The sequence below is a fragment of the Heloderma suspectum genome, chromosome 10 (assembly GCF_057233095.1).
Source record: "Heloderma suspectum isolate Gila_16-S chromosome 10, 16-S_ref, whole genome shotgun sequence".
NCBI lineage: Eukaryota > Metazoa > Chordata > Lepidosauria > Squamata > Helodermatidae > Heloderma > Heloderma suspectum.
In genome coordinates this window covers 33946020-34234377 of record NC_139467.1, presented here as the reverse complement: position 1 = coordinate 34234377, position 288358 = coordinate 33946020, and the positions used below count along the sequence as shown (strand labels likewise).

Sequence of the window (288358 nt, the reverse complement as noted above, 5' to 3'; positions counted from 1 at the left end):
AGGGCCCTCCCCATGGGATGCTCCATCTCTTGCACCATGTTTGAGAAGTTTAGCACTTTCATGGAATGGGCAGTCAGAGATAGAACAGGGACGTAGAACGTGGTCTATCCATTATTTGGATGATTTTTTGTTTGCCAGCCCTAAGGATTCTACACACTGTGCCGACTTGATGTGGGGTTTTGCCTCCGTGGCAGAGGAGCTTGGTGTTCCTTTGGCTCACAAAAAGATGGAGGGTCCATCTTCAGTTCTGATGTTCTTGGGGATAGAGTTAGACACTATCAACCAGTGTTGCAGGCTCCCAAAGGACAACATCTCTGTCCTTGGGGAAAAGATACTCGCAATAATGCGTTCCCGTAACATCACCCTGCACGCTTTACAAGAGGTGGTGGGTCATTTAAATTTTGCATGTAGGGTAGTTGCCCCGGGCCAGGCCTTCTTAAAAGGGCTCTGCTGGGCCATGCGGGGATTACAGTGTCCGCATCACCAAACCAGGGTTACCTCAGCTATGCACCAGAATCTCGAAGTTTGGCTTCAATTTTTACAGGAGTTCAGTGGCATCTCTTTTTGGAGGTGTGAGTTGCTCCTGGAAGTCGACCTGCAGATTCATTCTGATGCTGCTGGGTCGCTGGGTTTTGGGATCATTTGGGGGGACTGTTGTAAGGATGGTGGAGAATTTCTCCACAAATCTCCGGGAGGCCGAATGCCAACGCATTCAGCCCCCTGAAATTGGTGGTGAAATTCTCCGCCCCCCCGCCCCCCTCTGGGATGGGACTTACCTCTGTCGAATGTCCCTCTCGGCGGCGGGTCCCAGCGCCGTTTCGGCGGGGGCGGGGGCAGCGGCCGGTCTTCCGACCGGCCGCCGCCACCGCCATTTCCCAGTAAAGTTTAAAAAAAAAAAAACGTGCTAGGCTACGTAACGATTTACGTAGCCTATCACGGCTAGATTTTCAAAGTCAGCCGTGATAGGCTACGTAAATCGTTACGTAGCCTATCACGAGTGACTTTGAAAAAAAAAAAAGTGCGTATGCAAATGGCGGCGCCCATGGGCGCCGCCATTTGCATTCCTTATTTGGGCACGGGTAGTCTATGTAAAGATTTATGTAGACTACGGCGAAAATAAGGGCAACACTATTTGCGTTGCCCTTATTTTCGCCGTAGTCTACGTAAATCTTTACATAGACTACCCGTGCCTAAATAAGGAATGCAAATGGCGGCGCCCATGGGCGCCGCCATTTGCGTACGTGGTTTTTTTTTCCCCCCCAAAGTCACCCGTGATAGGCTACGTAAATCGTTACGTAGCCTAGCACGTTTCCCCCCCCCATAACTTTGTTATTTCACGGCTGGGGAGACGGGGCGCTCCCCCCCGGCCAGAATTTCGGCGGCGAGGAATGGGGCGCCTCCCTCCCGGGCAGAATTTTGGCTGGGAGGGGCAGGGCGCCTCCTCCCTGCTAAGAAGTTCGGGGGGAGAACCGAAGCGCCTCCCCTCCCCACCGAAAACAGCTGCGGGACCAGGTAAGGGACTTTCGTCCATCCTTAGACTGTTGGTGCACGGAACCATGGCCTGAGGGTTGGTTAGCAGACGGATTACAAAGGATTTAACATTTTTAAAGTTTTTTCCAATCCACGTAGCAGTACATATATGGGCTGACCAACTGGCCAACTCTGTAGGTCATTTTTGGTGTGACAGTCAGGCCACTGTCCACGTCATCAACACCTTGTCTTCCAGCAACACCAGAGTTATGTCGTTGGTAAGGTCATTTATGCTTCATTGTCTGCAACATAATATCTGGTTCCACGCTCAACACATACCTGGCTTGGACAATCCGATTGCCGATGCTTTATTGTGTAACCAGGTCGAACGCTTCCAGGAGTTGGCCCCTTGGGCACATCCGTTGCCAGACCCCATGCCAGCAGCACTGTGGGAGATTGGCAGACTGAGGTGGAGCTTGCCATGATGAACTCCATAGCTGTCAGGAGTGTTTCTGAGCTCAGGGCATAGGATAGTAGTTCAGATTCTGAAGAAGAACCACCAGACATGGGGGAGGTATTTTCCCAGGCTAGTCCAGACATGCTTAGGCAGGCTCCTCAGGTTTCAAAGGTCCAGCTGGAGGAGGAGAGTCCCTCTTCACACACACACATACACACACACACACACACCGTGAGAGATAGCAAACAGGGAGAGGTGGGGTTTGGGGAGTCTAAATTAATAGATGCCAGGCACAGATGCGGAGCCAAGAGAGAGAAGGCCGGGGTGGAACTTAGATGGTCTACCCGATTGGCCTTGCATGAACAGCAGTGCTTAGAAGCCTCACCAGAGAGACACAGACCTCTCCCCAGCCCTTAAAGTTAGGCTAGTGAGACTGCCTTTCTTTCAAATGGCGGGCAAGCTGTCAGGATTCCCTTTGCCCCCACTGAACTTCAAATGCTGAATCAAACACAGACAAGAGGCTTCAGTCTACAGCTTTTAATCCATTACCACAAAGGGTCATAGAGATGCAAATTCTCAGTGACTCTCAGTCTACAAGGAAATGCCTTCAGTGGGTTCAAAAGATAGCTATGAAAGTTGCCCACCGTTTGAAAGAAAGGTGATCTCACTAGCCTAACTGAAGGGGTGGGGGGAGGTCTCTGTCTCTCTCGTGAGGCTTCTAAGTGCAGGGCCAATTGGGTAGACCATCTAAGTTCAGCCCCAGCCTTCTCTCTCTTTGCTCTGTGTCCGCACCTGGCATCTATTAATTCAGACTCCCCAAACCCCGCCTCTCCCTGTTCGCTATCTCTCACAGGGGGTGAAGAGGGACGCTCCTCCTCCAGCTGGACCTTTGAAACCTGAGGAGCCTGCCTAGCCATGTCTGGAGTAGCATGGGAAAATACCTCCCCCATGTCTGGCTGTTCTTCTTCAGAATCTGAACCACTATCTCACTCCCTGCGCTCAGAAACACTCCTGACAATAGCTCCCAGCACCAGAGCCGCTTATGACAAGGCAGGTAGGGAGTTTCATGCCTTCCAATGCAATCGGCAGTTACAGCAATCATGGCCTATCCTTGTGGATCATCTTTTACAGTTCTGCGTGTATTCCAGGAATAGTGTATTCCAGGAATAGGAATAGGCAAAGACCATAAGCGGTGAGCTGGCAGCGCTGGCTTTTTGGTCTAAATTTAGGGGCATGGCAGATAATAATACAGATTTCAGGGTGCGGTGTGCCATTCAGGTTTGGGCCAGGATGTCACCCGCAGCCGCAGACTCCAGGCGCCCCCTTTCTCTGGACATCCTTTTAGGACTCCAGGGATTGTGGCCATCCATCTGTGCTTCTCACTTTCAAGTGTCACTGTTTCATGCAGCCGCCTTGTTGGCTTTCTTTGGGGTCCTCAGGATTTCCGAACTGGTTGTGGCATCAAAAGGTGATGTATCTGGAAGGGCTCTGCGATATTCTGACATCCAGCTCCATGCCGACGTTGTCAGGATCTTACTCCGGAGGTCCAAGACTGATCAGATGGGTAGGGGTGCCATGGTGTCACTACTGCCAGCACAGATGGAGGAACTATGCCCTGTCACGGTGACAGTTGTTTTTCTGGATTTAAGAGGGCCCTGGGAAGGTCTGCTGTTTTGCCATTCTGATGGTTCTCCATTAACGAATTATCAGTTTGGGGCTGTTACTAAGTCAGCATTGGGCGCCCTTCATCTAGGTAAATTTTGCTTTGGGGCACATTCCTTCCAAATTGGGGCCGCTTCGACAGCTGTGTGATTGGGTTTTTCAACCAACCGGGTGAAGGCGGTGGGCAGATGGCGCTCCAAGGCCTTCAGGGCTTATGTGAGGACTTTACCTTGATGCTGGTGACAAGCCATTTTTCTTCTTGTTCTTACTGTTTTCTTGTTTCCTTTAGATCAATGGAAATGATGTGAACCCATGCGTGTGCTCATATGTGGACACAGCATGGTGTTCTGGGCTGGAGGGCTTCCAGGTCAGGCTGTAGACCTCAGCTCAGACTGTCCCAGTCTGCCTGCATTCAGTGGCTTCGCAGACGCGGCATGCAGTGGGAGCGCCTCCTACCCACTCTATTCCATCCAGGTTCAGTGTGTGTCCCCCACAGGTTTTGGTGCTGCATCTTGAGGGGAATAACCTGGGTTGTTTAAAAGGCAAGGGCCTTATTTTGCAAGCATTGGAGGATTTTCAGGTTATCAGGTGCTGTTGGCCGGGGATAACTATCGTTTGGTCATGCTTGCTTCCTAGAATCATATGGAGGAATGTTTGGAACCAACGGGCTATGGAAAGGGCTTGGCAGAAAGTTAACAGGGAAATAGCTTTGGGGCTATACCGGTATGGAGATGGGATCATTTCTCATCCGGAAATTAGACGGACGCAGGGGGAGCTTTATAGGTAAGACAGGGTGCACCTGTCCGACTTAGGCAATGATATATTTTTGTTGGATCTGCAAAGGGGCCTGTGGGAAGTAATTCAGCACAGATGGGGGGGGCATTAGGCTTGTCGCTCCCTGTGGCTGCTAGGATGGGCATTGGGGATGAGAATAGGGACGGTGAGTATTCAGAGGCATGGTTATGGTGACAGGTGATGCCTGAGGCCTCCCGCTCTGGGTTTCGTGGACCATCAGGAGGATAAGGGTTACCTGTGAGGCCAACTCACCTCACCCAGCCAGTGTTTTGCGGCCCAGGCAGGGGTGAGAGGGGAAGGCCTACCTCTCCACAGAAGGGGTAGCCCTGTGGGATGAGATGACACACACTCCACAGGCTTTGAATGTTTTCGCCCATGTCAGGGTCAGCTAATGGCTAGCCCAGTTGAGTTGACCATCATGGGTTTCCCCTTTGCAGATTTATCAATAAATGTGGCCCAATTTGAACCCAAGAATTTGTGTCAGTCTCTTTATTTCCCCATCTCTGTTCGCAATGGAGAAAATGAACTATCAAATTACAGTGTTGGACTTCCGTTTGAGTTCCTTCCTGAAAAGAGGAAAACCTGCAAGAGGAGCTAGACCACAGCGCCATCTAGCAGCTATATAATGAAACATTTCAAAGACTCAAGTAAGGGGGGGAAGTGGAGGGGGGAGGAAGAAGCACATGTAAAGGGAGTCTGTTGTGAACCTGCATTTAAAACGAAGCAGAAAGCCCCGTTGCGGGATTTTAGGTTGGTGTAGAGATGCTCTATTAAGTTGTTGTTGTTGTTCAGTCGTTCAGTCGTGTCCGACTCTTCGTGACCCCATGGACCATAGCACTCCAGGCCTTCCTGTCCTGCGCTCTCTCCCGGAGCGTGCTCAAGTTCATATTCATTGCATCCGTGATGCTATCTAGCCATCTCATCCTCTGCCGTCCCCTTCTCCTTTGGCCTTCAGTCTTTCCCAGCATCAGGGTCTTTTCCAGGGAGTTTTCTCTTCGCATTAGGTGGCCAAAATATTGGAGCTTCAGCTTCATTATCTGTCCTTCCAATGAGCACTCAGGGTTGATTTCCTTTAGGATGGACTGATTTGACCTCCTTGCAGTCCAGGGGACTCGTAAGAGTCTTCTCCAGCACCACAGTTCGAAAGCATCAATTCTTCGGCGCTCAGCCTTCCTTATAGTCCAGCTCTCACAGCCATACATTACTACTGGGAAAACCATAGCTTTGATTAGACGGACCTTTGTCGGCAAGGTGATGTCTCTGCTTCTTACTATGCTGTCTAGGTTTGCCATAGCTTTCCTCCCAAGGAGCAAGCGTCTTTTAATTTCATGGCTACAGTCACCGTCTGCAGTGATCTTGGAGCCCAAGAAAGTAAAATCTGTCACTGCTTCCATTTCTTCCCCTTCTATATGCCAGGAAGTGATAGGGCCAGATGCCATGATCTTCGTTTTTTTAATGTTGAGTTTCAAACCAGCTTTTGCACTCTCCTCTTTCACCCTCAACAAGAGGCTCTTGAGATCCTCTTCGCTTTCTGCCATTAGGGTGGTATCGTCTGCATATCGGAGGTTGTTGATAATTCTCCCGGCAATCTTAATTCCGACCTCTGATTCATCCAACCCGGCATTTCTCATGATGTACTCTGCATATAAGTTAAATAAGCAGGGTGACAATATGCAGCCTTGTCGTACTCCTTTCCCAATTTTGAACCAATTGGTTGTTCCATGTCTGGTTCTTACTGTTGCTTCTTGACCCTCGTACAGGTTTCTCAGGAGACGGGTAAGGTGGTCTGGTACTCCCATCACTTTCAGAATTTGCCACAGTTTGTTGTGATCCACACAATCAAAGGCGTAGTCAATGAAGCAGAAATAGACGTTTTTCTGGAATTCTCTTGCTTTCTCCATGATGCAGCGAATGTTGGCGATTTGATCTCTAGTTCCTCTGCCTCTTCTAAACCCAGCTTGTACTTCCAGTAGTTCTCGGTTCGCATACTGCTGAAGCCTAGCTTGTAGGATTTTGAGCATCACCTTGCTGGCATGTGAAATGAGCGCAATGGTGCGGTAGTTTGAACACTCTTTGGCGTTGCCCTTCTTTGGAATTGGAATGTAAACTGACCTTTTCCAGTCTTGTGGCCACTGTTGAGTGTTCCAGATTTGTTGGCATATTGAATGCAGCACTTTAACAGCATCATCTTTTAGGATTTTAAATAGCTCGGCTGGAATACTGTCATCTCCGCTAGCTTTGTTGTTACTAATGCTTCCTAAGGCCCACTTGACTTCACTCTCTAGGATGTCCGGCTCAAGTTCAGTGACCGCACTATCATGGCTATCAGGGACATTCAGATCTTTCCTGTATAGTTCTTCTGTGTATTCTTGCCACCTCTTCTTAATCTCATCTGCTTCTGTTAGGTCCCTGCCTTCTTTGTCCTTGATCATGCCCGTCTTTGCACAAAACGTTCCCTTGAGATCTCCAATTTTCTTGAAGAGATCTCTACTCTTTCCCATTCTGTTGTTTTCCTCGATTTCTTTGCATTGTTCATTTAAGAAGGCCTTCTTGTCTCTCCTTGCTATTCTCTGGAACTCTGCATTCAGTTGGGTATATCTTCCCCTTTCTCCCTTGCTTTTCGCTTCCCTTCTTTCGTGAGCTACTTGTAAAGCCTCATCAGACAGCCACTTGGCTTTCTTGCATTTCTTTTTCTTTGGGACGGATTTTGTTGCTGCCTCCTGAACAATGTTACGGACCTCCGTCCATAGTTCCTCAGGCACTCTGTCTATCAGGTCTAATCCCTGAAATCTATTCCTCACCTCCACTGTATATTCAGAAGGGATATGACTGAGGTCATACCTGAACGGTTTAGTGGTTTTCCCGACGTTCTTCAATTTAAGCCGAAATTTTGCAAGAAGCAGCTCATGATCTGAGCCACAGTCAGCTCCAGGTCTTGTTTTTACTGACTGTATGGAGCTTCTCCATCTTTGGCTGCAAAGGACATAATCAATCTGATTTCGATATTGACCATCTGGTGACGTCCATGTGTAGAGTCGCCTCTTATGCTGTTGGAAAAGAGTGTTTGCTATGATCAGCATGTTCTCTTGGCAAAACTCTATTAGCTTTTGTCCTGCTTCATTTGGTACACCAAGGCCATGCCTGCCTGTTATCCCAGTGATTTCTTGACTTCCTACTTTAGCATTCCAATCCCCTATGATGAAGAGGACATCTTTTTTGGGTGTTAGTTCTAGAAGGTGTTGTAGGTCTTCATAGAACCGATCAACCTCAGCTTCTTCGGCCTCAGTGGTTGGGGCATAGACTTGAATTACTGTGATGTTGAATGGTTTGCCTTGGATTCGTACTGAGATCATTCTACCATTTTTAAGATTGTACCCCAGTACTGCTTTTCCCACCCTTTTGTTGACGATGAGTGCTACTCCATTTCTTCTAAGGGATTCTTGCCCACAATAGTAGATATGATGGTCACCTGAATTAAATTCGCCCATGCCTGTCCATTTTAGTTCGCTGATTCCCAAGATGTCGATGTTCAATCTTGCCATCTCATGTTTGACCACCTCCAGCTTACCTTGATTCATTGATCTGACATTCCAGGTTCCTAAACAATATTGTTCTTTACAGCATCGGATTTTCTTTTCACCACCAGACACATCCACAGCTGAGTGTCCTTTCGGGTTTGGCCCAGCCGCTTCACTCTTTCTGGCGCTACTTGGAAATACCCTCTGCTCTTCCCCAGTAGCATATTGGACACCTTCCGACCTGAGGGGCTCATCTTCCGGCGTCATATCTTTTAGCCTTGTGATACGTTCCATGGGGTTTTCTTGGCAAGAATACTGGAGTGGGTTGCCATTTCCTTCTCCAGTGGACCACATTCTGTCAGAACCCTCTGCCATGACCTGTCCGTCTTGGGTGGCCCTGCACGGCATAGCTTATGGCTTCACTGAGTTACGCAAGCCCCTTCGCCACAACAAGGCAGTGATCCATGAAGGGGTTCTATTAAGTACCTTTTCCTAATTGGTAGTTGTCAGCTACACATCACCCCCTCTCTATGCTGCTTTGCAGACTGAGGGCAGTGATTCTTACCTGCCTGTATATATCATGTGTAGCTGAGCAATTAATTTCATCCCATCCCACCAGCCACAATACTGGCCATTGTGCAGCATGATATAGCACAGGGAGGATGAGGGAAGGGGAATGCCCCATTCACATAGCAGACAGCCATTTACTCCTTACCCGTGTGGTAGAATATGTGTCTGTATCAGATGTCCTCCTTGGCTGCTCACCTCTGGCTCCCTATGGCTCCAAGGTATTGAGATGAGAAACAAGCCATAACATGTAAAGACATAAAACTATGAGAAGAGCCCCACTGGATGAGGTTAAGGGTAGAGCCAACCTAGCATTTTGTTTCCAATAGTGGCCAAACAGATGCTGCAGGAAGCCCACAAGTAGGAGGCATGAAGTTAACTGCTGTTTCCTGTCATTTGTTCCCCAGCAAAGCAATCAACCTATGGAACTGACTACAGTGTAACACAAGCAATAAAGAATGGGGCTTCCCATACCTTTTATATTTGTGTCGAAGAGGGGATTTTGGCAAATGCACCAGCAGATCTCTGGAGTCAGAAGAAGCATGATCTGCCCAAATTCCCTCTTTTATACAAGAGCATTGCTGGGTAGCTAAGGGAGGGGTCCTTGCTCAGAGGCAGAGCATATACTTGGTGTTCAGTAGGCCCCTGGTTCAATCCCTAGCACCTCCATTTATGCCAGGACCTCAGGTCACAAGACTGGGAAAGACCTCTGGAGAGACCTTGGAGAGCTGCTGCCAACCAGGAGCAGACAATATTGAGCTTAATGGACCAGTGGTTTGACTCAGGATAAGGCAGATATTCTCAGGCATCCTGTGCCTCTGGCCACTTGGCCGCCAGCCTGAGAGTCCAGGAGCATTTAGGCACTTCCACGCCCAGAGACTTTCTTTCCCCTACAACCCCTCTCCACACTGAAGGAAGCATCACTGGATTCACCTGCAGCTAACTGCCCAAATGCCAACCTTAGTGTCACAGTTTGGGGAGCTGCGAGGGTCACTTGGACTCAGGGTGCTGAAGGCTCATGTGACAGGTGCATCAGGAAATGCTGTCCCACTAGCCCCAAAGAGCAGACTAGAGGAAGCACCCCACAGCCTCACACACACACTTAGTTGTGCACCAGAGAACATCAGTATGCCCCCCCCCCTTTTCGGATCCTGTTTCTGTGGCTTAATTCCTGGTCCTCATCCCAAGGCTAAGTACACGTAACTATGTTTCTTCATATTCATCCTTCCTACCCTTGTCTCTTCCCTTCCTCTGTTGTCTTCCCACTGTCCGTATTTAGATTGGAAGCCCCTTTGGGGCAGGGACCTGCCTTTTTATGGCTTATGAATTCTGTAGAGCTCTGTAAAAGTATATTGACAGCACTATATAAACACTTGTGGGAGACCAGCCAGGGATCTACATGGAAATGGAATGAGAAGCGCTTTCTGGTTATATTTTCTTGAAATCGCTTTGGTGCGTGAGGGGCACACGAAACAGGAAAAATGGAGTATAAGGCACCTAAAAACCCACTTTCACGGGTCACATGAAAGTGCTTCTCATCCCAGGTGGGTGGGGTAGAACTGAACATCATCAACCCTGCTCAGCGAATGAGAGAGGCTTCTTCCCCACCCCTGTCCATATCCCCCCTGCGTGTGTATGTGTATGTGTGGGAAGAAGGAGGCTTTCCTGCAGAAACAAGAGTTTGAGGCTGGGGAAGCGGAGGCTAGCAAAGGGAGGCAACTCCAGCCCTTTCCCTCTGTGCAGGACGTCTGTCCCTGGGCTAGCTATTAACAATATGTTGTGCACAATACAGACGGAAAGGCAAGGGGGCATCCAGTAGTGGAATCCTGCAGCAGCGCTATTTTGCAGGAGTGCGAACGTTTTTGCAAAATGTAGATACCAGCAAATGCTTCCTGCCCTCTTCAGCAATTACAGCTTCAGGGCCAATATTCTAGGAGCCAATGACATTGCATTTTGGTTACCTCCTCTTGTTTTTACTAGCCTTTGGGAAAGGCAAGGAGCACTGCTGGATGCAGAAGCCCTGCCACCTGGAATAGAAGATGCCAGGTAAAACACAGACATGAAAACATGAGAAATGGCATTTAAAAAAAGATTATTAAAAGTAACATGAAATCAACCATAACAAGAAGAAACCCACAACAGTTACAGAAAACAAGAGGGTCATTAGGAGATGGACCAACAATGAACAAAATTTTAACATGAAATAAATTTCAAACATAACATTTTACGTGGTTTTAACATCTCTTCTTCCTTGGAAGATCTGCTTTTCGATGATGCCATTCCTTCCAGGATCAAGAAGCACTTACACGTGCCACAAAATGCTGTCAGCATAATTGCCTCTGGTCCTCCTTCTCCCTTTCCCACCCAGGAACCAAACTCCAGTCCCAGATGAGTTCACTCGAAGTATGAATGGATGAGACTGCCGGGTTGCAACCTGGAGAATTCTGTTTATCTTTCACTTTCCTGTTGCATTAGGAGATATTGATGTTGGTGTATGTCCTTCCCATTTTGTCGCTCACCCCCTCCCTCTATCAGCTGTTGAGCAAGAGAGAAGCCACATTTTAATTTAATAGGCAGGGAAAGGGATAAGCACAAGTAAGAAGCCAGCTGGGAGGCACAGTGGTAGCCATGTTTCCCACAGCATTGGGCAGTTAATTTTAAAGTAGAAGTTTCTTTGTAATAACTAGGTACCCTAAAGTCAGATGGGACATTTCTTCCTAGTGCTGGGCCTGCAGAGGACACCAAGAACCAGATCATCCCCTCCCCCAATGGTGATGCTCGATCTTTAAATGGTGGTGGTGGTGAGAGGAGTAAGACAAAGCAGGATGTGTTCTTTGACTGGTCATGTATAGGGCACTAGGGGAAGCTCTGAAAGCAAAGGGCTGATGCGTGGGCACCCCAACCTCTGCCCACCAGCTTCTTTGGCTCCCAGGGACCCTTCTGTTTACATGGACTGGTCTGCTGCTAAAACTAACCTAAAGGGGGAGTGAGGCTTGTGTGCTGTTTTTGTGTTTTAATGCTTTTGTTTTATTATTTTATTTATGATCGTAAAGCCTCCTCGAATGCCATTTTTCTTGGCAGAAAGATGGGGTACAAATCAAATGAATAAATAAAAGGAGTAGCATATCCAGGGGCGGGGGGCAGTAGAGTTTATGGTGTTGCCACTGGGCCATATCCCTGTAGCAAGCAACACAGGCCATTGAGGTTAGAGTTGGGAGGGGATTACAGAACACACAGGCATGCCCTATGCTACGACTGATGGTTATGAATAGAAGTGATGATCTTCCTCTTTTCCTAGGGTCCTCATAGCCTCCCCAGTCCCAGCAGATGATTTCTTTAATTTCCAGGTTTTTTTCTGTAACTTGTACTGTGTTCCAAAACTTAATTCTGTCATTAAGTAGTCATGAGGAGAGACAGGGAACTGCAGCAGGCACTGAGGCCCTGTCCCAAATCACAACAAATCTAATTTCCATGACTCTTTTAGCTTCTAGAAAGTAAGTATACATTTCCCACACACTTTCCATAGTACCTTCACAGTCAGAAGGGCTAGAAATTTGAAAGCTGAGGTCCTGAGGGGGATGAATTCTGCACCCAGTACTACACGCTGCGCTTTCTCTGCACTTCGGTGGAGTTGTCAAATGCAAACAGTGCTGGACACGTAGAACCAAAGACATTGAATACTATTGGCAAACCATACTCAAGCCTTTGCTGAATGAAGGGCTGGCCAACTTCATGACCTTTTCCTTCTAAATCTTCAATTCTGATCCCATTCACTTGGGCCCCTGCAAGAACAGCTCCTGTCTGGTTCACTAACCAGACCATCAGAGATGGTCCCATATTCTGGCGGGTATCTGTGTCGCTTCCAGCCTGCAACCAAGTGCCAGCAGCGCTTGTCAGTGAAAGGGAAAAGTCTTCTACAGGATGTTCTTGGTTTCACACGTGACTGACCTGGCTGCACGGCCCTTGTCATTGAGGAGGTTGTCCACCCCTGGAGAAACATCAGAGAAGGACAGATTGGAGACGGGACACAGACACAAAGGGGGCCCTTTCCTGCCAGAGCTTCCCAAAATGGGGAGGCTATATTGTCAAGGCTGTGGGCCATTTTGCATAATATTTTGCTTCACAGAATGGCATGGTTATCACTATAACATTAAGTAAGCAATTGCTTTTTGACCTGAAAATGGAAATTAGCTGGGGGCAACTCGATTAGCAAAAGTGGTGCACAGGATTGCTGGGCCTGGAGTGGACCTTGCTTAAACCAGAAGGAACCAGAAAACCTGAGGTCTTATGAGCTTGCAGAAGCAAGGTGCCGGTGGCCAACCACAGGTGGAAAGAAACCCGACATTGTCAAAGGGAAGGAAAACCAAAGAGAACAGCCACAGAACCTGAGACAGACATTTCAAATTGTTTCCAAGGTACTGTCTCACCACAGAACTGTAAACTAGCATGAAAGCAGAATTGATGTTGTGGAGTTCCAGTATCCACATTGCAAGGATAGTGCTTCTAGTTTGGTACAGAGTCATGCCGATAAAGCCTAGGAGGAAAGCCAAGAGTACGGGCTGTGTCACATACTAGGCAGCCAGAAACCCAGGTTTGCTAGAAAGCATCTCCTCCTCAACAGGGATTCCTAGATTATGAGTAAGTGGTTAGTTCAAACCCCAGTATTCCCCAATCACTGATAAAACAGAGGGGCCTGATATTTAGCTTATCCCTCTCTTGCACCTACTATTTTCATCCCCATACCATACTCCTGCCAAGCTCTCTTCTCCAAGCTGAGCTTGCTCCCAGTATTAGAAGCTGGCTGATGAGAACAAGGCTCGGACCACCACTGCAAGCCATGCACCTCTTTTCTTCTAATAATCAGAATCCTGCATTAGATATGATTTGGGCATGCCCAGTTTTAAACAAACACATCTGCTGCCATTGTGTGTAGCTTAAGCCTCAGCTGATCCTTCCTGTCTCAACTGGTTTGCCACATTCACACTTTACATTTCTAAGGGTACATGTAAAAACATATTGTGAAGAGGCCCTAACACACAGCAGCCAGAGCCCATTTGAAAGTTGCCATATGGGTGGCAAATCATGACACATATCGGGGAGGTGGAAGCTTTATTTGTCGGCCATTGGTGCATATAGGTATTACAATTGTGGAGGGTGTGGTTAATATGGGGTTGGGGGTGACCTGCTCAGTTTGCAGCCCACACCTAGGCTCTGCTTTGCAGGCAATATGCAATAGACCCAGGTACCTTCACAACAAGGTTATTTATTTCTACAATTCATGGGAAAACACTAACTTATGAAGAACTCCATGGCACACTACTGTCTCTGCTCCAAGGCCTGAACTACGAAAGAGATAGGGAGAGGCTGCACTTGGGCTTTCTGCAAGAACTAAAAATGGCAGGTTCTCTTAAAGCTAGATACATCACAACAACCCTCTCTAGCTCTTAATAAATGGCACTGCTGCTACAATCAATTTCACAGCCCCAGCTGCGTTCCCCTAAAACACCTCTATACCAGGAGAGTAGATAACAGCACTGGAATACATTGCAGAGTTTCGTACACTACTCCCCACCCCACAAAACAGGAATAACTACTGGTACACCAGGACTGGTGTAACCCACACTTTCTCAGCCACAGCCCTGCCTCCAGCAATACGGATATAATAATGATGGCCCTTATCTGCACACATGGTCACACAAAGCAAGAAAAGTGGAGTATATATTGCCTAAAAATCTGCTTTCATGGGTCAGATGGCACTTGAAACCGCCATACGTTGGGGGTTGGGTGGGCGGAGTCCCGTGAGTACAACTGGACATCATCAACCCCATAGGTGCTGCTCAGAGAATGAGAGAGGTTTGCTCCCTGCCCCTCTCCATGCTCCCCTGCTCAGGGAAGTGTAATGGAAGAGATGAATTATGCCCCTGTAGTTTATCCCACATCTCTGCCCTCACATCCACCATTTGTCTTCAGAAGTATGCTCTGCTTCTAGAATAGTTACATTGATACGAAGCTGCACACTGCCATAGCACCAGAGATGCATTACTGCATTACTGAACACCCTGCTCCTTGCATCCTTGGCCCTTGTAATGGTGGAGAATGAGTTACTACCCAATACATGTCAAGGAGATACATGATTTTAGTGTGATTCCATGATACCTCACAGCTCTTACTTCAGTAAGTAGCACTGAACTAGCTGCAAAGGTGTAGCAGGAAAAATTCTTAGAGCCCTTAAAATGAAAGTATGCAACTGTGAAGTAGCAGCAAAGTATAGAAAGTGAATCAAAAAAGCTCTAACCCAGCCCCCGATATAATAAAGTGCCCTATGTCGAAACTATAAAACTGCAAAATAGCACAGCAGTAAAGACTGGAACAGTGCTACTACGAAATAGCGCTAAGTGAAGTGGGAAAAGAAGTTTATGTCCAAAGTGCACTACTGCAAATGGCGGGGAGGGAATGGGGGGGGAGATGGCCCAAACATAACCCAAAAGAAAAGCAGCCCTTGGCCAGGTCACAGCAGGTCACAGACATACCCCTAGGCATGCATAGTATGCAGGATTTAATTCAGTATGCAGGGGCACACTTCAGCAGAACCACATGGGAGCCATGTTTAAGAAAAAAAGATGCAGTGAAATGACTTTGCGAAAATGCACCTTTTTGAGAGGGAAGCTGCACGGTTGCTGCGGAGTGCGACAACATCATGTGTCATGAATGACCGTGATGTGCTCTTGCTCTGCACAAAATTACCCGATTGGCCCCAGCTGTTTCTTTTTCTCACAAGCTTTCGCTACCTTGTTTAGAAGAACAATTTCCATCCCCTGAAGATGAAGCACTCTTTTACAGGCTTCTAAACTTGTTTCTTATTTGAATTAAAGATTTGCTCTTTTTTTCTTTCTTTTTTTCTTCTTTTAAGGCTATGATTAAGTAAAGACTTTTCTAGGCAACATCACTGGGATTTAGTCCTTCTTGTTTCTGTTGCCTGAGAAACAGAAACAACTTTAGATATCAATGCAGCAAGGTTCCCACTGATGCAAACCAGGATAGACAGAAGAAAGTGCTACTTGTCATTGATGTCAGGGCCGGAAGAGAGAAACAATCAATATAGTTTGTGAGCTGGGGAAACAGACGGGGATGATGAACTGGAAAACCCAACAGCACCACCTAGACTGCAAATGACAATATTGTAGCTGAAAAGCAGCAAGCAGGTAATAAGGGGGGGGGGGATTCAAACATATGAAGCTGCTTTATATTGAGTCAGGCCCTTGTTCTATCTAGGCCAGCGTTTACTCTGACCGGTAGCACTAAGGGTGCCATTAGAGACAAACCACTGGACTCCGCAGCCTGGAAGTCCCCAAAATGCAGTTGCCACTTCTTTTTTTAACTTTCAGAAGAGGTCAGGTATGCTGTGGAGTGAAGCTGCAGTTACATCTGGCATTTCCATTTCAGCAGAGGGCCTCTAAGCAGCCTCACATCAAGACAAAGAAGCTGTGGAAAAACATGGGAGGGTTACAAGCAGAAGGTCATGTTGTCTGGACCCCCTCCCCCCAAAATTCTGTGAATGAGGCAGGGCAATGGAGACAGTTCATCAGGAAGCACCCTCAATCAAATATAAAAAACAAACAAAATATATCAGCATAGAAATCCAAGAACCAGCATAAAAAGATTATTGATCAGTCATTGACAGCCTTCGAGAAGAGACAGGGTGTGCGTGTGTTTATTCTGGGGTCAGACATTTTGATAGCAGTTACATGTGGCCTTGTGTTTTGTCATTCCTGCTTGCTCAATAAAACCTATGTTGCTTTCACAAACTCGATTCAGGACAGATAAACAGAAGTTCTTCACACAGCACATAGTCAAACTATGGAATTCACTACCACAAGATGTAGTAATGGCCACCAACCTGGATGGTTTTAAAGGAATAAGATGAATCCATGAAGGCTAAGGGCTTCACCACACCAGGCTTTTTATCCCGCAACTTACCAAGGCTTTTGTTTCTGGATTCTTTGTGGGATTAAGCTCAGCTACTTTACACAGGTGGACCTGTGCTTTGATTCAAGCAGTTCATTTGTCTGCAAGTTCTATATGTTTCATTTTACAGACACTACATGGCACTGTTGTATACCAGAACTGCATAATTACACACTGCTGATATAGCAGATTAACATTCCTTATCAGGTTATCTCCAATCTTTTAAAACCAGGTTAAATGCCAGAAAGCATGGGAGACACCCTGGAGGTTGACATTGTGTAAAGGACCCACAAACTTCCATGATGACCAATCACGAGTGTGCAATAAAAGCCTCATGCAGAAATGCTCTATGGCTATCAATGCCTACTAGTCATGATGGATTCATCCAGGATCAGAGGCAGTATGCCTCTGAATACCAGCTGCTGGGGAAACATGGGGGTGCTGTTGCATTCGTGTCTTATTTGTGGGCTTCCCATGGGCATCTGGTTGGCTGCTGTGGAAACAGAGCCTTCAGTCTGATCCAACACAGCTCTTCTTATATTCTTTGAGAAACATCCTGCCTGGCTGAGTGGGTAGAGAGGGCTACAAACTGGACACACTGTGGGATGTATTGGTTTGTGTGGGTGCTATTCTCTGTAAAGCAAGTCTATGGAAGAGTTTCTGTTACCTTGTCTCTTTTGGTTTAAGAGGAGGAAAAACTGGGTAACTGCAGAACCCACTTTTCTCCAACCTGAGGCAATCATTGCTAGGCTGTTCCTACTGTGGTTCCAACCCTGGACCATGTTATACATAAACCAGCTCTCAGTTCACAGGATAAGCTAAGAGCAGATTGCCTCTTCTCATGGCACAGAGATCACTTGTGGAGAAAGGCACCCCATATCTGAAAGAGTTGCTCACAAATTGACCCCTGTTGCATTCTCACAACCAGTAGACCAGTGTTCTTCAACCTTGTGTCCTACAGATGTTTTTGAACTACAACTCCTAACATTCCTGACCATTGGTCAATACTGGCTGGGACTGATGGGAGGTGAAGTCCAGAACACCTGGAGGGCATGAGGTTGGGGAAGCCTGCACTAGTCTGAGCAACACACACACACACACACACACACAACGTGCTACAGAAGTCTTTCCCACAAGCTCCTTTGTTCAGGGCAAAGGATGTGGGCTGCCTATAACCACAGCCAGACAAAAGTTGTTAATTATTACAGTAGTTAAGGAGATTTTTTAAAGGGAGGGGAGGAAGAAAAAAAAAAACCTCATCCAAATGACATCAGCATTATAGGGGTAAGTTATTACTAGCCTTGTGTGTTCAAGTTCCAGAGCAAGCCTGTATAGGTAATTTCAATTATAATTAACGTCTTTAGGGCTAATAGGACTTCGGTCCATTGGATAAAAGGTGCATTGTTAACAACGGCAACTCCTGGAGTTTCTGCCATCCAGGCTGAGGTTAGAATGACCAGGAAGCCTTAACTTTCATCTGCCATTAGTGTCAAAGCAGCAGCTATACCCAGGAAATTAAACTACTCACCGTAGTGAAGTTTTAATGTCTGTGGCGGCATTTGACATCTCATGACTTATAGGGCCTGGCAATTCCTTTTCTCCAGGACTTCAAGCATTTATTTGGTCTTAAGATCTAGACCAAGGGTCTCCAACCTGTGGGCGCATTTGGGAATTTGAGAAACTATGGTGGGCACCACCACAAAATGCCTAATCAGTGGATCTCCACTTTGGCATCTACCCGTTGCGTCTATGGATCTTGGGCTGTGTATTATACAACAAAAATGTTTGTTTTGACACTGCAACATCTCTTCAATAAAGGGTTGTCTAATTCAGCTAATTGCTGCCAGTGCAATACAGTTAACTCTTCTTTTATGTTTCGGCAATGTCCTGTAGTTGCTTCTTTTTGAGGGGAGGTTATTACACCGATAAATATTGTACTGCAACAGTCTTTAATAGTCATTGATGTACACACTCTTTTAAATTATTTAGCTGCTTCATGGAAATGAACAAATGGTCAGTGTAAATGAATTATCCGTGCCCTTTTGACAGCTAAAAGACCGATGTTACAACATTTGAAGGATAAACACTCACCTCCGATAATGCAATGGATTGAAGACCTTACAAGGCTTTCAGTATGGATACTTATTCAGATATTTAGTCCGCTTTTGTTGAAGCTCATGTATAATTGCTAGAAAGTGGTATGTATTTCATATAAATCCATGTATGTATATTAACAAATGGGGGGGTAAAAAAAAGCTTTTTGGGGGGTGCCCATGGGTGTCGCATTGGGGACCCCTGTACTAGGGTGTTTTCAGAAACTGTTTCCTCAGAATTTGATGATTGGAATCTTTTTCCATGTGCAGGGTAGCCCTGGGTGTTTTATGGCTGCCACTCATACCATCACTTCGTGCAAACAGAAGGGAATTGTCCCCAGGATTTGGCCCTTGACTCTTTTCTCAGAGACAATGGGTCAGTTTGCAGGAGACACCATGGCTCACTGTGGGTTATTTATTGTCATGTGAACCTACCCATCAGGGGTTATGCAAGGGTGAGCCAGCATGTCATGAACCAGGTCAATGATTTGGTTCACATGCCACAACAACCTATGATAAAACAACCCCTGCTATGGGTTGTCATGTCATAAGAACATGAGAACATAAGAAGAGCCATGCTGGATCAGACCAAGGATCCATCTAGGCCACCATTCTGTTCACACAGTGGCCAACCAGCTGTCGACCAGGAAACCCACAAGCAGGATACTGCCTCTGATACTGGAGGCAGTACACAGCCATCAGGACTAGTAGCCATCAATAGTCTTCTCCTCCAGGCATTTGTCTACCCCCCTTTTAAAGCCATCCAAATTGGTGGCCTTCACTACATCTTGTGGAAGTGAATTCCATAGTTTAACTATGTGCTGTGTGAAAAAGTACTTCCTTTTATCTGCCCTGAATCTCCCACCAATCACCTTCATGGGATGACCCTGGGTTCTAGTATTATGAAAGAGGGAGAAAAATGTCTCCCTATCCACATTCTCCACACCATGCATAATTTTGTACACCTCTATAATGCCTCCCCTTACTCACCGTTTTTCCAAGCTAAACAATCCCAGCTGTTTTAACCTTCCCTCACTTTTATGGCTGCAGTCTACAAGATGTACATGCTTTATGGCTGCACATGGGGTAAAATACACAATTTATGGCTGTGATTTCTCCAAGGTCTGTGAATGGCAGCTGCCATTCATGGACTTTGCCTTTTTAAAACTGGAAAGGTGCCCCACGAAATCTAGTGGGTGTGCACAGGGCTCTGGGGAAGTCCAGTGAGCCCAAGCATCCCAGATTTCTACATCCCCTGGACCAGATTTCAGAGGTTCACCCATCCCTATTCTCGACACAATCCTGAGGGGCTGGGATAGCTTAGTTGCTGGATTTGAATCCTCAGAAAACTGAGCTTGGTGACTCACCGAAGCATCCAGGTCTTCTCCCCAGCAATTTATCTTCTTTGGAAAAAAAACATTCTCTTCCTTCCCTCACGAAGCTATCTAAACCTGTGGATATAAAAACAATTTTGGTTTTAAAAGTTTAATTTTTAAAGCTGCTACTTAAATATGTGTTAAAATACACGGATATGTTTTATTAAAAACACAAATTAATGGACCTTGCCAGACCTGAGCTGGTATATGTACATGACAAAGCATGCACATATAGCAATAGAAAAGCTGAAAAGGGGCCTGAGGCTCCACTATAGGTAACTAATGCTGGGGAAGGCAAGGAACTGCAGTAATCCTAAAACACAAATATATGTTTAAAAACTAACAGTTTAAAATACATTAAAATACACAATTTCTCATATATAAAAATAGCATTCTTAACATTCAAAAGATTAACCTAGAAGCTTATGGGGTCACTCCAGAGACTTCCTTGGCAGGGACCTTCAAGCTATCCACACAAGCCAAGGAAACTTGGAGCCCTCTATTAAATGCTAAAACTGCAAAACATGGGTATCGGGGATGGGCCTAGCAGAGTCACAGTTAGTTCCTTAAAGGGCACCCATCCAAAAGAAACAATTACCAGAAGAGTATTTAAAAACAACACCAGTTTTTCAACACCAGATGACACATCATAGCCAAAAATGAAAAATATATACAAAGCTCTGTTGTTAGTGGTTAATCTTAATGCACAACCATCCAGTCCATCTCGTCATTTAAGACAACTGGAGATTGGTCTGTAGAATATAGATCCAGAACTTTCTAGATGTCTGCAGTGTAGTTATTGTCCTTGAGCTTCGACTTTCTCCAAACAATTTCAAGTCATTCCATTTGTGTTCAAATTAGGGATGTATGGACTGTGTAAAATCTGCTCTATCTGTGTTTTGCGGATTATCAGGTGCCTTTTGTTCTGTTGTCTGCTCACAGATGGATGCAATTTTTTTTTCATCATGTAGAAAAATACACAAAGAATTCCGTAAGAGGGTTCGCAACCATTTACATAACTTACCTTAGTACATAATTTTTAACATATTGTCCCCCATTCCATTCAACTATTATCAGCAGAAACTTACGTATTTTCCTACAAATAAATATGAGTAAATTTCGGGAAAGTAAAAAAAAGATCTGGAAGTCCACAGACTCCACACAGCCTGAGGAGATTGTTCTGCAGTGGATTCCACAGTCCATCTCGAATTTATCCAGCATCGCTAGTTCAAATTCAAGGAAATGGTGAACGAGCAGGGCTTGCATCCTCTGGCTTCTTCTTATGCAGCTTTTGTGTTCACTGATCCTGATTTTAATGGCTCTTGTCATTCCCACGCATACTTTTTTTACAAGGGTGTATGATGCATATATCACATCTGTAGTGTTATAATTAAAGAAATCCCAATAGGAATATTGTGCATTGTCCATACGGTTAACAAAACTTTTATCTCTAGCAGTAACCCTACAATGACCACAGGGAAAGTTCCCCTTTACTTCTTCCCCTGAAAGTGTTCTATCCACCAATTTGGGCTTAGGTCTGCAGGCACTATGTACCAATATATCTCCACTGATGCCGAAGAAGCTGAGGTTGATCGGTTCTATGAAGACCTACAACACCTTCTAGAACTAACACCAAAAAAAGATGTCCTCTTCATCATAGGGGACTGGAATGCTAAAGTAGGAAGTCAAGAAATCACCGGGATAACAGGCAAGCATGGCCTTGGTGTACAAAATGAAGCAGGACAAAGGCTAACAGAGTTTTGCCAAGAGAACATGCTGATCATAGCAAACACTCTTTTCCAACAGCACAAGAGGCGACTCTACACATGGACATCACCAGATGGTCAATATCGAAATCAGATTGATTATGTACTTTGCAGCCAAAGATGGAGAAGCTCTATACAGTCAGTAAAAACAAGACCTGGAGCTGACTGTGGCTCAGATCATGTGCTTCTTATTGCAAATTTTCGGCTGAAATTGAAGAACGTAGGGAAAACCACTAAACCATTCAGGTATGACCTAAATCATATCCCTTATGAATATACAGTGGGGGTGACAGTGGGGGTGATTTACGGGATTAGACCTGACAGACAGAGTGCCTGAGGAACTATGGATGGAGGTCCGTAACATTGTTCAGGAGGCAGCAGCTCAATCCATCCCAAAGAAAAAGAAATGCAAGAAAGCCAAGTGGCTGTCTGAGGAGGCTTTACAAGTAGCTGAGGAAAGAAGGGAAGCGAAAAGCAAGGGAGAAAGGGGAAGATATATCCAACTGAATGCAGAGTTTCAGAGAATAGCAAGGAGAGAAAAGAAGGCCTTTTTAAATGAATAATGCAAAGAAATAGAAGAAAACAACAGAATGGGAAAGACTAGAGATCTTTTCAAGAAAATCGGAGATCTCAAGGGAACGTTTTGTGCAAAGACAGGCATGATAACGCACAAAGAAGGCAGAGACCTAACAGAAGCAGATGAGATTAAGAAGAGGTGGAAAGAATACACAGAAGAACTATACAGGAAAGATCTTAATGTCCCTGATAGCCATGATAGTGCGGTCACTGAACTTGAGCCGGATATCCTAGAGAGTGAAGCATTACTAACAACAAAGCTAGCGGAGATGACAGTATTCCAGCTGAGCTATTTAAAATCCTAAAAGATTATGCTGTTAAAGTGCTGCACTCAATATGCCAACACATTTGGAATACTCAACAGTGGCCACAAGACTGGAAAAGGTCAGTTTACATTCCAATTCCAAAGAAGGGCAACGTCAAAGAGTGTCCAAACTACCGTACAATTGCACTCATTTCACATGCCAGCAAGGTTATGCTCAAAATCCTACAAGCTAGGCTTCAGCAGTGTGCGAACCGAGAACTACCGGAAGTACAAGCTGGGTTTCGAAGAGGCAGAGGAACTAGAGATCAAATCGCCAATTTTTGCTGGATCATGGAGAAAGCAAGAGAATTCCAGAAAAACGTCTATTTCTGCTTCATTGACTATGCTAAAGCCTTTGATTGTGTGGATCACAACAAACTCTGACAAATTCTGAAAGAGATGGGGGTACCAGACCATCTTACCTGTCTCCTGAGAAACCTGTACAAGGGTCAAGAAGCAACAGTAAGAACCAGACATGGAACAACCAATTGGTTCAAAATTGGGAAAGGAGTACGACAAGGCTGCATATTGTCGCCCTGCTTATTTAACTTATATGCAGAGTACATCATGAGAAATGCCGGGTTGGATGAATCACAGGTCAGAATTAAGATTGCTGGGAGAATTATCAACAACCTCAGATACGCAGATGATACCACCCTAATGGCAGAAAACGGATCTAAAGAGCCTCTTGTTGAGGGTGAAAGAGGAGAGTGCAAAAGCTGGTTTGAAACTCAACATTAAAAAAAACGAAGATCATAGCATCTGGCCCCATCACTTCCTGACATACGGAAGGGGAAGAAATGGAAGCAGTGACAGATTTTATTTTCTTGGGCTCCAAGATCACCGCAGACGGTGACTGTAGCCATGAAATTAAAAGACGCTTGCTCCTTGGGAGGAAAGCTATGGCAAACCTAGATAGCATAGTAAGAAGCAGAGACATCACCTTGCAAACAAAGGTCCATCTAATCAAAGCTATGGTTTTCCCAGTAGTAACGTATGGCTGTGAGAGCTGGACTATAAGGAAGGCTGAGCGCCGAAGTTGATGCTTTCGAACTGTGGTGCTGGAGAAGTCTCTTACGAGTCCCCTGGACTGCAAGGAGGTCAAATCAGTCCATCCTAAAGGAAATCAACCCTGAGTGCTCATTGGAAGGACAGATACTGAAGCTGAAGCTCAAATATTTTGGCCACCTAATGCGAAGAGAAAACTCTCTGGAGAAGACCCTGATGCTGGGAAAGACTGAAGGCAAAAGGAGAAGGGGACGACAGAGGATGAGATGGCTAGATAGCATCACTGATGCAATGAATATGGACTTGAGCATGCTCCGGGAGAGAGCGCAGGACAGGAAGGCCTGGCGTGCTATGGTCCATGGGGTCATGAAGAGTTGGACACAACTTAACGACTGAACAACAACAAACATGGGGCCACCCTGACAGACAGGTATAGCTTCCAAGAGGTGTCAATACCTATTAATGATACCCCAAATTTTACTGGTATACCCATCATATGTTAAAGCAGGGGTCCCCTACCTTTTTTGGCCTGTGGGCACATTTGGAATCCTGACAAAGTGCCATGGGCACCATTGACAAAATGGCCACCATGCGGGGGGGGACACTCACAAAATGGCCACCATGGTGTGTGTGGCTACTCACAAAATGGCCACCGTGCGTGGGAAAGGGGGTCAGGTCAGAAAGGTGACAAGACTGCAAAATAGTTCAAATATGTAATAATTTATTAACAAATAAATAAAACAGAAATACAAACATCCAGACATTATCAACAAATAGTTATAACAGAAATAAAAAATATCCAAATATTCCTGGCATAGAAATACACAAAATCCAGGAACCACCAAATGATCAGTGCCTGGAGAGGTAAGGCCAGGGGAAGGGGGCATGGCTATTTCGGGTACCCTGGAGGGCTGGATTTGGCCACAAAGCCTGAGGTTCCCCGCTCCCACTTTTACCTATTCTAAAGATCATAAATCTCGCAAACAGCCAGAACCCAACATTGAATCCAACACTTCAATACTTTTTTTTAATTCTTCAAGTATTCAGCATGGTATTGTGGAAGACAAAGGCCCTATTCAGTCGATGATGGGGGGGTAGGGGAAACTATGGAGTGGGAAGGGGTAGGAAAACCATGATGCGTGCACCTCTCACATGACCAGGAACCATGCAGCATGTCGTGGTTGTCTTAGCCATCCCTGCTCTGTGGGTAAATCCCCATCCCACTGCAGCCAGTGCTTATCCCAGCAGCTGACATGGTGGGAATCAGGCCGCACTGGCAGCTCCAGCCATTAGAATAGGACAGTGACTATATAGTCTGGCTGCACTGGCTAGAACATCACCAGAAGCTGCAGACGTTAGGCAGCCATCTCAGTGGTCACCACATTTTTCAGTTATTTGACAAAGGAGCTCCCACCACACGTCACAGCAACCCACCCTGGGGCATGTTACACCCAGTGCACAGGGTAGGTAACAGGAATGGGTACAGTGCCCATCTTGGGGGGGAACCCCCACCCTGACAAGACACACTAACCCACCATGGATTGCTCTCCCTCGTGACCCACGGTGGATTAGCGTTACATGTGAACCCAGCCATAATGAACCGGGTGGTTGAAAAATGTAGTGATCCTCTTCAATGGGGTGCAGTTATTGGGGTCAACAAAGACTAGATATTTGACATACACTATACCAACAATATTAGACCTTTCCTTTTCATAGATGGAGATGTGATCACTCTTCATGATCTCCATCATGGTGTCAAAGTCTAGGATGGCGTCACTATTGAGCAAGAAGCAATCCTGTAATGGGGTCATGACACTCTCCACTGTCTTAGTCCTCAGCTCCAGGGGTCCTTGGATGATATTCAGCTCTTCTTTCAGGAGGTCAATGTAGGTTTCCGCCAGCCTCAACATCTCCATCAGTGTCTCTTGGTTGAATATGGTGCCCATTTCTTTACCAAGCACGTAGTCCAGGATTTAACTGATGAGGTAAGAGAGCAGGAACGTGAGCAACATGGCAAACCTGGTGATGAGGATGGTGTTGGCCCCCACTGCCTAACTATGATGAAAGCAGAGGGCCTGTGGGACGATCCCTCCAAAGGGGACAATGGCAAAAGTAAATAAATTAAAGTAGAGACCACAATAGCTAGAAAGTTTTTGCCCCCAAAAAAGTCAATCAATATGGTGAGGGAGGCGTTGACTAAGACATTGCCTAGCAGCAAAGAGCACAGCAGGTAATTACCCTTCTGGTGGATGGGCTCAATCATGGTGGCACATTTCTTCTCCTTGGCTGTGCCACAGTCCTGCATAATGCACAGTTCCATGGGATCCAGAGACATCAGGCCCAGGTTGAGGCCACTAAATATGCCCAAGAGCCCCTGGAGGAGAAAAATGAAGGTGATCTGGAGCCAAAAAGGCAGGTCCAATGTCTTCCCCTGAACCACTCAGAGGAACAAGTCAGGGTCATGGAACTGATGCCGGGGCTGCCCAGAGCCATCCACAAGGCACATCATGTAGTTCTCGTAGGCTACTGTACTGAAATGACCTCCCAGCTCAGTTTGTTGGGTGCTCTGCTCTGCCTGGAGTGACTGTATGTTTAGGCCAGGAGATAGGCAGGAAAGGAAACACTGTGTGGTGGGGGGTGGCTCCATGTTGGGGGGGGGGAAGAAGGGAGATGCTAAGGCTGCAGTCCTAAGACCAGCCTTCCCCAACCAGGTGCCTTCCAGATGTGTTAGACTACAATTCCCATTGTATTAGACTAAAATTACCCTTAGACTACAATTACCCTTCTCCAGCAAGATGTATGCAATAGTGAGAAGAACATTAACAGGCATGCACAAATTTGATTCTAATAGGTAGAGAATCTGTGCCCAGTCCTTAACTGAGTGTCACTCTGGTGGATCGCACAGCTTCTTAAAGGGACCGTGTGTTTCTTTCCTTCCCCACTGTGGGTGCTTTGTTTCTTCTGTAGCTCAAAATGGTGAGTGCACAGGACAGGAAAGTGATGCATGGATCGGCTCCACGCTGAAAATAGGAGCGCTATCCCAGACAAAATGTAAAAATAATACCAGGTGGCCCAAAAGTAGGTATACAGTTGTTTAGAATGTTGATGGGAGGGGGAGAGAATGTGTAAGTAGAAGATGTGTGGGTGGAGTCAGAATGACAGTTGGGAAGAGTGAGTGACAGGGAGTGACAGTTAAATCAGTTAAGTGTAGAGAGTGAGGGGAGTGAGGCCCTTAAGTAGGTATACAGTTGTTTAGTTGTTTAGTTATTTTTTTTACTGATATTGTGAATGATGGCAGCGACTTTGAGTCAAGAACAAAGAAAGTGGATTCTAAAGCAGTACTGGAAGACTGAAAATGCTGAGCAGGTGCACACAGCATGGCAAGAAGCATCTGACACTCCTCCACCAACACGTCTGACAATTTATCGTCTTAGAGATAAATTTGAAGCAACAGGTGCAGTGGGTAATGCACCAAAATCTGGACATCCTAGGATGTCTATGACAGAGGAAAATGAGATGAGAGTTGCTCTGACATTTGTGAACAGTCCGAAAAAGTCCACACGACGTGTGTCTAAGCAGCTATCCATACCTAGAACGTCCTTGCATGCTTAATGCATAAATTGAAATTGAAGCTGTACCGTCCAAGACTGTTACATGGTCTTCTGGAGGACGACCCAGACTGTCAGTTGCAATTCTGTGAGATGATGCATAACCAAATCTCTAACGAACCAGACCTTCTTGATAAGATCATCTGGTCAGATGAGGCTTCTTTCAAATTGTCAGGCCACGTGAACAGGCATAACTGTGTGTATTGGGCAGATGAAAATCCTCATTTGACTATCACATCTCAACTGAACCAGCCAGGCATCACAGTGTGGGGTGCACTGTCCAGCGAAGGTGTTGTAGGACCGGTTTTCTTCGATACAACTGTGGATAGTAACAATTACCTAAACATGTTACACGACGTGGTAGTGCCACAACTCAGAACCAGGGCTAACTTCGCCGAACTGCTCTTCCAGCAAGATGGGGCACCTCCTCATTATGCTTTTGCAGTAAGGGACTATCTTGACAACACCTTCCCACAGCATTGGATTGGATGACATGGCAGCTAGGGATGGCGGAGAATTTCTCCATGAAGCTTCAGGAGGCCGAGCGCTGAGGCATTCAGCCCCCCGAAAGTGTTGGGGAAATTCTCCGCCGGCCCCCCGCCCCCCCCGGGATGGGACTTACCTTCAGCGAATGTCCCTCTTGGCGGCGGGTCCCAGCGGCAGGTCCCGGCAGCGGTTCGGCAGCAGTTCGGCGGGGGCGGGGGCGTCGGCCGGTCTCCCGACTGGCTGCCGCCGCCACCATTACAAAATAAAAAAGTAAAAAAACCACACACACCCTTGATAGGCTACGTGACGATTTACGTAGCCTATCACGGCTAGATTCCAAAGTCAGCCGTGATAGGCTACGTAAATTGTCACGTAGCCTATCACGGGTGACTTTGGGGGGGGGGAAACGCGTACGCAAATGGTGGCAGCCCATGGGCGCCGCCATTTGCGTTCCTTATTTTACGTAGACTACGTAGATTTACGTAGACTACGGCGAAAATAAGGGCAACGCAAATAGCGTTCACTTATTTTCGCCGTAATCTACGTAAATGTTTACGTAGACTAGACGTGCCAAAATAAGGAACGCAAATGGCGGCGCCCATGGGCTGCCGCCATTTGCGTACGTGCTTTTTTTTTTCTTTTTTCCAAAGTCACCCGTGATAGGCTACGTGACAATTAACATAGCCTATCATGGCTGACTTTGGAAATCTAGCCGTGATAGGCTACGTTAATCATTAATGGGTCCTATCCTGCACACACATGTGGTCCCAGGGGATTGTGAATCATGCCCATATAGTATTAAGCCTCTGACAGTTTTTTTAATAGATTTTTTTCTAGTATAATTTTTTTTTCTATTCTCTGTTTTTCAATTGTAACAGAAATTCATACATTCCGAAGGCAAGTACAGCTGGTCTTCCCATCAGTGGCACAGTTTGATTTTCCCTTGCCCCCACCCCCCAACCGGGTTTTAATGTTTTTCCCAAGCCACATCTTTCTTCTGCTCAGAGAAAAATAGTGGAAGAAGACAAGACTGAAGATGGGAGTGAAAGACGTTAATAGTTACTGGGTAAGCATCATCATGGATTCCATCAGGCGACAAGAAGCTGCCCTGTGGATGGATTTTGCTTCCATCCTTAAAGCATCTTGAAAACCTATGCAAGCCACAATGTGCCCTTAATCCCACAACAAAATCAACTCAAAGAGCAATTAATATTCTCATACCTGTGGCGAGCCGAAGTGATATAGAGCCGATGATTTCTTTTTCCATTTTACTCCAACTGTGGTTACTTTCGTCTCTGTTGTTTTCCCCCAGCCCTTCTCTGGGCAGTGGTTTTAGGGGCACCAAGGTTCACTTTTGTGGGTAACGTGCACTGATAGCTGTTGATTTAATTAACTCAGGCTTCTCAGCTACTTGACCATATCAACTCAGGCAGGGCTCAATGGCCTCTACTGATTCTAGCCATAAAATACGCTTCTATTTATGTGAGACTGGAAAACCAGAGGAGGACCTGTGTTTACACATCTCAGTGAGTGTGGACAAAGCTATAAAGGATGATATCTGTAATCCTCAAAATCCTATGTTTTGGGAGATAAATAATTTGAGTGTATGAGGGTGATGAAGACAAATGTAACTTTTAAAGAAGTAACATTTTAAGAAAACTGGGGGTAGTTTTTATTTATTTAGTATACTTATATCCCTCTTTAAAGCCTGAGAGGCTAAAGCGGGGGTAGGAAACCTTTTGGGGCTGTGGGCCCTAAATTTAAGAAACTGTTCTAGGCACTGCCACAAAATGGTTCCCAGGGGAGGCGTGGCTAAGGACAAGTAACCTGCCCAAAAGACTAAGTGCAAGGCAGAGGTGGGGTCTGAGCTCCCTAAACACCCTAAACAACTCCTTTGAACCCACAGTTTTCAGTACCAACAAACCTATTTCATAGTGATCCCAGCTGCCATTAAGAAAACATATTAATTTTCTTTTTGAAAAGTGGGATGGGTAGGGCACCTCAGCGGGCAGGGCCAGCCCTACCATTAAGCAGAGTGAGGCAGTTGCCTCAGGCAGCAGGTGCTGAGAAGTGTCAGCAAGGTGTTGGGAGAGAGAGCTGGGTGCCAAGCGGCCTGCCGTGTGTCCTGTAAGCTAACCGGCTCCTTCAAGTGCAGCAGAGGATGCTGGTCCATTGTCAGTGTTGAGGAAGCAGTCCAGATGGCTTATGTACATGAAATGGGAGAGGGCGCCATCTTGCTCTCTGCTTCAGGCAGCAAAAAGTCTTGGGCCGGCCCTGTCAGCAGGATCTAAGAAAGGTGCCCAGGGGCGCAGCAGTGCCCACAGGCACCATGTTGCCTACCCTTGGTTAGAGCCTATGATGGAACTCATATTCATAAGAATGTAAGAACAGTTATCTTGGATCAGACCAAAGGCCCATCTAGTCCAGCATTCTCTCCCACAGTGGTCGGCCAGATGCCCCAGTGGGAAAAAGCACAAGCAGGACATGAGGACAACAGCACTCTCCTCTCGGGTTCCCCAGCAACTGATATTCAGAGGCATACTACCTCTGATCCTAGAGGTAATACATAGCCATCATGACTAGTAGTCATCCACTGCTTTATCCTCCATGAATTTGCTTAATCCCCTTTTAAAGCTGTCCAAGTTGGTGGCTATCTTACGGTAGTGAATCTTGTGGCAGTGAATTCCATAGTTACCACCTTGTTTTGCTGTGGAAAAAGTACTTCCTTTTATCCTGGATCTCCCACCATTCAGTCTCATTGGATGACCTCACATTCCAGTATTATGATGAGAGAGGCCTACCCACTTTCTCTCTGCCAGTTGGCAGTTGCCAGGCAACAGTTCCCACCAGGCAAGGCGGTGGGGCTCAGCAGATGGATCTCAGCCTGTGATGGAAGCAGTTTTCCCTTGCTATACATGGTGAAGGTGACGTCACTGTGAACGTTTTTCTGACCTACTACAAGCTTTGAAAAAAAAATGGTTTTGTACATTTTTAGCATGGTTCAGCTTGAACCAAGAAAAAACAAACTGCGAAGATTGTCTATTGGCTAGCACCTGTGACTTCCATGTTATTTGGAGGTTGTCTTTCTGTAAACAGCATTGTGCTGGCAAGGTGCTTCTAATCTTAATCAGAACATCTCCATGTGTCCTTTATTGTATACCCTGCCAACACCCAGAACCCCACCCCCACATTGCTAGGGGGAATTGTAGCTTGGTGAGGACACTGGACATTCTGTTAAAGATCCCAAGCATTCTTCATCCTCTTTTCCCCCACCCTACCCCACGTGATACAGAACTACAATTCGCAGGGCTCTTTGGGGAAAGGACTGATATTAAACCAGTTTAAGGGTTGTATCCAGTGACATTATTCTGCTAGTGCAAAGCTTCTACCACTTGTGGAAACCTTGATTTTATCCTTGCACAAGTATCAAATCCAATGCTTTGATTCTTATTGCAAAAGCCATTTCAAAAGAGCTTTCCCTACTCATTATGGCTTAATTACATTAGATGCGGCTTCCAGTAGCTGTACAAGTGCTTGCACAACTGATAAGTTTCTGTTTTGCCAAATGTTTGTCAACAGACATTGGTTCTTTTTGGATATTCAGAGGCAAAGAACACACAAGTGGGTGAAGGAAAGAAATTTAGCTAAAATAGGCATACAAAGCAAGAGAAAGCATGACAATACATTAAAAGCATAAAGCATTCATCCTTTCAGACACTGGGAACCTCAGAATCTTATCAAAATAAGATCAACAAATCAGATAAGATCAGCAGCAAACATGATTCCATAATGGCCTGGCATTTGTCCGGCTTGGCCTATGGTGAGGTTCTGCCTGTCAAACCACCCTCAGAGATTGAGGCATCTATTATTGATTGATACATCTATTATTACCTATTATTACTCGAAGCCAACATGGATTTGTCAAGAACAAATCCTGCCAGATGAATCTGATCTCATTTTTTGATCAAGTAACCTCCCTTGTGGACTGTGGGAATGTTGTAGACATAATATACCTCGATTTCAGCAAAGCTTTCGACAAAGTCCCCCATGATATCCTGGTGAGCAGACTAGCTCAAAGTGGGCTAGATGAAACAACGAACCGGTGGATCCACAGTTGGCTACAGAATCGGACTCAAAGAGTGCTTATCAATGGGATCTTCTCAAACTGGGGAGAGGTAACGAGCGGGGTACCGCAGGGCTCAGTCCTGGGCCCGGTGCTCTTCCACATTTGTATTAATGACTTGGAGGAGGAGGTGCAGGGAATGCTTATCAAATTTGCAGATGACACAAAATTGGGCGGGATAGCTAATACTTTGGAAGACAGAAACAAAATTCAAAGGGATCTTGATAGACTGGAGAGCTAGGCAGAAAACAACAGAATGAAATTTAATAGGGATAAATGCCAAGTTCTTCACCTAGGAAAAAGAAACTAAATGCACAGTTACAAGGTGGGGGATATGTGGCTCAACAACACTACAAGCGAGAAGGATCTTGGAATTGTTGTAGATCACAAGCTGAATATGAGCCAACAATGTGATGTGGCTGCAAAAAAGGCAAATGCTCTTTTGGGCTGCATTCATAGAAACATAGCTTCCAAATCCCAGGAAGTACTAGTTCCCCTCTACTCAGCACTGGTTAGGCCTCAGCTGGAGTACTGTGTCCAGTTCTGGGCACCATATTTTAAGAAGGATGCAGACAAACTAGAGAGGGTTCAGAGGAGGGCAACAAAGATGATCAGGGGCCTGGAAACAAAGCCCTATGAAGAGAGACTGAAAAAACTGGGCATGTTTAGCCTTGAGAAGAGAAGACTGAGGGGAGATAGGATAGCGCTCTTCAAGTACTTGAAAGGTTGTCACAGAGAGGAAGGCCAGGATGTCTTCTCGATCATCCCAGAGTGCAGGACACGGAATAATGGGCTCAAGTGACAGGAAGCCAGATTCCGGCTGAACATCAGGAAAAACTTCCTGACTGTTAGAGCAATACAACAATGGAACCAATTACCCAGGGAGGTGGTGGGCTCTCCCACACTGGAGGCATCTGTCAGGGATGCTCTGACTTGGATGCCTGCCTTGAGCAGGGGGTTGGACTTGATGGCCTTGTAGGCCCCTTCCAACCCTACTATTCTATGATTCTATGATCTAGTGGGCTCTTTCTTCCCCCCCCCCATATCTTCCCACAAGCTGGGAGAAAAGAACTAGCCTCCATCATTGGCAGACAGCCAAGCCAGATGGCAGTAGCGAGTTATGGCCGACCTTGAGTCTCTTCGCTAAAGATAAGCTAGAAGCTGGGAGAATGCTTACGACTGAAGAGGCATTACACAGAAGGCCCACTAGTCCTGGGAGAGAAATCCAGGCATAATCATGAGCTAGGCTCTCATGTGGAGTAGGGTGTGAAGAAGAGAATAACTGTGACACACCACTAGCTCCTCGATATACAGTCATCTTACACGTTTCCACTACAGTTTCTCATACTGTAGTTTCTCATCACTACAGTTTCTCATCAGTTTCTTTGTTGAGAAACTCTCATCAGTTTCTCAACAAAGCATGCATCTTAATCGGAGCTTGGCTACATGTTACATTCATCATCACATCAAAAACAGGCATGGGAAAGCAGTGCTATGACAGTTGAGAGAGATTTCTGGACAAAACTGGATGGGGTTAGACCAGGAGCGGAGAACCAGAATGTGTTGGTTGGCTGAATTGCCCCCCATCATGCCCTCCATGGGCCAGATGACTTCAGTGGGCCACACCCACTGACATCATCACCTTGCCCCCAACCAGGCATTTTGCCTTGTGACTGTTCCATCTTCTCCTCCTTACCACAGGATTTTCTGTAGTAAGAAAAAAGACTGAAGAAGAGGTGAGAAAAATGGGGCTACAAACTCAAGACGATGATGTCTGGAGCCCCGGTACAATTTTGTGAATGAGTCATGGCAATGGTGTAATAAACATCTTGTCTAGAAGCACTCTGTGTATCTAGTTCTGTAATTTACAGTACTTCCTTTGCTTTTCTGCCCTGCTAAGAACATTCTGGGGTTCATCTCCCAGAGTTGCTGCCAGATTTTGCTTCTCATCACTTTATGTCACTTGAAACTCTGCAGAACCTCTGGGAATTGATCCAACTGTGAGTCCTGAGAAACATGGACCCTGTTCCTCTGCCTGGCTCTCTTCCACCTGGCCAGGGAGGGCAGGACCCCAACAGACTCCAGCTACAAAGGCTGTTCAAGGTGCCAGGAGCCCATCCAGCTGTGAGTCCTGTAGGACCTGGACCATGTTCCTCTGCCTGGCTCTCTTCTACTTGGCCTGGGAAAGCACGGCCCCAACTGACTCCAGCTACAAAGGCTGCTCTTGCTGCTTAAGGTGCATCAGGGTAGGGTCTTGTTTAGGTTCAGTGGCTAGGGTAACCTTTATCTTTAGATAAGATAAGGGCACGATCCCATGGCCCCGAGACAGCGGCTAGACAGCCATAGGATTTTTCATTTTCTGGGAACTGACCTCAGAGCCAGCACTCCGAGATCAATTCCCAGAAAACTGCCCCTTCCCACTGCAGCGTGGTTTGTCCCCAGCTCTGCACACCTGAGAGCAGCGTAGAGCAAGGGGAAAGGGTCATTCCTGGGGGTGGGGAGGGGCGGGGATGGCAGAAGCGCCAGTACAATGCTTCCTATGCGCCATCTGGCCTCCCCCTGTCCTGCTCCAAGCCTCCCCGGCTAGACAGCCAAAATCAGCTGTCTAGCTGCAAATGCAGGGCAGCCGGAGCACAGAGGAGAAGATTCACTCCGCACTCTGCCTGCCCTGCATTGGATAGTCGGTCAGAATTCAGGTGCCACTTGTCATTTTCACCTGAAAGACTATAACTCTCTGGTATGAACTTCCACGGTTCAGTATTACCTTTGGCATTAGGCCCATACTGATAACCAAATTATCTTGGGTCATGAGTGGAAGATGATGCTGTCTGGGGCCCCTGTAAAATTCCCTGAATGAGGCAGGTCAATGAAACACTGAAAGCCTCATCTGGAGCCACCCCATATTGTAATTTCCTGTACGTTTAGGCAGTACCTCTTAATCTAAACTGGACCTTGCTGGAGTTGAGGCCTGGAGACTCCTTCAGAAACTGGTGTGATGCTGTAAACCTTGAACCTCCCAAATGCCACCTTCGTTTTCCTGAAAACACAGGAAGAGGTAGGGTGGGCACTGAAATGCATCACCAAAAATTAGGACAAAGGGAGATAGCAATCTGCATAAAATCTGCATGTGCTGATTTATACGAATCAATGCAAATTGAGAAATTATTATTGTAATTTAACAATAAATACAATCCATCTCACTGTAGTGCAGAAGACTGCGACCAGCTGACCAGCTGCGTGCCCGCCTGTTCAGTCTGCTGTCCAGGTGCTAACTGTGGCTAGGCCACAGTACTTATGGTTCTTTTTCTTTGGACTGGAAACCCCTTCAAACAGAAGAAGCCTTCAAATAGAGGACAGTCCTCTGGCAGCCCTTCAAAGAGGACACATGGCCACCCTAAAAGGAGGTGTAACACATGCTTTCTCTGCAGGTCACCACTTCATTCACTGGCATCTCCATTCCAGAGGAACTCATGGTGGAAAAACACTTTTGCCTGAGTCCTTGAGGAGTTCTGCCAGTCAAAGGAGATACTGCTGGGCTTGATGGATCAAAGGTCTGACTTGGCATAAGTCTACTTCATAGGAGAGCCCTCCAACAACGCCAACCACTTGTTTTACACGAAGTTCCATTCCTGCCTAGCACAGCTTATCCAGCATCTCAATAGTACCTAGCATTTATAGAGTGCTTTAGAGCAGCCTTCCCCAACCTGGCTCCATCCTCGCTATGTTTGGGACTACAACTCCCATCACCCCAACCACTGTGCATGCCAGCTGTGGCCCATGGGGGTTGTCTTCCAAAACATCTGGAGGGGCCCAGATTGGGGACAGCGGCCTTTTCAAAGAACTTTGCTTACATTATCGCAGTAATCCTTACAACAGCCTTGCAAGTCATGCTGGCGTTATTATTCCCTGTATTGCAGATGGAGGGCTGAGAGAGACAGGGAGGGAGGAAGAGAGCGGCTTGCCTGGGCCACCCAGCGGGTTCATGGCTGTGTCAAGATTCAGCAGGCCAAGGACGCCCTGATTCATACCTCAGTCACAGTAGTAGCTCGGCTCTCTCCAGTTCTGGATAGGGATGGACGAAAGTCCCTTACTTGATCCCGAAGCTTGCTTCGCGGTGGGGGGGAGGCACTCCGTCCCTCCCCCCGAAATGCTGGCTGGGGGGGAGGCGCCCCGTCCCTCCCTGCCGAAATTCTGGCCGGGGGGGAGGCGCCCCATCCCTCCCCGCCGAAATTCTGGCCGGGGAGGAGGCGCCCCGTCCCTCCGGCCACGAAACTTCGTCTCCTGCCGGGACGCAAATGGCAGCGGCCATAGCCGCCGCCGTTTGCATCCCTGCAGTCAGCCGTGATAGGCTACGTAAACATTTACATAGCCTGTCACGGTGTTTTTTAAAAATCTAGCCGTGATAGGTTATGTAAATCTTTACGTAGCCTATCACATTTGTTTGTTTGTTTTACTTGGAAATGGCGGCAGCGGCAGCAGCCGGTAAGAAGACTGGCCGCCGCCACCGAACCACCGCCGCCAGGGACATTCGAGCAAGATAAGTCCCGTCCCGGGGGTGGGGCGGGGGGTAGACCATTTCTCCACCAATTTCGGGGGGCCGAATGCGCTGGCATTCAGCATCCCCGAGATTCGTGGAGAAATTCTCTGACATCCCTAGTTCTGGACCAATGATTTGGCACACTATAAGGCAGCTTTATGGGTTCAGGGCCAGCCCTACCGTTAGGCAGAGTGAAGCAGCTGCTTCAGGCAGCAGATGCAGTGCAGCAACAGTGAGGTGTTGGAGGACAGAGCTGTGGGTGCTGCCCAGCCTACCCTGCACCCCTGAAGCTAGCTGGTGTGGTGGAGGACGCAGTACCATCGCCACTGTTGAAGTAAGATTTACCTATCACTCTGGTCAATTTCTGTATGTGGAATGGAGGGGAACTATTTTATCCTTCGCCTCAGGCAGCAAAATATCTTCAGCCAGCCCTGCATGGCTTCATAGGTATTTCTAAGCTGGCTGTGGACAAGAGTGCCTCTGAGCATGTACAAACCCCTCTCCTCATAACCAAGCTAGCCCCTGTGTTTCTCTGATCACAGAGGGGGGTTCAGTTCAGCCTGCCTGAACCACCAGCATCACTCTTTTTGCAAGCATAAAGTCCAGCAAATAGAGGCACTTTCTTTTAAGGAGACAGTGCTGCAAACCCCTTCCAAAACTCCCAGCAATTCCCTTTATTCCCCTGAGTAAACTCTTCCAGCTTTCCCTCAGTTGGTAAGTGTCATGCTCATTTGCTCGACTTTGCCTCTTCCTTTTAAGAAAGCTTGTTGGAACATACATTGATTTGTTATTTATCCAACTGACAACAAAGACAGGAAAAAAAGTCATAATTCTAGGCACTCGGGAGATTGAATTCCTGTATCACTGTTAGCTACATTAACTTGCTTCCTGGATCTCAATTCAATTAGGACAGCATTCCCTAGCATTAATAAATCAATAAGGATGCCATTTTGATACATATATTTGAATGTCTTTCATTATATACTTCAGGGGCCAGGATTAAAGTTGAAGCCGAAGTTAATGGGACATGACAAGGCAGATCAGGTTGAGTAGGTAAGAGCTCTGAAGCAGTTAGCTGTAATTGCTTTCTTTTGCCAAAGATTGCACCAGCAATACATGGGAACTCCTTAACGTTGGTTATGGTACAGCCAGGGTTGCCAGCTGGACAGGAAAAAACCCAGCCTGGAAGGCTCCTGGCCCTTTAACAGAGGTTTCATGATCTGTAGAAATCAGCAGGTGAAGCTTATCATAGCTTAGGGAGTTTTCCTAATGAGGCAAGCAACTGCTTGCAGGCAGGGAGGCCGGGATTTTGTATATTTACTATTTATTTTGAAATATTTATAAGCTGCCTTTTAGGGGAAAACCCTCCCAAGGCAGCATAGAAAATTTAAAACCACAAAACATAATAATGATAAAAAAGTAATAAAATTAAAATGAAGAGTTAAACCCAGATGATACCATATACCCAACAACACCCAATAAAGTCCTGACGCAATTATAGGCCAAAGTAAATAAATAAGTATTCGTGGGCTACTTCAAGAGCATGTAATGCTGAGGCCTGGCAGACATCAATTGGAACAGAACTCCACTAACAAGAAAATGTCTTGCTGCCCTGACCATGTAACTCCCCTCCTTAAATCCTTTCCCTGGCTTCCTGTTGACTCCTGGATCCTGCACAAGCTTCAAAGCCCTCCATGGCCTTGCTCCTCCTTATCTCTCTATACTTCTATCCTAACACATCCCTTTCTAATACCTTCACTCACCCAGCTCCATCACTGTCAGCTGGCCAAAGGTCTACTCCCTGAAACAACTGCCCATTTCCCCTTACTCTCCTTATGCCTGGAACTGCCTCTCAGAATGCCTCCATGTGACCCTCTCTCTTATTTCCTTTATGTCCCTCCTCAAAACTCACCTATTCCAGGAAGCTTTTGGGTCATTCCCCTTTTCCTATACCTTATTGGAAGGTGGCAAACCTTTTTTAGTCCAGGGCTTGAATTTCAATTTGGGAAGAGTCTTGGAAGGTGCATTCCAGCAGTGAGCACAGCTAAGGGTAAAGGGGGCCAAGAACAGAATGGATGGAGCTGGATGGAATTTGTACCAATTTGGACATTTTCCCACCAAGCATACAAGCCACAGCTCAGTTCTATGCATATCTTTTCAGGGGTAAGCCCCAGTGGAACAGCTTTCAGACAAGGACAGCCCAATCCCATGCACGTCTGATCAGGAGTAAGTCCCGGTGCAACAGCTTTCAGGCATGCAAAGTACAGCTTGAGATGTATGGATTTTGTTAAATCCATTCCGTCTATGTTTCACAAGTTGTCAGGCATCTTTTGTTCCATTGTATGCTCATTGACAGAACTGGAGGGTTTTTTACTAGAATTTTATTCTACTTGCACTAATTCACCTTAGCACTAATGCAAATTAGCACAAATCCCACCCTGAAAGTGAAAAACAAGTCTGCAAGTCCACAGAACTCATTTGAATCTGTTGTGGATTTCTCCGACATCCCTAAATACAGCTCAATTTTTTAAAAAATAAAGGTATTTAAACATTAAATACCCAGGAGGGTATTTATGTGAAGCCTTTAAATTGTTTTGCTTTTGTCAACATCTACATTTAAGCTAGGTTGTATTTTTTGAAAGTTATGTATGTGATTTCCCCCCCCCCAATTCTTTACACAATGAAAGGGGTGTTGTTGTTTTTTACTGAATGTCTTACCTTATTGTTCATAGAGGTTCATCACATGAGGCTGAAATCCCACATCCTTACCAAGGCTTTCTGCTTCTGGTTTCTTTGTGGGGTTAGGATGGGCTCCTTTACATGGGGGGCGCATGATTTGACTTGAAAGTTTCCTTTTTCACAGTGTTCTATATGTTTCATTGTACAGCGCCATCTAGTGGCTGTATTATAGTACAATGCCGTCATTACACACTGCCGCTATCTGGCATTAATGTTTGATATCGGCTTATCTACGATCTTTTAAAAAATGGATAAAGTCAAAAAGTGTGGGAGATGCTCTGGAGGTTGACAACATCATGTAAAGGACTGCAAATTACCATGAATGGCCAATCACAAGCATGATCATGATCTCTGAGATCTTTGACTCCTCTGAAATTACAATGATTTCTTTATTTATTTCATTTATATCCCGCCTTTTTCCTCTTGCAAGGAACCCAAGGTGGCTTACATTATCCTCCTCCTCCTCTCCATTTTATCCTCACAACAACAACCCTGTGAGGTAGGTTGGGCTGAGAGTCTGTGACTGGCCCAAAGTCATCCAGTGAGCTTCCATGGCTGAGTGGGAACTAGAACCTGGATCTCCTGGCTCCCAGTCCAACACTCTCACCACTACACCACACTGGCTCTCATTTATAATTATGATAATTTAGTAACAATGTTCCCCATGCGTGGATGCAATATGAGAATTCTTGCAGAGGTCACACAGCCTGGCATTAGGTCTAAATGAAACAATGTATTCAGTTGGTAAGGACTCAGAAGGATGAAGAAGCTCCAACAACTTGAACTTTAATTGGGGCAATATGCAACAGCTAGGCTGAAAAATGGTGCATGGAATCATGATCATATTCATATCATCCCTATATTGAAAGGTATGTACTGGTTGCCAATGGTTTTCTGGGCTCAGTTCAAGGTGTTGGTCTTAACCTTTAATGCTTTAAACAGCTTAAGACATGGCTATCTGCCTGTCTCATTAATGAACCTGTGTGGTTATTAAGATCTGCAGGGGAGGCCCTTTTGAGGACACCCATGTTTGCAGAGGCCTGTTTGTTGGGCACACACGAAAGGACTTTCTGTTGCATTGCCCTAAATAGTGGTACGTAGTGGTATAGTGGTACTGCTCTTTGCCTACGTAAATATCCTCTCCCTCTACATTAGGGGTAGGCAAATCTTTCGGAGCTTGGGCGCACATGGCAATTTGAGAAAATGTCCTGGGCACCACCACAAAATGGCTCCCATAGGAGGTGTGGCAAAGGACAACTAACCTGCCCAAAAGACTGAGTACAAGGCAGAGGCAGGTTTGCTACCCAGCACACTAAACTCCAGGCCTGTCTTCATGGGTGATTTGCTGCAGATTGGGACCGTCCAGAGGTCCATTGTGGCACATGACGTCATGGCCAGCCGGCAGCCACCCTGATGTTTACCTGTGGGAAGCTGCATTTTTGCAGAGTACTTTTACTCAATTTTTCCCTTAATTCGGCTCCCCTGCGGTTCAGTGGCTGTGTGCCCATCCCTCCACTTTAAATTTGGTACAAACAGGCATTCCTAGGGGTGTGTCTTTCACCTGGCCATGACCTTAGCAGCCTAGGTAACTAGAGCAACTAGTCTGCCTTTCCAGCTCATCGAAGCACTAGAGCGCTCTTCTGCGCCTTCAGAATCACACTGTACTTCCTTTTCACCAGTGAGAGTAACTAGCCTCCGTTTCACAGCCCGTCCCTGCTGAGAGCTGTGATTATGCACTTCTCCGATGCTCCAATTCTCCACAGAATTCTCCAATTCTGCACAGAGGGAAAGGGGTTGGCTAGAGTTACCTCCCTCTGCTGGCGCCAGCAGGCTCCCACTCCTGGCCACCACCTCTCGCTAGATAGTACTTGAAACAGTGTCGCTCCAATTTTCTCAGTGGGAAAAAGATGCTACAGATTCTCAATGGGGGGAAGAAGTAGGCAACAGAGGCTGCAGAATGGGAATGGGTGAAGCGGCTGGATCCCTGTATTTACTCCTTGGAAAAGGAGAAAGGGGGTGAGAGCTTGAATTCCCTGACTGTTGGCTGGAATGGGGCAAAATTGCACTGGGGGGGTACTCACGGGGAGCTTTCAGATGCGGTCGGCAATAATAATGTGGCAGCCGCGGGGAGCCTGGGCAGGGGCAGGAAACAACCTTCCCTCTGCTGGGTTGATGACATTCAGTTCTACTCCCCGCACCCAACCCAGAAGAATGTTGCTTTCAAGCGCTGTGCGACCCTTGAAAAGTGGATTTTAAAGGTACAGCACATTTGGCTTTTCTTGCTTCGTGTGTCCCTGATGGACCAAAGCCAATTCCATGAAAATCCAGTTAATACTCCAACACGCTTCTCATTCTGTTGTCGTGAAGATTCCCCCCTCCTTTGGACCCACAGTTTTCACCACCAACAGAAATCTATTCCACAAGAATCCCAGCTGCTGGTACAAAAAATGTGGTGTGTTTTTTTTAAGTGTGAGGGGCTGGGCACCTTGGTAGGTGCCAAGAAAGGTGTCTGTGGGTATGCCCACAGACACTATGTTGCCTACCCTTGTTTTAAAGCTCTGGTTGGTCCCCACTCTCTCAGCTTTCCAGAAAGGAGTTTTAAGACACATCTTTTCAATTTAGCCTTTAAAATTGTGAACAGTGGTTTTAATGTTGTTTCAATGTTTTAATCTGGTTTTATTGCTTGTTATGTTTTTACTTATTGTTTTTATTTGTATTATTGTATACTGCCTTGTTGACATTTGTAGAAAAGCAGTATATAAATATTAAAAGTTTTTTTAAAAATAGCAGGAGCTGCAGTAGTCCACTGATCAGCGATTCAACCTTCTCTCTCTCCCCCTCTCCACATGAAATTCTTGCAAATTTTCATGAGTTTCAACTTGCAATTTGTCATTTATTATTTCCATAACATCTGACTTAATTAGTTCATGATCTAAAAACGTCTGAGTTCATAATTCAGAAGTTAAAAAAGAGAAACATTGGCCTGTACACATAGATTTATGTGGATTTAGGTTAAACATCAGAGAATCCATTGTGCGTGCACAACAAAGAACAGGGCCAGCCTAAGACAGGCTAGCTTAGGAGGAACAGGGGGAACTACATGGCACATACAGCTCTATCCTCCACTGCTTCTAACCACCCCCAGCATTTGCCAGCTGAAGCAGCTGCCTCACTCTTCCTAATGGTAGGGCCAGTCCTGACAGAGAATCTGTTTGCTCTAAAAATTCCCTTGAAAATGAAGAGAATAATAGTTGTGCGAGACACCTCGCACCAGCCCTTTGATGTCTCCTAGCATGATAGGCCAATCTACTTGTAATGGCTCTCTGTTGTCTCTTCCCCCCACCATCTCAAATTGATTAGGACACGCCTGATTGCCAATTGAGTGACTCAAACCCTTGCTATCCATCCATTCCCTTTGCTGTTAAGTTCCTTAAAAAGATATGAGCCGAGTTATTTATCAACATGACTCCTGGAGACAATAAAACAGGCACCTAGCAAAATGCAGTATTCATCTCTTAAAGGTCTTAAAAGCATTTCTCAATTATGAATGGCCTGGAGGGAGTTATTCCTAGTGCATCTAGGGATAAATAAAGATGGAAAATAATAGCATATCAATAATATTGCAACATGGCTCTCTGTGCACATAGGGACATTTTCCCCTTCTTCCCCAAGATTATTGAGACAAAAGATTATACTTTGGTCCTTGAAAACACTTTTACTGTTCATTTACATTGAGAAAAAGGATTGAAATTCAAAAATGCTATTTTTTCTATATAAAAAATGGATGAAATACCCCATGTGTTTGTATCAGGAAAACTTTACAAACATTTTTGGTGCGCGCACACAAAATGGAACCAAAGCTCATGTCCAATACATCATGAAGTGGAATACATGTGCAATACATCATGAAGTTTTAAATCCTGCAAAAGAGTGCTATGCATCCTTCCTTCTACAAAAGTGATTCTGGTTCAAATGAGCTTGTGTAGTGTAGCAAAGTGGTTCACAGACTGAACTACAAATAGGAAGCACCCAGTTCAAATCTGTGCCTTTACCTGCAGCCTGATATGCAAGAATTCACTAAATCCTTTCCCCCTCTATTGCTGCGTCTGGAGGCTGGAAAAAGCTTCACCTGCTATATTAGGCTTGCCAACTTTTCAGCTGTCTGCTGTAAGCTGACCCTGTGACAGCAATGTCAGTTACAAATATTAGCAAGCAGAAATGGTTCTCTCCATGGTGTAAAAAGTAACACCTGGTGATGTCTACAGATCAAGCTGCTGTTAAAAGCACAAGGACAGGCCTGGCTGGGGAGAGGGGGGCATTCTGGTCAGGTGGCAGCTCTATGTATGACAGGCTGCTGTCAAAGGCACAGGAGCTGGGACCATACCTACTGCCTTATATATTTTCTTGCTCTTCCAAATTTTCAGACCTGCCTGAGGACTCTTCCAGAATCCACAGCAATGAATTCTTGGGTGGGCTTTGGGAAGGGAAGGATTCAGTTCAGAACTAGTTGGTTTTATATACCATGCCGTGGTATTTATAATGGATTTGGAAAGAGGTGGAACTGAATGCATACTGCTCCAGGAGTCAGTGGTTGTGATCCATGTTGGTACCAATGATGCGGGGAAATGTAGTTGTGAGGTCCTGGAAGCCAAATTTAGGTAGCTAGGTAGGAGGTTGAAATCCAGGACCACCAAGGTGGCTTTCTCTGAAACTCTACCTGTTTCACACGCAGGGCCAGCTATACGGATGTCGGAGAATTTCTCCACGAATCTCCGGGGGGCCGAATGCCAACGCATTCGGCCCCCTGAAATTGGTGGAGAAACGGTCCGCCACCCCCCCGCCACCACCCCCCCCCGGGATGGGACTTACCTTCGGCAAATGTCCCTGGCGGCGGCGGCTCCCAGCGGCAGTTCGGCGGCGGTTCAGCAGCAGTTCGGTGGCGGCGGCGGCCGGTCTTCCAACCGGCTGCCACCGCCGCCATTTCCAAGTAAAAACAACAACAACAACAAACGTGATAGGCTACGTAAAGATTTACGTAGCCTATCATGGCTAGATTTTCAAAAAACACCGTGATAGGCTACGTAAATCTTTACGTAGCCTATCACGGCTGACTTTGAAAAAAAAATGGCCGCTGCCATTTGCGTCCCGGCAGGAGAAGAACTTTCGCGGCCGGAGAGGCGGGGCGCTCCCCCCAGCCAGAATTTCGGCGGGGAGGGATGGGGCGCCTCCCCCCCGGCCAGAATTTCGGGGGGAGGGACGGAGCGCCTCCCCCCCACCACGAAGCAAGCTTCGGGATCAGGTAAGTGACTTTCGTCCATCCCTAGCCAGCTAGACGGGCGAAGGTGAGGAGTCTCAATGCGTGGATGAGACAGTGGTGCAGAGAGGAGGGGGTCAGATTTGTTAGGAGCTGGGGAACGTTTTGGGACAAGCCAGGCCTGTATAAGAGGGACGGGCTCCACTTGAACCAAAATGGAACCAGACTGCTGGCACTAGACATAAAAAGGGTGGCAGAGCAGCTTTTAAACTAGACCCTGGGGGAAAGCTGACAGGAGCTGGGAAGCATCCAGTTCGGGTCAAATAATCTCATAGGGATGAAGATGAAAGTGTTTTTGATTGCCCAAATGTAGAAGGGGAGGAAATAGGCCAGGAGTACATGGTAGAACATAATAGCCAATCAAAGGGGCCAATGTCCCATAGCAAAAGATGAACACGCAAGAGGCATCTGGAGAGAGTATAGGTGTTTTTATGCAAATGCCAGAAGCCTCCGAGCCAAAATGGGAGAATTGGAGTGCTTGATTTTAAAGGAAAACCTGGATATAGTGGGCATTACAGAAACCTGGTGGAGCGGACAGAACCAATGGGATACGATCATCTCTGGATATAAACTCTATAGGAAAGACAGGGAAGGGTGTACTGGGGGAGGTGTTGCCCTGTACATCAAAGAGGGCGTCGTGTCAAGTTGACTAGAACATGGGGTAGGCTCTTCCATAGAAGCACTGTGGGTGACAATACCAAGCTCCAAAACTAATTTAGTGCTAGGAGCATGCCATCGTCCACCAGACCAGAACGCTCAGAGTGACCTTGAGATGGAAAATGAAATCAGGGAGGCCCCCAAACAAGGAAGTGTTGTAATAACGGGCGACTTCAATTACCCCCATATTGATTGTATTGCATGTTCCGGCCATGACAAAGAGGTTAACTTTCTCGATGCCCTAAATGATTGTGCCTTGGAACAGTTGTTCATGGAACTAACCAGAGGGGAGGCAACCTTGGATTTAATCCTAAATGGTGTCACCCAGGACCTAGTACGAGATGTAAATGTTGTTGAATCAATTGGAAACAGTGATCACAGTGCTATCAGACTTAATATATATTTAAGTGGAAAATTGCCCAGGAAGTCCAACACAGTCACGTTTGACTTCAGAAGAGGAAACTTCTCTGAAATGAGGGACTGGTGAAAAGGAAGTTAGAAGGGTGAGTCAAGAGGATTAAACTCCTTCAGAATGCTTGGAGATTACTCAAAACCACAATAATAGAAGCCCAGCTAAAATGTATACCACAGGTTAGGAAAGGTAGCACCAAGTCCAAGAGGTTGCCAGCATGGTTAACAAGCAGTGTTAAGGCCAGGGAGCTATTAGAGAAAAGAGAGCTTCCTTCAGAAAATGGCAGTCTTGCCCAAGTGCGGAAAACAAAAGGGAGCTTGCACAAAGGCAATGCAAGCAGACAATAAGAGATGCAAAAAAGCATTTTGAAGAGCATATTGCTAACAATGTCAAGGCCAACAATAAAGAATTCTTTAAATATATTGGAAGCAGAAAACCAGCAAGGGAGGCAGTTGGACTATTGGATGATAATTGAATTAAAGGAGTACTGAATGAGGAAATGAGATTGCACAGAAGCTGAATGAATTATTTTCATCCGTCTTCACTGAGGAAGATATAGGACAGATACCTGTGCCTGAACTGATGTTTTCAGGAAGGGAGTCTGAAGAACTGAGGCAAAAGATGAAGTTCTCAACTTTATTGATAAGTTGAAAGCAAATAAATCACTGGGCCCAGATGGTATCCATCCTAGAGTTCTCAAAGAACTCAAATATGAAATTGCTGATCTTCTAACCATAATATGCAACATGGCCTTAAGATCAGCCACTATACCAGAGAACTGGAAGATGGCCAATGTAACCCCAATTTTCAAAAAGGGATCCGGGGGGATCCGGGAAGTTACAGACCCGTTAGTTTAACATCTGTTCTGGGTAAATTGGTTGAAGGCATTATTAAAGATAAAACTAGTAAGCATATAGAAGGACAAGCCCTGCTGAAAAAAGAATCAATACGGCTTCCACAAAGGTAAGTGCTCACTAACCTTTTGGAGTTCTTTGAGAGGGTCAATAAACATGTAGACAGGGGTGATCCAGTAGACATTGTTTACTTGGACTTCCAAAAGGCTTTTGACAAATTCCCCCAGCAAAGACTCCTGAGCAAACTTAGCAGTCATGGAATAAGAGTACAGGTCCTCTTGTGGATAAGTAACTGGTTAAAGAACAGAAAGTAGAGAGAAGGAATAAATGGTAAATTCTCCCAATGGAGGGAAGTAAATAGTGGGGTCCCACAGGAATCCGTATTAGGACCAATGCTTTTCAACCTGTTCATAAATGACCTGGAATTAGGAGTGAGCAGTGAAATGGCCAAGTTTGCCAATGACACCAAATTATTCAGGGTGGTTAAAACAAAAAGGGATTGTGAAGAGCTCCAAAAGGATCTCTCCAAACTGGGAGAATGGGCATCTAAATGGCAAATGTAGTTCAATGTAAACAAGTGTAAAGTGCTGGGGCAAAAAATCCCAACTTCAAGTATAGCTTCATGGGATTGGGATCCAAGCTTGCAGAGACCAACCAGGAAAGAGATCTTGGGGTTGTGGTGGACAGCTCAGTGAAGATGTCAACCCAGTGTGCAGCCACTGTAAAAAAGGCAAACTCCACGTTAGGCATAATTAGAAAAGGAATTGGCAATAAAACTGCAAATATCATACTGCCCCTATACAAATCTATGGTGCAGCCACACGTGGAATACTGTGTCCAGTTCTGGTCACCACACCTAAAAAAAGATATTGTAGAGCTGGAAAAAGTGCAGAAAAGGGCAACTAAAATGATCAAGGAACTGGAGCATCTCCCCTAGGACAGAAGGCAACAACAGCTGAGATAGTTTCACTTAGGAAAATGGAGGGTAAGGCGAGACATGACAGAGGTCTACAAAATTATGCCTGGTGTGGAGAATGTGGATAGGGAGACATTTTTTTCCCCTCTCAAAATACTAGAACCCAGGGTCATCCTATGAAGCTGACTGGTGGGAGATTCAGGACAGATAAAAGGAAGGGCTTCTTCACACAGCGCAGAGTTAAACTATGGAACTCGCTACCACAGGATGTAGTGATGGCCACTGATTTGGATGGCTTTAAAAGGGGGTTGGACAAATTCCTGGAGGAAAAGGCTATCAATGGCTACTAGTCCTGATGGCTATGTCCTACCTCCAGTACCAGAGGCAGTGAGTCTATGTATACCAGTTGCTGGGGAACATGGGTGGGAGGATGCTGTTGCGCTCATGTCCTGCTTGAGCGTTCCTGGCCGACAGCTGGTTGGCCACTGTGTGAACAGGCTGGACTAGATGGACCCTTGGTCTGATCCAGCATGGCTCTTCTTATGTTCTTATGCTCTTACTGGACTGTAAGTAAATCTTCCGAACAAGTGAGACTCTGAAATAGTTGTATCCAATCCAACACAGGGCAGAGCAGGGGGAATGAAAATATGGTATTAAGAGCAATTAGGACTTGATTGCTCTTTGAAACCAGGTGGTTTTGCTTTATGGGCCACTCTTCATCTGTACCAGTGAGGCATTTATGTACATTTTCCTTAGCTTGCTTTGAAAAAAGAAAAAGCGTCAGAAGATCTTTTTCATTAGCTTTACCTCCCCTCCTTGCCCCATGTATTGAAAGTGGGGAACTAACAACCCAATCCAAAGCACATTTATTCAGAAGTATGTCCCATGTGTTCAGGGGAACTTTCAACCAAATCCCTTTCCTGCCTTCCGAGTTACGGTAGCAATCCTGTGGGCACTTCCTCAGGGAGTTAAATCCTATGGAACTCAGTGGGACTTACTTCTGAGTAGAATGAGCATAGGACTGGGCTGGATGGTGCCAATCCTGAACTAGGACAATGGGGGAGGGGACCTCTGGCCTTCTGGATATTGTTGGACTCCAACTTGCATCTGCCCTAGGCACTGTCGTCAGAGATCATGGAGGGCCAACTCCTGCACTAGGAAGTTAGTTGGTACATTTCGGATTACAGTACTAGGGTGAAATTAGATGTGATACTGAACAAGAGGTTACCACAGAAAACAACCATTCTGTGTCCAGCCCCCACTTTGCTCCTCACTAGGGATGTCAGAGAAATCTGCAACAGATTCAAATGAGTTCAGATTTCTATGAATCTGACCTTCAGATTCAGCAACAGACTGGCTTTTTCCATGGATTTGTGGACCAGTTTTTAACTTTTGCAGGGGAGAGTTTTGCCCCTGTGCTAATGTGCATTCGTGCAAGTGTCCATTAGTACTAATATGCATTTGCACTAATGCACATTTGCTCAAGTGGAACGAAATTTTTGTACATCACTAAAAAAAAACTGATTCCCTCATTGAGCGGATGATGGAACGAAAGATGCCCGACAATCCATTCTGTCTGTATCTTGCGGATTTAACACAATCCGTACATCCCTGCTCCTCACAACATCGAATAAGCGAACATGACATCGTATCAACACTTTGTGACATCACATCACCGCCTCATGCATTTCCCTACCTCTGCTCCACTTTATTGACTGCCACAGGAGGCCAGCAAATAAAATGCATTTCACTCCCTATATGTTACAGAGAGAAAGGGGGGGCGTGGGGACAGGATTGCTATTTTCAGGGTTCCACATCACATTTAGTTCCACCATTATGCCAACTTACTTTGGAGTAAGCACCATTTACCTCAGTTGGACTTAATTTCCAAGTAAATGTTAAGAGGATCAAGCTGTTAGTCCTGTACTTAGCCAACCGTTATGGGAGTAAGAGACATCAGAAAGCTGTACCCCAGCCTGCTGCCCTCTAGATGCATTGGAATGCAACCTCCATCATTTCTGGCCACTGGCCATACTGGCTGGGAATGATAGGAGTTGCAGTCCAACACATCTGGAGGGCGCAGTTTGGCGAAGGCTGGGGTACAGCTTGATCAAAACCGCATGCAAGGTGATCGCGTCCAAGGAAGGATAGAGCCTTGTACACTTGATAGAAGGGAATTTGGGTGTTTCTTGATCCTGCAAAACAAGCTAAGCCTGCCCAAATCCAAACAAGTAGTTTCAACCAGGCACATCCTTACTTGTGGACAGACCCTCACTATTTATTGAGATAATAGTCATCTTTGGTCCTGAAACGGTCCTTTGTGGAGTATGCATTTTGTCGCACTTAATAAAACACTACACTACACTTTAGTAAAACACTACACTTAGTAAAATGCTACACTTTTAGATGCTTCTGGATTGGAAGGATTAGCCAGCTGTAAGCTGTTGCCCAGGGGACACCCGAGTGTCTTAACACTCTTCATGGAGGCTCCTTTCGTGTCTTCATGGAGGCAGACAACAACACATATGTATACTTGCCCTTTGTGCCCTGACCAATGTACACATGAGGACCTTATGACAGTGCAACAGAACGCAATTAATGTTGCTAGTTTCTGGGCAAGATTTGTCTAATTTTTATATATTTTAACTTCTGCATTTTATATTTTAAATGTTATGTGTTATAGTATGTTTTTTAATTGTGATGCTTCTGACACGAATAAATAAATAAATCAGAGGCATCACAATTAAAAAACATACTATAACACATAACATTTAAAATATAAAGTGTGGAAGTTAAAATATATAAAAATTAGACAAACGTTGCCTTCTTGAAGCTAAGCAGGGTTGAGTCTGTTCCGTGCCTGGATGGGCAGCCACCTAACAACCCCATGTAAGCTACCTTGAGTTCCACTGTGGCAGAAGATAAATGTGACAAAAATAATAACCGACTTGGCTCTGTCATAAAGGAGATACCAAAAGCTGGCTCTAAATATGTGCTGTCTAAGCAACAGACCCTGGGAATTTTAGTTCAAGGGAAGGCTTGGTAGGACTCATCATTTCCACAAAATGACATTTCCCAAGATTCTTTGGAGGAAGCCATGACCATTAAGCCAGTTTCAAACAGGTTCTACACTTGTAGCATAGCTGTGTCCTTAAGAGTGCCTTCTGGCATTCTAAAGAAGCAGGGGAGCAAAAGCTAAAGTAAGTTGTGCTTTCCCCGCCCCAGATACACTTTCAAAAATATATATTTATTGTGTGTTGGCATGATTTTTATATGTTGATTTTATTGCAATTTTATTTGTATTATTATTAGTATTATATTTTAAATTGCAAAATGCCTACAGAAATTATTATTTATTTTAAGAGGTGTTTAATAAATATAATCACTAAATAAATTCTTTCATTCATTCCAAACATGTATACCTCATCTTTTTATCGAGATACTCAAACCAGTGCAACATGTGTATGACAGAAAAAGAACTTTAGAGTTTTAATGGGCAAGCAACCAGTTTTTGTTTTTTAGTGTTCATTTCACCTATACATTTAATTTCACCAGAAGCATGGCTCAAGGAACCCGGGCTCACTTGTGCTTCTGTTCTCCCTGTAGCTTTAGAACAAAGCCAGACTTGGAAAAGCTTTGCAGTTTCCATACCTTGCCAGGTTAAACATGATGCCAGCTTCTCTTTCTCAGAGACCACATGTGGGTTCATGACCTCTGGAGCTACACAGGATGTTAACCTCCTCTGGGTCCTATTTAGCTTGGCCATATTGGATTAAAAGAAATAAAACATCTATTCAATTAACGAACTGTGAACAAGAAGTTTTCCACTTTCTGGCTGTACATTTCCCCATAAACAAGAAGTTCATACTAGTGTGATTTTTGAAACTGTGGCCTTAAGGTGGATTATTCTTTATAATGTGCCCCTACTTACTGTGTCTCAGCCGCAGTTTTTCCCCCCCTATATATGCAGGGGCAAATTCCGACCATATAACAAACTGATGCATATATCCACATACAGTATGTCACTACATGTTGTCAGGTATTGGTAACACATCATGGTAAAATATAGATGAGGTTGCATTCCAAAGGCATGTTAATTACTTGTTATGTATATTGACACATAAGCATATGTGCATTTACTTATTTATTTATTTTAAAATATGTTTGCGCCACCCATCTTGTAAAGTGTTCAAGATTAAAATCATAATACAAACACACTGTGCATCAGTGTGTGATATATATGGAAGTTTCCCTTGTCTACACAGAGGGAATAACATGCCATTAACATGCCATTGGAATGCAACCTCATCTGTATTATATTGTGATGCGTTACCATGATGTGTTGCCGATGCCTGACAACATATATGACTCCACTCCCTCTTCCTGGATATCAAAAGTCATGGAGTTTTATTTTACAAAACTAATCATCTCTCTCTAATGTGTATAAAATCCACCTGTATTAATTTATGTTGCTGCTTTAGTGATGAATGTTATAAGAACATAAGAAGAACCCTGCCGGATGAAAGCAAAGGTCCATCTAGTCCAGCATTCTGTTTTCACATTGGCAAACCAGATCCCTTTAGGAAGCCCACAAGCAAGACGTAAGTGCAATAGCACCCTCCCTCTCATGTTCCCCAGCAACTGGTCTTGAGAGACATATGGCCTCTGATACTACAGGAAGTAATATACAGCCATCAGGACTAGTAGCCATTGATAGCCTTATCCTCCATGAATTTGTCTAATCCTCTTGTTGGTGGCCACTGCTACATCCAAGTTGGTGGCCATCACTATACCTTGTGGTAGCGAATTCCATAGTTTAACTATGCACTGTGTGAAGAAGTACTTCCTTTTATCTGCCCTGAGTCTCCCACCATTCGGCTTCATTATTATTATGAGAGAGAGAAAATGTCTCCCTATCCACTTCCTTCACACCTTGCATAAGAACATGGCAACTCCCCATGTAAACGGCTGACAACAATGAAGCCACACACGCCTGCTGCACACTGTTTTGCAGAGAGACAGCAAGTAAGGGAGACTTGAATCCCTCCAGGAGACCCACTGATTCACCACTCCGTGACTCGCTCTCTACCCCAAGGCTGCAGAGAACTTGTCTGCGTAAAGAGCTGATATTTATCTCACGTAGAATGCAGAAACAGAAGCCCCGGGATATGGGAAAATAAAGAGCCTTGTGTGATGAACCCCATAGTCTCCCACATTTTATTAATCCTCTGCTCTTTAGTTGGTTGCTTGGGGGATTTTCAGTTACATGCTATACATAACTTTGCAGCTGTATACAACTGCTTAAGAAGGTCTTTAGGCAGGAATCCAAGATCATTAGGTTCAAAAAGATAAAGGAGCATTGCTCCATGTTAGTGGTCTAACACGAAGAAATTCCTGACAGTAATCAGCAACCATGTTCCAAAACTCCTGCACTTTAGAACATTCCCACCAAAGAAGTATGAACCAAGGTGTGACCACACTCCTTCCAACAATAATAACGTTTTGCCACTTTTCTTAAGCTGTCCTGCTTCACACCTCCTGTTTGAATGTTCCCGCCACACTTGAAAAGAACTCTCTGGAAAAGAAAACAAGCACAACAAGGAAGAGAACCGCCTAAAATCCTTCTCACTGATATACTAGTTTTCTATATGCAGGTTTTTGCTTTGTTTTGGAGGGAGCAATCCTATGGCTGCTAGTCAGTGGCTAGATTACCATAGGATATCTTGTTTTCTGGGAACCGACCTTCCCTCCCTTCCGCGCTGCCTCGCAGGCAGTGCAGAAAGGACCTGTGCTCCACACTCACAAGAGGAGAGCGGAGCGGCCGAAACAGGGCATTCCGGGGGGCGTTCTGGGACAGGGAGGGTGGAAATGCCTGTACAACACATCCTATGTGTCGTACGGCAGCCTCCTCCCCCACTCTGCCCTCCCACGGCTAGACAGCTGAAATCAGCTGTCTAGCTGCAATTGCAGGGCAGGAGAAGCGTGGAGGGAACGATCCCCTCTGTGCTTCTCCTGCCCTGCATTCGATAGGTGGTCGCCTCTGAGTTCGGAGGCAGCCACCTATCTGCATAGGATTGTGCCCTAAATGAGGTGCGATTTAGATATAAGATTCCCCCAATTGCAGTCTGGAGTGGAATGGTCCAGGAAATGCTGTGTTGTGTGATTCTGCTGCATGTGTAGATCAACTCTAAGGGCCAAATTAGAAGGAGATCCAACTGTGTCACTTCCTTAGCTAGAATCACATTTAACAAAGCAGCCAAGCACCTACTTACTTCTTTTGAATCCTTTATAGAAGCTGATATTAATTCATCTAAAGATTTGATATCATCTATTTATAAAATCCTCCCAATGCCATTATTGGATGACAAGCTATCCTATGTGCAGGCATGGGAGACTGACTTTGGTGAGTCTTTGGAAGAAGATGATAAGCAATGTATCTGGACTTCTTTTGTATCTACATTGATCAACACTGATATAAGGGAAGTGCAATTCAAAATTCTCAGCACAAGGTACATGACTCCTGCAAGGTTTCATCTAATACATCCAAACTATCAGAGCTGTCCCTCCTATGAAGTAGCGTGAATCTTTTGCTCGGGCAGCAAATCAGGAGGGGTGTCAGATTGGGAGGGGCATCAGACTGTGCTCCCCTGGGCAGGAGGGCACAGAGGGACATGGCTGCTACACCAGCAATAATTGGGGGCAGGGGGGCAGCAGTGCTCATCCTCCCATCTCAGGGGGCAGGGCATCTTGCGCCACCACTGCAAACTATTGATAATAGGTTCATACTTTCAACTTTGGTGGGAATGTTCAGGTTGGTTCATACTTTCATCTTTGGTGGGAATGTTCAACAATTCAGGAGGTTTGGAACAGGGTTGCTGATTACTGTCAGGAATTTCTCCACATTAGACCACTGGTAACTCCTAAAACTAGGCTTCTTGATCATTTTGAACCTAATGACCCTGGATTCCTGCATAAAGACCTTTTAAAGCAATCGCTGTGAAGTCATGTATAGAATGTAATTGAAAGCATCCAAAGCAACCAACTAAACAGCAGTGTATTGATAAAATTTGGGAGACTGTGATTATGTATAAATGTACTCGGCAAGTGCAGTGAGCAAGGAATCCTAATTTTAAGAAAGATTATGGCACAATGGTTTCCATTTATTTCATATGTGGAAGCCCTTCAGACCTTTGATCAGTTTCCAACTAAGTACAGTTGCCAATATTTTTTCTGACTTACACACACCGTACACACACACACACACACACACAAAACAGCACACACATGTACACACCTTTATACGTGCTACATAACTTGCATTTTCATTCTTTCATTAGATAGTGAGTGTCTCCTTAGGCCATTTTCTCTAATTGTTCCTCAAGCATATCGATGACAGACTAATAATTCTTAGAGCGTTTCATTATTTCTTCCACGATCTTTTCATTTTATTATGTATGCTCTTTTTTGCAGTCTTTTTTTAACTTCATTTCAAAATAAAATAAAATGCCATGGAGTGGAGGAGAAGAAAAAGAATGTGACCAAGTGACCTGGCTGCCTGCTGTTCAGCTTGCTGTTTCGGTGCATGTGCAAGGCCCCCTGCTCTGTCTTCTTATGGTCCTATCTTTCAGCTGGACATGGACTGGACAGCCTTTCAAGCTGAGGACTGTCCTCTGTAAAGTAGGGCACATGGCCAATCTAGAAACCCAAAACGGGGCCTTTTCAGCTGTGGCACCCAAGACTCGGAAGAGCCTTCTAAGGGCGGTCTGCCTGGCCCCATCACTCGCTGCTTGCTTTTAGACAGGCAGTGAAATCTGTTGTATTCCAATGAGCAGCATTTGCAATCATCTTTCAGCTGTCTTTTATGCTGCCTCTGGCTGTGTTTGTCTAGCCCCTTTTTTACTGCTGTGGTTTTGCTGACATTTGTTGTTTTTAATTATTGCCTCTAAGCCGTCTTGAGTGTCTCTTTGAAAGGTGGGGTATGAAAGCAGAAAATAAATCAGTCAAGTAAATAAATGCTAGATATCTGTCAGGTCTTTCTTCTCAGCATAGGGTAACTACTCATACATTGCCAAAAAAGAGGACAAAGTTGGACATAGACTTGCATGAAATTTGCACAGTCTAATTTATATGTATAGATGAAAATTTGGAAAGAGTTACTATAATTTAAATAGAAATACAGTACATCTCACCATACTGTGGAAGACTATGACCAGGTGAGCTGTGTGTCTTCTGCTGTCCAGGTGCTGACCATTGCCAGGCAACAGTTCTGGTGGTTCTTTATTTTTAAGTTGGACTTGGACAGGGCAGACCTTCAAATAGAGGACACCTTCAAAATAGTGGGTGGTCCTCTGGCAGCCCTTCAAACAAAGGACTGCCCTCTGTAAAAGAAGACACCTGGGTTTATGGCACCCAGCAGTTGTGCAAAGTTGTTTCTGAGGCCCTAAGCGTTTTTTAAAAACTCTTGTCTGTAGCATTTTCTTCTCCTTCCTCACAAACACCTCACCTTCTTTCTCTTTCACTGGTCTCCCCCACCACCCCCTTTCTATTTTAGGCCTGGGAATGAGAGAAACATTTCCATCCAAAACCCCCACTTCCTGCCTTGCAGCTGCAGGACAGAAGTCACACACACATGCTGCACACACAAACGTAACACACACACCACCCAGTCATACCAAACAAAGATGCCTATCCCTCATCGCCACAGCTCTGTCACACGTCCATCCGGCCGCCCACCAGCATGCGTGCCAAGAGGTGAGTCTCTGAAGAAGAAGAAAAATGGTCACACTTATTTTGGGTTTCCACTCACTTCCTCATCTGAGTGTTGAGCAGAAGACAACAAAGATCCTGAGAGGAAGGGTGGGGGAAGCTGGAAGCGGGGGCAAGGGAGAAGAGAAATAAATGCCTGACTCAGTTTCACAACCTTTTAAGAAAAAGCAGAAGCGCATATCCTCCAAGTTTTCAAAGATAAAAATGGGGAGACATACTCACAACACCCTGTTCTCAGGGCCAAAAAACTTGTGACAAGATGGAAGATCTGTAACTAGAAGTGCATCCAAAAACCAGGCTTGCTTCTTTCTTTCTTTCTTTCTTTCTTTCTTTCTTTCTTTCTTTCTTTCTTATATTTTTATATCACTCAATGGCCAAAGCTATCACCCCGCCTCATTCATGGAATTTCACAGGCGTGTATGTCCAGATTTGGTGGTCTTTGTTTCGCAACCCTCCTGCGTTTTCCCACCACTTCTTCCTTCTTTTTTGTTACCATGGAAAATCTGTTAAGGAGGGAAAGACAGAATAGCTGCAAAATGTCTTTTGATTAGGGCTAGGAGCCGTCTATCTGGACGCACCCAAAATCCTCCAATTTTTTTTGTCATTGTCTATCACAACTAAAACCTCATATGTTATCAGAGCTTGAAACATGTTGAATGTTTTTCTTGTTATATTTGGAAAAACTCAGTAAAAGCATTATTAAAAAGAAAAGCATCCACATGGAGTATAATTTCATTGAGGAGGCAGTGCTGAGGTGGGATGTAACCTTCTCTTCCCTGGGCTCCTTCACACGGATCTTTTATCCTGTGATTCAGATTGCTCCTTCATGGAAGTTTGAAGGCTCTTTACATGACGCCATGACCCTCCAGGGCGTCTCCTGCACTAAATGCCCTTTGTTCCGTTTTTAAATAGATATATAGAAGGTGACAGATTTTATATTCTTGGGCTCCAAGATCACTGCAGACGGTGACTGTAGCCATGAAATTAAAAGACGCTTGTTCCTTGGGAGGAAAGCTATGGCCAACCTAGACAGCATAGTAAGAAGCAGAGACATCACCTTGCCGACAAAGGTCCGTATAATCAGAGCTATGGTTTTCCCAGTAGTAACGTATGGCTGTGAGAGCTGGACTATAAGGAAGGCTGAGCACTGAAGAATTGATGCTTTCGAACTGTGGTGCTGGAGAAGACTCTTATGAGTCCCCTGGACTGCAAGGAGATCAAATCAGTCAGTCCTAAAGGAAATCAACCCTGACTGCTCATTGGAAGGACAGATACTGAAACTGAAGCTCAAATATTTTGGCCACCTAATGTGAAGAGAAAACTCCCTGGAAAAGACCCTGATGCTGGGAAAGATTGAAGGCAAAAGGAGAAGGGGACGGCGGAGGATGAGATGGCTAGATAGCGTCACCGATGCAGTGAATATGAACTTGAGCATGCTCCAGGAGAGAGCGGAGGACAGGAAGGCCTGGCGTGCTATGGTCCATGGGGTCACAAAGAGTCGGACACAACTTAACGACTGTACAACAGAGATGCCCCATTTCATTTCTGTGATGGACATCACACACAAACACACCCGTGCCGAATTTCACTTGTAAAGCCCTGTACTATGCAGCTTGGGACCCAGATATTTAAAAGACCTCTCGTACTCCCACAGGAACAAGCCTGAATGTTGAGATCAGGCCTGGCAGGACTGCCCAGCAGTGCTGACAACTGCCTTGTTGCCTCCTGCCTATCCTCTTTCAGAGGCAGGCAGCCCCTGCCACCACTACCGCACCAGCAAAACTTGTGGTGGCAAAGACAACACTGAAATACTGCCAAAAAGCTGTGGCAAACTGCTATGGAATGCTACACTGAGCAAATTTAGCTTGGAAACAAATTTAGCATTCCATAGCAGTTTGCTGGCAAAATGGGCAATTCTTTTGCTGCCACCATGCTGACAAAATCAGCTGCAAATTGGGAATGCTTTTACTCATACTACCGCCACAGCACAGAAATCCACAGGACATTGACGGTGGCAGCAGGAGTGCAGCCCGTCGGGTGGTTTGGGGGGAGGCAGAAATGGCTCCCAACCCCCCTTAGTTGCCCACCCCTACTCAAAGACCTGGTTTTACTAAGCAGCTGTCAGGACTGGGCCACAGGCCAGAAGCTATGGGCCAAGGTCAGGACGGAGAGGAAGTCAGGGCCGCAAGACAAACCAGGAGGCTACAAGGACACTCCAGAGTTCGGAAGGAACTTGGTGCTGAAGCAAGGAACACAACTGGCACACAAAGCCCTCTTATCCTCTTTCCTGTACAGGTCATAGGGTGGTCCCGCTTTGCAGAGGGCAGCCCTCTATTTGAAGGTGGTTCAATGTGAAGGGCCATTCAGTCCAAGTCTGCTTTAAAGATAAAGGACCCTAAGAAGAGAGGGCAGCAGGGGCCTTGAAGTTGCCCATCAACAGTTAGCAGTTAACCGCAGATGGAGCAGGCCCACAGATCACCTGGTCACCATCTTGCCCACTATGGTGCGATATGTTGTCTTTCTGTTCAAATTATAGTCATTACCACCAAATGTTCATCAATACATATAACTTAGCCTAGTCAGATTTTACACAGGTCTGTGCCCTCTTCGTCCTCTATTTCTGGCAATGCAAAAGTGGCCACCCCAGTGCAGGATCAATCCAAAGACCAGACTGCATGGGCGAGGTCTTTCTGGGGCTTTAGGATAGCCTGGTGGATGCTGCAACACATGGTTCAGTGGCTCACCGCACAGGGCAGCTGCACACAGACCCCAAAGCTGCCAGTTTGATCCCCGGCAGGAGCTGCAGCGGGTGGCTGCGAAGCCACCATTTTAAATCACCTAGTGCTCCAGAGCTGCGTCGGGCATTATGGGATATTACAGTGACAGGCAGCTTGCAGCCATTATGCCCACCAGAGGGCGCTTTGCAAGGTGAGGCTCACATCTGAAGCCAGTCCTGCCCAAGGCTCATCTCCAGGTACCCCCACCTTCTGAGGTGAGGCAGGGAGAGGCCTTCTTAGTGGTGGAATCCACCCTGTGGGATTCTCTCCTCAGAGAGGCTCACCCAGCACTAATAGTTTTTCTCCTTGTGGCGACTTTTTATTCACCCAGGTTGCCAAGCTTTAAAAAAAAAACTTTTAATCTGCTTTTAGATTTCTGAATGCTGTTGACCCCTCTCACTCCTTTCTAGCCTGTCTGATGTGTTTTGGTTATGTACTGTACTTTCTTTTGTTTTTATTGTTTTCGGTTATGAACTGGCAGGGCGGGAGGAGCAACGGGGGCGATCTTTACCTCCCTGTCCTCTGGTCACTCAGTTTTTCACTAGACAGGCTTTTTTGCCTGTCCAGTGAGGGCATTTCAGAGGGGGAGGAAAGGAAGTTGGAAGAGGCTCAGGGTAGCTCTGCCCTGACCTCTCTGGTCTCCTCCCCTCCCCGCCCACCAGAACGCCCCCTTTTTCACTCTCTCCTTGGAGGCAAGACGGCACGGTGCTTTCCATGCCAGCTGCGAGGGGGCAGAGGAGGGTGGGCAGATCTCTGACTCCCCCTTCCAAGGGTGGAATACTGTCTCCCACCTCTGAGGGGGAATCCCTACTGTCCTATTGCCCCTCCGACAATGTCTAGGGGCCATAGGATTGCTCCCTAAATACGTTAGCCATGGAGGAGGAAGAGAGAGATGTGTTTTATAATTGTCTCCCACCCACCCACCGCCTCCTAGGCGCATAGCAGATTTGTGGGGGAATCTAAGTTGGGGAAATAGTGAAGTGGGGATTAGTTAATCCTCCTTCCCCTAGCACGACAGCCATAATCCAAAATGTCCCTCCACAGGACTGCCTTTTAAATCAGTCAGGTCTACTTTGACCCTGAGTGAGCTTGTACCCAACCACCATACAAACAAACAAACAAACACAGAGCACACTCATTTATATCAGACATGACCTTTTGAATTCTCGGGTAGAGTGTAAATTGCATGTCGCCAGCATAAAATATTAAATCCAATTTATATTTAATTATTGATGTTATTATGAATTCCATAGTAATGGAAGTGAGGGGAGAGGGAGAGAGAGAAAAGACCCTTCTTTCCTCTCCCCCTCCAAACACACAACTCCGCCATTAAATAGCTTTGTTGCATTAGCAGATTCTTGAGGTTAGCTAACTCCCTCTGTTTTCTTCTGAAAGGGAGTGATTGATGGTTATGGGGAAGTTTGTAAATAGTCTTCCAGATATATTTTATATAATTATTGTGCCAATAAAAGAGATCAGGAGGCTTCTTAAACCACAGCTAATTATTTTGCTCAGAGAAAGAGTAGGAGAATGGCGGAGGGTGGAGGATAATATGCGTTAACTCTTTTGACCCTCCCCTTTAGAGGCTTTTTGGTTTGATGTCTTCCTAGTCAAAGATGTGCTTCGTGAAAACCATCATGGGTTTTATATTAAATAAAGGAGGGGGAAGAGTGGGGAACCACACTGGTTTCTCTAGTTGAGAGTTTTAACCAAACGTTCGGCTTTGCTCTGACAGTGTTTTGACCAAAGTATTAATTGATCCTGTTGTTACTTGATTAGAGCTTAATTCTATCTCCATAGTGTGTGTGTGTGTGTGTGTGTGTGTGTGAGAGAGAGAGAGAGAGAGAGAGAGAGAGAGATCTATGCACACGCGCTGAAGGCCCAAGGAGCCATTGCTTTTACTCAGTAAGGCACAGTTAATAGAACTGCTGATTGAAGCAGTGCAAGGCAATCAATCTGTAGGCTCTGGCCTAACTGAAGACTTGTCCGCCATTTTGTAAACACAATACAACTAAAGCCTGGAGTCTAGCGTGAAAGAGGGCACAATATAAAAGTAAAGCCAGCAGGAGTGCAAGCCTAGCTTCCTCCCGGCTTTGTAATTTGAATGACAGACAGACATACCAACAGATACCAAATACTCATTTAGCTATCAATCTTGGCCCTTCCCACATGCTTCAGAAAGGATCCCCGTCTTTCCCCCCATTTGTTTAATTGACTTGTGTGTACATTTATCAATTTATTTGTAGTCTTATTAACTGGGGGGGGACATGTTTTTAAAGTGCAGAACTGCTTCGGGGGATAGGGGAAATTTACGTGACATCACAGGCTCCAGCCAATCAGGGGTGCAGAACCTCAGGCCCAGGGGCGAAGTTTGGGCCTCCTGGGGTCCCAATCCTGCTTTTTGGGGTTCCCCAGATGGACACGCCCCTTCCTATGGCCCATCCCCTTTCCCTCCCAACCACCAATCATTTACATTTTCCCAGATTTTGTGCAGTTTTCCCCCCATTCTCAAAGGCTGCAATGCCTCTCCTAAGGCTGAGTTACTGGCAGGATGGGCTTTAAGCTCAAATATGCCGGTATATTTGGTATTTGGGACTCACCCTCTTGCCTTTGGTCTCGCCTTTCTTGCCTTCAGCCCAGCTCACCACTGGGATGTGGCTCCCGAAAGCTTCTATGAAATGGAATTCATTCCTTGGGCTGAAAGAGGTTCTGCACCTCTGTTATCCAGCCTATTTCTTCAGGACCCCGGAGAGGAAAGGTGTATTTACTGAACCCAGTGAGGGTGTGTCCAAATCAGCCCCACTTATCTTAAAAATGTTACAGCTGTCTTCAGCCTTACTGAAACCAGTCTCTTAATAGATGGGTGGCTACAAGAGAGAGGGCCTTCTCAGTTGTGGCACCCCACTTATGGAATGCATTTCCCAAAGACGTTTGCCTGGCCCCTGCATTGTTATCTTTTTGGCACCAGGCAAGACCTTTCTTTTCTCCCAGGCATTTTCAAGGCCTGTGCTGTTTGTTGATTTGCATTGTATTGTATTCTTTCAAATATTAGTGCAAATCTCATGTCCCCATGGGGGCTAGTAGTCTGATAATGATTGGATAATAATATGTTTGCCCATTTCCCTTGCAACTGGAACAATTTACAGTTTTAAAATAGATGCACTACAAATAAACCAGCAAAGGTGATAACAAAAAATGCTCTTTTTAAAAAGATAATTTACATTTCTTGAAGTTTGAGGTCAAAACACATGCTATAAGATTTTTCTCTCTCTTCTCCCTCTGGTGTCCTTTCAGCTGTTTCTCCTCGGCTTCACTTCCTCCATCTCTGTATCAGCCTAAAAGCCTGCATTTAAAACGGGGCTTTCTGCTTCTGTTTTAAATGCAGGATTACAAGGACTCCTTTCTTCATGTGCTTCCTTCTCCCCCACCCCCTTCCCCCTCCTTCTCCCCGTATCTGAGTCTTCCATTCTCTTTCATTGATCTTGCTCCTCTTCTTGCCGCTTTAACTCTTTTCACAGAGGGAACTCAAGCGGAACACAACGGGGTAATTTGATGGCTCATTATCTGCGATCTATTTAAAAATGGAACAAAAGGCATTTAGTGCAGGAGACACCCTGGAGGGTCACGGTGTCATGTAAAGAGCCCACAAATTTCCATGAAGGAGCCATCTCGATAGCAGGATAAAAGCTCTGTGTGAAGGAGCCCCAACTATCACCAACTGCCTTTTCTTCAGCTCCTTTCCCAACATTCTGTGCCTGTCCTTTCATTGGCCCAGCACTCTAAGAGCTTACAGGAGCAAGCATTATTACATGTGCATACACACACTTATCACATGTTACATTACATGCACAGTGCGGGGCATATGCATTCACTTCCCCTTTGCCTCATCCTTCTCCCTTCCCGAGCTGCCTAAAGCTCAAGCATTGGACTTTTTCAGAGTTTCAACATTTCTGCACATTGACACTGCACATAGGGATGTACAGACTGTGTAAAATCCACTCCATCTATGTTTCATGGATTGTCAGGTGCCTTTTGTTCTGCCATCCGCCCACAGACGGATGCGATTTTTTTTTTGTGATGCGGAAAAATACATAAATAAGTACGTAAGTATTTATGTATGTATTTACATAATTTACCTTAGTACATAACATTTAGCGTATTGTCCTCCATTCCATTCAATGTTTCCTGAGCAGAAACTTATGTATTTTTCTACAAATGTATATGTGTAAATTTCCAGAAAGTTAAAAAAACATCTGAAAGTCCACGGACTCTGTGTGGCCTAAAGGGGTCACTCCGCAGTAGATTCTGTGGGTCAGATTCTTAGAAATCCAAGCTCATTTTAGTCCATCTTGAATGTCTCCAGCATCCCTAACTGCACAAGCTTCAGTTTTTTAAGAAATTGAGCAAAATTGGTCTGGCAGATATCTAGTAATAAGCCTTTTACTACCGTATTCTCATATAAGATGTGTGTTGTATTTTATATTTTTAACCGTTTCTATGACATTTTAGTTCTGTAACTGTTTGCAATCTGCCCAAAGAACATTGGTTATTGGGCAGATTAGAACTGTAATAAATAAATAAATAATACTCCAAGTTAAAACCTATTTGGAGGCTGAACTATTTCTAAGCTTGGACACTCTAACAAGGTTTTCTTTGACTTTCTCAGCTATGTGAATCAAGATTTCGAGCATTCCTGGCAATGAGTGTTGGGCAACACACACTCCTTCCCAGCTTGTGTTAGATTGCCCCAGAAATAAGCTGAGTTACCCCAAATCCAGCTAAGCTTCTTTGCAAGACAACCCCTCATAGAGGAGCCGTTGCTTTAAGGAGGGATCTTAGCTCAGTGGTGGGGCACCTGCTTGCATGCAGGAGGTCTCAGGGTTCAATCCTCAGCATCTCTAGTTTTGTATTTGTTTTTATTATTACAATTATATCCTACCTTTTTTCCTCTCGCAAGGAACCCAAGGTGGCTCACACAGCCTTCCTCCTCCCCATATTTTCCTCACAGCAACCCTGTGTGGTAGGTTAGGCTGAGAGTCAGTGACTGGCCCAAAGTCACCCAGTGAGCTTCATGGCTGAGTGAGGATTAGAACCCAGATCTCCAGAGTCCCAGTCCAACACTCTAGCCACTACACCACACTGGATCAGGTAGTAGGTAGTGAGAACGACCCTTCTCTGCTTGGAGAACCACTGGCTATCAGACGAGACAATACCGGACTAGACGTATAAATAATCTCACCCAATATAAGGCTGCATCCTATGCTATGTCACATTTGGCCTATTTGTGAGGTCCCGAATTCCCACCACCTTTGAAAAATCTATTGTCCTTTTTGATTGTGGGCTACGTTAGGGTGTGGGGTGAGGCAGTCATTCCTGTTTAATCCTGTAGCCAAGTCCTTCCATAGCTCAGTGATGGAGCAGCTGCTTTGCATACAGAAGATCCCAGGTTCGATCCCTGCATCTCCAGTTAAGAGGATCAGGTAGCAAGTGGTGTAGAAAGAGCTCTGCCCCTTGAGAGCTGCTGCCAGCCACACTAAACAGGACCGGGCTACATGGACAAATTGTCTGACCTGGTATAAGACCACTTTCAGATTTCTATGTTCCAGATTTCCAGTGCAAGCTGCCCCATAACCACACTGATGCACACCTGTTCTAAGGTGTGCACGCCTTGCCAGTGTAGTGGGGAAATGACAGCAGGTGTAGGGAAGAAAATTGGATTTGGTTGTGTAGTAAAATCATCCATGAGCTCCACCATGTACTTCAACTCCATCTGCTGTCAGGATCATGGCTAGCACTAACCCTCTATCTTCAGGGCCGGATTTGCCATTAGGCAGAGTGAGGCAGCTGCCTCAAGCGGCAGATACCATGGGTGGCAGCAGCCATACACCATTCCCCCTGGATCCCATAATTTAGCCAGTCCACATTCTGTACATGGTTTGAGGTGGGGCACCACCTTGTCCTTTTCTCAGGTAGCAAAATGTCTTAGCCAGCCCTGTCTACCTTCACAGCAGATCTAACCCACTGCTGTGGCTATTCAATCCCAGAGAGTTGCATTCTTTCCATGAACTCACCAGCTGATGGTGGACAAGGTGGTAGACCCTGATGACCTTTGCTGGGGAGGGGGGCTCAAACAGCAAGAGAGGGCTGTTGCCTTCATGTCTAGTTTTGCGGTTCCCCAGAGAGGCATCTGGTTGGCCAACATTGGACTGGACGGATATTTGGTCTGATTCAACAGAGCTCTTCTTTCGTTCTTAAGTTACAAATCTCTAACCCAGCTGTCCCCAACCAGGTGCCCTCCAAAGAAACATAAGATGTCATTGGCCGTGCTGGCTGGGAATGATGGGAGCTGCAGTCCAACACATCTGAAGGGCACCGAATTGGGGAAGGCTGCTCTAAATGTCCTCTTTCCTCATGTATAAAATGGGCTTATTTCCTGGAGTCGGTGTGAGGATTAATACAATGAAGATTGGGAATCTCTGCACATTACAAGTGTGATGGTGATGATGGGTGGGGGGTTGTTGGTGGGCGTGTTTTTCCTCAAAGGCCTAGCTGCTAAAAGTTGCCCACAGCCTGGCTCTGAAATCCTGCAAAACCATTTCCAAGTGGGAAGTTCTGGAATCTCAACATTAATGGAAGGAAAGCAGAGCTCAGCTTCAGGCTACTGCACAGATTGTTAGCATCAACCCCTGTCCCAAAGTTATCTCCGCAGTGTCCGGAGACTCTAAAAACAATGGGACAATGCACAGATAGGGTGGTCACTTACACACTGGCAAAGAAGCAGATATGCCTCACCAAAAACTACGACAAAAGAGGACAATGATTTGCATAAAAATTGCATATGTAAATTGTGTACAGATGAAAATTTAGAAATTAATACTATAATTTAAATGGCTATACAGTACATGTCACCATGACCAGGTGACACTATGACCAGGTGTCAGTGTGCTGTCCAGATGTGATCTGTTGATGGGCAACTTCAAGGCACCTTCTGCACTCCCTTTTTTATTGTTCTGTATGTTTCAGTCGAATTTGGACTGGATAGCCATTTAAAAAGAGGATTGTCCTCTATAAAGTAGGATACCTGTGCACCCTAGGAACAGGCCAATGGTGGGCAGGCTTCAGGCTTCTGGGATCTGCTTTTTTACTTGACCCACAAAACCACCAACTAGAATCTGGTGCAGAAGACATACACTTAGAATTAAAGAATCCTGAGTCCAAGAATGTATTTATTTTTATTATCAGAACTGAATGGAGCTCACAGTCCTTCCACACACAAATCCACTGCTGTATAGCTCAAGCTTTCTTCATTGCACCGGTATAATTTGGCGGGGGGGGGGGGATTTTGTGGCTGTTGCTGTTATTGTTAAATAATTGAGAATCAGAAATCTTAGTTTCTGATCTACTGCAAATCACCCAGTGATCTACCGGTAGATCCAGATCTAACTTCTGCTCACCCCTGAAACAGACAACAGCAACAGAATATTTATCTGAGCTTATGGGACCTTTCTACACAAGGCTTTTATTATGCTCTTGTGATTGCTCACTCATGGTAGTTTGCGGGTCAACCTCCAGGAGCTCTCCCATGCTTTGCGACCATTGGGGGGGGGGGTGTTAGATCTAGGAAGGTACAGTATTTTTCTGAATGGCATTATATTTATAGTGTGTAACTGTGCAATTCCACTATACCACAGCACCATCTGTGGACTCATCATCCCAGAGTGCAGGACACGGAATAATGGGCTCAAGTTACAGGAAGCCAGATTCCGGCTGAACATCAGGAAAAACTTCCTGACTGTAAGAGCAATACAACAATGGAACCAATTGCCTGGGGAGGTGGTGGGCTCTCCCACACTGGAGGCCTTCAAGACAAGACTGGACAGCCATTTGTCAGGGATTCCTGCACTGAGCAGGGGGTTGGACTCGATGGCCTTGTAGGCCCCTTCCAACCCTTCTATTCTATTCTATTCTATTCTATCTGGGGGTTGGACTTGATGGTCTTGTAGGCCCCTTCCAACCCTACTATTCTATTCTATGATCTAGTGGCTGTATAATGAAACATATAGAAAGACAGAGAAAGAAAAACCTTGGAAAAAAGCATGTGTAAAGGAGCTGATCCTAATCCCGCAAAGAATCTGGAAGCAGAAGGCCAAGGAAAGATGTGGGATAAAAGCCTCGCCCTCATGTAGAAATGCCCATGGCCAGCTTTGGCAGACATCTACACCTAAGACTGGATGAATGTATTCATCTCTTGCTATAGACAATGGAGAAAACTAAGATGCCACTTTCCACCCTATGGTGAGATGTACTGTTTTTCTATTTGAATTATAATCATTATTTCTAAAATTGCACCTATTCATAACAATTGGCACAGGCAGATTTTATACTGCTGTCCTCTTTTGTCATCTTTTTGTGGGGGATGCATTTCCCCTTTGGGGTGATTCATAAGTGGCCACCCTAAGACCCTCACCCACCCAAGCCTGGTATTCTGCTCTGTTATCGACATGTTCCAAGAAGGGCACAAGGGGTGAGGGGGAAATAAGACCTTAATGTGCAGTGTGTGCTCTGGCTGCAGACCAACCCTACTCTGGCTCACTCCTGAAGGTGATGACTGTGCAGGGAAGGACAGTGCTGGCTTATTTGAAGGGAAGCCATGATTATAAGAAGCCATTGCCCGGGATCTGTTGCACCAGCTGCAACTAATTAAACCTTGATTTCTTCCAATCCCATCATTGCCGGACGCCAAAGCATGCAGGACAGTGGGATAAAATCAACAACCAAGTTGGATTCAGGTGCCGAGGGGAAAGAGATTAGAGTCTGTTGGGTTTTTAGTTTAGTTTTATTTATTTTTATTTTTTTCCAGGAAGGGGCTTCTGAAATGTACGTAAGCGACCAAATGTTCGGTCTGAAGCTTCAGCTCAGAGACAGGAAAGAGTTTTTCAAGAGAGCTGAAAGGGTACGAGAGAGAAGTTTCACTGCCCAGGTTGTAGCATTGATTGATTGATTGATTGACAGTTATTTATATCCTACCTTTCAGGATAAAATTCTACCAAGGCAGCTTACAAGGAAAACAACAATACATTAATAAAAACAGTATAAAACATTATTATTATTATAAATACTCATTAGGGGCTGTCACACAAGGCAGTTGTTGGTAGAAAGCTGTGTTTTGAAACAATACAAAAACCTGACAGACCTCTAGGGATGTCTGTCGCTTGGAAATCCTGCCTGTTTGGGGGCTCGACAGACTTCCGTTGCCTGCCAGACTTGGCTTGCATTTGTGAGCTGGGCTGCAGGTTTTCCCCAAACTCTGGGACTTTTCCCATATTTGGGGGTTGTTGTTTTGGTCAAGTCACACTTTGCACAAATAGGGATTTGAGCAAATTGCAGCTGAAATGTGTGCAAACTCTAAAAAAAAAAAATTTAAACCCTTTATCTGGTCTGACTCACTGCCAACCAAGTCAGGCCAGTTAGTGGAAAATGAACCAAAGTCTCAGGGGCCGAGCCAACGAAAGCTCATTGAACTTCACCCCACAAACGGATTTCTCCAGCATCCCTACAAACCTCTTTCCCAGAGAACATCAAAAGAGAATCTTGTGGCACATGAAAAAGTAGCCTCCATTGTGGCAACCGTTTTTGCGGACCAGAGCCCACATTGTCAGATGTGTGGAGCCGAATCCTCAATGGCCAGATGCGTACAGAGAGAAAAAACTGTACACAACAGCTGGGCAATGGTGCCCTCAAGGCAGGACTTCAGCAGAATGAGCAGGAGTTCTTCAAAAAGAGGAAGAATGAAGGCAAAAGGAGAAGGGGACGGCAGAGGATGAGATGGCTAGATAGCATCACCGATGCAATGAATATGAACTTGAGCACGCTCCAGGAGAGAGCGCAGGACAGGAAGGTCTGGCGTGCTATGGTCCATGGGGTCATGAAGAGTCGGACATGACTGAACGACTGAACAACAACAAAAGTAGGACATGTGGCCATCCTACCTGTTTGAAAGGTTTGATCTACACACATAAGCAGAATGAGGTGGTAGGTAGAGGGGATGGAACCACTCAGCCTTCAGGAATTGTACAGTGGGGAGATGCCATTTTTAATGCTTTGCCAAGTTAAAAAAAAAAAAATCCCAGCTAGGAAAAAATAAATACATTTCATTTCAGAGAAAGGTTCCTGCCCAGCCTACTCCCAGTTGTGTTCATTTTCTACTTGCAGAAGGATATAAGAGAGCATGAAAAAATGCTATCTCTCACCTTCAGTCCGAAGTGGTACAGTCCCATCTACCATGTCAATAGTATACCATCTCATTCTGCTTCTTGTGTACATCAGGGCTAAGTAACTTCCCCAGAAGGATGTGGTCGGCCTTTGTCGGAAACAGGATATTGCGTGAGATGGACCTTCAATGCCAGCGAGGAGCGCTCTTCTTATGGGCTGAGGTTAAACCCTGACAAGGCTGCCTTTCCATCTACGCTTACAGCAATGTCTGGTTTTTGTGACTCCGAATTCACCACTACCCCTTGTCACCTCCCAGCAAAGCCCAGCTCACAGGCAGCTGTTTACCCATCCCATGCTTCACACTTAGTGAAGCCCTGCCTGCAGTCCACAGGACAGAGAGTTAAGAGTTGAACCCATTTTCCTTCCACCTGTCTGTCATTTTTCAGAAGTAAATTACCGAGCGCCATATACATGCCATTCCCCTCAGGAGGATTTTGTTAAAAGGCTATTCTATCCCAAGAGCCCAGCTCAATTGGCCTTTATGAATGAACTGCTTGGAAAAAATGATCAATAAATGTGTCAGTCAGGTTGAGGAAACAATGGCAGTTTATGCTCCTGCCTTTGCTTACACAAAGTGCTGCGTACTACCCCGTTAGCGGCAGCGATTTCTTCAGGCCAAGCTGCACGTTACATGCAGTTGTCTGTTACTTTCCCCAGACTTATTTGTAAGAAGACAAAACAAAAAGCAGCTGTAGGAGGCGGAAGTTAAGAGCAAAGGGTCAGTGCAGGGTTGCTCCAGGGTTCCGGGGGCCCTTGGCAGACTTTTATCCTGGACCCCCTTCTACCTGGGCACCTGGCTGTGTGCTGATTCCCTCAATGGCTGTGGTTGCAGCTAACGATGGGAGAGACATTTGTTCCATTCGCTTTTTAATGCAAACTTACCTAATTTTGTACTTTTGAACCAAGACACAAACCAAAACTCAGTTATCCTTCCAAATTCGCACTTCTCCGGATTTTTCAGTGGAATTCTCCAGTCAAAAAATGCATACAAAAATGGGCATATAAGAGAAAGTGCACACAGGGAGAATTACGTGCAAATAATCTGTGTATTTAGGCAAAAGCACGTATAAAAATGCATGTATTAGGAAATATGTGCACAAAAGTATGTACACATTTTCCTGCAAAAAAATTCTCACAGCTTGGGACAAACCAAATTTAGGATTGGAGAAATAATTTAACAGACCGCTAAATCTGTCTGGCATTAAGCACCAGGCACCTTCAGGCTCAAGGGGCTGACAGCATGACTACCCACCTCCCCTGGACTGGAAGAAGACACAGCTATCAAACACTTCTCCCTTCTTCCCCAGCGAGCACGGCAGACGTTCCGGTTCTGGCACAATGCCATGCAGGCTTTTTTGCCCTACAGAGCTCGGAAGCACTCAGCTTCTGGGGCATTGTGGGAAACAAAGATGGTGGCATTTTGTTTTTGTTTGAAAGGCTTGGGGCAAACATCAGTAGTGAGTAGGGTAGTCACCTATGAATTACCGAAAGAAAAAAGAAAAGGAATGCAGCACTAGAAACAAGGACAACGGAGGACAGTGATTTGCATATGCTAACTGATATATAGAGATGCAAATAATCAGTATAAGCAGAAATACAGTATATCACATTATAGTGCAGAAGACTGTGCCTCGATAACCAGGTGTGCCTGCCTGTTCAGTCTGCTCTCCAGGTGCTCCCTATGGATGGGCAACAGTTCTGATGGTTCTTTATCATTAAACCGGAATTGGACAGGGCAGCCCTTCAAATAGTGGCAGGCGGCAGTATTGCAACCGAAACTCTCCCCACAACCTGAGTTCGATCCCAGCGGAAGCCGGGTCTCGGGTAGCCGGCTCAGGTCGACTCAGCCTTCCATCCTTCCGAGGTCAGTAAAATGAGTGCCCAGCTTGCTGGGGGGAATGGTAGTCACGACTGGGGAAGGCAATGGCAAACCACCCCGCTACAGTCTGCCATGAAAACGCCAGCGCAAGTGGCGTCCCTCTAGGGGTCAGCAATGACCCAGTGCTTGCACAGGAGGAACCCTTCTTGTGGGGAAGGCAACGGCAAACCACCCCGCTACAGTCTGCCATGAAAACGCCAGCGCAAGCGGCGTCCCTCTAGGGGTCAGCAATGACCCAGTGCTTGCACAGGAGGAACCTTTCCTTTTTCTCCCTTCAAGTAGAGGACTGTCCCCTGACATATGGCCACCCTGGTGGTGGGCTCTGACAGGGTTGTTGCAAGGATTATTGAGCTACTGTATGTGGAGCACTTAGGAAAATGCCTTTATAAATAGTAGGTATTTATTCTGTCTAGAGAAATGTGCCATTTCCAGGATGTTAAAAAAAACACCCACCCTAGTTTTAAAAGTGCTGCCTTAAGCCAAACCACGATTTTCTCTCCCGCTTAGCCATTGGATGTTGCTCCAGGCTTCCAGATGGCCCCCTTCTGTGCTGATGAAGGAATTTGGTTTGTGATGCTCAGTGGGGAGAGCAGGCATGAAATGATCCCTGCTCAGATTTACTCTGGCATCCGCACAGAAGCCAGGCTGGTGTCATCGTCCCAGTCCACACGGCGTCACTCTATCCAGCGCAGGCCTGGCCGGCTCTCGCTCTGCTCACCAGCACCGTGCCCACTGTCGAAACACAGTTCCATTCCACTTGGCCAAGAGCTTGATTATGTTATTAATTAAAGCAAGATGCCAGTCTTGGAAGATTTATTTTCTTTTCCAGATCTTTCGCTGTAAACGCCACTTGGGGAGCTCAAAGGCCCATGTCAGATTCCATCAGACCCTGAAGGGGCTTTTTGTTCCTCGCTGCCTCCCCGTTGACTTCGGACGCTCCCTCCTTACCCTTGGCCAGGAAGGAAGTGAGTGTTGTGAGACGCCTGCTCGACTTCCTCTTACCTCTGCAAACGGCACCAAGCATTTCTAAGAAATCTGCTTCAACATTTCTGCTTCTGCAGTGGGGTTGTGGGCACAGGCAGTTGATGGGCTTTTGTTTTCCTCTTCTGTTTTAGCCACTCAGATTTTGGCCAAGGTTTCTTTCTCCTGCTTTGTAAACGGAACGTGCCAATAAAATGGTGGCTTAGAGAGTAGCCCTTTGCACAGCGGGTGCAGTGAAGATCCCTTCATAAATTGTGAATAACAAGCAAATAGACTGTAGAAGTGACAATCATAATTGACAGTTTTGAAGTGTGCTTGATGTATCAGGGGACTATATGCTTGGATTTGTTTGGAGATCTCTAACAATTTTCCTGACTGGTTCTGAGTGAGTGATACTTCAAGGACTATCTCTTCCCGTATAAGCCTACCCATTTTTAAAGACCTGCAATGGAGGTTCTTCCCTGCGCCCCATCAGTGGCAGAGGCATGACTATGGGACAGGGCCTTCTCAGTGGCTCCATCTAGGTTATGGAACTTCCTGCCTAGGGAGTTCCTTTGCCCCCTCTTACCTGGTCCTGCACCACCTGGTCAAGATGTTTCTTCTTCAACAGGCATTTGACCTTCCAGGTTAAAGAGCTTTAATTGAATGTGTCCCTGTAGGCCTTGCAACCTGGTGCCTTCCAGATCTGTTGGACTACAGCTCCCATTATCCTCCGCAAGCATGGTCATGGATGATGGGAGTTCTACTCTTGCATGTCTGGAGGGCGCCAGATTAGAGAAGGCTGTTTTAGGCCACTTAATCTGTTTGTTGTGACCTGTCTCTTATCATCATCATCACTTTTCATTTGTATGGCATTTTCCCACACAATGAGCCCAAGAAGCACAAGAACAAGAATGCAAAAACGAGGATGCATATCAAAACATCAATTGCAATAATACAACATTACCATAACACTTACGTTTATGAACATTTGGTGGCAGCGGCGGTTGCTGTGTGGGGTTTTTTGGTTATTTTTTAGTATGTTCTGGGCTGCCCTAAGTGATTCTTTTCACAATGGATGGGTGGGATATAAATATTTTACATAAGTCAGGGTGCAATCCTATGCATGTTTAGGCAGAAAAAAGTCCTACAACTCCAGGCATGCCCCAGCCAGCATGTTTTAATCTCAGTTTAAACTATGGTTAGCTGGAGAATGCTGGGAATTGTAGGACTTTTTTTTTTTTTGCCTAAACATGCATAGGATTGTGCCTTACATAAATAATGACAGATATAGAGTGCCCAGTAGATTTGCTATGGAAAAATGTCCCTGCAGGCTTTACACAGTTTAAAACAAATCAGTAGATTAATCATCAAACAGCACAATCAGGGCCTTTTTAAGGGCGGGGCACAGGGGGCAATTGCCCCTGGCCTCACATATGAAGGGGGCCTCACACATGGGGGGGGCCGGTCACCGCATCAACATTGGCATTGCTGCATTGTTGCCAACTCTTCTTTCAGAATCCCACTAACAGGGTTTTTTTTCATGAGGAGGGGATTTTTCTTTCTAGTAGAAACACTGGAAATTTGAGGAAACATGGGGCTTGGGGAGACGAACTCTCATACAATATTTTATCCCTCAGAATGGTGAGTGGATTTTTAAAAATAGTTTTTAAAGGTAAAATGCTTCTGCAAAAGTCCTAAACTCAAGGTTCAGAGGTCATAACCTGAAACCAGAGGATGGCCTTAAGGCCCTGAGAATGGAGCCTAAAACCCGAAAGGGCCAGAGACTGTGATCTGGCAACCATATTAGGAAAGCAATAGCAAGGTGTGTTGATGGGAAGTCTAGAGGCACAAAGGAATAGCCTAGTGCAGGGATGGCAAACCGCTGCCTGAGAAGGCCTGTACGGGTTCCCCATCCGGCCCAGCGGCTTGTTTCCTGGCCCTGGCCCTTCTGTCATGGAGGGAAATGCTGCTTTTCCTTGCTCAGCTCTGAAAATGACTCCTTTTCCCAGTCAGCTTAGCAAGGGAAAGTACTTCTCTTCAATCAGCTTATCATGGGAGATAAGAGCATTTTCCTGAAAGGCAGAAGGAGCAGAGCCAAGGGAGGAAGCTGCTTGGTGATTCCATCCTGCTTCCTTCTGAGCCTTGTCCCACTTCCTTTTGAGTACTCATGCAGAGATTTGCCCTGCTTGCTTCTGAATATACATGATGTTCATTCTTATTTCTGAGTAGACATGCAGAGTCCTGGTGTTTGGGATGCTCTTGGAAAGTGCTGCTCAGTGATTCTTTCCCGATGACTTGTGACAAGCTGTGAACACACACGCAGAGGCTTGTCCTGCTTACTTTTGAGTAGGCATACTGCTCATACTTACTTCTGAGTAGACATACAGTGGCTTGATATTTGGAATACTATTTGAAAGTGCTGCTGAGTGATTCAGTCCTACTTACCTCTTATTTATTTATTATTTATTATTAAATTTATTAATCGCCCATCTGGCTGGTCACCCAGCCACTCTGGGCGATGTACAACATACAATAAAAACAGTTTAAAACAATAAAATTCTACAATAAAAACATTTTCTAAAATACCCTAACCCACCCCAAATGCCTGCCTGAACAACAACGTTTTTAATGCACGACGGAAGCTCAATAAAGAGGGGGCATGACAGAGTTCCCTAGGGAGGGAGTTCCACAGAGTGGGGGCCACCACAGAAAAGGCCCTCTCCCTCGTCCCCACCAGTCTAGCTGTCCTGGCTGATGGGACAGAGAGAAGGCCATCCGAGGCTGATCTTGTTAAGCAGCCTGTCTGGTGCTGCTGGAGGCGCTCCTTAAGATAGGCTGGGCCGGAACCATATAGGGTTTTAAAGGTCAAAACCAACACCTTGAATTTGGCCCGGAAAACAACTGGTAACCAGTGCAACTCCTTCAGCACTGGGGTGATGTGATCTCGCCGGCGGCTGCCTTTAATCAGGCGAGCCGCCGCGTTCTGTACCAGCTGCAGTTTCCGAACCGTCTTCAAGGGTAACCCCACGTAGAGCGCATTACAGTAGTCTAAACGAGAGGAGACCAGGGCATATACTACCGATGGGAGCAGATGGTCAGGAAGGAAGGGGCGCAGCCGCCGTATCAGATGGAGTTGATACAGCGCTGTCTGGCTCACAGCTGACACCTCAGCCTCCATGGACAGCTGGGAATCCAAAATGACCCCCAGGCTGCGGACCTGGTCTTTCAAGGGTAGCCGTACCCCATTCAACACCAGGTCAACATCCCCCAGCCTCCTCTTGTCTCCCACCAAAAGTACCTCGGTCTTGTCAGGGTTCAGCTTCAGCCTATTCCTCCCCATCCAGCCACTCACCGTCTCCAGACATTTGGACAGGGATTCTACGGCCAACCTTGGTGAAGATTTAAACGAGAGGTAGAGCTGCATGTCATCCGCATATTGATGACACCGCACCCCAAACCTCCTGATGATAGCCCCCAGCGGCTTCACATAGATGTTAAATAGCATCGGGGAGAGGATGGAACCCTGTGGCACCCCACAAGTAAGTGGCCACGGGTCCGAAACCTCCTCTCCCAGTGCTACCCTCTGGTACCTGCCGGAGAGGAAGAACCGGAACCACCGCAATACGGTGTCCCCAATGCCCAACCCCTCCAGGCGGTCCAGGAGGATACCGTGGTCAACGGTATCAAAAGCCGCTGAGAGGTCGAGGAGAACAAGGAAGGAGCATTCACCCCTATCCAGAGCCCTCCTCATATCATCTACCAAGGCGACCAAGGCCGTTTCTGTCCCATGCCCAGGCCTGAAGCCTGACTGAAATGGGTCTAGATAATCAGTTTCTTCCAAGTGGGCCTTCAACTGCACCGCCACCACCCGCTCAATCACCTTGCCCAAAAATGGCAGATTTGAGACTGGGCGAAAGTTGTTCAGAACTTGAGGATCCAAGGAGGGCTTCTTTAAGAGCGGTCTTATCACTGCCTCCTTGAGGGCTGATGGCATCACTCCCTCCTCAAGGGAGGCGTTCACCACCACCCTGATCCCCTCACCCAGTCTCTCTCTGCAGCCCATAATGAGCCAAGATGGGCAAGGATCAAGTAAGCAGGTGGTCGGCCGTACAGATGAAAGCACCTTGTCCACTTCATCAGGAGGAAGAAGCTGGAACCGATCCCACAAAACCGGTTTGCCACAGGCCGCCTCTTGCTCACTAACTGTATCCACAGCGTGCAGAGTAACACACCTAATCTGATCAATTTTATCTGCAAAGTGCCTTGCCAAGGCCTCACAGGAGGCCTTAGAATGCTCCAGTGGTTCCGGAGCCACAGGACCGACCAGGCTCCGGACCACTTGGAACAGCCTCCTGGGACAGCACTCTGCAGACGCGATGGAGGCAGCATAATATTCCTTTTTTGCTGCCTTCACCACCACGTGATAGGCTGAAGATACAGCTCTAGCCCGTGTCTGATCGTCTTTGGAGCGAGACTTCCGCCACCGGCGCTCTAGCCGTCTCACCTCCTGTTTCAGAGCTCGTAACCACGGATTGAACCATGGTGCAGTCCGAGCCCTGTTCAGGGGGAGAGGGCGTTTCGGAGCCACCTGATCTAATGCCCCACTGATTGCGGCATTCCAGCCACCCACCAGGGTCTTGACCGAGTGGCCGTTGGCATGCCCCAGAGAATCCCCAAGCGCGTTCAGGAATCCATTTGGATCCATAAGACGCCTGGGGCGGACCATTTTAATGGGTCCTCCACCCCTGCGGAGGGGTTGTGGAACTGAGAAGTCCAACGTCACCAGATAGTGATCTGACCATGACAAGGGGGTGGTGGATATACCCCCGACTTCCAGATCACTCCCCACTTCTCCAGAAACAAACACAAGGTCTAGTGCATGACCGGCTACATGGGTGGGCCCAGTTAGAATATGGTGCAGCTCCCAGGAGGCCATGGTCTCCATGAAGTCCCGAGGTGCTCCTGTGAGGATGGCCTCCGAATGTATGTTGAAGTCCCCCAACACCAGTAAGTTAGGGGACTGCACACGCACATCAGAGACCACCTCAAGCATCTTGGCCAGGGAGTCAGTCATGCAGCAGGGTGGACGGTACACGAGCAGAATCCCCAGACTGCCCTTCGGGCCCAACCTCCAGTACATGCACTCAGCAACCTTGGTCTCCTGGAGAGGGGGTCTAGTGAAGACCAAGGACTCTCGGTAGATAACAGCCACTCCGCCTCCCCGATCCCCAGCCCTTGGCTGCTGTGCATACGAAAATCCAGCTGGACACATGGCTGCAAGGGTTGGAGCAGCAGCCTCGGCCAGCCAGGTCTCCGTAATACATGCCAGGTCTGCACCCTCATCCAGGATCATGTCATGGATGAGGGAGGTTTTCTGGGTAACAGACCTGGCATTGCAGAGCAGCAAACGAAGGCCTGAGTAGATCTGCAGAGGCTTGTCCTCCTTATTTGCGAGCAGACATGCTACTCATGCTTACTTATGAGTATACATGCTTTCTGCTAGCAATTGCTAACAATGGAATTTGCAAGTTGATTTTTCAAGCCTGCCCAATTTTACCCATGGCCCCACCCACCACTGGAACGTGGCCCCTGACAGCTTCTACAAAATTGAATTTGGCCCTCAGGCTAAAAAAGGTGTATCACCCCTGGCCTAGTGGCTTCCCATTGGATTGGCTTTCCAGGATCACATGATTCCAAGGACTGGAATTGGTGGTGTTTGGATTGGTGGAGTTAGCGCCCCCTCTTGAACTGCCTACAACCCCCTCCTCCAACCAGTAGTGAATCAGTGATCCCGGTTTGAATCCCATAGAGCTAGACAACATGCCGACCTGCTAGGGAGGAAGAATATATGTACTCTGCATAGTACCAGCAGCTGCCTCCTTGCATCAGGAGCTGCTTTGCTCTGTGAAACCAACATTTGGCACCACAATCAACCACCAGTAATTGGCACAAGCTACTTTCTCTCTGTTTCTCTGCCTCTTGCCTACTCCTGTCAGGTGATCTATAAAAGTATTACTCCGGTAGAGCAAGATTCATAAACATCATGTCCATTACAGAAAACAGAGAGTCTAGGGTATATGGTTAAATGCGATTAACGAATCCATGTCAGCAAATGAGCAGCCCATTCAATGGGACTGAGTTCATTTTAATGAACTGACTCAAAAGCATCCAGGGCAGAGGATTTCATTTCATAGAATGAAAACGGCCGTTGCTCAAGGAGCCAGCCCTTCCTACCTTCATCTTGTTCCCACAGTCACACGCCGGGTGCTTCCAAATGGGTCTTTTAATGCAGAGGTGAGCAGGAGGTAGATTGGCATCTACGGGTTGACAGTGGAGACTGGTGGCTCCGATGTCAGTGGGGTGGTGAATCCTCTTCAGGTTTCTATCAGAGCCAGTCAGAACTCTAAAGGAGCTGTCCAAGGAGGCTGGTGGCTCCGATGTCCGTGGGGCGGTGTATCCGCTCTGGGTTTCAGTCAGAACCAGTCAGAACTTGAAAGAAGCTCTGCACCTTGGATAGTTCCTTCAGAGTGCTGATGGGTTCTCACTGAAACCTGGAGCGGATTTATCACCCCACTGACTTTGGAGCCACCAGCCTCCACTGCTGGTTGATCTTGGGGTGATTTGCAGTAGACCAACAAGGGTTTCAGACTCTCAACAGTGTAACAATAGCAAGTCAAATCAAGTCAAATCAAAAGTTAAAATAACACATCTCTGCCATGGCTGCCCTTGAGCTAATCCAGCTTTCCCTAACTTGTTCCCCTCCAGATGTTTTAGACTACAACTCCCAGTATTCCTGACTATCGGCTATGCTGGCTGGGGGACAGTAATCACTTATCTATTAGTTTCAGTGTTCCTCACCTGGAAGACATGAATATTAGTTGGTTGCCTTTGGCTAGGTCTTCGTGCTCCTCTACTGGTCACTTCGAGAGTGTTGCATTTGATTCCCCGGCCTGTAGCAACTCAGATGTAGATTAGTATTTGTTGTTCACACAACATGCTAACTCACACTTAGTGGTTCAGTGTGGGTTGTTGTTGAACAATGGATGTCTGAACCCAGGACATTTTCCACAGTGTGGCTTGTTTACCACCCTGAACAACCCAACAACCATGGGTTCTCAAGGTGGCTTGTTTAAGAAAAATAAACCATACTGTATGATTAACAAGCCACCCTGCCGAAAATGTCCTGGGTTCAGACAACATATTAACCCATGGTTCAACAAAAACAACCCACACTCAACCACTGAAGGTTAGTGTGTTGTGCAAACCCAGTCACAATGTATCACTCATGGATACAGTAAGTAATTTACTCCATTGCTCCTCCCCTACACACAAACATGCACGCAGTTACTTGGTTTGGATGACATGACAGCCCACCATGGGTTAATTATTGTTTTAGGGTTATGTGAGGGTTGTTTAAGCCTCAGATAACCCCAACACCCAGGCTTGGATGACATGACAAGCCACAGCAACTCCCAGCGGGGCCTTTTGTATTCATAATGGCAGCTGGCACGCACCTCAGCTCCTTGTGAGTACATTAATCCACAATGGGCTGTCGTGACATGGAAACTGGCCCACTATTTTGCACCTGGTTCTAGTTAGTGGCTCATGGGGTTCTAGCAGAAAACAAAGCAGATCCTTCAAGCCTGCAGTCTGTCCGCCCCTATTTTATTGTGCAATCGCCCTGCTTCATTCACAGGGTTTTATGGGTGGTCCACATAACAACATCTTCAACTGGTAGCCCTCCTGTGTTCCCCCACCACACACACACACTTCTACTGCCTTGTTTCTTACATGAGGAGGAAAAAACGGAGTAGCTGCACAAGGCCTTTGACAGTTAGCGACAGGAGCCCTCTGTCTGGAAACAATCTTTGTCACTTGCAACAAGGCATTGTGCTTGAAATCATGGTGACATAACTCAGTTGCACTCTGTAACGAAACATCCAGCATTCAAATTGCAGCTTCCAAACACATGGACTCATACCACAAAGAACTCACACCATCATCATCTGTGGGCGTATTTATACACATCGCATTTGCATCTTGACCAGGGACCTCAAGCTAACCTAGACTGAGTTGTCACATTTTGTTTATCTCCGCAACAATATACAACAGGGTCGCAGCCTGAGGACCAAATTCCATTTTGGAGAAGTTCTCAGGGGCCACATTCCAGTGATGGGTGGAGCTACAGGCAAAAGGGGTGTGGCCAAAAACCCCAGGATATAGCTTACAGTTCTTACTGCCAGTAACTCAATCTTAGGAGAAGCATTTCACCCTTTTAGAATGGGGAAAACTGCACAAAAGCCACCAAATGATCAGTGGTTGTGGGAAGGGGGTGGGGCCCGGAAGAGGAGGCGGGCCCTTCTCGGAACCTTGGAGCGCCGGATTGGGGCCCCAGGAGAGGTAGATTTGGCCCCTGGGCCTGAGGTTCTGCACCCCCGATATATAATATCCAGAGAGGTTGCTGTTTTTGTCTGTTGCAACCAAAACAATTAAGAATCTTGTGGCACCTTAAAGGGTTACATATTTATTATGGCACATGTTTTTGTGGATTACAGTCCACATCATCAAATGCATGAAGTGCTATCCTAAATTACAAGTATATATACACCGGGGGGCGGGGGCATGGATTATAAACTGTGAGATCAAAAGGAAAGGAAATGCAGAAAGTACAGACAGTGATAATTATTTTATTAACAGTGGCCGTTCAGTAGATAACAGATTTCTGGAGATAACGCAGACATCCTTGCATTGGTGTGCTTATTAATATATGTAGCAAGATGAACAAAAAACCTTTGTCCCAATTCAAGCCATAGGTGGTAGAGTTGACCACCTTGATGAATTGTAGTTCAGCTGCTTTGCATTGTTATCTGTCTAGGCTAGGACCGGGAGTGGAGGAAGTTGGACAGAAGGTGCTGATTTGGGCTTTAAATCCCTAAGCCAGGGGGCGGGGGGGGGACTGCCAGCCTCTGAACTGGATGCGGCCCATGACACATCCCCATCCAACCTGCAGCCTCTTCTCAGTCCTGCTCCTCTTCCCCTTCTTCTTGATTCTCCAGGTCGCGCCCACCACTGCTTCCCAGCTTCCAGCTTCCCCACTATCTTTCCTGATGGGTGAGGCAAACGTGGTCTGTCAGGAGCCACCACTTCAAAGCACCTCAACTGTCTTAAAGAAGTGGCTCCTAAAGCTTCCTCCCCCCTTTGCCCTTCCATGGTGAAAGGTGCAGAAATCTTAGGGAACCACTGGTGTCCTGTTTTACAGAGGACAGTCCTCTAATTTGGAGAACTGTCAAAGGACAGCCCTCCTAGTTAAAGATGTCCTCTACTTGATGGGCTGTCCAATCTAACTCCAGTTTAAAGAACGGAGAGCAGGGGCCTTGAAGTTGCCCGTGAACACTTAGCACCTGAAAGGCAGACTGGCAGGTCACCTCATCCAGCCTTCCCCCAACCTGGTGCCCTCCAGATGTTTTGGGCCACAACTCTCAGAATTCCTAACCATTGGCCATGCTGGTGGGGGTTGATTAGAGTTGAAGTCTAAAACATCTGGAAGACACCAGGGTAGGGAAGGTAGACCTAGTCATTCTTCTCCGGTATGGTGAGTGGTATTATATTTCTATTTAAATTACAGCAATTTTTTCTAATTTTGCATTTATACGTACACATTAGTATATACAAATATTATGCAAATTGGCATCCCCTTTTGTTTTATTTTTTGGCAATGTATAAGTGGCTACTCTAGCTTCAAGGCTAGACTCTTGTGCATGTGAAGGGAGGGAGGATATGAATCGATGTGTGTGTATTTGTCTATGTGAATAGACAGGGAAGCAGTGTGTAAGGGGGGGGCTTTTCTATTCGAGGCATTTATCATACTCTCGTCATTCCCTACTCACTGTTGTTTAGGAATTCTTTAGACAACAGCGTGTCTCTCCAGTTTCAGTTCTGTGTCTAACCAGCACTTTGGGGAAGTTTTTTTAGAGCAGGGAAAATGCGGCATTTAATTGCGAAGCAAAAGAAAGCGGAATTTCCTCTTGTGTATGTGTGCTATTCTGCTATACCACAGTGCCACCTAGAGGTTATGTAGTGGAAAAGCAGGAAAGGAAACATTCCTTGGGTAGTGCTCGGATCTCAATTCTGTGACAAAACCCAATGTAGATGCAGCGGATTAACAGCCTTGTGTAGAAAAGCTGAGAGAGAGAGAGAGGGAGAGGGATGGTGGTCTTAACATAAGATCATCAACACCTCACACATTTTCTTTTTCTTTTAAGATTCTTAAGAGAAAAGGGGAGAATGTGAAATCTTTAAATGAATGAATGAATGAGGAAAGCAGTGCGCTAGCATCTTGTGTCCATGCTTTTACCTGAATGTGCACTAAAATCCAGATGCACCAACCCCCACCCCTCCCACTTAAAGATTTAACTTCTAGATACCCAACATCTTCCTGAAATGCAAAGGAGGAGCAGATGAGGCACTATGTTTTGCCAAGGACAAGTGCAAGAAAACAGAGACTGCGGCTGTGAAATAGAGACTGCTGGAGCATATGCTGTGGTGTAACCTGCTTCCACTTGTTGTGACCTGCTCCTCTCCTCATTGTAGCAAGCTGCCTCCCAGCTGCTCAAGGATCCTTCCGTGAAATGCCGTATTATCAGCCCAACGTTTTCAGCTGTTGTGGTGGATTCCAGGTATCCAAGCTGGCTCCTCCTTCCTTGGAAAAATGCAGCCACCTTCATCTTCCTCAATGCATGTTTAAAAGAAGCTGCATGTAAGCTAGTTGCTGGCACCCGGCTGCCTTTGTAATACTTATTGACAGCTAGAGTGTGTTTTTGACATAGATGTCAGTAGCAGACAAATGCAATCATTAGGTTACGTGCGTGTGTTTTTAAAAAAAGAGGGAATTCAGTTTTGCGGCAACTAAAATGCACCTTTTTGCTGCACCCTACTGACTCCCTATCTATCATGTGCATAAAAACTGTATTGTGCCCAGGCAGGAAAGTAAATCATGTGGTCATGTTTTCAAGAACAGGGGCAGGCTGGGGCAGAGTTTGACTGCATCTTGGTGGGGAAGGAAGAAGCACACAAAGGAACTCCTACAGCATTAGAACGGGCCAGGTGGTCCAAAGGAGAGAGTGTGTTTCTTCTTCAGGAGTCCAGTAGGGTTGCTTTTCATGCGGCACTAACAAATGTTCTGGAATATCGAGCTCCAAAGGTGGAGCAATACATTAACGTGTGACATAAAAACACAAAACAGTTGGGTTTGCACATATATTTATATTCATTTCTTTTAACATGCAGTAACGTGGCTGGCATTTTTCATCTCTCTCACTTTCTGCCTCCATCCATCTAAGCCAAGTAATAACCAAAGTTCTCTGGGTGGTGCACAATACATTAAAAACATATAGTACAAATATTAAAACAAAAATAACACCATCACAGAATAAAAGCAGCAGCAGAATAGAGTTCTGAAAGCACTGAAAGCAGTTCTTAAAATGCCTGGGAGAATAAAAAGGTCTTCACCTGGCACTGGAAAGACCATACTGTAGGCACCAGGTGAGCCTCACTTGGAGGGGGGGTGTCCACAGATGGGGTGCCACCACTGAAAAGGCCCCATCTCCTTAGTAGCCATCTGCCTCACCTCATTTGGCAGGTGTCTTGGCGGAAGGCCTCAGACTATGACGTTAACGTCCAGGTAGGTAAATGTAGCACAACCTACACTTATTTATATATTGATCTTTTTAAAAAATACCCTGCTCTTCTTCCAAGGAGCTCAGGGTGGGATACAAGGTTCTCTCCCCTTTCCATCTGTATCCCTGTGAATAAGGATGTGCGACCCCGCCCCTCTCTGGGTTCTCCGGGCGCCTGCCCAGCCCCTGCCCCCACTCGCCAGTCCCCGGACCGTGCTCGAGCCCCTCCTGCACTCGGCGAGCAGCACCCCGGCAGCCTCAACGAGCTCCACAGTTGCCATTGTTTGAGAAATAAAATGGTGATCGCAAAATGTGCATATTTGCATATGCACAAAAATGCACATTTTTTGTGAATGTGTTTATGTGCGAAAATGTGCATTTTTGCAGAAATGAGCATTTTTGCACATACGCAAATATGCGCATTTTTGCAATTGCCATTTTATTTCTTAAAAAATGGTGACCGCAAAACTCGACGCAGCCATTGGGATGAGTGCAGGCTGTTCACCGAGCACGGGAAGGGGGCAAGCAGGGGCTCAGTGAGCAGGGCTTGGGGGTGTGGGCAAGGGCAGTTCTGCCGGGTTCCCGGACAGAATCGGGCACCTGCACCATCCCTGCCTGTCAGCCAGCCAGGTTAGTCTGAGAGAGAGTGGGTGTGTGTGAGTTCCTGGCCTAAGGTCACCCAGTGAGCTTCATGACTGAGCAGGGGTTTGAACCCAGATCTCCCAAGGCTGCATCCAGCACTCTCAGCACTACAGCATACTGGTTTGTAGTGTGTCCTGTGGAGGAAACTGTGAGGAAGTGCAGCCAGATGTGTTGGCCTATGCTCCCCATCATCCCCAGCTGGCTGGAGATGATGGGGGTTGCAATCCAACACATCTCGAGGGCCCCAGCTTGGAGAAAGCTGGTGTAAGCTAATGCCCAGTGATCGTGATTAATGTCCTTAGGCCAGGACTGCCCCTGCTAGAGCTTCCCACAGCCCCTGAAACCACTGGCAACAAGGGCCTGGGGAGGGAGATAATGGAGGCAGGCCAGCCCAGCACCAGGCCCCCAGCCCGGCTGCATCTTTCAGCCCAAGGGCCAAACTCAGTTCCCAAGAAGTTCCCAGGGGCACATGCCAGGGTGTGGGGTGATGGCTAGTGGGCTGGTCCAAAAGCAAAGAGGGTGGGGCCAAAAATACCAAAAAAAGGAACCCCCCACTTAGCTTAAAGCTCTTGCAGCCAGTCATTAAGCTTTTGGAGCAGCATCTCAGCCTGTTAGAATCGAGGGGGGAAACTCACAAAAGCCAGGGCACCACTGCACAATTTTAACACTAAACACAAACCTACCTCACAGGGTTGTTGTGTGGATAAAATGGAGATGAGGAAGACCATGTAAGCCATGTCAGGTTCCTTGCAAGCGGAAAAAAGGCAGGATAGAAATGGAATATAAATGAAATATAAATAAACAATTGGTGGTTGGGGGAAAGGGGGGGAAGGGGTGTGGCCTGGGGAACTCCAGAGGGCCAGATTAGGACCCTGGGGTCAGATTTGGCCCTCAGGCCTGAGGTTCTGCACCCCTGCCCTGTGTCAACAAAGAAAACCTGCCTTGCAAATAGAAAGCTAGCATGTCAGGGATAAAGGCTGTAGCACAGCCTTCCCCTGCTGTGCTAGTTTTCTACTTGCACATAGTTTTAATGAAAAACGTATGGGCCTGTCCCTGGAGTCCAAAGTGGTACAAGCCATTCTACCATCTCAGGACTCTGCCACCTCAGAGAACCAGGAGATTAAAATCCAATTTATGGACCCCACACTTACTGCTGGCTTCTCAACATATTTTAATCACTGTGGCCCTGACCAGGCTGTACTTAGTCTTCTGAGCAGGTTACTTGTCCTTTGCTATGCCTCTTATGGCAGCCATTTTGTGGTGGTGCCCAGGAGAGTTTCTCACATTGCCAAATGTGCCCACAGCCCCAAAAGATTGTAGCCCAGTATTGTCTTCTCTTGACTAGCAGTGGCTCTCCAGGGTCGCAGGCAAAGGAAATTCTTTCCCATTGCTTGCTACCTGATGCTTTTTTTACCTGGGACCTTCTGCATGCAAAGCATGAGCTTTACCACCGAGTGATGGTTCCTTCCTAAAAGGAGCAGAGACGCCATGAGTATGACAGTCACCAGGCCCTGCTTGGGGTCATAAGTATTCAGAGGGGCTTTATACCAATTAGAGCAACTTCTGCAGTCCTTGGAGGCTGTCCCTGGTCCTGAAAAGCCTCTCAGTCAATTGTCTGTAAACGGTCTCTGCATTCCCAGACTGTCACGAGTCAAACCCTATTCCAGCCCGGTTTTCCAAGCACCCCGCAGACTGCATGCCCAGCTAGAACAGAGCACCAAAACAGAGGGAGATGTAGGATGCTCCTTCTCACCCTAACATTCCAGTTCTTTGGATGGGGAAAGGGGGGGGAATAGAAAGGTAGTGAGTATCAGAAACAAATCACTGACGACTGGCAAGACATTTCACCCACATCTTTCTCACTAAACTTACAGTAGCAATATAAGCCAATCAGGGTCCCAAAGAAAGATGTTTACATTCCCAACACTGCCACCATTTGACCAAAGATGGACATGGATCCAATTAAATAAAGTTACGAGAAGGGGGAAGTCACTGGCATCCATTTAAATCATAACCCCAAGCTTCTCTGGCTATTTGTTGTTGTTCAGTCGTTCAGTTGTGTCCGACTCTTCGTGACCCCATGGACCATAGCACGCCAGGCCTTCCTGTCCTGCGCTCTCTCCCGGAGCGTGCTCAAGTTCATATTCATTGCATCGGTGATGCTATCTAGCCATCTCATCCTCTGCCGTCCCCTTCTCCTTTTGCCTTCAGTCTTTCCCAGCATCAGGGTCTTTTCCAGGGAGTTTTCTCTTCGCATTAGGTGGCCAAAATATTGGAGCTTCAGCTTCATTATCTGTCCTTCCAATGAGCACTCAGGGTTGATTTCCTTTAGGATGGACTGATTTGACTTCCTTGCAGTCCAGGGGACTCGTAAGAGTCTTCTCCAGCACCACAGTTTGAAAGCATCAATTCTTCGGCGCTCAGCCTTCCTTATAGTCCAGCTCTCACAGCCATACATTACTACTGGGAAAACCATAGCTTTGATTATACGGACCTTTGTCGGCAAGGTGATGTCTCTGCTTCTTACTATGCTGTCTAGGTTGGCCATAGCTTTCCTCCCAAGGAGCAAGCGTCTTTTAATTTCATGGCTACAGTCACCGTCTGCGGTGATCTTGGAGCCCAAGAAAGTAAAATCTGTCACTGCTTCCATTTCTTCCCCTTCTATATGCCAGGAAGTGATGGGGCCAGATGCCATGATCTTCGTTTTTTTAATGTTGAGTTTCAAACCAGCTTTTGCACTCTCCTCTTTCACTCTCAACAAGAGGCTCTTGAGATCCTCTTCGCTTTCTGCCATTAGGGTGGTATCGTCTGCATATCGGAGGTTGTTGATAATTCTCCCGGCAATCTTAATTCCGACCTCTGATTCATCCAACCCGGCATTTCTCATGATGTACTCTGCATATAAGTTAAATAAGCAGGGTGACAATATGCAGCCTTGTTGTACTCCTTTCCCAATTTGGAACCAATCGGTTGTTCCATGTCTGGTTCTTACTGTTGCTTCTTGACCCTCGTACAGGTTTCTCAGGAGACAGGTAAGGTGGTCTGGTACTCCCATCCCTTTAAGAATTTGCCACAGTTTGTTGTGATCCACACAATCAAAGGCTTTAGCGTAGTCAATGAAGCAGAAATAGACGTTTTTCTGGAATTCTCTTGCTTTCTCCATGATGCAGCGAATGTTGGCGATTTGATCTCTAGTTCCTCTGCCTCTTCGAAACCCAGCTTGTACTTCCGGTAGTTCTCGGTTCGCACACTGCTGAAGCCTAGCTTGTAGGATTTTGAGCATCACCTTGCTGGCATGTGAAATGAGCGCAATAGTGCGGTAGTTTGAACACTCTTTGGCGTTGCCCTTCTTTGGAATTGGAATGTAAACTGACCTTTTCCAGTCTTGCGGCCACTGTTGAGTGTTCCAGATTTGTTGGCACATTGAATGCAGCACTTTAACAGCATCATCTTTTAGGATTTTAAATAGCTCGGCTGGAATACTGTCATCTCCACTAGCTTTGTTGTTACTAATGCTTCCTAAGGCCCACTTGACTTCACTCTCGAGGATGTCCGGCTCAAGTTCAGTGACCGCACTGTCATGGCTGTCAGGGACATTCAGGTCTTTCCTGTATAGTTCTTCTGTGTATTCTTGCCACCTCTTCTTAATCTCATCTGCTTCTAAATTCTTAGCAGGAAGCTCTGCTTCTTTGTTCTTTTTTTCTTCGTGATTTAAGTGTAGATTATGTTTGCTAAAAGAAAAGGCAATCAGACTGACAATCAATGAGAGTAAAAGTCCAACCCTCTATAACCCATATGGACAACATGTGGCCCACGGGACACATATGGCCCTTGACCACTCTGCACAGCCTGCTGGAGCCTGGAGATGCCCCACCCAATTTCCCTCACTGCCCAGTGACCAGCCATCAGCTGCAGGGTGGGGAACAGGTCAGTGGAGGCTGGGGACTCCGATCTCAGTGGGGTGGTGAATCCGCTCCAGGTTTCAGTCAGAACTCTAAAGGTGCTCAAAGCTGGCGGAGAGACTTTAAGCATTCCCACCCCAGCAATCCCATCCCCAAACTCAACAGGCAGGGAGGGAGGAGGTTAAGGAATATCTATCCCTGTGCACTGAGATGTGTGTGTGGGAGAGAGGGAGAGAGAGAGAAGAAGTGTGTACAAACGAGTGTGTCCCGACCCACCACCCACCACTCTATGTGGCCCTCAAGGTTGTCCACCCCTGCTATCCAGCTTTTCTTGAAAGGAAGTCCCACTGGACTCAGTGCGTTACATCCAAACTTAGACATACGTAGAGTAGACCCATTGAAATCAATGGGACTTAAGACTTAGCTCCAGACTGAGACATACTTTGAGTAGACCCATTGAAATCAATGGGACTTAAGTTAGCCATGACTAACTTAAGTCTCACTGATTTCAGTGGGTCTACTCTAAGTATGACTAAGTCTGGATCCAACCCAGTATGATTTGACTTCGTAATGTGGGTTTTAATCTTGTTTATTCTTATTTTAATCTTGTTTATTAAAATCTACATAATAATTATTGACACAGTCAACATGAGAAGCATTTCATATAAATGGCCAGCCATGAAACATACAAATAAAACAAAACATATGATAATAACAAGGAAAAAATGAAAGATCCACAACATTGAAATACAGGAAACACCTATACTTGGTTAAATCAAGACTGTATCACTGTTTACAAAATAATAATAAATGATAACGAGCCATTCCAAAGTTTGCCATTTTTTTCTTTCCTCCCTATGCTTACACTGTTACAGTGCAATCTTATATGTATCTACTCAGAACTAAGGCTGACTGAGTTCAATGGGAGTTACTCCCAGGTAAGTGTATATATGATTGCAGCCCTAAGACTGAATGAATGCAATAAAACTTACTTCTGAGTAGACATCTGTGGTATTGCACTGTCAGTTAATCTTGACAATTCTGCAATTTTCCAAATTTTATATAACCATTCTTTCATAGATAAGACTACATAGACTATTGGACTTTTAGCCACAGTTAGAAGTGTCCGTATTTTTAAATTTATTATTACATTTATATCCTGATTTTTTTCCCCCAAGATGGCTCGTCCTCTCCATTTTATCTCAACAGCCCTGTGAGGTAAGTTAGGCTGAGAGTCTGTGACTACCTAGAGCATCCAATGAGCTTCATGGCCGAGTGGGGACTAGAACCCTGGTCTCCTGTGTCCCCAGTCCAACACTCTAAGCACCACTGCACACTGGGTCTCAATAAGGTTAAGCATGAGTGATCTTGCTTTATAGAGACAAATTCTAGCCATAGTAGTCTGTTGCAATAAAATCTATGAAGACGAGTCTTACAGCACCTTCAAGATATTCTGCAACAATAAACAAGTTTCTGCAACAATAAACATTTGTTTTTGCCTTTGAAAGTTAATTTAGGACAAATGCGTAAGACTTCATGCATAGTATCAAGTGAAGGTGCCCAGGGGATCAGGGCCGGCCACATTATGTGACAAGGTTGACACAGTCTCAAAGCCAGCAAAGGTCCCACCAGCTACCCTCACTTTGCATGGAGCAGCAAAGAAAGTCAAAGACAGAGATCCCTCTCAGTTTGCACGCCCAACCTCTGCAAGGGTGCTCTGAGGGTACCATGCCAAAGGGTCCCCAAAATAGCAAGTAGGATGGCCAAGTGTCCTCTTTTACAGAGGACCATCCTCTATTTGAAGGGCTGTCCAGTTTATAAAAATAAAGAAAAATGGTGTCCATAGCGGCTATGGAACACCCAAACGGGCAAATTTAGCTCGTTTGCAAGCTTTATAAACTATTTCGGGGCTGTCGTTGTTTTAGCTGCCCCACAAATTGCAGACTGTGGTGGGGACCAAAAATGGTCCCGAGACCCCCAGAAGTTGCCCACCCTTGTATTAAGTTATTATTATCATTTCTAAATGTGCATCTATACTTATTAATGCAAGTTTTATGTAAACCACTGTCATCTTTTTCTTCGGTGATGCATTTCCTTTCTTTTAGTGATTCATTAGTGCCCCCCCTACTCAGAAGTGACATTGCCAAGGCTTGTCAACTGGCCCTGGATGAAGTGGAATCAGGCTAACGGCCCCCATCATGGAACTCCCTAAATAATCCAGAGGAGCAGGCCTTCTTCTTCTTGGGTGAGCCTTTGCTCCAAATACTCTGCAACGCCTTTCTTGCCATCCTAGAAGATCCTGGAAGGAAAGCAAGTTCTCAAAGCTCCTTCATATTCCAAATTCTCCAGGCTCTGTTTTTGCACAGGAGGACATGGTCTATGCAATATTTAATAGATGCTTAAGGGTGCTTTTGGTCTGAAAAGAATGCGCGGGGCGGGGGAGAAGTGAAAAGGCAGCACAGGAGATAAACTGGGATTTATTATTTTAGTTTACTTTTGTGGTTGCAGGGGTTGTTTATGACCTTGGCCTAATAACTCACAAACCAAAATCCACATTGATCTGAGGGAAGCATTACATTATCCTTCCCTGAGTGCCCCGGAGAGTTTGCTCTCCTTTCACTCATTTCCTGTGACACGATGCCCCCCGGTTTGTAGGGTGGAGGGGCTCGATGTCTGACTGTTCTCCAAGCATATGTGCACGGCAGCAGTGTGGCATTCCTGTGTGGAGTCCTGTACGCCAAAGAGCTGGTTCACATGACCAGGCGCTTGGTTGTTCCTACACAGGGGCAATATGCCCATGAGGGTTGGTTGTTCCTACCCAGGGGCAATAGGCCTGTGAGGGTCAGAGTCTCTCCTGAATTAAGAACAGACTTCACTGTGGCCTCGTTGGATTAGAGCAATGATCTATTCTGTCCACAGCATCCTGTTCCAAACTGCAGCCACACATTCTTCAATGTTTTGCAGATAAAAATAGGGACATGCCCTTAACACCCCTATTCCCATGCCATACCATGGGTTACTGCTGAAGGTTCTTGTGATAAGAATGTAAGAAGAGCCACACTAGACATAAGCCTGAAGGCTCATCTAGTCCAGCATTCTGTTCCCACAGTGTCCAGCCAGATGCCCATGGGAAGCTCACACACAAGACATGGGCACAACAGCATACTCCTGCTCATGTTACCTATAGAGGCACCCTGCTTCAGATACTGGAGGCAGCATAGAGCCATCACGACTAGCAGGCATTGATAGCCTTCTCCTCCATGAATTTGTCTAGCCCCCTTTTAAAGCCATCCAAATTGGTGGCTATCATTACGTCTTGTGGCAGCGAATTCCACAGCTTAACGATGCACTGTGTGAAGAAGTCCTTCCTTTGATCTGTCCTGAATCTCCCACCAATAGGCTTCATGGGTCAACCCCAGGTTCTAGTATTATGAGAGAGGGAGATAAAGGTCTCCCTGTCCACTTTCTCCACACCATGCATCATTTGTACACCTCTCTTGCAGCTCCCCATATTCAACTCTAATGGCCTAATCCTCTAATGGCCTATCCAGCACTGTTTTAAAAGCTAAAATGGGTGTCATTCTTTAGGTGAAAGAGAGGAAATCTCACATGATGACTGCATGTGTGAAAAGGCACGCTAGGGGCAATGGGCTTCCCCACACGAGGCTAAAATCCTCCACCCTTACTGGGGCTTCTTCTTCAGGATTCCTTACAGGATTAAGATCACCTCCTTTACATATGTTTTTTTCCAGGAATTTTCTTTCCGGGCAAATTCTATATGTTTCATTATACAGCCATTAGATGGTGCTGCGATATAGTGGGATTCCGGAAATCACCAGAAACTTATTGCACTTCAAAGCAGGATAAGATCTCTCCTTGGGTTTTCCCCATTGAGAATAACAATGCTATAATGATCAGAAAGCACGGGAGGGGCCCTGGAGGTTGACAACATCGTGTAAAGGACCCGCAGAAAACTGTGAGTGACCAATCATGAGCGCACAATTAAAGCCTCATGTAGAAATGCCCAATCTCAACAACCTGTTGCCCATATGTTTGTGCACGTGCGACACAGCTGAAGCAAGCTCACTGCTAGTGATGCTGATGAAACTTGCAAATAATGGGTTCATAATATGAATTTTCATAGCTTGCTGTATTGGTAATTTTGATTAGATGCTGGGCACCGTTACCCTGAAATATTTAGTCTTTTTGGAATTCATTGAAAGCCTGGACCACTACTTACCAGGGTCCCCTTTGTGCCATCACATGGGCTGCAGGAGGAGGTGGAACGTAGGAAGCTACCGAGTCAGACCACCGGCCCATCTAGCCCACTGTTGTCGACACTGACTGGCAGCGGCTCTCCCAGGTTTCTGGCAGGATTCTTCCCAGCCCTACCTGTAGATGCCAGGGATCAAATCTGAGACCTTCTGCATGCAAAGCAGATGCTCTTACGACTGAGGTGCAGTCCCTGTCGGAGGGAGGGTGGCATCCAGTAGCCTCATAGCAATATGGCAGATTCTGTCATTTACCTGCTTTTGTTGACAAATTGTTTTTGGAGGTACTGGAGGCATTGGGGCAGGCCCATTTCAGGGGGTAAACAGGGGCTGGTGCACCCTGCTTTCCCAAGGAGGGCCCCTACAAGGGATCTTGCAGAGGGGCTTCAAGGCACCAGGCTAGCTCAGGGGCTGGCATGCCTGCCACACAGCCAGGTCACAGGAGGGGCCCATGTTATCGGCTCTTGCAGTGGTGGGCCCAAGTCTCCAGCCACTCCGAATGTTATCCAAGCTCACAGGCTGGGGTGGAGAATCACCCGGTAGTCAGGCTGCCCAATGATCAGATCCTGGCCCTATGAACCAATAAAAGTAATAGCTATTTATAACCCACTCCTAACTCTCTGTGCCTACCCATATTGGCACTGTTGGCACAAGATATATTTCAAGGCGTTGTCTTTCTTTTGGCCTGTGCGGTTGGCATTCATCAGGCCAGGGCAGCTACTGCAGGGTGGCCATGTGTCCTTTTCTACAGAGGACAGTCCTCTGTTTGATGGGCTGCCAGACTACTGTCCTCTATATGAAGGAGCCCTATGTTTGAAGGACTGCCCTGTCCAAGTCCAGTTTAAAGATAAAAGAACCATCAGAACTGCTGCCCATCCACAGGTAGCACCTGGACAGCAGACTGAATAGGCAGGCGCACGGCTCACCTGGTCACAATCGTCCACACCACGGTGAGATAAACTGCATTTCTCTATAAATTATAGTAATTATTTCTAAATTTGCATCGATACATATAAATTAGCATATGCTAATTTATGCAAATCACTGTCCTCCTTTTTTCTCTTTTTGGGCGATGCGTTTCCTCTTTTTTGGTGATCCGTAAGAGGCCACCCTAGGCAGTAGCCACAACGACTCATGGCCAAGATTTGATTACTTCTTAAATCAGTTCTCAAATCAGTGACTGAACCGGAATCAAATCATTTTGGAGATACTGATTAACCCAAATTTGAACGGCACCCATACGTTTTAGGGCTCAACTAAACCCTGCTTGGCTATCCTTGTACATTTCTAAGCTGTGGAGCAAGAGAGAGAGAGAATATTTCAGTCCTCCTCAACTACTAACGACATTCTATATTTCTGTGATATATATTGTAAATCTGCTTCATTTTAAATTCACAGCTAATGACTTCAGCCCCTCTTCTGCAGGAAACTCTGGAAGGTTCCGGCTTTTAAAACGGAAAAGAGTTTTTACCAACCAGAAGATTACTAGTGGTAGTGCAAAGCAAAATCTCCACTCTTGAGGCACTTAAAGTCATTGCTCAGCTTACAAATACCTTTGGAATATCATCATAATTTATCAGCAGTGAACAGGATGGGGAGAGTGTGGGAGATGATGAAGTATTTGGAGAGAGAGAGAGAGCAAAAGAGAGAGAGAGAGAGAGAGAGAGAGAGAAAGAAGGATTGCAAAAACCCTCGGGGCAGGCCTCAAGGGGTTGCACCTGGTGTTGGGCCACAGAGACAGATTGGAGATGCTGCTGGTTAGCCCTGTCATCAAAGGTAAAGCATGGCTGGGCAAATGTCGAGGGCCCACACGCTACCAGGGCCCACTGACAAGACCCCCCTGGAGTTGCTCCTCTTTTTCACCATTGCACCCTGCTTGTTCACCTGCCTCTTGCTCTAACCCAGACAGCGGTGGTGGTGAGAAGAAGGAGCAGGAGATGCCACGGCCCATCTGGCTGCCCAGCAGCCTCTGTGACCAAGCTGGTGAAGGTCGTCTCAAGTGTGTTGGAGAAACCCAGGATCGTGGTTCTGGGTGACTTTGATTTCCATGTTGAGGCTGCCTCTGGAGCCCCAGCTTAGGAGTTCATGGCCTCCATGACAACCATGGGGCCCACCCAATGAAGCAGGGCATACCTTTGATGTAATCTTTGCTTCCAGCTGTGAGATGATTGGTCTGAAAATTCAGGGTGGGAGGTCCAAATAACCGCATCATCATGGTCAGATTATTTCCTAGTGAGGCCTGAATGCATGGCATTACTTCCCTCTGTTTGAAGGGCATTCTGGTCACAGTCCGGTTTAATGATAAAGAACCATAAGAAAGGAGAGCAGCAGGGGCCTCGTAGTTGCCCATTGATCGTTAGTAGCCGGGACCGCAGACTGAGATGTAGTGAGATGTATTGTAGATGGGCGGGAGTTGCACTCATGTCCTGCTTGTGGGCTTCCCGTGAGCAGCTGGTTGGCCACTGTGTGAACAGAATGCTGGACTAGATGGACCCTGGGACTCATCCAGAATGGCTCTTATGTTCTTATGCTGGCTGGGAATGATGGGAGTTGTACTCCAGCACAGCTAGGGGGCACCAGGTTGAGGAAGGCTGGTCTATACAGAAGGTAGAGCTCTCTAGCGATTTCCTACATAAAGTGAACCCTGTCTTGGAATTACTCAGATGTCACCTCTGGTTTTCCTTGCCATCCACATCCAATATGACAGATTATCATCATCTGAACTATCTGATCAGGGACTTTAATATAACGCAATTAGGATCATGGTTTTAAGGGCATTTAGCTGAAATTCAAAGCCAGCCCTGCAGTCATTTGGCTGTGAAGGCATTGATTCTGATCCCCAGCACTCTCTCATTTTCAACAGAGTACTGTTGTAACCAGGTTAATTTCTGTTAAGCACATTAGTCAGATACTTTCTGCTGCCCAGCCAAACGATTATGTGTCTGTGGGGTTTGAACGATTATAATTGCAACCCAACAGGACACCGAACCAAAAATTATATTGAGGGGGGGGAAGTCAGGACGGGATTTAAAGAGGTATTGACCCAACAACAAAAAATATATATTTCCTGCATTTATATCCTGCCTTTTTTCCTCTTGCAAGGAACTCAAGGCGGCTTACATTATCCTCCTCCTCTCCATTTTATCCTCGTAACAACAACTCTGTGAGGTAGGTTAGGCCGAGAGTCTGTGACGGGCCCAAAGTCACCCAGCAAGCTTCCATGGCCGAGTGGGGACTAGAACCCAGATCTCCCAGCTCCCAGCCCAACACTCTCGCCACTGCACCACACTGGCTCTCTGCTCACTGTGTTCGTTTCCTCCCCTCTCAAAGTTCTTTACGATGAGGGAACCTGTGAAAGCAACCAAAAGTCTGATTTATCCAGCCATTCCCAAATGAAAAGTCAAAGGCTGGGATGGGTGAGGGAAGGGGCTTCTACTGTTTGCACAAGACTTTGCCCAAGCCCTTCTAAAGAGCTTGATGTGGCGCACTAGAGTTCATACGCGAGAGACGGGATCTTCTGTGTGGTCAGGAACTGCTGAACACTGCCTCATATGGTGAGGCACATGACTGCAGCCTCTCAATAAAGAACCCTCCGAACCCAGTGGAGGCTGGTGGCTCCGGTGTCAGCGGGGCAGTGAATCTGCTCCAGGTTTCAGCGAGAATCAGTCAGAACTCTAAAGGAGCTATCCGAGGTGCGACCTTGGATAGTTCCTTGAGTGTTCTGACTGAAACCTGGAGCGGATTCACTGCCCCGCTGACATCCGAGCCAGCAGCCTCCACTGTCCGAACCTAGGCTGACTCCGCCCACTGAGGCTGGCCACTGGATCCTTCTGGGCAGGAAGGCCCATAAAGAACTCCTTGCTGCAGCTGAGGCTTGCTTGAACGTAAAGGTCTACGTGAGCTCCGGCACATCTTGCGTTTCTGGTCTTGCGCTATGTTTCTGCCTCTGTTCCTGATTGTTCTTCAGTCCTGACTTCTGGTTCTGAGCTCCTGACTCACTCCAGACTGCTGCCTGGGCCCCAGCCCTGAGATGCATCCGTTGTGCTTCTCATACTACAGTGCAGCCTCCCCCAACCTGGTGCCTTCCCAGACATGTTGGACTACAACTCCCATCATCTCCAGCCAGGCCGGTGATGACGGGAGTCACGTAGATCAGAGAAGGCTGCTAGAATGCAGCCGCCAAGACGTTGTCGTGCCGCACTGCCAGAGATGGGGCTGGTGTCAAGGGTAGGCACGGTTGGGCACCTGCTAAGGGCCCATTGACACCTCAGCAGGGACCCACTGACAAGAGCCCCCTGGAGCGGCTCCTCCTCTTCACCACTGCAACTGGCCTGTTCCCCTGCCTCTCGCTCTGCCTGACAACGGCAGTGGTGAGAAGGAGGAGCAGCAGATGCCCCGGCCGGCTTGCTCACCGGCTCCCTGCCTGTCAAGCAAGCCAAAGGCAGCACCGATGGGAGAGAGGAGGAGGGGCAAGCGCATCTGCGACAGTGGCGGAGAGAAGGGAGGCTCACGGAGGGAGGGGCCTGTGGAGGGTGACTTGCCCAAAGGGCCTCCAAAACCTCGAGCCAGCATTGCACTAGTGTTATCATCACAGCGCTGCACTAGCACTACCATCACAGCGCTGCACTAGCACTACCATCACAGTGTTGCACTAGCGCCATCACAGGAGTTCACAGAAATGCACCAATACATTTTCTTTTTCTGTTCACATTTACTTGGATCAAGCCAGCAGCTTTTGCTATTCACGCCACTCCTGCTAGACTCCACCCTTCCAGCTCTTTCCTGCCCCTACCGTGATCCGCTTCAGGACCTACCATTAGGTCCACCCTCATATAAGAAAGAACAAGTATCAAAATCAGCATATTTGGCAGCAGCAGTAATGTTCAGTGCTGTAGCGAGTCGTTTGTATGCTTGGGGCAGGCTCTCAAATCATCCTGAATCCTTCGCAACGGTTTAAAAGAAGGATAAAGCCTTGTTTATTGTCATGGGTACAAGCTTATGTGAGCTTTAGGCCTATGGGCTCTCAACCCCCTTCTCCTCTGTTGCCCCAGTATGGCTGTGACGAAAGCAAAAGTGTTTGCTTCCGTTTTGATTAACCGCAGTTCAGCGTTACATCTGAACCCTGAACTGCGGTTAATCTTAACTATGGCTTGTTGAAAGAAACCAGCTTCATAAGTTATAGAGATTAGCGACAAGTTGGTCAGATTCAGATTCCAGTTAATCCAAAATGGAAGTGGATGCAGCCACACCAGAGGAGGAGAGGGGAGAAGCAACAGATGAGCCCGAGGAGGTCACAGGCTCCTTTCCATCATGACAAACCATGGTTTATTGTGGCCTTCCCCAACCTCCAACTTCAACTCCCATCATCCCCAGCCAGCATAGCCAGATGGCTAGGCGTGCTGGGAGCTGCAGTACATCACATCTGGAGCGCGCCCGGTTGAGGAAGGCTGGTTTATTCCGATGTCCAAACACAGCCATTGTGTTGAAATGCATCATTTCCAAAGCAATTTCCCCTTTACTTCCCCCGTTTGCCTGCTAGTTTATTCCCCTGCTGAACTAAGCATACAGTTAGGAACTTTTTCTTTCCTAGAGTTTGTCCCCTTGCCTTGTGCTCCTTATACAGGAGCATTCCCCCTCCTTTCTACTATGCCCGTCACACAGCTGAGTCTCTCACATTTTGTCAGGCTCACCGCCAGGAACACATTGCCCAGCCTGGTCAAGTCACGGCATCAGAAAAACTGACGAGCCAACTGAAATTAGCTAAAGGCAGAGTCAGGATATCTGATTTTTATAAAAATATGGCCTCATTTTATTTCATATACAAATCAGGGACATACGCAGCAATATTTGTCGAAGCCTTTCCTCAGGTTATGAAAAAGAGATGAAATATAATTTGCTATTATGGAGAACCATAAGGAAAACCTCAAAGCAGCCAAAGGATTATCATTTCACCTATATTTTTGTCTGTAAAGGGGGGGAGATGTTAAATGTACTGCCCTCTGTCAATAACCAGATTTAAACCTGATGCGTTATTCGTCTTTGTATCTGGAAAATGAATACAATTTATTTTAAATATATATAACTAAATCATCATCGTCATCGACAGGTCATGTTGGTCCTTAGCAGCTAGAGGCCCCAAGGCCAAATCTGACCCCTTATGAAGCTTGGCCCACCAATTTCAAAGCCAGAAGCAAGAGAAACATATAGAGGATGAATAACTGTGACCACAAAACTTGCTGCCAATCTGCCTTGGGGAAGGCCTTCCCCCCATCCTCCCCCACACACACAGATAGCCCTCCCATGAATCTAGCTGCTGATCAGACATATATATATATGGCTTGAGAGGAGTATATAAAGCCCCTTAACAATGGAGTAGGTCTCATAGCACGCACTAGAGGGCCCTGGTACAAATCCTCTTGCAGCAACTCATCCAGGGATAATCGCACCTTGATTATAAGGTTGCCAGGTAGACAGAAATCTACCTGTCTGGCTAGAATACCATTCTCAAGCCCAGATACCCATCCTCAAGAATAAACGCTGAGCAAAGTGTGAGCATTTTGGTGGCGACTAGAGCTGAATATCTTTGCAGCAGTGCGCTGGCGGGGCTGATATTTCCACTTACTTTTCAGTTTTGCTGGGGCTTTCATTGTGCAACCGCCCTGCCTCCTTCATAGAATTTTACAGGTGGTTCAGGCAATGTCCCTTTGTTTCCCACCACTTCTTCCGTCTTTTTGCCACAGAAAATTTGTTATGGGAGTAAAGATGGAGTGGCTGCCCAAGGCCTTGTGATTATTAGCCCTGAAAGCACCCCCGTTTCACCAAAAGGTGGCTGCAGAAAAGCTAGTTCGGGAGAGCAAAGGCCATTATGAGTGGAGCAAGGATTTTGCTACAGCCATTCAGTACAAATATAATGAATGAAAGCTGGGGCAGTGAATGGGGGAGCGGGAGAGATTTGAGGAGAGCGTCACGACCGCCTGATACCCCTTGGAGTAGCCTTCCCCATTCTGGTGCCCTACAGAGCTTGGGACTATAACCTCCAGCATTCCAACCACTGGCTATGCTGGCTGGGGCTGATGGGAGCTGAAGTCCCAAACCTCTGGAGGGCACCTGGTTGTGGACAGCTGCCTTGAAGTTAACCCCAGTTGCACTCAAGGGTGGCTTGTTTTGGCTGTCCTGTGGAGGCCATGAGCTGCAGGCTCCAAGCTGTAGGCCTGTGGGCACCAATGTGCCCACAGACACCTCTCTCGGTGCCCACCAGGCTCCCTGCCTCTCCTGATTTTTACTTAAGCTTTGTAAAGATTATTGGGTGTTTTGTTTCGTTTCGTTTTTCAGTGAGAGGCTGGCGTACTGAAAAGCAAAAGGCTTCCCTCCGGTGTCACCTTTATTTGGAGTGTTGCTGTGTTTTGGAGTTCACACCCCACCTCTGCCTTGTACTTAGGCTCTCGGGCAAATTATTTTTCCTTTAGTATCACCACTTTGCCTTCTGGGAAAGGAGTGGTTTGTAAACAACCATGTCACCATGGCAGCACATTTTTGAATGGGTAAGCACCACCACCTTCTCAGCCATTATTTGATCGTGCCCATGGTTAGGGACCCCTTTAGGTTCATGCCTGCGGCCCCTGGAACCTATGTCTTTCAAATGTCTCTCTTTGCTTGACTTCAGGCCTGGCGTCAGTGGTGGCCATGGGCAGGTGGCTGCTGAGAGCCCAGCGGGTCACAAGGACCCATGCCAGCCCCTGCCATTGCCACCATCCTCCTCCTCACCCCCTCAGCCGGCCCCACTCTGCCAGCCAAAGGGAGTGCCACACCCCAGCCTGCAGGCACTCCCATTATTATTTTTTTTTAAGACTGCCCTGTGCCCTCACTGGCTGAGTCCTCCCCAAAGACAGCATCTGCATGGTTCAGAGCACTGCTCCTCAATATGTGTGGGTTTTTTCTTTGAAATTGGAGATGGAGGAAGAAGCTACACACACACACACACACCCCAGTAAACAACAGGAGGGAGGGAAATTCCGTGGGCGGCTTCAGGAGGGCTTCTGCAGGTAGGCAGATGGGCACGGGGGCTCTGGTCATGGCAGGCAGGCATCAGGTGGGTGGGCTTCAGTGGCAGGTAGCGGCGCTTCAGTGGGCATGCATGGGCTTTGTCGGCAGCAGGTGCAGGGGTCTTCTGCAGTCCGACGGTGGGCTTGGGCAAGCAAGAGGATGCGGGGCTTTGTGGCAACGTGGGCCCATCGGCACCACTATGTCAAGAACCCAGTGGCACCTGCTACTGGCCCTGACTGATCTGTATGTTTTCAAACTGTGAGTTGATTGATTGAGTAACTTGTTAATTGACTTGTAGATTAATTCATTTTGCTGGTTTATCAGTTGGTTACTCGATTTGCTCATCCTTACTGATTGATTGACCGGTTTACAGGGATACGGTTGACTAATGGAAATACTGTAGGATTAATTGTACTGCTGAATGGTTTACTTGCTGAATAATTGAACTCGAATTGCTGAACTAAGTGCATTGCATAATACTGTTAGGTGTTAGTGCTTGATTATTATCTATCAGTTTTGTTATTATTCTTAAGGAGGGACAAGAGAAAGAAGGACATAATGGAAAAGAGCCAGAATAGCCTATATCCAGTCCCACCCCCCTTTACTGGTAGTCCAACAGATGATTGCGCTGTTTGACTTAGGGTGCAATCCTATGCAAGTTTAGACAGAAAAAAGTCCTACAACTCCCAGCATTCCATCTAAACTTGCATAGGATTGCACCCTTAGGCTGCAAACTTAGACACACTGACTGGGAGTAATTCTAGGATTGCACTGTTAGATATTAGTCCTGTTGAATTCTCCTCTTACATGAAAGGTCTTAAAGAAAATGTCTCTGGTTGAATCCAAATGCCCAGAACAACATGTAGACCGGAAAATGTATTCTCTTGATTAAAGATAGCTTTAGCAATGAACAATTTTGGTTGTACACTGGATGGTTATTATAGGTTTTGATATATATTTTCAGAACGACCATCCTCAAAAGGACCATCTGCACATCCTTAGAGGCACTCTGTCCTTAGGTGCATTTGCTGAAAATCAGAATTAGTTTCTGGGAGAATGCACTGCAAATGTTTAAAGGCTTTTAAAAAAAATGTGGCCATTAAAAAAATATTTTCTTTCTAGAGGAAAGACAGTCTGCATGTGCTTGGAGGTGCTGTGCCCTTGATTCTCTTGGAAAAGAAAAGGTGGCTGTCCTATCAGATGGTCACAATCTACTCCAATACCTCTGCGGATGAATGTTTAGAACTATACTGCCATCACATGTTCTCATGCTAACATAGCTTGGTGCAAAGACAGGATGAATTTGCATGGGTAATGCATTTTACCCAGTGGAATATACACGATTTCCCCCTGAAAATTTGAAAGCTAGCATAAGCACTCTCTCTAACAGCAAACTCAATGCTCCCATGCTGACAAAACTGGAACTAGAACAAGGCCACTGGGAAACCAGGAGGTATCCCTGTGGTCAGGTAAAAAACACAAACTTTGTTTGTTTTGTTTAAACAAAGGGGGAAACACTAACCCCCCAAAACCAGCCCAATACTCCTCTTGACTAGCCAGGCCACCACAGCAGCCATGATGTGACTAGCCACATCCTCCATTTTGTGGTGGTGCCCACAGCAGTTTCCCAAATTCTCAGATGTGCCCACCAGTCCAAAAAGTTTGGGGATCCCTGCTCTAATCTATCAGAGCAAGTTAATTTAAAGTAATTACTGGACTTTTTCATGAAGGACAAATTTTAGTTATGGTTTTTATGTTAAATTAGAACTGGGAAGCCTGATTACTCATGTTTTATGTCCCTGGGTTAGACATTTTTTTGCTTTTGTATTGTTTGCAATGGCCTATGGCTATAATCAATAACTATTTTGTAAGATGTTCATTATATGTGCCAAACACATTGTCTGTGCATTTTTCCCTGTTGTGTGAATGTATAAGTATAGAGGGCCAGGACTGGTAATCTGCTGCCCAAGAAGGCAGGAGTAGATTTAAGGGCTTACTTTACTGGAGGAGAGTTTTCAACTGAACATTAGGAGAAACATCTTGATGGTAAGTGCAGTTGAATAAAGAAGCTGATTACCTAGAAAGGTGGTGAGCTCTCCCTCGCTGGAGATATTGAAGCACAGACTTGACAGCCATCTGGGATGTTCGTGCTCTGTCTTTCCTGCATTGAGTGGGAGTTGGACTAGATGGTCACTGCAAGAGCCTCTCCAGTTCCCTGGTTCTATATAGATAACAGCCTGTCCGCCATGAAGCAGTGCTCAATGCCTTATCCAGTTACTATCTCTAAGGCTGACCTACCCAACAGAGTTGTTGTGACGATAAAATGGGGGAGTATGTTGTCCTGAGTTCCTTAGAAGAAACCCAGGATTCTTTAAAAAAAAATTAATTAATTAATGGACACACACATCCCCACACAATTTGAAGTACAAGAAGTGGGCCTCCTGTTCCAATATGACAGCCCTGGATTTATCTGTTCTTTTCCTAATGTGTGTGGCGCAAAGTGGTGGGCGGCAGTATTGCAACCGAAACTCTCCCCACCACCCGAGTTCGATCCCAGCAAAAGCTGGGTCTCGGGTAGCTGGCTCAGGTCGGCTCAGCCTTCCATCCTTCCGAGGCCGGTAAAATGAGCACCCAGCTTGCTGTGGGAAAGGTAGTCACAACTGGGGACGGCAATGGCAAACCACCCCAATACAATCTGCCATGAAAACACCTGCGCGTGCGGCGTCCTGCTAGGAGTCAGTAATGACCCAGTGCTTGCACAGGAGGACCCCTTCTTTCCTTTTCCTAATGCAATCCACACTCTCACAGTGCAACCTTGTATATGTCTACTCTGAAGTAAGTCCCATTCAGTTTAATGGGACTGATTCCCAAGCAAGCAAGTAGGACTGGAGCGAAACATCCTTTCTTCTTTTACCTCCCGCCTTCTCTCACCACCACTGTCCGGAGAGGTAGCCGCCTTTGATGAAGTGGGCAGGGCCCACGAAAGCTGATGCCAGAATAAAAGGGCGAGTCTTTAAAATGCCACAAGAGTCTTCGTTGTTTCCATCACCACTCAGCGAGTTTTCTTTTGCCTTTGGAGTTGTTGTTTTGTTCTGCAATTCCCTTCCCGGCCTTGTGGCGGCGTTGCAGCGCAGCTGTCATAAGTGACGGCCGTCCACGACGGCGGCAGCGACTGCGCATGCGTCTTCTCGTGGTTCCCGCCCCTTCCCTTACGCCCGCGTTCCTCTCTATGGTTTGCGCCGTCGCTTTCTCCCTAGACGTTCGCTCTCTCTCGCTCCCCGCACCGCCTTCGCCGCCCTACGTCACTAGAAAGCGACGGAAGCGGAGGGAAAGGCAGGAAGTAAGTGTTCAGAGTTTACTAAAACAGCGAGAAGATGGCTGCGGCGGCGGAGAGTGGTGCTTCTTCGCCTGAGACGGTGAGAGGAATGGAAATGCGGGCAGGAAAGACCAGCAACTAAAGGGAAGGCGGGCGGCTACACGACTTAGGACAGCCTTCCCCAACCCGGGGCCTTCCAGGTGTGTTGAACTACAACTCCCATGCTGGCTGGGGATGATGGGAGCACATCTGGAGCGCCCCGTGCTGGGATGATGGGAGCGCATCTGGAGCGCCCCGTGTTGGGGTAGGCAAGTGTCTCAGAAGGGGGGCAAGGGATTTGATGTAGTGGCTCGGAGGGTGGGTAAGGGGCGGTCACATCCGGGCATGAGTTGATGCTGAAGATCTGTCTGTGGGGGCCGGCGGAGAGCACCTGTTCCTTTTCACCTTTCTAGCCAGTGCAGTAGCTAAGTAATCAGTATAACGCGGAAGACAGAGAAGGGGAAATGGCTCTGCGTTTGTCAGGGACGACTATTGTTAGTAGAAAATGCTAGTTTCATCTTCTCTGTAACTATCTGAATTTTTGTGTGTGCTGCTTGATTCTGGACTGAGGAGGAAGATCTGCCTCATGAAGTGTCAGGGATCGTGAGTGGGGAAAGATTCTTCTCAAGCAGACCCATCTGCCCCTTTTCAGGTTGCTGTGTATTGTTGGCACTGAGGACCATTTTCAGGGGTGTTTTGGCTTTCTTCTGTTCCTTCCATGGGATCCATAAAACTCCACTGGATTAGATCCTTCCTGGGGGGGGGTTTACAGACTTCCTACCATCTGGAGGGTGGTGGAGGGCAGAGGTTAAGTGTAACTATCGCCTTTGAACTACTTGTCCTCCTGTTATTGTTACAGATGAGGAAAGCTTAAGCAGGCTCACTAAAACATACCTTGGAAGCCTCTGCCCTTGTGAAAATATGTGTTTAATGCCACTTAGATCTCTAAATATAATTGGCTCAGGTGCTGAGAGAAACTGCACTGTGTATCGTGATACTTAATGCTTAATTTCAAAAGCAAATTTTTATCTTATATGTGTGGGTGACATTCCAGGCCACTTCTGACACCTCAGAAGATACCATGACAGCAGAAGAGGTAGCTGCACAGAAGAGAGAGGAGCGACTTAGAAAATTCCGAGAGCTTCATTTAAAAAGGGTAGGATCTCCTGTTATGGTATTAGTACTTAAGGGTCTGGTTGCTGCTTACTAACTGGGGTATGCATGTGGCAGTAACCCAGTTTGCAGATTCATATGTAACAGAATTGCTCAGTGGGGGTTTCTTGCTGCCATATTGAGAGATATAAAACCATGTATTCTGGCCTTGTCTTTAAAAACAAAGATTGCCTTATTAGTATAATGCCAGTTTGGTATTTGATAGACTTCCAGTGATGTCTACAGGAAATTTAACTTTAGTTATTGATTTGATTTGCTTTGGATTTGGGGCAGCTTATAGCAGTTTTCCTAAAAGTTAATAGTCCTGTTTCCTAGAGACTCACAATCTAAGGAAATCAAATTGTTTAAAGGATAAAAGAAGCCAAATGAAATAAAAATGACTTTGTAAACCTAAATTCTTTTTAAAAGGGGAATCATCCAATTTCCCAATCCCTTTCCTTGTTTCTTGTGTCCTTTTGGATTGTGAGCCAGAGAACAGGAACTGTCTAATTGTTGATTCTTGTAAGCCGCTCTGGGAGTGTTTTGACCAAAGAGTGGAATATAAGTGCATTGAATAAATAATAAATAAAACATACCACACCACATAAGGAATTGTCCAGTCATCTAAAGTATCGTGCTTTTTGCAGGGAGACACCTGCTAAATGCCTGTTTGTTAGGGGTGCTGCTAGATGGACTAGGTGGGGAGCAGAGCTCAGTCCTAGGTATGATGGTGTGTCTGAAGCTCTGCCCAGGAGGAAAGAAGTAGATTATTGCTTCCCACATTTTGGAAGGCCGTTTCTCTGTGCCAATAGCACCAACTATCAGTGGCAGCTGTTGGAAAAAGTGCTGAAGAATGGGGTGGGAATGGGAAACATAACTAAGTGCCAGGCATGGTGGGAATTGCATAGTATTGAGGGTGTGAAAGAGAAATACATATCTGATGTTGGAGCCCTTGCAATCATTTCAACAAAGTGAAGTCACAGCACTGCAGTTATGCAAATTCAGATTAGACAAGAGCTCTCGTGGTCTGAATTCAAAGTGTGATTCTTATTTCCAAAAGTTTTGGAAGTCCCTCTGCCTCCTGAAAATTATACTATCCACCACATCTATTATGTGAATGCTTTCCTAAATCCTCAGCATGTATTATGATGAGGATCTTATAAAGACACAATAGACAACTGGAAAATGGGCATTATGAGCGTATTTGCACATACTGTTCTGCATGTTTGGTGTTTCAATAGTTAGTAGATGATCAATTCTTTCTCTTTCTAAAGAACATTAGGTTCAGTGCAGCTCTTTCCCAATTCATTACCGCTGTTCAGATTTGCTCATTACTGATAACAGGGGAGATAATAATGTCTTTCTGGTTCATTGTTTTCTAAAAGAATGAAGCCCGCAAGTTGAATCACCAGGAAGTTGTGGAGGAGGATAAAAGGCTGAAGTTGCCAGCGAACTGGGAAGCAAAAAAGGCTCGTTTAGAATGGGAACTGAAGGTGGAAGAAAAGAAAAAGGTAAATGAGCAGGCAGAGGATAATCAATCTGACACTTCCCATCAGGCCAGTCAGAATAATGCATCCTCCACCTATGTCCCAAAGCTGTATCCCAAAAGAGACCTAAAGCATGCTGTGGGCCCATGTAACCCCTAATCTTCATATATTCCCACTAGCAGAGCAGTGAGCTTTGCCAAATAGAACATTTTATCGCTTACAACCTGATCCTATGCGTCTTTACTTGAAAGTAAATCTACCTCTTCTTAGTGGGACTTGCATCAAAATATGCACCCTTTTATATTGTGCTTTAGAATGTTCATAGCACATGGCATACATTACCCCAGTAATCTTCGTAACAACTCTGTAAAGTTTTATCCCCATGTTGTAGACAGGGAACTTTCTTAAGACCAAGAAAAAGACAAGACAGCTGTATGAAAAGAAGACTACATCCTTTATTTCTGACACATTCCAAGGACTTCAGAAATTTGAAATTAACAAAAAATAAAACCACATGAAATACACTTTTAAAAAGTTAAATTATTTATAACATTTGGTATGTGTCTGTGGTTTCATTCTCATCAAAACCATAATTACCTAATGCCATATGCTTGCCCAAGACAACCTCGTGAGTCTCTGGCTAGGTGACATTTGAGCCATGAACTTTGTAGCTCACACTCTTCACTGGGATCTTTTCAGCAGATGTGAAAGGAGGCTGGAGCTATCATCCACAATTATTAGAAGAGAAAAATCAACACCCACTCACAAGTAACTGTGTGTAGGATTGCAGCTTTAATTACAGTTAGGACGCACTTTATCTTAGGAAAGTTTACTGTGACAAAGAATGAGAAACTGTGTTTTAAACTACTAAAACCTGCTTACTATATACTAGGAGTGTGTGGCAAAAGGAGAAGATTACGAGAGAGTGAAGCTGTTAGAAATCAGCGCAGAGGATGCAGAACGATTTGAGAGGAAGAAGAAGAAGAAAAATCCTGATAATGGGTTTTCAGGTAAGAATGAAAAGTTTCCCTCCATCTATTCCAGACATTCATAGAATCATAGAGTTGGAAAGAGCCATTTAAGCATAGTAGAAGCTTTCCTTTTTTCAACAGGCTGTCTAATAAAAGGTTTCCTGTTCAATAACTGATTTATTTGCTCCATAGATTATGCAGCTGCTCAGTTAAGACAATACCAGAGATTGACCAAGCAGATCAGACCTGACTTGGAGAAGTATGAAAAACTGAAAGAAGAAAGGCAAGTCAGACTTCCATTTTTGCCTGTCCCATAATGTTTTGTCTGTCATGTAATCTTGTCTGCGCAGTGGAAGCCTGTGAACCAGCTTCCACATAGTCGGAAGCCTCCTGGTGACCGAAAGACCAGCTGTCAAAACTGATAGCTATACCAGTCCTGTTGGCATCACTATTGCTGTTCACTGGTCCTCCAGTGATGCCTGACTTGTCTGCTACTAGAAACAAGATGCAGCAGTGACTGAGTGGAGCACAAGTGAGCATGCAGCAGTGTTGAGAGGGCTAGAAGCGGGCTGTCAAGAAGGGAGCCTGTAGCTATTGGTTCGGCCAACTGCTGTTACAATTACCCAGAGTCTGATAAACAGGCTGCTGTGTGAACCTCACTTCAGTCACTAAGTACAATCTCACTAAGGCTGTCATGTGATTCTATTGGTTTACTTGAACTATAGCTGGTGTATTACAGGGCTGTCCAGTCTCTTTCAGCCTGAGGGCCAAATGCAGTTTCTGAGAAGCTCTTGAGGGCTGCATTCCAGTGATAGGCAGGGCTGAAGGCAAAGGGGCGGGCCCGTTGTATCAGCATATTTTAGCTTAAAGCTCTTGTGTCCAGTAACTAGGCTTATGGAGTGGCATTTCAACCTTTCAGAATGGGGAAGAAATTGCATAAAAGATGGGAAACCACCAAATGATAAGTGGCTGGCAGGGGGAGCGGGAACAACCTGGTGACATTGAGAAGGGGGTGCAGTCATATGAGGAACCCTGGAGGGCCAGATTTGCACTCCACGCAGGCCGTATTTGTCCCCCAGGCCTGAGGTTCTACACACCTGGTGTATTATAACACAGAAGGGTCTCTGTCAACAGAAGGTGTTAGTCAGCTGTGTCTAAGGCAGAGCCGTAGAAATAATTTGCACCAGAAGCAGTTTTTTTTTAATGTGGAAAACTGACAAACTACTTCACATATATGCAGTAGAAGGCATTTTGGAGAGCCAAAGTCTAACAGTTAACCATGTTGCTGTAGCAGTAAAGACAAAGTGTTGTGGCAGATTCATGGCAGAGCTTTGTAGGCAAAATTGGATTTCTTGCCCATGAGAGTCAGACCACAATAAACCAGCTGCCACAGCTCCTTCTGAGGAGCCAAAGTTCTAAATACTCTGTTACAAAATGGCCATCTAGGTTCCACAATCTTACGGGTTCTGTGCCTCTTTCTTTCTCATGAGGAGTAGGAAGATGTCTATAGGAAGGCAAAAATGGAAATTGACAGATCGTTATTTGAATTTTATTTTGTCAAGAATTAGGGGCAGGGGAGGGGATACTCTACAAAAGTGAAGTGTGTAAATAAGATATTGCTGTGCAATCTGGAAGAAGGTAATAAGATTAGATTAGGCTTTGGTTTGTATGCCACCTTTATAGAGAAAAAAAATATTCAAAGCTGCTCATAACATGCAAAATGATGGAGACAGTGGTTTCTGGAGGGTTGTTTTCAGGTCACGTGAATCCTTGTGAAATTTAGAATTTTAGCCACTTAGTGTAATAATTATTTCCAGATGGGTATCTTCTGCACTCAGCAACACAAGTTATAATAAGCATTATTATTTTGCTTAAATGATATGAGCATTTGTTTATCTGTTGCTCTATGCAGATAAACCTCTACTAATTGGAACACAGATCAATGCGGCTATAGTGTCTGTCGCACCTTCTGTTAATTCTTTGCATTTTCCAATGGATCAGTAAATGCGGTTACTAGTTTCAGTTGAAGAATCTCTTGTCCTGTATTCCATGAGCAGAGAGATGTTGAACATGAAATCTAGAATAAATTTACAGATGTATTGCTAATGATATTAAAGTTTCACTATTCTCCCCACCCCAACTGCAATATTCAGTGGTGAAGAGTTTTACCCAACTTCAAATAGTCTTCTCCATGGAACTCATGTGCCGTGTAAAGAAGGGGTTGACAAAATGGTTTCTGATCTGGAAAAACAGTAAGTAACAAAAGTTCTTAATGGCTCTTAAAACTGATTGGTGTTTGACCATCTTTAATTTCTTGAGCTTCTTCCATATGGTGCCCCAAACATTGAGATTGCTCAGTAGGACCTACTCCAGGTTCCATCCTTTGCAGACATTATATTCATGCTTAACTAGGAGCAGAGTTTTTTCCGTCATGGCCCCAGGTTTACTGGTGCCCATCCTGGAAGGTCCATGCATCTTGCCTTCGTGTTATTTTTCAAAGGCAATTAACGCATTTTATAATGGCCTCTTTGCTGGCCCAAACTTTCTCTCTCTGTTTTTTATGGATTGATCTTATGACAGCTGCTTTGATTCTTTAATTGTAAAGAATCACTTTAATTCTTTCTTGTAAACTACTTTGTAGCTGAAAAGTACTCTATGAAATCAAATTTGTCCCAGAACAGATATCCTCAGTTGGCAGAAATAGATTGGCGGGAAGGAGAGGAAGGAGCAGTGGGAGAGAACATGATGTTGCTGGATCTAATTGAGTTCTCTACCTCCTCCCACCCCACCCCGGGACACTGCCTTTTGCTCTGCAGGGCTAATATTGGCTGGAATGGGCCAGCTAGCCAGCCCAAAGAATTCAGTTTGTCTTCATATGTACCCAGAAGAGTTAACATCTCTTAATATCATCAGAGTCAGAATAAAATATAACAGCTACATGGAAGTAGCTTCATGTGCCAAGTCTCAGTGAATCAATTTCTCTTCCAGAATCCAAAAACGTGAAAAATACAGCCGGAGACGTTCTTACAATGATGATGCAGATATTGACTACATTAATGAGAGGAATGCCAAGTTCAATAAGAAGGCTGAGAGGTTCTATGGAAAATACACTGCTGAAATTAAACAGAACCTGGAAAGAGGAACAGCTGTCTAAGTTGAAAGGTTCAGGGGGCAGGTTCACCACTATAGGCATCTGACTTGCCCAGAAATCCCCCCGTGTAAAACCTGTTTTGCAAAAAGGGCCTCAAACTTTACAACAAGCTGAAGCAAAGATGAGACTTGTTCAAGTATCTTATTCCTTTAACAAGATTACTTTTTAATTCAGTATAATAGTTCGTCATGTACAAAAATACTTGTATAACACTGGGAAACAATTTGTTTGATTTTTTGGCTGAAAACCCACCAGTGAACCTATCGCCTTTTCTTTTCACGGGGGGAAATATCTTTAGTCACAATTCCAGATAAAGCTAATTTGTTGAGTAGCTTCAGGTTTTTTTCTTTTAATGTATCTGAGGTCTCTATGAAAGTCAGTACTTTGTTGTATGGTGAAAGATTGCATTTTTACTAAAGCTCTGATGTAAAATGTCAATTATAGTGCTTTGATTAAATTATTTATCCTTTTGTGTAAAGCTATAAGATGGGCATTTTCTAGTGTCTTAATTCAGCAAACATTTTATTCATAGTTTAGCAAATCGGCTCGTGGGGTACTTACAAGCTGACCATGCTGACAAATGTGCTAGACATGTAACCCAGTAATCTTTTAAAACGGGTGGGCAGAGAATAAATTTGTGTGAATTGCAGATTAGCAAGGATTTCTGAGTCCCTGATTGTTAAACAGTAGTAGCAACAAAATTATATTTCCCACCCTAAATTTTACTGCAGAAATAAAGCAAGCGTGGGCTTACTAGGAGTAGAAGGACTGTGAGCTCCACGCAGCTCGACAACTGAAAACAAATACCTGGTCTCAGGAGTCTATAATCAGGGGTGAGGAACATGGGGCCCTCCAAATGTTATTGGACTGCAACTCCTGTCATCCCCCACCATTGACAATGCTGGATAGGGCTGATGGGAGTTACAGTCCAGCAACAACTGGAGGGCCCTGCCTTCCCCACCACTGGTCTTTTGCACCAGGCTCAGGTTGGTAGATCATGGATGTCTAGTTAGGAAGAAGACACCCAGCCCTGCTTTAAAGAGAGCTGTTTGACGTTGGGTTTTACAAGGAGGAAAAGCTCCTTAATTAGCTTAATCTGTGTCAGCATTTATCAGATCTTCTAGATTGGGGTGGGCCATATGTGTCCTTTGATGGCCTTTTGTGCGGCCCTCCATGTCTTCTGTCACTGAAATTGCAGCCAAAAGCACCAGTGCAAAAAAAGCTAGTGCTGAAGCTCTGCTCTCCCCCGCCCGCCTCCCACAAGCATAACTGTGCCATTATACCACTGCCACCGAGCAAAACTGTGCCGGTATCCTCACTGCCACCGAGCAAAACCACCAAAATTGTCAGTTTTACTGCTGAAAATAAGCTGGGATCTCTGTTGCAGGGTTCCTTCCCTGTGAGAGATGCTCCAGTCTGTGCTCTCATGGGGCTCTTGTGGGGCAGAAGGACATGCTGTCACCCTCCTGCACTACAGAGTTACTTGTATCCAGCTCTGTATTCAGAGAGCTGTGTGGGGCTCCTGTTATTGACTGCCACAGAAGAAAGTCTCAAAATTAGGTGCAACACAAAAGGTGAAATAAAGTGGAAATTCAAGGGAAACTACAGCAAAAACCCAGTTTTTGCCCTGTCTTCATTCCTTTGGATGTGTGGCCCCAACCCGTTGCCCAGTATTAAATGTGGCCATTGACTTGAAAGAAGTTGCTCAACCATGTTCAAGATGTTGTAGATATTAATACTGTTATAGCTTTAGAAATGTGTGCTATACTCTTCATGTTTATATAGACATGGCACTGAAGGACTGATTGACTTGGATATAGCACAAAGATGCAGGCACTGATCCAAAAAGATCAGTGCTCCAAATGGAGCAGACTGTTGGGGATATGTGTGAGGCAAAAACAGTTTTTCATTAAAGTTTTCTTGGGCTGCCAGCTGCAAGAATCCCTGCCTTGGATGCTTAGACTTTCCTGGCAGATCTAGCCTGCAGCTCCTTTTGATCTTATTTGCAGCCAGCTCTGGTTCACTTTTCCATAGCGATGCATGGCAGAAGTTCCCATCATCAGGGTCAGGTAAGCAAATGTTGCTTTGACTTCCCATCCTTGCTACCTAACCCAGGTGTGGGTGAGGGACTGTTGGTACTATAACACGAAGTTCAGGATTAGAACTCTGTAGAAGCCCTGTTACTTCAAAGCAGGCAAGGCTGGAACAAGGGAAGGTGTTTTCCACTGTCAAAAAGTGCAAAGTCATTGGCATAGCCCTGCCTTTGAAGAAAGTGAGAGTAACTCACTCCTGAATAACCACCCCTGAAGACGTTGGCAGACCCCAAAAGGTGGGACAAGTAGAAAAGCTGCCAAATGGGAAGCCCTCTGGCTTCTGACAGTGCCCCTTTCTGCTAGATGGGAGAATCCTCTTTATCTTATTCTATGCCTCCATGGAGACTTCATCCATATGCTTGCCAAAGAGCTGGTCTCTTCCAAATGTGGATGCAGATAGCCTGGGTTGGTTTAGACTCATTAAAGTTGAAGAGCAGAAGAGATCTCCTAGCTGCTGGAGTCGGATAGCATCAAGCCCAGACAGTGGGATGAAGTGTCCTTGAGGTAATTAAGAAAGGCAGCTGAAGTAGCTCAAACATGCTCAGAATGGAGCTTGACTAGCCAGGGTAAGGAGGATCTAAAAACAACTGTCAGGTTAGTGAGCAGAGTATTGGATGCCATGGCTCTACATAGAGCTACCTTGTTCTCGAGGACCAATAGATCCTAGGGTGAGGTGTCACCTTTCAGAGGTAAGCATAAGTCTCTAACAAGATTGGCAGCTGCCTTCTGTATCGCCAGGAATGTTGAATCCCTTGCAGGCAGAGACATAAGAGTAGATGTTTAGCAGGACCTAGCTAGGTAGAAGCCCCTTATCTGTTCTGTCCTACAATTCAGTAAAAATGTTTAAAAACCAGAATGAGAGGAAGGACAGACCTAAATCTGGGCATCTGAAGCAGAAAAAGTAGGAGGCATCTAGGACCTGGGAGCTTTGCACAGAAGGAGGAAAATGAAGGTTTTCAGGACCCTGGGAAAGACCTTAGGCAAAGCTAAGGCAGGGAAGACAAGTCAGGGTGTTTTCATCTTGTGCTTCTATGAAATCTGAAAACTGACTCCACCAATTGAAAACCAGCCTTTGAAGAAGAGACCTGCATTTGACAAGAGGTTGGTTGAAATTAGTCTTAGAGGCTTGGACTTGGTTGGGGAGAAATGGAAGGCTCTCAAAGACAACTTCTTTAGTGTCACAGAAGCCAAGGTTCCTCCTCTAGAATCAAAAGGGTATACTTTGGGTAGAGCGAAGACCTCAAGGACCTGGCCTTGAGTCATCTGTGGAATTTGCATCCAGAGTGGAGTCCCGGATACTGTTGCTTTCAGATAAAAATAGGAGGGGCAGAGCCGCATCCTGCCCAATACTATGGGGGCAGCACAATTCCTCAAGAGTGAAAAGCAAGCTCTGGGATAGTAGGCAAAGGAACGAGAGGACTGGTAATCTGAAGGACTCATTCCATAATTTCAGTTTTTTAAATTGCTGTAGGCCCCTTCAGACAGAAGAGGATTGTGAGAATAGTATGGTTCTTGTTTTCTCCTCTTAAATTTTTTTAAGTGTTTTGCTAGGGTCCATGATACTTGCTCAGAGAGATCGCAAAAAACAGTGGGAGTGGCCAACACAACAGTTTGGAACATCCTGAAAAAGAAGGAATTAACTGGCAAGCTCAGCAACAGCAAAAGGCCTGGAAGACCACAGAAGACAACTAAAATGGATGACTGCAGAATTCTGCTCATGGTGAAGAGGAACCCGTTCAAAGCATCTAGCCAGGTCAACAACGCTCTTGAGGAGGTAGGCATGTCATTGTCAACATCTACAGTCAAGAGACGGCTTTATGAATGTAAATACAGAGGCTTCACAACAAGGTACAAACCACTGATAACGCTCAAGAACCAAAAGGCCAGATTAGCCTTTGCCAGCAAACACCTAAAAAAGCCTGCCCAGTTCTGGAATAAGATTCTTTGGACTGATGAAACCAAGATTAACTTGTACCAGAATGATGGGAAAAGTATGGAGAAGGAAAGGAACAGCTCATGATCCGAAGCATACCACATCATCTGTCAAACATGGTGGAGGCAGTGTTATGGCATGGGCATGTATGGCTGCCAATGGAACCGGGTCACTGGTGTTTATTGATGACCTGACTACTGATCAAAGCAGCAGGATGAATTCTGCAGTGTATAGGGCTATACCTTCTGCTCAGATTCAGCCGAATGCTGCCAAACTGATAGGACGCCGCTTCATATTGCAGATGGGTTATGACCCAAAATATACAGCAAAAGCTACGCAAGTTTCTCAAGGCAAAGAAGTGGGATGTTCTTCAACGGCCAAGTCAGTCACCTGTTCTCCACCCAATAGAGCATGCTTTTCACTTACTGAAGACAAGACTGAGGGCAGAAAGACCTACAAACAAGCAGCAGCTGAAGGAAAGGCCTGGCAAAGCATCTCGAGGGAGGAAACTCAGCATTTGCTCATGTCCATGGGTTGCGGACTTCAGGCAGTCATTGACTGCAAAGGATTTTCATTCAGGTATTAAAGGCGATCCTTAAGTTTGAAATGATGTTGGTTTGTTCCATTACTTATGAGCCACCAACAATGGGCGTGTGTGTGTGCCACTGGCTGTCCTTCCTGAATGGTTAGTGCCCCACTTTTGTCAAACCCCTTGAATTACAGCTGAAAGTCCTGACTTCGCTCCCATCTGGGTGTGTTTCCTTTCAACTTCAATGTGGTGGTGTACAGAGGCCAACTGCCGAAACAGTTACCTTTGTTCCAATATTTTTGGCCCTGACTGTACATGATTATGCTCCCAGACTGCAGTGCCCTCGCTTGCCTAGATGCCCTCACCCAAGCAGCACTTGCATCCCAGAGCCACCACACTACCTTCTTCAGGTAGTTGCGTTGCCTGAGGATGCATGGGGCCCCAAAGGTTGGGGACCTCTGAACTATAGAGTATTTCCTGTGAACAGATATAATTGAACTAAGAAAGAAAGAGAAGGAACTGCTATTTCAATCAGCTAGGTAGTAAACTTCCCAAGAATAGGGCATCACTTTTCTAACCAGATGTTCCTGCGGCACAGCTATGCCTTGGTCACTGACTCATACATTTAGATCCATCGTACAGGTGACCACTGCCAGCCACAGGCTACTAAGTTGAGAAACTGGGGAAAGCAGCAGCACTGCTGGTAATACATGCTGCAGCCTGCAGTATTACTTCAGAGTACGCTTATAGCCCAAAGGGCTAGGAATTCCCCACCCTGCAAATGTCAGTTGTTTCATGAAATGGTAATACCACCAACACCAAATTAGTAATTTCACCGCAGGGATTACTTGGGGGGGGGGGGGGGGAGGATCTGCAATTCAGAGCACCTTTATGCAAAGAGCCATAGCTCATTGACAGAGCATATGCTTTCCATACAGAATGTCCCAGAGTCAATCCCTGGCTTCCCCAGGTAGGACCAGGAAAGAATCCTGCCTGAAGCCCTGTAGAGCTGCTGCCAGTCTGTGTCAACAATACTGAGCTAGATGGACCAGTGGTCTGACTTGGTATAAGACAGCATCGTATGTTCCTAACTTTTGTAGCACCAATTCAGCAAGTGATGCCTTTGGTTACAGAAGCCTTTGCCCTCCTAGCCCGGCAGTTCACTCAGTTTAGGTGAAGTACACTTATGGTACTTCCACGGACAACACAGTGGTCTAAAGGATACCTGCAATTAAGTAGAAGTCTAACCACCATCACCTAAGCTTTGCTGTGGCCACTAGATGGTGCTGGTTTCTCCAAACAATCTTACATTATACTAGGGATGGGCGAAAGTCCCTTACATGTCCATGAAGCTTGCTTCGCGGTGGGGGGGAGGCGCTTCGGTTCTCCCCCTGAAGTTCAGGCGAGGGGGGGAGGCGCCCCATCCCTTGCCAGCGAAATTCAGGCTGGGTAGAAGCGCCCCGTCTACCCAGCTGCGAAAAAAAAAGTAAAAACAAAACAAAACACCCCCGTGATAGGCTATGTAACGATTAACATAGCCTATCACGGCTGACTTTGGAGATCTAGCCGTGATAGGCTACGTTAATCATACGTAGCCTATCACGGGGGTGTTGTTGTTTTTTTTACTTCACTTGTAATGGCAGCGGCGGCAGCCAGCCAAAAGACCGGCTGCCACCCCCGCCCGACGAAAACCCGCCGAACCGCTGCTGGGACCCGCCGCCGGGAGGGACATTCGTCAAAGGTAAGTCCCATCCTGGGGGGGGGGGGGGATTTCACTGCCGATTTCAGGGGGCCGAATGCGTTGGCACTCGGCCCCCTGAAGTTTCGGGGAGAAATTCTCCCCCATCCCTACATTATACTTAGGGATGTACGAAAGTCACTCACATTTTCGAAGGGTGACATTCGCAGTAAGGGGGAGGCGCTCCGTCCCTCCCCCGGAAATTCTCTCCGGCCGGCTCTACTCCGCGGAGATTCCGCAGAGCCACCAGCCGGGGCTGCCCGCAGCCGGACATCCGGCCGCTGGGCAGCCTGCAGGGACGCAAATGGCGGCCGCCATAGCCGCCATTTGCATCCCTGTATTTTGCCGTGATAGGCTACGTAAATATTTATGTAGCCTGTCACAGCAAAAAACAAACAGCGGCTGCCATTTGCTTTTGCTGTGTTTTCTTTTTGCCGTGATAGGCTACGTAAATACTTACATAGCCTATCACGGCCTCCGCAGGGACACAAATGGCATCCCTGCGTTAGCCGTGATAGGCTGCTAAATAATTATGTAGCCTATCACGGCTATAATGAAGCGAATGGCAGCCACAGACGCGGCCACCATTTGTAAAGCAGCGCGAACAGCAGCAGGTAAGTGCTCCTTTTCGTGCGCCTTTCGTGGGGGGGGGGGGGCAAGGGGCTTCCTTCTGCCACGGATTTCGGGGGGCCGAATGCACTGGCATTCGGCCTCACTGAGATCTGTGGCGGAATTCTGACATCCCTAATTATGCTACTGCTGCTGCAGGGGGTGTTTTGTTCCATTGTTTGTGTTTTGCAGAGGAGCCTGTTCACCACAGGAAACTATTTTTATTTAATTCTAGGTCACCTTTAAGGGCAAGAACCCTCCCAAGGCAGCTTGCTCCAAATGCCACTAGTCCGCCTGGCATACTATCAGTATGCCTCTTATGGTTCAGGGAGAGGCAAGATAGAACTTTCTCAAACTTCTTTTGCTTTCCAAATCCCATTCCCTTTTTGTGAAGTAAAAATATTCAATAAAATTCCACACACTACTTAGAATAGTTTTATTCAAAAGTCTTCACTTTGTACATATGCTCCAATTTTATGCAGCTTGAAGGGAACCAACCACATTTAAGCTACACAGTAGTACGTCTAAGAAACGTATGGACTCCGTAATACCTGGTCTCATACAATATCTTATTTGGTATTTTAAGTACAATGTAGCATAAGCTTGCCCTGAGCAGCCCTTTCTGCTTGAGATGTAGTCTGCTTAATTTTTACTCTTGAAGTTTCCATTATAATGTAAGCCTTTTGGGCAAACAGCTAAGAAAAAAAAATCTTGAATTTCAGAATCTAGAATGAAGGTGCCACTTAAAAGCAGTTGTATTTAAAATATGCACACCAAGCTCAGTTTGATGCTGGAAATTTTTTAAGTTTAACTAGAAGTGCAGAGAGCACAACTGTGAGAATCCATAGCAAGACAGTAGGTAAGGGTTAGGATTCACAACTTTTGGAGAGCCAGTGTAGTGTAGTGGTGAGAGTGACGGACTGGGAGCCGGGAGATCCGGGTTCTAGTCCCCACTTGGCCATGGAAGCTCACTGGGTGACTTTGGGCCAGTCACAGACTCTCAGCCCAACCTACCTCACAGGGTTGTTGTTGTGAGGATACAACGGTGAGGAGGAGGATAATGTAAGCCACCTTGAGTTCCTTGCGAGAGGGAGAAAGGCAGGGTATAAATGCAATAAATAAATAAATAAGAGAATGTGGCATTTTTTCCCCCTTTCTTGCCTTTTGCAAAATATGGCTGCATTCAGGTTAAAAGGAAATATGGGGCAACTAAACAAGCTAACTGAATTACCAGCAGGAGCCATAAATCACACTGTTTGAAGTGTTGACTCAGAATTATTCAAAATGTACAAAACACAGGTTTAAGTTGTAGTAATCCAGTTACACGCACATTAGAACACTGAAAACTGCTACATGACACACTTAGGAGTTACCCACCTGTAATTTGATCCAGTTCAGTTACATTAAAGCTATTTCCAGAAACATAAGATTCCCACCTGTAATTTCTGGGCCTCTGTACTTTTTTATCTGGAAAACAAACTTAATATCAAAATAACACAGCCTAAGTATTCTGCATTTAAACCCTGAATTTTGAGAGGATTTCAGCTCTCATACTGCTTCAACGGCTCAATGAACAGAACTAGCATGCTCTAAAGGTGAAAAGTTATGTTACAGGACATTTTCCTAATTCTTAACAGGAATTCATTGCCCAAATGGGGTCTCTTTTGTCTCTTCCTTGGGATACTGCAGTCGCATTAAAAGGAAGACTTACTGGTTTCAAGGATGCTACTCTTCCCACTGTATTCTGAAACATAAAATTTAAGATTACCTGTGAGAAGATAAGTATCACAACAAAGATATATGCAGCTCTTTAAAGATCAACTCCTGTGCCTGCTTCTATACTAGAGCTTTATTTTTATAGGTAAAGGACTAAAGAAGTTGAATCACTTCAAGCACTATTACTCTTCCTCCTGTGCTTCTAAATAAATGAAGTCTTTGGTCCTCTAAATGGTCTGTGTATGTTTTTAAATACAAGCCTTATTAAACTATCAGTAAGTGAAAAAACAAGGTTTTCATGTATCAGAAATCAAATTTCTGCGACATTCAAAGATTGTAATAAAATGTGTGCTATATTACCTGATAACCTTTTTTAAAAAATTTTAATTTTATTTTTTAACTAACTTTTTTCATTTATTTGTCTTGTAACACACACTTCCACACCAGTGGGACTCTGCTTTTAACCTCTGAGTAGAGGAGCAGGCACAGGCTAGTCTAGATCACAAAGCTAGACACAAAAAGGGAAAAGAGGCAATAGAAGGACAGGACTCTCCAGGGGTGGTGACCTGCAAGGTGTGCGCAATGTTTGTTTTCTTGCCTGAGAACAACATGGCCTACACCTGCAACAAGTGCAAGTTGATCACACTGCTGGAAGAAAAAGTAAATGGACTGGAGCAGCAATTGTCGACCCTCCGGGGAATAACAGAACACAAAGAGTTCTTGGACAGAATGGGGGAACTACAGCAGCAAAGGGAAGACCAGAAGCTTGAAGAGCAACAGCAAGATGAGGCAGTGGGAAATGCTGAGGTGAAGAAAAAGGGAGTAGAGGATACTCCTTGGAAAAGGGTGACAGGAGAAGAACTAGATGCCACTCTGCACCAGTGGAAGCAGTGGAGCTGTGGAACCGATTCCAGGTACTTGCAGATGAGACTGGAGGGACAGCCTGCAGAGGAAGAATCACAGGGGAACCTACATGAGAGTGAGCAAGAGGCTGAAGGTCAGTCAAACAGAGGTGATGAAACCCAGGCCTACAACAAGAAGAGTGGTAGTAGTGAGATACTCCTTGCTGCGTGGGATCGAGACCCAAGTATGTTGCAAAGACCCGTGGACTCGCCAGGTATGTTGTCTCCTGGGAGGACAGATCAGAGACATGACTGAAAGGTTGCCTGCACTCATAAAGCCCACTGATAGGTATCCCTTTCTTCTCATCCATGTGGGAACAAATGATACCGCCAAGCAGAGCTACGAAGAAATCACATCAGACTTTGAAGCTTTGGGAAGGAAACTCAAGAACTTTGGGGCCCAGATAGTTTTCTCAACCATCCTTCCAGTAGTTAGAAGAGGGATAGAAAGGGAATGAAAAATACTCCAGGTGAATGACTGGCTACAAAGGTGGTGCTGACAAGAGAGATTTGGATTCTGGGACCACGGCCTATACTTCCTGGAAGATGGGCTGTTGGCAAGGGACGGGTTGCACCTCACAAAGGCTGGGAAGAATGTGTTTGGCCACAGCATGAAGAACTTCATCAGGAGGGCTTTAAACTGAATCCTACGGGGAAGGGAGATGTAATGTTGGGGGTAACAATGGACGTAGGCGCATGCACTACAACGGAGAGAAGAGCTCTGATAGCGCCCAATAATAGTCTTCAGACACATGTAGGAAGAAAGCCAGACTATGAAGAACATGGTCTTCGATGTCTAATGCCCAGAGTATGGGAAACAAACAGAATGAACTTGAACTCTTAATACAGGAGGAAAATTATGACTTGATAGGTATAACTGAGACTTGGTGGGATGACTCTCATGACTGGAATACAGCAATTGAAGGATATAACTTGTTCAAAAAGAACAGGAGAACAGAAAGGGAGGTGGGGTTGCACTGTATGTGAAAAATACATATCCCTGAACAGAAATACAAGAGGATGAGCTTGGTAGCCCCATCGAGAGCATCTGGATCAAAATAAATGGAGCAAAGAATAAAAGGAACCTGGTGGTCGGGGTCTACTACCGGCCACCCAATCAAGGAGAAGACAAGGATGAAACTTTTGAAAAGCAAATAGCCAATGTTTCAAGGAAGCATGATGTAGTAGTAATGGGGGACTTCAATTTCCCCGATATTTGTTGGGAGACAAATTCTGCGAAACATGGCCCCTCCAGGAAATTCCTGACTTGTGTGGCGGATAACTTCCTCCTACAGAAAGTAGAGGAAGGAACTAGAGGATCAGCTATCCTTGACTTGATCCTAACCAACAGAGATGACTTAGTGGATAAAGTAGCAGTTACAGGAACTCTGGGGGAAAGCGACCATGTTGTACTTGAGTTCTTAGTTCTAAGGAAAGCAGAAGCCGAGTGTAGTCAATCGTGTACCCTGGATTTTAGGAAAGCTGATTTTAATAAACTCAGAACAATGATAAGTAAGGTCCCATGGCAAGCGACTCTAATGAGAAAAGGAGTCCAAGATGGGTGGGAGCTTTTAAAAAAGGAAATTCTCAAGGCACAATTACAAACAGTTCCAACAAGAGGAAAAGGTGGAAAACAACAGAAGAAGCCCATGTGGCTTCACAAAAAGCTTAGGGAACACCTGAAAACAAAAAAGGACACATATAGGAAGTGGAAAGAAGGCCAAGTAACAAAGGAAGAGTACAGGCAGGTAGCACAAAATTGCAGGGATGGTGTCAGGAAGGCTAAAGCTGAGAATAAGCTGAGGTTAGCGAGGGATGCTAAAAGCAACAAAAAGGCCTTCTTCAGCTAAGTGCATAATACAAGGCAGAGGAAGGAAATGGTTGTTCAGCTATTAAATAAGGATGGCAAAACGATAACAGATGACAAAGAAAAGGCAGAGGTGCTCAATTCCTACTTTGGCTCAGTCTTCTCCCAAAAGAGGGTCTATGACCCCCCTGGCAAAGGCGAAGTACAGGCTGAAGGGGCAGGATTGCAGCTTGAGATCAATAGGCATATGGTCAAGGAACACCTAACTACTTTGAATGAGTTCAGTTCTCCAGGGCCAGATGAACTGCAGCCTAGAGTAATAAAGGAACTTATTATTTCAGAGGACCCTCTTGAGAAGAGATCCTGGCCTTCCTCTCTGGGGCAATCTTTCAAGTACTTGAAGAGCGCTATCCTATCTCCCCTCAGTCTTCTCTTCTCCAGGCAAAACATGCCCAGTCCTTTCAGTCTCTCTTCATAGGGCTTTGTTTCCAGTCCCCTGATCATCTTTGTTGCCCTCCGCTGAACCTCTCCAGCTTGTCTGCATCCTTCTTAAAGTGTGGTGGCCAGAACTGGACTCAGTACTCCAGATGAGGCCTAACCAGTGCTGAGTAGAAGGGAACTAGTACTTCATGAAATTTGGAAGCTATGCTTCTATGAATGCAACCCAAAAGAGCATTTGCCATTTTTGCAGCCGCATCACATTGTTAGCTCATATTCAGCTTGTGATCGACAACAATTCCAAGATCCTTCTCGCTTGAAGTGTTGCTGAACCACGTATCCCCCATCTTGTAACAGGGCCTTTGGTTTCTTTTTCCTAGGTGCAGAACTTGGCATTTATCCCTATTACATTCCATTCTGTTGTTTTCTGCCCAGCGCTCCAGTCTATCCAGATCACTTTGAATTTTGTTTTTGTCTTCCAAGGTAATCTAGATAATCTAGATCTGAACAGGTCATAAAATTGTTATCTCCACGCACCTAGAAAATTTACCTGCTGATTTCAGAAGACCCAACGATAGACCGGGGGGGGGGGGGGGAGAGAGAGAGAGAAGCAAGAGGCGACTACCTTGCAGGGTTGTCATAAAGCACTGTATCAGCCACAGCCTTCCTCCCACCAATAATTGCCCCGTTTACTACGTTTTTATCACATCCTTCTAAGGACGGATAGGAAACATGATTCTCTCCCCCCGCCGCTCCAGTTCGTTTGTTTAAACCATCCCCACCCTTTAATTTATCCTCAAAGCCACCCGGTGAGGTGTGTTAACCAGATATGCCCATAGCGTAACTCCGCCGCCTTCTACAGGAGGGAAACTCTCCTTCACGACAGAGCCAGGGGCTCTTATTTAAACGGTCAGCTGGCCGTCCCGGTTCCCAAACCCTCCGCTTCGCCGACTTTTATCAACCCCAGGTCCCTTTCCCTCCACACCTCACTTCTCCCCCCACCCCAAAAACCATCCCCTCAGACTCGCTGGTACCAGGTGGACGGGTCCTGGCCCTGCGGCGGCGCCTGAGGAGAGAGACCCGTTTCGTCGGTGACCGCCATGACGCGGAAACGATGAAGGACGCCAGGGACCTCCGGGGCGGGACGGCGAAAAGACGCTCGGGAGTCTCCACAAGGGCAACCTCCAAACAGCCCGCTCGGTTTCCTTGCAGGCGCAGCCTGCGCAAAAGCGGCTCTCGACCACCAAAAGGCGTTAAAACGCCTCACACTCAGCAGCCGCCGCCAAGGCGACCGGCTCGTCGCGGCGCCCGGCGCCCAACGGAAGCAGCACAGAAGCTTCCAGAAAACCGTCCCCAGCCGGTGAAAGGCGCTTGTTACGTAACGATGGCTCCAGTGCGCACGCGTGGCCAACGGCGGGAGGGCGCCAACCGCCCCGAAGCCACGAGCCGTAGCCATAGAAACAAGGAAGCTCCACCTCCCCCAGCCTGCAATGGTGCAATCGGAACGACCACGCGGAGGCGGGGCTACCTTGCAGCAGTGGAGGCTGGTGGCTCCGATTTCGGCGGGGCCATGCACCCATTCTGGGTTCCAGCCAGAACCAGCACCTTGGAGAGCTCCTTTGGAGGTCTGTCTCGTTCTGGCAGAAACCCAGAATGGATTCACAGGTCCACCGAAATCGGAGCCACCAGCCTCCACTGCCTTGCAGGGCTGTCTTAAGTGGCTTTGCGGTAGTTTCATGCCCACCTGCAACGTGCGCCCTTTCTTTGGTTGCAGTCCTATATACACGCTCTCCTAGGTGTGTAAAACTCAGCGGGGCTTATTTCAGGGGAGGCCGGCGGCTCCGATGTCAGTGGGGCTGTGAAACCTCTGTGGGTTTCAGTCAGGACTCTAAAGGAGCCATGCAAGGTGCTGAACCCTATCCCCAAAATAGATTCAGCACCTTGGATAGCTCCTTTAGAGTTCTGACTGGCTCTGATTGAAGTCCAGAGCGGATTCACTGCCCCACTGACATCGGAGCCACCAGCCTCCATTGGCTTACTTCTGAGTAAACACGTATATTACAGTTGTGTGCCTCACGCTTCAGCGCCCCTCCCCCAACAATAGTCATCATAGAATTTTTCTCTCATTAGGTAAGTCTGTTGCAGCAAAAACAACAGAGCCTTATGTAACCGTAACGACTCACACGTTCATTATGGCGTAAGCTTTTGAGGACCATCGTCCGATTCATCAGTCCCGTAGTGCACGAAGGCTTATGCCATAACAGATTTGTTAGTGTTACAGTTGCCACTAGACCCTCCATGGTTCTTAGACTGTAAATACTTCCTACCCCAGCGGGCTTCATAGAAAGACAGATAATGGCTTGCTTACTCAGGAGGAAAGGGTGGGAAGACTGGCTTCCTTTACACTCGCCCATATGATTTACCCATAGGAAACGACAGAGGAAGGGGAGGGAAAAAGAGGCAGAGGTAAACTGAGAAGAACAGGTGAAGACTGCAATTATGCGTATCTGGTTTAGGGGCAATCCTATGCGTGTTGAGACAGAAATAAGTCCTACAACTCCCAGCATCCCCCCCCCCCCCGCCAGCTATGCCGGGAATTGTAGGACTTACTTCTGTCTCAACACTCATAGGATTGCATCCTTAGACTGCACACCTATACGCATTTACCTGGGAGTAAGCCCCATTGAACTCAGTGGGATTGCCTTCTGTGTAGAGATGTATGGAATTGTACTGTTACAGTACGGTATCGAGATTAGGGGGTTGCTCAGGAAAGATGGGTGTCTCTCTCAGGCACCACCACCTATTGTACTATATGAAAACATTGCCAGTTTCTTTCTCCCTTCCACAGCGCAGGAAGCATTTGCAGGGGATTCCTTTCTGATCCCATTTCCCGCCAGACTAGACCTGTGTTTGAAACAGCACAAACGTTTGTTGGCGCGTCTACTTGAAGCTACCAAATCACTGCGGCGATTCAGCCCTGGAGATAAAATCCGACTTAAGTTCTATTTAGAGTAGACCCACTTACATGAATGGGGCTTAAAATTAGTCATGACTAATCAATCGTAACCCCTTCATGGATCACTGCCTTGTCGTGGCGAAGGGGCTTGCGTAACTCAGTGAAGCCATAAGCTATGCCGTGCAGGGCCACCCAAGACGGACAGGTCATGGCGGAGAGTTCTGACAACATGTGGTCCACTGGAGAAGGAAATGGCAACCCACTCCAGTATTCTTGCCAAGAAAACGCCATGGAACGTATCACAAGGCTAAAAGAGATGACGGCGGAAGATGAGCCCCTCAGGTCGGAAGGTGTCCAATATGCTACTGGGGAAGAGCAGAGGGTATTTCCAAGTAGCGCCAGAAAGAGTGAAGCGGCTGGGCCAAACCCGAAAGGACACTCAGCTGTGGATGTGTCTGATGGTGAAAAGAAAGTCCGATGCTGTAAAGAACAATATTGTTTATGCAATGAATATGGACTTGAGCACGCTCCGGGAGAGAGCGCAGGACAGGAAGGCCTGGCGTGCTATGCTCCATGGGGTCACGAAGAGTCGGACACGACTGAACAACAACAACAATCAGTCGTAAATCCCATTTATGTCAATGGGTCAACTCTTAAGTAGGAGCTATGTTGGATTTTTACCCTGGGTTCCTGCCTCCCCCAAACAGGTGCCCAACAGATGTGTTTGACTACAACTCCCAGCATCCCCAGCCAGCTACTCCGACACATCTGGAGGGCAGCCAGTTGAGCGAAGCCCGGTTCTCAACGGTTTCTTAGAAGCGGCTGCTATGAAAACAACAAAACACGACACGCATGCGCGCAGTTTAAACGCACCCGCGCGAACTTGATAATATAGCGCATGCGCAAACTCCCCCCCCCGCCCGGAGCTGGGAAGTCTATCGCGCCGGACCTGATGGCGCACGCGCGCAGTCAAGAGAAATCCGTCCTCCCGCGCAGCCCCTCAGATCGGCGTCGTCGCGCAGAGGCGGTGGTTCTAGCGCGGCCAGTGCGCATGGGCAAGCCCATCATCTCCGTCTCTCTCCGCGCGCCTAGCGAGTGACGTTGCCGCGCCTGCGCAGTACAGGCGCGCTCTCTGTGACGGCCGCTTCGGCCCTTTCAGCATCCGGGCTCCTAAGCCGGATTCCTCCTTTTGTTTACTTGGTGGGGAAGAGGCGGGGTTACTGTTGGCTCCGCTGAAGGAGTCAGTCAGCTGAGCGAGGGCAGAATCCGTGTCTCCGGGTTCCGCACCTCAAGAGAGCCCTTGAGGCGGGTAAGTGGGGAGGGCCCCTTCCGCTTCTCCCAATCCCATAATCCCCCGGGGAGGGCCTTTGGCCAAGGGAGGCTGTAGCGCAGGCTCTCCTGTGCCGAGAGCCGCCGGCTGAGGTGGGTGTGTCGCGGGGGGGGGGGGTAGGTGAGGGAGCCTACCGAAGCTTCTTTACTCAGGAGCAAGCCCGTTTGAGTTCAGTAGGATTTACTCGGCAGTAAGTGCCTTTAGGGTGACAGCCTTCGTGGAGCCTTGGGTTGGGTTGGGTTATTTATTTATTAATTTAAAAGATTTTCAACCTGCTTTTCAGGGCGCGCCACCCTCAACGCAGCTTACAATATTATAAAAGCACAAACATACAAATTACGAAATGGCTATCCATCCATTTAATACAGGAGCAGGCCGCACTGACTTCAGTGGGATTTACTCCACAGTAAAGGGTGTTCAGAGTGACAGTGGAACCTTGGGTTGGGCCGGGCCATGCATGCATGCTTCCATCCATCCTTTGGACACCATCCATTTTGGTCAGAAGCAAATCCCATTTAGTGAGATTTATTCCACAGTAGGTGCAAGGAGAGACAAGAAGGCCTTCTTAAATGAACAATGCAAAGAAATCGAGGAAAACAACAGAATGGGAAAGACTAGAGATCTCTTCAAGAAAATTGGAGATCTCAAGGGAACGTTTTGTGCAAAGACGGGCATGATAAAGGACAAAGAAGGCAGGGACCTAACAGAAGCAGATGAGATTAAGAAGAGGTGGCAAGAATACACAGAAGAACTATACAGGAAAGATCTGAATGTCCCTGATAGCCATGATAGTGCGGTCACTGAACTTGAGCCGGACATCCTCGAGAGTGAAGTCAAGTGGGCCTTAGGAAGCATTAGTAACAACAAAGCTAGCGGAGATGACAGTATTCCAGCCGAGCTATTTAAAATCCTAAAAGATGATGCTGTTAAAGTGCTGCATTCAATATGCCAACAAATCTGGAACACTCAACAGTGGCCACAAGACTGGAAAAGGTCAGTTTACATTCCAATTCCAAAGAAGGGCAACGCCAAAGAGTGTTCAAACTACCGCACTATTGCGCTCATTTCACATGCCAGCAAGGTGATGCTCAAAATCCTACAAGCTAGGCTTCAGCAGTATGCGAACCGAGAACTACCGGAAGTACAAGCTGGGTTTCGAAGAGGCAGAGGAACTAGAGATCAAATCGCCAACATTCGCTGCATCATGGAGAAAGCAAGAGAATTCCAGAAAAACGTCTATTTCTGCTTCATTGACTACGCTAAAGCCTTTGATTGTGTGGATCACAACAAACTGTGGCAAATTCTTAAAGTGATGGGAGTACCAGACCACCTTACCCGTCTCCTGAGAAACCTGTACGAGGGTCAAGAAGCAACAGTAAGAACCAGACATGGAACAACCGATTGGTTCAAAATTGGGAAAGGAGTACGACAAGGCTGCATATTGTCACCCTGCTTATTTAACTTATATGCAGAGTACATCATGAGAAATGCCGGGTTGGATGAATCAGAGGTCGGAATTAAGATTGCCGGGAGAATTATCAACAACCGCAGATATGCAGACGATACCACCCTAATGGCAGAAAGCGAAGAGGATCTCAAGAGCCTCTTGTTGAGGGTGAAAGGGGAGAGTGCAAAAGCTGGTTTGAAACTCAACATTAAAAAAGCTAAGATCATGTCATCTGGCCCTATCACTTCCTGGCATATAGAAGGGGAAGAAATGGAAGCAGTGACAGATTTTACTTTCTTGGGCTCCAAGATCACCGCAGACGGTGACTGTAGCCATGAAATTAAAAGACACTTGCTCCTTGGGAGGAAAGCTATGGCAAACCTAGACAGCATAGTAAGAAGCAGAGACATCACCTTGCCGACAAAGGTCCGTCTAATCAAAGCTTTGGTTTTCCCAGTAGTAATGTATGGCTGTGAGAGCTGGACTATAAGGAAGGCTGAGCGCCGAAGAATTGATGCTTTCGAACTGTGGTGCTGGAGAAGACTCTTACGAGTCCCCTGGACTGCAAGGAGGTCAAATCAGTCCATCCTAAAGGAAATCAACCCTGAGTGCTCATTGGAAGGACAGATACTGAAGCTGAAGCTCCAATATTTTGGCCACCTAATGCGAAGAGAAAACTCCCTGGAAAAGACCCTGATGCTGGGAAAGACTGAAGGCAAAAGGAGAAGGGGACGGCAGAGGATGAGATGGCTAGATAGCATCACGGATGCAATGAATATGAACTTGAGCACACTCCGGGAGAGAGCGCAGGACAGGAAGGCCTGGCGTGCTATGGTCCATGGGGTCACGAAGAGTCGGACACGACTGAACAACAACAACAAGGTGCCTTTAGGGTGGCAGCCGTAGCGGAGCCCTGGGTTAGGTTATTTAGTTATTTAAAAGATTTCTAAACTGCTTTTCAGGGCACACTACCCTCACAAGGTGGCGTACAGTATTATAAAAACATCAACATACAAATTACAAAATGGTTATCCATCCACTTTAGTCAGGAGCACATCCCACTGAGTTCAGTGGGATTTACTTTGCAGTAAAGGCACAATCCTATGGATGTTTAGACAGAAAAAAGGTCTACAACTCCCAGCGTTCCCTAGCCAGCCATGCCAGCCATTGTCTATAGGTGAGAATACTGGGCTCCAAAATTAATTCAGTACTTGAAAGATTCTATTGTACCTGTGACCAGAGCACTCAGGGTGATCTTGAGATAGAAAATGAAATCAGGGAGACCTCCACACAAAGAAGTGTTGCAATATGGGTTACTACCACATCGATTGGATAAATGCATGTTCCAGTCACAACAAAGAAGTTAAATTTCTTGATGCCCTAAGCTACTGTGCCGTAGAACATGGAATCAACCAGAGGGGAGGTGACCTTGGATTTAATCCTAAGTGGTGTCACCCAGGACCTAGTACAAGATGTAAATGTTGTTGAACCAATTGGAAACAGTGACCACAGTGCTATCAGGTTTAATATATATTTAGGTGGAAAATTGCCCAGGAAGCCCAACACAGTCACATTTGACTTCAAAGAGGGAACTTCTCCAAAATGAGAGAACTGGTGAAAAGGAAGTTAAAAGGGGGAGCCAATTAAATCCCTTCAAAATGCTTGGAGATTACTGAAAACCACAGTAATACTAGCTCAGTTAGAATGTATACCACAGGTTTGGAAAGATAGCACCAGGTCGAAGAGGTCACCGGCATGGTTAACAAATGTCAAGGAAGCTATTGGAGAACAAGAGGCTTCCTTCAGAAAATGCAAGTATTCCCCAAATGAGGAGGGGAAAGGCAGCACAAGCTTGCACAAAGGAGATGCAAGTAGACAATAAGAGATGCAAAAAAAAAAGCATTTTGGGGAGCATATCGCTAACAACATCAAGGCCAATAAATATTTTTTACAAATATATAAAGCAGGAAACGAGCTAAGGAGGCAGTTGATGACAATGGAGTTAAATCACTGCCTTGTTGTGGTGAAGGGGCTTGCGTAACTCAGTGAAGCCATAAGCTATGCCGTGCAGGGCCACTCAAGACGGACAGGTCATGGCAAAGAGTTCTGACAAAATGTGGTCTACTGGAGAAGGAAATGGCAACCCACTCCAGTATTCTTGCCAAAAAAAACCCCATGGAACGTATCACAAGGCTAAAAGATATGATGCCGGAAGTTGAGCCCCTCAGATCGGAAGGTGTGCAATATACTACTGGGGAAGAGCAGAGGGTATTTCCAAGTAGCGCCAGAAAGAGTGAAGCGGCTGGGCCAAAGCCGAAAGGACACTCAGCTGTGGATGTGTCTGATGGTGAAAAGAAAGTCCGATGCTGTAAAGAACAATATTGTTTAGGAACCTGGAATGTAAGGTCAATGAATCAAGGTAAGCTGGAGGTGGTCAAACATGAGATGGCAAGATTGAACATCGACATCTTGGGAATCAGCGAACTAAAATGGACAAGCATGGGCAAATTTAATTCAGGTGACCATTATATCTACTACTGTGGGCAAGAATCCCTTAGAAGAAATGGAGTAGCACTCATAGTCAATAAAAGGGTGAGAAAAGCAGTACTGGGGTACAATCTCAAAAACGATAGAATGATCTCAGTACGAATCCAAGGCAAACCATTCAACATCACAGTAATTCAAGTCTATGCCCTAACCACTGGGGCCGAAGAAACTGAGGTTGATCGGTTCTATGGAGATCTACAACACCTTCTAGAACTAACACCAAAAAAAGATGTCCTCTTCATCATAGGGGATTGGAATGCTAAAGTAGGAAGTCAAGAAATCACCAGGATAACAGGCAAGCATGGCCTTGGTGTACAAAATGAAGCAGGACAAAGGCCAATAGAGTTTTGCCAAGAGAACGCGCTGATCATACCAAACGCTCTTTTCCAAAAGCACAAGAGGCGACTCTACATATGGACATCACCAGATGGTCAATATCGAAATCAGATTATGTCTTTTGCAGCCAAAGATGGAGAAGCTCTATACAGTCAGTAAAAACAAGACCTGGAGCTGACTGTGGCTCAGATCATGAGCTGCTTCTTGCAAAATATCAGCTTAAATTGAAGAACGTAGGGAAATCCACTAAACCATTCAGGTATGACCTAAATCATATCCCTTATGAATATACAGTGGAGGTGATGAATAGATTTAAGGGATTAGATCTGATAGACAGAGTGCCTGAGGAACTATGAACGGAGGTCTGTAACATTGTTCAGGAGGCAGCAACTCAATCCATCCCAAAGAAAAAGAAATGCAAGAAAGCCAAGTGGCTGTCTGAGGAGGCTTTACAAGTAGCTGAAGAAAGAAGGGAAGTGAAAAGCAAGGGAGAAAGGGGAAGATCTATCCAACTGAATGCAGAGTTCCAGAGAATAGCAAGGAGATACATGAAGGCCTTCTTAAATGAACAATGCAAAGAAATTGAGGAAAACAGTAGAATGGGAAAGACTAGAGATCTTTTCAAGAAAATTGGAGATCTCAAGGGAATGTTTTGTGCAAAGACGGGCATGATAAAGGACAAAGAAGGCAGGGACCTAACAGAAGTAGATGAGATTAAGAAGAGGTGGAAAGAATACACACAAGAACTATACAGGAAAGATCTGAATGTCCCTGATAGCCATGATAGTGCGGTCACTGAACTTGAGCCGGACACATCCTCGAGAGTGAAGTCAAGTGGGCCTTAGGAAGCATTACTAACAACAAAGCTAGCAGAGATGACAGTATTCCAGCTGAGCTATTTAAAATCCTAAAAGATGATGCTGTTAAAGTGCTGCACTCAATATGCCAACACATTTGGAACACTCAACAGTGGCCACAAGACTGGAAAAGGTCAGTTTACATTCCAATTCCAAAGAAGGTCAATGCCAAAGAATGTTCAAACTACCGTACAATTGCGCTCATTTCACATGCCAGCAAGGTTATGCTCAAAATCCTACAAGCTAGGCTTCAGCAGTATGAGAACCGGAAGTACAAGCGGGTTTCGAAGAGGCAGACGAACTAGAGATCAAATCGCCAACATTTGCTGGATCATGGAGAAAACAAGAGAATTCCAGAAAAACGTCTATTTCTGCTTCATTGACTACGCTAAAGCCTTTGATTGTGTGGATCACAACAAACTGGCAAATTCTGAAAGAGATGGGAGTACCAGACCACCTTACCTGTCTCCTGAGAAACCTGTACGAGGGTCAAGAAGCAATAGTAAGAACCAGTCATGGAACAACCAATTGGTTCAAAATTGGGAAAGGAGTACGACAAGGCTGCATATTGTCGCCCTGCTTATTTAACTTATATGCAGAGTACATCATGAGAAACGCCAGGTTAGATAAATCAGAGGTCGGAATTAAGATTGCCGGGAGAATTATCAACAACCGCAGATACGCAGACGATACCACCCTAATGGCAGAAAGCGAAGAGGATCTCAAGAGCCTCTTGTTGAGGGTGAAAGTGGGGAGTGCAAAAGCTGGTTTGAAACTGAGCATTAAAAAAACTAAGATCATGGCATCTGGCCCCATCACTTCCTGACATATAGAAGGGGAAGAAATGGAAGCAGTGACAGATTTTATTTTCTTGGGCTCCAAGATCACCGCAAACGGTGACTGTAGCCATGAAATGAAAAGACGCTTGCTCCTTGGGAGGAAAGCTATGGCAAACCTAGACAGCATAGTAAGAAGCAGAGACATCACCTTGCCGACAAAGGTCCGTATAACCAAAGCTATGGTTTTCCCAGTAGTAACATATGGCTGTGAGAGCTGGACTATAAGGAAGGCTGAGCGCTGAAGAATGGATGCTTTCGAACTGTGGTGCTGGAGAAGACTCTTCTGAGTCCCCTGGACTGCAAGGAGGTCAAATCAGTCAATCCTAAAGGAAATCAACCCTGAGTGCTCATTGGAAGGACAGATACTGAAGCTGAAGGTCAAATATTTTGGCCACCTAATGCAAAGAGAAAACTCCCTGGAAAAGACCCTGATGCTGGGAAAGATTGAAGGCAAAAGGAGAAGGGGACAGCAGAGGATGAGATGGCTAGGTAGCATCACCGATGCAATGAATATGAACTTGAGCACACTCCAGGAGAGAGTGGAGGACAGGAAGGCCTGGCATGCTATGGTCCATGGGGTCACGAAGAGTTGGACATGACTTAACGACTCAACAACAAGGAGATTGTGGAGAAGCTGAATTAATTCTTTTCATGTGTCTTTGCTGCAGATGATATAGGACAGATACCTTTGCCTGAACTGAAGTTTTCAGGAAGGGAGTCTGAAGAACTGAGGCAAATGGTGGCGACCAAAGATGAAGTTCTCAGACTTATTGAGAAATTGAAAGTATATAAATCACTGGGACTAGATGGTGTCCATCCTAGAATTCTTAACTCAAATATGAAATTGCTTATCTTCTAACAAATATATGTAACATGGCCCTAAGATCAGCCTCTATACCTGGGGATTGGAGAATGGCAAATAGAATCACAATTTTTAAAAAGGGATCGAAGAGAGATCCAGGAAATTACAGGCCAGTTAGCTTAATGTTTGTTCCAGATAAATTGGTTGAACGCATTATTAAAGATAAAATTAGTAAGCGTATAGAAGGACAAGCACTGTTGAAAAAGAATCAACATGGCTTCCATAAAAGCAAGTTCTATCTCACTAACATTTTGGAGTTCATAATAAACATCTGGACAGGAGTGATCCAATGGACATTGTTTAGTTGGACTTCCAACAAGTTTTTGACAGTGTCCCTCACCAAAGATTTCTGAGCAAACTTAGCAGTCATTGAATAAGAAGAGAGGTCCTCTTATGGACCAGTAACTGGTTGAAGACCAGAAAGCAGAGAGTAGGAATAAATGGAAAATTCTCCCAATGGAGGGGTGTAAACAGTGGGGTCCCGCAGGGATCAGTATTGGGACCAGTGCTTTTCAACTTCTTCATAAATGATTTGGAATTACGGGTAAGCAACAAAATGGCCAAGTTTGCTGATGACAGCAAATTATTTAGAGTGGTTAAAACAAAAAGGGATTGTGAAGAGCTCCAAACTGGGAGAATGGGCATCAAAATGGCAGCTATGGTTCAGTGTAAGCAAGTGTAAAGTGATGCATGTTGGGGCAAAAAATCCCAGTATAAGCTGATGGGATCTGAGCTAGCAGTGATTGGCTATGAAGGAGATCTTGGGGTTGTGGTGGACAGCTCAGTGAAAATGTCAACCCAATGTGCAGTTGCTGTGAAAAAGACAAACTCCATGTTCAGCATAATTCGGAAAGGAATTAAAACTGCCAGGATTATATTCCTCCTATACAAATCTATGACCACACCTAGAATACTGTGTACAGTTCTGGTCAGTGCACCTAAAAAAGACATTATAGCGTTGGAAAAAGTGCAGAAAAGGGCAACTAAAGTGATCATGGGGCTGGGGCAACTCCCATAAGAGGAAAAGTTGCAACAGCTGGGATTGTTTAGCACAGAAAAAAGGTGAGTAAGGGGAGACATGATAGAGGTGTACAAAATTCTGCATGATGTGGAGAAAGTGGATACAGATACATTTTTCTCCCTCTCTCATAATACTAGGACCCAATCGGGTCACCCTATGTAGCCGATTGGTTGGAGATTCAGGACAGATAAAAGGAAGGTTTGGGGGTTGGATGCGATGGCCTTGTAGGCCCCTTCCAACGCTACTATTCTATGATTCTATGATTAAGGACTTGTTCACACAGCACATAGTAAAACTATGGAATTCACTTCCATACAATGTAGTGATGGCCACCACTTTGGATGGCTTTAAAAGGGGATTGGATAAATTTATGGAGGATAAAGCTATCAGTGGCTACTGGTCCCTATGGCCATATGCTACCTCCAGTATCAGAGGCAGTATGCCTTTATGTACCAGTTACCGGGGAACTTGGGCAGGAGGATGCTGTTGCACTCATGTCCTGCTTTCCCATAGGCAGCTGGTTGATCTCTGTGTGAACAGAATGCTGGACTAGATGGACCCTTGGTCTGATCCAGCATGGCTCTTCTTATGGTCTTAATACTGATCTGCATTCTTCGGATGTCCTAACTGCTGGCAATAGGAAATATATATAGTGTTTTACTGAGCATCTGTGTCTTTGTGTGTGTGTGTGCGTGTGTGTGTGTGTGTGTACATACCTGTGCATCTGTTTTTTATTTAGGGGATTTGTATCCTGCTTTTTGACTAACATCCTTAGAGCAACAAATGCAAGTAATACATTAAAAGCCATACACTTAAAAGAAAATGAAACCAGAGATTTTTTTTTCATTTTCTCTACTAGGTTTTTCAAAGCACTGAAATATGTCTGGGTTCCTTGAGAACATGAGGTGCTCTGAGTGTGTTGACTGGGGTGAAAAGCGAAATACAATAGCTTCTATTGGTGCTGGAGTTCTGGTGCGTATACTTAACCCTCTTATTTGTCATTATTCTCTTCATGTCTTCCTTAGTCTTGTCCCTGTTAAGTTGATGCAAAACTCCCACTGGTGTCTGTAGTACTTTCATTTGACCCTTATCCTCTAAATATATGCTTATTAAAAACCCAAGTATTTAAATTTAATTGAATAGTTATATGCATATAGAGTGACAAATTCCAGAGTGGTAGGCCTGTTAGTGTGTTGCAGCAAACAAACCTCACACATAGTCTTGTGTAACCAAGTAAGATATTTATTGTGCCATATACATTTGTGGACTAGCACACTTTTGTCAGATACAGGAAGTGTTATCAGTTGGCAGGTGTGTATATATATATTAAAAGATTTATAAGCAGCCTTTAAAAACACAAAATGCACAAAAAAAAGAAAAATAATAATAAAATAATAATAAAATCAAGACTATCAATTAAAACTAGGGGTGTGTGTGTATGTGTATACACACACACACACACTAAAGTCCTGACTGAATTATTGGCCAAGGTAAATAAATATGTCTTTAGGTCCTATTTCAAGGCCTACAATGATGGGACCTGCTGGACATCAATTGAACAGAGTTCCACAAGCATAGGGACAGAAGGCCCTGTCCTTCATGCCTGCCAACCTTTGACAGAGGGCACACAAGCAGGGCTTCTGATGTTTCTCTCGGAGTATGGGCAAGTTGGTATGGGTAAAAGCTGTCCTTCAAATAACGTGGACCCAAACTGTTAAGGGTTTCAAAAGCCAATACCAGTACTTTACATTGGGCCTGAAAACACAGTGGGAGCCAGCATAGCTGGTAAAATATAGGTGTCACATGATCAGACTACCTATCACCTTCCAGTATTATAGCGGCCACATTTGATACCAGTTGAAGTTTCCAAATTGTCTTGAAAGGCAGCCCAATGTAGAGTGTGTTACGTAACCCAGCCTGGATATCACTAGAGTACAGATAACTGAAGCAAGGTCCATCCTCTCCAGATAGGTTCACAGGTGGTATAACAGCCTAAACTGGTAAAAAGCACTCCTGATCATCACTGCCAGCTGACAACAGTGCCTAGTCCAGGAGGAATCCCAAACTGTGTAGTTGGTCATTCAAGGAGAGTGAAACCTTGTCTAAGACTAGTTCCAAGCCTCCATCCTGAGTGCTCAGTTTCCATACCCACTGTACTTCCATGTTTTCTGGATTAAGTTTCCCTGGAACATGAAAGTAGAGCGGAGTGTCATCCACATATTGATGATCCCTCAGCCCAAACTTCCAGGTAAGTTCACCTAGCCGTTTTATGTGGATATTTAAAAAAAAAAATAGTAGACAAGCTAGAACCTTGTGGCAGCTCATAAGACAATGGCCATTGTGTAAAGCAGTAGTCTCCTGGTATCATCTTCTGGAACCGATTCTCCAGGAGGGACTGAAACCACTGTAACATCATGGCTTCCAAGCCCAACTTGGATAGACAGTCCAGAAGGATACTGTGGTTGATAGTATTGAAAGGCACCGAGAGATCCAGGAGAACCAAAGTGGTTGTTGTACTCCTATGCATTCACTGGCGTGAAGTCACCCATCAGGGCAATCAAGGCTGTTTCTGTCCCCAAGCTGGGTCTGAAAATGGATTGGAAGGAATCGAAATAATCAGCATCATTCAACACTGCGTGAACTAGGAAGCACCTATACTTTCCATCACCTTGCCTAAGAATGGAATATTAGACACCAGGCGGTAATTATTCCAAACCATTGGATCTGAATTTGGTTTCCTTAATAAAAGGCAGTGGGGACTACACCATCCCTCAAAGAGGCATTAACCAACTCCAAGATCCATATCTCCAAACCAGCTCTTGCAGATTTCAGTAGGCAGGATCAAGGGAACCCACAGTAGGCCTCAAACCTCCAAACCATTTGTCCACATCCCCTGAAAAGTATTCATAACAATGTATATAGATATCCATATGTACATAAAAAAAGAACAATTGGACCAAAAGGCCACAGAATACAAAAGGAATTGTCTGCGACAATTCTGTACCAAGCCCAGACAGGTATGAAAGATAAGAACAGTGGCGCATTCACAATAGAAGTAATTGGTGATAATAGTATCTTTCTAGTTATGCTATGCAAATGTTACACCTATAGCATGAAAGAAAACCACAGTTCCAAACTCAGTAGAATCAAACTTGATGATAAATTCTAGTTTGCAAGTTCACACTGGAGCTTCTTTTGACGTCTTTGATTTGGTTCACATGTAACAGCAGCAAAGTGTGGGTTAATTAATTAACCCACAATTTGCCAGGTCACATGCCACTGTCTCTTCCAGTCGGCCTGATCATAGGTTGCTCCGTGACATGCTAACCTGGGCACTATGGCTTCTTTATGGGTTAAACAACCCAAAGTTAACCAGTTTATTCATCACTTACACTTGGGGTAATTAATGTATAACCCATAGTGCCCAGGTTTGCATGTCATGGAGCAGCCTACAATCGAGCCACTTGCAGGTTGCATATTTAATGAGACAGCGGCGCACAAATGACTGGGCAAATTGTGGATTAATTAACCTATGATTTGCCACCCTTACATGCGAATGCACCCTTTTTCTTGAAGTATTGCTACTCATTGTCAACAACAGAGTGCCCTTGGCAATTGAAATGTTCTCCTATGAGCTCTTGAGTGTTGCCATTTTTAATGTCACATAGAATGGTGGTGTAAGATTTACAGCAGCATTGTGTTGATGTTCACATTGGAAACTGTTGTGTTCAAATAGTTTTTTACAGGCTGGTGGATTATCATAGATGCAGCTGTTAAATACCCAGATTCGAAACAGTTCAACCATTCATACCATGCTTGTGGAGTTATAGCTACGGTTGCATTCCTAATGTAGGTATCATTCCCATCACAGTACTACAAATATTCTTGTAGAATTTGTATTTAAAATGTACCTTAAAATGTAGGAGCTCATACATCAACTGGATTTCCTATATTTAATCAAACTATTTATTGTTCCTTGTTTTTAATAATAAAATGATCTAATACATGTGTGGTACAGGTTATGTAGGCTAATAAACTAAAGTACTTTTGGTTTTGTTGGCATAGGATTATTCTTTTATAACTTTATCCTAGACATGCTTACTCAGAAACAGAGATGTAAAATTTCCAGGAATTTTGAGGCCATGGAACAAAACTGTTCTTTTCCAGTTTTTTTCCCCAGAAAAAAATGGAAATTTGGGGGAAATTTTAAAAATAAGCAATCATTTTTAGCACTCTTTACAGATCTGAAGTCACTTTGTTGGTTTAAGACAGCCTTCCCCAATCCAGTGCCTTTCAGATATTTTGGTCTTCAGCTCCCATCAACCTCAGGCAGCATGGCCAATGGTCAGAAATGCTGAGCACTATAGTCCAAAACATCCGGAGGGCACCAGGTCAGGGAGGGCTGCTTTAGGAACATAAAGCAGCCTTTCTGTTCCTAAACTTATTTCTGTATAACTTACTTTGCTCATAAAATTATCATATTTTAAAACTTTTAAAAGTAAACTAAGTAAATATGTAATTATTGCCTGAATAGATTAGAACTACATTAAAGGACTGCTAGAGCATCAGAAACACAGGACTCTATAGAACAAAACCCAAACTGTCAAGAATACGTTTACTGTCAAGAAAGCACAATGGTGAGTGACTCTACTCACATGTTGGGAAACTGAGCATAAATGTATATCAGTAAAGTATACTTTAGATCAATAATTTTAATAAGGAATGAAAGAAATAACTATGCTGGGAATCTTACAGGGTCTATTAAAAAAATTTCCCCATGGCTTCATTATTTCCAGAGATTTTACATCTCTAGTCTTTCTATAAAAGTGTTCTTATTACATAGTTTTTAGAAATCATTTTGAGGGGAGTAGAGGCTGGGTAACAATATATAAATACTTTGTCTTAAATTCTAAAAGAAAATATTTTATAATCCAAAGCTGTTCAATTTTTCTGGGGGTTTTCTGGGCCTTCACACCTCTACTCAGAAATAAGGCTCATTGAATTCAGTGGGGTTTAGACAAAGTAAGTAGGCATAGGGTTGTAGCCCTGGTGTTTTATTTGGTCCAAGAGAATTCATACTTGTCCTTTATTTCATCATAACGAATTAAAACAGTAGTGTTTATTCTGGCATGGCACCTGATGTATTTGGGCTCTGTTCATGCCTTGCTAGAGAAATTATACAAAATTTACTTATTTCTGTCTTATTTCTTTGTAAGCCACTCTGGGAGCCTTTTTTGGCAGAAGGGCAGGATAAAAATACTAGAAATAACCAACACGCAACACATGTGTATGTGTAGATTTTACTCTTGAACATGAAAAAGCAATGCCCATAATTGGAGACCCTGTCTCTAAACCATCAGGACTTTCAAACATGCAACAGAGATTTTTTTGTTTCATCCCAGATTAGCACATGTGTGCCTCTTTTGCATTGCAGCCTGCCAATAGCAGCAGGCATGTACCTGGTGGACCGTAACATATCTCATAGTGGCATCAATATGCACCAGGGTCTGGTTGCTTCCATCTTGGCACGGTGCACTATTGAGTATGGAACTCGCAGACTGCTTACTTGGACATGGAAGATGTGCATGGTTACATCAGATTTTTGAGGTGTGAAGCTTTAGCTTGTATGTGTTTGTGTGACTGTCTGCGCACATTGAAATGTGTGCGTAACTGTGTAGGAAGTTGGTGCTTCATTTGGGATTGTGACTCCCAATCCAATGACAACAATACCACTTGGTATTTTCTTTCATCTCAATTCTAAGCTGTTTACATTTTTTTCAGTACATCTAGCACCAAATGCAAGTTAGTATAGATGTGCATGGAGAGAGACTAGATGGTTTCAGCTGTATATACCTCATAGAGAGCTGGTATAACATAGTGGCTAAGGGACATAAGGTTGTGTCCAGTGGTGGCTTTGCCTTAGAAGGAAGAGCCTCTGCATGCGCATCAGAGCACCCAATATTTGCCAATCCCCTTAAGCCTCCCATCCCCATTGGGAAAGCTGCTCGGGGGGGGGGGGGGGCTTCAGAACAGAATGGGATATGGTGTGTGTGTATGTGGGGGTGCAATAGGTAGGGGGGAATCAGCAAAAAATGGGTGCCCCAATTTGCACAAATGGAAGCGTTGCCTGTTAAGGCAAAGCTGCCACTGGATACAACACTGAACTATAAAGCAGGAAGCCCCTAGTTCCACCTCTGCCATGAATTTTCCAGGTGGCATTAGGCAAGGCCCCCGTTAGGCAAGCCTCTTAGCCCCCCAACATGAGGTTAATGATATTGGCCTACCTTACTGTGTTGTTAGGATTACAAGGCAATGACTGTGAAGTACTTTGAACGCTCAGAAATGCTAAAGAGATGCTACATTCCAAGTATCTGAATGTGTTGAATTCTTTTCTTTTATTCATGTAGGATCAATGCAGTATCCAATGGACAAGTGCGTGGGGATAGTTACAGTGAAGGCTGTCTTGGGCAAACAGGTACTCTTCATGACTAAAAGTTATAGCTGTTGCTCCACTCAACTTATGGCTCAGCACTGAAGCAGCCTGATTTCCACAGCTTTTGCTTTTGAACAGTTTTTCAGACTGTTGTATAATTTTGCATCTGCTCCAGAGTAATCCAACTTTTTTTTTTCCTGGACTTTGATTATTTTTATTGCTGTACTTGTGCTCTTGTTTTTTATCTTTGTTATATTTTTACTCCTCCTGTTACATGCACAGGGTTGTTCAGGTGTTCCTCTCGTTGTTACTCCTAAGAAAATCAATGCAAAGATAATTTTTTAACACTATAATGGCCCCCCCGTTATCTTGAACACATCCATTCAAGCTCATTATTTATTATAGGAATGGTGGATAGAATAAGCAAAAATCCTCACTTCTTCTACAAATAAGCAAGTTAGGATAAAAAAGAATGATTTGCTGAACTCGGAGAATCTTGCTGCGTGCAGGCGTATCTGTGAAATAACATATCCACCACTTTATTTCCCCCACTCAGCTTGAAGCCAGCTTCTTCCCGCCTTGGTGGTCCATTCGACAAAGATACTAATTGACTTGGTGCTTTTGTTTGCTCCCTCACCCCCACACCTCGGGGGGGCTGCCTGCTTTTTTTTTAAAGCACAGCATGAGCGTTCAGTTACTTGAATATTCATTTGGTGCCTCATTTGTAGGGGATGATAATCAACGTTTAAAAATAATAATAAAAAAAAAGCTCTGTGAAGGGCAGGTAGGAGTTGACCTAGTGACCTCACATGGGGCAGGCTCACAGTACACTCCATGGCAGGCTGCTGCAGAAATGGGAAGATCTGGTTCGCCCCAGGGTTGATACAGAAGGGAATGTGTATATGTGCAGTTCCCCAGCAAACTTAGGTCGTTATGGTCAAGCAGGGATTTGAACTCAGATCTTCCTGCTCCGTACACTCTCCACTACACTAGACTCTCGAAAGGGGCACTTAAGGTGCAGTAATGAAGAACGCTTGCTTCACAAGAAGTGAATTTAAAGACATGATGTATCAAGCTGAAATGTCTGCATTTTCAGTTTTTGCTTTTCCAGCTGTGGAAAACATGTTGTTGTTGTCGTTCAGTCGTGTCCAACTCTTCGTGACCCCGTGGACCATAGCACGCCAGGCCTTCCTGTCCTGCGCTCTCTCCCGGAGCGTGCTCAAGCCCATATTCATTGCATCGGTGATGCTATCTAGCCATCTCATCCTCTGCCGTCCCCTTCTCCTTTTGCCTTCAGTCTTTCCCAGCATCAGGGTCTTTTCCAGGGAGTTTTCTCTTCATATTAGGTGGCCAAAATATTTGAGCTTCAGCTTCAGTATCTGTCCTTCCAGTGAGCACCTAATATGCGTAGGCTTTACAGAGCTCGGCTGGGGGAAGCTTATTTGTGCCCTTTTCTGGCAAATAATGTTTGAACAATGGAGCTGCCCATTTAAAAAATACGTGTGTATGTGTGTATTCTTTTAAGGTGCTCGCATCTGGCTGTTCATCGGTTTTATGTTGGCGTTTGGATCTCTGATTGCGTCTATGTGGGTTCTCTTCGGAGGCTATGTTATTAACGGTAGGAAAACTGTTAAGGGCAGCCTTTTGAAATTAACACCTTAGCATGCGACCCATAAATTTTAGATTGTAAGTGCCTTAGGGGCAGGGGTCCTGTCAGTTGCTCATGAAACCCTTCTAAAGTGCCATGTACATTAATAGCACTGTATCAATAATAATGAGAAATGTCCTGTAAGTTGTCCTTCTACCCAAAGAATGGCCCTGAGGCATTCCTTTTCCAGAACCCAAACTGTGCTGGCCATAGCACTGTCTTCCTTTTTCTGTAGAGAGCTATGCTCTGAAGGTGCATGATGCAGGCCTGCGTCTGGTCAGTGCTTGGATGGGAGGCCCTTGGGAACCCTCTGTATACTTCCTGCTGTACTGAAGAAAGGTGGGGTAGAAATGTTAGGAAACTTAAGTTATTTAGGCTGCAATCTTATCCACACTTAACTAGAGAGTAAAACCCTTTGAACACAGTGGGACTTGCTTCCGTAATAGGATTGCATTGTCAAGCACCCAAAATTCAGTGCAGTCCTATACATTGTGCATAGCCCCTGTGTTCAGTGGGGCTTACTCCATAGTAAGCGTATTTAGGATTGCAGTCTTAGTGCCTGAACTTGCTTGCTGGGAACTCAAGAGGATACACGTGAAAGAGCAGTAGTTGCGTAAGTTGGATGTTGTTGGGAGAATGGGCGAAGAATAAACTTCTGGAAATCAGATAAACACGTTTTCCCTTCCATTCTCAGACAAACCAGACAAACCAGCAGTATACCCAGGAATAGCAGTCTTCTTCCAAAATGCTTTTATCTTTTTTGGGTAAGCACATGTTCCTTTTTCATTTCTTTGTCTGTGTTTAAATTTAACATGCATGAATGTTTGTAGCTCATCTGTAGCCAGGGTACGTGAAGAGGCTTTGGGCACCTTTGGTAGTAATCAAGGGTAGGGAGCAGTGGTGAAAATGAACAGCTGCAGAGTACTGGCATAAAGTTCAGGAGTGGTGTCTGGGAGTGCCACCGTAAGATGTGAAAGTGTAAAGGCCTTACAAAAACGTTGGACTCCTTTACATATTTATTTAGGATATTTATGTCCCACCTTTCTATTTACATACTAAATCACAAGGCAGCTCACAAAGAATTAATTGCAAAATACAGAATAAAAACCAAAAATAAAATCACCGTACAAAAATAAAATGGCCAAAGCGGCACAAAACAAGATAAAGCAGCAATAGCATCCAATAAAATAAAATGTTCAAAGCAGCAGTAAAATGACATCTTTGCGTTTTAGTGAAAAGCTCCAGAGAAAAGAGTTGTTATAACTTGATGCCTAAAACTGCATAAAATTGGTGCCAGGCCAGCAGGGGGAGGGGGTATATTCATAAATGTGATGCTGCTAAGGCAAAGGCTCTCTCCCCTGTTGCCACCTCCTTCACCTCCTGAAGGGAGGTCCTCCAAGAGAATGGATCATGGGATCTATGGAGATGGGCCACGGCTTGGCTAGAGCGCGTGCTTTGCATGCTGAAGGTCCCGGGTTCAACCCCTGACACCTCTAACTAAAAGGATTAAGTAGCAGGTTATGGAGAAGCTCTCCACTGGAAACCCTTGAGAGTCATTGCCAGTCAGAGTACTTGGCTAGATGGTTATCTCAGCATACAGGCAGGGAGTAGGAGATCCTTTATCACAAGGGTGTAGAGCCTCAGGCCCAGGGTCCCAGTCCAGCCTTCTGTGGTTCCCCAGAAGGCCTTTCCTCCGGCGCCACCCCCTTTTCCCAATCATCGATCATTTGGTGGTTTCCCAGCTTTTGTGGAATTTTTTGCCCATTCTAAAAATTTGAAATGCATCTCGTAAGGCTTGATTACTGGTAGTAAAAGCTTTAAGCCAAAATATGCTGGCCATTTTTTGGCCCCACTCACCACTGGAATGTGGCCCTTGAGAGCTTCTTTGAAAAGAAATTTGAGCCTCAGACTAAAAAAAGGTTCCTCACCCCTCCTTTATCGTGATCTTGTCAAAGAAGAAGCAGGTGGTACTTTATTTTCAAAAAGGGTTGCGGGCAGGGGGCTCATATCTGCATGAGAGCCCTTCTCCCTAATTCTGTATCTGTGGGCAAAGGCAAACCTGTAAATGCTCAGAATTACTTAACTTCATATCTGTCTCTTTAAAAGGGGGGCATACCCCAAGGTGGAAAGAGTGATACTGAAATGGGTGAGGTTAAGGAGCAAGGTGGGACTAAAAGACTGACAGTACCTGCAAGATAAGTTTTCTTGCTTATAATGCTGCTGGAGTTACAATTGGTTACAAAAACCTTCCAAGAAAAGCAAGATGAAAAGTTCTTTTTAGAAGGAAGAACCTTTTTAATGGCTTCTGTCAGTTTTCCTCTGCACTACAGGGTTTTTACAGCAGCCGCTAAGACACCATTTACACTTACACCAATGCTATAAATATCCTTGTAAATATCAGCTTCATGAATGCTATTGAAAGTGCATTCATGAACTTCTGTTTGTTGCTTTACTTAACTTCATGTCCAAATTTCAGGTTTCTTTGTATGTTGCCACATCTGTAAGCTATAGCAACAAGATGAATACATGATATAAGCATAAAAAATATAATAATTTAGGAATACCCAAGGCTCTGCAAAAGAACACCCTGTGTAAAAGAACCCTGTATAAAATAATGTTTATGCACACAAATGACATATGGGCTATTAAGCCACAAGAAATGCTCTGCATTTGATTTGAGCCTGCCAGAAATGGGAAAGACATATTTTAAAGCTCTAAAAGCAAGAGTAAGGTTTGCTTGGGAAAAGCCCCATTTCCTTGGCTAACCTCTGATTATGCACTGGTTGAGCAGCAAGACTTCTGTCTAAATGAAAGCCTCTTTTCTCTTACCACGTTTTAGAACTGTGTGCTACTATCCCCACATGTAGCTACCCTACATCATCAAAGACCAAGGTTCTATACAAGAAAGAGACTAGCACATTTTTGATGAAAATGTGTTTTTGACATGCTAAGGGCACTTCCAGATGTAGAGTCCGTTCACACTGTACCTCATTTATATGAGGCTTTATATGAGTAGAGGGTGGGAGCAAGTCTTTCGGGAAGGGACCCAGGGCTCCCTTATGAAACCCTAGACCGTCACTGCCAGTCAGTGCAGACCAGGCTGCAGAATCTTTTTTCTCTCAGGGGTTGCATACTGGCGGTGAGCAGGACCAAAGCCAGCTGTGGGCAGAGCCAGTGGGAGGGCGATGCTTCTCTCTCTCTTTCTGCCACCCTCTTTTCTATCTCATTATTCCTTCCTGCCCACTGTAGACAATACTGTGCTAGGTGGACCAATTATCTAACCGGAAGGCAGGTTCCTATGCACAGCCCACAAAATATTCTGTATGAGTTGATGCCTATGTGTACATTCATATACAAGTGCTAACACAATCGATCCGGTACAAAGGAGGTGTGCATCACATGGGTGGGTGTATTAGCACATGAATGTACATGCACAGACCGATTCATTCAAAGGGCATGATCCATACAAAGTTATGCCCTTTGCAGTCAAGTTTGTTTCAGAGGGAGAGAGTTATGGATGTGTTTAACTCTCCCATTGAAATAAGTTAAATTGAAGAAATTGTGCACTGTGTCCTGGTATTGTGTACTTTTCTGTGTATTTTAACTTGAATGGGTCTAAACAACCATAATAAAGAGTATTTGTATTTTGAAATCAGTGAGATTTAGAAGTGCTTAACTTTAGCTGGATTATGGCTCTGTGTTTAGTGGTGGAGGGAACTCCCTTCCTCACCGCATGTAAGCGTAAATACTAGGGTAAGTGTGATTTGTGTGTGATTTCTTATGAGAGGTGCTGTGCTGTGAATTATCATTAATTTGGGCACTACCAGTCATCCCAAATCTACATGTTTAAATTGCCAATCCTTTTACTGGTATTCCAGATTGGAGTGGGCAGGGTGGAGAGGCATAAAGCTACCATCGCTGGTTTGGTGTGGCAGTAGCTTGCCATTTGAGAGGGCACAGCTACTGTCATGCCAATTTAGTGATGGCAGCTCTAGCCCTCCTCAGCCACCTCCACAAACACAATAAGAAGGATCTCTTTTTAGGTGGTACTTTCCCACTAGGCATTCCCATCACTGCTGGGAGCAACATCTGAAAACACCTTAAGACTTTTTATTTTTACCCTGCATTTCAGTAAAATATTTTCACGATGCTGTTCTGCTCTCTTTGATGTGACCATCTGTAATAATTTGATGCAGTTAATCTTGTATCTCTTTTTTGTTAACAGAGGTCTGGTCTTTAAGTTTGGTCGCACTGAAGATTTGTGGCAGTGAATGACCTAGAGCATCTGTCCTGCTATTTTTAATTGCCCACTCCCATTTTGTAACACTTGTGCTCTGGTATCAGTGAAGATGAAAGCTCTCTACGTTATAAAAATCATGAAACACATTTCCTTTTTTTTTTCATTCTGAGACTGTTTTCTACTTGTGGCTTTTGACATTAAATATTGTAGCATGTGACTAAAATGTAAAACTGAGAAGGAAGAGGACCTTATGAAGTCCTCTTACTGAATGTTTTTGTTATAAATGACTATTAAACACTATAAATGTTTCTTTTACAGCTCTTTTTATATGTGGGGTGTCTTCACAGTAAAACTGCTATTTTTGAATATGAAAATATGTGACTAACACTGTATGTGGAAGATTTTTAAATGAAAGACGTTAATTCTGTGCATTAAAATGTAATAGAGAGATCTATCAGAATCATGCTTGCTCTCCAGATTTAGTAAGGTGGTGCAGCTTTCCCCCAACCTGATGCATTCCAAATGTGTTGGACTACAACTCCAATCATCCCCACCCAGTGGCCACGCTGGCTAGCATGGGAGTTATAGTCCAGCACATCTGGAGAGCATCAATTGGGGACAGCTGAGGTAGTGGCCTTCCAACTGTGTTTGGGGTTCCTCAGGGAGAAGATCAGCAATGGCAGCTAAGCTTCCTTCAAAGACAACTTGCTTGCACTACCAGCCTTCCCCCTACAATGCACAGTTTCAGAGTAGTGTGAATATGTCTTCACTCTTGAAGTGTGAAGAACAGTCCACTGAAGGTGCACTTCAGCAGAGAAGTCAGGGTGGAAAGTGAACGTGTGAAAATCAATGCACAAGCATGTGTGTAGGAGAGGGAGACTGAGTTAAAATTCAAATTTGACATCTCATTCTTCCCCTCTTCCCCACCCACCCCCATTAAAATCCTAAGTATCTTAAAGGAAAAAGGACAAACAGACCAGGTTTGTACATAACAAATAGCCAGCCATGGCTTGTTTAACCCACGGGTTGTCAGGGCTGTGCAGGTGTGAGCATGCTTCCAATTTGTTTCCTGTAAACAAAATAACCCAGGAACCATGGTTTGCTGTTGGGTTAAAACTCTGGGTTGTTTTTTGCTCAACAACCCATATTTCTGAGTTTGCACATGATGGAGCACAACCCAAGAACAGGGCGTTCCTGAGTGGTTTTGTGAACGGGTGGGAGGCAACACACTCACTCCAGACCAACCATGGGTAACCCATTGTTAGTTGTTACATGTAAACCAGATCAGAATGTGCGTTAAGAGAAGAGAATGTGGATGACAATTTCTTAAAGAAGCAGTGATGTACTTCATTTAGCCTTGCAAACAAATATTTCCTGAAAAAAGGTTAACACACAACCTCTGGCAGTTTTAATAAAACGGGTGCCAAGTCGCACTTTCGCATGTTCCTGTAGAAGCAAGCATTCAGTTGTCTGGCTTGCTGCAGTCTTGACAGCTGTATTTAATATCCAACAGCTAAATGGGGGAACTGGAAACAAAGAAATATTGTTGCATGAGAGGACAAACAAAAAACAGACATTTTTTAAAAACTTGTTTCTTTTATGAAACTCTATTATTTCTAATACTACATTCCTAAATGTATTTACTTAGAGTACAGCTCCTTTGATTTCAGTGTGGCTTAGAAGTAAATGACTTGTGATCTGGGTGTGCATGGGCATCTAGAAGTCTTCATTATCAAGCACACCATATAGAATATGGACTTTAATGTAGGGGCTTGTGGATTTTAGATTGCTCCAAAAGAGGTAATAACTAGGGGTGTGCACTGACCACATGATTCAGTTTGAAGCCCAGTTCGGAGGCCATCCACTTCTACTCAGACCAGAACCACAATACAGAAATCCAAACCTCAGTGCAACCCATTGACTATGATTGGAAATCAACTGCCAGCTATAACTTTGTCAGAAGTAGATAACATTTGCAGTCCCTTATGAGGGGATTATATCTGCCAAATTTCAGACAAATAGGTCAAGTGGTTTTGTGCTACATACCTTAATATTTTTATCTGTAAAGAATAAAACGGAAACTTTTGTTTTGCAGAACTGGATGAAACATGCAGGGATGGTTGCCCCTTCTGAGGGGGATCAAGCCTGCCAAGTTTCAGCTGAATAGTGCAGGGAGCTTTGTGCAAAAGCAGCCTACAGTTTGCTGGTTTCCACGCAAAAAAAGTGCTTTTCCCTCTGCATTTTTTTTTTCATAATTGTTAGAAAATGACATTCAGTATAAATGTGGCCCTAGTTAGGAAACCTGCAACATTTCAGAAGGATAGGTGTAATTTTTTTGTGGCGGGCAAGTGTTCATGTTTGGGGGTGGGGGAGGTGATTCACTCCCCCCCCCCCTTCATGTTTTGATTTTTTGCAAGTTGTATGAAAATGCCATATGTCATAGAGGTGTCCTTAAACAAAAAACCTGCAAAATTTCACAGTGATAAGTGCAAGAGTTAGGGAAGTATGACCAAATAAAACTGTAAAAGACTTTTGTGCTCAATTGGCCACCAAACCTTTTAATGTTCCAAATCCTGGGGGAGAGAACCCGCAAAGTGCAGTGAACGGTGGATAAGTCCTGCAATATATTACATCAATATCTCACCCACAAACCAATGGGATTGGAGAGCCCTGGTAAAACCATTCACTGCCATTACAAGCTAGAGCTGCCGGTCACAAAACTACACCCCCTCCGTATATAAACTGCTTGGGGAGAAATTCATCAGTTTTTTGAGAGGCACTGTCCGTGTCCTTCCAAATCTTCAGGAGTGTTCAACTTTGGACTTAGTCTTCAAAGAAGCCCCATTTTGATTTGGACATCTTCCAAATCAGCCCAGTTTGGTTCTGGATTCAGATGAATCTGATACACACCCCTAGCAATGCACAACCCTAGCTCTCTTGACTCTGGAGAACAAGCTGAAATGGCTTAGGTAGATTCTTCATATAATGCCTTTGAGAACAGAGTTTCCACTAGACAAGAGCACAGCCTTCTCTACCCAGTACTTCACTCTCATTAGTTGCCAAATAAAAACAGACGTAGCATTTTAAGAATAGTCAGAATGGGTTCTTCATTTACAATGGGAATCTGCATCTGCAAAAGTGTGGCGCAGACATAAATAGCAGTTAGCCTAGTAAGGATTTCACTCCTCTGCAAATCACGCAAACATGTCCTGTTCTCAACCCCGAACACAAGCAGGAATGCAATTCTCAGGAAATTTTCACAGTTTCCTGAACTTGCACATTTGCACAACTTTTGAAAGCAAATGCAATTTCCCCCATGCACACATTTTCATGCTTTAGCCTATGGGGGGGAAATGTGCACTTTCTTCAACTGGGAAAGGCACATTTTTTTCAATTGGGAAAAATGTGCACTTGAGAAAATGTGCATTTTTTCCAACTGAATAAAAAAGATGTTTGCATTTAGGAACACAAATTAACTGAAATATGCTCCAAATTCTTCCTCAAAGCTCATCAGTGAGCTCGAACATAGCAGGTTACCCCATCCCTAAGTATGGATCAGCAAATGTCTGCACATGTCAAGGTGGAATAATCAATCCACAGTTTGGCATCACCTTTTGTGTATTAGATGGACTATCAGCTTTAAGCTGCACTGTCATTTAAATGTACATATTCCATACTGTGTCTCCCCTCTCCTCGGATCTCAGACATTTACAAGATGTTGCAAAAGAGATAGTGACATGGGTGCTAGCCAGTAGACACCCACCATGCTGGCTTTGCACCCATACAAAGTGAGCTGTGTTGACAGCCTGCAGAATTGAATTTGTTTCAGAACTGGCCCTGAGACAGAAAAAGATGATTTTTGGATGGCCCTGCTACTACTACTGCTACCGCTCTTAAAATATTATGTCTGTCTGTACCCCATTAGGACACACCATTCTTGCAGTGGAATCCTATATGTGTCTTCTAATTCCAAGCCACAACACTCTGCTGAAACAGGAGTGCTCCAAACAATATATGCCAGGCTTCCTGAACCTAGTGCATCTAGAGGACATCAGGTTGGGAAAGGCTGATACAGACCTATGGATTAGAACCAGTGCTGTCCTACTAGCAGAAACCAGCTCTTGCCCACTACAGAAGGGCTCTTTCTGACTTAATGGAAGAGCATTGTGTGAGAAACGTGGATCCAAATCCAGAGAAACCCCTCTGTTTTTGCAAGACTGCACAAGCTCTGCTTCATATGCTAGAGAGCTTGTTGTATCTTTCTTATTTGCCATGTTTCTCACACACTAATGTGCAACCCCTTGTAGCACTGCACCGCAAGAAGTCTTCCACTAGTGCTGGCACAAGAGAGCATAGGACTGCACTCGGATATTTTCTCCTTCTGCTCACGTTCCTTAAATCCTAGCCTATATTTTTACATATTCCAGATGGGGTTGGGTATTTCTTAAATTGGATTTCTTAAATCGATCTGTGCAGCCTGATCCTTTTATGTTATATAGAAGTAAGTCCCACTGTAGTCAGTGGGGCTTATTTCCAGGTAAGTGTGCACAGGACTGGTGTCTTAAAACAGATTTTGGAGCTGCAGTAAAGGCAATACTAGCCTTGCCTGTGGATGAAAGGGAGGTTTCTCCAAATTAACTACAAGTGTGAAGACACCTTTGGAACATCTCTAGGGGGCTAATTAGCTTAGAACAAGAGAGTAAACCAACATGAAATGCATGTTTCTTTTAATTACATTTCTTTGCTTGCTTGTTTTTTTTTAAAGAATGGCACCTTCCCATTCCACTAATCAGCCTTCGCGATAGTGGTGTGGTTTAGGCAGAGGTGACAACTGTGCCGGTAGTACAGGGGCAGGCAGCTTGGTGCCTTCCAAAGATTTTGGACTCCTGCTCCTATAAGCCCCAGCCAATATGGCCAAGGGTAAGGGATTGTGGCACTTGTAGTCCAGAACATCTGGAGGACTTCAGGTTGCCCACCTTTGCTGTGGTGTAGTTCAATTAAACTCCTTGGCTATTTATAGCTATTTTAGGGCATATCTACTCTACAAACCTAAATCCCGTTTACACCAGTTTAAGTGACATGTCTTCTCCCAAATAATTATGTATATTGTAGTCTGGTGAGGGTACTGAGAATTTGGTTAGAGATCTCTGGCTTCACAAGACTACAGTTCCCTAAGGAGACTGAATGACTGTTAAACCAATTTAAGTCTATGGAGTGAAGATGTCCTGTGTGTCCTCTGATATGGCTCTATTGACTTCTTTTCTCTTGAAGTTCTATTTCTTTGCTACTGCAAGGATGGGGATGACTGAAATTAAACTAAGGGGACAGCAATCCTATGGCCCCTAGACAGCGTTGGGAAGGGGGGCATAGGATAGTTCGGATTCCTGGATCTGAGGTTGGAGTCAGTGCTCTGACCTTCGACCCTGGAGTCTGAGCTCCCGTCCTCCTTGCGGCTGGTGCAGAGAGGACTGTGCCAGTGACCTCGGAGGGAAGGTAAAGGAGGCGTTCCCATGAGTGAGGAGGGGAGGGGACTGGAGAGGCCAGCTTATGAGGAATCCTCCATCTTCCCCAGCATCCTTCCCTCCCTGATGCCTCAGCTAGACAGGTGAAAGAGCCCATGTAGCTGAAATGCAGAGCGGGAGGAGCACAGAGGCGAAAATCACCTCCGCTGCTTCTCCCGCTCTGCACTGGATGGCTGTAAGCCTCTGAGTTTGGGAGCTTATGGCCATCCCCCTAACCCTCTTTGCCTCGTGTATCCATTCTGAATTTGCTGGAGGGAGCGATCTTATGCGGATCAATGGTTGCCTCCGAGCCCAGGGATGACCACCTATCCAGTGCAGGGTGGGAGGAGAGGTGAGGAGTGGATCTCTTCCCTGCTCCCGCCGCCTTGCTTTCGTGGCTAGACAGCCGATTGTGGTCGTGGGACCTCGGAGCGCAGGAAGGGGCGGCCGGATGACACGTAGGATGTGTCATACTAGCACTTCCGACCTCCCTGCCCTGGCCCGCCCCCTGGAATGCCCCATTTCCCCTGCTCTGTGCTGGTCTTCTAAGCGCACAGCACAGGGCCAATCTGTGCTGCCTACGAGGCAGCACAGGAGGGGATGGAGGTTGGTTCTCTGGGAATCAACCTCAGAGTGCAGGCTCCAGGGTCAGTTTCCGGGAACCAACACAGCCTACAGCCGTCTAGCACCTGAGTAGTGGCCATAAGATTGTGCCCTAAATGGCTGTTAAGAAGCAAACAGTAAGGGGCTTTTGACTTAAACGCTGACCTTATGGTTCCTAAGCTGCACAGTGACCAAACACTAATGTAAAATTGAATCTTACCTCCCAATAAGCTTGATCATCAAAGTATTTTGTTACAGGAGGTGCTTTCCATATTTTACATCTTAAGAAGAAACCTAAGAAGTTAAAGCAAAAAACATACTGAGAAAAAGAAAGCAAGTTTCCATACTATATTTCATTGTACCCTTCCTTCCTTCCTTCCTTCCTTCCTTCCTTCATTATATAGCTATCCCATAACTGAAGTACATTGGGTGGCTCACAAAGAAATAAAATACAGTACAAGAAAATAAAACTATTAAAACTAAAACACAGTTAAAAACATGGAATGTTAAAGTAAGAGGCCCAGACTAAAAGCACATACTGTTGAAAAGGCATCGGGGAGTAAAAATAAAAAGTCTTCACATGGTGCCAAAACGTCTGTAAAGATGGCACCAGGTGAGCCTCTCTAGCAAAATTTTATATCCTGAAAATACCACTTTTTTAAAAATCCCCAACCTTCTAGCCCTCTTGGTAACAATAAGGAGGTTGAAAATGTACAGGGCATGTCTGCAGAATGTTCAGAAACCAGTAGTCAAGGAGAGAAGAGGCTTTAGTCTTTTCCTTCTCCCCTTTTTTCCATTCCCCACCTAACAAATAATTACAAATTTATTAGAAACAACTCTTTCAATCACAATCCAATTTGCGTTATCTATTCTGAGCACTGAATTCAGATTTCAGTAAAACAGAATTTAGGGTTGTGGGTTTTCCCCCTTTTTGGTTGAGAACGCACAGCCCTAATAACAGGATTGTGAATTCATGCACCACTGAAAAGCATAAAGAGTCTTTGTGATACAGACCTGTAAGAACACCGCCTACCAGACCGATGGCCATGCTCAGGCTCAGTGCACCAACTTCAATCAAAGCTGAATAACCCAATCTGAAAATTATCAAACGCACACACACAAATCATTCTCAAACCAGCAAAGCTCTAAACTGAAAATGTACCAAAGACAAGAGGCCTTTAAAAGCCAAGTAAAGTTCTCCACTTATGCTGTGCATAAGCCTGTAGTACATTTCCCATTTGTTGAAGAGTCATTTATTTCAAGTATTTTTATGCCACTCCTCAGCCAAAAAGGCTTTCGGAGCTGCAAGACAGTCCTTGCCACAGGCTCGCAATCTAAAAAGGCACAACATGGGGAGGGAAGAGGAAAACAAATCATCTTTCAGCAGGGCTGTTGGAGTGGCCCTGCTGTCCCTCTCATCCCCCTATGTTACAGTCTGCTGGAATGACTGATGCTAGGGAAGGGCTGGGAAGAATCCTGCCTGAAACTAAGGATGTCACGGGAGTCCAGTTGGGGCTCAAAGTTCAGCAATTTTTTGCAGGCTCGGCCCCCCCAAACACCAGTCCGCAGATCCCTGCACTTGCCTGACTCGGCACATGCTGAGTCGGGCAAACACGAGGATCCCTGCTTGCCCATGAGCCACCATTCGGTGTAAAAATGACAGCTCTGCTATTTATATAAGTTGCCATTTGCGTAAATGGGGCTATTTACAGCCACTATTTGACCATTTACACCTGCAATTTTGCGTAAAGGTGTTATTTCTGGCCACCATTTTATGCAAATGGTGACTTGCATAACTAGCAGAGCCACCATTTTTAAGCAAAATGGCAGCTTGCGGGATGCAGAGATGCCACTCGCCAGGCGCTCATGGACCATCCGGCAGCTTGCACGATATGTCGAACAGGGGCAAGCAGCCAGCGGGAGTCTGGCAAGTGGCGCGCAAGACAGGCTCCAGTGAGCTCGCCCATTCCTCCCGGAAACCCTGGAGAGCTGCTGCCAGTCAGTGTCAACAATACTGGGCTAGATGGAACAAAGTTTAGGGATGTCGAAGGAATCCATCTGGGGGGTCACATCTGCCAAGCTTTTAGCAGCTCAGTCCCCCAGACTCCAGCTCGCTTGTCCACAAGCTGGCCCGACTCGACCTGTGCTGCTGCCGCCACGCACAACCCTCCCTCTCCCTGCCAGTGCCCGGCAGGGAGAGCAAGAGAGTTGCACACAGCAGCAGGGAGCGAAGGAGCCATGGTGCTGCCCTTCCCACCACTGCTGCAGGAGGGCTGGGATAGAGAAATGGAGCCCCCGCCAACCCGCTCATGAACCCACGGCAGGCATCAGCAATGGCGGGAAGCACTGAAAATGCTACTTGCTGATGCCGGGAATTGCATTTGAAAACCATAATCTATGCCATTACTGCAGAATTTCCATGAACAATTTCCATGAACGATTAGTAATTTAATTAGGAAAATTAGGAATTTAGGAAAAATTGGGGGAAATTAGGAATCTGGGGGGAAATTAGGAAAAAGTAGGGAAAACAGGAAAAATGTAGATGTCTTTTGAAAAATTTAGAAAAAAAGGTGAAAAAAGTGAAAAAATTCAGAATTTTTAAAAGGAAAATTAGTTTTTATGAATGATTGGTAATTTTTTAAAGAAGCATTTCAGGCAATCCATTCTGTGCATATCAAATACAGAGAGTTTTAAGCAGGGGCTGGATGGATGGCCACCTATCAAGGGTGTTGTCATAGTTGATTCCCCGATTCAGCAGGGGGCTGGCCTAGACCACTTTCCAGGTCCCTCCCAACTCCCAGATTCTGTGAAATTAACCAAGGATCATGCGTAAGAGACAGGCTCAACCTACACAGTGAGGTTCTCCCGGTTGTCCATCATGGTAAGAATAACGTGGGCGATCCCTCCCAGTACACTGGGCAAGCCAAAGGTGGAATGCACTCCGCTGGTGTCATGAAACCTGAGTGTTGAATCCAGGAGTTTCTGAGTTTGGTGGGAAGGGATATGTGAAAAACACAAAGGGACACGTGATTAAGGTTTGGAATTACGCATCAGAAGCTGTCTGTCTCATGGCACATGGCTGGCTATAAACAGAACTGTGTGTGTGCATGCCACAGTGATGGGGAAGTGCAGATGTGGTACAGCCCTTCAAATAGAGGACACCTTCAGACAGAGGACGGTCCTCTGACAGCCCTTCAAATAGAGGACAATCCTCTGTAAAGTGGGGTGCATAGCCACCTTACTCCAAGATGACATGTGCAGGTCTTCTCCTTGTCCACAGTCAGGAACAGAATGGTTTAAAATGGGAACCATTTACCTCTAAAAAGGCAAAGCCAAGTACAGAGACTGCACCAGCTGCCAGTCCCAAAATCATCGCAATCCAAGGTTGCCGGATGGTGGAAGCTGAGAAACCAAGAGCAATGCCGCCTGCCAGTGTCGCTTTCTGGATGTGGGCCTGCAGGACAAACAAAAGAAGAAATCAAGAAATGAGAAATGCCAAGCCTGGCCGGGTAGATGGCCAGATGGGCAGCTAATAAATCTAATAAATAAAATAAAATAGTGGCAATATTTTGCTGGTGTTAGGCACTAGTGTGTGCGCATGCACATGCATGTGTTGTGTGTGTGTGTGCACATATGTCTTGAACAGGGCTCTTAGCAGTAGGGTGGCCACCTACAAATTGTCAAAGAAAGAGGAAATGCATCACCCAAAAAGAGGACAAAAGAAGTAACCAATTTGCATAAAATTTGCATATGCTAATTTATATGTATGGATGTAAAATTAGAAATTATTACAATTGAAATAGTAATACAGTCCTTCTCACCATAGTACGGATGGCTGTGACCAGGTGACTTGCATGCCTGCATGTTCAATCTGCTGTCCAGGTGCTAAGTGTGAATGGGTAACAGTTCTTAATTAAATATGGAATTGGACAGGAGAGCCTTTCAAATAGAGGACTGTCCTCTGCTAAAGAAGACACATGGTCAACCTACTATCAATCAGGCTCTGGTGCCCTTATTTCCTGCTCCACTTCCTGCTAAATTGCAGCACCAGCTGTTAGGATTGGGCTCAGGCCCCCTAGTTTGGTTCAACTCTGATTCAGATTCGGAGATGGAGCTAGAAGCCCATTACAAGCAGCAATGGAGGAAATTCCCCAAGATTCTCCAGGTGTCAGTGAAGAACCTTCCCAGGGGCTTATTGAGCAAGAGGGCCAGGCTCAGAGACCATCTTCCCCACTCCTCTTGGGAGCCTGGACTCTGTGCAGGTGGGACAAACCACCAGAATTGACAGATGCCAGAGCTCGCCCTCAAGTTAAGCAGGTGGAGCTGAGAGGAGGTGGGAGGCATTCCTCCAGAATGGCAGCCCATCAGAAGCTGAGTTGGGAGGATTCTCCCTGAAAGGAGGAGCCCAGAAAGAGCCAGCTGAGCATGGTGGGAAACCTGTCCAGTAATTGAAAGGCAACTGCCCTGCTTTCAGTAGCTGTCTTAACAAAAGCTCCATTTTGCTAATTAGGCCCAGAGCACAGCTGCCAGCCTTTGCAGGCGCTTCAAGTGTGAAGAGGTGCTATTAACTAAATAAAAGAGTTTGTGGATTGCACAGTGAGTCTCTGTTGCCTCACTACTCCACAGGAGGGCTTGGGATCCCTGACACCAGCCTGCCCAAGCATTCATCAGCTGACGCCCCCACCGAATGGTCAATCTCTGCCCAATGGATTCTATAGAGCCCTAGCCTCAGTCTGTCTGAACAACTAGTCTCCTGAACTATGGTATAGTGGAGCCAGGGCTCACAAGGACGCAGCAATGGCACCTCTTTATTAGGTGGGACGCTGACATCACCAGCCACCTCCCTCAGACTTCCCAGTTCCCTCTGAGCTTAGCTGCAATCCCCACAGCAGCTGGGGGAAAATGGATATTCTCAGCAACAACATATTGTTCCTTGTTGCAACACATAGTGTTTTGGGTTGGCAGGTGATGCGTAGAAGGGCAGGGAGAGAAACGATGGCCTAGTCCAATGGCTCCAGTTAAAGTTGCTTGGCTATGCCCTGATGTGATCCCAGATGTCTGCTTAGCTTTGCTCAGCCCTGACCCTCTCTGAGGCTGTAACTTAGGGGTGGCCTATGTGCAGCGTGCTGCTGCGGCTACCACCACTCCACAAAATTGTAAAAATTAAAAATTAAAAAATTGAAAACCAAGTGGCATCAGTACCATCCATTTTGAAGCCTTCTTTACACTTTTTAGTGTCCGTAGCTACTAAAACAAGCTAATGCTGAAAACAAGCTAACTTTGACCCTTTTAGCACTCCACAGCATTTTATTTGTTCAGCACTGGGGTTGGGGGAGGTGCGGTTTGTGGGAGAGAGGTGCGGCCTGTCCTTGGGAGTCCTCCGGGCTGCTAAAAAGCTTCTCAGACCTCCCAAAGTTGCCCACCCCTGCTGTAGCTACTCTGCCTTCTGCCTGACATGTTTGCCTCTTTTCTTCCTCTTTGCCTTTGGCTATCTTAACCTACACTCTTGGCCCCAATCCATCTTGCTTCTGACATAGAGTAATTGAAGCTCATTCACACGTTACCCAGGGCTACTGTGTATTTGCAGCCGCATGTATGCAGAGTGGGAGTTGCATCCGACAACTGCATATATTGCACACCAGCTGAAGAAACGATGTTTGTTTCCAGGTGTTTGTGTAAAACTCTTTATAGTGTTTTATTTATTTAATGATATTTATAAACTGCTTACATTGAAGCAATTTCTATGCTATGTACAAAAAAACAAGTCTTTATACAGAGGACAAGTTTACTTTCCTGGGTATGCTTGTTGGAAAAGGTATGTTTTCAGTAGGTGCTAAAACCCCAGAAGGGTTGGTGTCTACCTAAATTGTAGTGGTAGGGAAGTCCAGAGAGTGGGCGCTACTACACTAAAGGCCCTATTCTGAACCGTGATGGTCCAGACCTCCAAAATCTTGGGTACCACCAGGTACAGCTTAAGAGTCAATCCTAAAGGAAATCAACCCTGACTGCTCATTGGAAGGACAGATACTGAAGCTGAAGCTCAAATATTTTGGCCACCTAATGCGAAGAGAAAACTCCTTGGAAAAGACCTTGATGCTGGGAAAGATTGAAGGCAAAAGGAGAAGGGGACGGCAAAGGATGAAATGGCTAGATAGCATCACTGATGCAATGAATATGAACTTGAGCACACTCCGGGAGAGTGGAGGACAGGAAGGCCTGGCGTGCTATGGTCCATGGGGTCACGAAGAGTCGGACACGACTTAACGACTGAACAACAACAAGAAATCTTTCCCCAGAGTGCCTTTGAGCCCACATTGGGCCAAAAGGCCCTGTGGAGAAACAAAGATGCCAGGCACACCTGCAGCTTTGCTCCACGGTTTACTCAACATCCTCTGTAAGTTAAAAAAAAAATGTGACGGCTGTACTCGGGGGCCCTCCAGGCTGTGGGGGCCCAGACCTGTGCCCAGTGGTCTGACCCTAGTGGTGCTACTGATTTTGACAGACCTAGCCCCAGCAAAGAACCTCAGAAGAAAGCATCTCTCTTTGAGGCACTCTGTTTAGGGGAAGAGTCCCTCTACTAAATCAGTGTGGGCTCCTCTGTCTCACCATGCTGAACTTTCCATTTTTGCTGGTAGCCAACGAGAGGGAGAAGGCAGCCACGGAACTTGTGGCAATGGCAAAATATGTGTTGTAGACAGCGGCCAATTTCTCTGCTTCATCGTTTATCAGCACAGAATTGAAGCTGGGCCACAACGTCCAGAGGAAAAGAGTACCTGGCAGACCCAAAAGAAACAAATGGCAATTGTTAGTGACCTCCTTAACCCTTCAGATCGTTTTCTGGGCAGACTTCTGTGGTTCAGGTGAACCACCCATGCCCGTAAAGCACAAGGCTGATATTGTGGATGTTTCAGCAGCAACCTCTTTGCCAAGAAGTTGATACTGTCATGATTTCCCTTGCATTCTATGGCCTGGAATTCCAAAAGTTTGAAAGCAAATTCAATGTTTATTGCAACATTTATGGGGGGGGGGGTAATGTGGCACCAGCTCAAACTGTAGGAGAGCCTTCCTGCCTTGGTGGGCTGGGGCACATTGGGAACTGAAGCCCATCACATCTGGATAGCACCAGGTTCAGGAAGGCCGCTGTAGGAGATGCTTAGCCAATATGTCAGCTGGTACCAGAGCTGCAGTTTTGGTTGGTTGGTTTGTGGCCCCATAATATTCGGATCCTCCTTCCACCTACTGATCCCGCTCAATTGTTTATTTCTTGCTTGTCTACAACATTTATAAACCATTCTACATCTACAGAGCGGCGAACAAAAATAAAAAGGATCAGAGTACGAAAGAATAAACACATTTAAACTTGGATTGTACCAATAAAACCATGGCTGGTCTTTTACTCAGGAAAGGCTTGTTTAAACAAAAATGTCTTTAGCAGACACTAAAAACAGAGCAGTGCTGATGCCTGCCATCAGCGTTCCACAATGCCGCTCCCTTCTGTAGGGTAGCAACTTCAGCATTGCCAAAAAACAGGAAATGCATCACCCAAAAGAGGACAAAGATTTGCATGTGCTAATGTATACACACTGATATATATTTAATAAATACTATAGTTTAAACAGAAATGCAATACATCTCACCCTAGCAGGGAAGACTGGGACCAGGTGACTCGTGTGCCTTGCTCAGTCTGCTCTCCGGGTGCTAACCGTAGGCCCCTGGGCTCTCCTTTCTTATGGTTCTTTATCTTTAAACTAGACTTGGGCTGCAAAGCCCTTCAAATAGAGGACTGCTCTCTGACAGTCCTTCAAATGGAGGACTGTTGCTATCGAATGTTCCCAATGGTATAGAAAGAAGGCGCTGGGTGTCTGATCTTAAAAGGAAAAAGGGGCATGCAACTGAGGCATGCCAAACCTTCCTCCCTCAAACCTGCAGCTTGTCTCCCCGCTACCCCTCTCTCCTGGGACTTCCCTGTCACCCCCCCCCCCAGCTGGTACCCCAATACCAGAAGTGAGCCCAGCTGGGAGAAAATGCTTGAGGGGAGGACTAGAAGCTACAAAAAGGAAAGCCATTAGTAGGTGGAAGGTTTACCTCTGCTCAATCTGCACACCCATTTGCTTTTCAAATTGGATTCTCCCCTCCTCCCTTTCCCATGCAATTGGGACAGTTCTGTGTTTAAAGCACACAGATTTGCAACAATCACATGTGATTTGGTTCTGAGTCCTAGCCACAAGGCTCTAGTTTGAACTGCAGCATTCCTGCTGATTGCCTATATTGCCTTTGGTCTTTTCCTGCAGACGTACCAGGAGGGGAGCGAGCAAATTGCTACCTACCACTTGTTTATCATCTCTGCTTTGGATATTTTTTTTTTTAAATCTGTACCCAAGGTTCAGCCTATCACCCAGCGGGTGGCAAAACAAGCATTGAGTCAAGGAGAGGCGTAACTGGATCTCCCACTGCAGTGTTATGGTTGATAGGAAACAACAGGTGCAGCTGGCTTGTAACTCACTGCAGACATAGGAGGTAGGCAGGATTCTGTCTGGAATAACTGCAGCAAAGAGCCGACATCGTGTCACCTGCTTGTCTATCTGCAAGTTAAAGAAAAGAGTGTGTCTGGCTCCGAACCTGCCTCTGGGAATGCGAGCAATAAAAGTTAATATGTTCTTCCTTTTCCTCTCTCCATCTGTTCCCCTACCCTGAGATATAGATGTGTACATCCAGGCTGCTTTGTCATTAGTCTTGGAAATTCTTGACTGACTTGCATTACTTCTTGGGGGCTCTCGGGAGTGTTTAACCAAAGATAGAATTGCTTTTGATTTGCAAGCACTTGATGAGTAACAAAACGGCACAAGAGTGGTAATGGGCTTTTAATGACCGCTTGATGAATTAGACTAATGGCCAAACTACACACAAGAGCAGGTAATGGCATCATGACTACCTATTTATTATTATTAATAATAATATGATGATGTTTGAAAAATTGCTTTGGGGGCATTGAAGAAGTGGCAAGAGGAAGGGTTAAGAGCGGTGCAGCAGCACAGACCCGGGGGCAAAATCTGGCCCACCTGGGGTTCCCCAGAAGGCCACACATCCTTTCCTTCAGCTCCAACCCCTTCCCCCCCTGACCACTGATGGTTTAGTGGTTTCCTGGGGGGAGTCTCCATGAGCGATTTACTCCGAGCTGGCTGTGTTTGGTGGTTGTTAGGGATACATGACGTTGTGGCCATCCAGCAGCCACCCTGGAGCTTAGCAGGGAAAACCAGATTTCCTGAGATTGCTTAAAGTCTGATTCTTTTCCGTAAGTCAGGTTCTCCACAGTATAGTTGCTGTGTGCCCCACCCACTGCATTGACCTCAGGTATGCTAGGCCTGTCCAGGGGTGTGCTTTTCACCATGACCCCAGTCAAGGGGTGTTTCCTGTCACTGTGTTTCCCAGCACAAACCAATTAGTGTCTACTCAGAAGTAACTCCCATTGTAGTCAATGAGGCTTGTCCCCTGAATGCACACATCAGAAATTACAGCGATCCCCCCCAATTGAAATAGCACATTTGAAAGCACTAATTCCCTAAAGGCTGTAAAGTGCTTTCTTGAAGCTGCTATTGTTTGGTTTATTGCCATTTGGAAGCAACTACTTCCACCTTTGATCACCTGATCCTGCACAGCATCAGGTTAGAAACGGGGCTGGTTTCCCATCCCTTTGTTTCTCGTTTCTGCCTTTCCCAGCACAAACATAAATGTGTCTACTCAGAAGTAACCCCCCTGTGGTCAATGGGGCTTGTTTCTCAAATGCGCACTCCCGAAGTTACTGAAGTCCCCATGAATCAAAATAACGCATTTAGGAGCCTTAATGTAAAAGCTTCAGAGCTTCAATTGATCGCAACGTGGCAGGGAGAATGCCATGTTCTTTGTTGCCTTAAGGAAGTAGGTGATGGGGGGCGGGGGGGGGGGAGAGAGAAGGAGAATGATGAAAGGAGAAAGGGGGGAGAGCCTGGATGGTGGGGGGGAAGCCTCTCTTACTGGTTGAGCAGCCTGTGCTAGTCAAATTATGTTCACTCCAAAACCCCACCCCCACCCCACCCGGAAGTATGTTCTGTGAAGCAACTTATACCAGTGCAGTACACTCACTTGTGGAGCCCTGTGTGGACCAAAGCGCACCAAAGCCGATCCCTTGAAAAAATCCAGTTAATCCTCTATTTGCTTCTCCTTCCGTTGTCATGGAGACCCCCCCCCTGGATTTTGTTCAGTTTCTTTCCCCATTCCAAAAGGTTGAAATGCCTCTCCTAAGGCAGGAAGAGCTTTAAGCTAAAATATGCTGGTAGTTTGGGCGCACCCCTTTCCCTTTGACCACACCCCTTTTGCTTTGTCCACACCCACCACTGGAATGCAGCCCTGGAGAGCTTCCCCGAACTGGAATTCAGCCCTCAGCGTGAAAGAGGTTCAAAACCTCTGGGTTTAGTTCTCTCCTCCAGTAACACTTCTCCAGGCCCAATCACCTCCTCCAAAAACAACAACTACAAGGGCTGGTGGGCAGCCATTATGAGCTGTGCTTTCCAATTCCGGTTTCCAGATCAAGAACCGTAAGAACTGTTGCCCGTTAACAGTGAGCACCCAAGCACTGGTCTGTAGGGGCGGGCATGTGGGTCACCCAGTCACAGCATTCTACGCCACGGTGAGACATACTGTATTTTTAAACAGTGTAATGATTATTTCTAAATGTGCATCTATACATACCAATTAGCACATGCAAATCTTATACAAACTGGTGTCCTCTTTTCTGGCGATTCCTAAGTGGCCACCCTTGGCCTACCTGAGAAAAAGACTTGACATGAGTGAGGTCCCTGGGCTTCAGCAACATGACCCGCAGCAATCCAGCTCCAAGTGTATTTCAGAGAGAGAAATTTCCTGTTAACATTGTGTTATGATGAGCACGCAGAAACTCCAGTCGATCAGATGTTGCACATACAACTCTGGGCCTGTCGGATAGGTGGTTCCCTGTTCTGAACAGCATTCGAGGCAGGAGGAATGTTTATCTCTCCAGGCACAGTGAAATCTCTCAGAGGCAATCCCTCTCTCTAGCACAGGCTGCATACAGCAAAGCTGTATCACTGATCAAGGCATGGCTCTTCACTATAGTGCAAATATGGCTCCAATGTCAGTAGGGAGGTGAATCCGCTCCGGATTTCAGTCAGAACCAGTCAGAACTCTAAAGGAGCTCTCCAAAGTGCTTCTTGAATAGCTCCTTTAGAGCAGCAGTCACCAACCTTTTTGGGACCAGGGACTGGTCCGTAGAAGACAATTTTGGGGGGATGGGACCGGGTTGCAGTAGGGGTGTGGGAACCCCCCTTACCTTGGGTCCGTGGGGGGGGCGATCCATCCCTCCCCCCCCAAATCCTTGCCAGCCCTGGCTGGCTCTGCTCTGTGGCGAGTCTGCAGAGCTGCCAGCCGGCTCCGGCCGGGGGAGAACTTCCGGCCGCTGGGACGCAAATGGCATCGGCGTAGCAGACACCATTTACGTCTCTGTTCTTTGCAGTAATAGGCTTTTACTGCAAAGAACAGGGCCGAAGCCGGCCGGCAGCTCCACGGACTCGCCGCGGAGTGGAGCCAGCCAGGGCCGGCAAGGATTCCGGGGCTGGGGGGAGGGACGGATCGCCTCCCCAACCCGCGGACCCAAGGTAAGGGGGGTTCCCACACCCCTACTGCGGCCCGGTCCCTAACAGGCCACGGACCGGTACCGGTCCACAGCCCGGGGGTTGGGGACCCTGCTTTAGAGGTCTGACTGAAACCCAGAGCAGATTCAGTACCCCACTGACATCAGAGTCACCAACCTCCACTATCTTAATTCACTGATCATGTCTCTCTGCTGATATAATCCTCTGGTCATTCTGATCCAAGCAGTTTAACTTGCAGGGTCATTGTCTGTCTGTCTGTCTGTCTGTCAAGGAGTGGAAAAATGTTCGGTAACAATGGCTTTACCTTAAAGACGAGGCAGCCAAAATTTTCAAAAAATCCAAAAAAGCTTTGCCACTACTTTAAGTGGCAGCTTGATTGCCCTCAGCAGCACAGTGGCATTACCTTTGCAATTTGGGACAGAATAGCCAATAGGGATGACACTACATCAAAACATAGTGTCATTCCTAGGGGCATTATTAGGGGGAAATGATGGCTACCCTATTGGCCACCTTGTCTTTAAGGTAATCCCAACACCCTAAAGTTTGGCCCTAAAGTTCTTAGATTCACCCAAATCAAAGATGAAGCCAGTCTTCAGGGGAACAAAAATCTCTGGGCCGAATACGTGTGGGCCCAGCGCTAGTTGAGACTGTGACTTGAGGGATGACACATGGAGATTCAGTCTGTACACACTACCCATCTTTAGCCAAACAAGGGAGTTGTAGGGAGACAAGCCATATGGGCAAGGAAGCCTAGTAACAAAAATAGGGCAGAGTGGATCAGGATATACCCCTTATTGCTGGGGAACCTCTTCCAGCAGTTTTATGGAGGGGTTAAATAGCATGAGGAGAAAGATACAACACTGAGGGGCCCCATAGGCCAATATCCAAGGAGTTGAGCCCCCAGCATTAACCTTCTGAGATTTGCCAGTCAAATAGAATAAGAGCCACCACAAAGTGGTACCCCCAATTCCCACCCCAGACAGGCACCTCAAAGGGATGCCATGGTCAATGGTACTGAACACTGCCAAGAAGTCCAGCTGAATGCATTCCCCCTGACCGTTTCCAAGCAAAGGTCATTTATTTAATTTCATTTATTATATTTCTAATCTGTCCCACAGCCGAAGGTCTCTGGATAGTTCACAAAAACCATCCAATATGGCAACCAAGGCAGTCTCAGTTCCAAAAACCAGGTCTAATCCAGTTTGGAAAGGATTCAAATAATCATTTTAATCCAAGGAAGCCTGTAGGAGTTGAGTTGCCATCACCAATACATCCCACTATATGACAACAATCAAATATTGTCAGATCCTTCTTGAAATGAAATATGGAAGTGAAACACCAGCTACCAAATAATATATCTCGGTATGTCAAATGCTACATTGTTTGATCTAAACATTTGAGTCCAGGTTACTTGAACTGCTGTCTTCACCTGTATGAACATGCCCATGATCATCTGCAGAGCTCCTGTTCACTGGCCTCTCACCAAGTTCAGTAGGCTCAGGCGAGGGCCATCTCAGTGGTGACCCCTAAGCTATTAAATCCCCTCCCAAAAGATATATGGCTGGCTGCCTTTGTGACTGCTTTTAATAGGGTTTTTTAAATATACCTGTTTTCTCTGGGTTTTAATTGAAAAGGTTTTATTGTATTTGTTGCTATGTATTTGAACTGTATTGTATTGTATCATCCCTGCCTTCATAAAGTAAAGCAAGCAGCTTACCCAGCATTGCAAACAGATCAGAGACTGGGTTTGACCTTTCCTTCCCAACTCTTGAGCTCAGCGAGGAATCATAAAGCATCCAGGAGACCATCAAGCCAAAGTAGGCCCCAAATAAATGGGCATGCATCATGCTTACGTGGCTCTTAATCTGTGGACAATAAAAACAGGGGCTATTTCATCTGCAGCCACAGTGGGGTATAACTGGACCAGGGTGTGTGAGAGTGGGTGAACTTCTGGGGAGCGGAGGGGAGAAGTAGGAAATGGGTGATTAAGTGTGCAGTCCTAGACACAAAAAAGTCCTACAACTCTCAGCTTTCTGGCTGGGATCCACAGGACTTTTTTCAGTGTAAACATGCATAGGATTGTGCCTTAATTCTTCCCTGTAAGTGCCCCACTATAAATGCCCCCCTCCACTCCTTTATTTATTTATTTCATTTGTATACCGCCCAATAGCCGAAGCTCTCTTGAAAGAATTAAAACTGCAAAAATGTAGCAGAAAAAAACAATATAAAACATAATGGATTAAAACTACAGAATAAAAATACAATAAATCCTTAGCATTCATTGTAATTAATTAGCACTAAGCAGGACTGCATGACGCCCATGACTGCACTAACGGTCACATCTAAGGCAGTCAGGTTCAGTATTTGACAGTGATAATAATTTTGGTTAGCTTGGCTTCTTCCCTGATGGTGCTCGCAAAGGTGGGCAAGATTATACTTCTACAATAGGTTTAAATTCAAGCAAAGTTTCAGGCCAAGAACCTCTTTGCAGGGCCGAATCTCCCGCGGTTTGCGTTAATAGCTGGGATTGTATTTGCCATATTTCTAAATGCCAGACAAAACAGAGTTTGGGAGCCGGCTAGCAAGTAGCAGTCTTGGGCTGGGGAGTTATGGGGCTTCAATAGCTTCTTTTGGGGACCGTCGCTTTTTTAAGAACTAGCGCTGCCAGCTTGCATGCCTGCTTCCCACTTGCTCAACCTGTACATTGTGGTTTTAATCTTCTATACATTTTAAATTGTTTTATTGTGTGTTGTTTGGTTTTAATTTTTGTGAACCGCCCAGAGAGCTTCGGCTATTGGGCGGTATAGAAATGAAATAAATAATAAATAAATAAATAAATAAATAAAAGAAATGAAACAGAGGGGCATTGGCTTCTGGATAGACAAAAGGATGTACTCCTTCACACAATGTGCAACTAAGTTATGGAAGCTGCTGCCACAAGGTGTGGTGATGGCCACTGACTTAGATGGCTTTTTGAAAGAGTCAGTGGGACCTGCAACAAAAATGTTGCGGTATGAAGTACACTTATTCGGGGTGCCAGCCAGCCAGCCAGCCAGGCCCTCTTCCACAATATTCCATTCCATATTCCCACCCCACAGCCAGCCAGCCAGGCCCTCTTCCACAATACTCCATTCCATATTCCCACCCCACAGCCAGCCAGCCATGCCCTCTTCCACAATACTCTGTTCCATGGCCGTTGAGCATGGTCAGTCCTCATTGGGGTGGTGGGAATATGGAATCCTCATTCTAGTGGTGGTCGGTGCCAAAGGCAAAAGGGAAGGGGGCAAAACATCAGCATATTTTAGTTTAAAGCTCTTACTGCCAGTGACTACCCCTTAGGAGAAGCATTACCTGTTAGAATGGGGGGGGGAGTCGGGAGACCCCCAAACAGTAGATGCTGGTGGCTCCAACATCAGTGGGGTGGTGAATCCACTCCCAGTTTCAATCACAGCCAGTCAGAACTCTAAAGGAGCTCTCCAAGGCTGGAGAGCTCCTTTAGAGTTCTGACGGGTTCCAACTGAAACCTGGAGTGGATCCACTACCCCACTGACATTGGAGCCACCAGCCTCCACTTCCCCAAAATAATTAGTGGTTGGGGGAAAGGGCAGAGGCTTATGGGGAACCCTGGAGGGCCAGGTTTGGATCTCAAGCCTGAAGTTCTGCACCCCTGGTTTATTAGAAAAGGCACCATAACCTAGGTCTCTTAACACCTGAGAAGTGACTGTATAAAAGGCTGCCCTGAAACCTGCAGCCAGTTGGGATGGGAAGCATGGAGCACGATGTGGTGGCAGCCATGGTTGAACAATGAATCACACAAAGGCACCGTTCCCAAGAGGAAAAGACCTTTGGAAATGGGATGCTGCTGCCACTGCCTCCTTTTTTCCCCTCCCATGCCTCGTCTCTGTAGCAAAGAGGTTTACGGTACCTGCAGCAAATCCACAGCAAGCCATCTGGTCACAGTGAAAGCAGTCAGCTCCACCATAGCCATGAAGACCAACTGCATCAGGTTGACTCTGCCGAGTATCGCTCCAGCGGAAATCAGCACTGTGGTTATACTCATAGCAGCTGTTAATACGCTTTTGAGAAGGAAGAAATATAATCAGTAGCATCGCTGTAGCGCATGGGGGGACTTTTTTCCAGCTCAAATTCGGAGGCTGTTCTGCCCTCTTTGGCAGCAAGTAGGCCGAGGCATCTCCTGCTCCTCCTTCTCACCATCACCATTGCCTGGGCCAGAGCGAGAGGCAGGTGAACAAGCAGGTTGCAATAGTGATGAGGAGGCGCAAGTCCAAGGGACTGTTGTCAGCGGGCCCCTGCTGCGGTGTGGGCCCTTGACAGGAGCCTGACCATTCCTACCATGAACACTCTTATTGCATTTCATGCCATTACTCTTTTGCCCCTCACCTCCGGTGCTTCCAGACAGAGGGCTCTGAGACCTACCAATCAAAAACTTGTGCAGCTGTTCCATCTTTTCCTAATGGGGTTTGCTTCATCCGGAAGCACCCCTTATTATTTATTTACTGTATTGATTAATTATCTCTCCACTTAAAAAAACAACAACCCACCACTACCTGAAACAATGTACAAACACACAAACACAAGCGAAGAATGCAAAGGCAACTGGGGAGGGCGGGGGGCGGCCAGCCCCTTTGTTTCTGCCATGGTAGCTAGCTGCCTGCCTGCTTCTCACAGGCTAATGGACAGCTTATGTACATGCTTTCTCCGGCTCTTGTCACTTCGTTCTCTTCAGTCAGGTTATTTGACAAGACTGTTCTGTCCTCTTTCATCTTCCTCGGAGCAAGGGGGCTTGTCATTAGCCCTGTGGTGGCAGTTGGGGGAGGGAGAGGCCATCTTGTATGGAATGTTCTGGAAGCTTAGGGTGGCCACTTACGGACTGCCAAAAAAGAGTGTGAAGGTAGGCCTGGCTAGGCCTCGTAAGTAGTTTAGCTCAGGCAAGGTGACTGATGGGATTGAGAGTGTGTGTGCGTCTGACCATGAGAAGGTAGTGTAACTTGCTCATTATAAGCAGAAAATTCCTGCCCACCAAAGGAGCTCACCCCTGAAGGTACGCAGGCAGCTGTGCTGATAAGACTGTTGCTGAGTTAAATTAGCTCTTGAGCATGCGTAGTGTATTTTCTTTGTTCACCAACTTTCAGTCTGCATAAATGCATCCTGTTTTCTGTTCTGTTCTTTTTTGGTGAGACACAGGGTTGACTGTCTCTCCCTCAGCTGTGATGTGCTTTAATAAATTCCGACTGTTTACCCTAACCTGCCTTGGATATTCCCTCAACAAGAGGATATGCATCACCAAAAGAGAGGACAAAAGGGAATAGCGAATTGCATAAAATGTGCATGTGCTGATGTATAGGTATAGATGCAAATTTAGAAATAATTATTAATATTTAAATAGAAATACAGAACATCTCACCATAGCGTTGAAGTCTATGACCAGGTGACTGTGTGCCTATTCAGCCTGCTGTCCTGGTGGCTAAATGTTGAAAGGTATTCTTTATTTTTGAACCAGAACTGGACAGGACAGCCCTTCAAACAGAGGACACTTAATAGTAGCGGACAGTTCTCTGGCAGCCCTTCAAACAGAGGACCATCCTCTTTAAAAGAGGACACATGGCCACCCCAGAAGCTGGATGTGGTGGGCAGCTCTCTCCAGGCTGTTCTCTCTCCTTTCTCCTCACAGGGCATGATGGGAATATCTTCCCTGTAGTCATCTTTACACTTTCTGGGTACATATGTGCTTTTCCCCTTTTTGGAACCACGAATGACTTTGCACGTGAGACAGTGAGCGGGGAGAGAATCCCGGAGGCTTGCAAATAAAGAATGCCTTTGTAAACTTTCACCGGTCTCTCCACTTGTTACATTAAAAAGTGACCCAAATGCATCAGGCACTGCACGGTAATGCTGTATCAAACACCAGGGCCCTCTCCACAGGCTTAGGGCACAAACATATGCATATTTAGACAGAAAAAAAGTCCTACAATTCCCAGCATACCCTGGCCAGCCATGCTGGCTGGGGAATGCTGGGAGTTGTAGGACTTTTTTCCTGTCTAAACATGCATAGGATTGTACCTTTACAATTTAAACCACAAGAAAGGAAAATGGAAAAGGGCTCCCGGTGTCCATCTTTTACCCTTCCCGAATTCCTTATCTCTGGGTAGAACTAGATATTATGAAGAGAAGACAGGGTTCCCCACCCTGTGTTTCTCTCCTAACAATAATGTGGTCATTAATAGTGGCAAATTCATCCGTGGGAGGGGTTTGCACGGCCTGCCGATTCTCCCCTACAAATGCCTGCCCCACACCATTTTAACTGAGTTTTGCCCCCAGCAGAGCCTCCAAACCAGAAGTGAGGCCAGCTGAGAGGAAAGCTGACTGGGCATTTTCAGGGGAGAATTGGCAGGTGATTAAGGGGTTCAGGGTGACCAAATGCGTCCCGCTCTACGTAGGACCTCTTCCCAAAGGTGTCTTCTGTTTCAAGAGCTGTCCTTTCCAAGTCTGCTTTAGAGATAAACCCGAAGAAGAGAGGGCAGGGTTGAAGTTACCCATTCACTCTTGGCACCTGGAAAGCCAATTGAACAGCAGGCACAGCGGGCAGCTGGTCACAATCTTCCCATGGAAGCTCACTGGGTGACTTTGGGCCAGTCACAGACTCTCAGCCCAACCCACCTCACAGGGTTGTTGTTGTGAGGATAAAATGGAGAGGAGGATGATAATGTAAGCCGCCTCGGGTGCCTTGCAAGAGGAAAAAAGGCGGGATATAAATGCAATAAATAAATAAATAAAAACCAAAGACGGCTTACATGATCCTCCTCCTCTCCACTTTCTCCTCACAACAAGCCTGTGAAGTAGGTGAGGCTGAGAGTCAGTGACTGGCCCAAAGTCACTGAGGCTTTCTTCACACCGAGCTTTTATCCTGCAATTGAGATTGCTCCTTCATGGAAGTTTGCAGACTCTTTACATGAAGCCGTGATCCTCCAAGGCGTCTCCTGTGTTAAATCTCCTTTGTTCCGTTTTTAAATAGATGCAGATAATGAGCTATCACATTACCCCATTGTGTTCCGCTTGAGTTTCCTCCACAAAAAGAGGAAGAGTGGCAAGAAGAGGAGTGAGATCAATGAAAGGTAATGGAAGACTCAGATGGGGGAGAAGGATGGGGAAGAGAGATGGGGGAAAGGAAGTCCGTGAAAAAGGGAGTTGTCATGATCCTGCATTAAAAACAAAAGCAGAAAGCCCCATTTTAAATGCAGGATTTTAGGCTGGTGTAGAGATGCCCCCAGTAAGCTTCATGGCCGAGTGGGGACTAAAACCCATGTCTCCAGAATCCCAGTCCAACACTCATAAGAACATAAGAGCCATGCTGGATCAGACCAAGAGTCCATCTAGTCCAGCATTCTGTTCACACTAGTAGCCATTGATAGCCTTTTCCTCCAGGAATTTGTCTAACCCCTTTTAAAGCCATCCAAATTGGTGGCCGTCACTACTTCCTGTGGTAGCGAATTCCATAGTTTAACTACGCATTGTGTGAAAAAGTATTCTCAACCACTACACCACACTGGCTCTCCTGTGTGATACTGTGGTGAGATGTATTTGTATTTAAATTGTAAGAATTATCTATAATTTGCATCTGCAGAGGATGATCTCTGAAAAATGGCAACTCTAATAACTGGCACTAAGAATGTTTGAACAACATATCCCCAAAGGCTAAAAAAATACAGACAGTGATTTACCAGGGAGAACCCCCCTGATAAATATAAGGACACTTGGAGCACATGCTTCCATTGCAGTGTTTTCCTCTTTCACTCCAAAGCAGAGGCACAATAAATAGCATTGAAGAAGGGAAGCATGGAGAGACTGGACAAGAAGGAAGCTACATTTTGTCCTGTTTGTGTTTCAAAGAAACATGGATCATACAGTTGCGCTGCTGGGCAGGGGAGCTATCAGGGCAGATAGCTCTGGGGTTGACGTCCTGGACCCCACTCAACACAATGAGCCGAAGGGCCCCCAAATGCAGCGGGGCTGGCTGACCACATGTTGAAACAAATTTAATAATGAGCATGTCCGTCCGAAGAGGGATGTTCACAAGACCAGTTAAACTAAGTGAAATAATCCACACAATCATCTAGAGAGCCAGTGTGGTGTAGTGGCTAGAGTGTTGGACTGGGAGTCGGGAGATCCGGGTTCTAGTCCCCACTCGGCCATGACGCTCCCTGGGTGACTTTGGGCCAGTCACTGACTCTCAGCCGAACCCTGCCTCACAGGGTTGTGAGGATAAAATGGAGAGGAGGAAGATTATGTAAGCCACCTTGGGTTCTTCGCAAAAGGAAATAATAAAAAGGTACAGAAAGGTGCTCTCCAGATGTTTTGGACTACAACTCCCGTAAGTCCCAGGCAATATGGCATAATGGTTAAAGTACTGGACTTGGGAGAACCAGGTTCATGTCCCCACTTGGCCATGAAACTCACTGGGTGACTGTAGTGGGTTGGCTGGTGAGCAGAAAATGTGGACTGCAGAATCACTACATGCATAGAGTCCTGTGTAGTTTAATACAGTTAGTAGATTTTAGCAGGCTTTAGTTAACAAAAGTAGGCCCCTTGGTGGGTGGGGCGGCAGCGGGGGGGCTTCTACAGCAATCCTCTCACATACTTTTAATTGGTATCAAGCAAGTGCAGTTTTGTATGTCAACAACTGTGCACATGCCTGGTTACCTCACCTTTTTCTCATAGAGGGACAGCTTATCTCACCCATGAGCTGGGAGGATTTCACTCCTAAGCAGGAATGCTAGAGGCTCTCTCCTATTAGTTTCCCAGGCTGGGATGTTTCAAGGACCTTCAAGGGGGAGGTAGGCCTGGCCCCTCTGCTTCTAGGAGGAGGGTATGTTTCTGCGTGCCAGCCTGTTGGTTCGAGAGGGGAGAGGGAGAAAGCTTCAAGCAGGCTAGTTTTGATCTCTGGTCTTGCTGTAAGGAAGAATATGCATGTACTGGCCTAGAGAAACTTGCGGTCCTGAGGAACGGCCTTTGTCTAACTTGGGGTCTCAGACAGACATTCAGGGTGTGGCAAAGATCTGCTTTGTCACCTGAAAGGAGGTGTGAACGTGTGTGTGTGTGTATGTATTCAACATGCATTTTCTATCAATAAACTGTGATCTTCTGCATAAGTGGATTGTTTCATCTTGGTAACCAAAAGAATCTAATTGATGACTGGGATCTGACAGAATCAGAACCCCAGATCAATACAGTGACTTTGAGCCACTCACTGACTCTCAGCCTAACCTGCCTCACAGGGTAGTTCTGAGGATAAAACAGGGAGGAGGGGGAACATGTACGCTGCCTTGGGTTCCTTGCAAGAGGAAAGAAGGCAGGATATAAATGTCATCATCATCTAAAGCTGGGATGGGCGACTCATGGTTCTCTAGATGTTTTGGCTTCCAACTCCCATCAGCCCTAGCCAGCATGGTCAAGGTGAGGAATTATGGGAGTTGTGGCCCTCCAGATATTTTGGCCTACAAGTTGCCCACCCCTGATCTGAAGGGAAGGGGTCCCCAAGACCACTAAATTGATCTAACTGTACCATTGCTGCTGAGCTAAATCCACCAAAACACAGGCATTGCAATTACTGTTTGAAGCAACCGGAAATCCTAGCAAGGAAGACGATGCTGTAAAGTGTGTAAACTACCTTTGTAGACTGATCTTCACTTTGCCCTCTGAGAAATGGAAGAGGAATCCATCCACGATCACAGCCCACTGCACTCCGAGGGCAGCAAGAAGAAGCCCGAACCCAGTGCTGCTGAAGCCATATCTCTTCAGGAAGGCCAGCAGGAAGGCAAAGCCGAAAATCACCATGACGTTAACATCTTGAAACGCTGTGGGGCAGAGACTGTTAATGTGGATGAGGCATGTCAGGCCAGCAGTGCAGCACCCAGGAGCAACTGGCTGGTGCTCTCAGAACCTGGGTACAGTGACGTGGGCCTTCAAGGGTGGATGGACAACCCAGGGCTGACACCAAAGGTAGGCATGGCTGGGCACCTGCCAAGGGCCCACACCCCAGCGAGGGCCCACTGACGAGAGCCCCCTGGACTTGCTCCTCCTCTTCACCACTACAACCTGCTTTTCCCCTTGCCTCTCGCTCTGGCCCAGACAATGCCATTGGTGAGGAGGAGCAGATGCCTCTGCTCATTGCTCACTGCCTCTCTGCCTGTCAAGCAAACAAATAGTAGCAAGGATGAGAAAGAGGAGGAGCAACGGTGGTGAGAAAGTAGACTCACGGAGGGAGGAGGCCCATTGAGGGTGTCTTGCCCAGGGGCGCTTCACAACTAGAGTAAATAAAAAGATATCCCTGAGCCAGTGGAGGCTGGTGGCTCCGATGACAGAGGGGCGGTGAGTCTGCTCTGGGTTTCAGTCAGAACCAGTCAGACCCTTAAAGGAGCTATCCAAGGTGCTCCTTTAGAGTTCTGACTGAAACCCAGAGCGGATTTACTGCCCCACTGCCATCGGAGCCACCAGCCTCCACTGTCCTGAGCTACTCACAACGCAATGAGCGTAACATGTAGCTGGGCTCTGAGTCCCAGGAACGGTGAACTTGAAACACTCAGGTTGCTTCTACACTAAACCTTATCTCTGGAATTGCCCTCCTTTGTTGAGTCACAGTTTACAAAGAATCCAGATGGCGTGTTTACCAAATCGTTGTATTTGAGCACTTTCTGTGTTGTCTTCCAATATCTTTTCAGACCTGATTTGTGAGCCTCTACTTCTTGTTGTTGTTATTATTATTATTAAAATTTCTATACCGCCCCATAGCCGAAGCTCTCTGGGCGGTTTACAGAAATTAAAAACCATTAAAATACGTTATACAAAGTGTATAACCATTTACATAAAAACAGATAAACAGACAGCAATGCACAGACAACATATATCTAAAATAATTTCAAGCAATCGACCATAAGACAAATCCAGCACCTGTGGATTCTATCCAGGATGGAAAATCTATCACATTTTTCACATACAATAAGACCTGTTTGAAAGAGAAAGAACTCCTGATTCCTAATAGTAACTATGCTTAAACATCCCGAATTTCTCCACTGATTTCTATGGAAAGCCGTCAATTCCTTTCCAGAAGACAAAACATTTTTTGACAAAACATTTTTGCAATAAATGCACCTTCTGGGCTTGAAGGCTTCGTAACTGTGCAAAGCTAACTTTAAAATCAGCAAAGAGCAGAGACCAAGGCTATCCCTTGATAAGCCGGCCTTATCAACAGCAGCTTCTTAGCAGGAAGGGTAGAAAGGCCAGATCATTCAGTACTCATTCAAAAAGTGCCTTGGGAGGGAAGGATTTTTAGAGACCCACAAAGTTCAACAGGCAAGGGAGGTGGAAAGATGGAGAGTTTATTCTTATTGCATTTATAGCCCACCTTTTTTCCTCTTGCGAGGAACCCAAGCCAACTTACGTGACCCTCCTCCTCTCCATGTTATCCTCACAACAACCCTGCAAGGCAGGTTGGGCTGAGGGTCAGTGACTGGCCCAAAGTCACGCAGTGAGTTTCGTGGCCAAGTGGGGACTCGAACCTGGATCTCCCCAGCCCTAGTCCAGCACTCTAACCACTGCAGCACATTGGATCCAGTCCTTCTCCCAACTCCATCCCTTACATCTCCTCCCCAAATACCACTCTGCCATCCATCATATGAGGCTGTTGCCTCAAGCAATAAAAAGGAAAAAAAACAACCCTGCCCATATGGTTGATTGCAATTAATTACTAGGCAATTAAAAGTTTTGGGGCCCAGGCCCATAGAACACAAATCTGCATCAAATTTGCATACTCTAATTTATATCTATATATCCAAATTTAGACATAATAACTAGGGTTTAATTAAATTTCACAGATGCCAAAGCCAATTCATTACGTATCCAAATCAGCTCAAATAAAATAGAATCTTCACTTAATTTCCATCCTAAATCCATAGTTCCTCTTCAATTACAATTCATGGGCAATCTCTCCCATGATCCATTTCTTTCTCTGTCCCTGTTGAAGGAAAATTGCCCCCGCTACATGCAATTAAGCTTAGAGGAACCAATGGAAGGTTTTTTCCTAATTTTAATTCCCATGCTGGGCGGCCGTGGAGGCTGGTGGCTCTGATGTCAGTGGGATGGTGAATCCACTCCAGGTTTCAGTCAGAACCAGTCAGACCTCTAAAAGAACTATCCAAGGTGCACCTTAGATAGCTCCTTTAGAGGTCTGACTGGTTCTGACTGAAACCCGGAGTGGATTTACCACCCCACTGACACAGAAGCCACCACCTTTCACTGCTGGGGATGAGGGTGGCTTGGAAGGTGTTCCAGCATGTGGGGAGGGGAGATTTAATCCTTCCCTGCCTGGCTGCGATCCTCCTTAAAATTCCCCCCTGCATGGCAATTAAGGTAAGAAAGAGAGCTTCCATTGGCATCAATGGACACCCTGGGCTCTGGTGAACAGATCTGGGACCCTGGGAAATAGATTCGGGCCCAGGCTCCCAGGCCTAGCAATGCCCCTGCACAACCCACAGCCACATGGGAAAGAACCACAGAAAAGGAGCTCCTGCATGGCTTGGCAAATGTGTAGGAGGCCATATAAACACAGGGTCAGGGCCAGCTCTGACATTAGGCAGAGTGAAGCAGTTGCCTCAGGCAGAAGATGCTGGGAAGTGGCAGCAAGATGTTGGAGGAGAGACCTGTGTGCCATGTGGCCTGCTCTGCATCCCCTAAGTTAGGCCTGTCCCCTTCAGATGCTGTGAAGAATGCAATCCCATTGTCAATGCTGGACAGACTTGATCTGCCAGTCGAGCTGGCTTTGGGACATAGGGTGAGAAGGGGCGCCATCTTGTTCTCAGGCAGCAAAATGTCTTGGGTCAGCCCTGCCCAGGGTTAGGGAATGATCATGGAAAACTAGGGTGACCTTATGTCCTACTTTACAGGGGACAGTCTCTTATCTGAAGGTGTCTTCTATCTGAAGGGCTGTCGGGTCCAAGTCTAATTTAAAGATAATGAACCCTGAGAGAACAGAGCAGGGGCCTTGAAGTTGGCCATCAATACTACTTACTTATTTGTGTGATTTGCATCCTGCTTTTCTACCAAGAAAAATGGCACTCAAGCAGGTCATAGTGAGCACGTGGAGAGCAGCATGAGGAACTGGGCACACCGTCTTTCCTACCAGGGGGAGATATATTTCTTTTTAAAGTATAGTCATTCTTTCTAAATCTAAATCTCTACTATAAATTGGCAGCTGCAATTTTTGTTTTTGCAAATCTCTGCCTTCCTTTGTCCTCTTTTTGGGGGATGTATTTCCTCTTTTCTGACAATGGGTAACCCTGAAACTAATAACTTGTCCCACCTCCTTAGGGGAACCTGCTTTACCTCCAGAGATCCATCTGTAACTGGCACAAAGTTGCACATAAAAGCCTGTGAAGAGAATATTCCTGTCTCTCCCGAGAGAGAGAAGCCCTGCTCGTCTGAAACACTCAGAAAAGTCCAAGCAGTTTAAGAGTTACCACTTTCTACAGTGGTGTTCAAAGACTACCTGGAATTGCCAGGGACTGAACCTGGTACTTTTTGCATGCAAAGCAGGTGCTCTACCACTGATCTCCAGACCTATTTCCCCAAATGCAAACACTGTCTCCCCCTACCGCAAACAATTCAGTCGAGTTTGTCACATTTGGCAGAAATTGCAGGCACCAGTACAATGGCTGAGCCTCATTGTGGGAGAATTTCCCCTGCCAGGTAAGAATTTACTTGACTGAAGTCACAATCCTATGCATGTTCAGACAGAGAAACATTGCTGGGTGGGGCATGCTGGGAGTTGTAAGACTTTTTTTCTATCTAAACATGCATAGGATTGCGCTGTAACATACCAAAACGCAATAAAATCTGCAGCCCTAATCATAAACAAAGTTACCTGGGTAGAAGGTGAAGTCTCTTTCATGATGTTGATGGTCATATGAAACAAAGAAGTAAAATAAAATGATGAAAGCAGCTTCCAAAAAAGCTATGAGCCCCGGCAGACGAAAACGGAGGCTTGGAGGATATTGGGAAGGCATTGTATATTCACTGCAGTATTTTTTAAAAAGGCAAGCAAGGGTTGGTATTTTCCCTTCTGTTCAAATGCTCCATAAGCCTCGAATTAAAAAAAAAAGAGAGAGACGAAAGAGAAAGAGTGGTGGAGAAAGTCTGAACGTGATAAGAGATCGTAGACGGCATTAGCAAGAGACACAGTCCTTATCTAAGGCAGCCCAGGAGAGCTGGCCAACCTTCAATGACTGATGTTTGACTGCAGTCAAGTTGGCTTGTGATCTGCTGTCGTGGGATAGGGTTGTGGCACTTAGCAAAGGTTGGAAATGTCCCAAGAACAGACAATTTGCATGGGTTAGTGGCGGTCTTGGTGAGCCTCAGCTGCTGAGTAAACTGTATGGCGATATGATCCACCCATCAGTGAACGAGTTACCATGAAAAATAACTGAGGCCCTGTGGCACCCAAGGTGAGCATACCACAGGGGAAGGTGAGATGTAGGCCTTAACCAACTTTGGCTGATCTTGCTTGGTGGCCAAACCAAGATTGGTGCTCACCAGAACCCTGCCCTTCTCCTTGTCCCTGACCCCATGCTGCACCTCCCAAACACATTGCAAACAGTGGTGTCATGGTAAACTTTGACGTGCAAGTGCTTGTTGTGACAGTCCCCATAGTTACACCCCCCAAGGAGACCACAAATTCAGGCAACACAGTATTGATCTATCAATAAAGCAGTTCTAGCAGTTTTATCTCCACCAGGAGCAGGTCTTTGTAAAGCTAATTGGTCTTGATTGCCCATTCAGGACCAAGCCACCCCAAAACACTTGGAGTTACAACAGGGAACAATATATCCTTGTTTGGAAAATTCATTCCCCACTCCCTCCGCCAGCCTCAACTACTGTGAAGATTGCAGCTAAGTGCCAATGGAACAGGGAAGACGGGGCGGGCGGGGAGATGATGCATCCCTGCTAATCAAAAAGTGTCAGCGCTGCGTCCCTGCATGCCCTGGCTCTACTACACCACTGATTGCAAAGTGAGGGACGATCTGCTGCCCCCCAGCCAGCTCCATTCTTGGGGCTCCTTCATACCAGGCTTTTATCCTGCGATTGAGATTTGCTCCCTCATGGAAGTTTGTGGGCTCTTTACATGACGCCGTGATCATTCAAGGCGCCTCCTGCACGAAATGCCCTTTGTTCCGTTTTTAAATAGATTGCAGATAATGAGCTATCAAATTACCCCGATGTGTTCTGCTTCAGTTTCCTCCGTGAAAAGAGGAAAAGAGGCAAGAAGAGGAGTGAGTTCAGTGAAAGACAGTGGAAGCCTCAGATACAGGGAGAAGGAGGGGGAAGGGGAGGGGGAAAGGAAGCAGGTGAAAAAGGGAGTCAGCTGTGATCCTGCATTTAAAACGGGAACAGAAAGCTCCATTTTAAATGCAGGATTTTAGGCTGGTGTAGAGATGCCCTTGGAGCTGGGAAGGAGGGTGGAGAATTGTTCCTGGAAATGCACGACACTTTCAAAGTGCTCAAAGCATCTCATAAGCATGGTGCTGGAAGAAGCATCAGTCTTCCCCACAACCTTGCTGCTGGGGGACGGGTGGAAAGAACAAACTGGAAGGATCCCTGCCCCATCTCCTGCTCAAAGGTTGGGAAGGAAGGTCAGGCTCACCACCTTATCAGAGGGTGGCATGACACAAACCCAGAGTGAACGAGCTTGCAAACCCTGAGCTAGCGATGAAGCAGCCACCTCAGGGAGCAGATCTTGGACATCATTAAGGCAGCAGAGTGGTAGGAGTAGGGAAGTCGGAGGATTCCTCAATGGATTCAAATGAGTTCAGGTTTTTATGAATCTGACCTGCAGATTTCACAGCTGACCACCTTTTTCCAAGTCACATGGATTCCGTGGACTTGTGGACCAGTTTTTCACTTGGGCGGGGGGGATTTGTGCTAATGTGCATTAACTACTTCAAATCAACGCAGATGCTCAAGTGCGCACTAGCGCTTATGTGCACTTGTGCTAACGCGAATTAGCACGAATGCAAATTAGTGCAAGTAGAACAAAATTCTGGTTTTAAAAATCCAATTCCGTCAATGAGCACACAATAGAATGAAAGACGCCTAACAATCTGCGAAACACAGACGGAGCGGCTTTAATGAAATCCATAGATCCCTAAGTGGAAGACTGGTAAAGCTGACCCACAAAGCATAAGGTGGCCACTTACACATCACCAAAATAGAGCAAATGCATCACCAAAAAAAGAGGGTACAAATTTGCATAACATTTGCATATGCTACTTTTAACAACTATGATTTCAATATAAGACATCTCACCATAGCGTGGATGACAGCTTTCAGCTATAGAAATGCAAGTGTAGAAATAAATAAATAAAATAAAATAAAATATGGACAGGTGACCTGGATGCTTGCTCACTCTGCTGTCCAGGCTTGATGAGCAGCTTCAAGGCACTTCCTCCTTGCCCTTCTTATGGTTCTTTTGTTTTAGCCAAAGTTGATGGGCAATGGTTCTTATGGTTCTTTATCTTTAACAGGAATTGTTTGGGGCAGTCCTTCAATCAGAGGACACCTTCTAATAGAGGGTGGTCCTCTGGCAGCCTTCAAAATAGAGGACTGTCTTCTGTAATGGAGGACAACTGGCTGCTGTAACAGGCCACGGTCCAGAGTGACTATTAAATGGTGAGTGGCTGGCCAGCAACTATCACCACAAGCCTATGGCCAAGGGATCAGATGGGTGGGTGGGCCAAATGGTATTATCAGGGGATAGTGGGGAGAGCTTGCCAAGATTCTTGGTCCCCCTAAAGCTTTCTGAGGATGTTGGCTACATAAGAACATAAGAAGAACCCTGCTGGATCAGGCTAAGAGTCCATCAAGTCCAGCATTCTGTTCACACAGTGGCCAACCAGATGCCCATGGAGAAACCCACAAGCAAGACATGAGTGCAACAGCACCCTCCCGCCCATGTTCCCCAGCAACTGGTGTACATAAGCTCACTGCCTCTAGTACTGGAGGTAGCATAGAGCCATCAGGACTAGTAGCCATTGCTAGCCTTCTCCTCCATGAATTTGTCCAATCCCCTTTTAAAGCCATCCAAATTTGTGGCCATCGCTACATCTTGTAGTAGCGAATTTCATGGTTTAACTATGTGCTGTGTGAAGAAGTCCTCCTCCTATTATCTGGCTTTACAGCTTTGTGGGATGACCCTGGGTTCTGGTATTATGAGAGGAAGAAAAATATCTCCCTTTCCACGTTCTCTACACCATGCATAATTTTGTAGACCTCTATCATGTCTCCTCTTACAGTCCTTGCTTCAGGATCACAGCCCCAATTAGTTAGTTAGTTAGTTTCTCACAGCACAGGGGTGGTTATCTCATGGAGCACAGTTTGGAAATTGCCAGAGCAGGCCAGTTGCTTAATGGATTGATCTGTTCATCAGCTACATAAAGAATTTGTTTTTTTTAAGGTGAACAAGCTCCTATGAAGAGCTTAAGAAAATACAAATCAATGTTATGAAGAACATCAAACCTATGGAAAGAAAACATTTGCTCCCTTGACAGGTCAACCGTGATGTGGTTCTGGCTGATATGTTGAAGGCCCACATCCGTGATTACACGCCACATGCTAGAAATGGAAAGAAAGCCACCTGCTGGCAAAAGGAAATTATCTAGCAGCTCCTAAAATGAGACAGAAAAGGAGCGTTTGTTACATTTTACTGGGTAGCAGCTGGAAGCATCCCCTGGAAATCTCCCTGCTGCTGTAGCCAATAAAATCAAATTTAGTTACTGCTTGGATTTCCATTGGTAGCCATGTAGAGCATGTCTACAGATGCCCAATCCCTGGGTATCTGTAGGTAGCACTAGGAAAGACCCCTGCCTGAAACTGCGGAGAGCCACTGCCAGCCAGTGCAGGCAATGCTAAGCTAGCTGGACCAATGGGATAAGGCAGCTTCCTGTGTTAAATCAGCCCTCTCTTCAGAACCATGAGGACTAGAACCTTACTTTGTTTTTAAGAGAAGGACTGTCGCTCAGTGGCAGAGCACCTGCTTTGCATGCAAAAGGTCTCAGGTTTAATCCTTGGCATCTCCAGGTAGGGCTGGGAAAAGTCTTGCCTGAAACCCTGCAGAGATGCTGAGCTAGCTGGATCAAGGGTCTGACTCTGATATAAGGCAGCTTTCCACAGTTCTATGTTCTTCCCAAGGGAATAAGCCCTAAAGGTGTAGCTGTGGCCCATGAGAGAGCGAAAGGGCTTCCTCTCTAGAATGCCCAGCCTCATTTCACAACAGTTCCCTGTCTATTTCCTATGAGCAGTTAAGGGGCTTCTCAAGATGGGGCCTTTATCCTGTGATTGAGATTGGTTACTCACGGAAGTTTACAGGTCCTTTACATGACGTTGTCACCCTCCAGCGCCTCTCCCATGCTTCCAGATCATTTCCGCAGCTTTATTTGAAAGAGATAAGGAGGTAATAAAAAACTGTTTGAATTTGTCTGTGTAAAGAGGATGTGGCACTATAACAACTGCACCATCTAGTGGCTGTATAATGAAACATATAGAACTTGCAGATAAAGCCAATCCTCCCCCACCAAAAAAACCCCAGGAAGTGTGTGTGAAGGAGCCCATCTTAACCCCACAAAGAATCCAGAAGCAGAAGCCCCAGTAAAGTTGATTTAAAAAAAACCCTGATGTTGAGAAGCCCAAAGGCACAATCCTAGGCATGTTTGGACAGTAAAAAAAGTCGTACAACTCCCAGCATGCCCCAGCCAGCCATGCTGGCTGGAACATGCTGGGAGCTGTAGGACTTTTTTTTTTTTTTTACTGTCTAAACATGCATGGGATTGTGCCCTAAGCCTAGCCTACACACGCAGCCAGAGGTGGCTCTATATCTGGGGTGAATGGGACGGCAACTCTCTGCCTTTCCCCTACCCACTTGTGGCAGAAACATCCCCCCACAGCCAGGTACATTGGCTCCAGTGCACGGCCTGCAGCTGCCAATTGCCACGCGTGATCTTCGTCTGCCCTCCTCCGACCATTTCAGTAGAATATTGAGTATCTGCCCTGCCTACCGCCCCACCAGCCCCATGAGCACCAGCCACCACTGCATGCAGCAGGACAAGGTGGTGGCAAACAGCTGAAGTGGTGGAATGGATTGTATCATTCAGACACAGGCCTCCATCTCATCAAGGATAAAGATTTTAGCCCGCTCCCTGTTGTGCTAGTTTCCCAGTACCAGGCCGCGTTTTGCTTGTTTATTTATTTACAATATTTATATACCGCTCCTCATCAGAAGATTTCGAAGCGGTGAACAACACGATAAAATAATAAAACAATGGTTAAAAGAGTTAAAACGTTTTTTTATGAGTTTTCCAGTTAGGATAGCGTTAAAAATGTGATTTCCCTATTAGCAGTCCGAAGTGGTACAGTCCCCTTACAACAGGACTCTATCACCTCATTCTACTGCATGCATATGTAACCTGTGTTAATGTCCCTTTAAAGATGGCTGCCCTTAAACCTGGGCGGGGGAGGGGGGGAGACAGAGTTTTGGGAGATGGCTCTTTTCAATATGCACAAGGGAACAAGGAAGCTGTGCAGCATGTAGAGAGCTGGCAGGGCAGTGGAGGTATACATTCCTCTATCGGCCCAGCAAAGGAAGAACTCCAGAAAAGGGAGGAGGTCTGTGGCCTGGAGCTTAATGATTTTGGTTTACTGCTTTTTTGTTTGAAGGCTCAAGCTGCAAGTGTATGAATCAAGAGTTCCAAAGTACCAGCTAGAGGAGACACATTAGGGTGGTGATTTACACATTACCAAAAAATAGGAAAGGTATCATCAAAAAAGAGGACAAAAAGGAGAGGGAAAACAGGAAAAAAGAGGACAAAGGCAGGAGGGGAAAAACAGAATTGTTGCCTGCCAAGGAACTGCAGTCTGCAGGGCAGGAATTGCTTATAAGGCTAGAGCCAAAGCAGGGGAGGGGGGGGGCAGATATTTGAAGGCATGAAGGTATTACACTTTGAGGGTTTGGGGCTCAAACATTGTGGCTTTCTGGGATGGGGTGGGCATTGGCTGACCATATTTCCTTTTGACAAAAACGGGATATTGGGATGACAAAAACAGGATGGGCTATGTAATATTCTGTATTCATGAAAAAGTAAGACGATAACAAAAGTTTTATTAGAGAAAGAATCTCTATGGCGGAATGATGGTAGAAATAACAGTAAGACTCACCCTCCTGGCTCCCACACGCTGAATGGGGCTTAGCGACCACCTCTTGAATTCCCCGCCACTGCAGACAAGCAAGGGGGCGACATCTGATCGTCCTCAGCTCAAGAAGCTGACTGGACAAAGGAAATGGAACTTCCTCTTTCGTCACACTAGTAGTTTTACGGCATGTATTGATTAGCATAGAGCCTTATGATAAACGTGTTCAGTTTTTTACAAAAAAAATTAAAAACAGGACAAAATTGACATTTATATTAAAACGACGGGACGGTCGGGAAATATGAAAAGCCTTATGATAAACGTGTTCAGTTTTTTACAAAAAAAAATTAAAAACAGGACAAAATTGACATTTATATTAAAACGACGGGACGGTCGGGAAATATGAAAAAAACGGTACTGTCCCGTTTAAAACAGTACATATGGTCAGCCTAGATGGGCAGGATTTCTTTCAATGAGCTAAAAGATAGTGACTGTTCTGAATCCTGGAATGGTTGCCATTATCTTTTCAGACTATTTAGCTAATAAAACTTCTAACAACTAAAACAGAAATAATTTCCAGAAAGATAAGCCGTGTTAGTAGAGGTTGTAGCAAAACCAAGAAAAGTGTTCTGCAGCACTGGAAGACTCATAATTTTAATGCGAAGTTTTTAACGGAGAAATTGTAAGAACCCTGTTGAAGAGAGGGGAGGTGGATGAAAAAACAATGCAGATGCACCAAACTTTTTAGTGATTGATGTGTTTGTATTAAAATTAAAGGGGGGGAAAATCAAACCATCTTTTTTTGGAACAGGTTTGTGGAGTAGAGCCCACCTTATCAGATTCATGAAGTGTTATCTTCAGCTGCCAGATATCTACATGGGCTACAGAGATAGAGCAAAAGATGAAGTAGTGTCAAAAGGCCCTGAAAAGGAAAGCATAACAGTAGGCCCACCACATCTCTATCCAAAGCCTAAACATATACAAGATAAGAAGAGTGATCCATTTACAGCAGCAACCGCAGGTGATAATGCTGTTTCAATAACACTAGCTCAGGCTGCAATCCTATGAACGCTTAAGTGGGAGTATGTCCTATTGGACTCAAAGGGGCCTACTTTTGAGCAGATGTGCATAGTACTTTCAATTGGGCATGCTCCCAAGAAATTCTGCACTGAGTCACTAGCTAAAGGTGCAAGCCTATGCATATTTATCCAGGAGTAAATTTCACTGAATTAAAATGGGATTTACCAAGTACCCATTGCATACCATCACCCTGCATTGCCACACACTTAATATGAAAATAAGCCTCAATAAATATGGTTGGACTTTCTTCTGAGTAAACCTGCAGAGAACCGGGCTAATGCACAGCTGATTCCATCTTTGTGGAAACTTCAGGTCAACTGCTTGGATTCTGCCCCAACCCTCAGTAGCCTGCTGAACATCCATCTTAACCAACCCCATACATAGCTCCTATAGAAACTCTTCAACAGCCCTCAGATAAGACCAAATGAAGCTGGTGGCAGCAGCCATGAATTAAACCATGAAGAGGATCAATAAAGATTCGGGGAGTATCAGCAGAAGACGCTGTAGAGCAGCCGTCCTCAGCCTGGTGTGTTCCAGATGCGTTGTAAAACTCCCATTATCCCCAAGCCAGCATGGCTAATGATGGGAGTTGTAGTACAATGCATCCAGAGAACAGAAGCTTGGTGTAGGTTTATAGAGTCATTTATAGCAAAAACATTTTAATTTGCATTATTGCCTATAAGCCATCTTTGGGTCTCTGTGAGAAAAGAGGGGCAAGGTATTTCTAAATAAATACGTTCACTGATGATAACTAGCTTGTGTCTATTTTGTCCACAGATTGGTTACTCATTTACTTATTGCATTTATATCTCACTTTAACAATGGGACCCTAGGTAGCCTCCTATGCAGGCCTGGCCAGAGCCAGATCTGCTTAGTTTCAGCAAGGTCCCTGCATCATATGAGAGGGACTTTTCTGTAGCAGCACACAACATGTGGCACTCCCTGCCACAGGAGTTAAATTGTTTCATGATGGTTAGCTGCTTTGGGCATCTCCATTTGCCGGGTGATACATTTCATTATAAATAAAGTGAATTCCCACCACACTTTTATTTGCAGTGCTTTTTTCCTAACAACAGCTGCAGCCCAGTCCTATGCGTTGTTTCCTCAGGAGTAAGCCATGTTCCCAGGCAAGCTTGCATAGGAGTGCAGCCTTATTTCTGCATAAACACACATTGAATAGGATCAAGCTGTCAGATTGGATCAAGCTGTCAGATTGGATCAAGCTGTCAGACTGGATCAAGCTGTCAGACTGGATCAAGCTGTCAGATTGAGGCACTTCCTAAGCACATTTACACAAAGGTTAGTTCCATTAAAATCTATTTCATTTGCTTCCAAGTAAAGATGCTCACGATTAACAAAAAAAGCAAAGGTAGCCAGGTTGACTATAAGAAAAATTCCAAATTCCATGTTGCTGTAATACTGTACTACTATTAGACCAACCAAAAGATCACACACCCACACCCAAAAATTGTCCAAGCTTCTGAGATCCCCCAGATCTCTTCTTAGTCCCACAAAAAAGCAAAGGTAGCTGTGTTGACCATAAGAAAATTTGAAAATGCACCTTCTGCAACCCGGCAAAATATTCATCCTGGCTGCAAATGCCTCTCCCGTAGCAAAGCCTGTCCGGGAACTACAAATACATTCAACTCCTCCCTTGGCAAGGACCCAGCAGCAGCTACCTTAAGAAATGGCTATGGGGGGGGGGATCTCTCCCTGATTGGCCAAGACTCGGTTTCCCAGGTCACTTTACGTGGCCGTTACACCCAGTCTCACTTTTCCCATTTCCTATTGGTCCTCCTTAGTGCCATTTCGTCAAACCTGAACTGTATTGGATGATCTCTCTATCAGTCTGGTCGGAGGGCGGGCCTCTGAGAGAGCTGGGTTAGAATGCAGCGGAATTCACCATCCTTTGCCTCTTTTTACCTTTGGTCCTTGAATTACGCGAGCCTTTTATTCGAGCTTCATTGGTCAGCATTCCCGTCAATCAAATTATGAGGGGCTGTACCCTACTGTCAAAACGAGAGGTAGGGTTAAAAAAATAATAAAAAAAGCTCCTTTCTTTCCTTCCATTGGGTGATAATTAAGCTTCCCCACCCACCTCGGTTCTCTCCGTCCAACTATTGGGCATCTTCGCCATCAATCCGCCAACTCCTTGCGGTCACGGGGAGTCCTGGACGCCGTTCGCGCAGCTGGGCGGGGATGGCCATCCTGGGAAGGGGCGGGATCGCCATCGTCGATCCCCTCATTGGCTGCAACGCCCGCCTCTCTTCCCTTGCCCCCGCGTTGATTGATTCTCCCGTCCGTCGGCCTCATGTTTTGCCTCCCGCCGATTGGCCCGTGCCTGAAAGGAGGCGGTGCGGTGCGCGGCGGCTGCGCGCGGGGACGCGGCGGCGGGGAGGGACAGATCCGAAATTATTTTTTATTTCTTTGTTTCCTAGGCGGGGGGGGGGGAGGAAAAAAAAGAGACGGGGAGAGAGAAGGGCGAGCGGGGGGGAGAGGCGCGCCGGGAGAGGGGACGAGGCTCGCGTTGGCCCTCCGCGCGGGCCGCTCGGACGGGCGCGGATGTTGTCGCCGTGACCCGGGCGGGGCAGGAGCGGCGGCGGCGGGGGGCGGCGGCGGGCGGGCCAGGCCGGGTTGGGTCGCGGCGGGTCGGGCGAGAGGATGAAGCGCCGGAGCGCCGACTGCAGCAAACTCCGGCGGCCGCTCAAGCGGAACCGCATCACCGAGGGCATCTACGGCAGGTATGGCCGCACCTGGAGCCTGCCCGGCCCCTTCGCTCCCTCCGGGCCGTCCCGCCTCAGCCCCCGCCGCCGGCGCTCTCGTTCTCCTCAGACACACCGACGAGCGTGGCCGGGGAGGGGGCTCCTCCCCCCCTTCTTCCTCCCCCCAGCACTTTCACACACGCCCCTCCCTCATCGCCTCCAAACGCGCCCCCCCCCGCTGCTTCTCCCCTCACGCCGCTTCCCGCCCATTGTCCTTCCCCAGACTTCCCTCACGGCCCCGCTTCTTTGGAGCTGTGGGCCATTGTCTTCAGAAGAAGACCGACACCCCCCCCCCCATTTGCACAATGCGCTCCCCTACCCCGACACAAAATACCCTCTTCCACCCCCACTCCCCGTCTCCTCACAGGTCTTTCTTTTCTCTCAGCCGCCTCCTCCCCCTCCCCACCCCACATTCCCCAAGCACACCCCATAATGCTTCGTAGGAAGCCCTATGTCTCCCGCCCCCCCACACACACAATATATATATTCACACCTCCATTGTGGGGGGTCCCGCCCTGTCTTCCCTCGCAGCCATGCCTCCCCCCCACATCTGCTCCCTCTCCCCATACATTGGCATTGACAGCCCTCCCTTCAGAGCTGTTGCCTTCAACCTTTGGGGTTCGTGCCTCGCTTGCCACACACCTTTGGTGAGGCTGCCACCCGGCAGTGGGTCTTGATACACTAGTTGAAGACCTGCGCTTAGGATCCTGCCTGCTCCATCACCCCATGCGGGAGAGCCTTCCTCTAGGATCCTCTCCCTCTTCGCCCACATATATGCGGACAAGTCTTCCCTTTAGGACATTTTTTTCACACATGGGATTGTCTACTGGCAGGTTTCTCTTCCTCTTTCTTGAAGCCACAGCTGTGTCCCGGGTGTCGTATATTCTCCCTCCGTGTTTGTATGTGTATGCACATATACACAATCCTTGGCAAGCCTGTCCTTGCCCGCCCCTGTGCACACACTAGAAGTCTTCCTTCTAGAATGCTCTCCCCCCACCGCCAGTAATATACACATGCTGACCATTTTTCTTTTACAGAGGCTTCAACACAGTTGACACCACAGATATGTAGTTTTTCTTCCACATGTGTTGTGGCCTCTACCATGCCTTTGTTGGAAGCCTCACTTCTGGCCAATTTTCACTCCCCTACCTCCCTTAACAGCTGTCTTTAGACCCCACACCCCCCCACACACATGAAAGCTTTCTTTAGATTCCCTGCGCTAGCCCACCCACCCTCTTTTAAGAGGGTTCCACACATAGAGTGGTACACCAATAAAGCCACACTTCCACCCCAATTGGCACCACCCACACACCCATTTTTTCTCACTCACATGCACTCACGCACACCCCCCCACACAATATCTTGCCTTTAGGATCCACCCTTCCTCTAGGCAAACCTCTCCAGAACTTGGGTCCCTAGATGCTGGATAACGACTCCCATCCTCCCTAACCATTGACCATCCTGGGTGGGGATGATGGGAGCTGTGGTCCAGCATCTGGGGACCCAAGGCTGGGAAATACTGCTCTGGAACCTCCCCCATATCCACACACACATGCTGACAACTCTTGCATTTAAGATACTTTCATACATGGTGCCACTCCACTGACAGAATTCTCCCAGGTCCTTTTCTCCTCACTCATTCACTGGGCCTCCCTTGCAGTGACAGTCCTGCCCCTCAGCCTCCCACTCCACACATTGTGCTCCAAGACCTTCTTTGATCCCAGTTACATTAACAGCCCTACCCTTCGAGGACCCCACTCATTGTTCTTCATATACAGACAGCCTTTCTGTAGTATTGCCTTACACCATCAGTTGTGCACCACTACCTGACATTTTTTGCCCTTAAGAATTGCCCACTGAGATGTTTCTTTCTGAGCTCAGACTTCCCACAGAATAGAGTAACAGTCCTGCTACCTCTCAGTTTTGCTGCTCGTGCAGCACCAGGCTGGTATTCTGAAGCTCCTCCCCACTTCTGTTGTTGTACCCCTGACAGCCCTAGAGTTAGAGGTCCTGTCCACTGCCCCTGCCAGAGAGCTTCCTCTAGAATCCCCACAGTGATTGCATTTGTCTTTAATTACCCACTGTGTGTCCCCCCCCTCCCATTTCTCTTGTTATCTTCCTCAACGCTCCCACTTGACGTTCTCTTCAGTGACTGCCCCCTTCCTCTCTTCACTTGTGTGCCCCATCAGACTATCCAATGAAGCTTCCTGCCTCAGTGCTGTGCCCCTGCCCTACACTGCCTGCCCTCCTTTTAAGAGTCCCCATATATTGACAGACCTTGTTCTTGGATCCCTTTACATTACACACTGTGCTTCTGACACACATTGACAACTTTTGACCTACACTGACAGATGATTATCTTGCAAGTCCCCTCATCCATACCCATTGGGGCTCCCCAACAGTAATTGGCCTGGATATCATTCCCCCCCCCTTTTGCTTTGCTAGACTTTCCTCGGAAGCCCCAGTCCTGTGCCCTCCATTGATAGACCCACCATTAGTGTTCCTCATCTGTTATGCTTGGTAACTCCTAACCTATTATGATTCTCCCGACAGACTGCTTTTACAATTTTCCTACCCAAAACACTCCTCATATCTATCTAGAGGGTCCCTCACATGTTTTGTCTTCCTCTAACGGAGCTTTCTCCCCACTCAGGCCCTCCTGACACTGGCAGTGGTCATAGACTGCCATCACCACCATATGCTTTGCCCCATGACAAATGAGCTCTGAGATTCCTGCTCCCCTCGATGTGCTTTCATCACCTTAATTCCTCCCCATGTGCCTTGCTAGCTTCTTTCAGTGTCTCATCCTAGAGTATTTATTTAAGACCTCAACATTATGTGCTCAAAACATGTTCCCAACACTGCTCTCCCTTCCTGCCTCCTAGCACTTCCTTAGATTCTTTCAAATGACTTTGTTTTCCTTGTGATGTCTCTTCTCAGGCCACTATCCCTGTTTCACTTTTCCTCTTGTTATGATCTTCACACCCACTGCTGTCTTTTGCAGCTCCCACTCCCCCTAGTGCTATGTTATATATTTTAATGGATCAAAAGTTTGCCTAAGACATCCCTGGAGTTCCTCCTCTACTTCCTGTCAATACTTTATGTCTTCATTTCATACCACTTTCCCAGTTTATGGACACACAGTTGATCTTCAGAGTTATTCCACTACCGTTTTGTACATCTCTATACCCTTTTAGTGGTAAAAATGCATGGTAGGGTGACTTAAAGTTATGTCAGAGTGAAAGGCACTGACCAAGAGACTGTTCACATTCTCAGGAGAGAAAGATGTTAAAGGCTTGGGTTTTATCATGGCAATTTCACTTCTGCTAGTTGTACGTACAGACTTTTTTTAAGGTTAGAGGAATGATTGGCTAGGCCCAGTACTTTGCTTTATTCACCTCTCACAGCAAGGAGTTAGTTGTGTGGTTTCTCTGAGCGTACAAAGCATGCACAAGTTGCAAAAATGGTGTGATGTCAGTTTGTACAATTACAAGGGGCCTAATAGATGCAAAGTTTTGGCAGACAACATCGCTTGTCACTGGCCAAGCCTAAGGAGCTGTGTTTTCATGGACACTTGAAAAGAGGGAATAAGGAAAAGTTCAAATTGACACAAATTACGACTTCTACCTTAAGAGAAGTCACGGACCTAACAATATTGTGGTTTTAATGTTCTATATATTTTAAATTGTTTTATTGTGTGTTGTTTGGTTTTAATTTTTGTGAACCGCCCAGAGAGCTTCGGCTATGGGCGGTATAGAAATGAAATAAATAAATAAACCATTTTAAAAAGTAAATTAGGATGAGGCTAATCCATGAAAATCTGGTTTCCTGCAGAGACTTTGCCCACTTGAAGTCACAGTTCTGTTATGAAATACTCTATAGCTAATTGCCCAAGAACAACAAAATATTCTTTTTTCCAAGTTCATTTATTCATGCATTTTTCACATGTGTCTGTTGCATGCTATATATAACAATAAGTAGCACTCTTTAAAATGTTTAGGAAAACAGTTGGCAGGCTATTTTGGTGATTCCAAACACTGTCTGGAACTCAAGAAAGCAATGGTTTGAGTATTCTCTGCAACTTTCCTTGTTACTTAAAACAAAACAAAGACTTTATAGATTGTGGATTACTTGTGGAGAAGAACCCTAGGCTGGCAAGGTCCTTGCAAAAAAACAGTGCTGGCCTAGTTATCCCCTACCCATCAACTAATAGGGAGCTATATTGGGACCAGTGCTTTTCAACTTGTTCATAAATGATATGGAATTCAGAGGGGGCAGCGAAATGGCCAAGTTTGCTGATAACACCAAATTATTTAAGGTAGTTAAAACAAAAGGGGATTGCGAGGAGCTCCAAAAAGATCTCTTCAAACTGGGAGAATGGGCATCATGGCAAATGCGGTTCAGTGTAAGCAAGTGTAAAGTGATGCACATTGGGGCAAAAAATCCCAACTTCAAGTATAAGCTGATGGGATCTGAGCTAGCAGTGACTGACCAAGAAAGGGATCTTGGGGCTGTGGTGGACAGCTCGATGAAAATGCCAACCCAGTCTGCAGCTGCTGTAAAAAAGACAAACTCCATGTTTAGCATAATTAGGAAAGGAATTGAAATAAAACTGCCAAGATCATATTCCTCTTGTACAAATCTATGGTGTGACCACACCTAGAATACTGTGCACAGTTCTGGCCACTGCACCTAAAAAATAATATTATAGAGTTGGAAAAAGTGCAGAAAAGGGCAACTCAAATGATCAAGGGGCTGAAGCATCTCCCGTATGAGGGAAGGTTACAACAGCTTGGATTGTTTAGCTTAGAAAAAGACAAGTAAGGGGAGACGTGATAGAGGTGTACAAATGATGCATGGTGTGGACAAAGTGGATAGGGAGACACTTTTCTCCCTCTCTCATAATACTAGGACCCAATGGAGTCATCTCATGAAGCTGATTGGTGGGAGATTCACAACAGATAAAAGGAAGTACTTTTTTTTACACAGCACATAGTTAAACTATGGAATTTGCTTCCAGAAGTTGTAGTGATGGCCACCACTTTGGATGGCTTTAAAACAGGATTGGACAAATTCATGGAGGATAAGGCTATTGATGCTACTAATCCTATTAGCTATATGCTACCTCCAGTATCGGAGGAAGTATGCACATGTACACCAGTTGCTGGGGAACTTGGGCAGGAGGGTGCTGTTGTACTCAGTGTCTTGCTTGTGGGTTTCCCATGGACAGCTGGTTGATCTCTGTGAACAGAATGCTGGACTAGATGGACCCTTGGTCTGAACCAGCATGGCTCTTCTTATGTTCTTAAACCTCTGGCAGGGTTTGCATCCTCCTTCATTGAACTGATTATTAGTGGCAAAGTTGGCATTCTACCTCTTAGTCTAGCCAAGGCTACTCACAGGAGTAGCAACTGCTCACTTTGGTCCTCAACAGGCTCTTGGACTATACGAGTCCTGTCCATGACTGTTGGCATCCCTGGGTGGAGCATGGTGCTTCCTTACACTGCTGCTTATCCTGCGGATAATATATAGTGCTGAGGTGAGGGAAGCTGGTAGCTGCAGGGAACTTGGCACAGGTGGGGAATGGCCCTTCCAACAACTTAATTAACACTAATCTTCATATGTGTAGACCTAGCCTAGCCTTCCTCTTTCTGGTGCCCTCCAGATGTGTTGGGCTGCAACTAGCAACATTCTCAGCCAGCACAGCTGGCTGTAATTGAACATATCCGGAGGCTATAAGATTGGGGAAGGCTGATTTAGCCTATGAAGCTTACTTTTCTTCTCTTAGCTTTGAGTTTTGAATGGACATGTCCCTTTTTAAGCTCATGATGCTGTAGATGGTTATATGTTTTAAAAATACAACCTGAAACGTATAGTGTTTTCCCAGTAGTGGATGGTGAGGGCTGTGTGTATGGTTCACCAGTTTTGCGTGTGTATGAAAGGCCTGCTTTTGTTCCTTGCAGATGCCAGTGAAGACAGAAGCAAAGCAGAGACTTACCTCACATATGCTACAGACAGAATGCTGTGCTATCCATGAGATCATGGCCCACACTTCAGGACAGATTGGCCTCTGCTGCTTTGCCAGGGCACAGCAGCTTTAGTGTTTCTTAGCTGTTACGCCCTTCTTGCAAATATGGAGCTAAGATTTGCAAGATTTAAAGTAAACCTGCCTATTGAACATGTGTAACCGGGTCAGCATACACTGCAGACTTTTGATTAATTTATTAAGCAGATTAATTTGTGACTTAAGCTTTTTCAGTAATGCAGTAGTGGTGGACTTCCAGCCTGTGGGCCTAGTTCAGTCTGCAGAGGTTCCCAGTCTAGCCTGCAGAGGAACTTCTGCTGGCTTCAGCACTTTAGGGCCCCACCTCCTCCTCTGACATCATTGCGGCCCACTTTTATATTTCTCTGTTCAGAGAGAGGCACGGAACTCCATGCCTCTCTCTGCACAGAGAAAGGCTGTCAGTGCTTGGAGGTGTTTCTCCGACTGCCAGCTGAATCCCTTTGTGCATCGCCCCAAGGAGGTGCCCGACTTGGCCAACTCTTGGAGAGGAGCTTCTCATGTGCCAGCTGACTCCCTCCCCTTTGCACGCCGCTCGCTGCCCCAAGGAGGCACCTAACTTGGCTACTGCTTGGTGGAGTGGCTCCTCCAAATGCTGGCCAAGTCCCTTGCCATGGCACCTTGATTGGGGTGGTATGCAAAGTGCAGAGGAGGCACCAAACTTGGCTGGTGCTTGGAGAAATGGTTCCTCCAAGCGCAAGCTGAGTCGCTTTCTCTGTACAGAGACACAGAGCTTCATGTCTCTCTAGTCATGGAGAAAGGGAGAACGGGAGGGTGGGGGGATAGATGATGTCATCCAGCCTGCAGGATTGATCTGGGGGAGCAATCCACACACACACCCCATTCCAGCCATAGCGGATCCCTATACTATCTTAATTCTAACATAGCAGAAGATATGCTTGTTACTTTGTGTTTTATTCTTTCATGCCAGAAACAAAATATGTTTGTTGGCTTAATTTTGAATATTCCTGCAGAGATGTTGGGGGTGGATGAACATAGCACAGTCGCCTGAGGGGTGGAAGGAAAAGACTCCTAGGCCAGAAGAGGAACTGTTAAGTGTGTCAGAAAATACAAACTGCTGTTGATTAGTGGGTCACTTGAGGAAAATGTTGCAGGTCTATATGGCGTTGTCAGCCTGCCTGTTCCCATTGATGTTTGTGGTAAACAGTAACATGTTTAATAAGCTATCAGCTTTCTCTGTGATCTTATTTCTAGAGTAGATTGCATTTGGCTTCCAGCTGAGGTGGAAGCATTAACATATCTCTGGTAAAACTGCATTGAGTATAAAACAGCTAAGGAAATGTGATAGTTTGTTCTGTAATAGTAAATACCAACTAGAAATTAGGAGATGCATTTTAAAAAAGGCATGCATATTTATTCACTTGTATAAGTTCACCTAATTTTTAAAGATTGCAAAAAGAATTTAAAGTATATAATTTGGCAATTATATGATTCTCTAATAATTCCAAAAAGCTAATTACCCTTATTAATGTCTACAGTGTATCATGTGTAAATGTCTAATAGCAGTTAGTTTCTCCATTTCTAGGAGTCCTGGGGTTTTTTGGTATGTGTTGTTTTTTAAAACAACGCCTCTTGCTTCCCCATCTTCTTGCTTGGTTTTGGGGGATGAAAGGTTGATAGTATATCTGGGACATCAAAAAATCAAACTCTGTGACTATAATGTTGCTGTTGTGCTTCTGCTGATGAAGTTTCAGCAGTGATAGAAAAAGGAGAACTTTTCTGTGCTGGTATTAGTGTTTTGTTTTGCTAAAACCTAGTGTGAGGCAGGAAAAAGTTGTTGTTGTTGTTTTATTTCTATCCCACTCTTCCTCCATTGAGCTCAAGTAGATGTGAAGATAAGGGCATCCCTGTACAACAGGGATGGGCAACTGTGGCCCTCCAGATGTTTTGGCCTACAACTCCCATCAGCCCTTGCCAGCATAGCTAATGGTGAGGGATGATGGAAGTTGTAGGCCAAAACATCTGGAGGCTATGCTGGCATTAGCTATGCTGGCAAGGGCTGATGGGAGTTGTAGGCCAAAACATCTGGAGGGCCACAAGTTGCCCACCCCTGCGGTACAACAACTCTGTAAAGTAGATTAAGCTGAGGGGGAGTGACTGGCCCAAAGTTACCCATTGAACTTCATGGTTAAGCGATGAGTTGAACTTTGACCTTGCTGGCCAAAGTCCCATTTTCTAACCACTACACCACACTGGCTCCCAGGTTCCTAGCTCAAATCTCACATCAGCTGTAAATTCACTAAGTAGCCTTAGGCAAGCTATTCTCTCAGCCTCAGCACCTTTCTCCACTACAGTGATATATAATATGATGATACTGACATACTTTGAAGAGCTGTTGTAAGGCTTACTGAAATATTATATGTGAGTTATCTGAATGCTTAAAAAGTATTATTTAAATGCCAAGTACTATTACTGAAAATATTATTATTGCTATTTTTAAAAGCCTATTTTGTCAGAGCTAAAAAAAATCTTCGAAGTGTCATGTTAGCATCCAGGAATTTGAAAAACTTTAGAAATCTTTGTCAGGCTGGTGTCTATATCTTTGAAGGCTAGGATCCAAAGATCTGCTTGGGTCAGGCTTGTATTCAGCAACTTGACAGGCTGCCATAGGTGACCAGGAGTTCCATGCAGGTTGAGTGCACACAGTTCCATGCAAGTAAGTGAGCAGGCTGGCAGAGGGGAGCAGGATGGTGTGGCAGAAGGCACATTTTTACTAGCCTTCTAAGAGACTAGTGGCTCACATTTCCAGGGTAGACACAGAGGGGATGGTTTGCTTTCTTGGCCAGTATGGCAGCACAGGCAACTAGTCTCTTACTAGGCCAATAAAATCTTTTGTAGGTTTGTTTACAAGGCTGATTTCAGGTCATCCAACAACTTTGTTACTATTATTAATTTATAAAGTGTTAAACATTTTCTATGTACTTTACAATTAAAAAAAAACCCTACAGGTCCTGTCCACAGGTCCATGTTGTAATTAAATATGATACAGAATGGAAAAGAATGGAGAAGGAAGAGAAAAATAAGTACATTCAGGGACCAATTCTTATATAATATACCTTATGCTTAGAAATGCCTATGTGCAACTCCCTCCCTTACTTACTTGAAGTCCATTCTCAAAACTCTTTGTAAAGCGCCATGTGTATATATGGCACTATATAAATATGGCTAGAATCCTATAGGGCCCATGCGCTCATGGGAGTGACCACTCACTCAACAGGGTTTTTGTGCTTCTAAAAATAGCCTGAAATGAGCTAAAATGCTCATTGGCAGATCAGGGCAGGTCACTCACTGAACGGAGCTCTCTGTCCTGGCCTCTCCCAGTCTGGCGATGAGCATTTCGGGGGTGGGGGAGTTAGAAGCACAAAATCCTGATTGCGCAAGCTCTTGTTCCTGTGAGTGCTACGGAATCAGCGGAGGAGAAGCACGGTGGCCCCATGGGTACTGTCCAACGTATGTATTTAAAGTTTTATAAGCTACCTTCTAGGGAAAACCCTCCCAAGGTAGCATACAAATTTTAAAACCACAAAATAAAGCAATGATAAAACAATCAGAAATCAAGAATGAAATCAAAATTAACCATTAAAATCAGGTAACACCATATACACAATGGCACCCAATAAGGCCTGACTCAGTTATAGACCAAAATAAATAAAGACATCTGTAGGGCTCACTTGAAAGTCTGTAATGATGGGGCCTGGCATGAGTGATACTTGAAGCGCCAAAAAAAATCTGGCGTGAGTGATATTTAAAGAAAGAAATGGCTTTGCTTTCCATGCCTTTCAAGAGTTCTTCATTGTGAAGATACACTCATTTGATTGCTTTTTGCGTCAAGAGACATGAGTGGGTGAGACTTGCCAGCATCAAAGTAGGAAGGCAGCATACTTTTTTATATATAGGTATAAGTTTCAGCAATAAACACTTAGGGCAATGTGTGGCCTGCTCTTGACTTGTATAAAATTATCATTCATAAACAAATGGTAAAATGACCTGATGGAATGGGTACTGTGGAAGAAAGTTTTGAGAGGGAAGGAGCTAAATGCCGATTGGTCCCAGCCAGGCTGATGGAGTGGCCATGCTACTTCACCTCTCCCTCTGCTGCAGTCCAGTGGATATGTCCAGTAGCATTTTTGGCTTAAACAGCTGGGACCCCTTCCCCCTGAGTTTCAGTTTTTTGAAGCTTATATGTTCCAAAGTAGTCTGCTATGTGGTCTGGCAGGGGATGGGGGTGGGGCTGCTGTTTAAGAGAAACAAATACAAAACTTGCTTGGCCTCATGGGAGTAGTTGCATAGGGTTTTGTCTGAAATTATTTTTCCCAACCTCTCCCCTTCAGGAAAGGTATTGACTAATTGCTCTTATTTACAGGATGACTTTTTATCAAAGCATGCAAAAATGCAAATTATTGCAAATGAAAAGGGAAAGGATTTGACATGAGTGATTCTTAAAGAAAGAAATGATGTTCCCCATGCCTTTCAAGTGTTATTCATTATGAAGATCCCATCATTTAATTGTTTTTTGTACTAAGAGGCGTGAGTGGGTGAGACTTGCAGTATCAAAGTAGGAAAGCAGCACACTAGGAAGGATATCCTTTCACAATATATGGCCTGTTCCTGATCTTGTATACTATGATCATTTATTTATAAGTTGCCTCCATGCCCAAGACCCCCAAGAAGATGTACAACATTTTAAAACCAAGAATGTAATTCAACAATGCTAAAATGATGAAAATCCAATAAAACCTAGCATCATAATCAAAACCAACAGCATCAAAGCTACACTGTAAAATGTCCCAAGCAATCAAATCCACATTAAACACATAAAGGTAGATAATTTGTCCAAAATGATTTAAAGGCATGATTGTGTTCATAATAATTATAGGTGTAATGGCTAACCTCCTTGGCAAGGTGGCATAAGTTAGGTCATAAGATGCTGCTGCTGTACCTAGAAGGCACAAGGAGCTGTACATGTGAGGTTTTATGTCTGGTTTTCTAAGAGAAGCAAGTAATAAAGCAGTGCTGGAGAGGCAGGATTGTAGGCCTGATCCTATACCATATGCAAGCCCGAGGTCCTCCTATGCAGAAGTGCCACAAACCCTAGTTAGTGGTAGTTAATGCAACCATTGCAGCATAATTGGGCACCCTTGAATTACAGGGGTTTTCCAGATTTATTGATATATTTTTATTAAATCATCTAAAGAAAATTTCATTAGAGTTTCAAAATTTAATTTCATTACTGTTCCAAATTGCATTCTAGGTGTCAAAGACAAATCGTGCTTTTAAACTGCTTGTGTTCTGGAACAGCAGAATAACTTGACATAGACCATGTTGTATTGAGCAAATCCAAGTGTGTATTATTTTCAGAATTGAGCTTTCTTGCTTCCTTAAATGGCAGATCATTAAGTGACTTTTTAGGCACAGGCACAACATTCTGAGTCTGTTGGTCAAGATGGAATTTTACTTGTGGTGATAGTGGACTCAGGATTTCTTCCTTAGCAAAAGTGAGAGGGATGTTGAATTCAGCTGTATGCCTTGCCTGCAACATTCTTGGAGGAGAATTTTAGACATGCAGAAAGAACAGAAAAGCAGATAGTTGAGAATCAGAGGCCATGATAATGTACTGACTCTATTTATAGTTCACTTGGATGCAATGGATAGTAGGTAAACGCAAATACATATAAGATAGATATTAATGTCTTGTGGGGAACCTCTTATGGAGAACAGTAATGCACTCAAATTCCTGTATGGGTCTCTTTAGTGCAGTGTGCAGACTGTAGATCATATGTGAGCAGTTTGTTCTTGGAGTTCTTATATCTGTATATATGGTATCCTTTTACAGTGTGAATCAGGGATGGCTAGAGATGTAAAATTTCTGGAGATTTTGAGGCCATGGGAAAAAACATGTTTTTCGGGGGGGGGGGGGGTCGGAAAAATTTGAAATTTTGGAAAAATTGAAGAATAAGCAATGTTTATTCTCTTAGTGCTCTCTACAGATCTAAAGTCACTCTGTTGCTTTAAGACAGTCTTCCCCAACCTGGTGCCCTCCAGATATTTTGAACTTCAGCTCCCATCAGCCTCAGGCAGCATGGCCAATGGTCAAGAATGCTAGGTACTGTAGTCGAAAGCATCCAGAGGGCACCAGGTTGGAGAGGGCTGCTTTAGGAATATAACTTAACTTGCTCATAAAATTATCATTATATTAAAAAAATTAAAGTAAACCCAGTTAGTAAATTTGTAATTATTGTCTGAGGAGATTGGAACTGCATTATGACTGCTACAGCATCAGAAACTCAGGACTCTATGGAACAAAACTCAAGTTATCAAGAATGCACATTTACTGTCAAGAATGCACAATGGTGACACTACTCGCATGTTGGGAAGCTGAGCATGAATGTCTCTCAGTAAAATATATTTTAGATCAATAATTTTAATAAGGAATGAAAGAACTATGCTGGGAATCTTACAGAGAGGCTTAAAATATTTTTCTCCATAGTTTCATTATTTTCAGACATTTTACATTGCTAGTCTTTCTATAAAAGTGTTCTTATTACGTAGTTTTTAGAAATCCTTTTGTGGGGAGTAAAGGCTGGGTAACAATATATAAATACTTTGTCTTAAATTCTAAAAGAAAATATTTCATAATCCAAAGCTGCTCAATTTTTCCAATTTTGGGGGGAAAAAAACAAAAATAGTTGGGGATTGGGGTGGAAAAAAAACAATTTTCCCCCATTTTTTCAAGAGTTTTTCTGGTCCTTCACATCTCTAGGGGTCGCCATTTAATGTCAGCCCGGTGATCTGGATCCTCTCTGTCCAAGCTGCTCAAGGACCAGGAACCAGAACAATCTTAAGCTCAATACACCACAATTGGAGAGTCAGGTGCAATTTCGGAGGCAGGGCACCTCTCAGTCTTCCCAGTTCTGAAGGGAAGAATGCCCCAGTGGCTTCTGTGATTTTATTATTTATTTATTTATTTAAAACATTTCTATCTCACCCTATATCGTTAAGATCTCAAGGTGGCGTACAGATAAAATCAATTTAAACAGTATAAAACAAATAATTTTAATAGCTAAGACATATTAAACCATTAAACAAGGTAATACCAATTAAAATCTAAAACAGTTAAAACAGTGTGCTACTTTAGAGAATGCATTTAGCCCTCAAAGGCTTTGGTAAAAAGCCATGTTTTTATTTGGCGCAGAAATGAAACCAATGTATGTGTCAGTCAGGCCTCCAAGGGGAGGGCATTCCACCTCCGGGGGTGCCACAGCCGAGAAGGCCCTCTCCCACATCCCACCATAGTGTATATCTTGCACTGGTGGGATGCAGCGGAGGGCTCCGCTAACAGATCTCAGTCCTCGGGCAGGCATATATAGGGAGAGGCACTCTCTCAAATATCAAGGTCCCAAGCTGCTTAGGGCTTTAAACGTCATCACCAGAACCTTGAATTCTGACCTGAATATGCAGCCAATGCAATTCCTTTAAAACTGGCGTTATATGATCTTTATGAGATATTCTGGTCAGCTGCAACTTTTGAGCCGTCTTCAAGGTTAGCCCCATGTAAAGTGCATTGCAGTAATCTAATTGGGAAGTTACCAGCGGATATACTACTCTGGCTAGGTTATCCCTATCCAGGAAAGGCCGTAGCTAGCAGATCAGCCGAAGCTGACCCCAAGTACTCTGAGCCATGGAGTCCACCTGGGGCTCCAGTGGCAGGAATGGATCTAGGAGGACTCCCAAACTAGGCACCTAGGCAGGGGGAGTGCAGCCCCATCCAAGATAGGCCTCCTCAGATGACACAGAGGCCTCCAAGGCATATCTCTGTTTAGAGCTGGGAAGACTGAGATGTGGCCTGCCAACCAGCTTAGAAGTGGAGCCTCGTGCATAGCTGTTTGCACCTTGTGTGCTGCTGCTGGCCTGCATGGATCTCTTGGGCCATCTCTGATGTCGCAGGTGCAAGAGGGCTGGATGTAGCACATGGGCTGCCAATTGGCTATCTCATACCAAAATAATACATTTTAAAACTCCTGTTGGTAGATGTTCATAGCTTGATTGCTTGCGACATTGTGCAACTTCCACCCTGCTTCTCCATGTGTTGTTTTACCTTAAGCATTGGAATATGTTTCTTCTCTAAAATATCTATTTTCTTCTCCTTTTTGGATTATAAAAATGTTTTGGGGAGTAGCCAGGTTGACAAGTAAATTTGTTTCAGAAATTCCAAAATACTCCTTTTTGAATATCTGCTTAAAGTTTCATGGGAGTTTTCTCCTGAATTTCCAGTTACTTCATTAAAAGACCCTTGTGGAACATGGTAGTCCTATGACTTGCATCTCAACTGCTCTGTTACAAGGAAGGATTCTAAAGGAATGCCAGAGCTTTGATTCTTGTTGTCATCTTCAAATATGCCAGCTCTACGTAGGTCTCTAAAACTGAAGCACCATGCTGCTTCTAGGACTTGTTTTACCTGGAATATATTTTTGTCGTCTCCTTCATGCTTCATGTCTTGCTTTGCACGATCGCAGCGAGGGAAATAAGCCACAGTGGCTTATTTCCCTGGCTGCATGTGCCGGTTGTGTAGCGGCCAGATTTCCCTAATTACCCTGGCTGGTGTGGCTTCCTGTGTTGTCCAAACCTGGGTGGCATGGCTTGTTGGTGGGGTGGGCAGTAACCCTCAAACAACCCAACAACAGCCCATGCTTGTTAATCATGCCATGATCGTAGGAACCTAGTTTCCGCAAGCATGCCGCCTTGGCAGATTGTAAATTGTCCTTCTAGAAAGAATGGGATTCGCCTCTTTGATGTAACTTTAATTTTTTAAACCTACTTACCCTTTTCTCCTTTCTTCTGTCACCTACAGTCAGGGCCAGAAATATTGGAACAAGGATAACTGTTTTGGCAGCTGGCCTCTGTACAACACCACATTGAAGTTGAAAGGAAACACACCCAGATGGGAGCGAAGTCAGGACTTTCAGTTGTAATTCAAGGGGTTTGACAAAAGTGGGGCACTACCCATTCAGGAAGTACAGCCAGTGGCATATACACACACCCATCGTTGGTGGCGCATAAGTAATGGAATGAATGGCTGACAAGCAGCTGCATGGCCAGGTGTGGCCTGTTTCCTCGGTACCCCATGACCAATCAAGCAGATAAAAGGCCTGGAGGTGGTTCTGAGTGTTACATTTGCATTTGGTAGCTGTTCACTGGAACTCCCAACATGAGCTCCAAAGAGGTATCCATGTGAGTTAAGGAGGCCATCATTAGGCTGAGGAAACAAAATAAACCCATCAGAGAGATAGCAAAAACAGTGGGAGTGGGCAGCACAACAGTTTGGAACATCCTGAAAAAGAAGGAATTAACTGGCAAGCTCAGCAACAGCAAAAGGCCTGGAAGACCACGGAAGACAACTCAAGTGGATGACCGCAGAATTCTGCTCATGGTGAAGAGGAACCCTTTCACAACATCTAGCCAGGTCAAGAATGCTCTTGAGGAGGTAGGCATGTCATTGTCAACATCTGCAGTCAAGAGATGGCTTTATGAATGTAAATACAGAGGCTTCACAACAAGGTGCAAACCACTGGTAATGCTCAAGAACCGAAAGGCCAGATTAGCCTTTGCCAGAAAACACCTAAAAAGCCTGTCCAGTTGTGGAATAAGATTCTTTGGACTGATGAAACCAAGATTAACTTGTACCAGAATGATGGGAAGAGAAAAGTATGGAGAAGGAAAGGAATGTGGTATGCTCATGATCCGAAGCATACCACATCATCTGTCAAACATGGTGGAGGCAGTGTTATGGCATGGGCATGTATAGCTGCCAATGGAACCGGGTTACTGGTGTTTATTGATGACCTGACTACTGATCAAAGCAGCAGGATGAATTCTGAACTGTATAGGGCTATACTTTCTGCTCAGGATTCAGCCGAATGCTGCCAAAGTGATAGGACGCCGCTTCATATTGCAGCTGGATAGTGACCCAAAACATACAGCAAATATGTATGATAGAGCATGCTTTTCACTTATTGAAGACAAGACTGAAAGCAGAAAGACCCACAAACAAGCAGCAGCTGAAGGCAGCTGTGGTAAAGGCCTGGCAAAGCATCTCGAGGGAGGAAACTCAGCATTTGGTAGGGATGTATGAAAGTCACTTAACTTTTCGAAGGGTGACATTAGCGGTGGGGGGGAGGCGCTCCGTCCCTCCCCCTGAAATTCTCCCCGGCCAGCTCCGCTCTGCAGCAACTCTGCGGAGCCGCCAGCCGGGGCCGCCCGCAGCCAGACATCTGGCCACTGGGCAGCCTGCACAGGGACACAAATGGCGGCCGCTGTAGCCGCCGCCATTTGCGTCTCTGTATTTTGCTGTGATAGGCTACGCAAGTATTTATGTAGCCTATCATGGAAAAAAAAAAGGGAACGCAAATGGTGACAGCTATGGCAGCCACCATTTGCGTTCCCTTTTTTTTTGCTGTGATAGGCTACGTAAATATTTACGTAGCCTATTACAGCAAAAGATAGGGGCGCAAATGACGTGGTTGCCGCCATTTGCGCCCCTGTCTTTTGCCGTAATAGAGTACGTAAATATTTATGTAGCCTATAACAGCAAAAAAAAGAATGCAAATGGCGGCCGCTGTAGCTGCCGCCATTTGCGTTCCCCCCCTTTTTTTTTTGCCGTGATAGGCTACGTAAATACTTACATAGCCTATCACGGCCTCTGCAGGGACGCAAATGGTGTCCCTGCGTTAGACATGATAGGCTATGTAAGTATTTATGTAGCCTATCATGGCTGTAATGAAGAAGCGAATGGCGGCCGCAGATGCGGCCGCCATTCGCAAAGCAGCGTGAACGGCAGCAGGTAAGTGCTCCATTTCGCACACCTTTCACAGGGTGGGGGGGCAGGGGACTTTGTTCCACCATGGATTTTGGGGGGCCAAATGCACTGGCATTTGGTCATGTCCATGGGTTCCAGACTTCAGGCAGTCATTGACTGCAGAGGATTTTCATCTAGGTGTTAAAGGCGATCCTTAAGTTTGAAATGATATTGATTTGTTTCATTACTTATGAGCCACCAGTGATGTGTGTGTGTGTATGCCACTGGCTGTACTTCCTGAATGGGTAGTGCCCCACTTTTGTCAAACCCCTTGAATTACAGTTGGAAGTCCTGACTTCACTCCCATCTGGGTGTGTTTCCTTTCAACTTCAGTGTGGTGGTGTACAGAGGCCAACTGCCAAAACAGTTATCCTTGTTCCAATATTTCTGGCCCTGACTGTATATTGGCTCTGTAGGTCATGACATGAGAGGGAAGCTGCATGTAATCAAGTTGGATAGGGCATATTCTTGACTTGACTTAAAGTGGCAGCAATCTTTATATCGTAACATCATAGCTATACATTAAATGCTAGCCACACAGTAGGGGAGCTACTTTGCTCAACTGTGTGATAAAAGAAGGGAATCTTTTTTTTCCTACTTGCAACTAGACACATGCCTATAAGACTCGTTATCTAATTATTTGGACAGCTCAATCCTAAGGGACCACTTTAGCAGTAGCAGAAAGAACGGAGGTGTTAACACAGTGGCTCAGTTGTGAGAGAATGGACCAGATTTGCAAGAGTTGCCCAGCAGAATTCAGAAAAAGCATATTTATACATTTCTTTCTGCAGCTTGTAGGCAAAGACAGGATGCTCATAGAAAGGCAAGTGAGGTAAAACTGCTTGTTGAACTCTACATTCAGCTCTTCTGCAGAATTGTGATTTAGATGTTAAACAACAATTCCTTTGTTATATTGGGCTCTTTTAGGTTACCTTAAGCAGTTCTTTGTACTCTTCCATGTGAGCCATATGCAGGGTTTGGTGTTTCTGGATTCACTGGCAAGGCATTTAGAACATCAATGATTAGGACATTGGTAGAGAACCATTTTTACAGTGAAGATTACAGTTAGTTTGGCTTAGTTGTATTAAAGTTGTCTACTTATTCCCTTTTCCTCATCCACTCAGAAACTGTTCCTGTTGTCCTGGGACTGAGCTCCCTTGTGATGGATACTATCTAGATATCAAGGCACGCTGTAGTGCTGCTTCCATAAATAATAACAGATCCCATACTGTTTCTAGAGGTCCTGCAGCTTAACAATATGCAGTGTTAAAATTTGGAAATCAAATTGGAGAAGTTAAAGTAATACATAAAAACTATGCCTCAGTTATGGAATCCTTCAAAAGCATAGTCTATGGAATGGTGGTGAAGTCACTTCTACCAACCTTATGTTTCTTTTTTAAGGATAAATGTGGGCAGCTTATGTATTTTTAAGAAATATATGAAATACAAAAACTAAACACAGTTTCGGGTGCAATCCTATGGGTTACTCCCTGGATACTTGTAAGCCCCTGAACTTGGGAGGCTTACAAGTATCCTCTGCAGAGAGGGAGATGCCTTGCACCTGCCTCTCTACATTTTAGCTAGACGGGTGATTTCACCTGTCTAGTGGAGGCTTCAGGGTGGGGGAGGGAAGGAGGCTGGGGCAGCAACAGGAAGAGACATAAACTAGCCTCCCCAGCCTCCTCCCCGGAATGCCTCCTTTCCCCTGTGTCTGCTCTCTGTTTACTGAGCACAGGGAGGCAGCCGGTCCGGTTCTCTCTGTGCCGGCTACAAGGGGGAGTGGGGGTGGGGAGCATGCTTTCCTGGCTCTGAGCGCAGAGCCAGGAAACCAAAAAATCCTATTTCCCCCAGATGCTGTCTAGGAGACATAGGATTGCTCCCTCCAGTCGTAAAAATAATCAGGATTTATTTGGGATAATTGGTGGCCTAAAGCAGCCGTAGAAAAAGAGCTTGCTTGTTGCTGTGTCAAATTTTGAAGTTAACCTAGAAGCCTGTTGGTTGCTTCCTCACTCTCTTAATGCTAATACTGTGTGAAAGACTGGGAGTCCACTTTCTGGTGTAGCCCTGCTCATGGTATCTTAGAGCATGTTGGGGGTGGGACTGCTGCCAGGCCTCCATGGTGTGTCCTTAGCTAAAAAAACACTCTCTTCCACCAGAAACCCTAAATGCACCATTCAGCACCTGTTGGGTACTGATCTTCATATTCAGAAAAGTCATACAATACAGTTTTCCTGGGATTGTTCCAATTTCAGAATGCAGAAATTCAGAGTGTATGGTTGAATGCCCCAGCATACGGGATACTTGCATGTCAGAGGAATGGTTCTAACCTAGCTGCCTCTCTGACAAGTTAGTTTTCTATGTGCAGGGGCTTTCAAACTTGCAGCCCCTACCTACATTCTGAAATGGTGTAATCTCAGAACACTGCACCACATACCTTTTCTGAACAAGTGATCATTAATTTTTGGATGGTTACTTAAAATGGGCTAATTGATGCTGCTGTCTTTATCCAGCATATGACATGCAGCTGTGATCCAGCTCCAGATCCAGATCCAGGAGTAAGCCTGTAAACAACAACTCACTAATGGTGACTAAGAATTGCCTCAAGGATGCCGGGCAGAGAAGCTTTACAAAACTTGTTCAGCATCCATTCCCCCTTCTCAGGCCACAAATGACGAACATATGTAAGAGGTGATGGTAAAAAATTTTTTTCATAAGCTGTAACATCCCTGGACTTATTTGCAAGTCTACTCTAATATGAGTTGGCTGGGGTGTGTGTGTGTGTGTGTGTGTGTGTGTTACTACTTCAGTATCTCTCTACTGGAGAATTTATTAGTGACTAATACATAATGCACTAAGAATCACGATTGCCAAATATTAATGGCAAACAATTTCCTTCTGGCATTTTTACTGGCACGTCCCCACCCCTTGTTTTCCCATCCAGTTAAGAACTTGGCATGTACTACTTTCTCATTGCTTGTTATACCTTTCCTATGTAGTGAGTGAAGTTTGCTGCCAAAATTGTGTATGGAAATCTTTCACTCATGTTGAGTAGATCAGGATTTTTTATCCTTTGCCTGTATTAAAGTCTTTGTCTCAAACTGACATACTGCACTTTGATATTTTTGCTCCCTTTGTTCTTCATACTAAGTGAGGAATTTGTTGCATCTAATTTTGTTTTTTACAGAAGCCTTTTAGGTCCCTATTTTTTATATCCCCTGTAATCCTTCATTGTTGATGCACTTCTTTGTATCATTACACATGGCACATAATGGCTTGATGTCACTTAATGGCTTTGTTTGCACATTATACTAACCCATGGCTTATCTAGCCCATGGGTTGTTGAATTCAGGGTTGTTGTAATGTGCAAACCCAGCCACAGTACAAACCCAGAAAGAGAACCCACGGTTGTTGGCTTATGAACTTTGGGTTGTTTAAACCATGGGCTGTCATTACATGTGAACTCAAACCATGGGTTGTTCAGGGGTTGCTTCATCAGGATACAGATGTGGTGGGCAAGAGTGGTAAAAACAAACAGCCGCTCTACATGCCAGTACTAAAGTGCCGCAAAGGCATTTCATATACGGGGAGGGAGCACATGAAAGAGGAAGGAAACCAACAGGAAGGAATATCCACCACCCTCTTGTCATGGTCAGATCACTATCTGGTGACGTTGGACTTCTCAGTTCCACAACCCCTCCGCAGGGGTGGAGGACCCATTAAAATGGTCCGCCTCAGGCGTCTTATGGATCCAAAAGGATTCGTGAACGCGCTTGGGGATTCTCTGGGGCACACCAACGGCCACTCGATCGAGACCCTGGTGGGTGGCTGGAATGCCGCAATAACTGGGGCATTAGATCAGGTGGCTCTGAAACGCCCTCTCCCCCTGAATAGGGCTCGGACTGCACCATGGTTCAATCCACAGTTACGAGCTCTGAAACAGGAGGTGAGACGGCTAGAGCGCCGGTGGCGGAAGTCTTGCTCCAAAGACGTTCAGACACGGGCTAGAGCTGTATCTTCAGCCTATCACGTGGCGGTGAAGGCAGCAAAAAAGGAATATTATGCTGCCTCCATTGCGTCTGCAGAGTGCTGTCCCAGGAGGCTGTTCCAAGTGGTCCGGAGCCTGGTCGGTCCTGTGGCTCCGGAACCACTGGAGCATTCTAAGGCCTCCTGTGAGGCCTTGGCAAGGCACTTTGCAGATAAAATGGATCAGATTAGGTGTGTTACTCTGCACGCTGTGGATACAGTTAGTGAGCAAGAGGCGGCCTGTGGCAAACCGGTTTTGTGGGATCGGTTCCAGCTTCTTCCTCCTGATGAAGTGGACAAGGTGCTTTCATCTGTAAGGCCAACCACCTGCTTACTTGATCCTTGCCCATCGTGGCTCATTATGGGCTGCAGAGAGAGACTGGGTGAGGGGATCAGGGTGGTGGTGAACGCCTCCCTTGAGGAGGGAGTGATGCCATCAGCCCTCAAGGAGGCAGTGATAAGACCGCTCTTAAAGAAGCCCTCCTGGGATCCTCAAGTTTTGAACAACTTTCGCCCAGTCTCAAATCTGCCATTTTTGGGCAAGGTGATTGAGCGGGTGGTGGCAATGCAGTTGAAGGCACACTTGGAAGAAACTGATTATCTAGACCCATTTCAGTCGGGCTTCAGGCTTGGGCATGGGACAGAAACGGCCTTGGTAGATGATATGAGGAGGGCTCTGGATAGGGGTGAATGCTCCTTCCTTGTTCTCCTCGACCTCTCAGCGGCTTTTGATACTGTTGACCACGGTATCCTCCTGGACCGCCTGGAGGGGTTGGGCATTGGGGACACCATATTGCGGTGGGTCCGGTCCTTCCTCTCCAGCAGGTACCAGAGGGTAGAACTGGGAGAGGAGGTTTCAGACCCATGGCCACTCACTTGTGGGGTGCCACAGGGTTCCATCCTCTCCCCGATGCTATTTAATATCTATGTGAAGCTGCTGGGGGCTATCATCAGGAGGTTTGGGGTGCGGTGTCATCAATATGCGGATGAAACGCAGCTCTACCTCTCATTCAAATCTTCACCAAGGTTGGCCATAGAATCCCTGTCCAAATGTCTGGAGACGGTGAGTGGCTGGATGGGGAGGAATAAGCTGAAGCTGAACCCTGACAAGACCGAGGTACTTTTGGTGAGAGACAAGAGGAGGCTGGGGGATGTTGACCTGGTGTTGAATGGGGTACAGCTACCCTTGAAAGACCAGGTCCGCAGCCTGGGGGTCATTTTGGACTCCCAGCTGTCCATGGAGTCTCAGGTGTCAGCTGTGAGCCGGACAGCGCTGTATCAACTCCATCTGATATGGTGGCTGCGCCCCTTCCTTCCCGACCATCTGCTCCCATCGGTAGTACATGCCCTGGTCTCACTCTCATTTAGACTACTGTAATGCGCTGTACGTGGGGTTACCCTTGAAGACGGTTTGGAAGCTGCAGCTGGTACAGAATGCGGCGGCTCGCCTGATTAAAGGCAGCCGCCGGCGAAATCACATCACTCCAGTGCTGAAGGAGTTGCACTGGTTACCAGTTGTTTTCCGGGCCAAATTCAAGGTGTTGGTTTTGACCTTTAAAACCCTATATGGTTCCAGCCTAGCCTATCTTAAGGAGCACCTCAAGCAGCACCAGACAGGCCGCTTAACAAGATCAGCCTCAGATGGCCTTCTCTCTGTCCCATCAGCCAGGACAGCTGGACTGGTGGGGACGAGGGAGAGGGCCTTTTCTGTGGTGGCCCCCAGTCTGTGGAACTCCCTCCCTAGGGAACTCCTCCATGCCCCCTCTTTAATGAGCTTCCGTCGTGCATTAAATACGTGGTTGTTCAGGCAGGCATTTGGGGTGGGTTAAGGTATTTTAGAAAATGTTTTTACTGTAGACTTTTATTGTTTTAAACTGTTTTATTGTATGTTGTACATCGCCCAGAGTGGCAGGGTGACCAGCCAGATGGGTGATTAATAAATTTAATAATAATAATAACAACAACAACAACAGCCCAGGGATTGAGGGGGGAAAAGTGTGGTTTGTTCAGTCATCTGCCAGACAAACCTTGCCATGGGTTAAATAAATCATTGGTTGGTTTTATGTGTGAACCAGGTCAATGTCTGTCTTCTGCAGGTTTAATTTTGAGAGCAGTTCTGCATTAAAATGGCAGATTTGCTTTCCGTTTGAGTGTGTTCTTCCTGTGTAGTGTACTATAAGATTCTAAGATGTCATCTTATCCCTCTGCATTGATTTCTTTATACAAATCCTGCACTTAGTTGCTTGATCTTCTCCTATTTTGTACAGAGGAAGCATATATACTCCCAATAGTTAATTGGATTTTTATCCATGAAGTAAAGACAATATGGTGCTCGAAGTCTTCTGCATTCTTTTCATAAAATATACTTGCCTCTAATCAGTGATGTGGGCTGGGATTTTTTTTTCCGGTGCTTTAGTTTTCCATGGAAATTTTTCCATTTCATAAGTTCATTAGTAAAAATACAAGGCAGAGCTAGCCTTTAGTAAGTTACCATTCTCTCAGTTTCGCCCTCTGTTTCCCAACTGTAATATAGGGATGATAATGCCGATCTACCTTGTATTACTTCAGTAATCCTTATGAAGTACTTTGAACACTCAGTGTACTATATAAAAAAAAAAAACCCATTCAAGCTGATGGGACTTAAAAATGTTTGTTTGGCCCATGCCCAGATTTTCACACATGGCTAGTTCATCTTCTACTTGATAATGATAGAGTAGAGTTTATTCTCTTTTAAAGTATCATAATATTCATAGGCAAAGCCAAATTCAACTTATTTTTAAGGCTCAATACAATATTAAAATAAGCACATACTGAAGGAATACAGTATTAGGAGGCCATTTCATACATTGGAGGCTGCTGCGTGTTAAAAAATTAACATGTCTAATTCAAAGTATGTCAGATGGCTACATTTTACTTATTTTAAACCATGGCCCCTCTCTACTATGGAAGCATGGTACACAAGTGGTATAGTTGAACCTCCAGCCCAGAGAGCTCCTGGACAAGTATTTCTGCAGTAGATAGACAGACACCCCTCTGGTAATAAGGTAGAGGTGTGGTATATGTTACATGTTTAACATCTACCACTTTTAGCGGGAAAAGGACTGTAGCTCAGTGGTAGAGCATATACTTTGTATACACAGGTTTCCAGATTCAATCCCTGGTTTCTCCGATTTAAAAAAGGATCAGTTAGCACATATGTGAGCAGCCGTCAGGGGTCTTCAGGGTAGCCTGCACTGATGACCAAGTTGTCACCGAACTTTGCCTTTGCTGAATTCTCCTGCAAATCATGCTCCCCCAGCCCACCACTCAGCTAAGTGGCAGGCTGGTAGAGAGCGCAGTTTGCAGGGGGAGGATGTGCAGAGGGTCATACCTGTATACCATCCTCAGCATGAAAATGATGTTCCCCTCAGCCCATCAAACAACATCAGTGGGAGGCCTGAGGGAGTGCTATTTACATGGACAGGACTGGCGCACGGGAACAGTTGGTGCATGGGAAGAGGAGAGTCCTGCATGTCAGTCCTCCCCGTGAGTGCGTGTATGAGTGAAAAGGAGGAACGGTGAATGAGTGGGTGATGGGAAATATCTTCAGCCTGTGACCCTGGGGAACAGCTTCCTATGTCAATGTAGTGTAAGATGCATCTTTTAGCCTTTTTTTTTTTACATCCAGATGTTTCTCTTCTGCAAGTTTCCTTTCTAGAAGGGACCTTGAATTCTTTTTAATTTCCCTAAATACTATCTGTATTATTTGGCCTTAATTTTAGTTAAAGACTGGAAATGTAATTCTTTACAATGAAATTTTAATACTGTGTCACACCAGCATCATGAGTAATATTGTTTCTTTGTTTACTCCTTTTCTGTTTCCAGAGTCTTTTTATCTTCTCTGACCTCATGCAGCTGAGTTGCACTTTTTTTTATCTAATCAGACTTGCTCAGGAACATTTATTTGTTGCTGAATAAACGCCTCCTATTCTAACATCATATTACAGAGCTGGAAAAATATTTCTAATTGTCTTTCTCACAACTGTGGAACTTTCTGCCCTGGAGACCCTGCTGAGCATTTTTTTGGAACTGTTGCAGTAATTTGTGTGGGCTTGGTGGCAGGGCTAAATTGGAATGGGATGGGCTTTATTATAATATACGCTTCATGTTCATTCCCCTTTAAAATATACACGCGTGCGCGCGCGCACACACACACACACACACACACACTCTCTCTCTCTTGTCCTCAGGGCAAACATTTAAATAAAAACCGAATTAACTGCTGTTATAGTCTGTAATTCAAATGATTACAATAGGTGTTGGTATAGTAAGATATTGCCCTGTGCCTGTCTTTTTGCAGAAACAAGAACATAGCTTTTCAATTTCATTTTGCATAGACCTGTAAAGTAGAAAGGTTAAAATCTACCTGGTCCAATCCCATTGCTTGGAAACAGCATTTTACATACTGCTGTTCCTAGCAGGTTGGCCTGTATAATAGGTTACATACAACCTACAACGTTGCAACGTCCAGTTTATAATTTAGGAATAAGAGCGTAGGAGGAATGTTCTGCCCTGTCAAAGGAGACTTAAGGCAAGGAGTATAGTCAGTTTATTCTTATTAGATACACTTCCTTATAATACGAGGATAGTTCTCCACTTTCTTTTTGCTCTTATAGTAACATCGATGTTGTCTTATTGGCAGTTAACTACCTTGTTTTATCTATAACTACAGGCACTCTGTCCCGTGTTCCTGTTTTCTGCCTTTGCCTATTTCCAATGCCCAATTAAATGAAATTATCTGTGTCATTCTTATATACTTGAAGACTGCAATTCATTGGTCTATAAACTCAGGCAGGACAAATTTAAAAGCTTTGCTCATTCACTTCTAGCACTTGTGGATTAGTTCACAATTTGGCATTACATGATAGAACCCCTTGCCTATGCCCTTCCTCATCCCTGGTTGGAGTTGATTCCTGGTTTCCAATTCTGGTTTTCGTGGCTTGCACAAATCATAGGTTGCTGGTTTGCATGTAACAGCAAACTAGTTTGCTCAAGTTATTAACCAAGTGGAGCACACAAGGGAGCGCATGAGCGCAGGGCCCATTCATGTTTTAGGTTTATATCTGAACTGACCCACTAACATTAGGTACAGTATCTGTACCACTACACTTCATGCTGTATCAAAGTTTTGCTGTATTGTGTCATGAGTTGTAGGTCATAAATAGAGGGATGATGGGTTCTGAGAAGATTTGTTTTCCTCCCTCAGGTAGGACAAAAAGCTCAGTCTTAGAAATTGGTGTGCAAAGAAAAGTCTTGATCAGTAACTGAAGTATATGAGCTATTTTGCAGTGGTGTTGAAAAGTAAGAACTCTGAGTGAGCAAATGAGGAAGTTCTAATATTTGAGAAGGGCATAGAATAGAACTAATCTTTTAACAGCACCCCCCCCCGGCCCAATTTCAGATAAATTAAAGTTCGGGGAGGAGGAAAAAGAAACCAATAGCACAAAAAGAGAGAAATACTAGCTCTTCATACGTTGTAGTACTGTGTAAGCCATTCAGTCTGTCACAAGATTTTCCACATGGAATCAAGTCTGATTATTTTTGTTTTCTATCCTGACAGTTTCCATCCTTATGTAGACTAAGCCCTCCATTTTCTTGCATTATTCCATATGTAACCCCTTGAGCATTCTGTATTGAAGTTTTTGCCTTCTGTAACGAGACAGTAACCTAGAGAACTGAACAGGTGTATCATGGGATATGAAGCTTATAAAACTATGAACAATGTGTAGAGAGTGGATACAGAGAAACTTCATATTTCTTCCTCTCTAATTATAGATCGCAGGACGTAATAGAATTTGGAACTCAGAAACATCCAATGGAATTGATTTGGCAGTAGGTTCAGGACAGGCTAAATAGAAGTATTTCATCATACAACACATAATCAACTTAGGGAATTCAGTACTGTGGGCTACCTGGCTTAGATGATGAATTGTAAAAAGAATTAAATAGATTCATAGTGGAGTGGCTTACCAGTGGATATTAGCTATGATAGTAGAGAATGGAACCTCCATTTTCAGAGGTAGTATACATCTGAGTTCCAGATGTTGGGGACCAATATAGGCAATAACTTTCATGCCCTGCATGTGAGTTTCCAGAGGAATCTGGCTGGCCACTTCTGGAAGTGTACTAGGTGGTGGGGCCTTGGCTTAATTCATCAAGCGTAGTTCTTATGCATTTGAAGCTTTCTAAACAGTAAGGAGTTTCATAATACTCCTGTGCAGTGAACATCCTCTGTAAGTAATGACATTGACACAACAGTTATCAAGATCGAAGGACCATGTGGATGTGCCTAGAAAGATCAATGAGACATAAGTTCTGAAGATAACAAATGCTGCTAGCTGTTGAAAGAGCTCCAGCTATGTTAATTGTAGGATCCTCTTATTGACAGCGCAGCACAGTAGGAGATGGTACTAGATAACAAGGTCTGTGTACATGATTATGTCCCGAGAGTAACAGCGAGAACCTGGGAGAGGTCAGTCTCACAGAGTAAAGAAGGAGAAGAGTGGGTGGAGAATACAAACAACTTCAGGCAAACAGTTTCAGGCAGTGAGTGTGGAGAATTCTTTGCCATAAAGGGTAAGACCCAACAAAATAATAATTAGATTGTCAAGGCAAGAAGTTTTGCTGAAGGTGGACATCCCCACAGATGCCACTGTGAAATTAGCTTGTCTGTGAATGAACATTTGCTAAGCAAGTAATAATGCCATGGAAATGGGTATATCAAGAACAAGCAAGGCTTACAAGGGCACTTCTGACTCTCTGGCATAATTGTTTTCTGTTCAGCAAGCTAGAGAAAAACTGTGCTAGTCTAATGTGCTCATATGAACATTAATGAGCAGCATTAGATCGTTCTGGGATTATTTGGAAGGTTGGCCTCATTTCTGTACTTTTCACACACCTTTGAAAGACATGAGTACATAAAATGCTATCTTCTCCCTCATGAGGTTTGACCAGTTGAAGAATGGCTGTGTTTCCCTACAGGTGGTAGACAGAGGCACCCTGGAAAAAGCAATTGTCTTATAGTCAAACAGCGCAAGAATTAAGAGCGCACTCTTATTCCTTTATTCCTAACTCTACTCTCAGTATAACACAACAGGTTAAAAAGTATTAAGGAATGTGAAGTAACCGTATGACGATTGCATCTTCCTGTAACACATTTGTGGTTCCTGTGATGTAGTTGTGTGGAGGGTCATCCAACAGGTTCCTAGAACGTTAACTTCTTGGAGTATATAACAGGGCTGAGAAAAAGGCATGTCTGAGAATTTGATGCTGGTGTTAGAGATATGCTTCCTTCAGCTCTTGTACAGTCGCATCTTACAGCCACAGCGGTAGTTGTAAGAAATGAGGTGGAAAAGCACAGAAAGATGGGAATGCAAAGAAAGAAAGGGTGGAAGCCAAGTTAGAGAGAGGTGGTCAGTGCAGAAATACAGAAAAGGAAGCGGAGAATGGAGACAGAACTGTATCTCCTTAGAATTGCTGTAAGGTCAAAGCCCATAAGTTCAGGCAACTGCATGTAGTAGGAAGTGCTGCTCTTCAGAGTGCCTGCTTAGAGCATGTGGGGTAGGTTTTTAGAGGGGTATGATAGACTTGGGTGACAGAAACTGCTATTTACTCAAAAGGGGAAGGATCTGTACATTTATTTAGCTAGGTTAGAGCGTGTAATGATATGCAAGACCTACAAACCAAGCAAGTCACTCTTCCTACTGTCCTCAGGCCTCCTTTCATGCCAAAAGGAGCCAGTTCCTACTGTAGTGGCTTTTTGTCCTAACTGTTGTGGAATGCAGGTGGACATAATTGCTGGCTCATTCCTTAAGTGGTGTGGTCATTTGAAATCTTTGTTCAATGCTGCTTTGTTCAGGTTCTTTTGCAAGGCTTCCTTTTTGTACTTCCTCAGGCAGGCTTGTTAATATTGCGCCACATTTCTTCAAGACTCAGGAAGCTTTCTTCTGCCTTCTCTATCATTCCTGACATGTTCACTTATTTCCTTCTGGCATCTCCCCTTTATTCATGTTTTTTTTCTTGCTGCTAAATGAGAGAGACAAGAGACTTGAAATTAGATACTTGAAATCAGGCTTAGGATGATAATTACAGAGGCTCAGTGCAGATATAATAATCCTGATTTCTTGACCTCCAGAGATTGGGAGCATGCTGCAGGATCTTTCCCTCCCTCCCTTGGTTCTTCTGTGCAAATTTCCCCTCCCTTCCAGACTTTGTTTTATCTGATGTAGTAGTATGTATTAATGCTTACCAGGATTACCTTTGTAACTAGAGTTTGTAATCCTTTTCAGAGTATGGCTACAGGATCGTGCTTACCAGGATTACAACACTAACCATTATTAAAAACGTAATGCTACACCATATTTAAAATATACCCTGAAAGAGAAGGGAAGAAAGCACATGAACTCTCTGGCATGCCCAGTCTCCTAACAACAGTTAAGAGACATGAATGTTAAGTCTCTAATGGACCTTAAACTTCATAAAGTTTTTAGCCTTTCCAAATATGTTTCATCAGCTGCTTATAGTTGCAGCTATTTTTAGTGAGTTGGGACAAATCATTGAAGTCTGTAAATGGAACCTGAGCCCAAGAGGTGGGCTCTGTTAATTCAAAACTATCTTATTACAAAATCATTCTTCCGCAATTGGTATAAGTTGTTTTAACTATGCAAATAAAGTATTTGCCATTCTCCTTTTATGTGCCCTGCATGCACTGTGGTTTTTTTGACATTGTGCTGGAAACAGAGAGCAAATTCTTGAAAAGCAAAATAGCATTTCACGTGCTCTTTGGGGATTGCTAGTGTTCGAGATCAGGAAGACCCTTCCTTAAGCGTTGGGTGCCTGATAACTGCTCTCACAATTTTATTCTGCTGTTCTAATGACCAACCTGATCGCTCCTGTGTTGTGTAATGTGTGTTTCATTCCGCTGAAATAATTTCTTCAAGCTACCCACAGGAACTAGGTTGAATAATTTGTCTGGTGAAAGAGTGGCGGTTTCATCAGATGGGGCGGGGGGAGTACCTTCTGTTGTGTATGGGCAGTAAAACTATACTAGTGAGCTGTTCAAGTTTATAAATGACCTTTATATATCCCATGAAGCCTGATGTAATAATCATTAGATCATTTAAAGAACACATCAGCAGTTATACAAAGACAAGTATGATGTCGATGCATTCCTGAGTTAACCAGGCACTGAGATAACGAGGCAGTGCTTCACAAAGGTTCTGCCACTGGCAGTGTATGTATCAGCTTCTGATTCTCATTGCCTTGAGTTCCTCCTTGGATCCATATGTTGAATGTTTGTCTGTCAACTTCTAGTAGGCTCAGTGGAAAGCATAGGGATGTACGAAAGTCACTTACCTTTTAATGAAATGTGATTCGAGGTGTGGGGGAGGCACTCCGTCCCTCCCCCCAAAATTCTGGCCAGGGGGGGAGGCGCTCCGTCCCTCCCCCCCAAAATTCTGGCCGGGGCCAGGGGGGAGGCGCTCCGTCCCTCCCCCCCAAAATTCTGGCCGGGGCCAAGGGGGAGGCGCTCCATCCCTCCCCCCCCCGAATCCTGGCTGGCTGGGTCTGTAAATGGCGGCGGCCATAGCCGCCGCCGCTGTTTGCATCCCTGCAGTCAGCCATGATAGGCTACGTAAACATTTGCGTAGCCTATCACGGTATTTTTTAAAAATCTAGCCGTGATAGGCTATGTAAATCTTTACGTAGCCTATCACGTTTTTTTGTTTTTTGTTCTTTTTACTGGAAATGGCGGCGGCGGTGGCCAGTCGGAAGACCGGCCGCCGCCACCAGGAAGATTCGCCCAAGGTAAGTCCTGTCTGGGGGGGCGGGCAGGGGAGCAGACCGTTTTGCCACCGATTTCGGGGGGCCAAATGCGCTGGCATTCGGCCTCCCTGAGATTTGTGGCGAAATTCTCTTGACATCCCTATGCAGAAGTAACACTAACACTCTGTTCACTAAGCCAAATCAGACATAACATCAAATGATGGTTTAGAGTTCCATGAATGGATCTTGGATGTGTGCTCCCTCCTCTCCTCATGTCCCCCCACGCTTATTTTCTTCTTCTTCTGGTAAACAGTTGTTTGCCATTGCATGCAAACTACTGTTTTTGTGCCTGGTCTCCAAACCAGAATTAGAAACCATGATAAAACTATGGGGGAGGGGCAGAAGAAGGAACATCTGAGTCAGAGGTTCATTTGTGCAATAGCAAATTCAGGTCCAGCAGGTGTTCACTCATGTCCAGAAAGTTGTGCTGGGGGATTACTGTTAGACTCCACAGCCATTGGCCTGTGGTATCCCACAGTTTCTGTCTTGTCCCCATGTTGTTTAATGTTTACATGAAACCACTGGGAGGGGTCATTTGGAGTTTTGGAGTAGAGTGCCACCAATATGCTGATGACACCCAGCTCTATTGTTCTTTGTCACCTCACACCAAGGAAGCAGTCAAAACTTCCATCTTGTCTGGACTGAGTCTCAGTTTATTGGCTCTCATCCAGTCCTTTACTTCATCCAAGCACTGATTCAGAATACCCAGTGCCTTGCCTGATTTTGATGAAAGAAAAGGAAAGCTGAGTGTCATCTGCATATTGAAGTCTGGAGTTGGAGTGTCCTTCAAGGAAACTGGTACTATTTCCATCCTCAGGGAAGCATTAACAACTGACTGGATCCAAGCAGACATTCTCTCCTTATTAGATATGATCAACCATGGCATACAAATATACAGGTAGTCAGCTAGACTTCTCTAAACATCTTGTCCATATCATAAGGCCTCAACAGTTAAAAGTTATCCATACAAATCCATACAGAGTGCTTTGGACACCTCTACTGATTGAACTATATTGACTAAGGTAATGTGCAGTGCACAGTCAACCAGTGCACATACTGGAGCTGCTGAAGTGTAGATGAATTGTTGCTAAACTGATTTAGGATAATCATCTTTTCCTAGTGTATTTTTTTAACCAAAAGAGCAAACACCCTCCTGGCTTCTGCATGAGTGGAAGACAGTCAGTTGCAGAATAAATTAATTCAGCACACAGCAGGAGTAGCTGAGCCTTCAGCAGTATGTACTACTGTAGGGCGCTCAGGCAGTGATCCTTGGTATGGAATTGGGATGTTACAAGTGTGCTCCTATTTTGTCTGGGAACTGTTGGAGGACATGGCAGAATTCGGGGAAGTGTTGAATGGGAGGAGGACACTAAGAACTGTCAGTTCAACACTTAAAAGCGAGCGGAACATATTGACAAAGGGCAGATATTGTTCCCCCACCTTTTGGTGCGCTTAGTCCATTCGCCCTCTTCTCCCATTTTTGGAGCTTCTGAATAGCGCTGCTTTGCTCCTTCACAGCTCTTTGCAAATCAGCCTGTATGCGGCTTCGTCTTGTCACTTTTCTTGTATGTTAACCTACTGGCTTAGGTGTTAAGAACATAAGAAGAGCCATGCTGGATCAGACTAAGGGTCCTGTCAGGTCTCTTGGTTCTCTCCCTTCACAATCAACACACTCTTAAGATACCAGGTTTCAGGCTCACTACTTTATTAGTTAAGGACCAGGCTCTTTACTAATGTAAATCCTTGGAGACTCTCAGGCTACAAAGGAAAACAGCTACTCCACACAATTACGAATATCAATAGAGGAGCCAAGTGGGAATCAAAGACATTGCTGGCAGTTTGAAACAAGAACTTGCTGGCCAGAATAACTTGGGGGGGATGCCCCTTCCTTACAGTTGTGCCCTCCTACATAGGCTATCATGCATAGTCACCCTGGTGGAACGTCTGAGCTCCACCTCTAACATTTCCTGCTTTGCTCTGCGCAGGACTCTAGCATCCTTCAGGTCACGCTCTGCACTCTCCTCCTCCTCCTCCGAGACCTGAGTTCTCACAGGGGAGGAAAGGGGGGGGGGCTTCAGGTTGAGCCATCTGTGTACCAAGTTCCTCAGAAAAATGTCTATCCATATCTGAGCTCATTAGGGAGGAAACCTCCCCCAGTTCTGGCTGTTCCCATTCTCAGTCTGAGCTACTATCTCCACACGCTCAGAGGCATTCCTGACAGGTCCATCTAGTCCAGCATTCTTTTCACACAGTGGCCAACCAGCTGTCGAACAGGAACCACAAGCAGGGCATGATCACAACAGCACCCTCCCACGCATGTTCCTCAGCAACTGGTGTACATAGGCTTACTGCCTCTGGTACTGGAGGTAGCACATAGCCATCAAGACTAGTAGCCATTGATAGTCTTTTCCTCCAAGAATTTGTCTACCCCCTTTTAAAGCCATCCAAACTGGTGGCCGTCACTACTTCCTGTGGTAGCGAATTCCATAGTTTAACTCTGCACTGTGTGAAGAAGTCCTTTTATCTGTCCTGAATCTCCCACCAGTTAGCTTCACAGGATGACCATGGGTTCTAGTATTTTAAGAGAAGGAGAAAAATGTCTCCCTATCCACATTCTTCACACCATGGATAATTTGGAGACCTCTATCATGTTACCCCTTACCCTCCTTTTTTCCAAGCTAAACAATCCCAGCTGTTGTAACCTTCTCTCATAGGGGAGATGCTCCAGCCCCCTGATTATTTTAGTTGCCCTTTTCTGCATCTTTTCCAGCTCTACAGTGTCTTTTTTTAGTTGTGGTGACCAGAACTGTACACAATATTCCAAGTGTGGTACCACCATAGATTTGTATAGGGGCAGTATGATGTTGGCAGGTTTATTCTCAATCCCTTTTCTCATTATGCCGTTGACAGCTGAAACGTGCAAGGAAATTGACCAGGCAAGACTGCACATATTGAACAGATGAAAGTGTGATCTTGTGCACTTACAAAAGTATGGGAATTTTAAAAAATTACAAACACATTTGCCTACTCCCAAAGCACCCCCCCCCATTTTTAAGGTGGCAAACAAAGAGGGGTAGTGATTGGAGTGGGGAGGGGGCTGGGGCGAGAAGGCAAGACAGGTTTTGCCACAGAGGTGCCTGGGATATGTGCTGGAACTGGCTGGAGGGCTGAGGAAGAAGCAGTGGGGAGAACAAACCACAGCAAGCCCAATTGTCTGTCAGACACCCTGTGGGTTGTTCAGCAAGCAACCCACCCACTGTGGCTTATTCACAGGGTAGCTTAGCATGACAAGTGAACCTGCCCGTGGTGTGTATGCAACCAACTGTGTATGACTGATTTATGTAAGGTCGTTTTCAACACATTTTGCCTCTTGCCTCCTTATGTAATGTATATAACCCCAGTGTCCTTATTTTGAGCAAGAAAAAGTGTGATTGGTTTGCTGTCCTATATGCATGCTAAATTAACATTTTGCTTTCTTTTTTCCTCTTTTTCAGTACTTTTCTGTACCTGAAATTCCTGGTAGTTTGGGCCCTTGTACTGCTCGCTGATTTTGTTTTGGAATTCAGATTTGAATATCTGTGGCCATTCTGGCTTTTCATCAGGAGTGTTTATGATTCCTTCAGATACCAGGGATTGGTATGTATAACATAAAGTGACTTTATTTTCTATTTATCATGACTGCTAGCATTAGAATAAGTAGCACTGATAAATATCTTGACCAGGATCCCAAGAGCACTGTCTGCATAGGCCTGACGTTCTTCAGTGCATGTGCTGTGTGTGTGCGTGCATGGCAATTTTCTCTTCAGGGCACATCCCCTCATGCTGCCCAGGATGGTGCTCCAGAGGGTTCCCTGAATTTCAGAAGCAACTTCTCGAAAGGGTTGAGGAGCTGCAAAGGGGAAAGGGCCTAAAAAGTCCTGCTGCATAAGCAAACCCTCAGACTGCAGTCCTTGGAACCAGTAGGAGGTATTTCAAGAACTCAGAGTAACATGAGACAAATTCAAGGGGAAGAATAGGAGTGGATTGCCTGTCAGTTAATGTTTCATTGTAGCTGGGCCCATAGCTGTGAGGTCATAATTAGTATTAGATTATAATTTTCAGATGACATCAGGGAAAGGGTGTTTTATATGAACCTCACACCCTAAAAAGAAGCAAAGTTTTCAAATGGATAACATGGATTTGGCAGATCTTAGTGTCGGATCTGGAGTGAAATTGCTTCTTACTCATGGTAGGTGATCTTTGTCAAGTGATTGTCTTTGTTCAGCAAATATAAAATAAAACTAGTACCCTCTCTCATGGAGGTGGTGGTGAAATTAAAGGAAGGGTAATACTAAAGCTACAGTCCTACAGTAAAGCTACACTTACTCCCAAGTAAGCTTCATTGTACTCAGTAGGACTTATATCTGCGTATCAGTTTATACTGTTGATGTGCAGAGCATTTCACATACATTCTTTCAATAATCCATACAGGTAGGTCATTGGTTTTGTCCCCATATTGCAGATTTAAAGTCAATTAGCAACTCCATTGCAGAGGTGAATCTTGAACCAGGGATTTCCTGGCCTGATGAAAGAAGTTTTATAAAGTATGTCTGAGGAAAACATTTGATCTCCTGGAGCTCCCTGTATGTGATAAGGTTAAGAGGACTGATATTAATCTATGGGCAAAGAAAACCCATCTTCTAAAATAATAATAAAAGCAATATTAATCATAGCAATAAATTAATAATTACTAACAATAGTGAAAAATAATAACCTTGCAGCTCATATGGGCTTCTTCTGCAATGCAAGACATTTTAAAAACCTAAGTAAAACGTGATCACAATGTATTGTTTGAAGACTGTTTATTGTAATTTATTTTTAAAACTAATATACGTTCTCCTTCCTTCCCCCTCTCTTTAGGCCTTTTCAGTATTTTTCGTTTGTGTTGCATTCACATCAAATATCATATGTCTGCTCTTCATACCAATACAGTGGTTGTTTTTTGCTGCCAGCACGTATGTTTGGGTACAGTATGTCTGGCACACAGGTAGGTGATCCTATTTGTTACACTCCAGCCATTAAATATAAATATTAGAGCAAGGTGCAAAATAATAGTAATTGGTTATTTTTTCAAAAGTCACATGTGGTCATAGACCAGCCTGCTGCTGCTAACCCAACAGTACCCAGTTTAGTGTTGAAATATCCTTAATTTGTTAACACATCTTATCTCCAATATCCCAAAGCCTGAGACGCAGCAGATGAGGCTTGGTGATGTCATGGGGTTGCCAACTCTTGAAAATAAAAAATCTGATATGTGGTATGGGCCTGGGAGCACTGCTCAGGTGTAAAGTGGCTGAGATAAGAGATGTGAAGACCCCCCAAATGAGAAAAATCTGGAAAGGAGCAATCCTATGGCCCCTAGACAGTGTCTGAGGGGCCATAGGATATTTTGGATTCCCTGCGGGGGGAGGAATCAGAGCTCTGACCCCCGTCCTCCTCACAGCTGGCATGGAAAGAACCATGCTGGCTGCTCTACAAGGTGAGGAATTTGACCTTGGAGAAGGGGGCGTCTCGGTGGGTGGGGATGGGAGGAGACTGGCCAGGATACCAGCTGTCCTTAGGCCTCTCCAGCATCCTTCCCTCCCCCTCCGAAATGCCCCAGCTAGGCAGGCGAAAAAGCCTGTCTAGCGAAAAGTGCAGTGTGGGAGGACGAGGAGGCGAAGATTGCCTCCTCTGCTCCTCCCACCCTGCATTGGAAGGTCATAAGCCTTGTGTTCGGGGGCTTACGATCATCAAGGACGAAACCCATTGGATTGTACCCTAAGGGACCCAATGTTTTCTGGGTTTTGTGGGGAAGAAGACTGAAAACCTCTTAAAATAATGAGTGCGAGACCCTTTAGAGCATTTTCCCCAATTCCATGCACTTCTCAGTTAAAGCAAGTTAGCAACAGTGTGGCCAGGGCATTCTGCTGTTCCTGTGCCCTCCTTATTTGTATAACTGGTGGTGCTGCATGTGCCATTCACCTGTCCGATAATTACTGCAGGCAGGCATGTATCAACTAGTCTAACACATCCATGCACTTAGAAGAAGGCTTCAAGTGTGCAGGTGTGTCAGATTAGCTGATAGCTCATGAGATTTAACTCACTGTCCTGAGAATGAACCCCCAAAGCCCGAGACCTGGCAGACTTATGTATTGTTAATTGCATGCTAAGCACTTTGATCTGTCATAACAAGAGACTTCTTTATTTTCTTAATTTCTAAAAGCCCTTTCTTAAGAATTCTGATTTGATGCCTAGCTTTCTTTCTGTTTATCTCCAACAGAGAGGGGAGTGTGTTTACCAACAGTATCGCTGTGGATACTGTTTGTTTATATTGAAGCAGCAATTAGATTTAAAGATCTTAAAAACTTTCACGTAGACCTTTGTCGACCTTTTGCTGCACACTGGTAAGTGTTCCCCCAATGTGTTCTTTTGCTTAGGAATTTCCTCTCAGATTTATTACTTCATCTGTCATTCTTAAGCAGACGGGAGCTTCACCATCATGTTTACCAAGCGTGCAACAGCTGCATTTGTGGAATCTTAATTTTTTTAGAGTTCTTTGAACTGAATGATATGACTAAATTGGTTGTGGGAATGTCATTCCAGAGGTGGACCTCTGTATGTGGCTGGAGACTTCCCAGAACTAGGATGAAGCTGAAACATTTAATTTTGTACAGCCCAGGAGGAAATTACCTGTAGGCTGGTATGACTCTCCTCCCTTGAAGTGCCATTCTGTAATGTTACTTCTGGCAGCAACAAGTCGCAATACCGTGACTTCATGTATTAGGTGGGAGTTGCTGTCAAACATTTGCAGGGCTATATCAGACTTACAGCAAAGGGTCTCTTTGGATCATGTGCAGCAAGCCAGGAAGCAACTTGCACCACCTCTGCTATCTGCTCATTCTTCCACAGGGGGGCTTACCTTGCACTTTGGGAAAGCTGGTGGTGATTTCTCCTAGCAGCTTTACATGAGCAGTTTGTGCTTTTGTGGAACTGCTAGCTATTTGAGTTTGGCTGTTTTATTAATACATCTGTCCCTGTATACTTGTCTAGTTTGTAGCAGCTTGGTGCATTTTCAGTTGTTCAATTGTTTAAAAGCTAGGTAGCTAAATTAATTTGTTGTATTTCATAGAGGCTGTGATTGCATTAATTGCCAGTGGAGTTCTACCGGAGTCAACAAGGTTCAGTTGGCAGAAGCAAGCCACCTCTAATAGAATTAGTGGGCCGTAAAACTATAATTAATTTGGGTAATTAATGTAATCAAAAACAGAAAATTAATGTCCTGTTCTAATATAACTTAAGTGGTGTTCTATGGTGAGTGTCAGGTGCAATAGAAAAAAATTGTTCCTAATTTCCTTCAAAATGCTGAAAATATGAATATTCTCTGGGCTGTTCCTTATTGTCCAGGACTTCTGTTTTCTGGCAGCTGCTGTATCAGAGAGGTTTCGTCTGGTGGTTGTTCCATTTTTATCCCATCCTTCCTGCAAGGAGCTCTGGGCAGCATTCTTTGTTCTCCCCTGTCGGTGTGTCCCGTCCCCCCCCACACACACACACACACACATTTTGCCCTCGTAACAACCTTGTTAGGTAGGTTAGGCTGAGAAATAGTGACTGACCCGAGATTATCCAGTGTGCTTCATAGCTGAGTGGTGATTTGAACCTGGGTCACAACTTACATACGCAAAACAACTATTTCATAAAGAGCGTGGTACTCAGCCATCCATGGAGTGAAGGAGCGTTGCTGCTACCATCATCCCATGGAAAAACACAGTCTTAACTGCAGCTCCTAAGAATGAGGATAGGCAGTGCAGAGACTGATGCGTTGCTCTTCTGATCCAAGAAGTGTGGACCTGCTGAAGCTCAACATCTTGGCAGTAGAGAAGGCTTCCGGGACAAAGGCAGGACCTCAATAATTGGGCTGACCAACGTACTTGGAGGGTGTGCTCTTGAACAGATGATTGGAGAGTGAACTTCTTACTTTTGGTTTATAGTTTCCACATTGTTTACTCCCTTATGTGTGTTTGACTGTTAAATTATTACTGTCTGGTTCTGACACTTAGATTTGAAGGTCTCCCCATTACCCACAAGGTTACCCCAAAATACCAGTGAAATGGTACATGTGAGATGTTTTTATGTCATTTGATAGTCTACGGTGGTGTTAATCATTGCCTTAATCCAGGATTTTATTGCCTTAATCCAGGGCTTCATTTGTCTTCATATGTAAATAATCCCACTTTAATTTGTAAGTGAATATCAGTGACATGTTGCCTCTTTCTATAAAGAACTGCATTCTGATAAGAATTGTAATCCTGATTATATTTTGCTGCATGCCGGGCTCCTTATTAGTTTGTTCTTATGGGTTTGTCTCCATTAACGAAGCTGTTGTCTTCTTCTTTTTTTCTAGTATTGGCTATCCTGTTGTGACTTTGGGCTTTGGCTTCAAAAGTTATGTCAGCTATAAAATGCGATTAAGAAAACAAAAGGAAGTGCAGAAAGAGAATGAATTTTACATGCAACTTCTTCAGCAAGCTTTACCCCCAGAACAACAGATGCTACAAAGGCAAGAGAGAGAAGCAGAGGAAGGTGAGTTCTTGGTTATCACAGGCTTGGGACAGATGTGATGGTTTGCACATTTGGAGCCAGCCCTGTGAATATGTGCTCCTCTCTCCTCCCTTCCTTCTCTGGAGTAATTTTCTCTTCCCGATCTTAATCATGGCTTTGTGATCCAGGTGCAGCAACACAATCTGCGATTAGCACAAATTATGGTTCTTTGTTATCTCTGTACAGTTCCATAATTAGGTTCTGTCTCTTTGGAAACTACTTTCCTGCCCTTCTCCTCAGGAAGCAGCCATTGGCCTCTTTGAGCGTGTCCCAAGAGGGAGTAGGGGTGAATGCCTTCCCACATAATTCTCTTCTGACCCTCCCACAACAGCAGCATTGTTGGAAACTTCCTCCAAGATTTTTCCTCAGAGCTGTGTTCTTATAGTTATAGTCCTTGCTTTTTCTTTTTGTATGGAATATTCTTGTTCTTTCTTCTCATTGTTTTTTCTTAATGTGACTAGGCCACCATTTTTCATTTTCCCAGGAAAGAGGGGTTGTCTTCTTTTTTTTCTGCCTGTTTTTTTTTTTCTGCAGAGCCAATACTTTACAAAATTATGTGGTTTGGGGGGTAAAGTCCCTACTGTCATACCTCCGGCAATTTCTGAGTAATGATCAACACAACAGTATTCTGTACTGGCTCCTCTGCTTACAACTTTCTGCATCTCCCCAAGTAACCCAGGTTACATAATTTCTTAATGTGGTGGTACTACCACTGATTGAACCATCTGGGGATCCTCTATCCTCATTTCCAATACCAGCCGTGCCACCTGCATCCTCTGTAGTAATGTGGGCACACTTGGTACTGTCAAACACACCACAGTGTCTGCAGCATGGTTATCACTCTTCAGCAACTTCTCATTCAGAGGAAAAGTCTTGGTTCTCCTTAACAGAAATAGACGGAACATTGGAGCCTTCACTAGATCACGTTGTAGGTGATACCAAACCATAATTTGTAACAGAGGATCTGTGCCTCTCCTCAGAAGAGCTGTTGCAAATGGTACAATTGCTCATGGACCAGCAAGCTTGGCCGCTTATTAGTGAATAGGTGATCCAAATGATATCTTCAGATACAGCAATTCCAGAGGCCCTTCCTGTGCTGCCTGCATTTCTGCTCACTAGGAGCACTTGTGCTGCCAAATAATCTTGATTCTGAGCTTTCACCTCTTCACTTAGTTTGGACCCCATGTCTTGTGCCACATGGACTATCTCCTTCATTTATTCTCTGAAAGGTTATCTGCTTGTCCTCTGCAGATGCATAGAGGAACTTCATGTGTTCTTTCACCCTCTTACTAAACATTTTGGGAGGAGATTTTCAAATATGTATCTCAGTTCTCCCACTCAATGGATAAACGTTTTCAGTCACTGGCCACTTGTGTTAGTTCTGGTTGCGGAGTCAGTGAAGTCAGGTCTATGTTACAATCCACCTTTCCTGTGAATGCACAGGGACAAGGTGGTTCTTCACCTGTATATCATGTTCCTTCCCACTTTCATCTATCTTGCTTTTTCAGAACAGTAGGTTTTTAGAGAGAGAGAACACCCTACATAGAGTGTATTTGCTGAACGCTAGCTTTTTTACCATCACAGGATGGCAAAGTTCAGGAACAACTTTTTTCATTTGTTAGCTACCTTAATAGGGAATGATGTGTTTCCTCATAGAGACTTGTTTGTTGGGTCGTACCTTCTTTCACAGTATACTACCAAGTAGTTCCTTTTTGTGTCCATAAAGAATAATTTTACTCATGGAGGATTGCTTCTCCTCTCCATGCTTCAGCAGAATATCCCTTTCTGAGTTCTGCAGAGCTGTTATGTGGACAACCCCATCCACATTGGTCAAGCATTGTGCTCTTAATGCCAAGGCTCATGCTGGAGCTCTGTTTTTCAGAGTATCTTTCAACGATATCACCAACCCCTTCCTCCAGGTATGTTAGTTTGGCAGTTTTAACCCAGATGTGGGGCTCCATTTTAACCCAGGTGGGGGGCCACAAAGAAGAAAGGTTGCTTAACTGTAATTGGTGTTTTTCGGGCAGAACCTGCCCTCCTTTCCCAGTTCTGGACTGTCTCAGTTATGAGTGTGCTTTTGTATAGCTGAGCACAAGAAACGCAGGAAGAAGGCACTTGCCCTATCCCTTGGAGCATGCTCAGAGAGGCTAATTCCCACCTCGTGTATGGAAGGGCAGGAGTGCCAGCTCCCTGACTAGATCTCTAGACGTTCCAGAGATGTTCTGCACAAGTGCACAACAATTCTGTGACACTGCACAGGTGACCATCCAAATTAAAAACAGAGGTAAGCAACCTGCCTTTCCCTTGTAAACCATAGATCAGTCTTCCGCAACCTGATGCCCTCCAGATGTATCGGACTACAACTCCCATCATCCTTGGCCAGCACAGCCACTGGCTGGCAATTACAAGAGTTGTAGCCCAACACATCTGGAGGACACCAGCTTGGAGAAGCCTGCCATAGATTGTAACTATGGTTTGAAATGGGTCTATAAACTATTATAAGGGCACTTGCTTTGCTTTAACCATTGATTGTACCTGGGCATACGAACTGCAGTATACATATAATGCTGAAAAGGAAAGAGCACTGCACATCACTTTGAAGAGGGACAAGAGCCAGAGTGTGTTCCTCAGGCTGATTCTCAATTTGCAATTACAATTTTCAGGGATAAAATGATACGTAGGTGATGCAATGCACATAACACAGCACTCCAAAACAAATCAAACAAACAATGATAGTGCATCCAGTTTATAAATTATAGATTTAAAAAATTTAAACAGATTTTAAAATGTGAAACATTTGAGCATAAAATGCCAGCTTCAGTCACAAATAAGAATATGCCACAATAGCACTTACAAACTGAGCCAGAGCCAATCAGGAACAAGCCAAGCCTCAGTGGGGGAAACAAATATGCACCTGTATTCCACAGCCAATCAAGCCACATTCATAAACATCATTTGTATTAACAGCTATTTTTAAAAAAATAATCATGGCAATAGTTGCAGCTACTGCTATGATTCTCAGCATGTTTACAGGAAATATAGTTCCATCGTAGGACAAGACAGCATGTCTCACTGGAAAGCAGTGGGATAAGATCGTTGAAATGGGTTTGTTCCATTGATTTCAGTGGGTCTTAAACACAACTGGAAGTGCAAGATGGAAAAAAATGAAACCATTTTTTTAATATACAGATCAAACAATATTGCAATACAGTTTAAATAGCAGAGTTGGCACTTGAATGCCACCGTTTTAGCTTTGAAAGTGACATGTGGTATGTAAGGACATACGGCTAAAATGTTCATGTAAACAAACCCACAGTGAGGCTCCTGCGGCTGGAGAACAACCTCAATATCTGGTTGTGTGGGATGCTATAGAACTATGCAACTACTTCTTAACTCTGGTGATTATATGTTTATACCTACGTTTTTCTAATGATCTCAAATTAGCCTTACTGTAGGCAGTTTAGAAGGCATTTGTTGAGTAATCACAACAATGAGATGGATATTGGAAGACTGTACATTCAGTGGGAATGATAAGCCTAGAGAAGGCTGCTTTGTAGTACATAGAATCCTGAAGCCATTTTATGATCTTAATTTAAATCAGAGTAGTAAATTACTTTCTAGAGGGAAACATCTTGTTTCTTTTAAAATTTACACTAGTAGTTGCTGTATTGCTCCCCAAAATAGATTTTTTATTAAAATGACGAGGTCGATGCAGGAGAAAAGCAAAGTCATGTTCCACAGAACTCTTCTTCAGGAGTTCTTTAACTTAGAAATGTACTAAGGCTACTAATACATCCATTTCTATTGTGAGATTTCTACACTATTAGCTAGAGAGAGAACTATTTTTTTGTTTCAAATAATACACATAATTACCTTATAAGGGGAACATGAGACTTGAGAATATAAATTAGTTTTGGTTTAAGTTTTAAATATTATCTTTTCATCTTTTTTTTATATTTCAGCAGCAAAAGGATTGTCCGATATGGATTCCTCGATACTATTGCAACACAATGGAGGTATTCCAGCCAATAAAAAGTTATCAGCAACATTACCAGAACTAGAATACAGAGAAAAAGGGAAAGAGAAAGACAAGGATGCCAAAAAACATAACCTTGGAATAAATAACAATATTTTGCAACCTGTAGACTCTAAAATACAGGAAATTGAATATATGGAGAACCATATCAATAGTAAAAGATTAAATAATGATCTTGTGGGAAGTACAGAAAACCTCTTGAAAGAGGACTCATGCACTGCCTCATCCAAAAATTACAAAAATGCTAGCGGAGTTGTGAACTCCTCGCCACGCAGCCACAGTGCAACTAATGGGAGCATCCCTTCCTCATCCACTAAGAATGAGAAAAAACAGAAATGCACTAGCAAGAGTCCAAGCACACATAAAGACTTAATGGAAAATTGTATTCCTAATAACCAGCTAAGCAAACCAGATGCACTGGTAAGGTAAGTTTGATATGTTAGTGATCTACTTTCCTCTCAACTCTTACTTTCTTGCTCTTTCTTTTCGCAGTAAGTTAAGATGCCTTTTTAAGGAGGATCTGTGGAGGTTAGGAAGAGGCAGAGGTTGTGGATTGGGGTTTGTGCATGCTCAGGATTGGGTTATACTGGCTTTGTTCCATGAAGGTCATGCAGTCTTGTTGTGGAATCAGCACGATAACCCACACTCAAGGGCTGGGTGTGGGTAGTTGTTGAAATGTGGGTAGTTGTTGAAACGTGGGTTATCGTTGGTTAACCATGAACAACCCACAGTTCAACCCAGCAATCAACCATGGGCTCTCTTCATGGGTTGTTCATGGTTAACAAACCATGGTTTGTTAGCGTGACTGGGCACAGACAACACAATAATCCACCTTTCAACAACAACCCATGGTTCAGTGATAACCTGGACTCAGCCCTTGAGTGTGTGCTATCATGTTGTCTGAACCCAGTCAATATCTAGAGAAATAAACTAGGAACTTGAGTTCTGCACCATGGCTGTGCTAGTCAGTTTACTTAGTGCACAGTTACACAATTGCTTTTTCTGGCGAGCCACATAGGAAGAATAATTAACTTGGGCATATGGGGTAGGCAAACATGTTTTCATGTATATGCATGCTTTTGCATGTGGAAATGCTTGAAATGTTTTGTAGTCCTTTCAGTGAGGCTTACAAAAAGTAATGCTTGTTTCTTGCCTATGCGTTTTTGTTTTTCTGTTTAAATATTTCTTCCTGGGCTTGTAATGCAAGTGATGCAGATTTTTGGCACAGTGGATAGTAATACTCGCAGATAAAACCATACTGGGGGAAAAGTGACTGAGAGTTTAAATCTTTGGACACAGAACATATGCCAGAAGTTATTATTTGGTTAATTTGAGGCTAGAGGTTTGCGAACATTTTGACTGTTGTTGAAGTAATATTCACAAGAAATCGGAAAAATGAGTGCACTCAGCAGTCCACAATTCTGCTCCCATGGTGACTGTCTAGTTTTGTCTGTTGGCAAGTGTGACAAGAAGATTCCCAGCCTTCAGCTTTGGAGCTGGAGAAGAGATGGGGATCATTCCAGGGGTGTACTGCTCTGTGCTCAGAAGCACAGTGCAACTACATAGAAGGTTCCCACCGTCTCCAACTCCAGACTGAGTTTTACTGTTTGGGTGCTGAGCTGCATAGGAGCATGGAGCACCTCCACAACCCAATACCAACACAATCCCCTGCCCCACTTCTCCAGCTCCACATTTGAAGCTGGAGAGGATGGCAAAAATCATCCTTGCAGTTGCAATAGACCAGCACAGTTCTGAGGATCGTGTCCCACTCCATCCTTCAGCTAAAAATTTGGAACTGGGAAGAGAAGCAAGCAATTGTCCCTGACCTCAGAAATGCAGCATGAGGTCGGGGACAAAGGAAGGGCAGGGTCCCGACAATCACTTGTTTTGGTTTGGCTACCAAAGCCAATCAAAATGGGTGGCTTCTGCCACAGTATATAGACAGGGCCAGAAAAACCTGGGGCAGGATGGAAATGAATACTTTTGAAGATGAACATTCGCATCTGTTTTATGAATACTGCAACGCATGATAATGCACTGTGAAATCATGTGCTTCCTTCTTTAAGTTTATGGTTTTGCTGTATTATAAAACTTCTTGGCACTGCTTCGATCAGCTGTGTTTCCCATTGGAACTTTGCTGTGCTGTTCTGCCAGTTGGCATGTTATAGTTGTTTGTGCTTTTATAAACTGAGATGAAAAGTGGTATGTTAGTAATGTATGATCTGAAACTAAAATAAAAATGGTATTGGATAGTTTATCCATGTAGCCTAAAGTCCTATACATACATATTTGGAAGTAAATCTCATGAAAGTTATTGGGGTTTGCTTCTAAGCATATGGAATAATAATGGTGGAGAGCAAATTTTTCCTTTGACAAGATCAAATACGAAACTCATTCCATAGAAGCAAGGTGCTGTACAGCAAGCCCACCACCAGAACAGTGTGTTTGGTGACATAGTAAAGTATGATCCTTGATATCATGTTGTGGTCTCCTGTATTTGTGTAGGACGCTCAACCATGGAAGATCTGATATCATATCTTTTTTAGGGGGTTTTCCTAGCCTTTAAAAAAAATCATTTGTAAAGACTTATGATATGGCCTATCTACAGAGGCATGGGTGTCTAACAACCTTCTTTTACTGCTTATTTGTAAGCTACTCTGGGAGCCTTTTTGGTTGAGGAGTGGTATAGAAGTGTTTTAAATAAATAAATAAATCCTTTAAAACCAAACACCATGGAACTATAAAAACTTTTTAAAAATCTAAAATATTGTAACATGCCAAAAGTCACCCTTGCTTATCCCTAGCAATGAAACACCTTCCTAAATTAAGGTTTTACAGTGCCTCTAGAAAATAACCAACCTACAGTAGATAAGATGAGACTTTGGGCTTTGGTGAGCTACAGTAGGAAGGGAGTTAAAGAGAAGAATGATATGCTTTTTGAGCCACACCAAACTCTGTTTGAAAAACAAGCGAGAAGAAGCATATCCCCAAGATCTTGGAACTGGTTTCATAGAATCATAGAATTGTAGGGTTGGAAGGGGCCTACAAGGCCATCGAGTCCAATCCCCTGCTCAAGGCAGGAATCTAAGTCAGCATCCCTGACAGATGGCTGTCCAGCCTCGTCTTGAATGCCTGCAGTGTGGGGGAGCCCATTACCTCCCTAGGTAATTGGTTCCATTGTCGTATTGCTCTAACAGTCAGGACGTTTTTCCTGATGTTCAGCTAGAACCTGGCTTCCTGTAACTTAAGCCCATTATTCCGTGTCCTGCACTCGGGGATGATCGAGAAGAGATCCTGGCCTTCCTCTCTGTGACAATCTTTCAAGTACTTGAAGAGTGCTATCATATCTCCCCTCACTCTTCTCTTCTCCAGGCTAAACATGCCCAGTTCTTTCAGTCTCTCTTCATAGGGCTTTGTTTCCAGTCCCCTGATCATCTTTGTTGCCCTCCCCTGAACCCTCTCCAGTTTGCCTGCATCCTTCTTAAAATGTGGTGGCCAGAACTGGACACAGTACTCCAGATGAGGCCTAACCAGTGCTGAGTAGAGGGGAACTAGTACTTCCCGGGATTTGGAAGCTATGCGTCTATGAATGCAGCCCAAAAGAGCATTTGCCTTTTTTGCAGCCACATCACATTGTTGGCTCATATTCAGCTTTGTGATCGACAACAATTCCAAGATCCTTCTCGCTTGTAGTGTGGTTGAGCCACTTATCCCCCATCTTGTAACTGTGCATTTGGTTTCTTTTTCCTAGGTGCAGAACTTGGCATTTATCCCTATGAAATTTCATTCTGTTTTCTGCCCAGCACTCCCGTCTATCGAGATCCCTTTGAATTTTGTTTCTGTCATCCAAAGTATTAGTTATCCCGCCCAATTTTGTGTCATCTGCAAATTTGATCAGCATTCCCTGCACCTCCTCCTCCAAGTCATTAATACAAATGTTGAAGAGCATTGGGCCCAGGACTGAGCCCTGTGGTACCCCACTCGTTACCTCTCCCCAGTTTGAGAAGCTCCCATTGATAAGCACTCTTTGAGTCCGATTCTGTAGCCAACTGTGGATCTTCCTGATAGTTGTTTCTTCTAGCTCGCTTTGAGCTAGTCTGCTCACCAGGATATCATGGGGCACTTTGTCGAAAGCTCTGCTGAAGTCGAGGTATATTATGTCCGCAGCATTCCCACAGACCACAAGAGAGGTTACCTGATTAAAAAATGAGATCAGATTCGTCTGGCAGGATTTGTTCTTGTCAAATCCATGTTGGCTTCGAGTAATCACTGCATTGTTTTCAAGGTGCTTCCAGATGGATTGCTTGATAATCTGCTCCAGAATTTTCCCAGGGATTGATGTCAGACTGACTGGTTTGTAGTTCCCAGGTTCCTCCTTTTTACCCTTTTTGAAGATGGGGACAACATTAGCCCTTCTCCAGTCATCTGGCACTTCCCCCGTCCTCCATGATTTCTCAAACATAATAGACAGTGGTTCTGAGAATTCTTCTGCCAGTTCCTTTATTACTCTAGGGTGCAGCTCATCTGGCCCTGGAGATTTGAACTCATTCAAAGTAATTAGGTGTTCCTTGACCATATGCCCAAGTTTGTTGATGCTTTGTGTATATTTCATCAGTATTTCATTTTTTGTCCACTTAAGCCACTGATTACTAACCTGCACTGAAAAAATATAACAAAGGTGGTCATGTTGACATTAGAGAAATTCCAATAACCATATTAGTGTAATACTTTTATTAGGCCAGCCAAAAGATCGCAAAAATGTGCACTCTGGAGATCTCAAAAGCTTGTACATTTTTGTGATCCTTTAGTTGGCCTAATAAAGGTATTACACTAATATGGATTTTGGAATGTAGTCTGTGCTAAAAAAACTCAGGGTCCCTTCTCACTTCCCTGAAAATACCCAAGTGACAAGTAGACACACCATGCATCAGTTCTGAATGGCCCATACATGTTGAATTTGCTTCACACCTCTGCAGCAAACACGTTAGCAGCAATATGTAAAGAATCAAATCACCATCTTCATGTATTTTACCAAGAAAAGGAACAATAAGCAGCGTAACAATAATATTTCAAAGACAGTACTAACATCAACCTCACTGTTTGCTAAAGGGCCAAACAAATAAAATGGTGCTAACCTGGCACCTAAAACTATACAGATTGGGCACCAGGAAAACAGGTCTGGGGATTGTGTTCCACAGTTGGGATGCTGCCAGAGAAGAGGCCCTGTCTGGTCACCATCTGCGAACTTTAAAAGGTGGGGGCACCAAGAGATGGACCTCTGAAGATCTTGTTGTCTAGGAAGGCTTGTATGACCTAATATCCTTTGGCAAGTAGCATGGAGGAACAATACTAAATTGTGAAATATTGTATTATGCCGTGAATAATGGAGGTTTAGTAGGCAGAAGCAAGTGTTCAGTAAATGTCTTAGGCAGTGATCTGTGTCCATAATTGTTGTGACCATCACTGCATTTTCGGTTGCTATAGTACATAATATGTTGACCCTACCTGTGTCACAGTGTCCAGCTTTTCTTGCATTTGTAGCTGTACCAATTGATTTCATGTACTGTTCATCAGAATGTTTTTGAGTAATGAGAAGCAGTGAAAATAGTCTGTTACTTGTCAGTCTGCAGAAAATTACCAAAAAAATAGAATTTCAGTTGTTTGTGATACAGTGCTGTATTATAAGGCACTAAGATGTAATAGAGAGATAAACCTGGAAATAAAACAACCTCCTTACATCAGATTGATGTATGGACATAGCCTTGGGGAACCTTTCATCTTTTTTTGTAATTGAAGAGGAACAATGAGCAATAAACATAAATTTGCTGCCAAACTGGTTTAATAGGTCTTTAAAAGTGGTTCACTTTGCTTTAGTATGCCCCTAGAATCTGCTTGAGAGAATATACTATTCATGAAGTATATAGCAGCTCTTAATTTTACGTAGGGAAATGTGTGCCTTTTGCGTTTTCAGCATAAATCTGTCACCTTTTAGCAGAGGCTAGTCCATGTTTGTTTGGCTTTGTTGATTACAATATATGCTGGCTTGTTTTGGGCCTTCAAAGTGACTAATGGCTGTCTAATCCTGTGTGTGTAAAAGTAACAATTAACATAATATGCAAAACATAATATACAAAATAATTAACCAATACAAGTCACGGTAAGCAATACAAAAATGCATAAGCAACTTAGAAACTCAGCAAAGTAGCTAGGAAAGAGCCCTGCAACTCAGTCGCAAAGGCTCTCTGAAAAAGTACAACCTTTGTTTGACATCAAAATGCCAGCATGGAGGGGGCAAATTGAACTTCCCTCAGGAGGGGGTCCTAAAGTCTTGGTGCCACTATTGAAAGTTAGTTCAGAATGCTGCAGCCAGGTTTCCTATGGGAATGGAATATAGGGTTCATGTTAGCCTCCGTTTGTACCAACTGTATTGGCTACCTATTTGTTTCTGTGGACAATTCAGAGTGCTGGTTTTAACCTATAAAACACTAAATTGGCTTGGGTCCAGATTATCTGAAGGACTGCCTTCCTCCATACAATCCTCCCAATAACTGAGATCTTCCACAGAGGCCCTTCTTGCTGTCCCTCCAGATATTCATAAAGCAACATTGTCTGAGAGGGCCTTTTCTGCGGTGGCCTGCCATCTCTGGAATCCCCTCCCTGAGCAATCCGTATGCTTCTTCACTGCTTGCATTTAGGAGGGTACTTCAAAGTTTTATTTTAACCAGACTTTTGACCCCTCCTAGGTATTTTGGCTGCTGTAACTTCTATTGTTTGTTGTATCGTTGTATTGTTTTTAATGTACACCATTCTGATGAATGCCACTTGGATTTCCTTAAGGGGGAAGAATAGGATATAAATGGTTTTAAATGAATAAATATTTCCTTTTTAGAAGTAACAAAATGTCAGTGTGGATTGCTGTTGTTCAGTGTTCCAGTCAGTCAGCAATTCTCTTCTCCATGGCAGTCCTCCTCCCACCCTGTTTCCGGGGGGGGGGGGGGTTTCCCCCAGTCGTCAGCATTCTGTGGCCACTGAGCAGGCTCAGTCCTCATTAGGTTGTTTTTGAGGTCTCCCCGCCACACCTCTTTTACAGTATTTTTCTGGAAGAATTTTTACTTCTGCAAACCTTACACAGGAACATGGGAAGCTGCCTTATACTGAGTCAGGCCATTGGTCCATCTAGCCCAGTATTGGCGACACTGGCTGACAGCAGCTCTCCCGGGTTTCAGGGAGGATTCTTTCCTAGCCCTACCTGGAGATGCCAGGGATTGAAACAGGACCTTCTGCATGCAAAGCATGTACTTTACCACTGAGTTATGGCTAACTGAGCTGGCCTCCTCTAACCTTGGGGATCCTCTGAGTCTGCTGACACCGTTCTCTTATCTGTAGTTAGTGATGTTTTTGCTCTGTAAGTATCTGCACTCATGCCTGAGCATTAGAAATAGAGGGAATGGTGATTGCATGCCTTGCCTTGGAGAGCAAAAATCAAGTTTGACGTGTGTGTTTGTGTGTATCAGACAGGTGATACCTGATTATAGCATCAAGATAACTTAAATAACAAAGTGGAGGCAGTAGTTGCAGATATATCTTTCATATAAAATCTTAACTGATAGTTTGAGACAGCTGGCATCCCCTAACCTATAGCATTATCCGGCCAACTATAATGTATTTCACATGGGGCCCACAAGAGAGCTGATTTCCTACTGGATCACAAATCCAAAATATGTAGATATCATTAATGGGTTTGGAAATGGTCTGTACAAAGTAATGCACCAAAAGGTTCATTTTTAAAAGCAGTAACACACCATTGCTGGCAAACAATAAAGCTGTTAAGGATGTAACAAACTTCTTATCTCGAGAGACTTTGTAATATTAGAAGGAAAGGAAGAGTCTTGTAAGATACATGGAGAGCTTGTACAGAGGAGTGTAATTGAGCTTATCTTTTGGCTGATGCACAGTATCCTGGTAGATGTAGAACTAAAGGAAAGTTTGGACCTCTGGCTGAGGAGAAAAGCTGGCCAGAGAGCTTGATAACCAAAAACTGGTGTGCAGGTTTAAGGTTAGCTGGCCATTAACTAGGGTTAAGGGACTGGAGGGAAGGCGTGGGGCTGCAAACTCCTTGCCCTCACTTACAAATCTCCCCATCCCTGAAATCTTCTTTTACTCTGGTTCAATTCTGTATTCTAAATGTCAATTTCAGAAAGTCATGTTTCTGTATCCAGAATTAACACTGGCCAGTTGCAATGCCAACATCAGGCAAGGGTGATGCAGAAGACTCTGCATTAGGAGAGGGTCTGGGGTGGGAGCAATCCTTCATCTTCACCTCTTACATTTGATTAATGGGTATGTAATAGGCAATGAACACTTTATATGCACCCATACCAAAAAGGGATTTTCTTTTACTGAAAATGTCAATTGTTATATTAAATTGTGTGTGATAAATTATATTAGTAGTTAAAAATACAGAAAGAAATTGCTTGTAGAAGATTGTTGTTGTTCAGTCGTTCAGTCGTGTCCGACTCTTCGTGACCCCATGGACCATAGCACGCCAGGCCTTCCTGTCCTGCGCTCTCTCCCGGAGCGTGCTCAAGTTCATATTCATTGCATCCGTGATGCTATCTAGCCATCTCATCCTCTGCCGTCCCCTTCTCCTTTTGCCTTCAGTCTTTCCCAGCATCAGGGTCTTTTCCAGGGAGTTTTCTCTTCACATTAGGTGGCCAAAATATTGGAGCTTCAGCTTCATTATCTGTCCTTCCAATGAGCACTCAGGGTTGATTTCCTTTAGGATGGACTGATTTGACCTCCTTGCAGTCCAGGGGACTCGTAAGAGTCTTCTCCAGCACCACAGTTCGAAAGCATCAATTCTTCGGCGCTCAGCCTTCCTTATAGTCCAGCTCTCACAGCCATACATTACTACTGGGAAAACCATAGCTTTGATTAGACGGACCTTTGTCGGCAAGGTGATGTCTCTGCTTCTTACTATGCTGTCTAGGTTGGCCATAGCTTTCCTCCCAAGGAGCAAGCGTCTTTTAATTTCATGGCTACAGTCACCGTCTGCGGTGATCTTGGAGCCCAAGAAAGTAAAACCTGTCACTGCTTCCATTTCTTCCCCTTCTATATGCCAGGAAGTGATGGGGCCAGATGCCATGATCTTCGTTTTTTTAATGTTGAGTTTCAAACCAGCTTTTGCACTCTCCTCTTTCACCCTCAACAAGAGGCTCTTGAGATCCTCTTCACTTTCTGCCATTAGGGTGGTATCGTCTGCATATCGGAGGTTGTTGATAATTCTCCCAGCAATCTTAATTCCGACCTCTGATTCATCCAACCCGGCATTTCTCATGATGTACTCTGCATATAAGTTAAATAAGCAGGGTGACAATATGCAGCCTTGTCGTACTCCTTTCCCAATTTTGAACCAATCGGTTGTTCCATGTCTGGTTCTTACTGTTGCTTCTTGACCCTTGTACAGGTTTCTCAGGAGACAGGTAAGGTGGTCTGGTACTCCCATCACTTTAAGAATTTGCCACAGTTTGTTGTGATCCACACAATCAAAGGCTTTAGCGTAGTCAATGAAGCAGAAATAGACGTTTTTCTGGAATTCTCTTGCTTTCTCCATGATGCAGCGAATGTTGGCGATTTGATCTCTAGTTCCTCTGCCTCTTCTAAACCCAGCTTGTACTTCCGGTAGTTCTCGGTTCGCATACTGCTGAAGCCTAGCTTGTAGGATTTTGAGCATCACCTTGCTGGCATGTGAAATGAGCGCAATGGTGCGGTAGTTTGAACACTCTTTGGCGTTGCCCTTCTTTGGAATTGGAATGTAAACTGACCTTTTCCAGTCTTGTGGCCACTGTTGAGTGTTCCAGATTTGTTGGCATATTGAATGCAGCACTTTAACAGCATCATCTTTTAGGATTTTAAATAGCTCGGCTGGAATACTGTCATCTCCGCTAGCTTTATTGTTACTAATGCTTCCTAAGGCCCACTTGACTTCACTCTCTAGGATGTCCGGCTCAAGTTCAGTAACCGCACTATCATGGCTATCAGGGACATTCAGATCTTTCCTGTATAGTTCTTCTGTGTATTCTTGCCACCTCTTCTTAATCTCATCTGCTTCTGTTAGGTCCCTGCCTTCTTTGTCCTTTATCATGCCCGTCTTTGCACAAAACGTTCCCTTGAGATCTCCAATTTTCTTGAAGAGATCTCTAGTCTTTCCCATTCTGTTGTTTTCCTCGATTTCTTTGCATTGTTCACTTAAGAAGGCCTTCTTGTCTCTCCTTGCTATTCTCTGGAACTCTGCATTCAGTTGGGTATATCTTCCCCTTTCTCCCTTGCTTTTCGCTTCCCTTCTTTCTTCAGCTACTTGTAAAGCCTCATCAGACAGCCACTTGGCTTTCTTGCATTTCTTTTTCTTTGGGATGGATTGAGTTGCTGCCTCCTGAACAATGTTACGGACCTCTGTCCATAGTTCCTCAGGCACTCTGTCTATCAGGTCTAATCCCTGAAATCTATTCCTCACCTCCACTGTATATTCATCAGGGATATGATTTAGGTCATACCTGAACGGTTTAGTGGTTTTCCCGACGTTCTTCAATTTAAGCCGAAATTTTGCGAGAAGCAGCTCATGATCTGAGCCACAGTAGCTCCAGGTCTTGTTTTTACTGACTGTATGGAGCTTCTCCATCTTTGGCTGCAAAGGACATAATCTGATTTCGATATTGACAATCTGGTGACGTCCATGTGTAGAGTCGCCTCTTGTGCTGTTGGAAAAGAGTGTTTGCTATGATCAGCATGTTCTCTTGGCAAAACTCTATTAGCTTTTGTCCTGCTTCATTTTGTACACCAAGGCCATGCCTGCCTGTTATCCCGGTGATTTCTTGACTTCCTACTTTAGCATTCCAATCCCCTATGATGAAGAGGACATATTTTTTTGGTGTTAGTTCTAGAAGGTGTTGTAGGTCTTCATAGAACCGATCAACCTCAGCTTCTTCGGCCTCAGTGGTTGGGGCATAGACTTGAATTACTGTGATGTTGAATGGTTTGCCTTGGATTCATACTGAGATCATTCTATCATTTTTAAGATTGTACCCCAGTACTGCTTTTCCCACCCTTTTGTTGACTATGAGTGCTACTCCATTTCTTCTAAGGGATTCTTGCCCACAATAGTAGATATGATGGTCACCTGAATTAAATTCGCCCATGCCTGTCCATTTTAGTTCGCTGATTCCCAAGATGTCGATGTTCAATCTTGCCATCTCATGTTTGACCACCTCCAGCTTACCTTGATTCATTGATCTGACATTCCAGGTTCCTAAACAATATTGTTCTTTACAGCATCGGATTTTCTTTTCACCACCAGACACATCCACAGCTGAGTGTCCTTTCGGGTTTGGCCCAGCCGCTTCACTCTTTCTGGCGCTACTTGGAAATACCCTCTGCTCTTCCCCAGTAGCATATTGGACACCTTCCGACCTGAGGGGCTCATCTTCCGGCGTCATCTCTTTTAGCCTTGTGATACGTTCCATGGGGTTTTCTTGGCAAGAATACTGGAGTGGGTTGCCATTTCCTTCTCCAGTGGACCACATTTTGTGAGAACTCTCTGCCATGACCTGTCCGTCTTGGGTGGCCCTGCACGGCATAGCTTATGGCTTCACTGAGTTACGCAAGCCCCTTCGCCACAACAAGGCAGTGATCCATGAAGGGGTTGTAGAAGATTACAAGATTACAAAGAAGATTCTTTGTTCTTGTGTCTGCCTCTTTCATGTATAAAGCAGAAGGGGGAGAGGGCTCCTGATTTTTATACCAAAAGGAGCATGCGGCTGAAGAGTGCTGAATGCTGCCCTTTCCCCACTTCACATTCCCGCCAGGCAGCTGGGTCTGGGAGCCACCATTTGCATTTCCTACAGGACACCAGAGCAACACTAAGTCAGGGATATTGTGGGAAGTGGTGGTTTCCAATCCCAGCCAACATTTAATTGAAAGTGGAAGCGTTGATTGGAATGCCAGGAAATTTCTTGTAAGGGAAACCCAGGGCAGGCATCAGCAGTGGGCCCTACAAGGCCACTTAAAGGTTTTCTTTTTAATCAGACTTTTGACCCCTGCAAGATATTTTGGCTGCTGTAACGTCTGTTGTTTGTTGTATCGTTGTATTGTTTTTAACGTGCACCATTCTGATGTATGCCACTCTGATCTCCTTAAGGGGGAAGAATAGGATATAAATGGTTTTAAATGAATAAATAGTTCCTTTTTAGAAGTAACAAAATGTCAGTGTGGATTGCTCTTGTTCCATGTTCCAGTCAGTCAGCAATGCTGTTCTCCATAACAGTCCTCCTCCAACCATTTAAAAACTTACCACAAGATCACCAAATAAAGCAGTGTAGATTACGTTTCTATAACTATACAACAATCTTAAAAATGTTAAACCAGCCATAAAAATAGAACATAATGCTGTATTTTGATAGTGGTATCCCGTAAAGAAGGGGGGCATCTTCCTGAAAAGCTTGTGAAGAGAGAAGCATTTATCATTCATCTGAAGCAATTGAAAGTTATTACTTGGGCCTTTCCAAGAAGGCTTTACTTTTGAGCACCTGCAAAATTCAATTCCTGCTGGTGTGGAGTGTTAAGCCAAGCCTCTTGAAAGGATATTCATGATAAGAGTGAGTGTGGGTAAAGTGGACCTTGTCATAAGCAATGTTAGACATGCAAACTAAACAAGCAGACCGAGGGTGTAGTAATTAGGGATGAACAAATGTATCTGTTTTCTGTCTGCATCACTGTCGCATAGTTTTACCCTTAGTTCTATTCCACTTCATTTCCACATTAATTAGTGGCTGTTGTTTTTAGAATGGTCTCAAAATATATATTTTGATGTGTTTAAACTATTGAGACTTGTGTCACAACACTTGGAGAAGTGCGAATAGCCAAGTTTTGATGTGCACATCAGTCCAAATGATGTGGATCAGGACATTTTGAATAGGAATTTGCAAGGACTGGATTTCTTAAACATCACTAGCAACAACGCATGGATGAATAGGGCAATAATTTGGGGACATGGCCTGCTAACTTGTTCCTTAAATGTTTTTGCCTTTAAAGTACATTTTGAGTGTCTTGTGAACACAATAGAGCAGATTTGCATAGTCACCTGGGGTGAGTAAGGATTGTCCCCAAGCAATTAGTAATTGATTCCCAAGTCTGCAATAATCCAGCAGCGTGAGCCTGCTCACCTGATCACTACAGCCTGCACTTGGACTGGGAAGTCTATTTCTGTATGGTGTTTCGTTTTTGTTGTTAAAGCGAACTCATGTTTGTTCAATACAGTGCTGAAATTCATATGTCTTGTTTTTACACCTAAGCAGGACCATTGCGTTGGCAGAGTCAGCCTGAGATTGTTTTTCTTCCATTTTTCCCCTCCCGCAACTTGAGTCAGCCCATTGGGCGCGATTTGAACTCTGAAGGTAATCAGAGCCATTTGTGTTTTGAAGAGTGGGGGAGGGATAGGCAGGACCCAAAGCCATTTTTTTGTGTAATTAACTTACAAGACATTTGTTACTGTTTTTCCTGCTGCTCCCAGGGCTTAATTTCTAAAAGGGGAAGTGCCAAATTTTAATTGCCTAGAAGTCATACTCTAGCTGTGAAGCCCTGACCGTGAAGAATGGCCATGTATGTGTGTGAGGGCAAACTAGATCTAATGAAGGCGGCTGCATTTCTTCTTGTGTCTGCCTCTTTCATGTATAAAGCAGAAGGGGGAGGGGCTCCTGATTTTTATACCAAAAGAAGCATGCAGCTGAAGAGTGCTGAATGCTGCCCTTTCCCCACTTCACATTCCTGCCAGGCAGCTGTGTCTGGGAGCCACCATTTGCATTTTCTACAGGACCCCAGAGCAACGCTAAGTCAGGGATATTGTGGGAAATGGTGGCTTCCAATCCCAGCCACCATTTGATTGGAAGTGGGAGTCTTGATTGGAATGACAGGACATTTCTTGTAAGGGAGACCCAGGGCAGGCATCAGCAGTGGGCCCTACAAGGGTGCCAGCACCCGCACAAGGGTGCTATGTACTTTTCTCCCAGCCTGGCTCCAATTCTAGAAGAGACCTGGGCTGAGAGAAAAGTGCCTTCAGCAATGGACTGTGTTGAAGTAAGATACAGGAGGGGGCAGGATTCAGCTCTGCTTAGCCATGTGCCCTTCTGATGTTAAACTCAGACCTACCTTCCACTGTGCATGAATAAAGGGGACACATGAATAAACAAAGATAGCCACCCTCATCTCATTTGGCCTTCAAATATATAGAGTAAGCATTTCTTAGTGGTGAGGGACAGACATTCCATCTCTGCCCAGGGCCGCTGGCTCGTATCAGTACTTTCAGGGGGAAACTCCCCCCTAAAATGAGAACTGAGATGCCAGACTTTTCCATCAGTTTCTTTTTTAATAATAATATTTCTTTAAAAAACACACCTGTAAGGGCATTCCACTGTTTTATAGATGTATGAAGAGGTGCCTTGAAACCTGTCCTGGCAAAATCTTTTTAATAAACATGGTGTGATCCTAAGCCAGTAATTCTCACTCTTGTATGTGTTTTAGAAAGGACCTTAGTGGTTAAGACGCTGAACTGCAGACCAGAAGGTCGGCAGGACAGCAGTTCAAGACCCGAGTGCCGCGTGACGGAGTGAGCTCCCGTCTTCAGTCCCATCTCCTGCCAACCTAGCAGTTCGAAAGCAAGAAATTGCAAGTAGATAAATAGGTACCGCCTCAGCGGGAAAGATAACAGTGTTCCGTGCACCTCGGTGTTCAGTCATGCCGGCCACATGACCATGGAAGCGTCTTCAGACAGCGCTGGCTCTTCAGCTTAGAAACGGGGATGAGCACCGCACCCTAGAATCGGACACGACTGGTTGGGGACACCTTTACCTTTTTAATGCTATATGATGATGGTGATGATTATATCCTGCCTTTTTCCCAGTACTAGGACTCAAGGCAGCTTTACAACTTTAAAACTATAGATGATCCTTTGGACTTAAAATGCTACAGGCTGCTGATATGCCACAAATTATTAACATAAGCATGTGTAGGGAAGCAAGCTAGTAAGATTTTTGTCAGCTGGCAACTTTTTTATGGACTTACTTACAAGACTGCAATCCAGCTTTCTTACACAAGCAATTCTAATAGCCAATTCATTGGAGTTTCAGTAAATTAATAAAGAACTATTGGAGATGAACAGTTTTCCAAAAAAGATATTCCATCAAGGACTCTTGGCAAGCTGCAAACAATCTGATGGGCTTAAGTGGCTTTTCATCTTAAAAAGGCAAGAAAACATTTCTTGTAAGTGCTACATTTTATTTTAACATAATTGGGAGTGCCTTGATGAATGAAGGTCAGATATGGAGAGAATTTTAATCTTCAGCATGCTATGATGGTAATTGGTTGTGCATATGGTACTATTTTTCTTGATTTGTGTCCCACTTGGCCCATGCTGGGCTCTCAAAGCAGTTCACACATTTTAATGAATGAATATAAAGTCATCAATAAAATCCTAAATAATTATCAGCTATTGACAGCCAACCACCAGTGGGATGGCACCTTTGAAATTGACCTTGGAGGTCCAGAGAGCAGGACCATCCAAAGGTGAGATTAGGTGGGCAGACATGAGAGACAGGGCCTTCTTGTTCATGGTGCAACGATTGTTGGATTTCTTTCCTGGTCAGTATTTGCTAAGCTCCTTCTCATTCTGTCTTTTAATGGCTGGTAAAAAAATATTTTCAGAGGTATGTGATCCCCTTCTGGCATGATCACAACTTCCCTTGCACGTCAGGGAGGAACTACATTTTACCTGGCATATACGCATTCCCAAACACATCTTCACTGAGATAGTGCAGATGAAGAAGTGGGGAGAATTTGCAGGAAAACTTGACAGATTTCCCCCCCACACCCATCAATTTTCTCTGACAAATGTTTTCCTTCTGGCCATGTTTCCCTCAGCAAGGCTTGCTCCTGGTTTCATAGACTGAGGAAAAATGACTCCCCATGTGCAGGTGGAGTTTGCAGGCAGAGAAGAGTTAATTGCAACCTCGTTTCCACTGATTTTCCTTTTTCAAGTTCCCACCTCCTCTCCTGCACTTGCCTAATAATGTATAAGTTCCTCTCTCTGTAGTCTAGAATTTTTGTGGTATGCCAGCACACCTACGGGGAAGTAACAGCACCGCTAACAGCCCACTGGTGGTGCAGGTACTGATACACTTCTATAATATGAAGTTTCAGTGGCACTAGTCAGATCTTAAGATCCCAAGATATTTTCTTTTGGGACACCCCCCTCCCCCACCGGCTACCATCAATTTACTCAAGTGCAGACTAGGCAGGCAGAAAATGGCATCATAGGGGAAAGGGTTTTTAATGCACTGCTAGTTAGCACTGGGTTTAGATATAGGAAATGAAGGTTCAGATTCCGATTGAGCTGTGATGTTGTGATGTTTGCTGAGTTGATGTGGGCAGATCAGCCTTTCTTGGCCTAACCTACCTCAAAGTGTTGTTAGACTAAAGCCTAATTTATACTGGATGCAGGCCATGGTTAAAGCCACATGCACCCAGTCACATTTAAATGCACTTGCCAAGAGCACTGGCCCATTTCCATCCAGTGTTAGCGCTCCAGCAGCCTACCAGATGTGTGTGAAGCACTTAAATTGTTAATCCTATATACATCAGGTCCAATATGATACTTTTAAGGTCCTTGGAGGAAGGGTAGGATTCTGCTGTAACTTATTTAGAGGAAATCACTGAAGCCAGCTACAATTTCACCAGTTCCAACATCTTTCTTTAAGATGCTTTTTGTAAGCCAGTGTATCCCTGCCCTGGACCTTTACTCTACCACCTGCAACCACCTGAAGGTCTCCAGTTCTCTTAAACTACTCTGCCCATTCTTCTCTGCTGTCCCATTTTGCCTGGAACTCCCTGCCAGCACACACACACACTTTTTTCTCGCACTCTTTTCTCACCCACCTTCTGAGGCCTTTGGCTTAACCCATACCGTCCTCTCCTCCAACAAGTGAAGCCTACGTATGTATAAGTGCAGTTGCTCACATTCATCACTTGTTTAACAGTGGGAGAGACAAAAGGTAACATCAAGCTCCTTAGAGAGAACTGTCTGTTTTTATTGTTTTATTTTCTAAAGTCAAATAAACAGAGATAGTGTTATATAAATACTATACCTCTTCGTAAGATATTTCATTATAGAAAAATATACTAGTATCAGACCTTTTAAAACCTTCTAATTGCATTTAAAAGTAAAGGATGTATTCTTACTTTTTTAATCTAGTGGAGCATTTATCAGCAGTTCTTCATATTATGAAACAAAGATAAGTTTACTAGCCTTTCATAAGTCAGGTGAATACTGGTTTCAGTGGAAGAGTGTTTCTTTTTTTCTGGTAGACAATTCTTGTAAAGCTGCTGGTTTTCAAAAATCAAACTTTCGCTGAATGCTTTCAAGTTACAATTTATAAGAAGAACTATTATTATGTCTCTAACAGTGGCCTAACTAATGGAGCAAGGAATATTTTCTATGAGCAAATATAAGGCATTTTGAGTTATGCAATAGTGTGTAACTGAAATAAAGATTTTATATATATATATATATGTATGTGTGTGTGTGTGTGTCCCCAACCAGTCGTGTCCGACTCTAGGGTGCGGTGCTCATCCCCGTTTCTAAGCCGAAGAGCCAGCGCTGTCCGAAGACGCTTCCGTGGTCATGTGGCTGGCATGACTGAACACCGAGGTGCATGGAATGCTGTTACCTTTCCCGCCGAGGCGGTACCTATTTATCTACTTGCAATTTCTTGCTTTCGAACTGCTAGGTTGGCAGAAGCTGGGACTGAAGATGGGAGCTCACTCCGTCACGCAGCACTCGGGTCTCGAACTGCTGACCTGCCGACCTTCCAGTCTGCAGTTCAGCATCTTAACCACTAAGCCACCGCGGCCCCTATATATATATATACATACATACATACATACATACACACACATACACGTACACACACACACATATATTTCTTCCAGGTGATTTAACAAGAAACATCTTCCTTATCATTCTATTGCAAGAGTTTGCTTATACTAGTTCCCAGATTTCCCTGCTGTTAATCTGATTTGTCATGGCTTATATGCAGCTGTATCCTTTTAACATACTGGTTCTCAAGTCTTTAGTAAACTTTGTGATTCTCACCAGAATTCTGAAAGGCCCTGGAAAATATTCTTAAAGTATCTAGATTTTCCATTTTCATTGCAATCTGCAATATCGTAATTGAACAAAAAGAAAAATTATCTTTTGAATGTGTTGTGAGGCTAGAACTCAATCAACTTTATTATTCATACATATATACTCAATATGATCAGATCAATATGAGGCAGATTGCTCAACCTCAGTGATGCCACTGAAAAGACTGTGTCTCGTATCACCACCTTCCACATTTCTGATGGTGGAGAAAAGGTTCCTCTCTGCCTTCCAAGATTTTGGCAGGTGTTACTCACATGTTCTCAAGAGTATTGTCAAAGCAATAAGGGTTAGAAACTTGGCCTTTTAAAAAAGAAATCTGAAGCTCCCAAAAAGCAAAATTCTATTTTTACTTAGTCTGCAGTCCTGTAGAATTGCCACATACACAGAGACTGCCTGTTGTTGCTTTGGCTGTTTTTGGTGAGGGTATATTGCTTGAAGCTTTTCAATGGTGGAATGTTCTCTCTAAGAGAAGCTCATGTGGGGCTTTTGCAAATGTCTTCCTGGTGTTGGGCAAATACTTTTCTGTACTCCTGGGCTTCTTAACATGTCTTTAACATCATTTAAATATTGATATTAACACAGTTGGGATGTGTTGTCCCTTTCAGGTTAATTGTAGCTTGCTGTGGTCAGGTGACTTTCTCTGTTCTAGTTCTGGTTTCTGTATTAGATTTTTTTTAGTGTATATTGTGATTCAATTTTATGGATTCTGTGTTTTAATTCTCTTAAATGGTTCAGTTGTACATTGCCCAGCAAACCCAGGTTATTGGACAACTAACAAATGCAGCTGAAATTGTGGGGAGGGGCCATAGCTCGGTGGTAGAGACCACATTTTGAGCTTCCACAGAAAGCCTATAGGAGATGTGCCAGCACCAATTAGACCAGGCCTGAGAATGGCTATAGCTCAGTAGTAGAGCACAATCCCCAGCATCTCCAGGTATGGCTGAGAAAAGTGCCAACTGAAGCCCTGGAGAGCCACTGCTCAACAATACTAGGTCAACACTATTAGTCTGAATTGGTATAAAGCAGCTTCCCAAATTTTCTCATATACTGATCTGGTTCACATGATCAAGAAACCTATGGTTAACAAACCATAAGTTGTTTGTGAGTGTGTGAGAGTGAGTAAGCTTCTGCTTCTGCTTTCCTAGACAACCCAGGAACACTGCATTCCTGGGTTGTTGTTGTGCTGTCTGAACCTGGCATTCTGAGTCATTTAGGGTTAAACAACCTAGAGTTTTAACACATGGTTTTTATTGGGTTAAAACTCTCGTTTCAGATGTTACAACAGCAACCCAGGAATAGGGTATTCCTGGGTTAGAATCATAGAATAGTAGGGTTGGAAGGGGCCTAGAAGGCCATTGAGTCCAATCCCCTGCTCAGTGCAGAAATCCAAGTCAGAGCATCCCTGACAGATGGCTGTCCAGCCTCGTCTTGAAGGCCTCCAGTGTGGGAGAGCCCACTACCTCCCTAGGTAATTTGTTCCATTGTCGCATTGCTCTAACAGTCAGGAAGTTTTTCCTGATGTTCAGCCAGAATCTGGCTTCCTGTAACTTAAGCCCATTATTCCGTGTCCTGCACTCGGGGATGATCGAGAAGAGATCCTGGCCTTCCTCTCTGTGACAACCTTTCAAGTACTTGAAGAGCGCTATCCTATCTCCCCTCACTCTTCTCTTCTCTAGGCTAAACATGCCCAGTTCTTTCAGTCTCTCTTCACAGGCTTTGTTTCCAGTTCCCTGATCATCTTTGTTGTCCTCCTCTGAACCCTCTCCAGGTAGTTTAGGAAAGCGGAAGTGACAAGCATGCAGGAGGCAATGAGGTTGCTCACTGACGCATAGCCATGGCTAACCATGGGTTAAACAACACAGTTATCTGTGATGTGCGAACCTGTTAGATATCTTCATTTTTAATTACTTCTTGTTTTTATATCAAACTAAAATAGGCTACAAAGGTCTCAAGTGGGCTTCTAAACCTAATAATGTTGTGCCCAGACTAGGGAAGGTGTTCCTTAAACAGGGTGCCCGAAAGGCCTGTCCCTTATTACCACCTGCTTCAAATCTGGTGAAAGGTCTCTGAAGGAGTCAGTGGCCAGGCAGTTTCATATTATGTATGTCATGATGTGGAGAAAGATGCACAACGTAATTATGTCAGGATATGAGCTAAGTGTTGCATATAACAGTCCTGTGTCTGTTTTAACATCTAATTCTGTTGTAAAAACCAGTGGATAATATTCTCAAATCACTGCTCATCCAAGGAGTCAGTGGATGATAAAAGAGCTGGAAACCAGATGTCATCATTGCATTTCTAGGTGCTCCAGGCCTTTTGGTCATCTCCTTGACAGCATTCATTTTAGCAGATGGCCTACAAATGCAGTGGCAGGTAGCAGGTGAGGATAGACGAATCAGTCTATCTCCATTCCTTGTCAGTTTCACATGAGCTAATTCATAAATCTGTGCAGTCTGCTTTCAAAATTAATCTGCAAATTTGTTTTAAAATCCACATGTAAACTACAAATTTTTGAACGATTTTCTCACAAAATGCACATTGCTGAACATCATTTATCCTAAAATATATATTGGTATACACATTTTGATATATGTTCTTTAAAAAAAACTAAGAACTGCATTGCAAAATTTGGAGTAGTACCAAATCCAAAGGATGACTGTGTTCCAAACCAAACATCAGTCTGGGTCATGTGGATCAGGACAGTTCTTATCAGACTTCGCAAAGAACATTCCTCAAGCATCCCTAGTTGCAACGCTAAATCTTTCTGGAAACCACTTGCCCCCAGTTTTCCAGCACAAAATGAGGTAACCCCCACTTCCCCAAATTTCCCCATGCATTCCAGAAATTAAGACATAGGAGGGGTCTCTTACTTCATGCTGGGTGGGAAAGACTTGTCTCTTTCCAAGATTTTGTGGCAAGTACACAGGACTTGAGGGCAGGGGCATTGCTAGGCCTGGGGCCCAAATGTATTTCCCAGGGCCTTAGATCTATTCCTCAGAGCTCTGAATGTCCATTGATGTCAATGGAAGATTTCTTTCTTAATTGCCATGCACAAAGCGATTTTCAAGGGGGATTGCAGCTGGGGAGGGAAGAGTTAACTTGCTCCCCATACTGCTTAAACACCCTCAACCCACCCCCATGGCAATTAAACTTAGAAAAAATCTTCTATTAGTGCCAATGTTAGCTTGGATATATAGATATAAACTAGTATATGCAAATTCGATGCAGATTTGTGTCCTTTGGGCTTGGGCCACAACATTTTTAATTGCTTGGGGCAGTAGAGACATCATGCAAGACTATGGACACATTCAGAAGCAGCTAGATCATTTTACTCCTGAGTGTCTCCAATCATGGTGTAGAGTAAGGCATTGGACCCCTCCCTTTTCGCAAGATATCTGCACATGTTAGGAGGAAGAGTGAGGTCAATAGAGGCCACAAATAATAGCTGATGACCAAGCCCATGCAAAATACGTGGATGTTTGTATTTTAAAAGCTTCCGTTCAGAAACCTTAAGCAAGCGATGCTGGGACTCAGTTGTGAGTACGGGGGCAATAATAATAATAATTAATAATAGTACACCCGTCCCTATATTTACTCAGAGGTAAGCCCCACTGAGTTCAGCTTTAATGCTGACAGACTAAGGTCTATCACAAAACCATTCTTAAGGATTTACATTATCTTTTCACTTTTATTTTGTTCTCCTTTCATTGACTAAACATTTTCCTTTATGTACTTTAACAAATAGTGGAGCAGTGACAGAAGGTCCCATGTAAATAGAGTTTTATCTAGTAATCAGTGTAGGGGTGTTTATTTTTAGATAATTGTGCCTGCAGCCATAGTACACAGAACAAAACTGAATACGGCATGATTAAGACATTTCCCAGTGAGTATGCTCTTAGGAAACAATTAAAAACTGTTTACTGTCTGTCCCTTCAGTCACACTCAAAATAGGTTTAAAAAACCTTGGTTATGTGAGCAATTTTTACTTTTTGCATTTTCAAAGGGGGGAAAAAGGCATCTGAGGACCAAGCTATACATTTATACACAAAAGCTTAACGCTTTCCCAGCCCAAAGTGGCTGTTCCCCTGCAAATTTGCACACATATATTGGGAAAGAGAAGGAAGCTTAGTGGAGCAGTATAATTGGTCATGGAAACCAGGAAAAGGCATAATGGCCTGTCTTGTTCATCATGGGTGAGTCTTCACATCAATGTGAACTGCAATTATTGAATACTTGTGTAGCATAGCAGCTGTGAGCTAGCAAATCTCTGCTTCAGTTATTGCCTCAGTTGCACACTCATTGGGTGATCTTAAATGAGTCATTTTTGTTTTAGCCCCACCATTCCCCAAATCCTACATTATGGGTTTTACTTATAGGACTGATTTCCCTTATAGGACTATTCTAAGGATTGCTACAATAATTGTGTGAATAGCTATAGCCCTTCATAGGGTATGATACAGCTCCAAACTCACAATCTGGGAGAGCATTTAGAAGATACATTCACTTTGCAACAGTGGCCAGTAGAAGCTGTCTTGTCAAAAATCAGTATGCAAATTGTCCACAACCTTATCAATTGCACAGGTAGCTGCTGTACAGGATTCCAAGCCCTCCCCTGGATTAATGAAGCAACGGACTCGCTGTGCAATCAACAAACTCTTTTATTTAGTTAATAGCACATCTTCACACTTGAAGGGACTACAAAGGCTGGGAATTGTGCTCTGGGCCTAATTAGCAAAATAGAGCTTTTGTTATGAGAGCTACTAAAGCAGGGCAGTTGTCTTTCACCCACTGGATAGGTTTCCTGCTGTGCTAGACAAGGTTTTTCTGGGCTCCTCCCTTCAGGGAGGATCCTCCCAACCCAATTTCTGGTGGGCAACGAATCTGGCAGGTTGCCTCTCACCTCTTCTCAGCTCCGCCTGCTTAACATGAGGGCAAGCTCTGGCATCTCTCAATCCCGGTGCTTCCTCTCGCCCCAATAGAGTCCAGGCTAGGGATGGACGAAAGTCCCTTACCTGGTCCCACAGCTTGCTTCGCAGTGGGGGGGAGGCGCCCCGTTCCTCCCCACCAAAATTCTGGGTGGGGGGGAAGCACCTCGTCCCTCCGGCCGCGAATCCTCTTCTCCTGCCAGGTCGCAAATGGCGGCGGCCGTAGCCGCCACCGCTTGCGTCCCTGCAGTCAGCCATGATAGGCTACGTAAAGATTTACGTAGCCTATCACAGTGTTTTTTGAAAATCTAGCCGTGATAGGCTACATAAATCTTTGCGTAGCCTATCACGTTTGTTGTTTTGTTCTGTTTTGTTTTTTACACTTGGAAATGGCGGCGGTGGCAGCCGGTCGGAAGACCAGCCGCCCCTGAACCGCCGCCAGGAGCCGCCGCTGCCAGGGACATTCGACCAAGGTAAGTCCCATCCGGGGGGGGGGGGCAGGGGGGGTGGACCGTTTCTCCACCAATTTCTGGGGGCCAAATGCGTTGGCATTCGTCCTCCCGGAGATTCGTGGAGAAATTCTCCGACATCCCTAGGGCTACCACAAGGAGGGGGAAGATGGTCTCTGAGCCTGGCCCTCCTGCCCAATAAGCCCCTGGGAAGGTTCTTCACTGACTCCTTGAGGGTCTTTGGGAATTTCACCCCATTCCAGCTTGGCTTCTGGCTCCACCTCCAACTCTGAATCAGAGTCAGAAACCAAATTGGGGAGCCTGGGCCCAATCCTGACAGCTGCGATCTAAGTGTTCACATGATGATAAGTCTCCTTGTGTTTATTGCCAGTTGAAAATGATCCTGTTTGAAAGTATAGTTAACATGTATAATAAAACTAAAAAAAAAAGGTAAAGGTGTCCCCAACCAGTCGTGTCCGACTCTAGGGTGCGGTGCTCATCCCCATTTCTAAGCCGAAGAGCCAGTGCTGTCCGAAGACGCTTCCGTGGTCATGTGGCCGGCATGACTGAACACCGAGGTGCACGGAACACTGTTACCTTTCCCGCCGAGGCAGTACCTATTTATCTACTTGCAATTTCTTGCTTTCGAACTGCTAGGTTGGCAGAAGCTGGGACTGAAGATGGGAGCTCACTCCGTCACGCAGCACTCGGGTCTCGAACTGCTGACCTGCCGACCTTCCAGTCTGCAGGTCAGCGTCTTAACCACTAAGCCACCACAGCCCAGATAATAAAACTACATGTGTCATAATTTATTACTTCACTGTAAAATAAGTGCAGGTTTCCAATAAGTGCAGGCAATCTCCTTCTGAGTATTAGATGCTGGAACGAGCAGCAAGGCCTGACTGCTATTGGAAACAATGTACGCTGGATGGGCACTTTTTAACCAGTGGTACTTCACAATGACTGGGTTTGCACAACACGCAGCGACTTGTCATGGCAAGCTGCAGCACCCATGGACGCCATCCTTAGTATTCAACCCCTGACACTGGGTTGTCATGTCGTGTGAACCCAGCCAGTAGGGGTTATGCCAAGCGTTAAACAACCCTTGCATAATCCATGGCCTCTTTAACCCTCACATAACCACCGCTGGCTGGGTTTGCATGACATGACAACCCTGCCTTAGTTGATCACTTAACCCATTAAGCTACTTTGGCTTGTCTTGAGCTTTTAATAACATACCCTGTATGCAGCTTACAGTTCCACATTAACCTCTTGCCATGTATAATCACTGTGCTGTTCTGTCTCATGCCAGTAAACTTGAATCAAGATTTCTTTTAGCGTTTCCATTTCAAAGGATTAAAAGTGTCACAGAGACAAATGGTGGTGGTTGTAATTCTGTGCAGAGAATGTCACTATTGGGTCCCATCAGCTTTAATTTCCTTTACCGAGTAGTGACACTTTCAGTCAGGAATGAATGCAAATTTAGTGTGTATGTTTCCCCAAGCTACTAACAACTGTGCCTTCATTATTTAAAGTTATTGACTGAGGCCTAGCACATACATTGCTGGCTGTGGCATGGCAGCTAGTGTTACAGGGCTGCTCCCACAATGTGGCCAATGACCAAAAGGTTACTCACAGGCCATATTCATAAGTGGTAGAAGACATACTTGGCATGCAGAAGGTCCCAGTTTCAATCCCTGGAATCTCTCATTTAAAAAGGAGCAGGTAGCAGGTGGTGGGCAAGACATCTGCTTCAGACCCTGGGTAGTTGCTGCCAATCAAAGTAGACAATACTAGTCTAGGTGGACAAACTGATCTGGTATAAGGCGGGAATGAAATGTTCCTATTCCATTTGAAGGATGGTAATCACATTGGCCCTAGAGGCTCACAGTTTAGACATGGGAAGTAACACCATCACCAACCATGCCACCCATGTGATTGACGTGCTTTTAACGTTGCTGGTAGTAGTGTTGGAGCAACCATATTGCAGTGACTCCCACCCTGCTGAAGGCAGCCTTCCCCAATCTGGGCCCTGCTAGGTATTTTGGACCACAACCCTCATTGGAGTGAAAAAGGTCAGTTTTTACTCCTCCAGAATAGAGAAGAGAGATTGTACCTGTTGAACCTTAAAGAGAATTTCAGTGCACTGTCAGATATAAGGCCTGGAAGCCACATGCACTGCTGAACAGTCTTGGATCCAAGAAGCTACGCCCTTAGTAGGCCAAAGGGACTGGCCTACCATTGGCTACTATTGCCTGCCCAAGTCGATATCAGCCCTTCCCTGTTCCATTTAAATTAGTGTTATAAGGAGTGTGGCATTTGCGGCTTGGAGCCAAAGGGGTTAGAATGTGGAATGCGCAGTGGTGGTGGTGGCCTTTGGTCAGTGGCAAGAGACTTAGATTACAGAAGTACTTGTGATGGTACAAGGTGCTGCTGATTTGTCATGGGGTATCCTTTTAGATTACTAGCAGTGGCACATGGGAAGGACGTTTTGATGAAGGGGAGCTGCAGGGTGGTATTGGATCATAAGAAGAACCCCGATGGATCAGACTTGGACCCATCTAGTCTAGTGTTCTGTTTCTAGTAGTGGCCAACCAGATGCTTCCAGGAGACCTACAAAACAAAGCAATAGCCCTCTCCCAGCATCTAGTATTGAGGTATACTGTATCTGAACATAGAGATTTCAATTAACTAGCATGGTGGACAGCCATTGATATATCCTCTGTGAATTTCTGTAAGACTTTTTAAAAGCCATCAAAGCTAGTGGACTATGTTGGATGTCAGGGGCAGTGATGCTAATGAAGGCATTTTGGCAAGCAGGTTGTAGAAACATGACACATTGCTGGGTGGATAATGAGAAATATTCTTAAATGCATCGCAGGACTTTCTAGTGCCTTCTTCCTTGTCAAAACTGTTGATCTTTTTATTTTTGCTGTGTGTGAATGTGAGGGGGATTGATTGATTGAATGACAGGGCCTTTAGTAACCTTCTGAAAGAGTTTGATCTTTTAACTCATTTGAGTTGGATGTTAGTTAGATCAGAGATAGGCAACCTTTTTGGGCCTTGCAAGCACATTTTGAAAAAGTGTCCCACGCACCACCACAAATTACCATGGGGGTAAAATTTTGGGAGCACTCCCTCTCTGGATTCTCACTTTCCTTGCCCTCCCCTTTCTGGATTCTCACCAATGGCTGTGCTGACTGTGGAAGATGGGAGTTGTAGTCCATCATTGTTTGGCGAAGACTGTATTATAGCCTATATGTGGTCAGATCCTGAATGATGTCTTAAATGATCCATATACACTGATACTAGTGGTGTCGTTGCTAGATATGGTGTTCAGCCAGCCTGCCATATTTGCATAATATAAACATGCCCATTTTCTGGATGGAATATGTGTCTTCATGTGAGTGCTACCCAGCTTGCTTGAACGTGCTCAGCAAAGGCTGGTGGGCAAGGGAAAGAGCAATACTGTCATAGAAGCTAAAATTCATGTAGTAATACGGCATGATTGCTATGTATTTGGTTAATATGCTGTTGTGTCTTTAAATGCCTACCTTATTCATATTGAGAGACTATATTTTGCATCAAAATGTTTCAGCAAAGGGTTAGATGCTGCTGTAAAAATCGACATCTTAGTTCTAAATATGACATACAGCAGATGGTCTCTGGTCAGGAAAGCTTAAAATTAAACCTTCTAAACTGCTGTGTGTTTATCTCTTGCAGTGTATCTCTCTGAGCCTGTGTGAGTGAGTGTGTGTGTGTGTGTGTGTGCGCGCGCGCGCGCGCGCGCGCATGAGAGAGAGAAATATAAACAACTGTATTTTGGGTCTAAAGGATATTTATTTACTATATAAAACAACATGAGTCTGTGAGTGTGTTGGAAACAGGACTGTTGTGTAACTCCTTTAAAAAGCAACAGTACATCTAAGTGCCCCATTCTAGCAAGGGTAATGCATGTGCAGGTTGAAGCTTCTCTACCTGTGGATCACCCTTCTGTATGTGCAACTGTTTGAACTTGTATCCAGCACGTGGTGAATGCACTTAACAATACTGTGTGTGTGCCCCCAAAGGATATGGTTGGCGCCAGCAGAACTATTTGAGAGTGGGGGACTTGATCCTCTTCCAGTCCAGTCAGGTCCAGTGATCATTGTATGCATGGCTTGCGTCTATACACAAAGTTCCCTGTTTGAGGTACGGGTTTGAGGTACAAGGCTGGGAGGTAGATGGTGGAGTAAGAAGAAATGGTGGAATGGTGCTCATAGTCTTAGTGGCTGTTGTGTTTTTTTAAAGCCCAGAGCAGAGCTTGAACATGCAATAGATAGATGAAGTTTTCTCTGTTCTTTTAAAAATTAATACATAAGAAAGAACTACTGTTCTTTATCCTAGGTTGGAACAGGATATTAAAAAGTTAAAGGCCGACCTCCAGGCAAGCAGGCAGATCGAACAAGAGCTGCGTAGCCAAATTGGTTCTCTGACCAGCACAGAACGGGGGATTCGGTCTGAAATTGGACAGCTCCGACAAGAAAATGAGCTGCTTCAGAATAAGTAAGTTTAGCCCCCCACCCCCAATATGTTGGGCTCTTTTCCACTGCTTTTTATGCTTCTCTGTTTGTTTGCTTGTTTTAATTTCAGTTTTTTAAATCTCAGGGCTCAATTCAGCAAAAGTTAAGCTCCTTTGAGCTCCATTTCAGTGACAGAGATTTAAGACTTGAAAGTACCAGACTTCGTCTGGTTCATGGCTTGAGATTTCTGCCCACTGCAGAAAAGTGCACTGTAGTTGGGAAGGCAGTATACAAGTTTTTAAAATAACACCGTGGTCTTGTTGGCCATGTTCTCTGTACACTTGTCAGGAGGAATGAAGTAAAATACCTTAGAGCTCCTTGAAAGCTAGGAGTACTGCATAAATTAATAATAACTAATTCCCATTAATACGTATAAATGCTATATGAGCATATGGCATTTATTCTTTTCCACAGAAGAATTTAAAACAGTTAAAAGGTCAGACTTGTTAACATAAATGTTTTTCAAAATTTAGCTCCAGTACAACACTGATTTCATTCCATTCCAGTAAAGAGTGATACAAATATTCTTCTCCCTCCCCAACCCCCCCTCTTAAAATCCCTTCAGTCCTAACCAAAACAGGTAATTCACGGGAATGTAAATATTTGCACAAAATCACTCTTAAGAATAAAAAACTAAATCAAAACCAAATATGAGCTCTTATTTTATGAGTGTATGTGTGTCTTTGCTGGATCCATCTATTCTCTGAGCCACCATAGCCCTTTAGAAAGTTTAAGGGCCTCACCCCTTTAAGAGATACATGGGCTTTGTTGGCCTGGCAAATGGACCTAAACCTCATAGAGACAGCATGCCTTCCAGGTGTTTAAAAAGTGAGAGCCATGTCCCGTTCTTATCACCACTGCTATGATTTCTGAACCTGTCTGCCTATTGGCCTTTGGTGCTGCTCTCCTTGGAAAGGAATCCAAGGGAACAGTTTGGCCACGTTTCCTGCTGAACAGATACTGAGATGAATGCAAGTACCATGTCCACGTCAAAGACAACAGAGCCTCCAAATCTAGGACAATGTGCTTGGGCTCATCCATGTATATGGAAATCTCATCAAGGGATTTGGAGGGAGAGGGTCAAACCTGTTTTTCATGTATATCAAACCTTTTATTAATATTCACAAATTTGCATGCCCAGTTAACTATGCTTCTTGCATTAAGCCAGCATACATGGATCTAGGAGGACATCGGCCAGAGATGTATTGTGAAATTGTTATGTTTATTCTATATGTTCAGATATGTGGAAACTACCGACAGCAAAAATGTCCCATTATTCAACACAACTTTGAAAGTGTACATATCTGAATACCATGTCGTAATATCATGTTGTAAACTGCCCAGATGGTCTTATAGGCCCCTTCCAGCCCTACTATTCTATGAAATCCCAGCCTCCATCATCATAGTCTTGCATGCTCTGGCCCTTTGCCCAGAAGAAAGCCTCTATAACAGCCTTCCCCAATCTGGTGTGCTTCAGATGTGTCAGACTACAACCTCCATCATCTCCAGCCACCATGGCCATTGGCCATGTTTTGCCCAACATGCTATGTTCCTACAGGCAGGATTTCCCCCCCTCATAAGGCAGAATCAGGTTGGGGATGCTACTCCATAAGCTTTCTGTCACACAAGCTTCTTAAGGTATCTAATGCTGATTTTCCCCACACAATTTACATGAAGGAAGTTTTTATATCTTTTCCTCTCTCTTTCAGACTACATAATGCTGTACAAATGAAACAAAAAGATAAGCAGACCATCGGCCAATTGGAGAAAAAACTTAAAGCAGAGCAAGAGGCACGAACCTTTGTAGAAAAGCAGTTGATGGAAGAAAAAAAAAGGAAGAAGTTAGAAGAAGCAACCGCTGCACGGGCTGTTGCATTTGCTGCTGCTACCAGGTACTTGGCTTCCTTTTCTCCTTCATTTCCCACCCAGAGCCAGTTTATAAGTTCAGTAGATCCAGGTGGAAAGGCTGATGTAGAAGTGGTTGTGAATTTATTAAGAGCTGCCAAAATTTCAAGCAGGTGCATATTGAAAAAGAAACTGCCCCTCCTGTATCCAGCTGGGTTTTTTAGGACATACCTGTCATGATGAAACTTACTTATTATATATGAGCTCAGGAGAATCTTGGTTCCTGATGTGTAGAAAAGGGGATGACTGTTTTGGAATTACATATTTTCTGACAATACTCATCTGTATTCACTGTTACAATGATTTGATAACTTTTGGTATTCACGGAGTTGTATGATATAGAAAGAGCAAATGGAACTTGTTGTTTCTTCCCACTTTTCAGTCTCATAAACACTTTATGAAATTAACAATGAACTGAAAGTTGCCCCTCTCACTTTTCCCATTTTGCTTGGCAGAGGAGAATGCACTGAAACCTTACGAAATCGCATCAGAGACCTGGAGACAGAGTGCAAGAAATTAACGATTGACATCAAGCTGAAAGAAGACCAGATACGAGATCTAGAAATGAAAGTTCAGGTAAAGAGCAGCTTTGCATGTGTCCATCCGTTATTAATATTAGTAGATATAATCTAGGGCAGCGTTCCCCAGTCTGGCACCCTCCAGGTATTTTGGACTGCAACTCCCAGCAGTGGTCATGCTAGCTGGGGATCATGGGAGTTGCACTACAGCACATCTGGAGGGCGCCAGATTGGGGAAGGCTATCCTAGGAAGACCTTATGAACTCGGCAGAATTTGGACCCTTTGAGCATAAGACTTTCAGTGTACGAGAAGTGCATACAGTTATGCTTCCTTTTATTATCCTAAATCTAGCTGAGCTTCGACTGAAAGCTATCTTTTTTCTTTGCTATTCTTCCCTCTTTTCCTGAGGGACAGTTACCTACTTGCATTGACCAACATTGCTTAACATTTGCATACCACTTCTTTGGGCAGTTTTAATCTGTTATTGGGCTTCCATGTACCACTTGGAAGTCCTAGTTGGGAATAAGATTATTGATTTCAAATTCACTCCAGTTTAACATTTTAAAAATGGGTTATCTAAAAACCTTTAGTCTAACACAAAAGGAATTGGGGTCCATTGCATCCCACAACATTATATTAAATTTCTCATTCAGCTACCAGGAAGCCCTTGCAAAGAAAATAGAAAGAGATGCCTAGGTAAAAGGCTGGGCTCATTTTAAATAATGGAAGGGGTCCAGTGTTCCCTGGTAGCCTAATTTGGTCTGTTTTTCAAAAGAATGTTACAGAAGGAAATTAGTGTTGCAAGTCTGCACTACGAGAACGTTAATTCCTGTGTCAAGATAAAGCCAGCTTGGAGCAGAATTAACCCCCTATGGTAGCCTTTCCCAACCTGGTGCCCTCCAAATGTTTTAGACTTAAACTCCAAACAGTCCCAGCCAGCATGGTCAATGGTGAGGAATGCTGGGAATGGTAATCTAAAATAGCTGGGGGCACCAGGTTGCGGAAGGCTACCCCAGGGTAAAATGTACTCCTGGTGTCCAGCGGACCCCTGCAGTGCTCTGTAATGGGACTCCTGTGCATAGGAATGTACAGAAACATTCTCACAGAAACAGGGAAATTACCCCAGTGCTTTTGAAGTGGTATAACCTCAAAAACTGAATTTATGATACAGACAAAATGCTAAGTTATTTTCCCTACTGTATTCTGAGAAGTTGCTAGGGATAGAATGGACTCCAGTTATCTTAGGCATTTGGTAGCTGTACACCCTCATTCATTTCAATTGGGATAAATACAATTCCTGTTAACTTAGTAAGTTTAAACACATTAAAAATATATTGTAGGGCAGGGAGATGAAACATCACAGGATAACTGGTCCCATACTTGTTGTGGAATAAATGGAGTACGACAGGTTCAGCAACAACAACAAAAGTTATACAGATATTTCAAACAGCTGCTGGGTCCACAGCAACCCCATTAGCTTAGGAGAGCTAAGGCCATTTCATACATCGACCCGGTTTACATGTAACAGTGGCAAACTGTGGGTTAATCAACAGTTTGCCACCATTACCTGCAAACAAGGCCATAATGTGAACTAGTTTGTCACCAGTTTGTATATTGGATGAGCAGCTGCAGTCACGGCTCCCTGGCGATTATCGCTGTATGATACATTTATTTTGAAAACGTCCTCGTCATAAGTATGTTTTACATTTTTAGGTGTACATGGGCTGGAGGGTGACAACAGATTTTTATAAGTGGGATCAGCAACAAAATATTGTACGTGGGCGGTTGGTTCTGTCTTCCAGATGAGACGAATCAAAAGCTTGACTAAACAAAAACATTTTCAATTGCCAGGAGAAAGTAAGGAGCAAGAGGGCCAGATGGATCTCCTCGAGCAGAGAGTTCCTCAATTAGGCAGCAGAGCAGAAATGGCATCTTTCACATCTCTGCCAATTGCACCTCAGGAGGTGGCAGGAGGTGCAGAGGGCCTCACTAGTTAACCTCAATTGCTGGGCAGTTTCATGCAGGAGGAGAGGGTTCTTTTAAATTACCTGGTCCTAAGCCGTTTAGCCATTTAAAAATTGAAGGCAGTTTGCCTGCTCATTGGAGTGTGTGCTCATTCCACTTTCTCTTTGGTCAAACAGGTTTTGTAGGTTTATTTCTTGTTTCAAAAACCTTCAAAGCCTGATCAGAAGGAACAATGGGATGAAAGAAATGTGTATGTTATGACATTTCTGTAACCACATTCAACTCCCTTAAAATATTTGTCTCCTTTCCTCTATACCTCCTTTCCTATAAACTCCTTTCCTCTATACCTAAAAAGGTACTGAAAATGTAGTCCTTGTTTAAGAGGAGTGCTGGTTATTTTTACTTTGATCGTCCTGTGGTCTTTTCATTATTTTGTGTGTTTTTTAACTAAAGTTAATTTTGTTTTAATCTTGTAATTTGCTTATGATGTGTGTGTTATAGCATTAGGTGCCTTGGGGTTCTGCAGAGCAGAATACAACTATTCTGAATAAACTACTTACAGTTTTGGAGTCCTGCTGGTGGAAGGGAGAAAATTAAAAACATTCTGGGCAAGAGAGCAGGATTTGCAGGGGACCAGCAAATCCTGATTGTTGGACCAGGAGGGCTAAGCACTTGGCCTCCATAACTTGTAGTTCTTTTCTTAAAGAGCCCTAAAAATTTTAATTTTGCTTGTATAATGCTCTTGCTCAATTGTCAGAAAAACAAGTTTGATTAAAGTTGACACTCGAGAGAGAGAGTGTCAACTTTAAATAGACTTGCTTAAAAAAAAAAGCCTATAAAAATAGATGCAAGTTCTACATATGTTTCTGAACCTGTTCTCAGTTTTTTCACTTACTCTGTAGGTTTGCAGTGAAATATTTCTGCTTTTTCAACGTTTTCCTTGTTTTCCTTGTACTGCATAGACATAGTCAAACTGGCTAGGGAAAAGTAGTGCAACTCTTGATTTAATATGCTGAGAACCAAGAAATGTACAAAGGAATATTTTCTTAATAATCACAAGCTTCACACTTGAATGTTGAAAAGAAAAACAGTTTGACTTTGTGGATATGACATATATATTAAGTAAAGTGTTTGTGTTTTTTTTAATTGGAGCTCTCTAGTGCATCCAACTCTTGAGGCTTAAAATGGAGCAACATTTTTAAAAGCACCCCACCCTTAAAATAAAGCATGGAAAGGTTGGGTAGGTAAAAGAACTTGTCAAAAACCCTTAAACCAACAAAGGAATTTAATTTGCAGAGAGAGGCAGTTAGATAACCTCTTCTTCTGTTTGCTAGCAAATAGAAGCTTATTGAGCATTTCTCTGGAGCACCAAGCATTGAGCATTTCTCTGGAGCACCACGTTGCCTTTGCCCATGGTGGCCCCACCTGTTTTCCAGTCCCAGTTTCCCTGCTGTGGGGGAAGGGCCACAGCTCAGTGGTAAAGGATGTATTTTTCAGAGAGGAGGAGAACCCAGGTTCAGGCCGCACTTATTTCAGTTTAGCATACAGTATGCTATTGGATAGCAGGGCTAAGAAAGACTGACTGTGCCTGAGACTCTGGAGACCTGCTGCCAGTTGAAGTAGACACTACTGGGCAAGATGGACTAATGGTCCGGCCTTAGTATTAAGGCAGAAACACCCGTGGTGAAGTGGGCCAGGTGGGACTCCTGCAATGTGTTTAGATCAGGGGTAGGGAACCTCAGGCCCAGGGGCCAATTCTGGCCCTCTTGGAGTCTCCAAATGGCCCCACCTCCTCTCCTCAGCTCCACACCCTTTCCCACAACCACAAATTGTTGGGTGCTTTCCCAGCCTTTGTGCAGTCCCCCCCCCCAAGCCTGTCCTAAGGCTTGATGACTGTCAGTAAGAGCTTTAAGCTACAATATGCTTGTGTTTTTTATATTTTGGACCCACCCCCTTTGCCTTTGGCCCCTGCCTCTTTGGCTTCAGCCCCACCTATTACTGGAATGTGCTCCCTCCTCCCCCGAGAGCTTTTCCAAAATTGAATTCAGCCCTTGGACTGAAAGAGGTTCCCTACACCGGGTTTAGATCATGGGTGGCCAACCTGGTGCAGAAGAACGTTGTATGCAGATGCACCCTGAACTAAAGATCATCCTGTATTGATTCATTTTATAGGCGCTGGCAGAACAGAGCAGTTTGGGAAACCTTTGACTCTTAAAGGGGTAGATGGTCATGCTTGGGGCGGGGAGGTGCGTTCTCTGTTTCATGAGTTGAGATGGCTTTTATTGTTTCCTCCCAGTAGGAGCCATCCTCAGGGCAGATAATGTTCCTGGGTATAAAGGGCCAATTGAGAAGGAGACGTCATAGCAGCAGACTCTAGGAGCCAGGGAGTATGAAGTTATACATAGTGTGGAGAAAGCGGATAGAGAGAAAAACTTCTCCCTCTCTCATAGTACTAGAACCCAGGTCATCCAATTAAGCTGAATGGTGGGAGATTCAGGAAGTATCCCACTCAGTGCATAGTTAAACTATGGAATTTACTCCCACAAGATGTAGTGATGGCCACCAATTTGGATGGCTTTAAAAAGCAATTGGACACATTCATGGCAAATAAGGCTATCAATGACTGCCAGTCAAGATGGTTACATGCTACAATGTCATCTCCTGAATTGGCCCTGTATACCCAGGAGCATTCTCTGCCCTGAGTATGGCCCCTGCTGGGAGGAACCAATCAAAGCCTCCTCAACTCATGAAACAGTGGCAGCATGCTTCTGATTACTGGTTGCTGGGAAACATACACTGGTCCCCGTGTCCTGCTTGTGGGGTTCCCATGGGCATCTGGCTGGACTAGATAAGCCTTTGGTCTGATCCAGCAGGGTTCTTCTTATTTTCTTACTCTGAGGTACAGTTTTGGGTTTAGAATGGAACCTGAGAAACAGGCCAATATGTGCCTAGTTGGACACAGACTGGCAGATCCCCCATAAATAACAGGCTAACATTGTGTTTTGGGGTGCATATATTCATGTTCAACAGGCCATGAGAATAACACATTGCAATCTCTTCTGGGCCGTTGGGAAGGGCAGGCAAAGAAAACTGTATAATTACACAGAACGTTTCATTTTTCAAGTTGCAGCTTCTGCAGATCTAAGTTACCTTTGTATTCAGATTATGATGTCCGAGCATGTATGTTTTTTACATCCTACTTTCAAAGTCAAAGCATATCACTAAATTGTCTTACACCCTACATACTGCAGTTTTGCCCCCAGATTTCATTCTCCTCCCTCAATCCCAGACATACATTTAATTTGTTCTTTCCCTTCTATGTCAGTATAAAGACCTTATTTGTAACAGTCCTGCTTTAATTACTCTCAAAGGAACTGCGGAAATACAAAGAGAATGAAAAGGATACAGAGGTGTTAATGTCAGCACTTTCAGCCATGCAGGATAAGACACAGCACTTAGAGAACAGCTTGAGTGCAGAGACGCGGATCAAGTTGGACCTGTTCTCTGCATTAGGAGATGCAAAAAGACAGCTTGAGATAGCCCAAGGTAAGTGGAATTCTCCTAGTTTGTACTAGTAGTACTAGGCTGAGCAGTAGAAAATGAGGCAGTGCCCTCTGGTGTCCAGGAAGATATTGTGGGTAGGATCCACAGAATTGCATGTGCCAGTGGAAAGGTTCCATGCACATATTGATTCGATTCACACATAATGACCACCCATGGGTTGTTAGGGCTGTATTTCTCCCTCAACAACCCAGAGTGCTGGGTTTGGGTGTCGCAGCAAACAACCCAGGAATGAGGCGTTCCTGGGTTGTTTTGTAAACCAGACGTGAACCAGCAAGCGATAGCAAGGCCGTGCGCACGGCTGCAAAATAGTACACTCACTTGCTGCCATGTAGCCCCATCAACCCAGGGGTTTAAACATCCCATGGGTTACCATTATGTGTGAACTGGGCCAGTTGGGTATCAGGGGTGGAGGATGCTTGCAAATGTTGGCCTTTTAGCTGCATTTTCTTGTGCTATATCCAAGCCTGCTTCAGACGGTCCCCCGACCTTCAGGGCCAGCTTTTCCAGGAGCATGAGAGACTTACTGGGAAGGGCTGATCATGTATTGGGTAGGGTTATGTGCATGGCCTTCTGGGTTTTTGCCCTTGAATGCTGAAACTACCTTTGACATTGCCTCTGCTGGAAATATATGGGAACACACACACCCTCAGTAAACTTGACCAGTCTTAGAAATTGCCCTGAGAAATGTTGCTAGTCTTAGCTCTCTTCCAGCTTTCCTTAACACTCTCCAGGTTTTTGCCCAAGGAAGAATCCCAGCTCGCTTAGTTTTGCTTTAGGCAAATCTCAGTAACTGCTCAGTGCCAAAGTAGGGTTCAACTTAACCAGTGGTATTCAGTTGTTAAATAAGGTTAACTATTACTTCAGCATCCAACAATAATTCTGGAAGTGTCAGTGGAAATCTGTAGAGTGCAGGTGACTGGTTCAGAAATCTGAGAGTAATTGCTTTGGTCCTCCTGAACAGCCAGGCAATTGTAGCATCCTCCACAACAAGGAAAGCAACCCTGTGTGGTTTTTATCTTTCTCTTTGAGAATGGAAGCGAGCAGTGATGGACCAAATATGGTTAAATTTTATTGGATCTCTGCACGCATCTCCAAGGGCGAATGTTGCAGAAATGTAATATGGTAGGAAATGAAGAGCCCAGACGCAGCTGGAATTCCTCATTTTGTATACTCCATCCAGGAAAACAAAATGCTGAGGGAAGTAGGAAGAGAAAATAATAAATGGAAATTTGCTTAAATAGTTTAATTTGTACTTCCTGCTCCTTGGCAATTGCTGTGTTTTCTAACCTCAGGGAAATAACCTTCTAGTGCAGGCCTCTGTAAAACTGAAATAAAATTATCTGGTAGGAAGTTCTAATTTGGGCTACATTAAATTTTTCCTCCTCAGTTGTTGAGGGAAAAGGGGAGGGAAAATACCCTCCACCCAGAAAGCCCTCACACTGTACCTTTCTTCATTGCTGTTCACAGTGATTTGCATCTTCTCGTTCCTTCCTGTGCTCCTGCTATGGCATCATTTTTGTTTGTCCAGGCTTCCTAGTTCCCCAGGTGGCCACAGCCTATCAGGGATTCATGTAGGGAATGTGATGTCATGGTGCCACATAGCTAGTCTGACTTGGTTATGTGACCTCATCCCCAAGGGCAAACAGAGCCCTCAATTTAAAAGTGGCACGGGCAGTGGGACATCCCAGTTGTCCTGTCCATGTCTCGCTGCGCTGTGGTGGTTTCATCACAACATGGCAGCAGCAACATGACAACAGCAAACGTTTTCGTGCCCTTTTGAACCCCTCTCTCCCCCCCCGCCCGCCAAACATTGCTGAGAAGGATGTGCAAAAAAAGTGTGCAAAACCCGGCTCCCCTCCCCGTTCCTACTCAGGGCCAGTAGTGATTAGTTGTGGACTGTAAACTGCCACTTCAGCCAGCAGAGGGTGCACAAAGTTAATGCAAGATTCATGTTCCTCCCTAACAGATACACATGGACTGAATTAGGTGTTCGCTGTTTTACATGGATTTGCAGTGATCCCCACTCCTTGTACCGTAGGCTCCCTGTCATAACTGGTTTGGCCATGGGTCTGGTCTGTTGTGTGCTGGTAGTGGGTGACCCTTTTCTTTTCTTCTTTTTGTTTAATATTGCAGGGCAAATAATTCAAAAAGATCAGGAAATCAAGGACCTAAAACAGAAGATCGCAGAAGTTATGGCAGTAATGCCCAGCATAACGTACACTGCAGCCACCAGCACGCTGAGTCCTGTTTCCCCACATTACTCTTCCAAATTTGTGGAGACCAGCCCTTCCGGACTTGATCCCAATGCCTCTGTTTATCAACCCCTGAAGAAGTAAATGCCAACTTTCGATTTGTCACACGGAAGGCATCACACAGAAAAATCTCTTGCAGTCAAGATGAAATTTGTATTGTGTGAGACTGTACTGATTTATTGTTTAAAAAAATAAAAATAAAAAGAGGGAAGTGGGGGGAAAGAACCCCAGCACCAAGATTTGGCTAGAACTGCCCACCAGTTTTTTCTTGTAAATTTTTAGAAAACCTCACAGAACTTTACCGTTTTTTTCTTGGCCAATGCATTAAGGGGAAAAAGAACCCATAACTTGGTTTTCACATAGCAAATTCTGCCTCTGTTCTTTTAAAAAATAAATACACTCTTGCAAGGTTTCCTCTTGAAAAGATTAAGAAAACATGGAGCTCTGCTTGATTCTAAACCCTTCTTTTGTTTTTGTTTTTAAAAACATAATGAAGCCAAAATGGCAAATTAAAAATGACAAGGAATAATGATGGAAATTCTTTAGGGTTTTTTTTTTTTTTTAGAATGCAAGGGTTTCTAGTCAAACAAAGCTTTGATAATATCTGTGTGTTGTCAGGGTAGAGGGGAGGAAGAATATGTGCAAGAAATCAATTGACTTACCCCTCTAAGGACCAAACATATTTAAGGGGGCATCCATTTTAATGGAAGGCATAAGTAATGCAGAATGTGTAGATGATAATGTAACCTTGGCCATTGTGTGAGGTGTTTCGATTCCCATCAGTGTGTTTAGTCACTTGAGAACTGCTAACAGTCTTGTTCAACAGTGCCTTGGGAAAAGAGATATTTCAAGAGGAAACTTGATAGTTTTAAGAATTTTCTCCCCCTTTCACTATCGTCTAGCTCACCCTTCCCCAACCTGGTGTTCCCCCAACTGTGTTGGACTACGATTCCCATCACCCTCAGCCAACATGCCCAGTGACCCTGCTGATTGTGGTGATGGGAGTTGTAGTCCAACACATTAGGAGGCCGCTGGGTTAGGGAAGGCTGGTCTACCTTATAACTCCCAGCTCATTTTACAGAGTCTACTGCAAATCGTACATGGTAATTTGGATGCCTGTTGTAATCCATCGTTACATCTCTTTTTTGTTTGTTTGTTTTGGGTACAGAATCCAACAGTGTTCACTTGATCAGGATATGCTGTAGAGGGCTCAGCAGTAACAGAGGGAGTTCTGGTGAAGGCAGAACTATGCAATGTACTGTATACAAGAGACAGACAAGCTAGATCATAAAAGCGGCAGTTTGAGTTTTTTTGTGTTTTTTTAAAGTCAACTGCAGTTACGCTTTATATCATCTTGTGTTTGACAATTTAATTTCAGTGGGGCTGACTAAATCTCAGCCATTGTGCCAAGGAGTTTTTTAAAAGAGTTTTAAAAAAGAAACTCATAAAATTGCACAAAGATTTAAGTTTCAGTGTATATTGTGCATTGGTAGGAAGTGTGTTGCACTGGCGACTTTCGAAGTGTTTAAGGTTTTGGGGTGTGGGTGGGAGGGGGCAGTGGGGCAGGGATACAAAATTGTATTAGCAACTAGCAAAATTATAAAATCAAACCATTATGATTTTGTAAACATGCAGTGGACTCTGGAAGGACAAGGTTCTTCTTTAAAAAAAAACAACAACGACATTTTTTAAAGTTTCATATGAATTGGCAGGTATGCCTTGTTTAAAGAAAATTAAGTAGGACAAGCAAGTCAATAAAAATAGGAGTATTAAAGATCCATCATTTTTAATCAGAGATTCTTTTGAGATAAAATCTTCTAGCTTTAGCCAGGTGTGCATGTTGCATTTTTGAATCATCTTGTGTAATTGTCACCATGAAAGTGTTACTCAGAAATGTCATAGGTTTTCATCTTTGTGCAAAACATGGACCGTTGTCACTGACGTTTGTTTTGTGTTGAGGCTCCCCCATTTTTTTATTTTTATTTTTATTTTTTATTTTTGCTGCCTTTTGGGCACTACTTTCATTGAAATTCTCAGTCTTGGCTGCATCCTTTTTTTTTTCTGTGGGGTTTACAAAAAATAAACATTTTCTTGCAGATAAAGTTGTTTTCTGTTTTTGTTTTAAGTGGCCCAGATTATTATGGGTTGTAGACATACTTGGCTTTTAAAAAAATAAGACTTTTACCTGCTTATAGAAATTTTGGTCAATTAATCATGCAACCTTTGATAAAATCTGCATATATTTGCATATGAGGAAAAACAATTCTAAATCTTGGTTGTAGATGGTCAAGGCATCACCTTAGACTTGGAGGCATTCCTCCTGTCTCACAGATAATCTCTCTAGAGATCGCTCTTGCCATCAGCTTTTTTAATATTTAAAATATCTTAAATGGTTTAAAAGTCTGTTTACCAATAATACAACAGGGCACATTTTAGTTGATTGAAATGTTTTAACTGATAAATTGACTTAAACATCAACTAAACTAAAGTCACTTAATCTAATATTAGTAGAATTGGCTAGTTAGGTTTTCATTTGTCCACCATTTGAGGAAAAAATAATTTACACAGTATGCCTTTGCTGGTAACAATTGAGAAGAAGAGCAAATATTTCTTGAATTCTTTGTGAGCAGCTTTTTATCCACTTACTTGCCTCACAGAGCACTGTGTTTTTTTTTAAAGTTGGAAGGGCAGGGTATAAATCCTCTTAGGCTGAGTCTTGCAAATACATCCACACAAACTATTAGCCCCCAGAGATTTTCACTAGCCCTCCTGCCCCTGCATAATTTATACTATGTAATGTTGGCAGCCAAAAAGAACAATTTTATATAAAGCTTCCCTAGAGACAATTCATGCTCACTGCAGGTGACTAAGCTAGTGGATATTTACAATCCTGTACTGACCAATTTAGAATGGTTAAATGGTGTTCTGTAACACAAAGGGCAGCAACCTTCTTGAAATAGCACTGTCTAGGGTAGGAGAACATTGGTAGAGGGCAATAGATGTAAGAAAAAACTCTCTGTGGATCCAGGATTCACCCGTCCGCAAGAGAAAGAGCTCCGCTCACAGAAGTTCCCCCCATCCAATTTCTGGGTTTTCCCCCTCACACACCACAGCTCACTCCATTCAGCAGGGTCTCCTCACCCTTTGGGTAGCATTTTCATGGGGGAGGAGGGGGAGGGGAAGCCCACTTCAGCCAGTGTAATCGATCCAGCATAAATCTGGATCCAACCCAATGTATGCATGGGCTCCCTGTTGTCTGTAAAGGGAAGTTCTCTGCGAATGCACAACGAAACTCTGCAGTCATGTGCATGGAGTGTTCACCATACAGAAAAGAAGGGGGAGCCCCTGCACAGATATTGGAGCTGCTGAATTGCAGCCAATGAGCACAATCTACTGGGGAGAGTCTATGCAAGCCTGGTTGAAATGAATAGAAGTGGTGCAAGAGCTTCCAAGCCATCTTGTGTTGCGGGTACATGCTCCTGTATCAAAAATAATGATGCCTGAAGTGGCCCATAGGTATTGAACCAATGATGAAACTTGCCAATACTGTTCTTCCCCATCCATCTTTCCTTTAGCTATTAGAATTGTCTTGCACCTCTCTCTTCGGGCTGGTATCACAGATTACATGGTTAGGGAGTAACTACCTTTACAAGCTCGTCCTCACCAACAAGATCCCTCCTACCATCTTGTGTCCCTACAGATGGTGAAGGCTGGAAAGCACCCGAAGCTCTAGACTTTTTCCTGTGGTCCTTGTGAGAAGGAAGCCCCTGCTACATTTGACCTTGACCAAAGCAGTTCCTTGCCAAAGGGAATGGCTGGGTGGGCTATCTCCTTGTTTCATATCGTGTGACTGATCTTCTCAAAATTTGGCACCAATTCATCCAGTAAAATTCTGCTTCTTGTTGCCTCGGTACAGACAAACACATGTAATCATGATTAGCATTCACCAAGGTTTGGCAAGGTTATGGTTAACCACATTAACCTCAGTTAAGATCCCAAATGTGCAATAAGACCATGTTTGAGGTTTCTAAGCCAAGCTCTTTCTATGAAGACACCAGTGTGACCTGCTTGTCACCTCACAAGCTGGAGAGGAAGGGAAATTGCTTTAACTATGGTGGTTACAGCAATAGGCTGGTTTGCACAACATGGCAGCCCAGGGGTTAGCAACCCATGGGCCACTATGAAGGTCCTTCATAGATTACTTAGCATGTCATCCAAACCCAGAGCACTGGGTTGTTTAGGGGCTAAACAACCCAGCGGTTAACCCAACAACAAACGATTGTTAACAAACCAGTGCTTCAGGTTTGGATGACATGCTAAGCAACCTACAAAGGAGTCGATCCTGGGTTGCTAAGTAAAAGTGGAAGTGTTTAACCCACAGGCTGTCATGTTGTGCAAACCAAGTCAATTTCCTTAACACAACCCATGGTTAACGCAAACCCACCTCAAACTATCGTTCCATATCCTGGCTTGTGACCCATTCATGTCAATGGTTTAGGTTTTTGACATAAGTTGGTTAGGGAAAACAAACCATGGTTAAACAATATGTCTGCGCAGAGTTTCTCTTTGTGCCCGAAGATGGCTTTTTTAAGCCAAAGCAAATTTAGCAAGACTTCAGGCTGCCACATGATGGCCATCTTACCCTACATTTTTCGCTTGAATACACAACACAGAATGGTCTCTGGATATCTGTGTATTTAAACCAATTTTGTGAAGAGTTGAAAGGACTCTCCATGATTGCATTCTTTCTTAAAATGGCATTGGACCTAACATTACTTTTATTAAAGGTCTTGTTTTCCTTGTAAAGCATGCAAAGAGACTGGAAACGTTCTGCTCAAAGTTTTGATGAGCCAATTGAAACTCATTTATGGTTCAAGGATTCTTGAACAATAAATCAAAGCGCAATGCAATTTGTGTACTCTGCCATCATTCTTAGGATGATTAGGAGGCAGATTACATTGTTCCAATTAAAATTATGAAAGGTGAAAACTTGTTTGTTTGAAGTGTGTCATCTGTTTGTTTTATGCAATTTAAGTAAGTAATGGAATGCAATCTTTTCAGATAGTGGAAACCTGCACTTGGCTGGCCTTTGCTCTGCAGATATTTTAACTGCTTGAAGTGAAAAGGAACGTTTCTTCAATTGGCTCATCAAAATTTTATTTTCAGTGTTGCCAAATTGCAAGGAAAAACCAGGGTGTAGGAGTTTGGATTATGACAAATTTGGCTTATAACAGACTTCTATCAAAGCAGCTTTGAGTATAATGTTCACCCCAATGACTGATTTGTTTGGAACTGAATCTGTGTGAAGAGAATTCCCCCATCAGTTTTACTTATCACATTCATTATCCATTCCCGGATTTATCTCAATTAAGCCTTTTTTCAGTGAAATCTGAAGGATTAGCACTCTATTCATAGATCAGACTTTAAAAAATGTGCTCCCCCCCAGTCCTTTTCTCTAGTCCTTACATAACGAGACTGAGCAATAAACTTGTTGCAAGGTGTGGCCATGGTCTTTGTCTCTTTCCCAGTCTGGTTTCAGACATCGCAGTGCTGAAACTGGGAGCAAAACTGCACCAGGCACTGGCTCCTTGCATCACCACGGCTATTGACTGGAGAAGAGAGCAGCAGAAAGGTCATATAAGCTGGGGGCACTTGCATGACAGCCCAGATTCTTCCTGGCAGGAGTGGAATCAGGTGACGTCAGGGAGCCAATCCCATGCCACTGCCTGCTATAAAGCACCTAGAGCAATTCCATCCTGCATCTGGGCAACTCAGCATGGAGGAAGACCACTCAGCTATTCTACTGTGGTACAGGGCTACTGGTATTCTGCTTGGGTGTTAACCCCAAGGTACATGCCTGCCCTTGGCCCAAAATTCTGTAAAAGTATACATTTTTAATGTATTAAAATATATTAATATTTTATATTTAAATGTTTCCCTCCACAGCAGCCCGCACACACATAAATCCAACAAAAGTGTAAGATCAAACAATCAGAAAATAAGTAGAGTCCCCAGAACGGTACAGCAATGTGGAGGCCAAAGGACTGACAAAATAACACACTCCCTGCAGTGGTGCACCAGGGACTGGACCTTGAGGCTGAGGTCCATTGCTCCTCAGACCTGGGGGCCCCAAATAACTACCCAGAGAGCAGCAGGTGATGAGGCAATGCCAAACAGACCTGCCATCAGCACCTGACCCATGGGGCCGATGCTGCTCCCCACAGCATCCTTTCTTCTTTAAAATATTTCATAGGGGGCAGCTGGCCAGGCATGCACATGGTTATACATGTGTGCTTATTTTCATATTTTTACTTTAAATCTACATTATTCTTTTCGACAATAAAATGGTGCTTATGCCCAAGTGAATGTGTTTAGCATCAGGGCAGCAGAAGAAAAGCCAGTTTTATTCCTGTAGTCATGATGATGCTATGGTTTAAGCACATTTCAACTGGAAACTGCACTTCCTCAGAGTATTTCTCCTTTTTAACGTCAGGGTTGTTTTGCTCTAAGATATCTAGAAGCAGTTGTAAAGCATGGAATGGCAGTGGAGTTGGGGAGAAGAGAAATGTTCATGTGCTTCACAACTGAAGTAATATAGCATGAGCATCTAAAGGGTGTGTGTGCTGTAAAGCCATTAAGTCCAAGGTCTAAAATTACCTCGCTGTGCCACTGATGTTTGCATTGGAAGGCCATAGGTGATGGGACAGAACAAATTCCTCCCGAAAGGCATTTCCAGAGCTTCAGTTCTACTGTGGACAAGCCCCCTGCTCACATTACCTCAGATGGTAATCTGAACAGGGTCTGCAGAGAACTGAAAATGCAGGTACAGTGGCAAGAAGTTTGTGAACTCTAATGATAATTACGGAAATTCCATAGTTTTACCACAATAGCCTTCATGAATCAAAACCAGTCCTTTTCTAAATATCCAATAGCATTTATATTAAACAATTCTATGATTTGTGAAATTAAACGATGTATACATTAGGCAAACAATGAGTACTTAACAGTCAGGGTATGTGCAAAAGTAAGTGAACCCCTGGTTGTATCAGCTCAATTAAATGGAATAATTAGAATAAGGTATTTAAGTAAACAGGTAGATCTTCAGGGGTGAATTTGGGAGACCCCACCCTATAAAAGGATCGGACACTTTGTGAGTTTGGTCTTCAGCATACAGTTGTGTGGAAACACGTCATGCCATGATCAAGACGTCTCTGAGGACCTCAGAAAAGCAGCTGTTGCTGCTCATCAGTCTAGAAAGGGTTTCAAAACCATTTCTAAGGATTTGGGGCTTCACTAATCCACTGTCAGACAGATAGTCTACAAATGGAGAAGGTTCAAGACCACAGTCACTCTACCCAGGAGCAGTCGTCCTACCAAAATCCTCCAAGAACAAACCGGTGCATCGTCCAGAAGTCAAAAAGAACCCCAGAGTAACAGCCAAAGATCTGCAGGCCACTCTCACCTTGGTTGATGTGACTGTTCATGACTTGATGATCAGAACAAGAATGGTGTTCATGGAAGGATAGCCAGGAGGAAAACACTGCTCTCTAAAAAGAACATTGCTGCCCATCTGAAGTTCACTAAAGATCACATAGATGATCCCCAAGACTTCTGGAACAATGTTCTCTGGACAGACAAGTCAAAGGTAGAACGTTTTAGCCTCAATGAGAAACGTTATGTTTGGTGAAAAACAAATACTGAGTTCGAAAAGAAGAACCTCATCCCAACTGTCAAGCATGGTGGTAGGAATGTGATGGGTTGGGCCTGATTTGCTGTCTCAGGACCTGGATGGCTTTCCATCATTGACACAACCATGAATTTGCAGTGTATCAGAAGATTCTAGAGGAGAATGTCAGGCCAGCCGTTTGTGAGCTGAAGCAGACCTGAAAGTGGGTCAACAAGATAATGATCCTAAACATTCACTTCAAAGTCTGGACCTAAATGCCATTGAAATGTTGTGGCAGGACTTGGAGCAAGCTGTTCATGCAAGGAAGCCCTCAAATGTCACTGAGGTGAAGCAGTTCTACAAGGAAGAATGGGCCAAAATTCCACAAAACCAATGTGGGAGACGGACCAACAGTTACAGAAAATGCTTGTTTGAAGTCATTACTGCTCAAGGGAGTGCTACCAAGTACTGAATCTAAAGGTTCACATACTTTTTCACACATGGATATTGAATGTTTAATCAGTTGTGGATAAATACATGTTGAAAATTTATTATGTTTGTGTGTAATTTGTTTAATCAGGTTATCTGTTGTTCTTTTTCTAGGAATATGGGGTTAGATTAAGATCTAATAACATTTTAGATTGGAAATATGTGACAGTCCTAAGGGGTTCAAACCCTTTTTCTCACCACTCTAGGTTACTGGGGAGAAGATGGTTCTTTAGGTATCCTGGACTATGGAAGTATGAGAATTTCGTTCCTGCAGCAAATCATGCAAATGTTGTGTTTGCAACCCCAAACATGAGTGGGAACGCAATTCTTGGGAAATCCTGAACTTGTGTTCGTGTTCGAAAGTGCATACTTCTGAAAATGTGCATTGCCAAACCAAAATCTGCATTTTTCCTGTCCCCCCCCCCAAAAAAAAAAAAAGGGAACAGGAACAGAAACGAGGTGAAATGAACTTTGCGGACGAATTCAGAGACCCTCAACTAACTCAGACATCACATGTTCACCTTTCCCTAGCCTGGGCCCAAGCCATTTAAGACTTCCCAAGTTGGGCCCAGAACCCAGCTGGCAGCCAACTGATGTCCTTGCAATGTGGGGAAAATATTAACTCAACCAGAGAAGTTTTAGTTGGTGCCTTGAAAAGCGTTTAGAGATAAAACACTTGCAGTCCCTGTTAAAAGAGCACCTTTAACACAACAGAAGAGGCCAGTTTGAAAAACCATGATCAAAATCTACTTTATGACATAGTAATGTCAAGTTAGAACAGAAATATTTCATCTTGCTCACCTGTGACATCTGATCTGCCCATAAGATATTACAGCAAAGGTGCCGAACCTCCTTCCACCCAAGGGCCAAATTCAATTTCAGAGATGCTCTCGGGGGCCACATTCCAGTGGTGGGCGGGGCCAAAGGCAAATGTGCAGGGCAAAAGGGATGGAACCAAGATGCAAAAAATTCCAGCGTGTTTTAGCTTAAAGCTCTTCCTGCCAGTAGCTAAGGCTTAAGAGAGGCATTTCAGCCTTTTGGAATGGGGCGCGGGGGGACCTGCAGAACAGCCAGGAAACTACCAATTGATTGGTAGCTGGGGAAAGGGGGAGACCAGGGGAAGGGGGCATGACCTTCTAGAGAGGTAGGTTTGGCCCCTGGGCCGGAGGTCCAACACCCCTGTGTTAAAGCCATGAATGTGCACACCCAGGCAGGGTCATCTTTTAGGGAACTGTATGGTTCTGAAGAAGGGCAGGGAAATGGCTGTAGCTCAGTGGAAGTCCATATGTTTTGGCTGCAGAAGGTTCCAGGTTCAGTCCCCAGCATCTCTAGATAGGACTGGGAAAGACCCCTGTCTGCAACCCTAGAGAGAGCCACTGCCAGTCAGTGGCCCTGTTGAGATGCACACAGGGAGAGGGTGGTTAGGGTAACTACGGAGGGGGTGTAGCCTAGCAAAACCACAACACACCCATCATATGACCAGGAACCACGAGGCGCTGCATGGTTACCATAACGACACCCCCTCCGTATTTACCGTAACCATCATCCCACTGCTGCTGCCGGTGATCCAAGTGGCCTTCACATCACGAAAACACATGCGCCGGCCACTCGATCTGTTGTGATGTGCCGGCAACCACAGAGAAAGTCTGCACCAGTTCGAGTGGCACCAGCGGTACGGGATGCTCTAGGCTGCCATCTCTATGGTCATGGGCCAGAAATGACAAGGAGCCCACCACACGTAACTGTAAGCCAGCCCAGGGCCCCTTAACCCTGCTGCAGGGGGGATGATTACCTGGGATAGTTTTGGAACCATGCTTAGTGGGTTTTTCTCCCCACCCCCTGACACGCTAAGCCACCATAGTTAGCACAAATTGTCTAACCATCATGGCTTCCTGTTACGTGTGCACAGGGCCAGTGCAGACCAGCCTGCCCCAATCTGGCGCCCTCCAAATATATTAGATTGCAACTCCCATTATCCCCCAGCCAGCACAGCCAGTGGCCATGCTGGCAGATGATAGGACTTGTAATTCAACACATCTGGAAGGCATCAGCTCAGAAAAGGTTTGTGAAGACCGGGGTGGAGAAACGTTTTGGCCCAAGGGCCAGATTCCATTTTGGAGAAGCTCTTAGGGACAGCATTAGAGTTGTGGGTAGGGCCATAGGCAAAAGTTTCCTCACAAGTAAGCAGGTGAGGACAAGCCTCTGCATGTCTACTCAGAAGTAAGCAGGACAAACCGCTCCAGGATAAGGCTCAGAAGGAAGCAAGACTGAATCCCTCAGCAGCACGTTCAAATAGCCTCTCTCCTCAGAAGTAAGCTTAAGCATCATGTCCACTCACAAGTAAGCAAGACAAGCCTCTGCAAGACTACTCAGGAAGAAGCAGGACTGAATCAGAGCATTCTCCCTGGCCCCATCTCCTCTGCCCTCCAAGGGAAAGATCTCATTTCCATTCAGCAGCTGATGGGAGATAAGACGCTTTCCACTGCTCAGCACCGAGGAAGGCAGCCCTTTTCAGTGCTAAGCAGCGGAAAGCTGCTGAACAGAAATAAGAGGTTTCTCTCCGTGACAGAGTGGGTGGGACAGTGCCAGCTCCAGGTTTTGGGGGGCCCTTGGCCAAGACACCCTCGATGGGCCCCCTCCCTCAGTGGACCTACCTCCTCACCGCCAGCTCCTCTTCCTCTTTCTCACCATTGCTCCCCCTGGCTTGCTTGGCAGCCAGAGTGCCAGGGAGCCAGGAGACTGAGGCATCTGCTGCTCCTCCTCCTTGCCAACTCTGCTGTCTGGGCCAGGGCGAGTGGCAGGTGAACAAGCAGGCTGCACTGGTGAAGAGGAGGCGCACGTCCAGGGGGCTCTCGTCAGTGGGCCCTCGCTGGGGTGTGGGCCCTTGGCAGGTGCCCAGCCATGCCTACCTTTGGTGCCAGCCCTGGGTTGTCCATCCACCCTTGAAGGCCCACGTCACTGTACCCAGGTTCTGAGAGCACCAGCCAGTTGCTCCTGGGTGCTGCACTGCCAGCCTGACATGCCTCATCCACATTAACAGTCTCTGCCCCACAGCGTTTCAAGATGTTAACGTCATGGTGATTTTCGGCTTTGCCTTCCTGCTGGCCTTCCTGAAGAGATATGGCTTCAGCAGCACTGGGTTCGGGCTTCTTCTTGCTGCCCTCGGAGTGCAGTGGGCTGTGATCATGGATGGATTCCTCTTCCATTTCTCAGATGGCAAAGTGAAGATCAGTCTACAAAGGTAGTTTACACACTTTACAGCATCGTCTTCCTTGCTAGGATTTCCGGTTGCTTCAAACAGTAATTGCAATGCCTGTGTTTTGGTGGATTTAGCTCAGCAGCAATGGTACAGTTAGGTCAATTTAGTGGTCTTGGGGACCCCTTCCCTTCAGATCAGGGGTGGGCAACTTGTAGGCCAAAATATCTGGAGGGCCACAACTCCCATAATTCCTCACCTTGACCATGCTGGCTAGGGCTGATGGGAGCTGGAAGCCAAAACATCTAGAGAACCATGAGTCGGCCATCCCTCAACAAGCAAGCAGGCTGCACTGGTGAAGTGGAGGCACACGTCCAGGGTACTCTCCTCAGTGGGACCTTGCTGGGGTGTGGGCCCTCGGCAGGTGCCTGGCCAGTCCTCCCCTTGATGCCAGTCCTGGGGTGGGGCCAGGGGAGGAAGCTGCCGGATGCCTGGGGAAACCCGCAGTCCAGAGGTTCCCATTCCTGATGTAAACTGCCCAGAGAGCTTTAGCTATTGGGTGGTATAGAAACGTAATAAACAGATAAATAACAATAAACGACATTGAGCTAGGTGGAGCCAAGGCCTGACTGGTCTAAGGCACCTTCCTCTGACCCTTCCTATCCCCAATCCCCAAAGCAGATCTAGGCTGAGGTTTTTGGTAAACTGGGAAATATTTGGCCCTATTTTCCATTTAATTTTTTTTTAAACGTATTTATTTATTTTGAATATATTTTTATTTATTTTATCTTTATAAATGAAATAAACAATACCAAAAATACCAACAACATGATCAATATTACAATTTCCCAGCAATACAATATTCTGATAAGGACACCACAATAACAAAAAAAGAAGGAAAAAGAAAGAATAAAAGGAAAAGGAAGGAGGAAAGGAAGTGAAGAAAAAAGAAGATTCTTTCCTCTTCCCTCCCCCTCTTCCTCTCCCTCCCCTTAAAGGAATTAAGTTTAAACTCCAATACTCCCCTGGCCTCCGATGTCATTCTATTTTAAAAACTGTATCTATAACCTTAACAATCTCACAGTTTAATAAACAACCTTACATTTCAATATCATATCATCAATCTTATACCAAAGAAACAGGTCTACAATTCATTTCCAGAAGTCTATATCAATAATAATAATAATAATAATAATAATAATAATAATAATACAAATAGTGTTATATAATAATAAAACTTAAAATAAACCTTCAACAGTCAGTAATATATTTTATACTAGATATATAAGTACACAATATACCCTCAAACAATAAATTTAAATACAGCATACCATATCTGTTTTGAAATAAAAAAACATAAAGAAAAGCACAAAAAAAAAAAAAGATGAAAGAGAATAAATGAATATATGTATAATCATTTATCTTCTGACCCAGCCTGGATCATGTAGACTAAACACAAACAGTTAACAAAGCTTGTTTAAAGATTCCAATTCATGGGGTTGTAACAGAAATTTCACGCATTTTTACGTTCAGCCATGCCTCTGCCATTTCATGATTTAGAAACGTCTTCATCTGACTTTCAGACACAATACAAAGTGTAACAGGATATTTTAAATAATATTGTAAGTTCATTTGTTTTGCCATATTTTTTGCTTTGATAAATTGCTTTCTTTTATTCGCCACCTCTTTGATGTAATCTGGAAATAACATAACTTTATCTTGTTTCCAGGAAAGGCTTCCAACTTCTCTTGCCAAATGCAGGATATAATTCTTTGTGGAGACTTTTGCAGATTGGACTATGATCGTATAGTCAGTCGCTTTAGCATTTGGCACACAAAATGCCTGCTCAATATCAAGTAAATAATCAAATGGGATAGGGAGTATCTCGTGCAAAAGTTTATCCACAAAAATAGGCAATTTTACATCATTAGACAGATTTTTAATCCCAATAATATGTACATTGGATCTTCTCGTGAAGGCCTCCAGTTGAGAAATTCTATCAGAGGCATTTTTAAAACAAATTTGTGTCGTAGTTTCATTTCCTGCCACTCGATCTTCTACCTCTTTAATTTTCGTCTCCATTTTTTGCCATGACACATTAATTAAATCCACAGCTCCTTGCAAGGTGGTGATGGAATTTTGGATTAAATCCAACCTTTTGGCTTGCTGTGTAAATTGCGAAGATAAAGTCTTTACCAGAGTAATCAATTCCCCTATATCTTCTGTTTTCGAAACTTTTGACATGGGGGGTATGGGGGGAGTTGAGGCCAGCTCCTTTCTTCTCCTCAGTGCAGTCGTGTTTCTCTCAAACAGATCTTGCAGGTCCTCAGATGTTCTCAAATATTGTTAATATTTCTTAAATCATCCCTCAGGAGTTGTTGATATTTGATAAAGCATATATTATTATGGAACACATCGGCCCTGTTTTCTCCTATGAAATAGGAGTCTCAGAACAGCTTTTTGCATTGGTAAAGCTCTGGAGAAATAATCCTGGAATCCAGCCCCCCCACTATCTCGAGGGGGGTACTCTTCTCCAAGATGTTATCCAGATGTTGCTTTGCCCCCCTTTTAATTCCAGGGGGGAATGAAAAGGTTTTTCAACCTTTTAAAAAGCTGTTTGAGAAAGCTCCCACAGAGAGCCCATGGGATGCTACCAGAGCGACATTGGTTCCAACCAGAACCAATGTCTGCCTATTTATTTAAACAGAATCATAATTACTTGGTTTTTCTATCCATCCAACCAATGTTTCTGAGATCAGATAAAAGAGAGGCAAGGATTTTTCCTTTTTTTTTTAACTATTTAATTTTTTCCTCAAGTTTGACGCCCCACTTAACATGGCGCCCTAGACAGCTGCCTAGTTTGCCTATATGGACAGGCTGCCCCTGTTCCTATGTGCTGTTACAAAGTGTCCTGGCTTTTGTGCAGTTTTTTCCCCATTATAAAAGGTTGAAATACCTCTCCTAAAGCTTAGCTACTGCCACTAACAGCTTTACACTAAGATATGCTGGTATTTTTGGCCCCACCCCTTTGCCTTGGGCCCCGCCCACCACTGGAATGCAGCCCTGAAATTTGGCTGAAAGAGGTTCTGCGCCCCTGCTTTAGAGAAGCATTGCAACATAGTGGTTAGAGGACATAAAGCAGGGAGACCCAGGTTCAATCCCTCTTACCCTATGCCGACACCATGAAGCTCAAAGGGTGACCTTGAGCAGTCACTATCTCCCAGCCTAGTCTACCTCACAGAGTTGTGAGAATAAAATGGAAGGGGAGGACCCCATATATCAGCCTTCCAGATGTGTTAGACTACAACTCCCATTGTTCTCAGTTAAAGGCCATGCCAGCTGGAAATGATGGAAGCTGTAGTCCAACACATCCGGAAGGCACCAGTTGGAGAAGGCTGTTATACACCAACCTGAGCTCCTAGGAGGAAGGGGGGAATAGAAATATGGTACATAAATAAATAACCGTACAGAAGACTGTTCTTTTTGCTTCTGTTCTTTTGGGGGAACAGCCAAGGTTGTGTTATAAGTTGCTGAAAATACTAATTAGTATAGTTGGTTGGGGGTTTTTTAAGGCAGAGAAAGTATCTGAAATGTCTTTGTACCTTAATTGAATCCTATTTCCTCTGAAACAACACCTGATAATACTACAGAAGTGTTTCGGCAAATCATCTTCAGTAAGAATGAGTGGGGAGGCTGGAGAAGCTGATCCAGCAAAGTTGAAAGAGAAGTCGACTCCTTTTTTATTTGTAATATTTCCCATCTCTGGCAGTTCAAGCAAGGAATTATTTTTAGGGCTGTGTTGTCAGAACAAACAAGCCTTCCTTTCCACCACTTAGCAGCTTTAAAAATCTCCTGTTTTCTGCGGACTATAAGGAAGCTTCTTGCATAATTATTGCAATTATTTCCCTCTAAATTTAGGCTGGACGAGGAGGCTTGGAAAGAAATGAAAGCTATACTTGGACAAAGATCTTTTAATCTGTATCTGGAAATGTGCTGTGTTTGGAAAGGTGACATGCATTCGAAAATTGCTGCAGTTAGTTCAGGTTTGCCGATTCTTTGATTCAGTAGAACCATGATGATATGCGGGCGTGTGTGTGTGCACGTATCATGATACAGAAATCCAGCACCATAATTCTGCAAACTATAGGAGTTGGATCCAGATTTTATCATACCTAAAGTAGACTCATTGAAATCAATGGGGGATGAGTTAGTCATGACTAACTTAGGTCCAATGGATCTGCTAAATATGATGGGGATAGCAATCCTATGGCCCCTAGCCAGCGTTGCGTCAGGGGATAGGATAGTTCAGATTCCTGGATCTGAGGTCAGTGTCAGCACTTGGACCTCGGACCCAGGAGTCTAAGCTCCCCCCTCCCCCTCGCAGCCAGCATGGAGAGAACCTCACCGGCTGCCTCTCCATGTTCACAAAAGCAATCTTGGAGAGGCAGGAAAGGGGGCAGTTCTGTGGGCAGGGAGGGGATTGGGGAAGCGGGGATACAGCCTCCTTCCCTCCACCTCCACGGAGCCCAAGCTAGATGGGCAAAAACACCCATCTAGCAAAAATGCAGAGCGGGAGAAGCACAGAGGTGAAGATCCCACTTTGCATAGGATGCCTGTCAGCCTCCGAAATCGGAGGCTAACAAGCATCCGGATATGATTGCACCCTAAATCTGCATCCAACCCTCTGTGTGGAATTTTGCATATGATCTGATGTGGGTTCCGTGAAGTCTCCAATCAGTCAACTAAAGTAAGTTTTAATTGCTAGTCTGCATTATGGTTAGAAAGATGGTGTAAACTTTTGCAGCAGAAACTCAAATGGATTTCAGAAGAAAAAATGTAGTTGAGCTTAGCAGTGCAGAAGAAGCAAACCTGCACCTACTGGATCCCCCCCTCCCCAATGCTTAGCCAGGACTTGGCGCTGTGTGATCATCCCACAAAAGCGCAGAATTTGCTCCAAGATGCGACATTTTATATGTTGAGAATCTAAAAGATACTAAGCCATAAGGCTGTAAATATTCCCTTGAAAGTAGGTAGACAGACACTGCTTTGCAAAATCCCTGGGAATAGAGTGGGTGGGGGACAAGGTGGGAGAGATGTTGAGCAGGGTATTTACTAGTTCAGGGATGGGAGGCTTCTATTCCCTGTCTAACACTTTGCCCCTCACCATGAGTAGCAAAAATCAATATACTGTACATATTATTTATTATTTACACAATTCATAAACTGCTTGATATATTAAATAATAAAGAACTTCCTGAGTGGTGAACAGGAAAGAGGGGCAGAGAGATCAAAATTGTTGTTGTTCAGTCATTCAGTCATGTCCGACTCTTCGTGACCCCATGGACCATAGCACGCCAGGCCTTCCTGTCCTGCGCTCCCTCCCGGAGTGTGCTCAAGTCCATATTCATTGCATCGGTGATGCTATCTAGCCATCTCATCCTCTGCCGTCCCCTTCTCCTTTTGCCTTCAATCTTTCCCAGCATCAGGGTCTTTTCCAGGGAGTTTTCTCTTCGCATTAGGTGGCCAAAATATTTGAGCTTCAGCTTCAATATCTGTCCTTCCAATGAGCAGTCAGGGTTGATTTCCTTTAGGATGGACTGATTTGACCTCCTTGCAGTCCAGGGGACTCGGAAGAGTCTTCTCCAGCACCACAGTTCGAAGGCATCAATTCTTCGGCGCTCAGCCTTCCTTATAGTCCAGCTCTCACAGCCATACGTTGCTACTGGGAAAACCATAGCTTTGATTATATGAATCTTTGTCGGCAAGGTGATGTCTCTGCTTCTTACTATGCTGTCTAGGTTTGCCATAGCTTTCCTCCCAAGGAGCAAGCGTCTTTTAATTTCATGGCTACTGTCACCGTCTGCGGTGATCTTGGAGCCCAAGAAAATAAAATCTGTCACTGCTTCCATTTCTTCCCCTTCTATATGCCAGGAAGTGATGGGGCCAGATGCCATGATCTTAGTTTTTTGAATGTTGAGTTTCAAACCAGCTTTTGCACTCTCCTCTTTCACCCTCAACAAGAGGCTCTTTAGATCCTCTTCACTTTCTGCCATTAGGGTGGTATCGTCTGCGTATCTGAGGTTGCTGATAATTCTCCCGGCAATCTTAATTCCGACCTGTGATTCATCCAACCCGGCGTTTCTCATGATGTACTCTGCATATAAATTAAATAAGCAGGGCAACAATATGCAGCCTTGTCGTCCTCCTTTCCCAATTTTGAACCAATCGGTTGTTCCATGTCCGGTTCTTACTGTTGCTTCTTGACCCTCGTACAGGTTTCTCAGGAGACAGGTAAGGTGGTCTGGTACTCCCATCACTTTAAGAATTTGCCAGAGTTTGTTGTGATCCACACAATCAAAGGCTTTAGCGTAGTCAATGAAGCAGAAATAGACATTTTTCTGGAATTCTCTAGGGATGGACGAAAGTCCCTTACCTGATCCCGAAGCTTGCTTCGCGGTGGGGGGGAGGCGCTCCATCCCTCCCCCCAAAATTCTGGCCAGGGG

At 45.0% G+C, this 288358-nt stretch overlaps 4 protein-coding genes and 1 long non-coding RNA gene across 13 annotated transcripts; 3 read left to right on the top strand and 2 right to left on the bottom strand.

Moving 5' to 3' along the window:
- Positions 1 to 10545: 10545 nt before the first annotated feature.
- LOC146338099 (uncharacterized) lies at positions 10546 to 61501 on the bottom strand. The gene is made up of 5 exons (XR_014784936.1): positions 61347 to 61501; positions 28873 to 29028; positions 25796 to 25931; positions 19895 to 19978; positions 10546 to 12457 (listed from the first exon to the last, which is right to left on the bottom strand). It is a non-coding gene; the product is annotated as an uncharacterized LOC146338099 (long non-coding RNA).
- Positions 61502 to 103728: 42227 nt separating this feature from the next.
- Positions 103729 to 110896, top strand: SYF2 (SYF2 pre-mRNA splicing factor). Of its 2 annotated transcripts, none has more exons than XM_084815880.1 (7): positions 103729 to 103809; positions 104803 to 104904; positions 106286 to 106411; positions 107280 to 107397; positions 107551 to 107641; positions 109512 to 109610; positions 110347 to 110896. In XM_084815880.1, the coding sequence occupies exons 1-7, from the start codon at positions 103768 to 103770 to the stop codon at positions 110510 to 110512; spliced, it is 744 nt and encodes a 247-aa protein (XP_084672006.1). In that variant the 5' UTR covers positions 103729 to 103767; the 3' UTR covers positions 110513 to 110896. The 2 variants fall into 2 exon arrangements, with proteins under 2 accessions (XP_084672006.1, XP_084672007.1); XM_084815881.1 differs by having other exon boundaries at positions 103729 to 103909.
- Positions 110897 to 126346: 15450 nt separating this feature from the next.
- Positions 126347 to 148158, top strand: TMEM50A (transmembrane protein 50A). Of its 2 annotated transcripts, XM_084815876.1 has the most exons (7): positions 126347 to 126539; positions 135329 to 135441; positions 138206 to 138318; positions 140877 to 140944; positions 142428 to 142520; positions 143245 to 143314; positions 146776 to 148158. In XM_084815876.1, the coding sequence occupies exons 2-7, from the start codon at positions 135349 to 135351 to the stop codon at positions 146819 to 146821; spliced, it is 483 nt and encodes a 160-aa protein (XP_084672002.1). In that variant the 5' UTR covers positions 126347 to 126539; positions 135329 to 135348; the 3' UTR covers positions 146822 to 148158. The 2 variants fall into 2 exon arrangements, with proteins under 2 accessions (XP_084672002.1, XP_084672005.1); XM_084815879.1 differs by lacking the exon at positions 142428 to 142520 and having other exon boundaries at positions 146776 to 147107.
- Positions 148159 to 148175: 17 nt separating this feature from the next.
- Positions 148176 to 188068, bottom strand: LOC146338096 (RH-like protein). 6 transcript variants are annotated; one of them, XM_084815873.1, is made up of 13 exons: positions 187980 to 188068; positions 187805 to 187890; positions 185633 to 185723; positions 182975 to 183048; positions 174243 to 174429; positions 168483 to 168633; positions 166275 to 166422; positions 159501 to 159667; positions 156211 to 156348; positions 155746 to 155876; positions 153909 to 153988; positions 153115 to 153188; positions 148176 to 148316 (listed from the first exon to the last, which is right to left on the bottom strand). In XM_084815873.1, the coding sequence occupies exons 3-13, from the start codon at positions 185644 to 185646 to the stop codon at positions 148290 to 148292; spliced, it is 1191 nt and encodes a 396-aa protein (XP_084671999.1). In that variant the 5' UTR covers positions 185647 to 185723; positions 187805 to 187890; positions 187980 to 188068; the 3' UTR covers positions 148176 to 148289. The 6 variants fall into 6 exon arrangements, with proteins under 6 accessions (XP_084671999.1, XP_084672001.1, XP_084672000.1 ...); XM_084815875.1 differs by lacking the exons at positions 187805 to 187890; positions 187980 to 188068 and adding exons at positions 184829 to 184974; positions 187443 to 187551 and having other exon boundaries at positions 185633 to 185682; XM_084815874.1 differs by lacking the exons at positions 187805 to 187890; positions 187980 to 188068 and adding an exon at positions 187443 to 187576 and having other exon boundaries at positions 185633 to 185682.
- Positions 188069 to 188220: 152 nt separating this feature from the next.
- MACO1 (macoilin 1) lies at positions 188221 to 272205 on the top strand. 2 transcript variants are annotated; one of them, XM_084815868.1, is made up of 11 exons: positions 188221 to 188622; positions 222956 to 223097; positions 224361 to 224487; positions 225763 to 225886; positions 227884 to 228062; positions 232043 to 232541; positions 260124 to 260282; positions 262009 to 262191; positions 262660 to 262780; positions 268060 to 268234; positions 270386 to 272205. In XM_084815868.1, the coding sequence occupies exons 1-11, from the start codon at positions 188543 to 188545 to the stop codon at positions 270586 to 270588; spliced, it is 1992 nt and encodes a 663-aa protein (XP_084671994.1). In that variant the 5' UTR covers positions 188221 to 188542; the 3' UTR covers positions 270589 to 272205. The 2 variants fall into 2 exon arrangements, with proteins under 2 accessions (XP_084671994.1, XP_084671995.1); XM_084815869.1 differs by having other exon boundaries at positions 188274 to 188622; positions 232046 to 232541.
- Positions 272206 to 288358: the final 16153 nt, after the last annotated feature.

What these genes read in the sequence shown, in the direction of transcription:
- SYF2 (XM_084815880.1), top strand. Translation starts at nt 103,768, where the DNA reads ATGGCTGCGGCGGCGGAGAGTGGTGCTTCTTCGCCTGAGACG. An exon ending in TCCTGATAATGGGTTTTCAG is followed by an intron (nt 107,398 to 107,550) that starts GTAAGAATGAAA and finishes TTTGCTCCATAG; the next exon opens with ATTATGCAGCTGCTCAGTTA. An exon ending in GAAAAACTGAAAGAAGAAAG is followed by an intron (nt 107,642 to 109,511) that starts GCAAGTCAGACT and finishes TGCAATATTCAG; the next exon opens with TGGTGAAGAGTTTTACCCAA.
- TMEM50A (XM_084815876.1), top strand. Translation starts at nt 135,349, where the DNA reads ATGTCTGGGTTCCTTGAGAACATGAGGTGCTCTGAGTGTGTTGACTGG. An exon ending in GCTACGGTTGCATTCCTAAT is followed by an intron (nt 138,319 to 140,876) that starts GTAGGTATCATT and finishes TTATTCATGTAG; the next exon opens with GATCAATGCAGTATCCAATG. An exon ending in AGGCTGTCTTGGGCAAACAG is followed by an intron (nt 140,945 to 142,427) that starts GTACTCTTCATG and finishes TATTCTTTTAAG; the next exon opens with GTGCTCGCATCTGGCTGTTC.
- LOC146338096 (XM_084815870.1), bottom strand. Translation starts at nt 178,632, where the DNA reads ATGCCTTCCCAATATCCTCCAAGCCTCCGTTTTCGTCTGCCGGGGCTC. An exon ending in AGACTTCACCTTCTACCCAG is followed by an intron (nt 174,430 to 178,490) that starts GTAACTTTGTTT and finishes TCTGCCCCACAG; the next exon opens with CGTTTCAAGATGTTAACGTC. An exon ending in TTGGCTTTGCCTTTTTAGAG is followed by an intron (nt 155,877 to 156,210) that starts GTAAATGGTTCC and finishes CACCAAACTCAG; the next exon opens with AAACTCCTGGATTCAACACT.
- MACO1 (XM_084815868.1), top strand. Translation starts at nt 188,543, where the DNA reads ATGAAGCGCCGGAGCGCCGACTGCAGCAAACTCCGGCGGCCGCTCAAG. An exon ending in ACCGAGGGCATCTACGGCAG is followed by an intron (nt 188,623 to 222,955) that starts GTATGGCCGCAC and finishes CCTCTTTTTCAG; the next exon opens with TACTTTTCTGTACCTGAAAT. An exon ending in GCATTTGCTGCTGCTACCAG is followed by an intron (nt 262,192 to 262,659) that starts GTACTTGGCTTC and finishes TTTGCTTGGCAG; the next exon opens with AGGAGAATGCACTGAAACCT.